The sequence below is a fragment of the Hippichthys cyanospilos genome, chromosome 10 (genome assembly GCF_059441005.1).
Source record: "Hippichthys cyanospilos isolate Australia breed blue-spotted pipefish chromosome 10, RoL_Hcya_1.0, whole genome shotgun sequence".
Lineage (NCBI taxonomy): Eukaryota > Metazoa > Chordata > Actinopteri > Syngnathiformes > Syngnathidae > Hippichthys > Hippichthys cyanospilos.
Window position 1 is genome coordinate 21,419,230 of NC_142378.1, and position 263,271 is coordinate 21,682,500.

General features: G+C 41.5%; 5 protein-coding genes and 3 long non-coding RNA genes across 11 annotated transcripts in view; 6 read left to right on the forward strand and 2 right to left on the reverse strand.

Annotated features, from left to right (window-relative positions):
* Window positions 1–41,113: 41,113 nt before the first annotated feature.
* Window positions 41,114–57,921, reverse strand: atp5f1d (ATP synthase F1 subunit delta). Its single transcript, XM_088425890.1, has 5 exons — window positions 57,683–57,921; window positions 55,906–56,059; window positions 55,723–55,811; window positions 43,161–43,295; window positions 41,114–41,218 (listed from the first exon to the last, which is right to left on the reverse strand). Exons 1-4 carry the CDS (start codon window positions 57,902–57,904, stop codon window positions 43,173–43,175), a joined length of 588 nt encoding a protein of 195 aa, XP_088282016.1. The 5' UTR covers window positions 57,905–57,921; the 3' UTR covers window positions 41,114–41,218; window positions 43,161–43,172.
* A 19,875-nt stretch (window positions 57,922–77,796) lies between these two features.
* Window positions 77,797–181,696, forward strand: cbarpb (CACN subunit beta associated regulatory protein b). 3 transcript variants are annotated; one of them, XM_088425034.1, is made up of 10 exons: window positions 77,797–78,010; window positions 150,648–150,720; window positions 150,885–151,036; window positions 157,923–157,984; window positions 158,366–158,528; window positions 163,309–163,474; window positions 163,785–163,928; window positions 164,043–164,280; window positions 178,500–178,680; window positions 178,999–181,696. In XM_088425034.1, exons 2-10 carry the CDS (start codon window positions 150,673–150,675, stop codon window positions 180,461–180,463), a joined length of 2,619 nt encoding a protein of 872 aa, XP_088281160.1. In that variant the 5' UTR covers window positions 77,797–78,010; window positions 150,648–150,672; the 3' UTR covers window positions 180,464–181,696. The 3 variants fall into 3 exon arrangements, with proteins under 3 accessions (XP_088281160.1, XP_088281162.1, XP_088281163.1); XM_088425036.1 differs by lacking the exons at window positions 77,797–78,010; window positions 150,648–150,720 and adding an exon at window positions 157,588–157,669 and having other exon boundaries at window positions 150,986–151,036; XM_088425037.1 differs by lacking the exons at window positions 77,797–78,010; window positions 150,648–150,720; window positions 150,885–151,036 and adding an exon at window positions 155,723–155,860.
* An 18,824-nt stretch (window positions 181,697–200,520) lies between these two features.
* On the forward strand, window positions 200,521–203,255 carry LOC148417520 (uncharacterized). Its single transcript, XM_088424837.1, has one exon. The coding sequence runs from the start codon at window positions 202,202–202,204 to the stop codon at window positions 202,952–202,954; it is 753 nt and encodes a 250-aa protein (XP_088280963.1). The 5' UTR covers window positions 200,521–202,201; the 3' UTR covers window positions 202,955–203,255.
* Window positions 203,256–212,777: 9,522 nt separating this feature from the next.
* On the forward strand, window positions 212,778–216,141 carry LOC148417521 (uncharacterized). The gene is made up of 2 exons (XR_015867007.1): window positions 212,778–213,919; window positions 214,501–216,141. It is a non-coding gene; the product is annotated as an uncharacterized LOC148417521 (long non-coding RNA).
* Window positions 216,142–220,056: 3,915 nt separating this feature from the next.
* On the forward strand, window positions 220,057–224,162 carry LOC148417522 (uncharacterized). Its single transcript, XR_015867046.1, has 5 exons — window positions 220,057–220,197; window positions 220,788–220,950; window positions 221,039–221,231; window positions 222,851–222,928; window positions 223,661–224,162. It is a non-coding gene; the product is annotated as an uncharacterized LOC148417522 (long non-coding RNA).
* Window positions 224,163–229,325: 5,163 nt separating this feature from the next.
* Window positions 229,326–243,301, forward strand: fstl3 (follistatin-like 3 (secreted glycoprotein)). The gene is made up of 5 exons (XM_088425665.1): window positions 229,326–229,480; window positions 235,887–236,066; window positions 239,226–239,441; window positions 241,201–241,428; window positions 241,533–243,301. The coding sequence occupies exons 1-5, from the start codon at window positions 229,417–229,419 to the stop codon at window positions 241,583–241,585; spliced, it is 741 nt and encodes a 246-aa protein (XP_088281791.1). The 5' UTR covers window positions 229,326–229,416; the 3' UTR covers window positions 241,586–243,301.
* A 10,580-nt stretch (window positions 243,302–253,881) lies between these two features.
* LOC148417524 (uncharacterized) lies at window positions 253,882–254,582 on the reverse strand. The gene is made up of 3 exons (XR_015866906.1): window positions 254,432–254,582; window positions 254,268–254,358; window positions 253,882–254,094 (listed from the first exon to the last, which is right to left on the reverse strand). It is a non-coding gene; the product is annotated as an uncharacterized LOC148417524 (long non-coding RNA).
* A 4,522-nt stretch (window positions 254,583–259,104) lies between these two features.
* LOC148417525 (E3 ubiquitin-protein ligase RNF126-like) overlaps window positions 259,105–263,271 on the forward strand; it is a 13,175-nt gene continuing 9,008 nt past the window's right edge. Inside the window, exons 1-3 of one of the 2 annotated variants that reach the window (XM_088425699.1) lie at window positions 259,105–259,357; window positions 261,102–261,160; window positions 261,441–261,501. In XM_088425699.1, the coding sequence (XP_088281825.1) occupies window positions 259,283–259,357; window positions 261,102–261,160; window positions 261,441–261,501 (195 nt within the window). In that variant the 5' untranslated portion in view covers window positions 259,105–259,282. Of the gene's footprint in view, window positions 259,358–260,915; window positions 260,940–261,029; window positions 261,161–261,440; window positions 261,502–263,271 lie in introns of those variants that run through there. The other variant, XM_088425698.1, reaches the window with a different exon arrangement.

Genomic DNA, 263,271 nt, shown 5'->3' on the forward strand with positions numbered 1-263,271 from the left:
AAATTCTACTTTTTAAAGTCCTTTTTAAAAATTCTACTGTCACGCTTGAACATTTGTGTGGGCATTGATGGTAGTGTTCTGAAATGGTTGGAGCTTCTCTGAGCTTCTCTGGCAGTATTCCTCGGACACGTCCCCTTTGCGCTATGGGGTGCACCAGGGTTCTATTTTGGCCCCTCTCCTTTTGTCCATTTCTATGTTGCCTTTGGGATTTATTTTTTGAAAACACAATGGTCTCATTCCATTGTTTTGCTCATGATAAGCAGATCTATCTGCCGTTAAAAATAAATGATCTATCCTCTGTCCAGGTCCGATTAGACTGCCTGAGTGACATCTGGTCTTGGATGGAAGAAAATTTTCTTTCCTTAAATAAAAGCAAAACTGAGATGGTTTTATTTGGCCAAGAAAATTTCCTGGATGGCTATGACAGTGCCATTGGCAATCAAAAGTCTCACTGCCATCCTTTTGCAAGGAATCTTTGTTTTAATTTAGACAGTGATTTTAAATTTGACAAGCAAATAATTACTGAACCATCGCCTTCTCTGACTTTATGGAATGCTTTAGTAACATCTATTCATCTAGCCATTTTCTATAGCACTTGGCCCTACAGTCGAAGGTAAGCTGGAGGCATTGCCTGCTGGACCAGAGGTTCTCAACTTTTTTTTTTTTTTTTCTCGGTGATGTACCCCCTGTGAAATATTTTTTCAGGGAAGTACTCCCTAACAAGTGCAAAGCATTTTTGGCCAAAATAAAATAAATAAATGAAATGTGTCTAAAGTGTAAATAAATAAATAAAAATAAATAAATAAGTATAAAGTGTCTGATTTATTAAACCACAATCACAGGGCAATAATGTGGGTAATGTAGCTTTGGGGTATGGGTTCTTTGTCTTTGTTCCTTGAGTTGTGTTTGACATGTGTGCAGCAGACAGCCGTAGCCAAGTCCACGGCAGGCACTGCCCGAAAGCTCTGCATCTCAAAACCTCACTGGTGAACACACGGATATCGCTCCTGCTGGCGGAGTGTGTCTTGCTGAGCGTCCTCTCCACAATGGAAGCTCTCGAAAAGAACACACAACCACTGCCGCCAATTGCTTTAGTTCAGATGGCCCTTTTCATCTACTTTTAGCTGGCTTCTAGTCACAGAGCACTCGTTGGAATTGGGAAAGTGTTCACTCCAACAGCGACTCGTAGTTTTGATAGATTGTGCACCATGTTATTTAGTATCTATGGTGTTTTCATTTATTTACATTTGTTTTCTGTTTTGAATGGATGTGTTCTTAGTTAACACATTTGAGTTACGTGTGAGAAAGAGAGAGAGTGGTGTGGCCGAGCTGGACTGACGTGAAAGGGGAAAAAAATTGAAAGAAACTTGACTATGCATTGGTCCTGTCGTTTTGTGGTATTTAGTAGGAAGACAACAGACATAGGAATCACAGTTTTACCCTTGGGGAATCTGAGAAGCTTTCTCCTTCCCCTTCTCAAGTTCACAGATTGCACAGCTTGTATAATGTGTATTAATTTATTAGTATCAAATTACCAGCTGCAAAAAAAGAAAAAAGCTATTTAGGCTCCATTCTCATGCAGTGTGTGGCAGCTTCTTTAGTTAGTCATCCTGCTCGTCATTCACCTTTTTAGTGACAAGAGGGGGAGTGCAACCCCCCAATGTCATCAGTCCAATTTCAATAACCTACCTACTCCGCTGTCCCTTGGTATGATCGCAAACCAATGGTCGATATGATCGCAAACGAATGGTCGAAGACAAGGAACCTCCGACCCGGAACCTCGCGGCCAGGAACTCATAGTTAATGGGCTGTTTTGGTGTGAAAGGTGCTATAAATTAAACATAAACAGATGGAGTAAATATGTCAATGAAGTGTCATATGTTATGTATATGTCATATATGCATAATCTTTAGTAAAATTCCTAGAAAATCACGATGTTCTATCACTTGTACTATTTGCAGAACAGGTCTGCAGGCTACTCATGTGGTACTGGGGGGCTACCCAGGGCCTGCGGGCACCATGTTGGTGACCCCTGTCTTAGCATGATCAGCTGTCTAACTGTTAACTTTTTGAAAGCGCAGAAGACTGTTCTTTCTTGTTGAAATGTAATCCAGACGTTGTTTTCCTATTTGTGTCAAGTTAAATTTATCGCCGATTGTCTGAGCTCCCCTTTTTAACGCGCTACTTATCCTAGCATGGTAAGTGGGGTCTTCCCCCCACCCCCTTCTCAGTATTGCTCTTCTATGTAATAATTAGGTGCAGAGTTCATTCATACCTGCAAACAGCAGGACGCCGATATGACATCACAAGTCAAGCCTCAAGTCTGCCGAATAAAAAGAACGTCACTCAAAAAAAAAAGAAAAATCATTGTAGTTTCTCCCAGCTGATTTAGATAATCAAGTTGACCATGGTAAAAAGGAACAACCAGCAGAGGAACTTCAAAATAAAAGCTTACTAAGGCTGTTTGTGTAATACACTAGTTACAATGCATTCGTTTTTTGAACCCCTGACTGGTCCTCTCACAATGTTTGAGTGACTTTTGAGTGCTTCTGCACAATTTAGGCCAATTTAAAGCGTTTATAGACTGGAATTCTGTGTAAGCAGGTGCTGCCTGCTAATGTCAGGGCTGCAAGATGGAGGACCCAAGAGCATGGGCAGACAGGTAAGTTCAGTGACAGAACATTTATTGAATAGGGGATACTTGCTGGCTTGAAAGCTGACAGGAGTGAGCCGCTGTGGAGGGGCGTCTGGGCCCGGCGAAGCCGGAGCATGGCAGGCAGTCGGGTGGGGGTAGGGGAGATAGGATACGGACCCAGGCAGGCTGATGAAGTCAGCGCCAAGCGGCTAGTCAGACACAGATAGGCTGGCTGGAAAGCTCAGTGTGGCGCTCAAGACAATCTGGCGTGTTCAGGAGGGGAGAGACTGTGTTTGATACTGAGCAGGTGATTAGTAGCAGCTGTTGGTGTTTAGGGCTGATTAGCAGGAAGGTTGAGCAGGTGTGGTGAGGCAGAGAATGAGGTGATTGAGTGATGGACTACGTACGACAACTACAGCCAATAGCATCCAAACTTACCTTTTAACAACTCTACATCGTGGCTCAGCCTCCAGAAGCAAATATGGCAGCGGCCATGGTGTCTCGGACAGAACGTTTTGTAGGCTCTTATAAGCTTGCCAAATAAAGCAAGTGTAAACAAAATAGTACAATTAGATGCTGATTTTTCGAATGAACCACAGTATATTTTCTTTCTGAGCTTCGGATGTACACATTAAACTGATTCAGTAGTGTAGTCAGTTCTCACATCAGAAAAAACAAAATGTCCCAGTTTGAACTTTTGTGATAAGGTCGGTGTTACTAATAAAGTTCAGTAATGCATGCATTTATTACCAAGCGGCCCACAAACCATATGTTTTGCATAAGAGTTATTCCATGATGGACAACGTGAGTACAACACCTGAATGCAGACGCTATAATGCATCTCACATGCTTCTGAGAGGGTTTTATTAACAAGAGAGGAAAGCAGCGGCAGTGTGGGCGGATTGTAAACATTTCACATTGGACATGAGATCTGGTGGGACTGTGCAGCCTGCATGTGTGCCCACCACGGAACTGTGTATGTGTGAACAACAACATGTGTGGGATATGTGTGGGCGTGCGTGTGTGAGCAACATCCCTATCCATCCAAATCACCAGTGAGATGCTCTGTGTCCCACATGGTAAGCCCACCGTCACACTTCCTATTGCTGCCATTTCGTCCTGATTGAATGTGTAAGTGCAGGTGGGACCTCTGCACCTCGCCTACCACCTCACCTTGCTGCATTCAACGAAGCAGCATACTTTACAATACTTATCTCACTTAACTAATTCACTGATCAAACGTGTCACATATGAGGCACATTGTAATCATTACACAGCTTGTAAAAATTATCTATTTTCTGCTTAATGTTGTATGAATGGCATTTCATGACAAGAGGTGCAACAATTAATCAACATCTAATCAATTATCAAATTAACCAATACAGTAACAAGATTTGATCATTTATTCATTGTTTGGGGACCTAAAATTGTCCAAATGCTTTAAATTTCAGCCTCTCAACTAGAAAATTTCTTGGTTTGTGTACTCGAGTCAGGTAACTGCTACCCCTTTAATATTTTGATGTGGCAGCATGAGGATCCATGACTTGGGTTGCTACAATAAAAGCTTTATCCACCTCAACAATAAAATCTCTTTGAATCTTTAAAAAGGTGAAGGTGTGGCAGGCACTAGGACCATGTTTCTCACCCAGTAGGCATGTTGCAATGAACCTTTGATGCTTTGAACCTGTTGGCTTTGTCTTTGCTGATTTGGACAGTGTTGTATGAGTTTTGTGATGGCATGCTAAGAGTAAAGACGTACACTTAACCAGCGACGTGTGGTTTCTTCATCCTGCCACATTGGTGACCCCAGACGTTAGAATGTTTGGCAAGCTGTTGAAAGAGGTCGTCTCGTCACATGGGTGACCCCAGATGTCAGAATGTTTCAGGAACCTGTTGAAGAGGTGTCTTTCTCGGCCACATCGCCCCAACACTCATAACCTGCAGCCGTCGTGACATCGGCGAAAGTGCCTGAGTTCTGGCAGAGCGATCCGGCCAGGTGGTTTCAGCTTATTGAGGCACTGTTCCAACTGCGAGGAATCACCGCAGATGTCCCACATGGTCGTGGCGTCCCTCGACCAGCCTACTACACGTCGAGTAATGCAACAGGCTGGTACCAGGTCAGCCTGCTTCCGGGAATCTGGTGGTCCCGGCCAGCACCCCGCCAAGGGTCCTTTCGCCTGTTGCCCAGTTTCTCGGTGCCCCTGGGATCAAGCCAGCCAGCAACAGGCTGGTACAGGCGCTGGTGAGAACGGCTAATGCAGTCCAGTTCTGGAATCCCGGGCCATCGAACGGGATCGTCCAGCCGAGTGGTCTCATCCACCACCGGTGTCCGTCCGGCCTCAGCAGTAGGCTCCAAGCAAGCATCATCTAGCTGCCCCTCAGATTCACCATGCCCGCAGGTATGGTCCTGGTATACATCGAAGTGGGTCAGCTGGTGGTGGTGCTGCAGCAGGTTCTGGCCCAGGCACAGGCTGGGACGCAGCAGAGACCTGCCGTCCCTCAGCCACGGTGCCTGCCAGCATCCAGATCAGCGCTGCCGCTCCGGCTCCTGTGGAACCTCAGAACATCCATTTGGCAACGCCACCTCGTGGTTTTCACGCTGAGTGTCTCATCCCTGCTGCTGTCGCACCTGGGCCCCTGGTGTCACACACACCACCCAGGACCGGACTGTGTACTCAGGGTGTCGGACTGGTGAATACCCTGTGGGGTTTTCATTATGCTTTTATGGGTGTTCGGAGGGGAGCTGAATGGCGGGCACAAAGACCATGTCTCTCAACCAATAGGCATGTTGCAATGAACCTTTAATGCTTTGAACCTGTTGGCTATGTTTTGCTTATTTGGATATTGTTGTATGAGGTTTGTGATGGCATGCAAAGAGTAAAGACGCACACTAGAGGTCACGACGTGTGGTTTCTTCGTCCTGCCACAAAAGCTCATTTAACGTGTTTAAGTTGCATATGCTCCTGAAATGCTTGAGAAACTTGGCACTCTTGGCAACAACAACAAAAATGTACTTTCCTTCAAAAAACACTTGGTCGTGACAAAATTCTTCCGTTGATTTGGAACAATTTATGTACAGTGTATGTGATATTTTGTGGAATATCACTTACATTAGACTCTACCCCAAATCAAACATTAAAACAATCTTAAGTCCTGAAGCGTCAAACTCCAGTCCATAATGGCCTGCCAAAACTGTTTTTTTTTTTTTTTTTACTTATTACTGCCCTTTCAAAGTAATTAGTCACATTACAATATTACTGTATTTGAAATGTAATGCATTACAATACTATTGCATTACTTTTATATTACTCTCACCACCATTGGAGGAAATATGGATTTACCATTCTAAATGTAGCTCAATAAGATCATTACACATGTAGTGAAAGGTTGGCTTAAAACAGTGCTTCTCAAATGGATGCAAGATTCAAGAGATTTATTGTCATATGTATAGTTGTACCATATAATGAAATTCTTATTCTGTTCACTTACCCGAGGAGCTGACTACATTCTATAATTGAGCAATCAATAAATAGCAACAAACAACAAACAGAGACAAGGGTGCTGATAATATAGTGTAGAATATCATGTAGTGTTAAAAAAAAATGTGCAAGTTATTGTTTCTGCGTGCAGTAGGAGGCAGATTAGTTTATGAGGGATTTGTTGAGAATCCGGACGGCTGGTGGGTAGAAGCTGTTTGCCAGTCTGGCAGTCCTGGACCTCTGGCTCCTGTAGCGTCTGCCTGATAGCAGCATTTCAAACAGGTCATTTTGTGGGTGTGTCCTGTCCCTGATGAGGTTGTGTGTCCTCTGCGGAGCCCTGGTGTGGTAAATGTACTGCAGTGAGGGTAAGGCTGCTCCACAGATACGCTGTGAGGTCTTTCTCACCCGCTGGAGAGCCTTCCTGTCTTGTGCCATGCACTTGCCGTACCAGACTGTGATGGAGATGGAGGACATTTTGGATTGTGTTATCTGTAGAAGTTGTCAAGAGTCTTTGCTGACATTGCTGCCAAATTTCTTCAGTCTATAGTCAAGTCAAGCCAAGTCAATGGGTGATGCCAAGGGAGGCACAGATGACCCCAGGGCTTTTTTTTTTTTTTTTTTTTTTTTAGTTTCAGGCACTTTGATGCGCTTGGCTATTTTTTCTGTTTTAAACTAAGTTGTAACCTGTATAAACACAGCAAAAATGATTAACACTTGTTGAAAGTTGGTTTCTATTGTTTTTTTTTTCTATTGTTAAGGATACAGGTTAAGGTATACTTATACAATTTTTATGGATAATGTTATTTATAGTCAGCGCCTTTAGTGGGGGATGGGGGGTGGGGGGCGGGGATGGGCACAAAAAGTCCGGAGGTGTGCCCCCCCCCAACCCCCATGTAATATAATTGAATGATAACTAGATCTACAATTACAGTGAACCCTCGTTTATCGCAGTAGATATGTTCCGGAACCGGCTGCGATAGCTGAAAATCCGCAAAGTAGCAGTAGTAGTAGGAAAAAAACTTTTAACCTGAAAAGTCTTCATGCTATACATATTATTTATGGCAAGTATTACTATAGTACAAATATTTAATTAAATCTTAAATTATTAAACTTGAGGTTGAATTATTTAAGTAAAATTACTGCCTTTTTTTTTTTGCTTTTAACCAAGAATCTAGACTGTTTTACAGTCATATGTATCAAAATTGCAGGATTTACATTTATTTACAAAAAAAAAATCAACTTAAGTATCTCTTTGTTTTGTACTGGCCTCCATTTTGGATTTTGTATCTATACAACAGCGTAACTTTACATTCAAAGAATATGGTAATTTGAAGCCAATTGCCCGTTTTTGGGCAAAACATCTAGTAATTTAGATATTTCTGTGTCCTTACAAAAACAGTTTATGTTTTACGTGTTTTATTTTATGTTACATTTCATTCTAAAAATGTTGACATTTTATAAGACAGACAAAAATAAAAACACTTATTTTCTCAAACAGAAATGTTTTTTTAGGTACTGTTGCGTAGAGAAAGAGGGTGGCTGATCATGCGAGCGAGACGAAGGAGAATGTGAATAAAAAACGACGCATGCGCAGAGAGAGTTCTGTTTCTGAGAAAAAAAAAACGTGTTAACATATAAAAACATCTGTGTATGTGCTGTGCAGTTCTCTGTTGTATTTACAAAAATAAAAGTGACGGTTGAGACCGGCGCTGCCTTCCCGCTGCCGTTTGTACCGGGTCGAGCACCGCTTCGAGCCGTCCTGCGAGGGCTATTTCCCCGAACAGGCAAATCCGGCCCGGGAAATGAGGTTTCCCCCGTATCTTGTGTCTACGGCCACCAGATGAACGGGAACCGACAACAGTACCCTTGGCAGGAAATTTTGAAAAAAAAAGAAAAAATAAAGAAGGTAGCATAAAAAAAGTAGATAAAGCTAAATATTGTAATATGTAGTTCGTCCCTTCCTCCATACTGTATTAAATCATAGCGTATTGTACTACAGAAATCCCTTTATGGTGTAGCTTTAGCTTGCTGGCAGAGGCTTTTTGCATAATAGCTTTTAGACGCTTGTGTTGCTGCCCTGTCCAAATGACTCGACTTTGCATGCTTTATACTTAATAAAAAAAAAAATTTAAAAATCTATAGGAGCCGGATAGGATGAGGATGGCCCGGTTCTCGAGCCTGACTGAAGGCACTGGCCATCTGGGAAACCTACAAGTCTGTCAAGGCTGGCTACAAGTTGACTCAGAAGATGCTGGCGTCCTCTTGAGGCCAAGAGTAGGAGGTGACGAGGGCAGGGAAGGGGGCGTCGTGGACCAGGCAGGGCGTTTTGATTAGCAGTCAGAGGTCAACATCAAGTTCCTCCAGGAGATTTGCGAGATTTACAAGGTACCTAACCACACTTTAGTTCATTAAGTTGAATTGAAGCAACAGCAAGCTTCTTCAGTTTTATTTTTTTAAATAACATGTTTGAGGTTTGCGCTGGCAAGGAGAAGAAGAAGAAGGGGACAAAGACTGGCAGGCTGCCGATGCCCACCGCCTCGGCTCTGTACATCACATGCAATGCCGTGCCTGCCTCCTGCAGGGACATTATCCTCCTCAAGATCCCAGTAACCGAGTATGTGTGCATGGGGTAGGCCAACTCCGATCCAGCTGAGTACTCTTTCGGCAACTACTGGACAAGCGTGCAGAACTTCATGGTGAGCAACAGGCTGGCACAGCGCCTGCCTTTGCAGAAGCAGGTTCTTCAGGTTCTTCCCCGAGGACATGCAGGCTGATCTGGACTGCGTCAGAATAAGGAGGATGATGAGGTGATCTTGGCTGAGCTTGCCAGGGAGCTGGTCGACGATCAGCCAGACCTGCCAATGGACGAGTTGCTCCTCGCTGCAATCGGCAACTACACCGGCTACCTGGCCAGGAAGGTCCAGGCCAAATCCTCTGTGGCTGAGTGCTGCAAGCAAGAGCTTACCCAGCAAGGGAAAGTGGAGATTGCCGTGGAGCTTGAGAGGAGCGACCCACTCTCTGTGATGTTCAATGCCCTGGTCGAGCTGGTTGACAGGGGAGAGCTGGAGACGGGCTGTGGGTGGTCTTGAAGCGGCCATCTCTCCCCATGGCCCACATAGCATCCTTCAGGAGGTTGTTGTGGGACTCCCTGATGAGCAGGGAGGACAAGAAGGAGAGCATGGTGCGGTACCTCTCCCTTGCCGTACACCTCAGGGACGGGTTCAAGCGCCTGCCGGAGTTCATGGCAGCCTCAGACCTGACCTTGCAGGCATACAAGTGCCAGGAGGGGCAGAGGCTGGCCAACACCATCTTGCCACACATCAGCGGGTCCCTCTTTAAAGGTTTTGGTGCTAACTTCTCCAAGGACGTGATTTGAGCAGCCAACCGTCAGAAAAAAGAGCACGGTCAAGGAGGGCAGCAAGGAGCCGGCAAGGGATAGGAACTTTTACAAGTCCAGGAATTTGACCGGAGGCCACAAGTCAACAGGCTAAAGTTAGGCTCACACACTACTCTACCGCTTACTGCATGCATAAATAATATTTTGTAGTAATAATTTTCACTACATGATATTTTGCACTATATTATTAGCACCATTGTTTCTGTTTGATGTTTTATTGCTATTCATTGCTATTTTTAATAATTGCTATTCATTTGTTTGCTCGATTATGGAAAGTAGTCTGCTGCTCAGGAAGTGAACAGAATGAGAATTTTCATTGTGTGGTATAATAATACTATATATATATATATATATATATATATATATATATATATATATAGTTGACTTCCCAAGGAATGTTAGCAATGTGTGGCGCTGCGCGGCGCATCGAGGTGGATCGGGAACGCAAATAGTGGACACGGGTTTGCCGCCATCGCTTCGGATGTGGAGCATAGCAGAGCGCAGCAGATATGATAGAATCGCCCAGTAAGAGAGCAGGAAAATCAATCAAATTACACAGTTGGAGGCTAAGAGCGAAGAGAACTGCTGCTGTCAAGTCACCATGGATGCTTTTTACATTTGTGCTGCTATTACTGGCCTGTCAGCAAGAGCCATGTTTCTCTGGCGTCCGCCAAGCTTTGCTGTCCACTGGCTCTTCAGAAAACCTCTTAAAAAATGGAGCACTCGGTCCTTGCTTTGCACACGTTCAAATAAACTTAACAAACAAACTGATGGTCAGGGCCATACAAATTTAGAAAACTGGTGGGCATTGATTTGCCGTTACCTGAGATATCATTTTCAGTTGACAGCAAGTGGCAAAAGGGCCACCACCTGTGAGGGGTAAAAATAGGTGGATTTTGCTATTTAAATATTATTTCACAAAAGCAACATTAAGAAAGATACCACATTTAGTCGAGTAAGTGTGCATAGAACATAATATTGCAAAAAAAAATTGACGTGACTTTTAAAACGACAGGTAAATACATGCAATGCTAAATTCGGCATTGGTGCGAAAAAGGCAGACTAAATCCATGTGTAAAATGTATTTACACATTATGTGAGAATATGGCCTATATAAATGCACTGATATCATGGATATCACTGTGGACAGATGCCTCTGTCACAATACAAGAGCAAACAAAAAAAAAAAAAAAAAGGGGAGGGAGAGATTCTGTTTCATTTTAAGTGGTGCTCATCCCGCCTCTCGACTCACAGCACACATGGACGATGACACATCTCGAGCCTGGTGATGACTTGTCTGATGAGTGCGGAGAATGTGCCAAAGCAAAAGTGCCACGGCATGGAATACAGAAAAAAGAACGTGTCACTTTAGACAGGGACGTAGTCACAGTTTACAGTAAGTGTACGGTCAGAAATCAATTATTTTAATATAAGTCACGACTGACATAAAGAGGGAAAAAAGGTCATTGTGAGCTCATACCACGTTTTTCCCCCATTGCAAGACACTTCCATATGAAATAATAAAAATGAATAAAATAATAAAATATATTTCTTCCAGTTGTGCCCAAACCTGAACTTAACCTTAGCCCATTAACTGCAACACAAGCAAAAACTGAAGTTGCCTATTGGAGAAGACTAAAATAATGTTAAACTGTACAGTTTAAGATGAGTCACAAACATGCAGCAACACGGTAAAAGCTATGATTTTAGCAACAATTGCTTGATTAGGTAATATTAGAGCCCTTGAAATGTGCTATATATACGGTTCATACATTTTAGCAGAGCAGGGCAATCCATCGCCAAAGTGACAAGTTGTTGATGGATTGTTCCCCTTCAGTGATGATTTTTGCATTTTGGCGTGTGCTTTATGATGCTGTGACTGAACACAAGCTGAAGCGAGTATACATCCATCGGTTGGGGTCAGTACAGGTGGTCCTTCTCAGTTTGTGTATTTTTAATGAGGCTTCACATCATAAAGTAGTAGTAGCAGCAATAGTAGCAGTATTACTAAATTAATATTTGGCATAATGCAGTGCTCATTTTACCTCTGGAAAACGTTGGGTCCCTGGGACTCGCGATACTTAAAAACTATGGGTCCCAACAGAGATGTGTGGAGTTCCAAAAATTGCGCAATAAAAAGGACTACATTTATGGCTCGAACTGTTTTTAAAAGATGTGAGCAAAAACCAACAACTGATATAAAAAAAATTCACAGTTTCATGTATTAAAAATAATAGAATTAATTTACATGTTGAAGCCGTCATCGTCATCTTCTTATCGCAACCACTGATATAACTGTTCATTTTGGTCGAAAAGTCCTCTTCGTTTCAACATGTCAACATTTGTTCCTCTTCTCAATCTTCCGAAATGTTTTATTTTCCCTTTTTACTTTCTCATTGTTAGCTGATTGTGTATAACTTGACTTGTCACTGATACTAACAAAATTACAGAGTTAATGTTGTTTCAGTCCTTAAGATAGCACTTTTAGACGGCTTTTTTTTTCTATAACAAGATCCTGCGGAAAAAAATCTCACGACGAGATCTCGGGTAAAAACCGGAAAAGGTGACCTGCGAGATCAAAACAAACATGGCAGACTAAGTTGTAAAAAATGTTAACAAGTTAGTAATGTTAGTAAATTTTGCTGGATAAAAGAGTAAATGGACAATGATTCATCTTTTGGTTTCCAAAAACTAGGGGTCTCATGATTCAATTCCGATTTTGGGGTCTCTCATTTAAAATGATTCGATTCAATCAAAAACCATTTCTACTTCAGTCTCATTTGCAAGACAGACTAAAGAGAAAACAGTATTTTTATTTTTTTTTAAACTAAGTTTTGATTTGTAAGGAACATGCCTTTTTCCCCAAAAATAACATGTGGACAACCACTACACTTTGAAGCTAGATATAAATAATATAGCTAAAATAAGTGTTACAATAATTGCTTATAGGTTATCCCATATTTATTATGCAATCCCATCTCAGGCGGCTGCGGGAAGGCAACAGGCCCATGACCAAATGGGGGTTTTGTGACAGGGTGCACATCCTGTCCCTGGGGGAAAAGAGATAAACTGCATTCATCACCATCGTAAACCAATTCTTTGCATTGCTGCCAAATGTCTTTCTATACCTAGCGAACTCTTGAGCGATAAAAAAACAAGGGGTTTGGAGAGAATGCTTCAAAACGCAGCAGAACTGCATGCGTCTGTCCTACTCCATTCTCCTCATGCGTGAGAAAGAAAAAATGCCTTTTCTCCTTCTTTGTGTATAGTTTCTCCCAAATGTCTAACAGGTGAACCTGACAATAAGAGTAAACAAAAAGTTAGAAGATAGATTGTCATTTCCAAGGAAATTGCAGTACCAAAATATTATGTGAAAAACTGTGGTCCAAATGAAAAATATTAATATTTCTCAGTACATTTATGACAAATGAGCGATGAAAATAAACTTATTCAAGTCAGCAGCTTAAATGTATGTACAAAGCATGAAATGTGTGCCAGTTCATTCATCTCTGAGCATACTGTATCTGGAGAATTATCAGTAACATTTGTAACATATTATTTATTCTGAAGGCATGTGAGTAGGAATGGGACAAGATCAGAATTTGACGTTATGATGAACTTGAGCAAAAATATCACGGTATTGAAATTACAGATCTAAATGATGTCATTTTAAACATTTTGGGGGGTAAATGGCCATTTTTTAGATTATATCAACAGTTTTATTTATAGTATAAATGCACAGCAATATTTTGAAAGATGACTGATTTGAAATTAAATTCCATCGAGTGATGGTAGTTTATTTCAAATCAATTGTTCAACTCCTATGAGTATTAAATAAAAGTACAACGTGGATTTTCATATCATGTCGATGAGAGTCTATTTCCCCCTCTGACACGCAGATGCCCACACAGATAGACTTGTGGTGGCTGTCAAGCTCACCTGCTGCTTTTTGAAAGCCTAAAACCTCCCAGACAGCAGATTTCATTTGTTTGGTTGAGGGGAAGAGTTCGATTGCTTTGTCTTCTTGACCCACACTTTAGCTGAATAGGCTGGTCGCGTCCTGCCTTGAACAATATCTGAGACAGTGGGCCCCCGAGTTATGAGATTAATCCGTTCCGCGGTTGGGCTTGTAAGGCGAATTCGCCGTATGGCGGGCAATCCAAACCTATGTTAAATAGCTAATGCTTTTATAACCCCAGGTAAAAACCTCAAAATTGTACATACATATTAAAAATTGGTACCAAAAGAGTATAAATTCTACGTCTATTTAATATACGCGTATACAATCAGAAAACATCATAAATAAAAAATATAGAAAGAATGTATTTACCTTTGAGTGGCGCTTGTTATGCCCATATTCCTGAGTAAGGGTAGCCTAGGCTAGGCTAGCTTTGTATTTCTTCTTTATCTCCAGCTTCGTTTCCACATAAATCCTCTTCTTACGTCTTTCTTTAACATCACTAGCAATCTTGGGACCCACGGAATCTTGGGACAATTCTGGTCTGCTCTTTGTCGACGTTTCCTCACGGAGATGGTGGTCTGCTATCGGTTGGTAAAGCTTTGTTCGATTGTGAGTGATTAAAAAAACGTATTTATAGTGCATTTTACTGCTTAATTCAAAGTTGAAAGCGTTAGTCATGGGACCCAGGATTACGAGTGATGTTAAAGAGAGAAGAAGATGATTTGTATGGAAACAATGCTGGAGATAATCCTTAATAGGGAATATGGGCATAACAAGCAGCACTCAAAGGTAAATAAATCCTTTCTATATTTTTTTATGATGTTTTCTGATTGTATACATGTATAGTATATATATACGTATATACGTATGTGTATACGTTTTGTCGCAAGGTCAAGATGAAGTTCACTTTTCACGCAACGGTATCACGCGAGGGGAGGGGAGTGAGCTTGCTGTGCACTTTACAGTGGATCCAGAAAGGAGAGCATTGCTGAGAACGTTCACTTTTCCGGGATATGGCAGAGCCAATATTTTCTCTGACAGCACCTTTATTATTCTTTTTTTACACTGCGTGTTCCTCGCTTTCACGGGCAATACTCGTCTGCCAAAAAAAAAAGTTCAATGTCGCAATCAAGTGGCCAATACCATGCTAAATACTGTACTGTCAGTGCTGCAATATCGTTAGCTTAGCACAGTTACTACGGTTCAACGGCTGTTAAAAAAAGGAAGCAAACGCTGCACATACCAGTTGTCCCAAGTTCTACCTTCCCCCTTTCTACAAGCCAGGTGAGTGCTCTTGCTTGGCTCCGTTTTGTATTGAAAGCTCAGCTGGCCATGTTGGATAGCTCCTGGTGACCGCAAAGCAGCCGCCATGATTCGTTCCTGCCCCCCGCTTGAGACGTTGATCGTTCCCGAAGCTGATTGGCTGACGCGACACGCGACAAAAGTTCAATTTTTTAACTTCTCGCGTCACGCGTAATTACAAGCCGCGCGCCGCTCCATTGCGTCCATCGCATTGCTCGACGCGTCATCGCGCCCGTCGCGCGAACTCCATTGACTACACTAGAAAACCTATGCTATTCGCACTCCATCTGAACACGGCATTACAGTTACCAAGATTTGTAGGCATACGCAGGACCCTAAGACCTAAAAAACAATCAGAGACAGCAATATGCTAGGATGTACAGAAAATGAGTTGCAGATTTGTTATTTTTGCAATTTTAATTCAATTATGGCCATTTGTAAGTCTTCCACTGCTGCCGGCTTCTCTTATAATGTTGATCCCATCAACTTTCAATTTGGCCTTGGCCATAATCAGACTTCGAGGCACAACTGGTCCAAAAATAGTCACGATCCCATGAAATATATGATGGAGGTGGGCTTTCAAAACATGAAGTCAATGTTTCCTTCACCCACAGTGACAAAAACCTATATGACTCAGCTGAACAAGATTTAAAATATCTGAAAATTGACAGTATCATTTAGACTCATGATCTAAATCTTCTACATGACACATTTCCAAATTACCAATAGCGACACCTGGTGGCAGACAAAAAAGTTATTTTTTACCCTTTCATGTTCTGTGCTATGCCGGTTTCAGTAAATTCACTGAAAATTTGTCAGGGGAATAGTGAGACATAGGTAACTATGAATCTCAAGTTTTATGACTCTTCAAATTTGTGTCTGGCCAATACACCACCTCAAAATCCGATGTCTGGCCAGACCGGTAAAACTTAATAAAATTGGGCCAAGATGATTTTCTCTAAATTTCATTTCATGGGAGTACAATGCTAAACACACTCTATTTCCTCGTCGTGCGGGCGCCACCTGGTGGCAGCAAAAAAAATGCATTTTCATTAATATGTACCTTGTTGAGCCTGTCAAAGTAATATCACTGAAGTTTTTTTTTCAGACAGGCCTTCAGACACGCCTAATTTCTCCACCAAATATTGCGATATTTTGATCATGGTCGTGGGCTATACAGCAGTGCTCAATATAATTGGAGCAAGATGATCTTCTCTAAATTTCATTTCATGGCAATACAATGCTAAACACGTTTTTTTCCCTCGTCGTGCGGGCGCCACCTGGTGGCAGCAAAAAATTACATTTGCATATATATTTAACTTGTTGAGCCTGTCAAAGTAATATCACTGAATTTTTTTTCGGACAGGCTTTAAGACACGCCTAACTTCCTCCACCAAATATTACGGTGTTTTGATAATGGTCGTGGCCTACATAGCAGTGCTCGTTACGATGATTTATCGTAACAGTAAATGCTGCTTCAGTGTGACCCAGATGATCTCATCTTGTCACGACTTCACACACTGAATGAAATCCCATTCATACAGACATGAACAAACATACATTCCATCGTAGTGCTAGAATCACTTTGTGGCAGGAAATAATATATTAATGATTTTGCCTGCATATGCACAAATACATTCATACCCAAATATGCTCATACCTCGAACTGTTCAAACTTCAACGTGCTCAGGTCTGCGAGGGCCCGTTATAGCTGCTTGCTTCATCGTTGTACTCATCTCTCCCTAACCAACACACTCACAATACTTACGAAATAGAGGTTCCTGAATGGTCTCCCAAAAGTGAACATAAAATTCGATCGAGAGCCCATCCACACCTGGGGATTTACCTCTTTTCATTGAAAAAAGGGCAGTTTTTACCTCCTCATCAATTGTGACTGTGTTTTTAATTTTATCAACAAATGATTCACAAGAGGAGTTTTTGAATTCTGATGTATACAAATCACTATAAAAGGAAATAACAGAATCAGAGATTAATTTTTGATCCATACAATTTCTACCATTAATTGTAAGCATACTTAGACTTTCTTTGACCATTTCTTTTCTCCAAAGCAAAAAAATAGCTGGAGTTTGTTTCCCCTACTTCCAGCCACTTGGCTCTAGATCCCACAAATGCACCTTTAGCTAATGCAATATAAATTTGATCTATTTTTAACTGCATCTCCTTCACTTCTAACTCCTCATCAGAAGACAGACTGGGTTTAGATAAGAGGAGACCAATCCTGCTCAATAATTCAGCTTCAGCTCTATTTTCTAGGTTTTTTTAACTCTTTACTTTGCTTTACAGCAATATTCCTTGCCATAAATTTGAAGTATTCCAATTTTTGCGTATATTCATTGCCCGCAATTCTATTAAAAATTTCACTGGCAAGATGTTTTACACTGTTATTGAAGCAGTCATCTTTAAGGAGGGCATTATTATATTTCCAGCACCCTCTTTATTTAGCTGTTTTTTCTGCCCCCCCCCCCCCCCCCCCCCCCCCCCCACCCCCATTTCAATTCAATCTTCTTATGATCTGACAAAGGGGCAAAAGAATGGGAGACACATTTCACATACTGAAGTGCAAAGGAAGAAATTTAAAAAAGATCAGACACATTTCACATACTGAAATGCAGAGGAAGAAATTTAAAAAAGATCAATTCTGGATCTACTGTAGATGTAATGTTACTCTTAGACCATGTAAAATTCTTTATATCAGGATTGAAAAACCGCCATGCGTCAGTCAGGGAGAGATCCGAACAAATTTTTGAAACAATATTATCACTTGCCAGAGATTGAGAGAGCTTTGGAGGGAATCTATCAAATGCATCATCAGGACACTCGCTAAAATCACCTCCTAATATTACACAAGATTTAGGATATTTGTGTAAGAGTTCGTTTATCTTTGAGGTTATCTGACAAAAAAGTATCTTATTGGACGAGTGAGAGTTATGCCCACAAATATTACATACTATAAAATTTGAGTTACCATGCTTCAATATGATAAGAACCCATCTACCATCATGTGAAGACACCACCTCTAAGACTTCTCCTTTAAAACTATGCAAGAAAATGGAGACTCCATCAGAACGATTGGTACCATGACTACAGTAGATCTTATTTCCCCACTGCCCCTTCCAGAACCTTATATCTGACTGACTTGATTGTGTTTCCTGTAAAAATACTACGTCAGGCTCACTATTTTTACAGTTGTTGCGTAGAGAGAGAGTGGCTGATCACGCGAGAGAGAGGAAGGAGAATGTGAAGTAAAAACGGCGTATGCCCAGGGGAAGTTCTGTTTTTGCGAAAAACGTGTTAGCATGCAAAAAGTCTGTGGAAGTGCTGTGCAGTTCTTTGTTGTTTGAATAAAAATAAAAGTTGAGACCGACGCTGCCTTCCCGCTGCTGTTTGTGACGATTGCGAGCACCGCTTCTAGCCGTCCTGCGAGGGCTATTTACCCGGACAGGCAATCCGGCCCTGGAAATGAGGTTTCCTACCCCTGACATTCAATGACATGATGACCTTAGAAAATCAAACTTAAAATCCATCAAAAATAAATAAATACAGATATAATACCGAAGTCCGTCAACGAAGGCGACGTAGCCGAAGTCAATGCTCCCGCACCAGACACTGGCGCTAACGTTGACATGGCTAACGTTAATGCTAATGTCTACGCTGCCACCGTCAAATTACCGGACTTTTGGCCATGTTCCAGCTGAGAGGGATAACTCTGGACGCGACGAAATACTTCCATGTCGTGGCCGCTTTGGATGCCTCAACGACGGCTCGGGCGATGTCGCTGCTGGAATCTCCACCAGTTGTCGGCAAGTACGTTGCGCTAAAGACGTTCCTGCTGAGGCTGTTTGACTTGTTGGAGCTGGAGAAGGCGGACCGCCTGCTGTCCCTTAACGGCACTCCTTAACAGCAGTGCTGTAAGCCGTGCAGTTTTAAAACGCATGGAAACGCCAGGGCCAGTGCTCGTAAGCAGCCATGGGCGCTGGCCGTGACTGCAAATTGTTGTTCATCACGGACTCCTTGTCTGGTCGGCGGCTGCTGGTGGATTCAGGCGCTCAACACAGCATACTGCCAGCTCAGCCCGTGGACACCATGGCCAACAGACGCGGCCCCCAAATAGATGCAGCCAACAGCACACCTATTCGGACCTACGGCACAAGGCAGGTGGAGGTATGTTTTGGGGGGCACCGTTACAGCTGGGACTTTGTCATGGCTGCTGTGTCCACACCAATGCTGGGCGCGGATTTTCTCTCCGCTTTCAGCCTGCTAGTGGACATTAACAACTGTCGCCTTATTGACGCCCTTTCGTTTGCCTCGTATCCCTGCACTCTGGGGGGGACTGGGGCGCTCTGCCTGTCTAACATGCTTGCCGCCGGGAACTCATATCAACGGCTACTATCCCAGTTTCCGGCGCTCACCACCCCCACCTTCTCTGCTGCGGTGGCCAAGCACGGCGTGGAGCACCATATTACCACCGTGGGCCCCCCTGTCTACGCTAGGGCTCGGCATCTGGACTTGGCCAAGCTTGCAATTACCAAGGATGAGTTTTCTGCCATGGAACGCCTCGGCATTGTGCGACGCTAAAACAGTCCATGGGCTTCCCCTCTGCACATGGTTACTAAGGCCGACAATGGGTGGCCTCCATGCGGTGATTTTCGCCGCCTGAATAACGCCACTACCCCCGACCAGTAGCCAGTTCCGCACATCCAGGACTTCTCCGCTCACCTGGCTGGGGCTGTTGTCTTCTCTAAGGTGGGCCTGTTGCGTGGTTACCATCAGATGCCGGTCCACCCGCAGGATGTGCCGAAGACGGCAGTTATCACGCCCTTTGGACTTTTTGAGTTCTTGCACATGCCGTTTGGCCTCAAGGGGGCGGCGCAGACGTTTCAGCGCCTGACTCCGTGCTGAGGGACATGCCGTTTTTGTTCGTTTATTTGGACGACATTCTTGTCGGCCAGCCCGTCCGAGGAAGAGCACATGGCACACCTCCGGCAGCTGTTCGTGCGACTCAGCGAGCACGGTCTCATCATCAACCCGGCCAAGTGCCAGTTCGGCCTATTGTCCAGCAGTGGGTGAGCGGTGCCTAGCAGCCTCTGGCTTTCTTCAGCAAGCAGCTCTGGGACAATGAGCACAAATACAGCACCTTTGACAGGGAACCACTGGGTCTTTCCCTGGCCACCAGACACTTTAGGTTTCTCCTGGAAGGCCGTCGGTTCACGGCTTTCGTCGACCACAAACCACTGACGTTTTCCATGGCCAAAACCTTTGAGCCATGGTCTTTCCGTCAGCAACGTCAGCTCTCGGCAATCTCAGAGTTCACCACGGACATCCAGCTTGTGTCTGGCAAGGAAAACTTTGTAGCTGACTGCCTGTCTCGGGCGGTTGTTGGGTCTGTTCACTTGGGCCTCGATTATGCGGCCGCGGACTCTGACATTCAGGCTTTCCGGTCGGCACCTACTGCACTACAGCTGGAGGACGTGGTTTTCAACACAGCCAATGTCAACCTTCTCTGCGACACTTCTACGGGGCAGGCGCGACTGCTGCTGCCTGCAGCCTGGCGGCGGTGGGTTTTCGACACTATCCACAGCCTGTCCCACCCAAGTGTGAAGGCCTCGACTAAGCTGGTGGGTGTCAAGTTTGTTTGGCCTGGTCTCCGGAAAGATGTGAGAGCCTGGGCTGGCTCTTGCGTGGCGTGCCAGCGGGCTAAGGTGCACCGCCATAACAAAACCCCGGTGGCACCGTTTGTGGCACCGGAGAGACGGTTCGACCACGTGAATGTGGACCTGGTGGGCCCCTTACCCCCCCTCCCACAGCTATATCTATCTGCTCACCATGGTAGACCTGGTTTCCACTACGACGGCAGAGGTCGCCCGGGCATTCATCGGGTGCTGGGTGGCCTGTTTTGGCACGCCCAGTGACATCACAAGCGACAGAGGCCCCCAGTTTACTTCGGCACTCTGGACTGCTGTTGCTGAGGCCTGGGAGTCAAGGTCTACCGGACTACGGCTTATAACCCACAGGGAAATGGACTCTGTGAACGCTTTCATCGTGGCATGAAAGCCGCTCTTCGAGCCAGTTCTACCGTGTGTGACTGGGCTGACCGCCTGCCGTGGGTCATGCTCGGTCTTCGCTCTGCCCCCAAGGAGGATCTCCAGGCCTCATTCGCTGAGCTGGTGTATGGTCAGCATCTCCGTGTCCCGGGGGAGTTTATGCCAGATGCCATGGCTCCTTGGTCTGCCGCCTCCCATCGGGCTGTGTCCCGGGGAATCTCCGAGGCCTTTGCTCCCATTCCAACATCTCGCCACTGCCACTCACGGTCCTATGTCCCCAAGGACCTGCCTTCTGTGAAGTATGTCTTCATCAGGCACGACAGCCTTCGGACTCCGCTGCAGCCCCCTACAACGGCCCCTTTCGTGTCCTGGAGGCGGGGGCTAAGAACTTTGTCGTTGACATGGGTGGCAGGCCTGCGCGGATCGCGGTGGACTGTCTCAAGCCTGCTCACTTGGACATTGAGAAACCCGTTCAGTTGGCACTGCCCCCACAGCGGGGGCGCCCTCCCGTTTTAGTAACTGCCCCGGCTTCTGCCTCAGCCACCGTTCCCCCGGATTCCCCCCCTGCAAAGTGCAGCCGTTTCGGCCGTTTGGTCCGCCCCCCGATTCGTTGACTGTTCCCTTGCGTTCTGTTCACTTGCTTGTGGACTGTTCTGTTGGACTGTTCAATGACTTTTGTTATGGCAACTTTTGTGTTGGTGAATTCTGGGGGGGGGCCTGTGTGGTGACTCATATTGATAGTGTCGACAGGGACATCCACCAAAAGAAGGACTGTGCCTTTATGGAAACGGAAGTTAGTTGTTGGAGTTAGCAAGGTGAGAGAATGCTACATGCTAGCTGACAGTACATTGTACTTCGAATGGTAAAAGGAAATAAAACTACCTCAATTCTTAAAAGACTACTGTCTCGTCTTGCCGTTTCGTAACTCCACAAAACACACTTTTGTGTTCTTATAACTTTAAATTACCACATGTTCTGTCTGTCTAATCGCAACGTCTCAAGTTGTTTGACAGAGAAACTTCAAGTTGACCAACTTACACCACCGCCATCTTGGCCTCCTGGCATTCGGAATCTTCTCTTGATTCTGCTGGTGTGATGATGTCCCGTTGTCCGTTGTAACAGCAGGTGCATAAGTGAACGAGCGCTCTCTCTCTATAGCCTCGGATCCCGCCAGATTGAGGAATATGTAGGCTTTAGTTCTATCAGGCTTTTCACTGTAGGCGGTGGCAATGAATATCTCATATTCACGTCTGAACCTTCACCAGTTCTCTGCCACATTGCCATCGAAGACAAGAGGGTCTGGCCGCCGAAAACCGTCCACAATGTTTGCTACTTGCATTAACCTTGCGTCCCGTCACGTTCGGCTCCGACAGCAGGTCGTTCAAAACTCTCGTCATGCAAAGAATCCCACTTCTGACACCATGTTGATCCGTGACTAAAGCAAGGATTCTCGAGCTCACTTGGAATGATGTTTATTCGCCTATATCATCAGGAGCACACCATTGATATACATTGTCAGTAGAGCCCTGGATATCGTGTGTCCTCCCGCGTCAATTCTCACGATACTAACACTCTTATAACAACTTGCATACCATTCTAACTGTAACTCTCTACAGCAGCCATGTCCAAAGTTCGGCCCAGGGGTCAAATGCGGCCCGTGGTCAATTTCAATCCGGCCCGCAGCCTCCATCATAAAATCAATAACGTCTGGCCCGTATGGAGAATTAATACATTGGGTAGCAGCGCTGTTACTTGCGTGTTCTAAATTCTGCCATCTATAGGCTCATTTAGGAACAGCAAATTAGTATATGAGTAATTGACTGTATGAGCCCCTAATTTTCGAAAATGACGACTATCAACAAAAGAAGGAAAGTTGAGCTGCAGTGTGACGCAGTGAGCTGCGGTAAGCACCAGCAGCTTTATATCGGCAACTTTTACGGACAGCTGGATAAGGACAAGTTTCCGAGAGATTCGAGCATTTGGTAAGGAAATGCTAAGCTTGTTCGGTTCGACGTATTTGTGTGAGAAGTCATTCTCGGTTATGAACTTAAATAAGAGCCCTGTGAGGAAACGGCTATCGGACTCTCACTTACAAGGCATCTTGTGCATCCATACTACTGCCATAGAGCCACACCTGGCCTTTGTCCTGCACTCCAGATCTTAGTTTCACCCATCACACACATGCCGACAAGTCATTTTTCATTTACGATAAGTCTTAAAACTTTTTTTTATTTAGTTTTCACTCCAGAATAATAAACATTTAAAAATCCAATCAACATTTATAGTTACTAAATTCATATTTTAAATGATCCCTGCACTTGTTGATATGACGATTACTTGTTCATTTCTCTTTTAATTGTGTTTAAAAAATCTATAAATATTAAACTGCCATGGTGAGATGTTTTTTTTTATGTTTCAAATGTAATTTGCACCCAAGAGTACAATTACTTCTGTTCAACTGTTACAAAAAAGTTAATTGAAGTGTTAAAAAATGTGAAGTTAAGTGAATATTCAATTTCAATATTTAATGTCAATTCATTTTTGATATGCATGTTTCAAATTAACCAAAACAAATGCTTAAGATAGCTGAAATGAAAATAAAAAAGTAAATGTTAAACACTGAATGGCTCGCTGAAATGTATTTAAATTAATTACTTTTATATGTAAAGAACACCTGCCAAGGTTGGCACACCAAACACACCAAATCTGGCCCACTTTGCAAAAAATTTGGACAACCAAAATTGTTTAGATTCAATTTGGCAACAACTACTTCTTAGTTTTCAATTCTACTTGTCACGTTCTGTCTGGGGTTTTCGGGTTTTTGGATTTAGTTTAAGTAGTTCCTGGTTCATTTCGTCATTCATTTGTGTTTTTCCCTGCATCTGCCTTTCTCTGTCTTGTTAGTTTTATCTCGTCCACCTGTTGTCCATGTGCCCCTGCTCCTCTCGTGTTAGCCTATCCGGTTCCCCTGCCTCCTGTCCCCATCCAGCTGTAGTGTGTTGTCAGTAATTAGTCTCCTTGTATTTAAACCACCGTCCCTCTGTTGCTCTTGTCGGATTATTGTACCTCGTCACTTCGTGTTCCCTGTGCCTCTCGTCCTCCAGTCTTCCCCCGTAGTCCCATTTAGTCTCGTGAGTTATATTCCGTTCCTCATTTATTTTGCTACTTTGTCAAGTTTTTGTCTTCTGCTTTTCCTGCCCTGTTTTATTATTAAAAGAGCACTTTTGTTTGAGCAAACCCTCTCCGTCCTCCTGCGTTTTTGAGCCCCTTTCCCTCCACCGCCTCACATCGCCATGCCAAGACGTGACAGAATAATCCGACCAAAAATGGAACCAGCAGGACGCCCGCGGCGTCGTACAAAGCGCCGCCACACTGCTGGCCCCGGTCCTCAGCCTGTCGCCTGTCCTCGTTCCCCCCGTGTAAGTCACAAGTCTCCTCTCTCCGCGTCGTTTTCCTCCGCGTTCCCCGTTGATCCCTCCGAGCTTCCGTATTCCACCATTTTGCCCCCGCATGTTTTTCGTGATTCTGATTTCTCTGATTGTGAAGATTATTCACCTCCCTCGTTTCCGTCTGAGCAACCACCGTCACCTACACGCCCCCCTCATTACACGTTAGATTCGGACTATTCAGACTTAGATGACGGTCCCTTTGTTAAATTTCGCTCGAGCTCCAGCCCTAATTTTGTTTATCCCAGTCCAGCTCACTATGAAAATTTCGGTTTTGAAACAGGATATCCTTATTTCAGCCATTGCATTTCGGAGTCAGATCGTGAGGAGTTAGATGCCGATCTGCTCTATTCTACCGCGAGTCCCGCTGAGTCGGACTATGATGATTCTGATTTTGTTTCCGATAGTTCCTTCTTCCATGACAGAGAACCCTACTGCGGCACCCGTCTGGCCTTCTGCCCCTCCCGGGGTGGCCGACGGGGGCGCCACAGCAGGGTTCATCACTCGCCTCGTCACCCAGCTCCTATCCCAGTAAACCAAAATCTCGAGCCACACCCTTCACATACACTTTCCCCCTTTCCGGTCGTTTCCCTTCCTGATGCCGTCGATAGTCACCAACCTTCCAGGCGGCAGGCTGACGCAGTTAGTTCCCCAGTTACGGCGCCACGGCGTTTGCACGTCCCTGTTCCGGCGCCACGGCGTTTGCACGGCCCTGTTCCGGCGCCACGGCGTTTGCACGCCCCCGTTCCGGCGCCACGGCGTTTGCACGCCCCCGCCTCTGTGCCCAAGCAACGCGAGCCCTCAGAGTTTCCCAGGCTGCGCGAGCCCTCAGAGTTTCCCAGGCTGCGCGAGCCCTCCGAGTTTCCCAGGCTGCGCGAGCCCTCCGAGTTTCCCAGGCTGCGCGAGCCCTCCGAGTTTCCCAGGCTGCGCGAGCCCTCCGAGTTTCCCAGGCTGCGCGAGCCCTCCGAGTTTCCCAGGCTGCGCGAGCCCTCCGAGTTTCCCAGGCTGCGCGAGCCCTCCGAGTTTCCCAGGCTGCGCGAGCCCTCCGAGTTTCCCAGGCTGCGCGAGCCCTCCGAGTTTCCCAGGCTGCGCGAGCCCTCTGAGTTTCCCAGGCTGCGCGAGCCCTCCGAGTTTCCCAGTCCGCGCGAGCCCTCCGAGTTTCCCAGTCCGCGCAAGCCCTCCGAGTTTCCCAGTCCGCCAGAGCCCTCCGAGTTTCCCAGTCCGCCAGAGCCCTCCGAGTTTCCCAGTCCGCCAGAGCCCTCCGAGTTTCCCAGTCCGCCAGAGCCCTCCGAGTTTCCCAGTCCGCCAGAGCCCTCCGAGTTTCCCAGTACGCCAGAGCCCTCCGAGTTTCCCAGTCCGCCAGAGCCCTCCAAGTTTCCCAGTCCGCCAGAGCCCTCCGAGTTTCCCAGTCCGCCAGAGCCCTCCGAGTTTCCCAGTCCGCCAGAGCCCTCAGAGTCCCCCAGTTCGCCAGAGCCGCCTCGGCCGCGTTTAGAGACTCAATCTCTGGCGCAGCCAGCACCTCCCAAACCCTCGCTCATGGTGCTGCCGCTGCTCGTTGAGTTCCTAGCCATGGCATTGCAGTCTGCCTCAGAGTCTCAGGCCGGGCTGTGGCAGTCTACAGAGTCCGACGTCACGCCGCAGTCGGCGCCTCCCGAGCCTCACGTCACGCCGCAGTCGGCGCCTCCCGAGCCTCACGTCACGCCGCAGTTGGCGCCTCCCGAGCCTCACGTCACGCCGCAGTCGGCGCCTCCCGAGCCTCACGTCACGCCGCAGTCGGCGCCTCCCGAGCCTCACGTCACGCCGCAGTCGGCGCCTCCCGAGCCTCACGTCACGCCGCAGTCGCAGCCTCCCGAGCCTCATGGCACGCCGCTCTCACGGTCCCGAAACGAGCCACGATTGCCCTCCGAGCTGCCGGCCATAACATCGCTTCCGCCTCTCAAGCTGACCATCAATCCTCGGCAGTCTCCACTGCTTCAGGTCAGTCCCTTGCCGTTATTAAATTCTCCAGTCCTTCCCCAGCAGCCAGGAACGGCAGAGCTTCGGCACCCGCCTCCACAGCGAACCTCCACAGAGCCGCCAGCCACGGCCCCAAAGCAGCCAGGGCCGCCAGCTAAGTGGCCTAATCACGTCGGCGCCCAGCCGACGCCTCCCGGGTCTCCGTCCGCCGACGCCTCCCGGGCCTCAGCCTCCCGAGTTTTCGCCCGTCGGCGCCCAGCCGGCGCCTCCCGAGTTTTCGCCCGTCGGCGCCCAGCCGGCGCCTCCCGAGTTTTCGCCCGCCGGCGCCCAGCCGGCGCCTCCCGAGTTTTCGCCCGCCGGCGCCTAGCCGGCGCCTCCCGAGTTTCCGCGCGTCGGCGCCCAGCCTGCGCCCAGCCGGCGCCTCCCAGGCCTCTGCCCGTCGGCGCCCAGCCAGCACCTCCTGGGCTCTCTTCTCTGGGCGCCTGCCTCTGCTGGCGTCCCAGATGCCCATCCGACTCTCGCCGCCTCGGCGGGCTTCCCGGACGCCCGCCTGACTCTCACCGCCGGGTCTGCCTCGCCTGGCATCCCGGACGTCCTCCGGACGCTCGCCGCCGGGCCTGCATCTTCTGGCGTCCCGGACGCCCACCTGACTCTCACCGCCGGGTCTGCCTCGTCTGGCATCCCGGACGCCCTCCGGACACTCGCTGCCGGGTTGGCTTCACCTGGCATTCTCAACGTTCTTCCGGCCTGGCTCGTTGAGGCCAGTGTCCAGTCCTCAGGGTCCTGCACTTCAGGCTAGGCCCTGATTTGCGACAACAGCGTTTTTGGACTGTTTCTTTTCGTTTTGGGTCGTTTTTGCCCTCCTCCGGTCCCCCTTCCGCCCGCCCTGCGTGGCATTTCCGTCTGGTTTCTTTTTTCTGGGTCGTCTGGGATCCGACCCTTGAGGGGGGGGTTATGTCACGTTCTGTCTGGGGTTTTCGGGTTTTTGGATTTAGTTTAAGTAGTTCCTGGTTCATTTCGTCATTCATTTGTGTTTTTCCCTGCATCTGCCTTTCTCTGTCTTGTTAGTTTTATCTCGTCCACCTGTTGTCCATGTGCCCCTGCTCCTCTCGTGTTAGCCTATCCGGTTCCCCTGCCTCCTGTCCCCATCCAGCTGTAGTGTGTTGTCAGTAATTAGTCTCCTTGTATTTAAACCACCGTCCCTCTGTTGCTCTTGTCGGATTATTGTACCTCGTCACTTCGTGTTCCCTGTGCCTCTCGTCCTCCAGTCTTCCCCCGTAGTCCCATTTAGTCTCGTGAGTTATATTCCGTTCCTCATTTATTTTGCTACTTTGTCAAGTTTTTGTCTTCTGCTTTTCCTGCCCTGTTTTATTATTAAAAGAGCACTTTTGTTTGAGCAAACCCTCTCCGTCCTCCTGCGTTTTTGAGCCCCTTTCCCTCCACCGCCTCACGTCGCCATGCCAAGATGTGACACTACTGAAGTTAATGAAATGAAATTTGCAAATTGCACACCTTCTTATAACAAACCGGGTTAATTTCCCTCAAACGGGTGTTTAGTCAAAAACAGCATAATAAAATAAAACTCCGCTTCAGCTTCACTGGTTTCAGGGCTTCGTTAGCAAGCAACTGTAGATACAAAACACATTTCGATAATATAAAAAGGATTACATTTAAAATAATATATTTAATCAGTTGAATTGATTGCTTTATTGAAGCGTCAAGAATACTCAGAATTTAATATTAAGTAAAATTCAATTAACGCAAATATATATCTTTTTTAAGAATAACCCAAATGATTTCATGGACCCCTGAAGTCAGGCGACCCCTGGGAGTCCGTAGGGGTCCGTGGAGCCCACTTTGAGAATCACTGCCATAGACCACGACACTTGTACAAAAAATGTCCTAGAGAAATGAAAATGATCACCAAACACCTATAACGCTTAGTAATCAGTGTAATCGATAGTAAGACACAAAGTGTACAGTATATTATGCATATTACCAATATATTTCCGCTGTACTAGATGGTTAATTGACAACGCAATCTATCTTGTTGACAGTGGACCCAGGACTGGTTTCTTGCGTATGGAAAAGTTGCTAGTAAAAGTCATTATGCTGCGTTCACACCGTAGTCAATTACTCACATTGTAGTCTTCACGTGACAGGGCACGATGGCGCGTCGGGCAACTCGATGGACGCGTATGGAGCAATGCGAGACACCGCGCGTAATTTCACCTGTCACTTGAAGTTAGAAAATTTTAACTTTTGTCGCAGCAGCCAATCAGCTTTACAGTGGATCCGGAACGAAGAGCATTGCTGAGAATTTTCCCATTTGTGGGATGTAGCAGAGCCAATATTTTCTCCTATAGCACCTTTATTCTTTTTACACTGCGTGTCCCTCGCTTTGCGGCAATACCCGCCTGCCAAAAAAAAAAAAGTTTCAATGTCACAATCAAGTGGCCGATACCGTGCTAAATATTGAGCTGTCAATACTGCACTATTGTTATTTGGCACAGTAACTATGGTTCAAGAGCTGTTAAAAAAGGAAGCAAACGCTGCAAATACCAGTTGTTCCAAATTTTCCCTTCTGCCATTCTACAAGCCAGGTGAGTGCTCTTGCTTGGCTCCGTTTTGGTATTGAAAGCTCAGCTGGCCATGTTACATCGCTACCAGTAACCGCAAAGCGGCCGCCATGATTCATTCTTGCCCCGTGTGAGACGTTTGAACCTTCCCGAAGTTGATTGGCTGTCATGACACAACACGCAACAGAAGTTAAAATTTTTTAACTTCCCATAACAGGCGAAATTATGCGCCGCGTGGCGTCGCTCCATACACGTCCATCGCGTTGACCGACGCGCCATCGCGCCCTGTCGCACGAACTCCATTGACTACAATACAAAACTGCCCGCTTTTACGCCTAGATTGCATTTGGTGTGAACGCAGCATAAAAGTTTGGGGAAAAAAACTCAAATCATACGCAATTATCAGCATGTGTGCATCAATGCTTAAATAGTTTGCCAAGCGTGGTGTGATGTATTGACCATGACATCTCCGGACATTTCCTCCAGCATCACCATGACATGACTCTGACGATTTGTGCTATAACAAATGTTAGTATGCAGAAACTCATGAAAAGCATGATACACGCACGCCACTTTTTTTTTCATTCACTATGATGACCTTACATGTGAGAGGCGCCTCTATATCACCCTCTGACCTTTTCAGTCACGCGTTGGATTTCTATTAGGAGTAATGGAACAATCCCACCCCTCAGGGCTCCCAATGCATAATATGTTAGTGGCGGCATTCAGAAGATATCTGACCCGCTCTGAAGTCAAGCAACACAAGGGAAATGTCATCAATAAAATAGATGCCATTGCTGGCTTTGCTATGACAATAGATGCACTGCTTGAAATGAAACAATGTGTGCTATGAGAAGGCTGCTGTGAGAAGGTTGGTTTCTCAAGCTTCGCCATGGGAAGAATGTCCAGCCTGATCAAGCTTAGCCACAGTCAACGTCACTTTGCTTGTTATCTGTACATCATCACATCATACACACACATAGAAAAGACATGTGCACATGTTCCAGCCATGTGCACATGTTCCAGCCATGTTGTTTTTAGGGTGGGAACCTTTATGTAAATTACAAGTATGTAAAAAGAAAGGGTTCGGAGGGGCTGCTTCAGATCGCAGTTAAAATTTACCTTGGGCAGTCTTTCTCCGCTCTCCCCATGTATAAGAAAGAAAAACAATACCTTCTCTCCTTCTTTTTGTATGGTTTCTCACAAATGTCCAACCTGACACTGTCAAAAACTTTTAAAAAATTGATCATTTAAAATAAATATCCACAAAATTTTATGAAGTCCAAATTACAAATCGCAAGTTAATATAAGATGAACGCCTTTCATGCAGTCAGCCAAAGCCAACACCACGTAGCTTGTTTGTTGAGTATTGGACCGCCTTCCTGCAGTGAGCATCCACTCATATCATGTACAACGTGAGGCCTCTTCGCTATTGCAGCAGTCTATTAAGTATACTGGCCGCTCACATGGAGAATGATTTTATAAATGATAAAAATATATAATATATATATTCATTAAAAATGAATTTAAAATGAGATCAATCAATCAAATTGTATTTGTAGAGCCCTGAATCACCCCTCAAAGGGCTTCACAGATGAAAAGAGGTCATGTCGAGACTTCTTTTGAAAAAAGAAGTCAGTTAGAGACATCGTTTTGGTGTAATGTACACAACAGCATCCCCTGTCAAAGCTCTCCGAAGGGGAAGGAAAAGCTCAAAAACCCCAATTTGGAGAATATCAGAAACCTTTAGAAGGGATCACAGGTGAGAGGAGCCTCCTTCCAGGCCCACAGGTTGAAGTGGATGCAGCATGTAACAAATACAGACGAATAAAGAGACACAATACAGACAAATACAGATACACAATATAGAATACATAAAACATATTGTGCTACATAGTGCAATGATGTCTTGACAGCAGGCGGAGCCATTGGGCTTCCCACAGTCCAGCCAAGTGGACTCCAGATCAGGTCGATCAGCGCAGAGCCAGATGGGGGCTGTCAAGTCATCCTTCACCATCTAGCAAGCCTCTCCGAGCCGGGAGAACAGGGCAGGAAAAAGAAGAATAAAGCTGCAGACAGGCCCATTAACTAAATGCTTGCGAGTATAAATATGTTTTTAGTCGGGATTTAAAGATTTCTACTGAGGTGGCTGTGCAAACTTCCATAGGTAGGGGCATTCCATAGTAGTGGCGCGCAAATGGAAAAGGCCCTTGATCCTGCGGACTTCTTTTTAGCCTGCGGGGTCGAGAACAAACCGGCATTTTGTGACTGAAGTTGTCGGGACGGAACATATGGTGGAGCTAGGTCGACGAGATAGGAAGGAGCTAAACTGTGTAAAATTTTACAAGTACTTAAAAAAAAAACTTAAAATCACATCTCAGGTGTATTGGAAGCCAGTGCAGGTCAGCTAGTATAAGAATAATAAAATCAAACTTACTCGTCCTTGTCAAGAGTCTCGCTGCTGCATTTTGTACAGACTGGTTTTGACGCAGGACATGGGAAGCCCAGAAAACAAAACTTTACAATAGTCAAGGTGAGACGTAACAAATGCACAAATTAATAGACAGAATAGGGCGAATTTTAGTTATATTGCGAAGGTGAAAAAACGCCATTCTTGTCGTGTTATTAATGTGTCCGAAAAGAGAGAGTGCATTAGTAGTGCAACCCATTATCCAAGTGCAGAGTGGTATTCTTAATCAAGTGCTGATGATGAGCAGGGCCAATAATTAACATCTGTTTGACTAGAGTTAAGAAGCAGAAAATTGGAAGACATCCATTGTTTAAGGCAGGCCTCCAGTTTACGACACTTGCATGGATCTGTTATTTCTAAAGGCATGTATAGTTGGGTATCATCAGCATAGCAAAGAAAACTAATAGCATGTTTACGTATAATATCGCCAAGAGGGATCATGTAGATGTTAAACAGTTAGGGACCAAGTACTGACCCCTGCGGGACACCACATGAGACGGAGAAAGATTGAGAGATCGCATTGCCATGAGACACGATGCGTCCTTCCCAGGATGTAAGATCTGAACCAAGAAAGTGCTGATCCCGAGATACCAACACATGATTTAAGACGTTCTCTGAGAATATGATGAGCAATAGTGACAAATGCGGCACTGGGTTCAAGCAATAATAATATTCATGAGATGTTGGAATCCATGGCTAAGAGAAGATCATTCGTCACTTTTACAAGGGCTGTCACAGTTGAGTGGTTGGACCTAAAACCACACTGAAGGAGTTCAAATCTATTGCTATCAATCATGAAATCGCTAAGTGTTTGTGCTACAAATGTTTCAAGAACTTTTACAATAAACAGAAGATGTAACACTGGTCTATAATTAGAGAGATTCACTTGATCTAGGTGAGGTTCCTTAAGTAATGGTTGAATGACGGCCGTCTTAAAAGCTTCAGGTACAATGCCAGAGGAGAGCGACAGATTGATAATATTCAAGACAGATGATCCTAAAATCGGGAATAAGTCTTTAACGAGTTTGCCTGGAAGCGGGTCGAGCATGCAGGATGTCGGCTTTGCTGCATTAACCAGGTGTGTAATGCTGCGTGCACACCTAATGCAAAAGAGGGGAAAAAGAAGAGAGTTTTGTAATGTAGTCAATGGAGTTCGCACAACTGGGCGTGATGGCGCGTCGGATGACACCATGGACGCGAATGGAGCGACGCGAAAGGCCGCGCGGTGTCACGTGAAGCGAAACTTCGCCTTTAGCGTGAAGTTAAAATGTTTTAACTTTTTTCGCGTTTCGCGTCGCGACAGCCAATCAACTTCTCTTCCCAACATCTCAAGCAGGGGGCAGGAATGAAGCACTCACCTGGGTTGTAGAACAACGGAAGTGAGAACTTGGGACAACTGGTATGTGCAGCGTTTGCTTCCATTTTTAACAGCTGTTGAACCGTAATTACTGTGCTAATCTATCGATAGTGCAGCATTGTCAGCTCAGTATTTAGCACGGTATCAGCCACTTTATTTTTATTTATTTTTTTGGCAGACGAGTATTGCTGTAAAGCGAGGGACACGCAGTGTAAAAAAAAAAAAAAAAGAAAAAAGAAAAACGATGCTGACGGTGAAAATATTTGCTCAGCCACATCCCAGAAAAGTGAAAGCTCTCCGCAATGCTCTTCCTTCCAGGTCTCCTGTAAAGTGCGCAGCAAGTTCGCTTCACTCCCCTCTCCTCTCTTTGCGTGACAAAAAAGTGGACAAAAAGTACAACAGCGACAGAAAGCCCCGCAAATGAGCATAGCAACGCAAATTTTCGTGTTCAGTGTGCACGCAGCATAAGACACTCCAAGGATACTAAATCAAACTGGGACAGGGTTACCAGACTTTCATGAGCTTGATTGTCCAAACTAGCATCAGCAATCACAGAACCTGAGAGGGTAAGTGGCGTTGCGTTTTTTATTTCGTCCCTTATTAGCTGAATCCGCTGAGTAAAGAATTGCATGAAATCATTTGCTGAATAGAGGGAACTATGATTAATCTGTTGCTTTTGCATTAGCTTTGCTACCGTATCAAATAAATATTTAGGATGTTTATTAAGACCAATTATTTTGGAAAAGTAATTTGTTTTAGCTAACCTAAGAGCCTCTTTAGATTTCAGCAAGCTATCACACCAGGCCTGCCAGAAAACCTCGTGCTAAGTTTAAGACCAGATTCTGAAATTAGGGCGACCCCCCCCCCCACACACACACACACACACACACTTTTTTTTTTTTTTTTTTTTTTTACAAGGACGGGCAAAGTTTGAGGGTGAGGACTCATTTAATGATAAAAAATCATTTGGTTTTAACCAGGGGTCACAGAGACGAAGCACTTTAAGATTGTGATCTCTAATAAGATCATTTACAAGAAGGGCTTTTGAGGAGAGTGACCTAATATTTATGAAGCCGAATTTAAACCGGGAAAATTGTCCTGAACTATTCTGAGTCTTAATGTTAGTAGTACTAATAACAAAGATTTTGAACCCTGGGGCTCAGTTTTTATTTTGAGTAATTAAAACCTTGTCGCAATGTTAGTAGGAATAGGAATTCGGTTGTTGATGGCTACAACACACGTATTAGCATTAATATTCCGCCTAGGTACTATGTCAGTAATCTGACCAGTTAAGGAAGCATGGCTACTTTCCTAAATTAACACCATCTCAGCAGAAATCTTATCACTTGGGGATTCAGCATTAGGTATTGAAACAGTGTGTGGATTGCAGTGACCTAGACTAAGTACTATGTGTGTTGTAAAAGTCCAGCCTAGTGCCAGTTAACTCTCGCCTTAACGACTCCACACCCGTTCTAGCAGGCTTGCTAATCACCTGCGACCCGACATGCTCTAATGTGAGAAGTCATGGAAGGCTCAAACAGTAATCTATGTTTCCAGAAAGAGAGATGGCGCCTTCCCAGTTAGAATGAAGGTTGTCCTTCTTTAGCAGATCGGGCCGGCCCCAGAAAGAGGGCCAATTATCTACAAATTGGAAACCTTGCTCTCTACAGAAACTAGCCATCCACCGATTAAGCGAGAATAATCTGCTAAACCTCTCATCATTGCCTCTCGCAGGCAGAGGTCAGAGACAATTACTTGATGCGGACTCATCTTTCGAGCGAGATTACAAGTTGTAGCTATGTTCTTCTTTGTAATTTCGGACTGCCTCATTCTCGTATCGTTGGAGCGAACATGTATCACTATATCTGAGTACATAGTGTTGATAACTAGTCTGGACTGCTGGTGTCGAGGCCTCTTGTGTGTCAGCTCCCAAAACGTAGTTTCAATGTCGGGTGCTCTGGCCCCAGGAATACACATTACGATGGCAGGCATTTTAGCTTAATGTCACGGGTGATGGAGTCTTCTATAACTAATGTGCGAGAGCCAGTAGACCGAGATGGAGTGTGCCTAACAAGGGATCTAAAACAAGAATCATACGTCTGAACAGGCACGTCTGAACAGGCTCACCGCGGCTAGCAGGCTGCTTAGGGCTAGAGGGTAGGCTACAACCTGCACTAGCCAACGCTAGCGGCATAGGGATAATTCTAACCATAATAGTGGGAGGGCTACAGCCCACGCTATCAGATGTGTCCGTCTGATCTACGATGATCAAACTACTCTGCTCTAGCTGAGGGGACACGTCCCTCCAGAAGAGAAAGCATCTCCATGAGAATGGTGCAGGTGTCACAAGTGACTGATGCGGTGGAGGTGCACGAAGCCATGCTTACCTTAGTACAGTCAAGCGAATACTTACGCTAGTAGAGCTGCACGAAAACGAGGACGACCGTAGCTAGGAGCTGTTCGGAGAATCGGCGAATCTCTAGCTAACGAAGAATGGAAACAGTCCTCAAAAATAAAGGAAAGAAAAACACTGGACACAGGTCCGACGGAAGGTAGAAAGGAAATTTAAAAAATATCATTCGTCACTCCAGCTAATGCTAAAACAGCAGCAACATCAAATTTCATATATATATATATATATATATATATATATATGTACATACATATATATAGTGGACCCCCGTGTTACAACGTCCCTGGCTTACGTTTTTTTCATGTTGCAATTTGGAATACTGAGTTTTTTCGTCCCCCCTTATTTTCCCGACTTTGCGACAAAAACAACTGTCATGACCCAAAAAGGTTGGCTGTATTTGTGTTGTTTTGCCTCAGTCACATGTACAAATGTCTTCATTTGTGACTTTTTGTATTTACAGCGTTGAATTGTTGATTTTTTTCTTTTTTGTGGGTTTTTGTATTTTGTGTACACAGTATATTTTCCTTTTTACGATTCCCTACCTCCTATAATGTGTGCAATTTACGTTAGTTGAGAATAAAAATGAAAATTCCTCGGCAGAATGAGTGCAGTATGTGTATGTGTGGTGTGAAAATGTTATGCCTTTAGTTAGAAATGTACCATCACAAAGCATCTCTGCATTTTTACTTGCAGTACTTACACAATACCAAAGGGACAATGCATTTTCAAGGCACTGACTGAGTTATATGAGAAGGGAATGTAGTTTTGACTGAAGGGTAAACTGTTTTGGCAGCTGTACAAACATTGACAGGTGATCCATGTAGTTGTGCAGTACCATCCAAGTTATTTTGACAGAATGAATGAAAATGTGCCAAAGCAATTGAGAAGGATCCATGCCATTTTTATGGTACTGACTATTTACATGGGAAAGGGATTTCATTTGGAAGCACGGATGAGTAGTTTTGGGAGACAAATTACATTTTGCTGGTTTATCTGAAGTGTTGTGCAGAACTGCGAGTCTGTTTGGCCAAATTGCTTTATAGTTATGAGAATGTCATCTCAGTCTCAAGAAATGAGCCAAACCAATGGAAAAAAACTGTAATAACACTCAATAAATGTTATGAAAGAGAGGGCTCTTACTTTATTAGCTTCTCATGCTTGATGAACCACTTCAGTTGTTCAACAGTCCGGGGTCTTCTCTGTCGTATTTTACGCTTCATAATTCGCCGCACATTTTCAAGGGGGAACAGGTCTGGACTGCAAGCAGGCCAGGGGAGAACCTGGTCTCTTTTACTTCAAAGCCACGCTGTTGTGCACGTGTAGAATGTGGCTTGGCATTATGTTGCTGAAATAAGCAGCAGCATCCATAAAAAAGACGTTGCTTGGATGGCAGCATATGTTGCTCAAAAATCTGTATGTACTTTTCAGCATTTATGTTGCCTTCACAGAAATGTAAGTCACACATACCATGGGAACTAAGGCACCCCCATACCATCAACTATTTTCTCACCAAGTTGTGTGCAAAGTGGTGAACTTCACCCCATCCTTGCTTGTTAATGACTTAGCATGTTTGGGGAGGCTCCTTTTATGCCCAACCATGGTACCCACCTGTTCCCAATTAGCCGGATCACATGTGGGATGCTCCAAATATTTTTTGATGAGCTTTTCTCAGGTTTCTCTGTATTTTTAGTCACCTTTCCCAACTTGTACTGGAGGTGTTGCAGCCATGAAATTTTAAGTTAATTATTATTTGGCAAAAAACAATTAAGTTTATCAGTTTGAACATTAATATGTTGTCTTTGTAGTGTATTCAATTGAATATGGGTTGAGAAGGACTTTCAAATTGTTGTATTTTGTTTTTATTTACATTTTTACAGAAAATCCATGTTTTTGTGTGTAACGTTTGGCAGTTTGGATCTATTCTGGTTAAGAAAGGCCGTTCACTTTAAAAGAAAAGACATTTGCGTGTTAGAGTATGCTCGGACTCAGTCACTTCTTCACAAATTTTGCAAAGAAGGCACCAAGTACAAAACAAATTAGGACATGGCACCATAAATTTCAAAAAAAGGGCTGCTTATGCGTACCTAAATCGCCAGGATGACCATCAACATCAGTAGCGACAGTGGAGCAGTGTGCAGAGTCACAGGCAGCCCTCATATTGAACATTTATGAATATCTGTCATAGAACCAACAAATATTTGTACTTTGATTTGTAAATTTAACAGGTGGGTCGTAAGCAGGAATTCTCCTCTTGAAGGCAATGCCCATGCTGATGCCCTCATCCCAAAGTGGCAGATAAATTGTAAAGAATGTTAGTAAATTAAAGCAAAAATCCCCCAAGCCAAACGTAATCTGTTCCGTGATATGCATGCGTAAGAGTGTCCTTCATCTGATACACAAAGCGTACTGTCATAGTTGAAAAAGGTGAGACAATTGTCTTGTTGATCAGTCCGAGGGGCAATGTGGTCGAACTTGAGTCAATAGCCTGTGACTCCGAATGGGCTTCGTTTAGCCAAAATAGCAATCAATTACTTTGACGCGAAACGCCAACTTCTCCGCTATGACAGCCATTCCACTCGAGAATTCGACAACCACACACAAGTTGCGGTTGGATCTACTCGCCACATGATTCTGAGATGTTATTCGCTCTCCCTAACACCTACCAAAGAAGACCAGCAGCTTGTTCTCCAATCCAGTTGCGCCCGTCTGGGAAACTTCAATCAACAAACTCCATAAAGGAGGATCTTCATTATCAAAATTCCAATAATATAGATGTTCCCCACATCCTCTTCGAACAAGATCAAGAGACATACCGCCTACCATTTCGTGATATATTATCTGGCAGATCCCAGAGGAGAAGGAAGGCTCCCCCCAGCCTTTTCTTGTAAAGTTTGTCGATAGAATCGAGAGCGCAGCGACCAATTCCATGGTCAGATTTCAGAATATAATATTACAGGAGACTACAATAATAGTTGAAAAAGCAGACAGCACAGGACAAAATCAGCAAAGCAGGGGGTAAGGGAGGGAGAGGAGAAGAGCAGAAAGCACCTACCTCAGTCGAGAGTGAAGTCGAAATTTATTAGCATAATTAATTTTGCGCACACTTTATATCGATTTCATAGTCGATATAACATAGTATATAACATAGTCGATGTTTCATTGGTATTGTGTGCATTTGTTATATTGAATTCATATATTGCATTTATTAAAGCTATTTTGTGGCCACACATTATAATTACGTGCAAACGTTATAATAAAATCACTGATATAATTTTTTTATTTTGGGTTATAACTAGTTTGTGGACAACATTTAGCATTTTGTACACACTTTATAAATCTTTTGTCACCATAAATCAGCATTGAAGGCCAGAATTATACTTATACTATGAACACATTAGTGTTTTTCCAAACTTGCTTCTGTGTTTTTTCATCACATGTGTAAACTACACGAAAGCACCAAGGCTGCTTGCAGAGAGGTGGCAGAACAACTGACAGCGCGACATTGTTAAGGTGTTATTCGGGTGTGAACAAGGTTGAACGAGACAATATGGTGTGAAATACAACAACTTTTGTTGGTCATGTAAACAAAAGTGTATGTAAACTGTATAAACACAGCACAGTGGGGATCGGCAACGTGAATCTGACCAAAGCATGTGCGATTTTGAAGCACTGCTACCTAGGCAATAGGAAAAAAAAAAAAGTTTCTCAATTCGTTTACAGCAGGCTTTGCTGTTTTCTCCCTTCAAATGCCCACACTTAATCTATTTGTAGCACTGCTACCTGGCTGGAACACACTGTGTGGAGGCAAGCGTCTGAAAGCGAGTTTGGCGGATGGGTGGGTGGGTTGTTGTTTGTGTTACACAGGGGGGCTGCAGGAACGGAGGGACGGATGGCACATGAGAGGCCAGAGTGGTGGGAGGCTGGTGTCACAGCCTCCCTCCCACCGCCAGGCTGCACGCGAGGAGCTGACAGCTGAGGGCAAGAGTCTGGAACAAAAGGTCGCAACTCCAATCAGAGTACTCTTCGGATGCCTCTCATCCTCTTGTACCTGTCCTGAGGCCTAACTTCATACCTTTAAACAAACTCAGCTTTTGACCGACCATGTTGATTGACCATGTTTATCATGAAAAAGAATGTCCTTTTTCATGTTGGTGTGTGTGCGCCTGAAACATTCCCTTTCGGAAATCATGTTCCTAGAAATGATCTATCGTTGATTGTACCACTCAGTTGTTCTCTCAGTTTTCAAACTTTTTTAGACGACCTATTAAGTTCAGGTTTGCTTGCTACGCCGCCATCTTCGACCTCTCAGCATCATGAAAATTGGACCGACGCGACTTTCAGCATTGGCTTCCATGTGAACACAAAAAGATTTAAACTCTACAAGCAAGTCATGAAAGTCTTTCTGAGGAAAAAAAGAATGGATGTTGTACTGAAATAACTTGGGGACAGCTGTTTGCTCATTTTATGTCATTCATATTCATTTTTTATGTTTAGTTGGCATTTGTTGTTGGTTTTTGTTCATATTTCTGTTCCACTCGCCGCGTCTGCCTTTATTGTCTGTGTTTGATTGCGTCCACCTATCTGGTTATACTTTGTCCATCCAGTTTTGCTGTTCTTTAAATCCTTTGTAATCACCACCAATCGAGCCGTTTTGTTTTGTTTTTTCCCTGATGGCTGCCTTTATTGTCTGTGTTCTCGTTGGTTTGATTTCGTCCACCTGTCTGGTGATACTTTGTCCATCCAATTTTGCTCCTGTTCTTTAAATCCTTTGTAATCACCACCAATCGAGAGCCGTTTTGTTTTGTTTTTTTTCCCTGATGTGGCAGACGAACAGTCTGTGCCATTAGCTGCATGAATGATTGCCAACAGGAGTGAAATGTCAATGGTGATTGGAGAAGCATGTCAACTGCCAATGATTTATCCGGGCTAAAAAAAAAAAGGGTCTTATGAAAGATGCGAAATTGTGTGACTGGAGTCATTAGGTCTGGCACTTCATAAAAGATGGCAGAGGCAGAATCAAAAATAGGTTCTGAACATGCTACTTGACTTTTACCAAATTCTATCTGGAAAAGATCAGGGGTCAACCAAACATTATAGAAAGTTTTTTTTACCGCACAGAGGGGATACATACGCATGAAGGGTGACATTTGTTGCCTTCAGAACAGCTGAAGTCAAGTCCTTGAGACGCTAAAATTAATTTTCAGTTGCTGGGGGCAACAAGGAAGTGTTCTTTCCCTCTTATAATAAATTTCATGTGTAATGCAAGTTATCACTGTTGATAAAAAGCATCCTGTACTTTAAAAAGACACTTAGCAATAGGAAATATGCCTTTACAAGGGGATGTTACAATTGCAGATGATTGTTAAAATGACTCATAAATGATCAAAATACTGCTCATGGGTTAAACAGTTGTGTTTGATGCAAGTGTTTCATCTCGTCTGTCTGAAGCGTTATCATGCACGTGAACAAATTGAAGACTTTGATCAAAGCCTGTGAACGAATGAGTCCAAGAGTTGTTGACTTATTTTCAATTTCTGATCTGTAACATCGGCCCACAGGTCCACGCTCCAACTTGAAATATTGCATTTATGAAATCACAAACAAGTAGTAAGCATTAGCTTGTTATGAGGCCTCAGAGTATGTTTCAGTGTTACATAATAAACAGAAGTGCGCTTTTTTTTTTTTTTTTTTTTTTTTTACACACTGTGTCTCAGGATGCTGGGTTGAATCCTGCATGTGAAAAACAATAGCTAGAGCTTTATTGAATATGAAACAGAATAAGGTCCCATTTGTACTGCAATAATGGATGTCTTTTCCAGTGTCATGAGCAAAGTTGGGCGGGCCTTCGCACATAACAGATGTGTTTTCTCAAAGTAGTCGTAGAGATACTTTATTTCCGTGAAGCGATGTTAAAAAGGTCGGTGAGAGGATAATCAGATGATCTCACAACAGCACAGTATAATACTTGCTTGTTTGCCATTTAGCTCATCTCAACTGCTCAAGTTTGTGGCCTCACAAACTTGTTGATTAAAAACAAGCAGGCGAAGGCCACCAGATAATTCCAAATACATTTATTTATTTTTGTCCACTGCAAGCCTGGAATCCACTGGATAACTGGAGATGTTGAAAATATGTGTTCCATCAAAAACGGGAACGATGACCTGTAAATAAATAAATAAATAAATAAATAGGAAAAAGGGGTGTTAGTGAGCATAAAATCATGTGATCATTACTAGCTGTCAAATATCTCATTGGCCACTTTACTGATTATCCCAGACTCCAAAATCACCAAACCTGATCAATAGAACAGAAAAAGCAAGTAAAATTGGCACAAGATTTTATGTTAACAATTTGCTTGAGAGCGTTGACATAAACTTTGCTCCATTTGTGTCCATTTACCCAGTCAATATATGAAAACAGTGCAACATCAATGTGAACAAGACATGCATAAAATCAACGTCTTGTATTTACTTGTGGCCTGCAATTAGTCATTCAAATAGCGGGGCGTGATGCCATGCCACCCGGGTCGAATATGACCCCAGAGAACAGGCTTTGCTTTCGCAATGTTAAATTTACTAGCATTGGGAGTTGTTGTTTTTTTTTTTAAAGCGCTGTAAAAACATTTTATTGCCTTTTTCGTCAGGTTTTAAAGATTAATATATATGTTCTCCTGTGTTATTCCAGTCAATTTTAATTTATTAATGTTAGATTTTTTTTTTCAGCATCCAACAATTCAGTTGATCAAAAATGTTTCTAAATGTGTTCCTTTTTTTAGGCACTTTGATGCACTTTTTTTTTCAGACTGTTTTAATCCCACTTGAAGCAAAGCAGACACTTAAAGTGATGGTAGTCATTTTCAGATGCAATTTGTGGATTACTAAGTACCATGTTTTACTACTTTGTTCAAATAAAATTAAGAAAAAAAAAAAAGATTCCCCCAACACAAATACATTTCTCCTCGGTCTTTTGTCAGTCTCCTCACTGGTAATTCTAGTTGTAGGTGCGTGCATGTAAACAGGGCATAATGAGCTAACATGAACCCATTGATCTCATCTCGGACGTCACCTCTTTTTGCCAGACGGAGAAGGAAAGGCATCTCAGAATGCTTTGGTCAGCTATGTGCAAGCAACCTATTGAGTTAAATCATATTTTAAAAGCAAATGCACAAGAAACTCTCTTAACATTTAATTACAAACATTGTTTTTTTTTTTTTTCTTACTCCAGGCTTCTACATTGAATGTGTTGAGCAAGATTGTATACATCTCAACATTTTACTTCATTAAAACCATAATGAAGAGTGCAGAGGAAAAAATGAGGCGATTACGAAGGGAAAGTAAGTCAGAAAATGTTGCTCACTGCAATGACACTTTCCTATCATGTTACATGTTGTAATGTTTCATAATGGACAAGCTGCGGATGGACCTGCAACACCCATAAGCTTCAGTAACAACCAGTTATCTGTGGGTGCATGCTTGTTAGCTCGCTGCCTACTTGGACAGTGTTTTATAATCCCATACTCTCAAATATAAGACACTTTCACAGTTTCTTCGGAATTTGGAGGATTCAGTCTGACAAGCGACGATTACGACAAAATGAAAATGACGGAAAAATCTACAGCTCAGTCAGGCTTGTAAAACGCAGGGGAGTACATGTAAAACGCAGAGGATAGTGAGAAACACAATTTCGATTCCTTTCTATGTTAAGCACATGTGAAGAAATTGACAATAAACTTGACTTTGACTTGACTTTTGATTTGTCATTTCTAAAAGGTTACTAATGGGTCTGTCAGCAAAACAAGAGTTAGTGACAGTACCATCAGGACAGGTCCAACCACCTCTGCGAGTGCACCACCCTAAGAGGTATGAGCAACTACTCTGTTGCTTTTCATGGTTTTCAAATTTGAGAAACTTAATATACACCATTGCTGGATGATGGCAGCAGATCTCATATCTACTCAAGCATCCCCAGACTCACTTAAGATTAGTAGACTGAGTTTACATGCAAAACATGAAAGAATGCACTCAAAAGGCACACCAAAAAAACTGTACACTGAGTGTAACTCAGATTCCTTTTCTATACAAATGCATGCGTATCAGGCCATACCATACGGGGTCTCTACTCCAATGCCTTGACGATGGCCTCGTTGGCATCTATGCTGATTTGAACCTCTGCCTTTGCCACTTCGTCGGACAAACCGGCAAGGTCAGTCCGGGCTTTCTCCAGGTTGGCCTTGGCAGCCTGTTGAGCAGCAAGAACATTGATTTGAAAGGAAAATGAGACAAAGACAACTAACTAACATTATGCAAAATGATATTGAGAAAGGACAATTGTTCAAATCTAGATTTGGACATGAAATCTCCTTTGTACAACAGATCAATGAAGAAAAACAAACAGAAAAGCGTGGGATATCTTCACTAGGGAAAAAGTTGGGTGCATGACCCTTGCTAGAGTTTTGATTGTCAGAAAAACTTAGAGTACAGATTATGCCAAATCAATTTTGAGCATTAATAATCTCACAAATGAAAGAAGTTGATTCATCTTACAAACAGACATAGGGCGACAGCCGCCTCATGTAATTCTGGCCATCACAGTTTATTTTTTCACTACCGAGATTGGAAACATTTTTATGACAATACTGACACCAACTGGACTTAAGTTGAAGTGCAATAAATTATTATCGTCTTACTATAGTGCAAGTTGATATCCAAAGAAATATCTATCTAACAAACAGCTTTAAAACAGTCCAATGAGTAAACAACTAGACCTAAAATCCTTTTTTAAAGATGTAGCAGGTATGGTGACTGAATGTGAGCGAGAGCTGTATGTAGAAGTGGGTGGGGGAGTGCGTACAAAGACCCACATTGCATGTATTCAAGAGGAGTGCTAACTGTTGAAATAAAGTCAATTCTGCAGTGTGAACTAGAGCTGCATGATTATGGCCAAAAACATAATCACAATTAATTTGGTCAATATTGAAATCACATTTATTCATGTTTGGTCAAACATGTCTATTTATTGCCTTTATTTTAATTTTTTTTTTTTTTATAAATAAGCAGTATACAAACAAGGCTTCAAGACTTGATACTTACAAATAATAATAAAATAAAATAAATAAAGTCAATAATAACTAGAAAAGGTGCAATTCCTGAAGAAATTAGGTGTGAAGGCAAAAATGCTGAAGGGAGATGCGTTGAATGGTGGAATGTTTGAATGGCTTGAATCTGTGAAGTATTCTGAATATTACAAAGTTGGAACAGTTTGACTAGGCCAAATAATGTAGAAGATAAAAGGGAAAAACTGAAAAAAGTGACGCGTTGCAGGGACGGCAACTGAAAATAAGTGTAATTACCTAAAAACGCCTGCAGATGGAGACGAAACAACACAAAACAGCCAAGCCCCTAGGGTCATGACAGTTGTTTTGGGCACAAAACCGGGAAAATGTCATAAAGTCGCAACATGAAAATAACGTAAGTCAGGGACGTTGTAACACGAGGGTCCACTGTATTATGAATGGGAAATGGGAAAGCTCAAAATGTTGGGAATGAATGGGGGACCCTTCCATTGAAACTTAATTGTAAAATATTAAAGAGTGAAAAATATGGAATTATGGGGAAATATTGGAATGTATGAATTACTGGTATGATCCTTCAGGTGAGATGGAAGAGCTAAATATTGAAAATATGAAATGTGAAAGCTGTAAATATGAAATGTAAAATCACTGTGAAGTCAATGGGATTTTTGGCATGGAAAACAGGGAATCATGGGAAATCTGTAAATATTTGGAATGAGAAAAATGGAAGCAGTTGTCACACGATAAATTGGAATTATATGAAATTGGACAGGTGTGAATCGGATGAGTTCACACAGTTAGGGCCCGAGCAGCTACCGCTGTGATAGCCCTCTTTTTTTTTCTTCAGATTATTAGCGCCCGAGCAGCGACCGCTGCGAGGTCCCGATTGTTCCTATCCAGATGATGATTATTATTATTATTAGGGCCTGAGCAGCTACCGCTGCAAGAGCCCTCTTGTTTTTCTCGGGATTATTGGGGCCTGAGCAGCTACCGCTGCGAGAGCCCTCTTGTTTTTCTCTGGATTATTATTATTAGGGCCTCAGCAGGTACCGCTGCGAGAGCCCTCGTTTTTTTCCCGGATTATTAGGGCCGAGCAGCTACCGCTGCGAGAGCCCTCTTGTTTTTTCCTGATTATTATTATTATTAGGGCCCGAGCAACTACCGCTGAGAGAGCCCTCGTTTTTCTCCGGATTATTAGGGCCCGAGCAGCTACCGGTGCGAGAACCATCTTGTTTTTCACCGGATTATTATTATTATTTACTGTGCAGAAATTTTCCATTTTTGAGGGCCTAAACATGCACAAAAAGTCACCAAATTTTGCACAGTTGTCGGGCCTGGTGAAAAATTTGATATTTAACAATGCAAAAAAAAACATTGCTCTGCAGCGCCACCTAAGGTCGAAAAAGTGCAGCTGGTCCCGGCCCGTTTGACCTAGAGCTACGAAAATTTTTAGGCATATGTAGGACCTAGACACCTACAAAAAAAGTCAGTGCGAGCCCTGTTCTCAGATGTGCAGAAAAAGAGTTATGAATTTTTGAATGTGCATTTTTGGCCCATTTTTGCACATTAGCAGGTCCCATAATGCTCCTTGTTTCTCCTAAACGCTTTACCCAATCGTTTTTAAATTTGCTGTTGTGCATTATAAGACATAGGGGCACAACTGGGCAAAATTTGGTGCAGATCCGCCGACATATATGATAGGGGTGGGGCTTCAAATTATGTTCAATTTTTCCTTCGCCAAGAGTGACAAAAACCTTAATAACTCTGATGTACTAGCTTAAAAAAATCTAAAACTTCAGACACATGGAGACTTATGCCTTTAACACCTTTGATTTTTTTTTTTAAATTGCTACTAGCGCCGCCTTTTTTTACACTTTCATGTATTGTGCTCAGTCTGTTTAAGTAAAATAACTGAAAATTGGCCAGAACACCATTAAGACCATTTATTAAGGTTTTAAAATTTTACGACTTTTCGATAATGGGCGTGGTCTGCACGTCGCCTCAAAGTCAGATGTCTCACCAAAACGAAAAAAGCGGCTGTAATTGGCCCCAAAATGGCCTTATGAGTGGAAAATAGCCTCTCACTCCCGGCCCGTTTGACCTAGAGCAGGGGTCGGCAACCCGCGGCTCTCGAGCCGCATGCGGCTCTTTAGCGGTGTCCTAGTGGCTCCCTGGAGATTTTTCAAAAATGTTTGAAAATGGAAAAAGATGGGGGAGAAAAATATTTTTCTCGTTTTAATGTGGTTTCTGTAGGGGGACAAACATGACAAAAACATTCTTAACATTTTCCAATGCTGTGCAATGTGTAAAATAAATATTACATTTCAACATTTCTGTCAACGAAGAATTACCTCATAGCCTGAGACACGTGTTTCTGTTAGCAGGGCAGGTTGCTAGGCAAAGTGGCCGTTGTAAACAAACCGACAGCCATGAGCCATGGGCCAAAGGGGAAAAGAGAAAAATAACTGAGGAGAACAGACGATTTAACATTTCTCGGACAGAATCATTTGCATTCGTTGCCAATGCAGAAGGATTGCCTGAATGTTTGCTCTGTAGCGAGAAGTTGTCAAATAACAAAAATAGCAATGAGGAACGACATTTTCAGGGAAGGCGTTCTACATTTACAGTCGAGTACCCAGTTGGCAATGAGAGAAAAAGTGCGATTGCATTACTTCTGCAGAAATTAGAGGAGCGCAAAAATATATTTAGGAAGTGGATTGCATCTCCAAACTCCACGACTGCTGCAAGTTTCGTTGCAACCCGGGAGATAATAAAACGTGGCAAACCGTTTACAGTTGGTGACTACATGGAGTCATTCATCAACATATCAGAACACCAATTTAAGGACTTCATAAACAAAACCGGGATAATACAAAAAAAAAAAAAAGACACGCCTCTCTCCGCCAAGACAGTGAAGGAAAGAACGATTAAAATGGCAGGCAACACCGATCAACAAATCAAGGACATTAATTCAGCGCCAGCATACTCAATTGCCAGTGATGTGATCGATATTGAACAGACTGCACGTTTATGCAGGTATGTGGCTAATTTTTTATTTTCATAGATGCGATGCAGGCTACGTTTTATTGCACTCTATTACCCAGATAAGGGCCACCTTATGCACGTTCCATTTTGTTTTTTTCGAATCCTCATGAATAAAATCTTCTAAAATCCGCTTTATTTAATTTAATCAAAGCAATGAAACATAATTCATTAATATTGTGATTTAGTTAAACTTGAGACGGCATCGCACAACAGAGTAGTCATGTGGTGTGTCAGGATGCACTGCAGGAAAAATAAACATTTAATCATGAAGCCTCATTATGTATTCGTAGTTAATCATTTTGATAGTAGGTTAATATAGCTATTATAGATACATACAGCATGTGTTGCCTTCATTACAAGGCTTTTATTTTTTTGCGGCTCCAAACATATTTGTTTTTTGGTTTTTTTTGGTCCATTATGGCTCTTTCAACATTTTGGGTTGCCGACCCCTGACCTAGAGCTACAAAAACTTGTAGCCTTATGTAGGACCTCGAGCCCTACAAAAAAGTCAGCGCGAGCCATATGCTCAGATGTACAGAAAGAGAGTTATGAATTTTTGAATGAGCACTTTTGGCTCGTTTCTGCTCGTTTGCAGGTCCCGAACTGCTCCTTTTTTCTCCTAAATGCTTGACCCAATCGACTTCAAATTTGCTGTGGTGTTTTATCCGAGTGAGAGGGGGCGGGGCTTCATATTATGCCTTTGATGTTTACTTCGCCACATGTGACTCAAACCTTTATAACTCAGCTGTACAAGCTTAGAAAAATCTGAAACTTCACAGACACATGAAGACTCAAGCCCTTAACACACGTGTTTAATCATTTCTTCAATTGCTTATAAGGCCACCTAGTGGCAAACAAAAATGTCAGTCTGATGTCTCGCCAAAACGAACAAAGTTGCTGTATTTGGACCCAGATGGTCTTATCTTTACCAAACTTCATATATTTGATGGGTTTCCAATGCGGAATACACCTATCAACGTATTTTTTTGTCATAGTGCGAGTGCCACCTAATGGCAGCCAAAAATATAGCATTTTTTAAACGTTTTTATGTGTTTAGCTGAGCCCTTTAAAGTAATATCGCTGAAATTAAGTCTGACAAGCCTCTAGACAGCCCTGCTGACCCCCACCAAATTTTACGAAATTTTGATAATGGGCGTGGCCTCTACGTCCATTTTCATTCCAAAGCTTTATCGGACCAGTAAAAGCTGCTGTAATTTGACCCAGATGATCTGATCTTCTCACAATTTCACACATTCGATGTAAATCTATTCGTGAAGACATGGACAAACATATATCCCAGGTTAAAGCTAGTGCCACCTAGTGGCTGCAAAAAATGTCATTAGTCGAAAGATTACAGTCAATCCTGTTTGGTTTGACCTACAGCTATGAAACTTTGTAGGCAAATGACTGTAAGACCTACAAAAAAGTCAATAGGAGTGATGTGCTAGGATGTACAGAAAAATTGTTATGATTTTTTTTTAATGTGCTGTTTTGCCCCATACTTAGACGTTTAAAAGGTCTCAAACTAGTGCCTTTTTCTCTTAAACGGTTCACCCTATTACCTTCAACTTTGGCATGGATCATTGTCCGACTGAGGGGCACACAGTCCAAATATCTTGAAGATCTCATGACTAATTAGATGGGGGTGGAGCTTCAAATTATGTTTAATATTTCCTTCACCAAGAGTGACAAAAACCTTAATAACTCAGCTATAACATCTTCAAACAATCTGAAAACTTTGCAGGGACTTTAAAAGTCATGACCTAATACAGCTATGTGATAAACTTCCAAACCATTTACAGCACCATCTAGTGGCGAAAAAAATGTCCGTTTTTACCTGCTGCGCTTGAAAGCTCCGTTTGTGACGATGGCAATTAGAAATTAGAAATGTCAAACATGGTTGCAAGTTAAAGGTCTTCTAGTGAGGATTTGACACATGTGAGATAGCTCCACAGTGAGTGACCTTTCCCTTCCTATTAGCACTGTGGGCTCCCTTGCATTGTTGCTGCAAATCCGAAGAAGGGAGTGAGGGTTTACAAAAAAGGAAAGAAAAAACAAAAAGTTCATTTTGTCCTTGGAGTCACTTCGACATTGGCATTGCCCAAACTCAAAAAGAGGGAAGCATTGCGAGTGTGCTGGTGCGTTAAAATCCTAACATGTAAACAGTCAAATTCAACTGCGAGGACAAATGAAGAGATCACCACCAATATAAATTGCATGCTACTCAGACAGGGGGCCGCCATGTTTCGCCACCATCTTTTAATAGGAGGAAAACTTTCAAATTACAGTTTGAATGTCAGTTTGTGTCCTGTGTGCAACTTAGTGTATGATTGCCTTTTGCAAATAAAGCAGGAAAGACGAGGAGGAGATCCAGTCCGCACAGAAAGCACAGCTGCTGTGCTGTGCTAAGAGCTAGCTCTTACGTATATTTCAAAATCACCTCAGATCAGTTGTTAAATACTGCTGAGTTTCTCTTGAATAATGAGAAAGAGGAGACAAGCTGCAGCTAAAAAAAAGGGGGGGTGTCAGGGAGTCATTAATGCACAGTGATTCCTCGTGTTTCACAGTTGATGGGGACAGGAGCCCCCCACGCTAAGTGAAAAATCGCAAAGTAGCATCACCCCCCACGCCCACGAAATTTTCATGCATTTATTATATTAGGCATGGGACGAGATACACATCCCACAGAACGAGATATCTCACAAGATTGAGTCCGCGAACGAGTACGAGATATGACAAAATTTTTGCAAAATTTTTAAAAAATTAAAAAAAAATTCCTGCGAATTTAAACTTTTCAATTTCAAAATGATGCTTTTTATTGAGCAGGTTGCAATAAACTAGGGTTTTTCCATATGCTGCTGCAATTATTCAGCTGAGATCTCTCAGAATGAGTGAAAATCAAAATAAAAACTTTCTTTTCACAGGCTGCTGTAAGAAAAGTTGCAGCTGAACTCTTTCAAAAACATATTTAAAGTGCCAAACATTAAACAAAAAAACATTAATACAAATAGTGACACTCACTGCGAAATGATGTTGCAGAGATGGAAAGGTGCATGTTCGAAAGCAAGCAACAAAGTGCAGGTGCGCAAGACTCTGAGAAGATTCTAAAAACTACACTCTTATTTATAGTAATGTAATGTGTAGTATGTTGGATCTACTTTGCCTAGTGTTGCTAAACTAATAACGAAAACTAAAAACTAAATACAAAAAAACCAGGAGTACCCCGAGACAAGACATAAGTAGCAGCACATGACAAGACAATCCAAAAGTACGAGACAAAGCAAGACAACTCTGACTGTGGTTGTCCCTGTTGTGTGCATTTGAGGTGTGTGTGTGTGTGTGTGTGTGGTGGGGGGGGGGGGGGGGGGGGGGGTCGAATGATCTAAACTTCGTCTGCCAGCTAGGTGTTTCTTCTGGCTGGGGCTGAATGTGGGAGAGAGGAGGGGAGAGAGAGAGAGTTCAGCAGTTTCACGGGTGGGAAGGAGGGCGAGTTCAGCAGTCTCACGGCCTGGTGGATGAAGCTGTTCCTGAGTCGGGTGGTTCGGGAGGCTCCTGTACCTCTTTCCGGAAGGCAGGAGGCTGAACAGACTGTGTGCAGGCTGGCTTGTATCGGTGACAATCGTGACGGCTTTGCGGCTGAGGTGGGTGGTGTACAGGTCTTGCAGGGAGGGGAGTGGAGCACCAATAATCCTCTCAGCTGTCCTCATGATGCGTTGTAGAGCCTTCCTGTTGTAGTCAGTGCAGCTCCCGCCCCACACGGTGATGCAGCTGGTGAGGATGCTTTCAATGGTTCCTCTGTAGAATGTTGTTGTCCTTGCACCATCTGGTCAGAAGCTCCACTTCTTTCCTGTAGTGGGTCTCGTCGTCGTTGGAGATGAGGCCCACCAGTGTTGTGTCGTCAGCAAACTTCACGAGGTGGTTGGAGCTGTGGGTTGCTGTGCAGTCGTGTGTCAATAGGGTGAAGAGGAGGGGGCTGAGCACACAGCCTTGTGGGGCCCCCGTGCTCAGGGTGATCCTGCCTGAGATGTTGTTGCCAACACGCACCACCTGAGGCCTCTGGCTGAGGAAATCCAGCAGCCAGTTGCAGAGTGAGGTGCTGAGGCCCAGTTTGTCCAGTTTGCAGGTGAGTTGTTGTGGTATTATGGTGTTGAACGCTGAGCTGAAGTCTATGAACAGCACTCACATATGAGTCTTTCTTGTCCAGGTGGGTGAGTACAGGGTGGAGGGCAGAGCAGATTGCGTTGTCTGAGGATCGCTTTGCTCTGTAGGCGAACTGATACGGGTCCAGGCTGGGGGGCAGGATGGATTTTATGTGTGACAGGACTAGTCGTTCAAAGCTTTTCATGATGATTGTTATCATTGCCACCAGACGATAGTCGTTAAAGCAGGATGGGGAGGATTTCTTTGGCACAGGTATGATGGTGGCAGCTTTGAAGCCTGATGGCACAATGGCTTGCCTCAGGGAGGTGTTAAAGATGTCTGTAAAAACATCTTTCAGCTCCTCTGCACAGTCTTTCAGCACCCTGCCAGAGATGTTGTCTGGACCTGCTCCTTTCCGGGTGTTGATGGCGGAGAGTGTCCTCCTCACGCTGGCAGCAGACAGGCACAGAGGCTTGTCGTGTGAAGGTGGTGGTGTTTTCTGTGGGCGGGTGGTGTTCTGTTCCTCAAAGCGTGCAAAGAAACTGTTTAGGTTGTTGAGCAGAGTGATGTCGCTCTCACAGCTGTGTGGTGCAGGTTTGTAGTCTGTGATAGCTTGAATGCCCTGCCATAGGCTGTGTGTATTCTTGCTGTCCTTGAAGTGAGAAGTTATCTTGTTTGTGTATTCTTGTTTGGCTTTCCTGATGCTACGGGACAGGTTGGCTCTCGCTGTTCTCAGGGCTGATTTCTCCCCAGCTTTGAAGGCCTTGTCTCTGGCCCTCAACAGCCTGTGGACGTCTCCTGTTAGCCCTGGCTTCTGGTTGGCCCGTGTGGTGATCATCTTGATGTGGGTCACGTCGTCCATGCATTTGGTGATGTAGGAGGTCACTGTGTCTGTGTACTCCTCAATATCTGTGATGCCGTTGTAGGTGGCTGCTTCCTTAAAAATGTCCCAGTCTGTTGACTCAAAGCAGTCCTGTAGGGCTGAGGTTGCCTCCTGTGGCCACACCCTTACTTCTTTCAGTGCAGGTTTGATGACTTTCACTCTTGGTCTGTATGCAGGCATTAGCATCATAGTGAGGTGGTCAGAGGCACCAATGTGGGGGAGGGGGTGGCTTTGTACGCTCCTTTGTGCTGAGTGTAAACACAGTCCAAAATGTTATGTCCTCTTGTTGCAAAGTGGATTTGTTGATGAAACATCGGGAGAAAAGTTTTGAGATCAGCATGGTTGAAATCCCCAGCGAGGATGATGAAGCCGTCTGGTTGTGCTGTTTGTTGTTCACTGATAGCCTGGTACAGTTCGTTCAGTGCTGCACTTCTGTTGCTGTTGTTAGTTGGGGGGGGATACAGGTAGCGACCAGCAGGATTTAACTTATCTTCCTTGGCAAGTAGAAGGGGCGACACTTCACAATCATGAATTCCACCAGAAGTGAGCAGTTGTCCATTTTGGTTTTATTGTAAAGTGTTGGAACAACTGAGTGAGTAAAGTAATGTCGTGACAGGATGTCATGGTCAAGGGTGTCAATTAGCTAGCAGCCGAATTTCACCCTCTTCAAAAATGGCTTCATATCCAGCACAATGTTCATACCATCATCCCGTGTTGTTTTGATAGCTCTCGCAGTTGGTGGCTCCAGTGGCGATGCAAAAGTGTTTCTTATTGTTGCTTGCTTGTTAGAGGGCGTTTTAGAAGAGCTGGATAGCTTCAGGTTTTGGTGGTAGTACTAGTAAGTGTTAGTAGCCTTTGCATACAGTTCACGTTAGCTGCGGTGTATGGCATTTCTTTTTTTCCGGGTTTAAAAAATGTCTTTGTCTTATCAGTCAATGTGTTACCATCCTTTTCCTTGATTGGAAAACCATAACGTTGCCATACAGATTAAAAGTAATCGAACCATCGTATATTTCTCTCTTTTTTTCATATTATCCTTATCGTGGTTGGAAAACCATAACTTTGCCACACAAATGATTTAAAAGTAATTGGACTATCGCATATTTCTCTTTGTATTTTCCATCATGTATTTCTCCTTGTGTACTTGGTTGAGGGCTTTCTTCTTTTCAATTAACGGTGGTTTGCAAAAAATGGTTAGGTACATTCTGCCATCTACTGTTCGGGAGTGTAGCACTCAAGCCTATCCATCAGCCTAGTTGCCCTCCATTGGACTTCTGGCTCAATAAACTAAGCTGTACCCTCCAAAAAAGTGAAAAGGAAACGAATCTCGTGGCATGCGGGAGAGAGTGATCTTGAGGCGTTCAATTCTTGCTGTGCGAAATCTCGTCTCATCCTTTGTCAATACCTTAATTTTTTTTAAATGGGAAGTCTTCATGCTATACAAATTTCAGACAAATATTAATATCCATAAACTTACTTAAATTTTTCATTATTAAACCTTATACAGTAACTGTACTGCTATCCCTTACCATCCATTTGGCTGTAGTCTCACGTTATATTAGCGGCGCCTGGAAGTTTAATTAAAGTGAAAGCTGTAGATGAGCAAACATGACAACGATTTGAGTTTACACTTGAAATACCATTTTATTCCAAAAAAAATCTAGGTAAGAGATTTCCAACAGTCCAGGGAATGTCTTTGCTCCTCTCACTTGGCGCTATCAAACAGATTAAAGAGTTGCTGGGTTTTTTATTGTCATTTGTATAGTATTATTATACCACACAATGAAATTCTAATTGCGTGCACTTCCCCGAGTAGCAGACTACACTCCATGTTTGAGCAATAAATAAATAGCAAAAGGACAGCAATTAAAAAAAAAAAAAAAAGATCAACAATAAATAATGAATAAAAAAAGCGTGTGTGTTTTACAATTGAGACTGGAACTTCACTCTTGGTCTATGAGGTGGGAGTTGGGGTGGGAGTAGATTAAAACTCCTGCCCTCATTGGTCGATTTTCGAGCCGGGAGCCAAACGCGTGTCGTGCAGGTCACTCAAACATGATTTCAAGAGGGAGACTGGCGCTTCTATAAGACACGTGATTGGCTCCCGGCGTGAACATGGACTAATGAGGATAGGAGTTTTAATCTACTTCCACCACAAATCCTGCTTGTTATTGAACGAAATACATGTTTTTTTTTAAATCCAATATATCAATAAAATAGTGTGTTCACGAAACTGTGTTGTTCTAATAAAGATTGAGACGACGTAATGTCAGTATGAAGCAGATATAGTCATGGCCCAGGAGAAATCAAGACAAGCCATCACCTCCAAAAGGAACAGATGGCATCCCCCGACACAACATTCCAGCAGGAACAAAAGGCTAGGTGTGGCCTTCAAGAGAAGGGTTTATGGAGCTCAAACCTCCTCCTGCTTCAAAGAATGGTCGGCAGAACAAAGACTGTTGAAGACACCATCCCCACGCAAACAGACCCCCACGCACACACACACACACACACACATACGCCCACACACACACACACACACACACACACACACACACACACACACACACACACGCACATGCACCTGCATTCCACAGTGGGACTACATGCCCCAAAAGGGTAGAAGAACTGAATGTGGAAGGTGAAACGTTGCCATTTTCTGCACGGACCTGCAGCAGGACTGGCCTCGTGTATTTTCCCACTCTGTCTGCATTAAATAAATTGTTTCACTATGTTGTGGTATGGGCGATCCTTCAACAAAAACGAACACGCTAGCAACTAGTTTGACGCGAGAGGTTTTTCTAGGTTCCTTCATTACGTAGACCAAGGCAAACAGCGTGGTCTCTATCATACAACACACACAACGTCGGCAGTGGAGGAAGGAGCTTCACCAGAGCACATTGCAAATTTCTTACCTAGATTTCTTTTGTAATAAATTGGAATTTCAAGTGTAAACTCTTTCACATTAATTTGACTTCCAAGTGGTGCTAAAATAACTGCAAGACGACAAAGGATGGAAAGGGGTAACTGTTAATAATAATTAATAATAATTTAATAATTATAGTATATAATTATATTATATAATTATATAATTATATAATTATATAAAAATAATTAATAATTTAAGATTGAAGTAAATATGTGTACCGCAGTAGTTCGACATCCGTGTCAAGTGCATTTATAGTTAGAGGTAACTGTGCCAAACTGAGCTCGCAGAAGGGACACAACTCGAGCGGGTGGAAAGCTAGATGTTGAGCGAGGGAGGGAGGAAGCAATCAGAGATTTTGAGCGTGCAAAACGTTTTTCTGTGCTCAAAATCCAACGTTGCTTGCTCAAGCTCTTATCATTGCGCACTCAATATTTTTTGTCTGTGCGCAATCTATTTTCGCTCGCTCAATATTTCTTTCGCTGTGCCGAAATCTATTTTTGCTCGCTCAAAATCAATCATTGCTCTCTCACGATTGTGGGACAAATATAATTCAATGAATGTTTTCTTGTATTTATTTTACTATAACAAGTCTACTTACAGCAACATCCAGCTGGTCCAGAGGTACGGCCTCCTCAGCTAGCAGCTGCACTGAAGAATCGGCATTGACAGTTATGGACCCACTGCTCACTGTAACATACAGGAGGGAATGTATTGATGAGACAAAAATCACAGTACATTCAGGTGTAGTAGGGTTAATTGTTAATTGCTGAGTCCAACTTACCAAAGTATTTAGCAGCGGAGCCATCGTCGTTGAAGACTGTGACAAGACCGGGCCGGAGTACCTGCAAGGTGGGCACGTGGGCAGGGAGGATACCAAAAGCGCCAGTGAGAGTGGGCACATCCACTTGTTTTACACTGGCGTCTTTGAAGAACACCTGCAAATACAACATATATGGAAGTTATTGTGCATAGTGCGGTTTCATAAAAATAAACCTTATTCTTGTGCTGATTTTATAGCAGCCAATTATGTCACCTAAAAGCTCTGTTTGTAGGTCCTTCTATAGTATAGAGGTCCTAAAGAGCGAGGTGGTTCATTGTGGAGTGGAAAAGGCATGGTGGCAAATATTTTGAGACTGCAGCAAAAGGTCTGGATTGTAGTGATGGGTCTGGCAACACCAATGTTTCGAAGCGTGCCCTGAGCTCAGAGATCAACCCCCGTGTTGGTGCGTGTACTGCTTTATAACAATCACCTGACCAATGCATGTACTGCGTCGACACAGAAAAAAACGCGCCAAAATGCGTTTAAAAGGAAGTGCATCTGTCAACCGCTGAAATGATCCAAATCAAACGGTTGTTTGTGAGCAGCTTCGGGGAAACAAAAGTTGTCTGCCGGGTGGGACCAATTTGAGCAAATTTTGAAGATGATCTGTGGCAGCACTTGAATGATGAAGTGGGGAGACTTGGAAGAAGTGCAACTTGCAGATGCACTATTTGATGTGCGGCAAGACTTAGGAAAGGGGTATGATAGACTCAAGATCTTCTGGTATATTGTTAGAGCCAGCAGACAACCTATCCTAATGTCTTCCTAATAGCCAGGGAGATCCTGTGTGCGCCAAAATCGTCATTGCCTGGTGAGCGTGTTCTACAAGACAGGAGAAATTGCTAGTAATCGCAACGGACTTCATTTAAAAGACTGGGAAAACACTAATTTTATGTACAACAATGTGTAAAGAAAAATAGTTGCAGCATCCTCATTCTCATCATTTTCTCTTGGATTTTCATGTTGATACAAGTCACATTAAAGATATGGAATAATACGTTGTGAATACAATGAATTGAACTTACCAGAGTTTTACATTGACATATGGAATAACACGTTATGAATGCTACGACTTGAATTGTATAACTGTGTACACCAGATCAACTAAAGATTGCGAATTGAGTGTCAGGTGAATTGCCTGAAATGATTATTAACGTCCAGCAAGTGTCAGTATTTGACACAATATCAACACAATGTGTCAGTGTGCCGACACGCTCCATAACGCCTCACCAACCCATTACTACGCAGTGATGGAAGTAAACAGCTGTTAACCCCTGACTCCGGTGGTGCATTATCAGTGTAATGCAGTTTAATACAACTACGGTCGTTTTATGGGAGGCATTCCATATTCCATATATGGCTAGTACTTCTGATGCCAGAACGTCTAAATGAAAAGAAATCCTACACAGAGCAACTCAAGGTTAGATAGTTACAGTAAGAAACAAATGTTGTTGGTTATTCAGTAAGTTACAGTGCATAACAAAAGTTGTTGGTAATTCAGCTGAAAGCTTAGCACCGTGCAGTTAATAATTTTAAAAGATGGTAAAGTTACATAAAATATATTATAAGGTACGTTGCGGGTCACCCATAGATTTACGACAGCAATCTTTGCTTCCTCGCTAAGAGACTCGTGTGTACGTGTGATTTGTTTAACAGTCTGTTGAATTGAGCGGATATCAAGCAAGCTTCTCGGCTAACGCAAGCTAGGCCATGTTAGCATTCCAAACGACGCGGGTACCTGGGTCGGAGAGGCAAAAGTGAAGGACATCTGCGGGGTACCAGTGGCGGCCTCAGCGTAGTAGCGCGCTTGCTTAAGCACTGGGAGAGAACGGCGGAGAAGTCTTGCTGCCATCATGTTGGAAAATTCCGACTTACTTGAAGTACAACAGAATGTGAGAACCCCACAATATTCCACTTGCTTGTAGGCTGTAGTGGACAAGGACATCAGAACCCTACCCATAAGGCTATGTGAGTACGCAATGGTGTTGGGTAATGTAGTTTTTAGGACAGGACTGGAAAAAAAAAGTGCGCGCGCGAGAGAGAGCGAGCGTGTGAGAGTGTGAGCGAGACAGAGAGAAAAAGACAGAGTATCGGAACTGCAAGATTTTACCAAGTTAGCTTAACGTGATAGATTTATGGACAATCAAGAATTTCACCGTGTAGTACTGTCTCTTGAATCTTGAAAAGTTGAATTGCGACGAGATGACGCCATAATACAATTTGGAATACAGAGCAAGCTGGGTAATGTAGTCCTTTGGTAAGAACATCTGACGCACTACTAGAAGGCCACTGCGGTCAGTGGATCAACTGGTGCCGGGCCGTGTGGGCTGCCGAAATAATGTTTTGGAGATGATTCACTTTTTACATTACAAAAAATAAACAAAACAACAACAACAACATTTTGAAAAATGTCTAAACATGAAAAGTCTTCTTGCTATACATATTATTCAAGAAAAATATTACTGCAGTACACATATTTACTTAAATCTTAAATTATTAAACTTTATACACTGCACAGTAGTGAACTTGTTTATTGGGGAGCGAGAGAGAGAGAGAGAGTCAGAGAGAGAGAGAGAGAGACTGCTCCACTGTGCTGGAGCACCTCATTCTCAAAGCAGCTCAGATCAAAGAACGTCGGACTCAGACAAGTCCAAAGTGTACAAAGAAAAAAGAACAAAAGATACAAACAAACCACTTCAAATACAAACAGAACAAAATAAATCAAAATAACTCAAAAGAAAAGAAAAAAAAGAGGGGCTAAGGGTTATTAAAAAGATCAAGATCCTCCACCAACCCATAAATTTTCATCACGTTTTTATTCTTCATAAATTTTAAAGTTTTAAAATATTGACATAATTCCTTATGAAAACTAATGAAACTAGGTTTCGATTTGAAATATCTATTTTTATGAAAAAAAAATTTCCCAAGAATAATGAGTATGTTAATGACCAGGTCATTAGGTGACTCCTTAACAGAAATACCATACAAGACATTTTCTTTTGTCAGAACAGACAGATTAGGCAGTTTAGGAAATAACCAGTCATACAGATCTTCCCAGAATACATGAACAAATTTGCAGTAAAAAAAAAAAAAGTTCCGTTGTTTCAATGTCTTCATCACAAAATACACAGTTGTTGTGGTCCAAATTAAAACGCAGTCTTAAGAATTCAGAAGAGGGATATACTCCATTGAGGATTTTGGAATGAATTTCCTTTGCTTTGGGGGCAATAGGAAATTGAAAATATTTGGATCGCAAATTTACAACTTTTTTAGAAAAACATTGAATACATGAAAACACAGAATACATGAACGAATTTGCAGTAAAAAAAAAAAAGTTCCGTTGTTTCAATGTCTTCATCACAAAATACACAGTTGTTGTGGTCCAAATTAAAACGCAGTCTTAAGAATTCAGAAGAGGGATATACTCCATTAAGGATTTTGGAATTAATTTCCTTTGCTTTGGGGGCAATAGGAAATTGAAAATATTTGGATCGCAAACTTGCAACTTCTTTTTTAGAAAAACATTGTAGAATTGTAAATCTGTTTGAAGAGAATGGATACAGTTCCTTAATAAATGCTTGCTGAATTTTGAGATTAGAGAATTTGGAATGAGTGACGTTGCAACCATCCACCAAAAGCAAGGGTAATGTTATGTTTACATTACTTTGAAAACAATTAAAAGCCATCATCACAACAGGTTGAGGAATTGCAATGATGACCTTGTTGTACTGCTCTTCATCTTGCAGATCATATTTTGAAGAAAAAAAATTAAATGGCATAATCTTTCCAGTATTGTTGCTGACTTGAAAACAAAATGAACGCCAAACACAAGCTTTCAATGGCTTCAGTCTTAAGGATAATGTATGCGCATTTTATAAATGCACAAATCAAGCTTTTTTTGGGCCGTTTGTGGCTGGCGATACGTCTATTTGAAAACATGGATTCGCCTTTTTGACATAGATCCATGCGTGCATAGGAAGATTTGTGCATCCAAAGGGGATATTTTCGCACGAGTCTCGCGAGAGTCATACTCATACGAGTGGTAAAACGCGGATACAAATCTGAAAACACTAATACAAATCTGAAAACACGAATACAAATCTGAAAACACAAATACAAATCTGAAAACACGCATAATTCTATTTGAAAACACGGATACGCCTTTTTGACAGCGATCTTACTCCATAGTGGGCGGGAGTAGATCAAAACGCCACAGGCACGCGCCGTATGGCTCATAAAGCGCACTCCGGCACTTTTGTTGTCAACACACGTGCAGAGAAGGCTGAGACAAGAGTAGCAAAGACGACGCTCATCAGACGTCGGAAACATCTTCCCTGGATTTCTTTTATAATAAAATTGTATTGCAAGTGCAAACTCTCGATTGTAATCATCTTTGATCATGTCCAGATTAGACTTTAATTCGACGTCCTTTCCGCGACTAATAGAGGGTTTTCACTGACGTCACATTGTGGGGGTAACCCGGATGCGCCGGCATTATGGAGGCACTCGACTAACGGAGTGCAATGCCCTCTTGTGTATCCGGGACGGATTATACAAAATGATCAATGTTGAGACAAAAATAAATATTAAAAACAACCTTAGCAAAACCTGTCGCGGATGCTAAGGCATACATTAAAGGACTCAGAACACAAGAGAAGGCCCGGTATGTGGAAAAATTGCAGTTTATCGGCGGTGTCGATCCATGAGTTGGCTGACTGCAAAAATGACGATCCGGATATTCTTCCCACAATTACGTATCCAGGTCTAGTCAACTACTTGTTTTTCACCGAGCCCATACACAGCCGAAGATCTTAAATCCTACAAAGGTTTGGAGGCTTACAAGCATATGGCGTGTGGATGGGTTTGGGAGACGCAACATTTTCAGAAGAATCAGAACTACATATCTCATTTATGCAACATGTGATAGCTTGATACTAATAATTATGCCAATGTCCTTTTTATTTATGTCATACCAAATTCCCTAACTTTATAATAAGCAGTCAGAAAAACACCACAGGCAATAATTGTCTTTACAAGTTACTTTAAAACTGTCATCATTGCATTACAAACTTTGTTATTAGTTGCTTGCAATCAATATTTTCTTAACTGAAAAAAACGAGCGGGACAAATTCGGATGTCCGGATTTTTTCCTCTCAGATCCTGGTTGAGCTTTGCCATCTCTTTTCCTCCGATAATTTCTGGCATTCTTCTCCTTGATTTTTGATCACTTTTGGAAGCCTGTAATAGTCTAAATGTATTTCTCGGTCTGCCTGATTCGTGCAACCCGAAACACGGCAATAATTGACCATTTTTCCTAACAATTTTGCAGATATATGTAGTCCCCATGCAGTGCTATGGTACCGACTACCTCCAAGATGGCGGCTTCCGGGTTTATGACGTGGCTGATGACGCGCCGTGAAAACCCTTTATATGACCGCAGCTGCGTGAGACTTCAAAAGAAAGGGCTTCTTCTGTCGGCAGTCGGCAATCCAGATTGCTAAAGCAGCTTCCATAAGGACGAGCGTTTTATTATGAGCCGTAACAACTGGCAGTTGTCGTCTAATGTTGGCCTCGTCCACAATGTAGCGAACAGTGAATTTGTTCACTCCCAAATGGCGGGCCATCGCGTAACTTTTACCTTTTCAGCAATTGTCATAATTTTTTGATGTTTTGGCTCAGTACAAGCCTTACCGGGAACAGCATGCTTGGGAGCCACTACAAAAGTTCAATACGTAATGAAAAAAAAATCCTTGAAATCATTAATCTGCGTAATGAAGAAAAAAAAATCTGTGATGTGGTGAATCCACATAATGGAAAAAAAATCCTGCGACGTGGCGAATCAGGGTTCACTGTACTTTTTTTTGAGTATTACTTATTTATGTTTTTTTTTTAAATGTAAAATTCAGACCACACACTCCAGTGGGGTGAATTGCTTGGACTTAAATGCTCACAACTGTGGGTAAGAAGCTTTACTGTATTTAGTCTGTCCCCTACGTCATGGTATTTTACCTCACAGCTGATGTCACTGCCGCCTCTCTGACTGCCAGCGCGCGTGTCTTAAACACCAGATTGAAATGATCATCTCATCAGCATTCTCAGCGGAAGCCTGACAACAAACCTGATCATTTGAATCAGCTGCATTGGATGACGGAAACATAAAAAAACATGCAGGATAGGTGGCCCTTGAGGACCGGGTTTGGACATGCCTGTTTTAAAGTATTCGCGGCAGTATGGGTCAGAATTGTAGCAAAAGTATTCACAAATGCGAATTTCGATTCACAAATGTGTATCCAATGTCGCAAATGCGTATTTCAATCCAGAAATGTGTAACCAAAGTCAAGAATGTGAAACTACAACTACAAATGCGTGACTGAAGTAATAAAAGCGTAACACGATTCACAAATGCGCAACGGAAATCCACAAATGCGCCAAAAAATCCACAATCGGCTGAAGTCACAAATGTGGAGTGAAAGTCAAAATGTGTTGATTTTTGAATGTACTGTTAACACATAGTTGAATTTGTACGTAGGTCTGTAATTAAGGCGCTCTGAGAAAACATTGCCTCCTGGATTAGCTGGAATCTTCCATGTGACTTTTGCTACAGTCCTGCCGCTGCACAGGAATCACAAATGTGTGAGGGGAGTTGCAAAAGCGTGAAGGGATCTGCAAGAGCGTATCTGGGCACTTGTGTGTGGCTCCGTAGCTACTCATTCGAACCACCAGGGGACGCTACTAGAAGTAGAGTATACTAGTAGTGTCCCAGAGGCGGAGCTAGAAGGAAGGCCAGAGTAGCACTGGACCCCCCTAAAATCTGATTGGACAACCCAGGTGTCACCCCAGATGATTGACATCATCATATCGTGCTGGAGACTGTAGATCGAGATCAACAAAGAGACGAAGAATACCCTTAATGGGCAGTGAAATCCTCGTCTTAAAGTAAGTTGAAGAAGAATGGTGGTATATTTGCTCTGACATTTTTTAGGCTTGAATGGGATTTATATACCCAATAGGCATGTTGCTATGAACCTTTGATGCTTTGAACCTGTTGGCTTTGTCTTTGCCGTTTTGGACATTGTTGTATCAGTTTTGTGATGGCAGGCAAAGAGTAAAGATATATATATATATATATATATATATATATATATATATATATATATATATATATATATATATATACTGTATATATATATATATATATATATATATATATATATATATATATATATATATATATATATATATATATATATATATATATATATATGTAGGAAAAAGGGAGTTGTGAATAACACAATACAGGATGCTTTACGATTGACCACCAACTGTCTGGTCAGTCGTGCCTCTGGGGATGACGATGAAGGAGAAGTCTTCCAAGAGCAAGCTGCCTGTCATCTATCTGGTGCTGCCATTGGTGCTGATGAGGTTTCTGTTGTCTTGGATGCTCATCAGTCTGGCGGGGTCTCCTGGTCACCTGGAGCAAGCCCAGTGATGCTACAGCTACCTGAAGAGGACCCTTCTGTTGTCATTCCCCACAGCCAGTTGCGCAATCTGCAGCAGGATGCTACAGTGAGCCGAGTCCTCTTCTATCTTCAGCGTCATAATAAGACCCAGTGAACGTGAAATAGCAGCAGAGTCTAGTTGTGTGCTTGTGTTGTTGAGGCACTGGAAAAAGTTAAAGGTTCAAGACGGGACTCTATACAGGGTGAAGAAGGCTCGCCATATGAAACGTCAAATCTTTCATACCCGAGTCTCTAAAATGTCAAGTCCTGCGTGGTGTTCATGATGCAGAAGGCAGCCGGCTGTTCGAGAACGCTCTCGCTGGCCAGTGAACGTTTTTTCTGGGCTGGTATGGAGAAAGACATCATTAGACAACGCACTGCCAGAGATGCATCTTGGGTAAGACCCCCGAACCTGCCGCTCAGGCACCACTTGAGAACATCTGCACATCTGCCCTGATGGAGCTAGTGTGCATTGATTTTTGGATGGCGGAATCGGGAGACAAGAAAACCACTGATGTCTAAGTTGTGACCGACCATTTTTCAAAGTTGGCCCTTGCCTTCCCCTGCAAGAACCAGTCAGTGAAGCAAGTCGCCCGCTGTTTGTGGGACAAGTTTTTCTGCACCTATGGGTTTCCCAAAAGGATCCATTCAAATGAGGATCTAACTTTGAGAGCAGACTCACCAAGCATTTTCTAGAGATGGCTGGGGTGGACAAGTCCCCCACAACGCCTTATCATCCCATGGGTAACGGAATCGCAGAAATATTCAACAGAACCTTTGGAGGCATGATCATTGCGCTTTCTCCTAATTCCAAATCGAGATGGCCGCAGATGCTGAACATGCTGACCTTCTGCTATAACTGCACAGTGCACGAGACCACGGGCTTCGCACCATTTTTCCTGATGTTTGCATTGGGTCCCTCGTTTGCCTGTTGATATCATGTTCCATCATGTCTTAGAAAATGACAATATTTTCAGCCACAATGAGTTTGTGAGCTGTTTGAAAAGAGATCTAGCTGAGGCAGCTAAGATTGCTCAAGAACATGCAATCAGAACAGACCCGTCATGTTCAAATCTACAACCGCAAGGACAAGGGGTTGCAGTTGGCTGTGGGTGACAGAGTGTTGCTGGCTAACCAAGGAGAGAAGGGCAAGAAGAGAATTGCGGATAGATGGGACTCGACTCCATATGATGTGGTGTCTGTCAAGCCGTCCATGAATGTGTTCAAGTTTCGAGTTGGTGTCACAAGTAGAGAGAAGGTTGTGCACAGGAACTTACTGCTCCCTTTTGACTTCCTGACATTTCCTGGGCAGACTGAGCACCAACCCAGTTCAGAGGAGCACTGGTCGACGCACGGGATGACAGTGTCAATGGCTCAGTTTTTGTTCAGAAGGATACTCAGCTGCACACCGAGAACTGGCTCACGCAATCTCAAATCCAGGCAGAGACAGGGAGATGGTGCTTCCTTGTGAGAGTGACCCTGATGGCCCCTGTCAAGATGAAGTCAACAATGATGGTGAGCCAGTGGTGCTGCCGCACAGTTTCCATGATCAATTTGGACAAGGCCTCGCACTCATGCACATTTGACTATTGACCCACCCATGTCCCAACCGAACCTTCCTTAGTGGAAGTTGAGTTAGAGGAAGTGGTTTGCATACAGCCACGGGACATATGGGGCCCTGTAGCTTTCGCTTCGAAAGCGTGGTAGGACTGTTAAGCCTCCCAATAGGCTTATATGTGAAATGTCATACCAGAAAGTTGGGATGCCAGCGTTAGTGTGGGTTTAATGTCATATGTGTCCTCTTTAGGTGTGTATTTTTGTTTTTTTGTTTTCTTTTGGGGTTTGCTATTCTTTGTGTTTCAGCTAACCGGGATCTTCAGTAGGGGCGTAGCAGTGTACAGTTAAATGAAATGTAAATGGCATTTCTGATTGTCTGTGATAGGCATGGATTTGATATCCTATTCCTTCGCACTTCTTCAGGAAGAATTTCTGAATTGATACACTTGTGTACATCATTGCCCAACATTCAGCTTCAATTTTTTTTTTTTAGTCTTCTACCGTCTGATGGTGTCGCCTCGTTTCCACATAATTTAAGGGGGGTGTATGTAACAGAGTGTTATATGCGTTATTAAATTATTGCGGAAGTGATGTAACGGCATAGTGTTGCACCTGTAGCGGCCTGCAGCATGCAGTTAGTGCTGCGAGGAGCGCGTACTGGTGAGTCGCATAATGTTGATGGTCTGGATGAATGTGCAATTGTTTTATTATTTCAATTTGTGGTTCATATGCTAATGTGTATCGTGTTAGGTTAGTTTTCTCAGTTGTAATGAACACACAGGTTTATCTTATGTTGGTTATAAAAGCAGTGTTTTGTCGTGTGAAGTTTTTTTCCTCCATGTTGGAGACGTTCACCATGTCATTTCTGTACAGGTGGTTGAAACATTGTCTCACCAGTACCGGTTGCCACACTGTGTTACAGGTAATGTTGTCGACTTTGTTTTATTTTACTTTTTATGATGTTTTTCACGGTATTTGTTTGGGCGAGAGTTTATGGGTTAACATGACTGCGTGTGTGTGTGTAGTTGTGCGCAGCAATGTGTGATGCCTTTAAGGATGCTCCGTTAATTAGAAAGTTCTTTTTCTATTTTTTGTTACAATCTTATAAAAAAAAATCTATACGATCACTGTTAAAAACAAAAAAAGAGCGAGTGCTGGGAGGAGAGTTTACTGTGGTTGAAACATTGTCTCACCGGTTGCCACACTGTGTTACAGTATTAAAATAAAGAGGAACATCGAAATCCACCTGAGTGTCAGTGGTGAATTGAAGCGACAGCGGCGTGAAGCTGCAAACTGCCACCTGCACAAGTGGCCCGTCACACAAGTGACACACATGCATAATGGGCCCTCGTGTTACAACGTCCCTGACATGTTATTTTCATGTTGCGACCTGGAATACTGAGTTTTTTCATCCCTTCTTTATGACATTTTCCCGGTTTTGCGGCCAATACAACTGTCCTGACCCTAGGGCAGGGGTCGGCAACCCGCGGCTCTCAAGCCGCATGCGGCTCTTTAGCGGCGTCCTAGTGGCTCCCTGGAACTTTTTCAAAAATGTTTGAAAACTGAAAAAGATAGGGGGGGAAAATATTTTTTTTCGTTTTATTGTGGTTTCTGTAGGGGGACAAACATGACAAAAACATACTTAACAATTTCTGCTGTAAAAATGTGTAAAATAAATATTACATTTCAACATTTTTGTCAACGAAGAATTACGTCATAGCCTGAGACACGCGTTTACGTTAGCAGGGCGGGATGCTAGGCAAGTGGCCGTTGTAAACAAACCGGCGGCCATGAGCCATGGATCCCAAAGGGGAAAAGAGAAAAATAGCTGAGGAGAACAGACGTTCAACATTTCTTGGACCACATCATTTGCATTCCTTGCCAATGCAGAAGGATTGCCTGAATGTTTGCTCTGTAGCGAGAAGTTGTCAAATAACAAAAATAGCAATGTGGAACAACATTTTCAGGGAAGGCGTTCTACATTTACAGTCGAGTACCCAGTTGGCAATGAGAGAAAAAGTGCAATTGCATTACATCTGCAGAAATTAGAGGAACGCAAAAATATATTTAAGAAGTGGATTGCATCTCCAACTCTTTTGTTTGGTCTTTTGTTGTTGAGAATTTGTTCTCAGGACTGGTTATCTGCAGATAGACTCCGGTGAGAGAGTACACAAGTCATCACGTTGAACTTCACATTTTTTATGGCTCATGTATGGTGTATCATTTAGTATCTGTTCAATAATAAATCAACAACAAACTTAAAGTCAGTAAACTAACATATAAACACTTACCGAACTCCAATCTATGAATTTACTGTATTTTTAGCCGACATTAGCGGGTTAGCAACAACTAACAACAACTACTAACTATAAAGTGCAACCTCTACACAAACCAACACAAAAACAGAATAAACACTCATCGCTGACTAAACATAGGCAGTAGCGCGCGTTATCAACATAAATGATAATAAACTATAAATATGAGCTTACGTTGTCATTCCCTACGTCACCGTAACGAGCCGAATGACGCACAGAGAACGTAAAACAGGAAATGGAAATGCAACGCGACCCGACAAATTAAAAGCATGCATTTCAAAATAAGATAACGTCACAAACTCTTACGCTTGAAGAATTCTTAATAGTTAATAATTTAACTAATATTACTTAGTTATTTGATGAATACGGTACTGTATAATGTACTTTTTTGCTTTTTTTCAATTTTTTTTCAATTTTTGCGCATTTTTTAAATTATATTTTTATTTTGAAATATATTTAATTTTTCCTGGAAAAACCCGCGAAGTACTGAGACCGCGATATCTGAGACCGTGAAGTAGGAGGGATCACTGTATTCTATTCAGCTCGCACCATCTAATCTAACCAGCGCTTTGAAGGTACCACCGACACTCGAGACAAAATCGGCACCCATCCCTTGACCACGACACGACATGCAATGTTACACCAGCCCCACGACCTGCATTCATCATTTAATCAGTACCAGGAAGATTATATCTCGGTCAAACCAAATAGGCCATTTCACAACATGAACAACTAGAAAATGTGCAATTCCAGAAGAAATTTCATGTGAAGGTGTAACCTTTGAAGGTAGCGGTGCTGAAAGCTAGAGTGATGTTGAAAGTTTGAGTGCTTGAATCTGTGACATCATGTGAATGATACAGATTTGGAATTGTTTGAATAGGCCAAACTCTGTAGAAGATACAAGAAAACACTGAAAAATGAGGAATTGTGGGAAAATCTAGAATTCTGGGAAGATGAAAATGGATACAAGAATGGAATGGCGGGAATATGGGGAATCGATTAAAGTTGGAACGGCAGGAATCGGATGAAGAATGGCAAAGATATAAGGGAAAAACAGAAAAAGTGGAATTGTGGGTAATTTTTCAATTCTGGAAAGAAAAAAAGAATATCACCATGACATTGCAGGACTTAGGGGAATCATTTGAAGTTGGAACGGTAGGAAACGGATGAAGAATGGCAAAGATATAAGAGAAAAACTGAAAAAGTGGAATTGTGGGTAATTTTTTAATTCTGGGAAGAAGAAAATAGATACCACCATGGAATGGCGGGACTTGGGGAAATCAACTAAAGTCAGAACGGTAGGAATCGGATGAAGAATGGCAAAGATATAAGGGAAAAACTGAAAAAGTGGAATTGTGGATAATTTTTGAATTGTGGTAAAAATGGATGCGCGGGCATTGGGGGAAATGAGTAAAGTAGGAACGGTCAAAATCGGATGAAGAGTGGCAAAGATAGAAGGGAAAAACTGAATGAGATGTGTGATCAGATATCCAAGATGGCCGCCCCTGAGGGTTGATGGGAAATGGAGTCTCGGTGTATGTAGTAAAGTGTCCAAGATGGCCACCTGATGACCCCATGGGAAATGGAGTACTTTGTCTACCTAAACAGTAGTCCACAAAGGCCAAACCCCAACACAATGAATGACCTCATTGAAGATGAATTGGTTCATTAAAGGTACAGCATGTGGAATTGTGGGAATATTTTGAATTATGGGAAGAGGAAAATGGATACACGAATGGAATGGCGGGCATCAGGGGAATCGATTAAAGTTGGAATGCTGAAAATCGGAGAAGGAATGGCAAAAATATAAGGGAAAAACTGAAAAAGTGGAATTGTGGGTAATTTTTTATTTCTGGGAAAAGGAAAATGGATGCCACCATGGAATGGCGGGAACTGGGGGAATCGATTAAAGTTGGAACGGTGGGAATCGGAGCAGGAATGGCCAAGATAGAAGGTTACAAAGTTTTGGTGAGGAAAATGGGAATGAGGAATTATGGGTAAATTTATTAACATTGTTATGAATTACTGGTTTGTGTGAATATGTTTAATGATGACAATGTGAAATGAATTGGCTGAATGAATTGAATGCAAAATGAGGAAGCTTCAAATAGGAAAAGTAAAATCTGCCTTTTGGAATGAATAACAAATTGTTATAGGTGAAAAATATGGAATTATGGGAAGTTAGTAATAATTTTGATTTATTGAATTGTTGGGAATGAGCCATAAGGTGGAATAAATAAGTTCAATGTAATGAATATGAAATGGGAAACATCAAAATGTGAAATGTTAATTGTCCCATTGAGAATGAATGGGAAGCCCTCCCATTGGAAATGCATTATAAAATATTGAAGGTGGGAAAAATATGGAATTATGGGAAATTATTGGAAACTATGAATTACTGGAATGATGAGAATGATCCCTAAGGCAAGCTGAATTAGTTAAATTTTGAAAATATGAAATGTAAAAGATGTAATATTGAAATGAAAAATCACCCAATGTAAATCAATGGCATTTTTGGCGCGGAAAACAGGGAATTGTGGGAAATCTATGAATAATTAGAATTATAAAAATACACGCGCACCGAATGGGAATAAGTGGAATAAGATGAAATTGGAACGGCGTGAATTGGATAAACTGGGAAAGAGATGAAATGTCCCAAAAAACGGCAGAATAATAATAACTAGAAAATGTGCAATTTCTGAAGAAATTGCGTGTGAAGGTGAAACCGTTGAAGGTTTGGGAGGTGAAAAGTGGAATGATGTGGAACGATTGAATGGTGTGAATCTGTGAAGAAATATGAATACAAAGTTGAAAAACTGAAAAAAGTTGAACTGTGGAATTTGAAGATGCATGAAAAACTGAAAAAAGTTGAACTGTAGAATGATGTGACTCTGTGAAAAATTATGAATCCTACAAAGTTGAAAAACTGAGAAACTGAAAAAAAACGAATGTTTGAATCATAAAAAAGTGTGGATGATCTGAAGTAAAAGCAGAAGAGAAAATACAAAGTTTTTCAACTTTGTATTATTCAGATTTCTTCACTGTTTCACATCAATCCACAATCCACCTCATTCAATCCACCTAATTCAAATGATTAGCTCATTATCAGGAGTTTAAAAATGATCCCTAAGCAAACTTTTCAGTTTTTTTACTGCTTGAAATATGAATAATACAAAGTTGAAAACTGAAAAACTGAAAAAAACTGAATGTATGAATCAAGCTGAGTTCACCAAGCCAGATGCTGTACTAAGTGTAAGCAGTAGTGAGAGGTAATGAGACGGCTAATAAAATATCCAAGATGGCCGCCCATGAGGGCAGATGGGAGTTGGAGTCTTCAATGGTCTAAGATGGCCGCCCGATGGCATCATGGGAAATGGTGTACTTTGTGTAACTAAACTATAGGTTTCAAACTCCAGTCCTCGAGGGCTTGTATCCTGCATGTTTTTGAATCACACCATTCACTTAACATTAGGCCATTTTAACGGTAGAAAAACTTGAATTGTAGCTGAAAGTTGAACTGTGGAATAATGTTAATGTGAAGCTATATGAATAATACAAAAATGAAAACTTGAAAAAAGTTAAACTGTGGAAAAAATATGAATAACACAAAGTTGAAAACTGAAAAAAAAACGAATGTTTGAATTATAAAAAAAAGTGTGGATGATCCGAACTAAAAGCAGAAGAGAAAAAACAACTGTAAACGTGAAACGCGATTTGCCCGAACCGGGACACGGACATGTTGAAGATGACAACTCTACCACTGGGCCACGGGGGGGCGGTGTCAGACCACACTGTGAAAGCTTTAAATAAAGAGAATGAAGTATGTTTGAACGAGAATCTGTGAAGAACTACGAATAATATAGAGTTAAAAAACTGAAAAAAGTTCAACTGTGGAATGAAAAGTAAGATGAAATGAAAGTAAGAACAGTTTGAAAAGGCTAAATACTTTAAATATGAACAGTATAAAAAACGTGAATTGTAGGAAAACGATGAATAGTTGAACCTTGAAAAATACAAAAGCACTTCACGTGAATATGTGGAATGATAAGAAGTTTGAACGGCATGAATTGGATGAACTGGGAAGGAGTTGAAACCAAAAGAAAATACGGAATTAACTGAAAATAAAACGCAGAATGTGCGAAAAGACGCAGCCTGGGATTGAACCCACGAACATGAGGTGGGAATATGGCACACAATACCCATGAGCCACGGGGACACAGGAAATGCGCAAACCGTTAAAGTTTAAAAATAAAGTACGAAGACCAGCCCATTCACTTAACATTAGGCCATTTTTACGGTACAAAAACTTAAATTGTAGGAAAACGATGAAAAGTTGAAACTTGAAAAATAGACCCGCACTAAACATGAATATGTGGAATGATATGAAGTTTGAACGGTATGAAATGAATGAACCAGGAAAGAGTTAAAACGAACCTAAAAAAACGGTCGTAATAAAAAAAAATAAATAATAACTAGAAAATGTGCAATTTCTGAAGAAATTGCGTGTGAAGGTGAAACCGTTGAAGGTTTGGGAGTTGAAAAGTGGAATTACGTGGAACGATTGAATGGTGTGAATCTGTGAAGAAATATGAATACAAAGTTGAAAAACTGAAAAAAAGTTGAACTGTGGAATTTGAAGATGAATGAAAAACTGAAAAAAGTTGAACTGTGGAATGATGTGAATCTGAAAAATTTTGAAAGTTGAAAACTGAGAAACTGAAAAAAAAACGAATGTTTGAATCATAAAAAAGTGTGGATGATCCGAAGTAAAAGCAGAAGAGAAAATACAAAGTTTTTCAACTTTGTATTATTCAGATTTCTTCACTGTTTCACATCAATCCACAATCCACCTCATTCAATCCACCTAATTCAAATGATTAGCTCATTATCAGGAGTTTAAAAATGATCCCTAAGCAAACTTTTCAGTTTTTTTACTGCTTGAAATATGAATAATACAAAGTTGAAAACTGAAAAACTGAAAAAAACAATGTATGAATCAAGCTGAGTTCACCAAGCCAGATGCTGTACTAAGTGGAAGCAGTAGTGAGAGGTAATGAGATGGCTAATAAAATATCCAAGATGGCCGCCCATGAGGGCAGATGGGAGTTGGAGTCTTCAGTGGTCTAAGATGGCCGCCCGACGGCATCATGGGAAATGGTGTACTTTGTGTAACTAAACTATAGGTTTCAAACTCCAGTCCTCGAGGGCTTGTATCCTGCATGTTTTTGAATCACAGCATTCACTTAACATTAGGCCATTTTTTACGGTAGAAAAACTTGAATTTTAGCTGAAAGTTGAACTGTGGTATAATGGTAATGTGAAGAAATATGAATAATACAAAGTTGAAAAATTGAACAAAGTTGAACTGTGGAATGATGTGAATGTGTGAAAAAATATGAATAACACAAAGTTGGAAACTAAAAAAAAAACGAATGTTTGAATTATAAAAAAAAGTGTGGATGATCCGAACTAAAAGCAGAAGAGAAAAAACAACTGTAAACGTGAAACGCGATTTGCCCGAACCGGGACACGGACATGTTGAAGATGACAACTCTAACACTGGGCCACTGGGGGACGGTGTCAGACCACACTGTGAAAGCTTTAAATAAAGGGAATGAAGTATGTTTGAACGTGAATCTGTGAAGTATTATGAATAATACAAAGTTAAAAAAACTGAGAAAAGTTCAACTGTGGAATGAAAAGTAAGATGAAATGAAAGTAAGAACAGTTTGAAAAGGCTAAATTCTTTAAATATGAACAGTATAAAAAACGTGAATTGTAGGAAAACGATGAATAGTTGAACCTTGAAAAATACAAAAGCACGGCATGAACGGCATGAATTGGATGAACTGGGAAGGAGTTGAAAGCAAAAGAAAATACGGAATTAACTGAAAAAAAAAACACTGAATGTGCGAAAAGGCGCAGGCTGGGATTGAACCCACGAACATGAAGTGCGAATGCGGTACACAAATCCCATGAGCCACGGGGACATAGGAAATGCCGAAACCGTTAAAGTTTAAAAATAAAGTACGAAGACCAGCCCATTCACTTAACATTAGGCCATTTTTACGGTACAAAAACTTAAATTGTAGGAAAACGATGAAAAGTTGAAACTTGAAAAATAGACCCCCACTAAACATGAATATGTGGAATGATATGAAGTTTGAACGGCATGAATTGGATGAACTGGGAAGGAGTTGAAACGAACCTAAAAAACGGTCGGAATAATAAAAATAATAATAATAATAAAGGTGGAGAAAAACATAAGTGTGAAATAATAATAATAATAAAGGTGGAGAAAAACATAAGTGTGAAGGTTTCACCTTCACACAATAATAATAAAGGTGGAGAAAAACATGTGAAGGTTTCACCTTCACACAATAATAAAGAAAATGGCCGAGCACAATAACATATGTGTGAAGGTTCCACCTTCACACAATAATAATAATTAAGAAAATGGCCGAGCACAATAACATATGTGTGAAGGTTCCACCTTCACACAATGATGGGAAAGAAAGAATAATGCTCCACAGTGCAATAGAGACTCACCAGCGCATCATCCCAAAGCCTCAGGTATGATGGAAATAGCAAAATACTTGGCACGCAAAGAACTCATTAGCACCAGTCTGTCTCACTTTAATGATCAACCAGAAAACTACAGAGCATGGAGGTCATCTTTTCTCAATACAATAAGGGACTTGGATCTTACCGCAAGTAAAGAGTTGGATTTACTATCAAAATGGCTTGGCAAAGACTCTTCCGAAAATGCAAGACGCATCAGAGCCGTCCATATCGGAAATTCAGAAGCAGCCTTATGAATTACGTGGAAATGGCTTGACGAATCTTACAGCGCAACAGAAGTAATTGAAAATGCTCTTTTTAATAAATAGACAGCTTCCCTCAGATTTGAACAAAGATAACCTAAAACGAAGAGAGCTTGGACATCTCTTGATGGAGCTCCTTTCCGCAAAAGATGGCGGTTATCTTCCCGGTTTGGCCCATCTGGATACAGCACATGGTGTCAATCCCATTGTGGAGCAGTTGCCCTACAGCCTGAAGGAAAAATGGCTGACCCAAGGTTCGAGATATAAAGAAGACTACATGGTGTCCTTCCCACCTTTCTCATTTTGCACACAGTTCGTCTGCCACCAAGCAAAGATCAGGAATAATCCTAGCTTCGCTTTTCCGGGTTCCTCCTCGCAGTGGAACGAGAAACCAATTCACAAGCACACCAACGTAAGAGAATCAGTGTCAGTTCATAAGACAAATGTCTCTTGCGAGTCTTCTGATAGTGAAGCTGGTCCAACAACAATCCTGTTAAAGATTGTGCTATTCACAATAAGCCTCACCCTTTAAAAAGTGCCGTGGTTTTAGACTGAAGCCCATAGAAGAACGCAAAGCATACCTTAGAGAGCAAGGAATCTGCTTCAGGTGCTATTCATCATCCTCTCACGTCGCCCGTGACTGCAAAGCTATATTAAAATGCGAGGAGTGTGATAGCAGCCAACATCTTGCCGCCCTGCATCCTGGACCACCACCATGGAAACCCATCTCCTTTAAGCCACCATCAGTAAATTCTCTACGCACTGAAGTCTGCAGCAGTGACCTTGCAGAAAAATCCTGCTCCAAAATATGTTTGGGCAAGGTGTACCTGAGGAAAACACCAGAACGCGCTGTGACTATGTATGCCATGCTCGACAATCAGAGCAACAGATCATTGGCTAGATCAGAACTTTTCAACCTCTTCAACATTGAAGGGACCACATCCCAATACTCACTGAAGACATGTGCCGGCATAAAGAAGAGCTCAGGCAGAAGAGCAGCTGGGCTACAAATTGAAGAATTGAGTGGGGGAGTAAGCATCCCACTTTCCGAGCTGAGAGAATATAATGAAAACCCAGACAATCGTGACAAAATCCCAACACCTGAAGTTGCTCATTGTTTTCCTCACCTAAAACGTCTTGTAAATGAAATTCCACCCCTTAATCAGCAAGCTCAAATTCTTCGCCTTCTCGATAGAGATATCATCCAGGCTCATATGGTGAGACGCAAGATCATTGGACCTGATAATGCGCCATTTGCGCAAAAGCTGGATCTTGGTTGGGTTTTGGTCGGCGACGTGGGCTTGGGAAGCATCCAATAACCATCGTCCACACGTTTAAGGCCAATATCCTTGAGAATGCTAGACCCTTATTATTCACTCCTTGCAAAAGTCATGTCCAACTCAAAGAAGCAGTCAGCCATAATCAGCAGCTTCAGCTCAGCAACAGCCAGAGACGCTATGCCCAAAAAGAAAACGACGACCGGTTTGCTCCTTCTATAGTAGTTCTCAGATTTCTTAGAGAATATTTGCCCAGCAATAGGCAACGGGTGTTAAACTGTTTTTCTTCCCGAAAGCGCACACTCACCCATAAACCAAAAATGAAATAACAGCTTACCACCACCACGCAGAATCTGTTTGACAGCAACCACACAGAGCCTGCACCCCTACTGCCAAAAGGAAAAGAGCATTGGTACCTTCCCATCTATGCTGTCTACCATCCAAGATGGTGGAGGTCAGAGCAATTATCATCTCTAGACCTCAGAGTCCCGTGTTGACGGATGCAGATGCACCACAGATGCTCACCACAGCAATGCTTCTCATCCAGAAAGACAGCATCCCACATCCACCCGGAACACTTGCAAAGAAGAATCTCTACAAACAGTGGAGACAGGTGCAGAACCTCGCAGAACAGTTCTGGAAGCAATGAAAGAGAGAGTACCTAGAAACACGTCAAACCAGATACAAGTCAATCCAGGAACAAGTGGCAAGAACCATGTCCCAACACCACGATCGGCGACATTGTTCTGCTGAAGGACAACACCACAACAAGGAACAATTGGCCGAAGGCCGTGATTATGAACGTCTTCACCAGTCGCGATGGACTAGTTTGCAAGGTGGAGCTCAAGGTGACCTGACAAGGATCAAGCAGGACACTTCTCAGATCTGTATCCAGAGGACATCCTGCTCAGAACGTACAGACGATTACTTGTGACTACAGACGAGTGTGGTTTAGTTGATGTTTAGTATATTTGTGTGGCATCCGCATGTATGCCAGGTGGGGAGTGTTCTGACCCCTTTTTTGCCCCGTTTTGTTTGGAGAAACTTCATTCTTACGGCAAACTTCATTCTTACGGAACCTTTTATTTTGTTATGAGATCTTGTTTTGAAGAGCCGGCCAACCGGAAAGAGTGCCGTGGCCATTTTCACAACCGCTGTGTGCGAGAGTCATTCCTTTACAAGCAGTGAGCACGTACAAACGCACAATTGTTACACTTGTCACTCGTTATGAACTCCATGTTGTTTGTGCCTTCGAGGGCATCGCCTCTGAGTATTATATCTTCAATCGGAAAGTTGTTCGGTAGTTATGTTGTTTGGACTTTAGTGTGTTAGAATGGGTGGTGAACTTTGTAAATTTTAGTTAAAGTGAGCTTTATGTTTATTGTGTGTGTATGGCGTTTGGGTGATTCCGGGGAGAATTTGCACTGTATACAATTTTGTTACATCATTGTTTATTTACAGATCCTATGTACGTGTATTGTAAGTAGGCAGTCACTTAAATATGTTGCCTATTTGTTTGTTTCCTTTATTTTAACTCTGGTTCATTTGGATATGACAGTGCTCGAAGATAAAGCACTTGGAGCTTGGACGCTACTTCCTGACTCTCATGTTCACTTTGGAGTTTGGTTTGCTGTTAACTTGTGTACACATGTACACGCAAGGGTGACAGTATACTTATGGAAGATTTTGTATCTTCAGTTATGCATCTTTTTTGAACGTGGGAAGAACCAGGACAATCAGGACCTGAGATTCGAACCCTGAAACTAAGTCGGATTAGACAGAAATGCTAACCACACCAGACACAACATTTTAATAGGAAGAATACATTCACTTGGCATTTCAATTGACCCTGACTGCAATCCCTGAGTTTTATTTCCTTAACGGGATAGTTTGTAACATTTAGGCCATTTTTGATTACGGACAGCAGGGGGTGCTGCAGGTGCTTCATTTACCATTGTCCATAGCTATCACAAACATGGCCTCCTCCAGAGAAGTGCCACCCCCCATGTAACATAATTTCATGATAACTAGATCGATGAGTATTTTTTAAACATACCGTTGGTCTTTAAGAAAACATTATTTGCAAGTTTTTGAGATTTACAATCATTTAATTTATTCCTTTTTAATGTAAATCTTACACACTGTCTCTTTAAAGTTCACATTTAAACGTCCGTTCTGCCATTTTGTTTTGCTCCCAGCCATGGCGCTATGCTGTCCTGTTGCAACAAGGACATTCGACTGCTGCTGTTAGAGGATGGTGGGGGATTGAGAGATGCTCATCTTGCTTGGAAGGAGGCGGGTTTTCTTTTCTCTCTGTCTCTCTCTCACACACAAATACACACACACACACACACACACACACACACACACACACACACACACACACACACACGCACACACACACACACACACACATCCAGAGCCGCTGCCTGTGATGCTACTGCTGCTTCCAAACACTGCCCTCCATCAGGGGTAAGACATTGGCAGCAAGCAGAAGCGTTAGACAGAACACAAGCACAGGAACACTGCATATTTACAGACTCTGGTACTCAAATTGCCGCAATGAGTGGGCATGTTGCTTCTTCAATGCTGTGGTGAGTATACAGGTTGTGTTTTTCTGTGTGTGCGCATGTGGGCGTTTGGCGCTGCAGTAGCAGGATTAATTGCCATGATTGAAGAAGCCAAGGCATAGCAGCATCAAGCAGCAGTGAACCTCAGCTTCTGGTTTGTGGCTGGAGCTTGTGTTTCGGTGATATGGATAGGTGGTTAGGCATTCTGAAGTCCTGGCTGATGATTTAAAAACAAATGCTTTGCTTTTCTGCTTGGCCAGTGATTAAATGCATGCATGAGCAGTACATGAGGTTCACGCTTGTATCTGCTCACTGTTGGGATTTTGCAAATGAACGCTCACAAACCAGCATCCCTAGTCATTCTTTTTGTATTTAATTTTAAACAAACATTATAGTTGCATCACTAGGGAACAGAATATAATTTCTAAGGGGGGGTGGGGGATGTGGAATTTGAATGGGGCTTGAACTTTATAATTTTACAAGTGTTTTTGCAGAATGATGAATATGCTCACACTGACTCTCGGGACAACCTTGGCACACTAGTGTGTCATGAGAGATCATCTTATTTGACCAATATGCACTGATTGATAAAAAAACTGACAACTAATCAATTACCAAATAAATCAAATTACCTTTGACAATCATTTATTGTTTTGAGACCTATAATTGTCCAAATGTTCAGCTTCTCCACAGTAAATGTTGTGATGTCATTTAGCCCTGTATAAGGGCAAATTGATCATTGTGTTGAATCAAAACAAGGCTTCTGCAAACATCTGTTTTTACTTCAGAACAAAATGATCAATATTTTTGTTAATTTTCTGACCCTGATGTCAAACTAGGAAATAAATCAAATAATCTCTCGATTATGCTGTTGCTTAACTAGTAAAATAATCATAACTTGCATCCCCAATATGCAATTTATTTATTCTCCTCTCTATGTCAGCTACTTTGTGGTGGTATAATCGGATTTGCAGCTGCATGTTTTGGACACTCGGGTGAAGAGAGGGGCTGTCAACTAGTCCCCACCTGGTGGTGTGTTTGCTCCGATGGTGGGGGAGGATGTCGGCCAGACCTGGCAGACCCAAATGTATCCTGAGGGTGTGCTGCAAACATCTGGCAGAGTCCCCTGTCAGAAGGAGGTTCAACTCCCACCTCCGGCAGAATTTCTCCTGCGTCCCGGGGCAGGCGAGGGACATTGAGTCCGAATGGACTATGTTCCGCACCTCCATTTTCAAGGCGACTGCACAGAGGTGTGGTCGTAAGGTGGTCCGTGCCTGTCGTGGTCCCCGAACCCACTGGTGGATGCCAGCAGTAAGGGATGCCGTCAAGCTGAAGAAGGAGTCCTTTTTGGCCTTTTTGGCCTATGCGACTCCAGAGGCAGCTGACAAGTACCGGCTGGCGGTGGAGTGTAGCTTCGGCGGTCGCCAAGGCAAAAACTCGAGTGTGTGAGGAATTCGGTGAGGCCATGGAAAATGACTTCCTAATGGCTTCAAGGAAATTATGGTCCACCATCTGGCATCTTAGTAGGGGTCAGCGGTGCACCATTAACACTGTATACAGTGGAGATGGGGCACTGGTGACCTCAACTCGGGACGTTGTGAACCATTGGGCAGAATACTTCAAAGACCTCCTCAATTTCACTGACATGTCTTCTTCTGAGGAAGCAGAGTCTTTGGGCTCCAAGAAGGGCTCTCCCATCTCTGAGGCTGATGTCACCGATGTGGTTAAAAAAAACCCTGGGTGGCAAGGCCCCAGGGGTGCATGAGATCTGCCCGGAGTTCCTGAAAGCTCTGGATATTGTGGGGCTGTCCTGGCTGACACGCCTCTGCAACATTGTGTGGACATTGGGGACAGTGCACCTGGATTGGCAGACTGGTGGTCCCCCGTTTTAAGAAGGGGGACCGGAGGGTGTGTTCCAACCACAGAGGAATCACACTCCTCAGCCTTCCCGGTAAGATCTATTCAGGGGTGCTGGAGTGGAGGGTCCATCAGGAAGTCAAAGCTCGGATTCCGGCCGTGGAACAATGGACCAGCTGAACACCCTCGACAAGATACTCGAGGGTGCATGGGAATTTCTCCCTACCAGTCTACATGTGCTTTGTGGACTTGAAGAAGGCGTTCAACCATGTCCCTTCGGGATCTCTATAGTGGTGCTTCAGGAGAATGGGGTACTGGAATCCCTGATATGGGCTGTTCGGTCCCTGTACGACCGATGTCAGAGCCCGGTCCGCATTACCGGCAGTAAGTCGAATTCATTTCCGTTGAGGGTTGGACTCCGCCAAGGCTGCCCTTTTTTACCGATTCTGTTCATTACCTTTATAGACAGAATTTCTAAGCGCAGCCAAAGCGTTGAGCAGGTCCGGTTTGGGAGCCTCAGCATTTTGGGCATTTGCGGATGATGCGGTGCTGTTGGCTTCTTCAGGCCGTTACCTCCAACTCTTGCTGAAGCGGTTTGCTCTTAGTGTGAAGCGGCTGGGATGAAGATCAGCACCTCCAAATCTGAGACCATGGTCGTCAGTCGGTAAAGAGTGGAATGCCCTCTCCAGGTTGGGCATGAGGTCCTGCCCCAAGTGGAGGAGTTCAAGTATCTTGGGTTCTTGTTCACGAGTGAGGGTAGGATGCAACGGGAGATCCACAAGCGGATCAGTGCGGCGTCTGCTGTAATGCGTACTCAGGACTGGTCTGTCATGGTGAAGAAAGAGCTGAGCCTGAAAGGTGAAGCTCTTTAATTACCGGTCGATTTTTCTTCCTGTCCTCACCTATGGTCATGATTTGTGGGTCGTGACCGAAAGAAAAAGAGCCGGGATACAAGCAGCTGAAATGAGTTTACTCTGCAGCGTGTCAGGGCTCTCTCCCTTAGAGATAGGGTGAGAAGCTCGTTCACCCGGGAGAGGCTCAGCGTCAAGCCGCTGCTTCTCCGTGTTGAGAGGAGCCACTTGAGTCTAGTTTGGGCATCTGGTTAGGATGTCCCCCGGACATCTCCCTGGTGAGGTGTTTTGGTGATCCGGGAGCGCCTTGGGATAATTCCAGAAGAGCTGGACGAAGTTGCCAGGGAGAGGGAAGTCTGGGCTTCCTTGCTCAAGCTGCTGTCCCCCGTGACCCAACCCTGGAACACAGCGGTAGAAGATGGATGGATGGATGACAGCCACAAAAATTGACAATTAACTTTCAACTGTTTTCCAATATTTTCAGAGTTTGGTCGAGTGAACTCCCAAAGCCAAGCTGTGACTGTATGGCTACTACCAGAGAGATGTATGAAAATGGGTCATCTGCAAGGGCCGCAACCCAAATCATGAACTTTTTCCATTTTATGTATTATCGGACTTTAATAACTATTTCAATTTGGAAAAAAAATTAGTTTGAAAACTAGCCTGATTCTCTTGGATTTGTTTAGGTCACTTGTGCACCAAAATTTCATGTGCAAATAAGTTAAATCGTGGCACAGCAACTTCCGGTGGATTATTAGGTAAAGCTGGCCATCTTCTGCACCTTGAGCCACACTATAAAAAAGAAAGGGACCAGCATGGTAGCGGTACGCACAACAGGCCGTGAGAAGTTGGCTTTTACTCATGTGCTTAGTTGCCATGCTAATGGACAAAAACTGCCACCAGCGGTGATTTTTAAAAGGCCCACAGTAAAGTTTCCAACCGTATTAATTGTTAAGGCTAATCAAAAGGGCTGGATTGACAAGGACAAAATCCAAATGGTTTATTGCACACGTCACTGTTGCTGGTGATTTGTGACTCGAAGAGCGCACATCTCACATCCGTGAAAAAACATTCAGCAAAAGAACTCCGAGGTTGCCATCATTCCAGGAGGCTTGACCAAGTAAACCTCAACCACTGGATATTGGTGTAAACGGAGCATTTAAAGTGCAAGGTGGGAGCGATGGATGACGGAGAGTTATGCCACAATTTGTGAATGGATTGTGGATACCTGGGGTCACATGTCCGCTTGCACTGTTGTTTGAGCTTTCGCCAAAGCCGGTATCATTTCTGAGGAGCCTAACGGCAATGAGACCGACTCAGACATTGACGAATCAAACTTGCCCAGTTGTTTGTATTTGACACCATCGTGGAATTGTGGATGACGACAAAAAATAACGTGGGTACGTTGTTAATACTTTAGTAAAGTAGAACCAAACTCAGTTTGCTCTTACTGCCTTTGTTAAAAACATATGCGAGCGTGCATGCATGCTACCACATGTTTTAGGCTATTCCCTAATTGTGCAGTGTGTGTTATGTGTGTGCTAAAAAGCACCAGCAACGCTTTAAATCTTCTGTCTTTTAACCGTGAAAATATAGTACTTAAAATACTGGTTCCTCACAGTAAGGACTTTGAGCACTACTTCATAACCAAAAGGGACCCACAAACTGACAAAAAATTGAATCTTTTTGTTTCTGTTTGTTACCAAACCAGATGCACTCGCAAATGGCTCAGAAGTATGTTTGAGACTCCTGGCATCCCATCTGTGTGAAAAGAGCAACAAGCTGAGGTTTCCCATTAGTTCATTGTTTACAGTGGGTACTAATTTCATGTGCACTTTATAGTCACCATTAAACCCCTCTACCCTCAATCCATCAAGGCTAAAATGTTATGCCTTGAATTTCCCCCGGTCCACGATGAAATTCTCAAGTGTTCACCGGTCAGTGGTGAATGTGTGGGTATGTGAGGCAAATGTTTCCGTGCTTGGATAAACCCGCATTTGCAAGTGTCATGAAGGTAGCATCTCTTTTGTTAAGTTTTGTTGAAGGTGTCACGTCGGGGCATGGCGGTTCGAAGAGGTGCAGGATGTGGGAAAGGCGGAACCAATAAAAATGCAGGACTAACTGGGGAAAGGCTCGAGTGAAAGTGATTTATTAACAAAGGCAGGGTGAAAGAATCGAAAAATACAAAGTACAAACCAAAAACGTAAAACTGAAGCTGGCTGGGGCGACAAGGAACAGGAGGCAGCACAGGAAGGAGGGCAACGTGAGACGCGACGGCGAGGGGAAGACATACAAAGACCCGACAAGGAATGAGGCAAAACACTGGGGCTTAAATACTAACAGAACTAATGAAAACGCGAGACACCTGGGAACAAGGGGCGGGATAGCTGACAGGAGGACACACACGGGCGACAGGTGAGGTTGATTAAGGTAATGACACGTGGGGGAAAACACAGTGAACCTATACTTAAAACTAAACCACTAAAAACCCACAACAAAACACAGACAGATCATGACAGAAGGTCACAAAATTGTTTTATTAAAAATGCCTTCAAAATAACACAAAAACAACACACAACGAATATAAAGTGCACATAAAATTTGAACTCATCATCAGTGCCAACATTAATTGAATCCTGAGTTTTTTTTTCTGCAACAAGCTGGCCCCACCTAGGAGTGATGGATGACAATAACACATAAAGTATGTAGCTTGTGTCTCGTCAACTTTGTTGTTTAGTTTTAGTTGCAGTCACTGCAGAAATCCCCACCTCAAACTGATCTGATGTTGAAAATCTTGAACATACTTTTAAGGCCATCTTCATTTGCAATCACCAGCAGTTGATCATTTTCTTGCATAGACAGAATTGCATACACAGAATTAAGGGTTGGTTTGAATGATTCCATTCATTACATTTGGACTTGTCATTCTATTCATTTTATTTTGACTTGATATGATAGACTACCAACACCAGGTTTCACAGTAGGTGCAATGGCATGATTTTGCAGAGCCTCGAGGAAGACTGACAGACAGTGAGGGAGAGATCGAATTAGCCATTATCAATCGCAGACCTGTGCACGTTGGGGTATGAACAGGTCGGGGTATGAATAAGGACTATGAACGATGAAAAAGTAGTTGTAGATGACTTCAGTGCAGGACTATTGCCAAGTATGTAAAATTTAGACAAGGTAGGACAATGTGGGTGGAGTTACTGCAGCTTTTATTGTTCCAATATTGTGACTTTCAATGCCATATAGGCCACACCCACTGTCGAAACATCGTACTGATTTGTGGAGGGCATAAGGCATGGCCACTGGCTTTTCAAAAAACATTTAAGGGATATCACTTCAAGGGGCTCAGCAGAGTACATAAAAACATTAAGGATTTGCTATATGTTTTGCTGCCACTAGGTGGCGCTCGTACTATGATAAAAAATAGGCTTGTAGGTGTGTTTCACATTGGACTCCCATCCCATATATGAAGTTTTGCAAACATCAGATCATCTAGGTCCAATTACAGCAACTTTTACCGTTTTGGGGAGACATCAGACTTTGAGTTTGTATAGAGGCCACGCCCTTTAATGAAAAGTCATAAAAGTTGAGAACCTTAATGTTCCAATGTGTCATAGCTTTTCTGACCATTTTTTAGTTCATTTAGTCAAACAGGCATTTCACAGTACATAAAAGTATAAAAAATGAGATTTTTGTCCGCCACTGGGTGGCGCTGTAAATGATTTGAAAGTTTATCACATAGCTGTATTATTGCATGACTTTTAAAGTCCCAGGAAAGTTTCAGATGGTTTGAAGCTGTCATAGCTGAGTTATTAAGATTTTTGTCACTCTTGGCGAAGGAAGTATTAAACATAATTTGAAGCTCCGCCCCCATCTTTTCTGTCAAGAGATCTTCACGATATTTGGACTATGTGTGCCCCTCAGTTGGATAATGATTCATGCCAAAGTTGAAGGTAATGGGGTGAATCGTTTAAGAGAAAAAGGCACTAGTTTGAGACCAGCTAATGTCTAAGAATGGGACAAAACTGCACATTAAAAAAATTCATAACAATTTTTCTGTACATCCTAGCACATCACTTCTATTGACTTTTTTGTAGGTCTTGTAGTCCTTCATTTGCCTACAAAGTTTCATAGCTGTAGGTCAAACCAAACAGGATTGACTGTAATCTTTCGACTAATGACATTTTTTGCAGCCACTAGGTGGCGCTAGCTTTAAACTGGAATATATTTTTGTCGATATGTTCAGAAGAATATTTTCATCCAATGTGTGAAATTGTGAGAAGATCAGATCATCTGGGTCAAATTACAGCAACTTTTACTGGACAGATAAAGCTTCGGAATGAAAATGGTCGTAGAGGCCACGCCCATTATCGAAACTTCGTAAAATTTGGTGGAGGTCAGCAGGGCTGTCTAGAAGCTTATCAGACCTAATTTTAGCGATATTACATCAAAGGGCTCAGCTAAACACATAAAAACGTTTAAAAAATGCTCTATTTTTGGCTGCCACTAGGTGGCGCTCGCACTATAACAAAAAATACGTTGTTAGGTGTATTCCGCATTGGAAACCCATCAAATATGTAATGTTTAGAAAATATAAGACCATCTGGGTCCAAATACAGCAACTTTGTTCGTTTTGGCGAGACATCAGACTGACATTTTTGTTTGCCACTAGATGGCCTTATAAGCAATTGAAGATTTTTTTAAACACTTGTGTTAAGGGTTTAAGTCTTCATGTGTATGTGAAGTTTCAGATTTTTCTAAGCTTGTAAAGCTGAGTTATAAAGGTTTGTTTCACATGTGGCAAAGTAATCATCAAAGGCATAATATGAAGCCCCGCCCCCAACATATTTGATGGCGGATCATCACGAAAATTTGAACAATTGTGCCTCACAGTCAGATAAAACATCACAGCAAATTTGAAGGCGATCGGGTCAAGCGTTTGGGAGAAAAAAGGAGCAGTTCGGGACCTGCAAATGAGCAAAAACGGGCCAAAAGTGCACATTCAAAAATTCATAACTCTCTTTCTGTACATCTGAGCATATGGCTCGCGCTGACTTTTTTGTAGGGCTCGAGGTCCTACATAAGGCTACAAATTTTTGTAGCTTTAGGTCAAACGGGCCGGGAGGGAGAGGCTATTTTCCACTCATAAGGCCATTTTGGGGCCAATTACAGCCACTTTTTTCGTTTTGGTGAGTCATCTGACTTTGAGGTGGCGTGCAGACTACGCCCATTATCGAAAAGTCGTAAAATTTTAAAACCTTATTATACCATGTCTTAATGATATTCTGACCAATTTTGACTTGTTTTACTCAAACAGACTGAGCACAATACATGAAAGTGTAAAAAATGACATTTTAATCAACCACTAGGCGGCGCTAGTAGGTATTTAAAAAAACTTGTTTTAAAGGTGTTATAGACATAAGTTTCCATGTGTCTATGAAGTTTTAGATTTTTTTAAGCTAGTACATCAAAGTTATTAAGGTTTTTGTACCTCTTGGCGAAGGAAAAATTGAACACATAATTTGAAGCCACGCCAGTATCATATATGTCAGCGGATTTGCACCAAATTTTGCCCAGTTGTGCCCCTATGTCTAATTATATACCTCAGCAAATTTGAAGGCGATTGAAAAAAGCGTTTAGGAGAAACAAGGAGCAGTTTGGGACCTGCAAACGTGCAAAAATGGGCCAAAAATGCACATTCAAAAATTCATAACTCTTTTTCTGTACATCTGAGCACATGGCTCACGCTGACTTTTTTGTAGGTCTCTAGGTCCTACATATGCCTAAAAATTTTCGTAGCTCTAGGTCAAACGGGCCGGGACCAGGTGCACTTTTTCGACCTTAGGTGGCGCTGCAGAGCCATTTTTTATGCATTTTTTTGGGAAACACAAAAATATCAAATTTTTCACCGGGCCCGACAAATGTGCAAATTTTGGTGACTTTTCGTGCATGTTTAGGCCCTCAAAAATGGAAAAGCGCTGCACAGTAAATAATAATAATAACTAGAGCTGCAAGCAGCTATAAAGGGCCCTCGCAGACCTGTGCACGTTGGGGTATGAACAGGTCGGGGTATGAACAAGGACTACGAACGATGAAAAATTAGTTGTAGATGACTTCAGTGCAGGACTCTTACCAAATATGTAAAATTTAGACAAGGTGGGACAATGTGGGTGGAGTTACTGCAGCTGTTATTGTTCCAATTTTGTGACTTATAATGCCATATAGGCCGCACCCACTGTCGAAACATCGTACTGATATGTGGAGGGCATAAGGCATGGCCACAGGCTTTTCAAAAAACATTTAAGGGATATCACTTCAAGGGGCTCAGCAGAGTATATAAAAACGTTAAGGATTTGCTATATTTTTTTGCTGCCATTAGGTGGCGCTCGTACTATGATAAAAAATAGGCTCCTAGGTGTGTTTCACATTGGACTCCCATCCCATATATGAAGTTTAGCAAACATCAGATCATCTAGGTCCAATTACAGCAACTTTTACCGTTTTTGCGAGACATCAGACTTTGAGTTTGCATAGAGGCCACACCCTTTAATGAAAAGTCATAAAAGTTGAGAACCTTAATGTTCCAATGTGTCATAGCTTTTCTGACCATTTTTTAGTTCATTTAGTCAAACAGGCATTTCACAGTACATAAAAGTATAAAAAATGAGATTTTTGTCCGCCACTGGGTGGCGCTGTAAATGATTAGAAAGTTTATTACATAGCTGAATTATTGCATGACTTTTAAAGTCCCAGGAGAGTTTCAGATGGTTTGAAGCTGTCATAGCTGAGTTATTAAGATTTTTGTCACTCTTGGCGAAGGAAGTATTAAACCTAATTTGAAGCTCCGCCCCCATCTTTTATGTCAAGAGATCTTCACGATATTTGGCCTATGTGTGCCCCTCAGTTGGATAATGAGTCATGCCAAAGTTGAAGGTAATGGGGTGAATCGTTTAAGAGAAAAAGGCACTAGTTTGAGACCAGCTAATGTCTAAGAATGGGACAAAACTGCACATTAAAAAAATTCATAACAATTTTTCTGTACATCCTAGCACATCTTTTTTATTGACTTTTTTGTAGGTCTTACAGTCCTTCATTTGCCTACAAAGTTTCATAGCTGTAGGTCAAACCAAACAGGATTGACTGTAATCTTTCGACTAATGACATTTTTTGCAGCCACTAGGTGGCGCAAGCTTTAAACTGGAATATATTTTTGTCGATATGTTCAGGAGAATATTTTCATCCAATGTGTGAAATTGTGAGAAGATCAGATCATCTGGGTAAAATTACAGCAACTTTTACTGGACAGATAAAGCTTCGGAATGAAAATGGCCGTAGAGGCCACACCCATTATCGAAACTTCGTAAAATTTGGTGGAGGTCAGCAAGGCTGTCTAGAGGCTTTTCAGACTTAATTTCAGCGATATTACTTCAAAGGGCTCAGCTAAACACATAAAAACGTTTAAAAAATGCTATATTTTTGGCTGCCACTAGGTGGCGCTCGCACTATAACAAAAAATACGTTGATAGGTGTATTCCGCATTCGAAACCCATCAAATATATGAAGTTTAGAAAAGATAAGCCCATCTGGGACCAAACACAGCAACTTTGTTCGTTTTGGCGAGACATCAGACTGACATTTTTGTTTGCCACTAGATGGCCTTATAAGCAATTGAAGATTTTTTTAAACACTTGTGTTAAGGGCTTAAGTTTCCATGTGTCTGTGAAGTTTCAGATTTTTCCAAGCTTGTAAAGCTGAGTTATAAAGGTTTGTTTCACATGTGGCAAAGTAATCATCAAAGGCATAATATAAAGCCCCGCCCCCAACATATTTGTTGGCGGATCGTCACAAAAATTTGAATAATTGTGCCTCACAGTCAGATAAAACATCACAGCAAATTTGAAGGCGATCGGGTCAAGCGTTTGGGAGAAAAAAGGAGCAGTTCGGGACCTGCAAATGAGCAAAAACGGGCCAAAAGTGCACATTCAAAAATTCATAACTCTCTTTCTGTACATCTGAGCATATGGCTCGCGCTGACTTTTTTGTAGGGCTCGAGGTCCTACATAAGGCTACAAATTTTTGGAGCTCTAGGTCAAACGGGCCGGGAGTGAGAGGCTATTTTCCACTCATAAGGCCATTTTGGGGCCAATTACAGCCACTTTTTTCGTTTTGGCGAGTCATCTGACTTTGAGGTGGCGTGCAGACTACGCCCATTATCGAAATGTCGTAAAATTTAAAACCTTAATATTCCATGTCTTAATGATATTCTGACCAATTTTCATTTGTTTTACTCAAACAGACTGAGCACAATGCATGAAAGTGTAAAAAATAACATTTTAATCAACCAGTAGGCGGCGCTAGTAGGTATTTAAAAAAATTTTTTTCAAAGGTGTTAAAGACATAAGTTTCCATGTGTCTATGAAGTTTTAGATTTTTTTAAGCTAGTACAACAAAGTTATTAAGGTTTATGTCACTCTTGGCGAAGGAAAAATTGAACACATAATTTGAAGCCACGCCCCTATCATATATGTCAGCGGATCTGCACCAAATTTTGCCCAGTTGTGCCCCTATGTGTGAATATGGACCACAGCAAATTTGAAGGTGATTGAGTAAAGCGTTTAGGAGAAACAAGGAGCAGTTTGGGACCTGCAAACGTGCAAAAATGGGCCAAAAATGCACATTCAAAAATTCATAACTCTTTTTCTGTACATCTGAGCACATGGCTCGCGCTGACTTTTTTGTAGGTCTCTAGGTCCTACATATGCTTAAAAATTTTCGTAGCTCTAGGTCAAACGGGCCGGGACCAGGTGCACTTTTTCAACCTTAGGTGGCGCTGCAGAGCCATTTTTTTTGCATTGTTTTGGGAAACAGAAAAATATCCAATTTTTCACCGGGCCCGACAAATGTGCAAATTTTGGTGACTTTTCGTGCATGTTTAGGCCCTCAAAATTGGAAAAGCGCTGCACAGTAAATAATAATAATAAGAAGAACTAGAGCTGCAAGCAGCTATAAAGGGCCCTCGCAGACCTGTGCACGTTGGGGTATTAACAGGTATGAACAAGGACTATGAACGATGAAAAAGTAGTTGTAGTCATGACTTCAGTGCAGGACTCTTACCAAATATGTAAAATTTAGACAAGGTGGGACAATGTGGGTGGAGTTACTGCAGCTTTTATTGTTCCAATTTTGTGACTTTCAATGCGATATAGGCCACATTCACTGTCGAAACATCGTACTGATTTGCGGAGGGCATAAGGCATGGCCACTGGCTTTTCAAAAAACATTTAAGGGATGTCACTTCAAGGGGCTCAGCAGAGTACATAAAAACATTAAGGATTTGCTATATTTTTTGCTGCCACTAGGTGGCGCTCGTACTATGATTAAAAAATAGGCCTGTAGGTGTGTTTCACATTGGACTCCCATCCCATATATGAATTTTTAAAAATATATGATGGTCTAGGTCCAATTACAGCAACTTTTACCGTTTTCGCGAGACATCGGATTTTGAGTTGGCATAGAGGCCACGCCCTTTAATGAAAAGTCATAAAAGTTGAGAACCTTAATGTTCCAATGTGTCATAGCTTTTCTGACCATTTTTTAGTTCATTTAGTCAAACAGGCATTTCACAGTACATAAAAGTATAAAAAATAAGATTTTTGTCCGCCACTGGGTGGCGCTGTAAATGATTTGAAAGTTTATCACATAGCTGTATTATTGCATTACTTTTAAAGGCCCAGGAAAGTTTCAGATGGTTTGAAGCTGTCATAGCTGAGTTATTAAGATTTTTGTCACTCTTGGCAAAGGAAGTATTAAACATAATTGGAAGCTCCGCCCCCATCTTTTATGTCAAGAGATCTTCACGATATTTGGACTATGTGTGCCCCTCAGTTGGATAATGATTCATGCCAAAGTTGAAGGTAATGGGGTGAATCATTTAAGAGAAAAAGGCACTAGTTTGAGACCAGCTAATGTCTAAGAATGGGACAAAACTTTAATTAAAAAAATTCATAACAACTTTTCTGTACATCCTAGCACATCACTTCTATTGAAATTTTTGTAGGTCTTACAATCCTTCATTAGCCTACAAAGTTTCATAGCTGTAGGTCAAACCAAACAGGATTGACTGTAATCTTTCGACTAATGACTTTTTTTGCAGTCACTAGGTGGCGCTAGCTTTAAACTGGAATAAATTTTTGTCGCTATGTTCAGGATAATATTTTTATCCAATGTGTGAAATTGTGAGAAGATCAGATCATCTGGGTCAAATTACAGCAACTTTTACTGGACAGATAAAGCTTCGGAATGAAAATGGTCATAGAGGCCACACCCATTATCGAAACTTCGTAAAATTTGGTGGAGGTCATCAAGGTTGTCTAGAAACTTTGCAGACTTAATTTCAGCGATATTACATGAAAGGGCTCAGCTAAACACTTAAAAACGTTTAAAAAATGCTATATTTTTGGCTGCCACTAGGTGGCGCTCGCACTATAACAAAAAATACGTTGATAGGTGTATTCCGCATTGGAAACCCATCAAATATATGAAGTTTAGACAAGATAAGACCATCTGGGACCAAACACAGCAACTTTTTTCGTTTTGGCGAGACATCAGACTGACATTTTTGTTTGCCACTAGATGGCCTTATAAGCAATTGAAGATTTTTGTAAACACATGTGTTAAGGGCTTGAGTCTCCATGTGTCTGTGAAGTTTCAGATTTTTCTAAGCTTGTAAAGCTGAGTTATAAAGGTTTGTTTCACATGTGGCAAAGTAATCATCAAAGGCATAATATGAAGCCCCGCCCCCAACATATTTGATGGCGGATCATCACAAAAATTTGAACAATTGTGCCTCACAGTCAGATAAAACATCACAGCAAATTTGAAGTTGATCGGGTCAAGCGTTTGGGAGAAAAAAGGAGCTGTTCGGGACCTGCAAATGAGCAAAAACGGGCCAAAAGTGCACATTAAAAAATTCATAACTCTCTTTCTGTACATCTGAGCACATGGCTCGCGCTGACTTTTTTGTAGGGCTCGAGGTCCTACATAAGGCTACAAATTTTTGGAGCTCTAGGTCAAACGGGCCGGGAGTGAGAGGCTATTTTCCACTCATAAGGCCATTTTGGGGCCAATTACAGCCACTTTTTTCGTTTTGGCGAGTCATCTGACTTTGAGGTGGCGTGCAGACTCCGCCCATTATCGAAAAGTCGTAAAATTTTAAAACCTTAATATTCCATGTCTCAATGATATTCTGACCAATTTTCATGTGTTTTACTCAAACAGACAGAGCACAATACATGAAAGTGTAAAAAAAGACATTTTAATCAACCACTAGGCGGCGCTAGTAGGTATTTAAAAAAACTTTTTTTAAAGGTGTTAAGACATAAGTTGTCATGTGTCTATGAAGTTTTAGATTATTTTAAGCTAGTACATCAAAGTTATTAAGGTTTTTGTCCCTCTTGGCGAAGGAAAAATTGAACACATAATTTGAAGCCACGCCCCTATCACATATGTCAGCGGATCTGCACCAAATTTTGCCCACTTGTGCCCCTATGTGTGAATATGGACCACAGCAAATTTGAAGGCGATTGAGTAAAGCGTTTAGGAGAAACAAGGAGCAGTTTGGGACCTGCAAACGTGCAAAAATGGGCCAAAAATGCACATTCAAAAATTCATAACTCTTTTTCTGTACATCTGAGCACATGGCTCGCGTTGACTTTTTTGTAGGTCTTTAGGTCCTACATATGCCTAAAAATTTTCGTAGCTCTAGGTCAAACGGGCCGGGACCAGGTGCACTTTTTCGACCTTAGGTGGCGCTGCAGAGCCATTTTTTTTGCATTTTTTTGGGAAACACAAAAATATCCAATTTTTCACCGGGCCCACAAATGTGCAAATTTTGGTGACTTTTCGTGCATGTTTAGGCCCTCAAAAATGGAAAAGCGCTGCACAGTAAATAATAATAATAATAACTAGAGCTGCAAGCAGCTATAAAGGGCCCTCGCAGACCTGTGCACGTTGGGGTATGAACAGGCCGGGGTATGAACAAGGAGTATGAACGATGAAAACTTAGTTGTAGATGACTTCAGTGCAGGACTCTTACCAAATATGTAAAATTTAGACAAGGTGGGACAATTTGGGTTGAGTTACTGCAGCTATTATTGTTACAGTTTTGTGACTCTCAATGCCGTATGGGCCACACCCACTGTGGAAACATCGTACTCATTTGTGGAGGGCATAAGGCATGGCCCCTGGCTTTTCAGAAAACATTTAAGGGATATCACTTCAAGGGGCTCAGCAGAGTACATAAAAACGTTAAAGATGTGCTATATTTTTTTCTGCCACTAGGTGGCGCTCGTACTATGAGAAAAAATAGGCTTGTAGTTGTGTTTCACATTGGACTCCCATCCCATATACGAAGTTTTAAAAATATCAGATCGTCTAGGTCCAATTACAGCAACTTTTACCGTTTTCGCGAGACATCGAATTTTGAGTTGGCATAGAGGCCACGCCCTTCATTGAAAAGTCATAAAAGTTGAGAACCTTAATGTTCCAATGTGTCATAGCTTTTCTGACCATTTTTGAGTTCATTTAGTCAAACAGGCATTTCACAGTACATAAAAGTATAAAAAATGAGATGTTAGTCCGCCACTGGGTGGCGCTGTAAATGATTTGAAAGTTTATCACATAGCTGTATTATTGCATTACTTTTAAAGTCCCAGGAAAGTTTCAGATGTTTTGAAGCTGTCATAGCTGAGTTATTAAGATTTTTGTCACTCATGGCAAAGGAAGTATTAAACATAATTTGAAGCTCCGCCCCCATCTTTTATGTCAAGAGATCCTCACGATATTTGGACTATGTGTGCCCCTCAGTTGGATAATGATTCATGCCAAAGTTGAAGGTAATGGGGTGAATCATTTAAGAGAAAAAGGCACTAGTTTGAGACCATCTAATGGTTAAGAATGGGACAAAACTGCACATTAAAAAAATTCATAACAATTTTTCTGTACATCCTAGCACATCACTTCTATTGACATTTTTGTAGGTCTTACAGTCCTTCATTAGCCTACAAAGTTTCATAGCTGTAGGTCAAACCAAACAGGATTGACTGTAATCTTTCGACTAATGACTTTTTTTGCAGCCACTAGGTGGCGCTAGCTTTAAACTGGAATATATTTTTGTCGCTATGTTCAGGATAATATTTTTATCCAATGTGTGAAATTGTGAGAAGATCAGATCATCTGGGTCAAATTACAGCAACTTTTACTGGACAGATAAAGCTTCGGAATGAAAATGGTCACAGAGGCCACGCCCATTATCGAAACTTCGTAAAATTTAATGGAGGTCAGCAAGGCTCTCTAGAGGCTTGTCAGACTTAATTTCAGCAATATTACTTCAAAGGGCTCAGCTAAACACATAAAAACGTTTAAAAAATGCTATAGTTTTGGCTGCCACTAGGTGGCGCTCACACTATAGCAAAAAATAAGTTGATAGGTGTATTCCGCATTGGGAATCCATCAAATATGTAATGTTTAGAAAAGATAAGACCATCTGGGTCCAAATACAGCAATTTTGTTCGTTTTCGCGAGAAATCAGACTGACATTTTTGTTTGCCACTAGGTGGCCTTATAAGCAATTTAAGATTTTTTTAAACACATGTGTTAAGGGCTTGAGTCTTTATGTGTCTGTGAAGTTTCAGATTTTTCCAAGCTTGGAAAGCTGAGTTATAAAGGTTTGTTTCACATGTGGCAAAGTAATCATCAAAGGCTTAATATGAAGCCCCGCCCCCAACATATTTGTTGGCGGATCGTCACGAAAATTTGAACAATTGTGGCTCACAGTCAGATAAAACATCACAGCAAATTTGAAGTCGATCGGGTCAAGCGTTTGGGAGAAAAAAGGAGCAGTTCGGGACCTGCAAATGAGCAAAAACGGGCCAAAGGTGCACATTCAAAAATTCATAACTCTCTTTCTGTACATCTGAGCATATGGCTCACGCTGACTTTTTTGTAGGGCTTGAGGTCCTACATAAGGCTACAAATTTTTGTAGCTCTAGGTCAAATGGGCCGGGAGTAAGAGGCTATTTTCCACTCATAAGGCCATTTTGGGGCCAATTACAGCCACTTTTTTCGTTTTGGCGAGTCATCTGACTTTGAGGTGGCGTGCAGACTACGCCCATTATCGAAAAGTCGTAAAAATTTAAAACCTTAATATTCCATGTCTTATTGATATTCTGACCAATTTTCATTTGTTTTACTCAAACAGACTGAGCACAATACATGAGAGTGTAAAAAATGACATTTTAATCAACCACTAGGCGGCGCTAGTAGGTATTTAAAAAAACTTTTTTTTAAAGGTGTTAAAGACATAAGTTTCCATGTGTCTATGAAGTTTTAGATTTTTTTAAGCTAGTACATCAAAGTTATTAAGGTTTTTGTCCCTCTTGGCGAAGGAAAAATTGAACACATTATTTGAAGCCACGCCCCTATCATATATGTCAGCGGATCTGCACCAAATTTCGCACACTTGTGCCCCTATGTGTGAATATGGACCACAGCAAATTTGAAGGTGATTGAGTAAAGCGTTTAGGAGAAACAAGGAGCAGTTTGGGACCTACAAACGTGCAAAAATGGGCCAAAAATGCACATTCAAAAATTCATAACTCTTTTTCTGTACATCTGAGCACATGGCTCGCGCTGACTTTTTTGTAGGTCTCTAGGTCCTACATATGCCAAAAATTTTTCGTAGCTCTAGGTCAAACGGGCCGGGACCAGGTGCACTTTTTCGACCTTAGGTGGCGCTGCAGAGCCATTTTTTTTGCATTGTTTTGGGAAACACAAAAATATCCAATTTTTCACCGGGCCCGACAAATGTGCAAATTTTGGTGACTTTTCGTGCATGTTTAGGCCCTCAAAAATGGAAAAGCGCTGCACAGTAAATAATAATAATAATAATAATAATAAGAACTAGAGCTGCAAGCAGCTATAAAGGGCCCTCGCAGACCTGTGCACGTTGGGGTATGAACAGGTCGGGGTATGAACAAGGACTATGAACAATGAAATAGTAGTTGTAGATGACTTCAGTGCAGGACTCTTACCAAATATGTAAAATTTAGACAAGGTGGGACAATGTGGGTGGAGTTACTGCAGCTTTTATTGTTCCAATTTTGTGACTTTCAATGCCATATAGGCCACACCCACTGTCGAAACATCGCACTGATTTGTGGAGGGCATAAGGCATGGCCACTGGCTTTTCAGAAAACATTTAAGGGATATCACTTCAAGGGGCTCAGCAGAGTACATAAAAACATTAAGGATTTGCTATATTTTTTGCTGCCACTAGGTGGCGCTCGTACTATGATAAAAAATAGGCTTGTAGGTGTGTTTCACATTGGACTCCCATCCCATATATGAAGTTTTGCAAACATCAGATCATCTAGGTCCAATTACAGCAACTTTCACCGTTTTGGGGAGACATCAGACTTTGAGTTTGCATAGAGGCCACGCCCTTTAATGAAAAGTCATAAAAGTTGAGAACCTTAATGTTCCAATGTGTCATAGCTTTTCTGACCATTTTTTAGTTCATTTAGTCAAACAGGCATTTCACAGTACATAAAAGTATAAAAAATGAGATTTTTGTCCGCCACTGGGTGGCGCTGTAAATGATTTGAAAGTTTATCACATAGCTGTATTATTGCATGACTTTTAAAGTCCCAGGAAAGTTTCAGATGGTTTGAAGCTGTCATAGCTGAGTTATTAAGATTTTTGTCACTCTTGGCGAAGGAAGTATTAAACATAATTTGAAGCTCCGCCCCCATCTTTTCTGTCAAGAGATCTTCACGATATTTGGACTATGTGTGCCCCTCAGTTGGATAATGATTCATGCCAAAGTTGAAGGTAATGGGGTGAATCGTTTAAGAGAAAAAGGCACTCGTTTGAGACCAGCTAATGTCTAAGAATGGGACAAAACTGCACATTAAAAAAATTCTTAACAATTTTTCTGTACATCCTAGCACATCACTTCTATTGACTTTTTTGTAGGTCTTGCAGTTCTTCATTTGCCTACAAAGTTTCATAGCTGTAGGTCAAACCAAACAGGATTGACTGTAATCTTTCGACTAATGACATTTTTTGCAGCCACTAGGTGGCGCTAGCTTTAAACTGGAATATATTTTTGTCGATATGTTCAGGAGAATATTTTCATCCAATGTGTGAAATTGTGAGATCAGATCAGATCATCTGGGTCAAATTAGAGCAACTTTTACTGGACAGATAAAGCTTCGGAATGAAAATGGTCGTAGAGGCCACGCCCATTATCGAAACTTCGTAAAATTTGGTGGAGGTCAGCAGGGCTGTCTAGAGGCTTTTCAGACCTAATTTCAGCGATATTACATCAAAGGGCTCAGCTAAACACATAAAAACGTTTAAAAAATGCTCTATTTTTGGCTGCCACTAGGTGGCGCTCGCACTATAACAAAAAATACGTTGATAGGTGTATTCCGCATTGAAAACCCATCAAATATATGAAGTTTAGAAAAGATAAGACCATCTGGGACCAAACACAGCAACTTTGTTCGTTTTGGCGAGACATCAGACTGACATTTTTGTTTCCCACTAGATGGCCTTATAAGCAATTGAAGATTTTTTTAAACACTTGTGTTAAGGGCTTAAGTCTTCATGTGTATGTGAAGTTTCAGATTTTTCTAAGCTTGTAAAGCTGAGTTATAAAGGTTTGTTTCACATGTGGCAAAGTAATCATCAAAGGCATAATATGAAGCCCCGCCCCCAACATATTTGTTGGCAGATCATCCCGAAAATTTGAACAATTGTGCCTCACAGTCAGATCAAACATCACAGCAAATTTGAAGTCGATCGGGTCAAGCGTTTGGGAGAAAAAAGGAGCAGTTCGGGACCTGCAAATGAGCAAAAACGGGCTAAAGGTGCACCTTCAAAAATTCATAACTCTCTTTCTGTACATCTGAGCACATGGCTCGCGCTGACTTTTTTGTAGAGGTCGAGGTCCTACATAAGGCTACAAATTTTTGGAGCTCTAGGTCAAACGGGCCGGGAGTGAGAGGCTATTTTCCACTCATAAGGCCATTTTGGGGCCAATTACAGCCACTTTTTTCATTTTGGCGAGTCATCTGACTTTGAGGTGGCGTGCAGACTACGCCCATTATCGAAATGTCGTAAAATTTTGAAACCTTAATATTCCATGTCTTAATGATATTCTGACCAATTTTCATTTGTTTTACTCAAACAGACTGAGCACAATACATGAAAGTGTAAAAAATAACATTTTAATCAACCACTAGGCGGCGCTAGTAGGTATTTAAAAAAACTTTTTTCAAACGTGTTAAAGACATAAGTTTCCATGTATCTATGAAGTTTTAGATTTTTTTAAGCTAGTACAACAAAGTTATTAAGGTTTATGTCACTCTTGGCGAAGGAAAAATTGAACACATAATTTGAAGCCACGCCCCTATCATATATGTCAGCGGATCTGCACCAAATTTTGCCCACTTGTGCCCCTATGTGTGAATATGGACCACAGCAAATTTGAAGGTGATTGAGTAAAGCGTTTAGGAGAAACAAGGAGCAGTTTGGGACCTGCAAACGTGCAAAAATGGGCCAAAAATGCACATTCAAAAATTCATAACTCTTTTTCTGTACATCTGAGCACATGGCTCGCGCTGACTTTTTTGTAGGTCTCTAGGTCCTACATATGCCTAAAAATTTTCGTAGCTCTAGGTCAAACGGGCCGGGACCAGGTGCACTTTTTCAACCTTAGGTGGCGCTGCAGAGCCATTTTTTTTGCATTGTTTTGGGAAACACGAAAATATCCAATTTTTCACCGGGCCCGACAAATGTGCAAATTTTGGTGACTTTTCGTGCATGTTTAGGCCCTCAAAAATGGAAAAGCGCTGCACAGTAAATAATAATAATAATAATAATAATAATAATAATAATAATCTGGAGAAAAACAAGAGGGCTCTCGCAGCGGTAGCTGCTCGGGCCCTAATAATAATCTGGAGAAAAACAAGAGGGCTCTCGCAGCGGTAGCTGCTCGGGCCCTAATAATAATCTGGAGAAAAACAAGAGGGCTCTCGCAGCGGTAGCTGCTCGGGCCCTAATAACTAGAGCTGCAAGCAGCTATAAAGGGCCCTCGCAGACCTGTGCACGTTGGGGTATGAACAGGTCGGGGTATAAACAAGGACTATGAATGATGAAAAATTAGTTGTAGATCCCTTCAGTGCAGGACTATTACCAAATATGTAAAATTTAGACAAGGTGGGACAATGTGGGTGGAGTTACTGCAGCTTTTATTGTTCCAATTTTGTGACTTTCAATGCCATATACGCCACAGCCACTGTCGAAACATCGTACTGATATGTGGAGGGCATAAGGCATGGCCACTGGCTTTTCAGAAAACATTTAAGGGATATCACTTCAAGGGGCTCAGCAGAGTACATAAAAACGTTAAGGATTTGTTATATTTTTTGCTGCCATTAGGTGGCGCTCGTACTATGATAAAAAATAGGCTCCTAGGTGTGTTTCACATTGGACTCCCGTCCCATATTTGAAGTTTTGCAAACATCAGATCATCTAGGTCCAATTACAGCAACTTTTACCGTTTTGGGGAGACATCAGACTTTGAGTTTGCATAGAGGCCACGCCCTTTAATGAAAAGTCATAAAAGTTGAGAACCTTAATGTTCCAATGTGTCATAGCTTTTCTGACCATTTTTTAGTTCATTTAGTCAAACAGGCATTTCACAGTACATAAAAGTATAAAAAATGAGATTTTTGTCCGCCACTGGGTGGCGCTGTAAATGATTTGAAAGTTTATCACATAGCTGTATTATTGCATTACTTTTAAAGGCCCAGGAGAGTTTCAGATGGTTTGAAGCTGTCATAGCTGAGTTATTAAGATTGTTGTCACTCTTGGCAAAGGAAGTATTAAACATAATTTAAAGCTCCGCCCGCATCTTTTATGTCAAGAGATCTTCACGATATTTGGACTATGTGTGCCCCTCAGTTGGATAATGATTCATGCCAAAGTTGAAGGTAATGGGGTGAATCGTTTAAGAGAAAAAGGCACTAGTTTGAGACCAGCTAATGTCTAAGAATGGGACAAAACTGCACATTAAAAAAAATCATAACAATTTTTCTGTACATCCTAGCACATCTTTTCTATTGACTTTTTTGTAGGTCTTACAGTCCTTCATTTGCCTACAAAGTTTCATAGCTGTAGGTCAAACCAAACAGGATTGTTTGTAATCTTTCGACTAATGACATTTTTTGCAGCCACTAGGTGGCGCTAGCTTTAAACTGGAATATATTTTTGTCGATATGTTCAGGAGAATATTTTCATGCAATGTGTGAAATTGTGAGAAGATCAGATCATCTGGGTCAAATTACAGCAAATTTTACTGGACAGATAAAGCTTTGGAATGAAAATGGTCGTAGAGGCCACGCCCATTATCGGAACTTCGTAAAATTTGGTGGAGGTCAGCAGGGCTGTCTAGAGGCTTTTCAGACTTAATTTCAGCGATATGACTTCAAAGGGCTCAGCTAAACACATAAAAACGTTTAAAAAATGCTATATTTTTGGCTGCCACTAGGTGGCGCTCGCACTATAACAAAAAATACGTTGATAGGTGTATTTTGCATTGGAAACCCATCAAATATATGAAGTTTAGAAAAGATAAGACCATCTGGGACCAAACACAGCAACTTTGTTCGTTTTGGCGAGACATCAGACTGACATTTTTGTTTGCCACTAGATGGCCTTATAAGCAATTGAAGATTTTTTTAAACACTTGTGTTAAGGGCTTGAGTCTCCATGTGTCTGTGAAGTTTCAGATTTTTCTAAGCTTGTAAAGCTGAGTTATAAAGATTTGTTTCACATGTGGCAAAGTAATCATCAAAGGCATAGTATAAAGCCCCGCCCCCAACATATTTGATGGCGGATCATCACAAAAATTTGAACAATTGTGCCTCACAGTCAGATAAAACATCACAGCAAATTTGAAGTCAATCGGGTCAAGCGTTTGGGAGAAAAAAGGAGCAGTTCGGGACCTGCAAATGAGCAAAAACGGGCCAAAAGTGCACATTCAAAAATTCATAACTCTCTTTGTGTACATCTGAGCACATGGCTCGCGCTGACTTTTTTGTAGAGCTCGAGGTCCTACATAAGGCTACAAATTTTTGGAGCTCTAGGTCAAACGGGCCGGGAGTGAGAGGCTATTTTCCACTCATAAGGCCATTTTGGGGCCAATTACAGCCCCTTTTTTCGTTTTGGCGAGTCATCTGACTTTGAGGTGGCGTGCAGACTACGCCCATTATCGAAAAGTCATAAAATTTTAAAACCTTAATATTCCATGTCTTATTGATATTCTGACCAATTTTCATTTGTTGTACTCAAACAGACTGAGCACAATACATGAAAGTGTAAAAAATGACATTTTAATCAACCACTAGGCGGCGCTAGTAGGTATTTAAAAAAACTTTTTTTAAAGGTGTTAAAGACATAAGTTTTCATGTGTCTATGAAGTTTTAGATTTTTTTTAAGCTAGTACATCAAAGTTATTAAGGTTTTTGTCCCTCTTGGCGAAGGAAAAATTGAACACATAATTTGAAGCCACGCCCCTATCATATATGCCAGCGGATCTGCACCAAATTTTGCCCACTTGTGCCCCTACGTGTGAATATGGACCACAGCAAATTTGAAGGTGATTGAGTAAAGCGTTTAGGAGAAACAAGGAGCAGTTTGGGACCTACAAACGTGCAAAACTGGGCCAAAAATGCACATTCAAAAATTCATAACTCTTTTTCTGTACATCTGAGCACATGGCTCGCGCTGACTTTTTTGTAGGTCTCTAGGTCCTACATATGCCTAAAAATTTTCGTAGCTCTAGGTCAAACGGGCCGGGACCAGGTGCACTTTTTCAACCTTAGGTGGCGCTGCAGAGCCATTTTTTTGCATTGTTTTGGGAAACAGAAAAATATCCAATTTTTCACCGGGCCCGACAAATGTGCAAATTTTGGTGACTTTTCGTGCATGTTTAGGCCCTCAAAAATGGAAAAGCGCTGCACAGTAAATAATAATAATAATAATAATAATAATAATAATAATAATAATAATAAGAATAAGAATCTGGAGAAAAACAAGAGGGCTCTCGCAGCGGTAGCTGCTCGGGCCCTAACTAGAGCTGCAAGCAGCTATAAAGGGCCCTCGCAGACCTGTGCACGTTGGGATATGAACAGGTCGGGGTATGAACAAGGACTATGAATGATGAAAAATTTGTTGTAGATCACTTCAGTGCAGGACTATTACCAAATATGTAAAATTTAGACAAAGTGGAACAATGTGTGTGGAGTTACTGCAGCTTTTATTGTTCCAATTTTGTGACTTTCCATGCCATATAGGCCACACCCACTGTCGAAACATTGTACTGATTTGTGGGGGGCATAAGGCATGGCCACTGGTTTTTCAGAAAACATTTAGGGGTTTCACTTCAAGGGGCTCAGCAGACTACATAAAAGCATTAAGGATTTGCTATATTTTTTGCTGCCACTAGGTGGCGCTCGTACTATGGTAAAAAATAGGCTTGTAGGTGTGTTTCACATTGGACTCCCATCCCATATATGAAGTTTTGCAAACATCAGATCATCTAGGTCCAATTACAGCAACTTTCACCGTTTTGGGGAGACATCAGACTTTGAGTTTGCATAGAGGCCACGCCCTTTAATGAAAAGTCATAAAAGTTGAGAACCTTAATGTTCCAATGTGTCATAGCTTTTCTGACCATTTTTTAGTTCATTTAGTCAAACAGGCATTTCACAGTACATAAAAGTATAAAAAATAAGATTTTTGTCTGCCACTGGGTGGCGTTGTAAATGATTTGAAAGTTTATCACATAGCTGTATTATTGCATGACTTTTAAAGTCCCAGGAAAGTTTCAGATGGTTTGAAGCTGCCATAGCTCAGTTATTAAGATTTTTGTCACTCTTGGCGAAGGAAGTATTAAACATAATTTGAAGCTCCGCCCCCATCTTTTATGTCAAGAGATCTTCACGATATTTGAACTATGTGTGCCCCTCAGTTGGATAATGATTTATGCCAAAGTTGAAGGTAATAGGGTGAATCGTTTGAGAAAAAGGCACTAGTTTGAGACCAGCTAATGTCTAAGAATGGGACAAAACTGCACATTAAAAAAATTCATAACAATTTTTCTGTACATCCTAGCACATCACTTCTATTGACTTTTTTGTAGGTCTTACAGTTCTTCATTTGCCTACAAAGTTTCATAGCTGTAGGTCAAACCAAACAAGATTGACTGTAATCTTTCGACTAATGACATTTTTTGCAGCCACTAGGTGGCGCTAGCTTTAAACTGGAATATGTTTTTGTCGATATGTTCAGGAGAATATTTTCATCCAATGTGTGAAATTGTGAGAAGATCAGATCATCTGGGTCAAATTACAGCAATTTTTACTGGACAGATAAAGCTTCGGAATGAAAATGGTCGTAGAGGCCACGCCCATTATTGAAACTTCGTAAAATTTGGTGGAGGTCAGCAAGGCTGTCTAGAGGCTTTTCAAACTTAATTTCAGCGATAGTACTTCAAAGGGCTCAGCTAAACACTTAAAAACGTTTAAAAAATGCTATATTTTTGGCTGCCACTAGGTGGCGCTCGCACTATAACAAAAAATACGTTGATAGGTGTATTCCGCATTGGAAACCCATCAAATGTATGAAGTTTAGAAAAGATAAGACCATCTGGGACCAAACACAGCAACTTTGTTCGTTTTGGCGAGACATCAGACTGACATTTTTGTTTGCCACTAGATGGCCTTATAAGCAATTGAAGATTTTTTTAAACACTTGTGTTAAGGGCTTGAGTCTCCATGTGTCTGTGAAGTTTCAGATTTTTCTAAGCTTGTAAAGCTGAGTTATAAAGATTTGTTTCACATGTGGCAAAGTAATCATCCAAGGCATAGTATAAAGCCCCGCCCCCAACATATTTGATGGCGGATCATCACAAAAATTTGAACAATTGTGCCTCACAGTCAGATAAAACATCACAGCAAATTTGAAGTCAATCGGGTTTAAGCGTTTGGGAGAAAAAAGGAGCAGTTCGGGACCTGCAAATGAGCAAAAACGGGCCAAAAGTGCACATTCAAAAATTCATAACTCTCTTTGTGTACATCTGAGCACATGGCTCGCGCTGACTTTTTTGTAGGGCTCGAGGTCCTACATAAGGCTACAAATTTTTGGAGCTCTAGGTCAAACGGGCCGGGAGTGAGAGGCTATTTTCCACTCATAAGGCCATTTTGGGGCCAATTACAGCCCCTTTTTTCGTTTTGGCGAGTCATCTGACTTTGAGGTGGCGTGCAGACTACGCCCATTATCGAAAAGTCATAAAATTTTAAAACCTTAATATTCCATGTCTTATTGATATTCTGACCAATTTTCATTTGTTGTACTCAAACAGACTGAGCACAATACATGAAAGTGTAAAAAATGACATTTTAATCAACCACTAGGCGGCGCTAGTAGGTATTTAAAAAAACTTTTTTTAAAGGTGTTAAAGACATAAGTTTCCATGTGTCTATGAAGTTTTAGATTTTTTTAAGCTAGTACATCAAAGTTATTAAGGTTTTTGTCCCTCTTGGCGAAGGAAAAATTGAACACATAATTTGAAGCCACGCCCCTATCATATATGCCAGCGGATCTGCACCAAATTTTGCCCACTAGTGCCCCTACGTGTGAATATGGACCACAGCAAATTTGAAGGTGATTGAGTAAAGCGTTTAGGAGAAACAAGGAGTAGTTTGGGACCTACAAACGTGCAAAACTGGGCCAAAAATGCACATTCAAAAATTCATAACTCTTTTTCTGTACATCTGAGCACATGGCTCGCGCTGACTTTTTTGTAGGTCTCTAGGTCCTACATATGCCTAAAAATTTTCGTTGCTCTAGGTCAAACGGGCCGGGACCAGGTGCACTTTTTCGACCTTAGGTGGCGCTGCAGAGCCATTTTTTTTGCATTGTTTTGGGAAACAGAAAAATATCCAATTTTTCACCGGGCCCGACAAATGTGCAAATTTTGGTGACTTTTCGTGCATGTTTAGGCCCTCAAAAATGGAAAAGCGCTGCACAGTAAATAATAATAATAATAATAATAATAATAATAATAATAAGAATAATAATAATCTGGAGAAAAACAAGAGGGCTCTCGCAGCGGTAGCTGCTCGGGCCCTAATAATAATCTGGAGAAAAACAAGAGGGCTCTCGCAGCGGTAGCTGCTCGGGCCCTAATAACTAGAGCTGCAAGCAGCTATAAAGGGCCCTCGCAGACCTGTGCACGTTGGGGTATGAACAGGTCGGGGTATGAACAAGGACTATGAATGATGAAAAATTAGTTGTAGATCCCTTCAGTGCAGGACTCTTACCAAATATGTAAAATTTAGACAAGGTGGGACAATGTGGGTGGAGTAACTGCAGCTTATATTGTTCCAATTTTGTGACTTTCAATGCCATATAGGTCACACCCACTGTCGAAACATCGTAGTGATTTGTGGAGGGCATAAGGCATGGCCACTGGCTTTTCAGAAAACATTTAAGGGATATCACTTCAAGGGGCTCAGCAGAGTACATAAAAATATTAAGGATTTGCTATATTTTTTGCTGCCACTAGGTGGCGCTCGTACTATGATAAAAATCAGACTTGTAGGTGTGTTTCACATTGGACTCCCATCCCATATACGAAGTTTTAAAAATACCAGATCGTCTAGGTCCAATTACAGCAACTTTTACCGTTTTCGCGAGACATGGGATTTTGAGTTGGCATAGAGGCAACGCCCTTTATTGAAAAGTCATAAAAGTTGAGAACCTTAATGTTCCAATGTGTCATAGCTTTTCTGACCATTTTTTAGTTCATTTAGTCAAACAGGCATTTCACAGTACATAAAAGTATAAAAAATGAGATTTTTGTCCGCCACTGGGTGGCGCTGTAAATGATTTGAAAGTTTATCACATAGCTAAATTATTGCATTACTTTTAAAGGGCCAGGAAAGTTTCAGATGGTTTGAAGCTGTCATAGCTGAGTTATTAAGACTTTTTGTCACTCTCGGCAAAGGAAGTATTAAACATAATTTGAAGCTCTGCCCGCATCTTTTATGTCAAGAGATCTTCACGATATTTGGCCTATGTGTGCCCCTCAGTTGGATAATGATTCATGCCAAAGTTGAAGGTAATGGGGTAAATCGTTTAAGAGAAAAAGACACTAGTTTGAGACCAGCTAACGTCTAACAATGGGACAAAATTGCACATTGAAAAAATTCATAACAATTTTTCTCTACATCCTAGCACATCACTTCTATTGACTTTTTTGTAGGTCTTGCAGTCCTTCATTTGCTTACAAAGTTTCATAGCTGTAGGTCAAACCAAACAGGATTGACTGTAATCTTTCGACTAATGACATTTTTTGCAGCCACTAGGTGGCGCTAGCTTTAAACTGGAATGTATTTTTGTCGATATGTTCAGGAGAATATTTTCATCCAATGTGTGAAATTGTGAGAAGATCAGATCATCTGGGTCAAATTACAGCAACTTTTACTGGACAGATAAAGCTTCGGAATGAAAATGGCCGTAGAGGCCACACCCATTATCGAAACTTCGTAAAATTTGGTGGAGGTCAGCAAGCCTGTCTAGAGGCTTTTCAGACTTAATTTCAGCGATATTACTTCAAAGGGCTCAGCTAAACACATAAAAACGTTTAAAAAATGCTATATTTTTGGCTGCCACTAGGTGGCACTCGCACTATAACAAAAAATACGTTGATAGGTGTATTCCGCATTGGAAACTCATTAAATATATGAAGTTTAGAAAAGATAAGACTATCTGGGACCAAACACAGCAACTTTGTTCGTTTTTGCGAGACATCAGACTGACATTTTTGTTTGCCACTAGATGGCCTTATAAGCAATTGAAGATTTTTTTAAACACTTGTGTTAAGGGCTTAAGTTTCCATGTGTCTGTGAAGTTTCAGATTTTTCCAAGCTTGTAAAGCTGAGTTATAAAGGTTTGTTTCACATGTGGCAAAGTAATCATCAAAGGCATAATATAAAGCCCCGCCCCCAACATATTTGTTGGCGGATCGTCACAAAAATTTGAACAATAGTGCCTCACAGTCAGCTAAAACATCACAGCAAATGTGAAGGCGATCGTGTCAAGCGTTTGGAAGAAAAAAGGAGCAGTTCGGGACCTGCAAATGAGCAAAAACGGGCCAAAAGTGCACATTCAAAAATTCATAACTCTCTTTCTGTACATCTGAGCATATGGCTCGCGCTAACTTTTTTGTAGGGCTCGAGGTCCTACATAAGGCTACAAATTTTTGGAGCTCTAGGTCAAACGGGCCGGGAGTGAGAGGCTATTTTCCACTCATAAGGCCATTTTGGGGCCAATTACAGCCACTTTTTTCGTTTTGGCGAGTCATCTGACTTTGAGGTGGCGTGCAGACTACGCCCATTATCGAAATGTCGTAAAATTTTAAAACCTTAATATTCCATGTCTTAATGATATTCTGACCAATTTTCATTTGTTTTACTCAAACAGACTGAGCACAATACATGAAAGTGTAAAAAATGACATTTTAATCAACCACTAGGCGGCGCTAGTAGCTATTTAAAAAAACTTTTTTTAAAGGTGTTAAAGACAAAAGTTTCCATGTGTCTATGAAGTTTTAGATTTTTTTAAGCTAGTACAACAAAGTTATTAAGGTTTATGTCACTCTTGGCGAAGGAAAAATTGAACACATAATTTGAAGCCACGCCCCTATCATATATGTCAGCGGATCTGCACCAAATTTTGCCCAGTTGTGCCCCTATGTGTGAATATGGACCACAGCAAATTTGAAGGTGATTGAGTAAAGCGTTTAGGAGAAACAAGGAGCAGTTTGGGACCTGCAAACGTGCAAAAATGGGCCAAAAATGCACATTCAAAAATTCATAACTCTTTTTCTGTACATCTGCGCACATGGCTCGCGCTGACTTTTTTGTAGGTCTCTAGGTCCTACATATGGCTAAAAATTTTCGTAGCTCTAGGTCAAACGGGCCGGGACCAGGTGCACTTTTTCAACCTTAGGTGGCGCTGCAGAGCCATTTTTTTTGCATTGTTTTGGGAAACAGAAAAATATCCAATTTTTCACCGGGCCCGACAAATGTGCAAATTTTGGTGACTTTTCGTGCATGTTTAGGCCCTCAAAAATGGAAAAGCGCTGCACAGTAAATAATAATAATAATAATAATAATAATAATAATAATAATAAGAATAATAATAATCTGGAGAAAAACAAGAGGGCTCTCGCAGCGGTAGCTGCTCGGGCCCTAATAATAATCTGGAGAAAAACAAGAGGGCTCTCGCAGCGGTAGCTGCTCGGGCCCTAATAACTAGAGCTGCAAGCAGCTATAAAGGGCCCTCGCAGACCTGTGCACGTTGGGGTATGAACAGGTCGGGGTATGAACAAGGACTATGAATGATGAAAAATTAGTTGTAGATCCCTTCAGTGCAGGACTCTTACCAAATATGTAAAATTTAGACAAGGTGGGACAATGTGGGTGGAGTAACTGCAGCTTATATTGTTCCAATTTTGTGACTTTCAATGCCATATAGGTCACACCCACTGTCGAAACATCGTAGTGATTTGTGGAGGGCATAAGGCATGGCCACTGGCTTTTCAGAAAACATTTAAGGGATATCACTTCAAGGGGCTCAGCAGAGTACATAAAAATATTAAGGATTTGCTATATTTTTTGCTGCCACTAGGTGGCGCTCGTACTATGATAAAAATCAGACTTGTAGGTGTGTTTCACATTGGACTCCCATCCCATATACGAAGTTTTAAAAATACCAGATCGTCTAGGTCCAATTACAGCAACTTTTACCGTTTTCGCGAGACATGGGATTTTGAGTTGGCATAGAGGCAACGCCCTTTATTGAAAAGTCATAAAAGTTGAGAACCTTAATGTTCCAATGTGTCATAGCTTTTCTGACCATTTTTTAGTTCATTTAGTCAAACAGGCATTTCACAGTACATAAAAGTATAAAAAATGAGATTTTTGTCCGCCACTGGGTGGCGCTGTAAATGATTTGAAAGTTTATCACATAGCTAAATTATTGCATTACTTTTAAAGGGCCAGGAAAGTTTCAGATGGTTTGAAGCTGTCATAGCTGAGTTATTAAGACTTTTTGTCACTCTCGGCAAAGGAAGTATTAAACATAATTTGAAGCTCTGCCCGCATCTTTTATGTCAAGAGATCTTCACGATATTTGGCCTATGTGTGCCCCTCAGTTGGATAATGATTCATGCCAAAGTTGAAGGTAATGGGGTAAATCGTTTAAGAGAAAAAGACACTAGTTTGAGACCAGCTAACGTCTAACAATGGGACAAAATTGCACATTGAAAAAATTCATAACAATTTTTCTCTACATCCTAGCACATCACTTCTATTGACTTTTTTGTAGGTCTTGCAGTCCTTCATTTGCTTACAAAGTTTCATAGCTGTAGGTCAAACCAAACAGGATTGACTGTAATCTTTCGACTAATGACATTTTTTGCAGCCACTAGGTGGCGCTAGCTTTAAACTGGAATGTATTTTTGTCGATATGTTCAGGAGAATATTTTCATCCAATGTGTGAAATTGTGAGAAGATCAGATCATCTGGGTCAAATTACAGCAACTTTTACTGGACAGATAAAGCTTCGGAATGAAAATGGCCGTAGAGGCCACACCCATTATCGAAACTTCGTAAAATTTGGTGGAGGTCAGCAAGCCTGTCTAGAGGCTTTTCAGACTTAATTTCAGCGATATTACTTCAAAGGGCTCAGCTAAACACATAAAAACGTTTAAAAAATGCTATATTTTTGGCTGCCACTAGGTGGCACTCGCACTATAACAAAAAATACGTTGATAGGTGTATTCCGCATTGGAAACTCATTAAATATATGAAGTTTAGAAAAGATAAGACTATCTGGGACCAAACACAGCAACTTTGTTCGTTTTTGCGAGACATCAGACTGACATTTTTGTTTGCCACTAGATGGCCTTATAAGCAATTGAAGATTTTTTTAAACACTTGTGTTAAGGGCTTAAGTTTCCATGTGTCTGTGAAGTTTCAGATTTTTCCAAGCTTGTAAAGCTGAGTTATAAAGGTTTGTTTCACATGTGGCAAAGTAATCATCAAAGGCATAATATAAAGCCCCGCCCCCAACATATTTGTTGGCGGATCGTCACAAAAATTTGAACAATAGTGCCTCACAGTCAGCTAAAACATCACAGCAAATGTGAAGGCGATCGTGTCAAGCGTTTGGAAGAAAAAAGGAGCAGTTCGGGACCTGCAAATGAGCAAAAACGGGCCAAAAGTGCACATTCAAAAATTCATAACTCTCTTTCTGTACATCTGAGCATATGGCTCGCGCTAACTTTTTTGTAGGGCTCGAGGTCCTACATAAGGCTACAAATTTTTGGAGCTCTAGGTCAAACGGGCCGGGAGTGAGAGGCTATTTTCCACTCATAAGGCCATTTTGGGGCCAATTACAGCCACTTTTTTCGTTTTGGCGAGTCATCTGACTTTGAGGTGGCGTGCAGACTACGCCCATTATCGAAATGTCGTAAAATTTTAAAACCTTAATATTCCATGTCTTAATGATATTCTGACCAATTTTCATTTGTTTTACTCAAACAGACTGAGCACAATACATGAAAGTGTAAAAAATGACATTTTAATCAACCACTAGGCGGCGCTAGTAGCTATTTAAAAAAACTTTTTTTAAAGGTGTTAAAGACATAAGTTTCCATGTGTCAATGAAGTTTTAGATTTTTTTAAGCTAGTACAACAAAGTTATTAAGGTTTATGTCACTCTTGGCGAAGGAAAAATTGAACACATAATTTGAAGCCACGCCCCTATCATATATGTCAGCGGATCTGCACCAAATTTTGCCCAGTTGTGCCCCTATGTGTGAATATGGACCACAGCAAATTTGAAGGTGATTGAGTAAAGCGTTTAGGAGAAACAAGGAGCAGTTTGGGACCTGCAAACGTGCAAAAATGGGCCAAAAATGCACATTCAAAAATTCATAACTCTTTTTCTGTACATCTGCGCACATGGCTCGCGCTGACTTTTTTGTAGGTCTCTAGGTCCTACATATGGCTAAAAATTTTCGTAGCTCTAGGTCAAACGGGCCGGGACCAGGTGCACTTTTTCAACCTTAGGTGGCGCTGCAGAGCCATTTTTTTTGCATTGTTTTGGGAAACAGAAAAATATCCAATTTTTCACCGGGTTTGACAAATGTGCAAATTTTGGTGACTTTTCGTGCATGTTTAGGCCCTCAAAAATGGAAAAGCGCTGCACAGTAAATAATAATAATAATAATAATAATAACTAGAGCTGCAAGCAGCTATAAAGGGCCCTCGCAGACCTGTGCACGTTGAGGTATGAACAGGTCAGGGTATGAACAAGGACTATGAACGATGAAAAAGTAGTTGTAGATGACTTTAGTGCAGGACTCTTACCAAATATGTAAAATTTAGACAAGGTGGGACAATGTGGGTGGAGTTACTGCAGCTTTTATTGTTCCAATTTTGTGACTTTCAATGCCATATAGGCCACACCCACTGTGGAAACATCGTACTGATTTGTGGAGGGCATAAGGCATGGCCACTGGCTTTTCAGAAAACATTTAAGGGATATCACTTCAAAGGGCTCAGCAGAGTACATAAAAACATTAAGGATTTGCTATATTTTTTGCTGCCACTAGGTGGCGCTCGTACTATGATTAAAAAATAGGCTTGTAGGTGTGTTTCACATTGGACTCCCATCCTATATATGAAGTTTTAAAAATATCAGATCGTCTAGATCCAATTACAGTAACTTTTACTGTTTTTGCGAGACATCGGATTTTGAGTTGGCATAGAGGCCACGCCGTTTATTGAAAAGTCATAAAAGTTCAGAACCTTAATATTCCAATGGGTCATAGCTTTTCTGACCATTTTTGAGTTCATTTAGTCAAACAGGCATTTCACAGTACTTAAAAGTATAAAAAATGAGATTTTTGTCCGCCACTGGGTGGCGCTGTAAATGATGTGAAAGTTTATCACATAGCTGTATTATTGCATGACTTTTAAAGTCCCAGGAAAGTTTCAGAAGGTTTGAAGCAGTCATAGCTGAGTTATTAAGATTTTTGTCACTCTTGGCGAAGGAAGTATTAAACATAATTTGAAGCTCCGCCCCCATCTTTTATGTCAAGAGATCTTCACGATATTTGGCCTATGTGTGCCCCTCAGTTGGATAATGATTCATGCCAAAGTTGAAGGTAATGGGGTGAATCGTTTAAGAGAAAAAGGCACTAATTTGAGACCAGCTAATGTCTAAGAATGGGACAAAACTGCACATTAAAAAAATTCATAACAATTTTTCTGTACATCCTAGCACATAACTTCTATTGACTTTTTTGTAGGTCTTGCAGTCCTTCATTTGCCTACAAAGTTTTATAGCTGTAGGTCAAACCAAACAGGATTGACTGTAATCTTTCAACTAATTACATTTTTTGCAGCCACTAGGTGGCGCTAGCTTTAAACTGAAATATATTTTTGTTGATATGTTCAGGAGAATATTTTCATCCAATGTGTGAAATTGTGAGAAGATCAGATCATCTGGGTCAAATTAGAGCAACTTTTACTGGACAGATAAAGTTTCGGAATGAAAATGGTCGTAGAGGCCACGCCCATTATCGAAACTTCGTAAAATTTGGTGGAGGTCAGCAAGGCTGTCTAGAGGCTTTTCAGACTTAATTTCAGTGATAATACTTCAAAGGGCTCAGCTAAACACATAAAAATGTTTCAAAAATGCTATATTTTTGGCTCCCACTAGGTGGCGCTCGTACTTTGACAAAAAATACGTTAATAGGTGTATTCCGCATTGGAAACCCATCAAATATATGAAGTTTAGAAAAGATAAGACCATCTGGGTCCAAATACAGCAACTTTGTTCGTTTTCGCGAGACATCAGACTGACATTTTTGTTTGCCACTAGGTGGCCTTATAAGCAATTTAATATTTTTTTTAAACACATGTGTTAAGGGCTTGAGTCTTCATGTGTCTGTGAAGTTTCAGATTTTTCCAAGCTTGGAAAGCTGAGTTATAAAGGTTTGTTTCACATGTGGCAAAGTAATCATCAAAGGCATAATATGAAGCCCCGCCCCCAACATATTTGATGGCGGATCATCACAAAAATTTGAACAATTGTGCCTCACAGTCAGATAAAACATCACAGCAAATTTGAAGTCGATCGGGTCAAGCGTTTGGGAGAAAAAAGGAGCAGTTTGGGACCTGCAAATGAGCAAAAACGGGCCAAAAGTGCACATTCAAAAATTCATAACTCTCTTTCTGTACATCTGAGCACATGGCTCGCGCTGACTTTTTTGTAGGGCTCGAGGTCCTACATAAGGCTACAAATTTTAGTAGCTCTAGGTCAAACGGGCCGGGAGTGAGAGGCTATTGTCCACTCATAAGGCCATTTTGGGGCCGATTACAGCCACTTTTTTCGTTTTGGCGAGTCATCTGACTTTGAGGTGGCGTGCAGACTACGCCCATTATCGAAATGTCGTAAAATTTTAAAACCTTAATATTCCATGTCTTAATGATATTCTGACCAATTTTCATTTGTTTTACTCAAACAGACTGAGCACAATACATGAAAGTGTAAAAAATAACATTTTAATCAACCACTAGGCGGCGCTAGTAGGTATTTAAAAAAACTTTTTTCAAAGGTGTTAAAGACATAAGTTTCCATGTATCTATGAAGTTTTAGATTTTTTTAAGCTAGTACAACAAAGTTATTAAGGTTTATGTCACTCTTGGCGAAGGAAAAATTGAACACATAATTTGAAGCCACGCCCCTATCATATATGTCAGCGGATATGCACCAAATTTTGCCCACTTGTGCCCCTATGTGTGAATATGGACCACAGCAAATTTGAAGGCGATTGAGTAAAGCGTTTAGGAGAAACAAGGAGCAGTTTGGGACCTGCAAACGTGCAAAAATGGGCCAAAAATGCACATTCAAAAATTCATAACTCTTTTTCTGTACATCTGAGCACATGGCTCACGCTGACTTTTTTGTAGGTCTCTAGGTCCTACATATGCCTAAAAATTTTCGTAGCTCTAGGTCAAACGGGCCGGGACCAGGTGCACTTTTTCGACCTTAGGTGGCGCTGCAGAGCCATTTTTTTTGCATTTTTTTTGGAAACAAAAAAATATCCAATTTTTCACCGGGCCCGACAAATGTGCAAATTTTGGTGACTTTTCGTGCATGTTTAGGCCCTCAAAAATGGAAAAGCGCTGCACAGTAAATAATAATAATAATAATAATAATAATAATAATAATAATCTGGAGAAAAACAAGAGGGCTCTCGCAGCGGTAGCTGCTCGGGCCCTAATAATAATAATAAGAATAACTAGAGCTGCAAGCAGCTATAAAGGGCCCTCGCAGACCTGTGCACGTTGGGGTATGAACAGGTCGGGGTATGAACAAGGACTATGAACGATGAAATAGTAGTTGTAGATGACTTCAGTGCAGGACTCTTACCAAATATGTAAAATTTAGACAAGGTGGGACAATGTGGGTGGAGTTACTGCAGCTTTGATTGTTACAGTTTTGTAGCTTTCAATGCCGTATAGGCCACACCCACTGTGGAAACATCATACTGATTTGTGGAGGGCATAAGGCATGGCCACTGGCTTTTCAGAAAACATTTAAGGGATATCACTTCAAGGGGCTCAGCAGAGTACATAAAAACGTTAAGGATTTGCTATAGTTTTTGCTGCCACTAGGTGGCGCGCGTACTATGATAAAAAATAGGCTTGTAGGTGTGTTTCACAGTGGACACCCATCCCATATATGAAGTTTTAAAAATATCAGATCGTCTAGGTCCAAATACAGCAACTTTTACCGTTTTCGCGAGACATCAGATTTTGAGTTGTAGTAGAGGCCACGCCCTTTAATAAAAAGTCATAAAAGTTGAGAACCTTAATGTTCCAATGTGTCATAGCTTTTCTGACCATTTTTTAGTTCATTTAGTCAAACAGGCATTTCACAGTACATAAAAGTATAAAAAATGAGATTTTTGTCCGCCACTGGGTGGCGCTGTAAATGATTTGAAAGTTTATCACATAGCTGTATTATTGCATGACTTTTAAAGTCCCAGGAAAGTTTCAGATGGTTTGAAGCTGTCATAGCTGAGTTATTAACATTTTTGTCACTCTTGGCGAAGGAAGTATTAAACATAATGTGAAGCTCCGCCCCCATCTTTTCTGTCAAGAGATCTTCACAATATTTGGACTATGTGTGCCCCTCAGTTGGATAATGATTCATGCCAAAGTTGAAGGTAATGGGGTGAATCGTTTAAGAGAAAAAGGCACTAGTTTGAGACCAGCTAATGTCTAAGAATGGGACAAAACTGCACATTAAAAAAATTCTTAACAATTTTTCTGTACATCCTAGTACATCACTTCTATTGACTTTTTTGTAGGTCTTGCAGTCCTTCATTTGCCTATAAAGTTTCATAGCTGTAGGTTAAACCAAACAGGATTGACTGTAATCTTTCGACTAATGACATTTTTTGCAGCCACTAGGTGGCGCTAGCTTTAAACTGGAATATATTTTTGTCGATATGTTCAGGAGAATATTTTCATCCAATGTGTGAAATTGTGAGAAGATCAGATCATCTGGGTCAAATTAGAGCAACTTTTACTGGACAGATAAAGCTTCGGAATGAAAATGGTCGTAGAGGCCACGCCCATTATCGAAACTTCGTAAAATTTGGTGGAGGTCAGCAAGGCTGTCTAGAGGCTTTTCAGACGTAATTTCAGCGATATTACTTCAAAGGGCTCAGCTAAACACATAAAAACGTTTAAAAAATGCTATATTTTTGGCTGCCACTAGGTGGCACTCGCACTATAACAAAAAATACGTTGATAGGTGTATTCCGCATTGGAAACTCATTAAATATATGAAGTTTAGAAAAGATAAGACTATCTGGGACCAAACACAGCAACTTTGTTCGTTTTTGCGAGACATCAGACTGACATTTTAGTTTGCCACTAGATGGCCTTATAAGCAATTGAAGATTTTTTTAAACACTTGTGTTAAGGGCTTAAGTTTCCATGTGTCTGTGAAGTTTCAGATTTTTCCAAGCTTGTAAAGCTGAGTTATAAAGGTTTGTTTCACATGTGGCAAAGTAATCATCAAAGGCATAATATAAAGCCCCGCCCCCAACATATTTGTTGGCGGATCGTCACAAAAATTTGAACAATTGTGCCTCACAGTCAGATAAAACATCACAGCAAATTTGAAGGCGATCGGGTCAAGCGTTTGGGAGAAAAAAGGAGCAGTTCGGGACCTGCAAATGAGCAAAAACGGGCTAAAGGTGCACATTCAAAAATTCATAACTCTCTTTCTGTACATTTGAGCATAGGGCTCGCGCTGACTTTTTTGTAGGGCTCGAGGTCCTACATAAGGCTACAAATTTTTAGAGCTCTATGTCAAACGGGCCGGGAGTGAGAGGCTATTTTCCACTCATAAGGCCATTTTGGGGCCAATTACAGCCACTTTTTTCTTTTTGGCGAGTCATCTGACTTTGAGGTGGCGTGCAGACTACGCCCATTATCGAAATGTCGTAAAATTTTAAAACCTTAATATTCCATGTCTTAATGATATTCTAACCAATTTTCATTTGTTTTACTCAAACAGACTGAGCACAATACATGAAAGTGTAAAAAATAACATTTTAATCAACCACTAGGCGGCGCTAGTAGGTATTTAAAAAAACTTTTTTCAAAGGTGTTAAAGACATAAGTTTCCATGTGTCAATGAAGTTTTAGATTTTTTTAAGCTAGTACAACAAAGTTATTAAGGTTTATGTCACTCTTGGCGAAGGAAAAATTGAACACATAATTTGAAGCCACGCCCCTATCATATATGTCAGCGGATCTGCACCAAATTTTGCCCACTTGTGCCCCTATGTGTGAATATGGACCACAGCAAATTTGAAGGCGATTGAGTAAAGCGTTTGGGAGAAACAAGGAGCAGTTTGGGACCTGCAAACGTGCAAAAATGGGCCAAAAATGCACATTCAAAAATTCATAACTCTTTTTCTGTACATCTGAGCACATGGCTCGCGCTGACTTTTTTGTAGGTCTCTAGGTCCTACATATGCCTAAAAATTTTCGTAGCTCTAGGTCAAACGGGCCGGGACCAGGTGCACTTTTTCGACCTTAGGTGGCGCTGCAGAGCCATTTTTTTTGCATTGTTTTGGGAAACACAAAAATATCCAATTTTTCACCGAGCCCGACAAATGTGCAAATTTTGGTGACTTTTCGTGCATGTTTAGGCCCTCAAAAATGGAAAAGCGCTGCACAGTAAATAATAATAATAATAATAACTAGAGCTGCAAGCAGCTATAAAGGGCCCTCGCAGACCTGTGCACGTTGGGGTATGAACAGGTCGGGGTATGAACAAGGAATATGAATGATGAAAAATTTGTCGTAGATCACTTCAGTGCAGGACTATTACCAAATATGTAAAATTTTGACAAAGTGGGACAATGTGTGTGGAGTTACTGCAACTTTTATTGTTCCAATTTTGTGACTTTCAATGCCATATAGGCCACACCCACTGTCGAAACATTGTACTGATTTGTGGGGGGCATAAGGCATGGCCACTGGCTTTTCAGAAAATTTTTAGGGGTTTCACTTCAAGGGGCTCAGCAGAGTACATAAAAACATTAAGGATTTGCTATATTTTTTGCTGCCACTAGGTGGTGCTCGTACTATGATAAAAAATAGGCTTGTAGGTGTGTTTCACATTGGACTCCCATCCCATATATGAAGTTTTGCAAACATCAGATCATCTAGGTCCAATTACAGCAACTTTTACCGTTTTGGGGAGACACCAGACTTTGAGTTTGCATGGAGGCCACGCCCTTTATTGAAAAGTCATAAAAGTTGAGAACCTTAATGTTCCAATGTGTCATAGCTTTTCTGACCATTTTTGAGTTCATTTAGTCAAACAGGCATTTCACAGTACATAAAAGTATAAAAAATGAGATTTTTGTCCACCACTGGGTGGCGCTGTAAATGATTTGAAAGTTTATCACATAGCTTTATTATTGCATTACTTTTAAAGGCCCAGGAAAGTTTCAGATGGTTTGAAGCTGTCATAGCTGAGTTATTAAGATTTTTGTCACTCTTGGCAAAGGAAGTATTAAACATAATTTGAAGCTCCGCCCCCATCTTTTATGTTTAGAGATCTTCACGATATTTGGACTATGTGTGCCCCTCAGTTGGATAATGATTCATGCCAAAGTTGAAGGTAATGGGGTGAATCGTTTAAGAGAAAAAGGCACTAGTTTGAGACCAGCTAATGTCTAAGAATGGGACAAAACTGCACATTAAAAAAATTCATAACAATTTTTCTGTACATCCTAGCACATCACTTCTATTGACTTTTTTGTAGGTCTTGCAGTCCTTCATTTGCCTACAAAGTTTCATAGCTGTAGGTCAAACCAAACAGGATTGACTGTAATCTTTCGACTAATGACATTTTTTGCAGCCACTAGGTGGCGCTAGCTTTAAACGGGAATATATTTTTGTCGATATGTTCAGGAGAATATTTTCATCCAATGTGTGAAATTGTGAGAAGATCAGATCATCTGGGTCAAATTACAGCAACTTTTACTGGACAGATAAAGCTTCGGAATGAAAATGGTCGTAGAGGCCACGCCCATTATCGAAACTTCGTAAAATTTGGTGGAGGTCAGCAGGGCTGTCTAGAGGCTTAGCAGACCTAATTTCAGTGATATTACATCAAAGGGCTCAGCTAAACACATAAAAACGTTTAAAAAATGCTATATTTTTGGCTGCCACTAGGTGGCGCTCGCAGTATAACAAAAAATACGTTGTTAGGTGTATTCCGCATTGGAAACCCATCAAATATATGAAGTTTAGAAAAGATAAGACCATCTGGGACCAAACACAGCAACTTTTTTCGTTTTGGCGAGACATCAGACTGACATTTTTGTTTGCCACTAGATGGCCTTATAAGCAATTGAATATTTTTTTAAACACTTGTGTTAAGGGCTTGAGTCTCCATGTGTCTGTGAAGTTTCAGATTTTTCTAAGCTTGTAAAGCTGAGTTATAAAGGTTTGTTTCACATGTGGCAAAGTAATCATCAAAGGCATACTATAAAGCCCCGCCCCCAACATATTTGATGGCGGATCATCACAAAAATTTGAACAATTGTGCCTCACAGTCAGATAAAACATCACAGCAAATTTGAAGTCGATCGGGTCAAGCGTTTGGGAGAAAAAAGGAGCAGTTCAGGACCTGCAAATGACCAAAAACGGGCCAAAAGTGCACATTCAAAAATTCATAACTCTCTTTCTGTACATCTGAGCACATGGCTCGCGCTGACTTTTTTGTAGGGCTCGAGGTCCTACATAAGGCTACAAATTTTTGGAGCTCTAGGTCAAACGGGCCGGGAGTGAGAGGCTATTTTCCACTCATAAGGCCATTTTGGGGCCAATTACAGCCACATTTTTCGTTTTGGCGAGTCATCTGACTTTGAGGTGGCGTGCAGACTCTGCCCATTATCGAAAAGTCGTAAAATTTTAAAACCTTAATATTCCATGTCTTAATGATATTCTGACCAATTTTCATTTGTTTTACTCAAACAGACTGAGCACAATACATGAAAGTGTAAAAAATGACATTTTAATCAACCACTAGGCGGCGCTAGTAGGTATTTAAAAAAACTTTTTTTAAAGGTGTTAAAGACATAAGTTTCCATGTGTCTATGAAGTTTTAGATTTTTTTAAGCTAGTACATCAAAGTTATTAAGGTTTTTGTCCCTCTTGGCGAAGGAAAAATTGAACACATAATTTGAAGCCACGCCCCTATCAAATATGTCAGCGGATCTGCACGAAATTTTGCCCACTTGTGCTTCTATGTGTGAATATGGACCACAGCAAATTTGAAGGCGATTGAGTAAAGCGTTTAGGAGAAACAAGGAGCAGTTTGGGACCTGCAAACGTGCAAAAATGGGCCAAAAATGCACATTCAAAAATTCATAACTCTTTTTCTGTACATCTGAGCACATGGCTCGCGCTGACTTTTTTGTAGGTCTCTAGGTCCTACATATGCCTAAAAATTTTCGTAGCTCTAGGTCAAACGGGCCGGGACCAGGTGCACTTTTTCGACCTTAGGTGGCGCTGCAGAGTCATTTTTTTTGCATTGATTTGGGAAACACAAAAATATCCAATTTTTCACCGGGCCCGACAAATGTGCAAATTTTGGTGACTTTTCGTGCATGTTTAGGCCCTCAAAAATGGAAAAGCGCTGCACAGTAAATAATAATAATAAATAGAGCTGCAAGCAGCTATAAAGGGCCCTCGCAGACCTGTGCACGTTGGGGTATGAACAGGTCGGGGTATGAACAAGGACTATGAACAATGAAATAGTAGTTGTAGATGACTTCAGTGCAGGACTCTTACCAAATATGTAAAATTTAGACAAGGTGGGACAATGTGGGTGGAGTTACTGCAGCTTTTATTGTTCCAATTTTGTGACTTTCAATGCCATATAGGCCACACCCACTGTCGAAACATCGTACTGATTTGTGGAGGGCATAAGGCATGGCCACTGGCTTTTCAGAAAACATTTAAGGGATATCACTTCAAGGGGCTCAGCAGAGTACATAAAAACATTAAGGATTTGCTATATTTTTTGCTGCCACTAGGTGGCGCTCGTACTATGATAAAAAATAGGCTTGTAGGTGTGTTTCACATTGGACTCCCATCCTATATATGAAGTTTTGCAAACATCAGATCATCTAGGTCCAATTACAGCAACTTTCACCGTTTTGGGGAGACATCAGACTTTGAGTTTGCATAGAGGCCACGCCCTTTAATGAAAAGTCATAAAAGTTGAGAACCTTAATGTTCCAATGTGTCATAGCTTTTCTGACCATTTTTTAGTTCATTTAGTCAAACAGGCATTTCACAGTACATAAAAGTATAAAAAATGAGATTTTTGTCCGCCACTGGGTGGCGCTGTAAATGATTTGAAAGTTTATCACATAGCTGTATTATTGCATGACTTTTAAAGTCCCAGGAAAGTTTCAGATGGTTTGAAGCTGTCATAGCTGAGTTATTAACATTTTTGTCACTCTTGGCGAAGGAAGTATTAAACATAATTTGAAGCTCCGCCCCCATCTTTTCTGTCAAGAGATCTTCACGATATTTGGACTATGTGTGCCCCTCAGTTGGATAATGATTCATGCCAAAGTTGAAGGTAATGGGGTGAATCGTTTAAGAGAAAAAGGCACTAGTTTGAGACCAGCTAATGTCTAAGAATGGGACAAAACTGCACATTAAAAAAATTCTTAACAATTTTTCTGTACATCCTAGCACATCACTTCTATTGACTTTTTTGTAGGTCTTGCAGTTCTTCATTTGCCTACAAAGTTTCATAGCTGTAGGTCAAACCAAACAGGATTGACTGTAATCTTTCGACTAATGACATTTTTTGCAGCCACTAGGTGGCGCTAGCTTTAAACTGGAATATATTTTTGTCGATATGTTCAGGAGAATATTTTCATCCAATGTGTGAAATTGTGAGAAGATCAGATCATCTGGGTCAAATTAGAGCAACTTTTACTGGACAGATAAAGCTTCGGAATGAAAATGGTCGTAGAGGCCACGCCCATTATCGAAACTTCGTAAAATTTGGTGGAGGTCAGCAGGGCTGTCTAGAGGCTTTTCAGACCTAATTTCAGCGATATTACATCAAAGGGCTCAGTTAAACACATAAAAACGTTTAAAAAATGCTCTATTTTTGGCTGCCACTAGGTGGCGCTCGCACTATAACAAAAAATACGTTGTTAGGTGTATTCCGCATTGGAAACCCATCAAATATATGAAGTTTAGAAAAGATAAGACCATCTGGGACCAAACACAGCAACTTTGTTCGTTTTGGCGAGACATCAGACTGACATTTTTGTTTGCCACTAGATGGCCTTATAAGCAATTGAAGATTTTTTTAAACACTTGTGTTAAGGGCTTAAGTCTCCATGTGTCTGTGAAGTTTCAGATTTTTCTAAGCTTGTAAAGCTGAGTTATAAAGGTTTGTTTCACATGTGGCAAAGTAATCATCAAAGGCATAATATAAAGCCCCGCCCCCAACATATTTGATGGCGGAACGTCACAAAAATTTGAACAATTGTGCCTGACAGTCAGATAAAACATCACAGCAAATTTGAAGTCGATCGGGTCAAGCGTTTGGGAGAAAAAAGGAGCAGTTCGGGACCTGCAAATGAGCAAAAACGGGCTAAAGGTGCACATTCAAAAATTCATAACTCTCTTTCTGTACATCTGAGCATAGGGCTCGCGCTGACTTTTTTGTAGGGCTCGAGGTCCTACATAAGGCTACAAATTTTTGGAGCTCTAGGTCAAACGGGCCGGGAGTGAGAGGCTATTTTCCACTCATAAGGCCATTTTGGGGCCAATTACAGCCACATTTTTCGTTTTGGCGAGTCATCTGACTTTGAGGTGGCGTGCAGACTACGCCCATTATCGAAAAGTCGTAAAATTTTAAAACCTTAATATTCCATGTCTTAATGATATTCTGACCAATTTTCATTTGTTTTACTCAAACAGACTGAGCACAATACATGAAAGTGTAAAAAATGACATTTTAATCAACCACTAGGCGGCGCTAGTAGGTATTTAAAAAAAATTTTTTAAAAAGTGTTAAAGACATAAGTTTCCATGTGTCTATGAAGTTTTAGATTTTTTTAAGCTAGTACATCAAAGTTATTAAGGTTTTTGTCACTCTTGGCGAAGGAAAAATTGAACACATAATTTGAAGCCACGCCCCTATCATATATGTCAGCGGATCTGCACCAAATTTTGCCCACTTGTGCCCCTATGTGTGAATATGGACCACAGCAAATTTGAAGGCGATTGAGTAAAGCGTTTGGGAGAAACAAGGAGCAGTTTGGGACCTGCAAACGTGCAAAAATGGGCCAAAAATGCACATTCAAAAATTCATAACTCTTTTTCTGTACATCTGAGCACATGGCTCGCGCTGACTTTTTTGTAGGTCTCTAGGTCCTACATATGGCTAAAAATTTTCGTAGCTCTAGGTCAAACGGGCCGGGACCAGGTGCACTTTTTCGACCTTAGGTGGCGCTGCAGAGCCATTTTTTTTGCATTGTTTTGGGAAACACAAAAATATCCAATTTTTCACCGGGCCCGACAAATGTGCAAATTTTGGTGACTTTTCGTGCATGTTTAGGCCCTCAAAAATGGAAAAGCGCTGCACAGTAAATAATAATAATAATAACTAGAGCTGCAAGCAGCTATAAAGGGCCCTCGCAGACCTGTGCACGTTGAGGTATGAACAGGTCAGGGTATGAACAAGGACTATGAACGATGAAAAAGTAGTTGTAGATGACTTTAGTGCAGGACTCTTACCAAATATGTAAAATTTAGACAAGGTGGGACAATGTGGGTGGAGTTACTGCAGCTTTTATTGTTCCAATTTTGTGACTTTCAATGCCATATAGGCCACACCCACTGTGGAAACATCGTACTGATTTGTGGAGGGCATAAGGCATGGCCACTGGCTTTTCAGAAAACATTTAAGGGATATCACTTCAAAGGGCTCAGCAGAGTACATAAAAACATTAAGGATTTGCTATATTTTTTGCTGCCACTAGGTGGCGCTCGTACTATGATTAAAAAATAGGCTTGTAGGTGTGTTTCACATTGGACTCCCATCCTATATATGAAGTTTTAAAAATATCAGATCGTCTAGATCCAATTACAGTAACTTTTACTGTTTTTGCGAGACATCGGATTTTGAGTTGGCATAGAGGCCACGCCGTTTATTGAAAAGTCATAAAAGTTCAGAACCTTAATATTCCAATGGGTCATAGCTTTTCTGACCATTTTTGAGTTCATTTAGTCAAACAGGCATTTCACAGTACTTAAAAGTATAAAAAATGAGATTTTTGTCCGCCACTGGGTGGCGCTGTAAATGATGTGAAAGTTTATCACATAGCTGTATTATTGCATGACTTTTAAAGTCCCAGGAAAGTTTCAGAAGGTTTGAAGCAGTCATAGCTGAGTTATTAAGATTTTTGTCACTCTTGGCGAAGGAAGTATTAAACATAATTTGAAGCTCCGCCCCCATCTTTTATGTCAAGAGATCTTCACGATATTTGGCCTATGTGTGCCCCTCAGTTGGATAATGATTCATGCCAAAGTTGAAGGTAATGGGGTGAATCGTTTAAGAGAAAAAGGCACTAATTTGAGACCAGCTAATGTCTAAGAATGGGACAAAACTGCACATTAAAAAAATTCATAACAATTTTTCTGTACATCCTAGCACATAACTTCTATTGACTTTTTTGTAGGTCTTGCAGTCCTTCATTTGCCTACAAAGTTTTATAGCTGTAGGTCAAACCAAACAGGATTGACTGTAATCTTTCAACTAATTACATTTTTTGCAGCCACTAGGTGGCGCTAGCTTTAAACTGAAATATATTTTTGTTGATATGTTCAGGAGAATATTTTCATCCAATGTGTGAAATTGTGAGAAGATCAGATCATCTGGGTCAAATTAGAGCAACTTTTACTGGACAGATAAAGTTTCGGAATGAAAATGGTCGTAGAGGCCACGCCCATTATCGAAACTTCGTAAAATTTGGTGGAGGTCAGCAAGGCTGTCTAGAGGCTTTTCAGACTTAATTTCAGTGATAATACTTCAAAGGGCTCAGCTAAACACATAAAAATGTTTCAAAAATGCTATATTTTTGGCTCCCACTAGGTGGCGCTCGTACTTTGACAAAAAATACGTTAATAGGTGTATTCCGCATTGGAAACCCATCAAATATATGAAGTTTAGAAAAGATAAGACCATCTGGGTCCAAATACAGCAACTTTGTTCGTTTTCGCGAGACATCAGACTGACATTTTTGTTTGCCACTAGGTGGCCTTATAAGCAATTTAATATTTTTTTTAAACACATGTGTTAAGGGCTTGAGTCTTCATGTGTCTGTGAAGTTTCAGATTTTTCCAAGCTTGGAAAGCTGAGTTATAAAGGTTTGTTTCACATGTGGCAAAGTAATCATCAAAGGCATAATATGAAGCCCCGCCCCCAACATATTTGATGGCGGATCATCACAAAAATTTGAACAATTGTGCCTCACAGTCAGATAAAACATCACAGCAAATTTGAAGTCGATCGGGTCAAGCGTTTGGGAGAAAAAAGGAGCAGTTCGGGACCTGCAAATGAGCAAAAACGGGCCAAAAGTGCACATTCAAAAATTCATAACTCTCTTTCTGTACATCTGAGCACATGGCTCGCGCTGACTTTTTTGTAGGGCTCGAGGTCCTACATAAGGCTACAAATTTTAGTAGCTCTAGGTCAAACGGGCCGGGAGTGAGAGGCTATTGTCCACTCATAAGGCCATTTTGGGGCCAATTACAGCCACTTTTTTCGTTTTGGCGAGTCATCTGACTTTGAGGTGGCGTGCAGACTACGCCCATTATCGAAATGTCGTAAAATTTTAAAACCTTAATATTCCATGTCTTAATGATATTCTGACCAATTTTCATTTGTTTTACTCAAACAGACTGAGCACAATACATGAAAGTGTAAAAAATAACATTTTAATCAACCACTAGGCGGCGCTAGTAGGTATTTAAAAAAACTTTTTTCAAAGGTGTTAAAGACATAAGTTTCCATGTATCTATGAAGTTTTAGATTTTTTTAAGCTAGTACAACAAAGTTATTAAGGTTTATGTCACTCTTGGCGAAGGAAAAATTGAACACATAATTTGAAGCCACGCCCCTATCATATATGTCAGCGGATATGCACCAAATTTTGCCCACTTGTGCCCCTATGTGTGAATATGGACCACAGCAAATTTGAAGGCGATTGAGTAAAGCGTTTAGGAGAAACAAGGAGCAGTTTGGGACCTGCAAACGTGCAAAAATGGGCCAAAAATGCACATTCAAAAATTCATAACTCTTTTTCTGTACATCTGAGCACATGGCTCACGCTGACTTTTTTGTAGGTCTCTAGGTCCTACATATGCCTAAAAATTTTCGTAGCTCTAGGTCAAACGGGCCGGGACCAGGTGCACTTTTTCGACCTTAGGTGGCGCTGCAGAGCCATTTTTTTTGCATTTTTTTTGGAAACAAAAAAATATCCAATTTTTCACCGGGCCCGACAAATGTGCAAATTTTGGTGACTTTTCGTGCATGTTTAGGCCCTCAAAAATGGAAAAGCGCTGCACAGTAAATAATAATAATAATAATAATAATAATAATAATAATAATCTGGAGAAAAACAAGAGGGCTCTCGCAGCGGTAGCTGCTCGGGCCCTAATAATAATCTGGAGAAAAACAAGAGGGCTCTCGCAGCGGTAGCTGCTCGGGCCCTAATAATAATAAGAATAATAATCTGGAGAAAAACAAGAGGGCTCTCGCAGCGGTAGCTGCTCGGGCCCTAATAATAATCTGGAGAAAAACAAGAGGGCTCTCGCAGCGGTAGCTGCTCGGGCCCTAATAATAATCTGGAGAAAAACAAGAGGGCTCTCGCAGCGGTAGCTGCTCGGGCCCTAATAACTAGAGCTGCAAGCAGCTATAAAGGGCCCTCGCAGACCTGTGCACGTTGGGGTATGAACAGGTCGGGGTATGAACAAGGACTATGAAGGATGAAAAAGTAGTTGTAGATCCCTTCAGTGCAGGACTCTTACCAAATATGTAAAATTTAGACAAGGTGGGACAATGTGGGTGGAGTAACTGCAGCTTTTATTGTTCCAATTTTGTGACTTTCAATGCCATATAGGCCACACCCACTGTCGAAACATCGTAGTGATTTGTGGAGGGCATAAGGCATGGCCACTGGCTTTTCAGAAAACATTTACGGGATATCACTTCAAGGGGCTCAGCAGAGTACATAAAAATATTAAGGATTTGCTATATTTTTTGCTGCCACTAGGTGGCGCTCGTACTATGATAAAAATCAGACTTGTAGGTGTGTTTTACATTGGACTCTCATCCCATATATGAAGTTTAAAAAATACCAGATCGTCTAGGTCCAATGACAGCAACTTTTACCGTTTTCGCGAGACATGGGATTTTGAGTTGGCATAGAGGCAACGCCCTTTATTGAAAAGTCATAAAAGTTGAGAACCTTAATGTTCCAATGTGTCATAGCTTTTCTGACCATTTTTTAGTTCATTTAGTCAAACAGGCATTTCACAGTACATAAAAGTATAAAAAATGAGATTTTTGTCCGCCACTGGGTGGCGCTGTAAATGATTTGAAAGTTTATCACATAGCTAAATTATTGCATTACTTTTAAAGGGCCACAGTAAATAATAATAATAATAAGAACTAGAGCTGCAAGCAGCTATAAAGGGCCCTCGCAGACCTGTGCACGTTGAGGTATGAACAGGTCGGGGTATGAACAAGGACTACGAATGATGAAAAATTTGTTGTTGATCACTTCAGTGCAGGACTATTACCAAATATGTAAAATTTAGACAAGATGGGACAATGTTGTGTGGAGGTACTGCAGCTTTTATTGTTCCAATTTTGTGACTTTCAATGCCATATAGGCCACATTCACTGTCGAAACATTGTACTGATTTGTGGGGGGCATAAGGCATGGCCACTGGCTTTTCAGAAAACATTTAAGGGATATCGCTTCAAGGGGCTCAGCAGAGTACATAAAAACATTAAGGATTTGCTATATTTTTTGCTGCCACTAGGTGGCGCTCATACTATGATAAAAAATAGGCTTGTAGGTGTGTTTCACATTGGACACTCATCCCATATATGAAGTTTTGCAAACATCAAATCATCTAGGTCCAATTACAGCAACTTTTACTGTTTTGTTGAGAAATCGGACTTTGAGCTGGCATACAGGCCACGCCTTTTATTAAAAAATCATAAAAAATGAGAACCTTCATTCTCCACTGTGTCATAGCTTTTCTGACCATTTTTTAGTTCATGTAGTCAAACAGACATTGCACAGTACATGAGAGTGTAAAAAATTAGATTTTTGTCCGCCACTAGGTGGCGCTGTAAATGATTTGGATGTTTATCACATAGCTGTATTAGGGCATGACTTTTAAACTCCTTGCAAGTGTTTCACATGATTTGAAGCTGAAACAGCTGAGTTATTAAGGTTTTTGTCACTCTTGGCGAAGGAAATATTCAAAACAATTTGAAGCTCCGCCCACATCTTACAAGTCATGGGATCTTCACAATTTTTGGGAGATTTGTGCCGCTATATCTGCTAATAGTCCATGCCAACGTAGAAGTTAATCGGGTGAACCGTTTAAGAGAAAAAGGCACTAGATTTAGACCGGCTAATGTCTAAGAATGGGGCAAAATTGCACATAAAAAAAAAATCATAAAAATTATTCTGTACATCTTAGCACATCACTCTTATTGAGTTTTTTGTAGGTCTTACAATCCTACATATGCCTAAAAACTTTTATAGTGTTAGGTCAAACCAAACAGGGATGACTCCAATCTTTCGACTAATGACATTTTTTGCAGCCACTAGGTGGCGCTAGCTTTAAACTGGAATATATGTTTGTCGATGTCTTCAGGAATAGATTTTCATCCAATGTGTGAAATTGTGAGAAGATCAGATCATCTGGGTCAAATTACAGCAGCTTTTACTGGTCCGTTAAATTTTCGGAATGAAAATGGACGTAAAGGCCACGCCCATTATCGAAATTTCGTAAAATTTGGTGGAGGTCAGCAAGGCTGTCTAGAGGCTTGTCACACGTAATTTCAGCGATATTACTTCAAAGGGCTCAGCTAAACACGTAAAAATGTTTCAAAAATGCTATATTTTTGGCTGCCACTAGGTGGCGCTCGCACTATAGCAAAATATACGTTGATAGGTGTATTCCGCATTCGAAACCCATCAAATATGTAATGTTTAGAAGAGATAAGACCATCTGGGACCAAACACAGCAACTTTGTTCGTTTTGGCGAGACATCAGACTGACATTTTTGTTTGCCACTAGATGGCCTTATAAGCAATTGAAGATTTTTTTAAACACTTGTGTTAAGGGCTTAAGTCTTCATGTGTATGTGAAGTTTCAGATTTTTCTAAGCTTGTAAAGCTGAGTTATAAAGGTTTGTTTCACATGTGGCAAAGTAATCATCAAAGGCATAATATGAAGCCCCGCCCCCAACATATTTGATGGCGGATCATCACGAAAATTTGAACAATTGTGCCTCACAGTCAGATAAAACATCACAGCAAATTTGAAGTCGATCGGGTCAAGCGTTTGGGAGAAAAAAGGAGCAGTTCGGGACCTGCAAATGAGCAAAAACGGGCCAAAAGTGCACATTCAAAAATTCATAACTCTCTTTCTGTACATCTGAGCATATGGCTCGCGCTGACTTTTTTGTAGGGCTCGAGGTCCTACATAAGGCTACAAACTTTTGTAGCTCTAGGTCAAATGGGCCGGCAGTAAGAGGCTATTTTCCACTCATAAGGCCATTTTGGGGCCAATTACAGCCACTTTTTTCTTTTTGGCGAGTCATCTGACTTTGAGGTGGCGTGCAGACTACGCCCATTATCGAAATGTCGTAAAATTTTAAAACCTTAATATTCCATGTCTTAATGATATTCTAACCAATTTTCATTTGTTTTACTCAAACAGACTGAGCACAATACATGAAAGTGTAAAAAATAACATTTTAATCAACCACTAGGCGGCGCTAGTAGGTATTTAAAAAAACTTTTTTCAAAGGTGTTAAAGACATAAGTTTCCATGTGTCAATGAAGTTTTAGATTTTTTTAAGCTAGTACAACAAAGTTATTAAGGTTTATGTCACTCTTGGCGAAGGAAAAATTGAACACATAATTTGAAGCCACGCCCCTATCATATATGTCAGCGGATCTGCACCAAATTTTGCCCACTTGTGCCCCTATGTGTGAATATGGACCACAGCAAATTTGAAGGCGATTGAGTAAAGCGTTTGGGAGAAACAAGGAGCAGTTTGGGACCTGCAAACGTGCAAAAATGGGCCAAAAATGCACATTCAAAAATTCATAACTCTTTTTCTGTACATCTGAGCACATGGCTCGCGCTGACTTTTTTGTAGGTCTCTAGGTCCTACATATGCCTAAAAATTTTCGTAGCTCTAGGTCAAACGGGCCGGGACCAGGTGCACTTTTTCGACCTTAGGTGGCGCTGCAGAGCCATTTTTTTTGCATTGTTTTGGGAAACACAAAAATATCCAATTTTTCACCGAGCCCGACAAATGTGCAAATTTTGGTGACTTTTCGTGCATGTTTAGGCCCTCAAAAATGGAAAAGCGCTGCACAGTAAATAATAATAATAATAATAACTAGAGCTGCAAGCAGCTATAAAGGGCCCTCGCAGACCTGTGCACGTTGGGGTATGAACAGGTCGGGGTATGAACAAGGAATATGAATGATGAAAAATTTGTCGTAGATCACTTCAGTGCAGGACTATTACCAAATATGTAAAATTTTGACAAAGTGGGACAATGTGTGTGGAGTTACTGCAACTTTTATTGTTCCAATTTTGTGACTTTCAATGCCATATAGGCCACACCCACTGTCGAAACATTGTACTGATTTGTGGGGGGCATAAGGCATGGCCACTGGCTTTTCAGAAAATTTTTAGGGGTTTCACTTCAAGGGGCTCAGCAGAGTACATAAAAACATTAAGGATTTGCTATATTTTTTGCTGCCACTAGGTGGTGCTCGTACTATGATAAAAAATAGGCTTGTAGGTGTGTTTCACATTGGACTCCCATCCCATATATGAAGTTTTGCAAACATCAGATCATCTAGGTCCAATTACAGCAACTTTTACCGTTTTGGGGAGACACCAGACTTTGAGTTTGCATGGAGGCCACGCCCTTTATTGAAAAGTCATAAAAGTTGAGAACCTTAATGTTCCAATGTGTCATAGCTTTTCTGACCATTTTTGAGTTCATTTAGTCAAACAGGCATTTCACAGTACATAAAAGTATAAAAAATGAGATTTTTGTCCACCACTGGGTGGCGCTGTAAATGATTTGAAAGTTTATCACATAGCTTTATTATTGCATTACTTTTAAAGGCCCAGGAAAGTTTCAGATGGTTTGAAGCTGTCATAGCTGAGTTATTAAGATTTTTGTCACTCTTGGCAAAGGAAGTATTAAACATAATTTGAAGCTCCGCCCCCATCTTTTATGTTTAGAGATCTTCACGATATTTGGACTATGTGTGCCCCTCAGTTGGATAATGATTCATGCCAAAGTTGAAGGTAATGGGGTGAATCGTTTAAGAGAAAAAGGCACTAGTTTGAGACCAGCTAATGTCTAAGAATGGGACAAAACTGCACATTAAAAAAATTCATAACAATTTTTCTGTACATCCTAGCACATCACTTCTATTGACTTTTTTGTAGGTCTTGCAGTCCTTCATTTGCCTACAAAGTTTCATAGCTGTAGGTCAAACCAAACAGGATTGACTGTAATCTTTCGACTAATGACATTTTTTGCAGCCACTAGGTGGCGCTAGCTTTAAACGGGAATATATTTTTGTCGATATGTTCAGGAGAATATTTTCATCCAATGTGTGAAATTGTGAGAAGATCAGATCATCTGGGTCAAATTACAGCAACTTTTACTGGACAGATAAAGCTTCGGAATGAAAATGGTCGTAGAGGCCACGCCCATTATCGAAACTTCGTAAAATTTGGTGGAGGTCAGCAGGGCTGTCTAGAGGCTTAGCAGACCTAATTTCAGTGATATTACATCAAAGGGCTCAGCTAAACACATAAAAACGTTTAAAAAATGCTATATTTTTGGCTGCCACTAGGTGGCGCTCGCAGTATAACAAAAAATACGTTGTTAGGTGTATTCCGCATTGGAAACCCATCAAATATATGAAGTTTAGAAAAGATAAGACCATCTGGGACCAAACACAGCAACTTTTTTCGTTTTGGCGAGACATCAGACTGACATTTTTGTTTGCCACTAGATGGCCTTATAAGCAATTGAATATTTTTTTAAACACTTGTGTTAAGGGCTTGAGTCTCCATGTGTCTGTGAAGTTTCAGATTTTTCTAAGCTTGTAAAGCTGAGTTATAAAGGTTTGTTTCACATGTGGCAAAGTAATCATCAAAGGCATACTATAAAGCCCCGCCCCCAACATATTTGATGGCGGATCATCACAAAAATTTGAACAATTGTGCCTCACAGTCAGATAAAACATCACAGCAAATTTGAAGTCGATCGGGTCAAGCGTTTGGGAGAAAAAAGGAGCAGTTCAGGACCTGCAAATGACCAAAAACGGGCCAAAAGTGCACATTCAAAAATTCATAACTCTCTTTCTGTACATCTGAGCACATGGCTCGCGCTGACTTTTTTGTAGGGCTCGAGGTCCTACATAAGGCTACAAATTTTTGGAGCTCTAGGTCAAACGGGCCGGGAGTGAGAGGCTATTTTCCACTCATAAGGCCATTTTGGGGCCAATTACAGCCACATTTTTCGTTTTGGCGAGTCATCTGACTTTGAGGTGGCGTGCAGACTCTGCCCATTATCGAAAAGTCGTAAAATTTTAAAACCTTAATATTCCATGTCTTAATGATATTCTGACCAATTTTCATTTGTTTTACTCAAACAGACTGAGCACAATACATGAAAGTGTAAAAAATGACATTTTAATCAACCACTAGGCGGCGCTAGTAGGTATTTAAAAAAACTTTTTTTAAAGGTGTTAAAGACATAAGTTTCCATGTGTCTATGAAGTTTTAGATTTTTTTAAGCTAGTACATCAAAGTTATTAAGGTTTTTGTCCCTCTTGGCGAAGGAAAAATTGAACACATAATTTGAAGCCACGCCCCTATCAAATATGTCAGCGGATCTGCACGAAATTTTGCCCACTTGTGCTTCTATGTGTGAATATGGACCACAGCAAATTTGAAGGCGATTGAGTAAAGCGTTTAGGAGAAACAAGGAGCAGTTTGGGACCTGCAAACGTGCAAAAATGGGCCAAAAATGCACATTCAAAAATTCATAACTCTTTTTCTGTACATCTGAGCACATGGCTCGCGCTGACTTTTTTGTAGGTCTCTAGGTCCTACATATGCCTAAAAATTTTCGTAGCTCTAGGTCAAACGGGCCGGGACCAGGTGCACTTTTTCGACCTTAGGTGGCGCTGCAGAGTCATTTTTTTTGCATTGATTTGGGAAACACAAAAATATCCAATTTTTCACCGGGCCCGACAAATGTGCAAATTTTGGTGACTTTTCGTGCATGTTTAGGCCCTCAAAAATGGAAAAGCGCTGCACAGTAAATAATAATAATAAATAGAGCTGCAAGCAGCTATAAAGGGCCCTCGCAGACCTGTGCACGTTGGGGTATGAACAGGTCGGGGTATGAACAAGGACTATGAACAATGAAATAGTAGTTGTAGATGACTTCAGTGCAGGACTCTTACCAAATATGTAAAATTTAGACAAGGTGGGACAATGTGGGTGGAGTTACTGCAGCTTTTATTGTTCCAATTTTGTGACTTTCAATGCCATATAGGCCACACCCACTGTCGAAACATCGTACTGATTTGTGGAGGGCATAAGGCATGGCCACTGGCTTTTCAGAAAACATTTAAGGGATATCACTTCAAGGGGCTCAGCAGAGTACATAAAAACATTAAGGATTTGCTATATTTTTTGCTGCCACTAGGTGGCGCTCGTACTATGATAAAAAATAGGCTTGTAGGTGTGTTTCACATTGGACTCCCATCCTATATATGAAGTTTTGCAAACATCAGATCATCTAGGTCCAATTACAGCAACTTTCACCGTTTTGGGGAGACATCAGACTTTGAGTTTGCATAGAGGCCACGCCCTTTAATGAAAAGTCATAAAAGTTGAGAACCTTAATGTTCCAATGTGTCATAGCTTTTCTGACCATTTTTTAGTTCATTTAGTCAAACAGGCATTTCACAGTACATAAAAGTATAAAAAATGAGATTTTTGTCCGCCACTGGGTGGCGCTGTAAATGATTTGAAAGTTTATCACATAGCTGTATTATTGCATGACTTTTAAAGTCCCAGGAAAGTTTCAGATGGTTTGAAGCTGTCATAGCTGAGTTATTAAGATTTTTGTCACTCTTGGCGAAGGAAGTATTAAACATAATTTGAAGCTCCGCCCCCATCTTTTCTGTCAAGAGATCTTCACGATATTTGGACTATGTGTGCCCCTCAGTTGGATAATGATTCATGCCAAAGTTGAAGGTAATGGGGTGAATCGTTTAAGAGAAAAAGGCACTAGTTTGAGACCAGCTAATGTCTAAGAATGGGACAAAACTGCACATTAAAAAAATTCTTAACAATTTTTCTGTACATCCTAGCACATCACTTCTATTGACTTTTTTGTAGGTCTTGCAGTTCTTCATTTGCCTACAAAGTTTCATAGCTGTAGGTCAAACCAAACAGGATTGACTGTAATCTTTCGACTAATGACATTTTTTGCAGCCACTAGGTGGCGCTAGCTTTAAACTGGAATATATTTTTGTCGATATGTTCAGGAGAATATTTTCATCCAATGTGTGAAATTGTGAGAAGATCAGATCATCTGGGTCAAATTAGAGCAACTTTTACTGGACAGATAAAGCTTCGGAATGAAAATGGTCGTAGAGGCCACGCCCATTATCGAAACTTCGTAAAATTTGGTGGAGGTCAGCAGGGCTGTCTAGAGGCTTTTCAGACCTAATTTCAGCGATATTACATCAAAGGGCTCAGTTAAACACATAAAAACGTTTAAAAAATGCTATATTTTTGGCTGCCACTAGGTGGCGCTCGCACTATAACAAAAAATACGTTGTTAGGTGTATTCCGCATTGGAAACCCATCAAATATATGAAGTTTAGAAAAGATAAGACCATCTGGGACCAAACACAGCAACTTTGTTCGTTTTGGCGAGACATCAGACTGACATTTTTGTTTGCCACTAGATGGCCTTATAAGCAATTGAAGATTTTTTTAAACACTTGTGTTAAGGGCTTAAGTCTCCATGTGTCTGTGAAGTTTCAGATTTTTCTAAGCTTGTAAAGCTGAGTTATAAAGGTTTGTTTCACATGTGGCAAAGTAATCATCAAAGGCATAATATAAAGCCCCGCCCCCAACATATTTGATGGCGGAACGTCACAAAAATTTGAACAATTGTGCCTGACAGTCAGATAAAACATCACAGCAAATTTGAAGTCGATCGGGTCAAGCGTTTGGGAGAAAAAAGGAGCAGTTCGGGACCTGCAAATGAGCAAAAACGGGCTAAAGGTGCACATTCAAAAATTCATAACTCTCTTTCTGTACATCTGAGCATAGGGCTCGCGCTGACTTTTTTGTAGGGCTCGAGGTCCTACATAAGGCTACAAATTTTTGGAGCTCTAGGTCAAACGGGCCGGGAGTGAGAGGCTATTTTCCACTCATAAGGCCATTTTGGGGCCAATTACAGCCACATTTTTCGTTTTGGCGAGTCATCTGACTTTGAGGTGGCGTGCAGACTACGCCCATTATCGAAAAGTCGTAAAATTTTAAAACCTTAATATTCCATGTCTTAATGATATTCTGACCAATTTTCATTTGTTTTACTCAAACAGACTGAGCACAATACATGAAAGTGTAAAAAATGACATTTTAATCAACCACTAGGCGGCGCTAGTAGGTATTTAAAAAAATTTTTTTAAAAAGTGTTAAAGACATAAGTTTCCATGTGTCTATGAAGTTTTAGATTTTTTTAAGCTAGTACATCAAAGTTATTAAGGTTTTTGTCACTCTTGGCGAAGGAAAAATTGAACACATAATTTGAAGCCACGCCCCTATCATATATGTCAGCGGATCTGCACCAAATTTTGCCCACTTGTGCCCCTATGTGTGAATATGGACCACAGCAAATTTGAAGGCGATTGAGTAAAGCGTTTGGGAGAAACAAGGAGCAGTTTGGGACCTGCAAACGTGCAAAAATGGGCCAAAAATGCACATTCAAAAATTCATAACTCTTTTTCTGTACATCTGAGCACATGGCTCGCGCTGACTTTTTTGTAGGTCTCTAGGTCCTACATATGGCTAAAAATTTTCGTAGCTCTAGGTCAAACGGGCCGGGACCAGGTGCACTTTTTCGACCTTAGGTGGCGCTGCAGAGCCATTTTTTTTGCATTGTTTTGGGAAACACAAAAATATCCAATTTTTCACCGGGCCCGACAAATGTGCAAATTTTGGTGACTTTTCGTGCATGTTTAGGCCCTCAAAAATGGAAAAGCGCTGCACAGTAAATAATAATAATAACTAGAGCTGCAAGCAGCTATAAAGGGCCCTCGCAGTCCTGTGCACGTTGGGTATGAACAGGTCGGGGTATGAACAAGGACTATGAACGATGAAAAAGTAGTTGTAGATGACTTCAGTGCAGGACTCTTACCAAATATGTAAAATTTAGACAAGGTGGGAAAATGTGTGTGGAGTTACTGCAGCTTTTATTGTTCCAATTTTGTGACTTTCAATGCCATATAGGCCACACCCACTGTCGAAACATTGTACTCATATGTGGGGGGCATAAGGCATGGCCACTGGCTTTTCAGAAAACATTTTAAGGATATCACTTTAAGGGGCTCAGCAGAGTACATAAAAAATTAAGGATTTGCTATTTTTTTTGCTGCCACTAGGTGGCGCTCGTACTATGATAAAAAATAGGCTTGTAGGTGTGTTTCACATTGGACTCCCATCCCATATATGAAGTTTTGCAAACATCAGATCATCTAGGTCCAATTACAGCAACTTTCACCGTTTTGGGGAGACATTAGACTTTGAGTTTGCATAGAGGCCACGCCCTTTAATGAAAAGTCATAAAAGTTGAGAACCTTAATGTTCCAATGTGTCATAGCTTTTCTGACCATTTTTTAGTTCATTTAGTCAAACAGGCATTTCACAGTACATAAAAGTATAAAAAATGAGATTTTTGTCCGCCACTGGGTGGCGCTGTAAATGATTTGAAAGTTTATCACATAGCTGTATTATTGCATGACTTTTAAAGTCCCAGGAAAGTTTCAGATGGTTTGAAGCTGTCATAGCTGAGTTATTAACATTTTTGTCACTCTTGGCGAAGGAAGTATCAAACATAATTTGAAGCTCCGCCCCCATCTTTTCTGTCAAGAGATCTTCACGATATTTGGACTATGTGTGCCCCTCAGTTGGATAATGATTCATGCCAAAGTTGAAGGTAATGGGGTGAATCGTTTAAGAGAAAAAGGCACTAGTTTGAGACCAGCTAATGTCTAAGAATGGGACAAAACTGCACATTAAAAAAATTCTTAACAATTTTTCTGTACATCCTAGCACATCACTTTTATTGACTTTTTTGTAGGTCTTGCAGTCCTTCATTTGCCTACAAAGTTTCATAGCTGTAGGTCAAACCAAACAGGATTGACTGTAATCTTTCGACTAATGACATTTTTTGCAGCCACTAGGTGGCGCTAGCTTTAAACTGGAATATATTTTTGTCGATATGTTCAGGAGAATATTTTCATCCAATGTGTGAAATTGTGAGAAGATCAGATCATCTGGGTCAAATTAGAGCAACTTTTACTGGACAGATAAAGCTTCGGAATGAAAATGGTCGTAGAGGCCACGCCCATTATCGAAACTTCGTAAAATTTGGTGGAGGTCAGCAGGGCTGTCTAGAGGCTTTTCAGACCTAATTTCAGCGATATTACATCAAAGGGCTCAGCTAAACACATAAAAACGTTTAAAAAATGCTCTATTTTTGGCTGCCACTAGGTGGCGCTCGCACTATAACAAAAAATACGTTGTTAGGTGTATTCCGCATTGGAAACCCATCAAATATATGAAGTTTAGAAAAGATAAGACCATCTGGGACCAAACACAGCAACTTTGTTCGTTTTGGCGAGACATCAGACTGACATTTTTGTTTGCCACTAGATGGCCTTATAAGCAATTGAATATTTTTTTAAACACTTGTGTTAAGGGCTTGAGTCTCCATGTGTCTGTGAAGTTTCAGATTTTTCTAAGCTTGTAAAGCTGAGTAATAAAGGTTTGTTTCACATGTGTCAAAGTAATCATCAAAGGCATAATATAAAGCCCCGCCCCCAACATATTTGATGGCGGATCATCACAAAAATTTGAACAATTGTGCCTGACAGTCAGATAAAACATCACAGCAAATTTGAAGTCGATCGGGTCAAGCGTTTGGGAGAAAAAAGGAGCAGTTCGGGACCTGCAAATGAGCAAAAACGGACCAAAAGTGCACATTCAAAAATTCATAACTCTCTTTCTGTACATCTGAGCATAGGGCTCGCGCTGACTTTTTTGTAGGGCTCGAGGTCCTACATAAGGCTACAAATTTTTGGAGCTCTAGGTCAAACGGGCCGGGAGTGAGAGGCTATTTTCCACTCATAAGGCCATTTTGGGGCCAATTACAGCCACTTTTTTCGTTTTGGCGAGTCATCTGACTTTGAGGTGGCGTGCAGACTACGCCCATTATCGAAAAGTCGTAAAATTTTAAAACCTTAATATTCTATGTCTTAATGATATTTTGACCAATTTTCATTTGTTTTACTCAAACAGACTGAGCACAATACATGAGAGTGTAAAAAATGACATTTTAATCAACCACTAGGCGGCGCTAGTAGGTATTTAAAAAAACTTTTTTTAAAGGTGTTAAAGACATAAGTTTCCATGTGTCTATGAAGTTTTAGATTTTTTTAAGCTAGTACATCAAAGTTATTAAGGTTTTTGTCACTCTTGGCGAAGGAAAAATTGAACACATAATTTGAAGCCACGCCCCTATCATATATGTCAGCGGATCTGCACCAAATTTTGCCCAATTGTGCCCCTATGTGTGAATATGGACCACAGCAAATTTGAAGGCGATTGAGTAAAGCGTTTGGGAGAAACAAGGAGCAGTTTGGGACCTGCAAACGTGCAAAAATGGGCCAAAAATGCACATTCAAAAATTCATAACTCTTTTTCTGTACATCTGAGCACATGGCTCACGCTGACTTTTTTGTAGGTCTCTAGGTCCTACATATGCCTAAAAATTTTCATAGCTCTAGGTCAAACGGGCCGGGACCAGGTGCACTTTTTCGACCTTAGGTGGCGCTGCAGAGCCATTTTTTTTGCATTGTTTTGGGAAACACAAAAATATCCAATTTTTCACCGGGCCCGACAAATGTGCAAATTTTGGTGACTTTTCGTGCATGTTTAGGCCCTCAAAAATGGAAAAGCGCTGCACAGTAAATAATAATAATAATAATAATAATAATAATAATAATCTGGAGAAAAACAAGAGGGCTCTCGCAGCGGTAGCTGCTCGGGCCCTAATAACTAGAGCTGCAAGCAGCTATAAAGGGCCCTCGCAGACCTGTGCACGTTGAGGTATGAACAGGTCAGGGTATGAACAAGGACTATGAACGATGAAAAAGTAGTTGTAGATGACTTTAGTGCAGGACTCTTACCAAATATGTAAAATTTAGACAAGGTGGGACAATGTGGGTGGAGTTACTGCAGCTTTTATTGTTCCAATTTTGTGACTTTCAATGCCATATAGGCCACACCCACTGTGGAAACATCGTACTGATTTGTGGAGGGCATAAGGCATGGCCACTGGCTTTTCAGAAAACATTTAAGGGATATCACTTCAAAGGGCTCAGCAGAGTACATAAAAACATTAAGGATTTGCTATATTTTTTGCTGCCACTAGGTGGCGCTCGTACTATGATTAAAAAATAGGCTTGTAGGTGTGTTTCACATTGGACTCCCATCCTATATATGAAGTTTTAAAAATATCAGATCGTCTAGATCCAATTACAGTAACTTTTACTGTTTTTGCGAGACATCGGATTTTGAGTTGGCATAGAGGCCACGCCGTTTATTGAAAAGTCATAAAAGTTCAGAACCTTAATATTCCAATGGGTCATAGCTTTTCTGACCATTTTTGAGTTCATTTAGTCAAACAGGCATTTCACAGTACTTAAAAGTATAAAAAATGAGATTTTTGTCCGCCACTGGGTGGCGCTGTAAATGATGTGAAAGTTTATCACATAGCTGTATTATTGCATGACTTTTAAAGTCCCAGGAAAGTTTCAGAAGGTTTGAAGCAGTCATAGCTGAGTTATTAAGATTTTTGTCACTCTTGGCGAAGGAAGTATTAAACATAATTTGAAGCTCCGCCCCCATCTTTTATGTCAAGAGATCTTCACGATATTTGGCCTATGTGTGCCCCTCAGTTGGATAATGATTCATGCCAAAGTTGAAGGTAATGGGGTGAATCGTTTAAGAGAAAAAGGCACTAATTTGAGACCAGCTAATGTCTAAGAATGGGACAAAACTGCACATTAAAAAAATTCATAACAATTTTTCTGTACATCCTAGCACATAACTTCTATTGACTTTTTTGTAGGTCTTGCAGTCCTTCATTTGCCTACAAAGTTTTATAGCTGTAGGTCAAACCAAACAGGATTGACTGTAATCTTTCAACTAATTACATTTTTTGCAGCCACTAGGTGGCGCTAGCTTTAAACTGAAATATATTTTTGTTGATATGTTCAGGAGAATATTTTCATCCAATGTGTGAAATTGTGAGAAGATCAGATCATCTGGGTCAAATTAGAGCAACTTTTACTGGACAGATAAAGTTTCGGAATGAAAATGGTCGTAGAGGCCACGCCCATTATCGAAACTTCGTAAAATTTGGTGGAGGTCAGCAAGGCTGTCTAGAGGCTTTTCAGACTTAATTTCAGTGATAATACTTCAAAGGGCTCAGCTAAACACATAAAAATGTTTCAAAAATGCTATATTTTTGGCTCCCACTAGGTGGCGCTCGTACTTTGACAAAAAATACGTTAATAGGTGTATTCCGCATTGGAAACCCATCAAATATATGAAGTTTAGAAAAGATAAGACCATCTGGGTCCAAATACAGCAACTTTGTTCGTTTTCGCGAGACATCAGACTGACATTTTTGTTTGCCACTAGGTGGCCTTATAAGCAATTTAATATTTTTTTTAAACACATGTGTTAAGGGCTTGAGTCTTCATGTGTCTGTGAAGTTTCAGATTTTTCCAAGCTTGGAAAGCTGAGTTATAAAGGTTTGTTTCACATGTGGCAAAGTAATCATCAAAGGCATAATATGAAGCCCCGCCCCCAACATATTTGATGGCGGATCATCACAAAAATTTGAACAATTGTGCCTCACAGTCAGATAAAACATCACAGCAAATTTGAAGTCGATCGGGTCAAGCGTTTGGGAGAAAAAAGGAGCAGTTCGGGACCTGCAAATGAGCAAAAACGGGCCAAAAGTGCACATTCAAAAATTCATAACTCTCTTTCTGTACATCTGAGCACATGGCTCGCGCTGACTTTTTTGTAGGGCTCGAGGTCCTACATAAGGCTACAAATTTTAGTAGCTCTAGGTCAAACGGGCCGGGAGTGAGAGGCTATTGTCCACTCATAAGGCCATTTTGGGGCCAATTACAGCCACTTTTTTCGTTTTGGCGAGTCATCTGACTTTGAGGTGGCGTGCAGACTACGCCCATTATCGAAATGTCGTAAAATTTTAAAACCTTAATATTCCATGTCTTAATGATATTCTGACCAATTTTCATTTGTTTTACTCAAACAGACTGAGCACAATACATGAAAGTGTAAAAAATAACATTTTAATCAACCACTAGGCGGCGCTAGTAGGTATTTAAAAAAACTTTTTTCAAAGGTGTTAAAGACATAAGTTTCCATGTATCTATGAAGTTTTAGATTTTTTTAAGCTAGTACAACAAAGTTATTAAGGTTTATGTCACTCTTGGCGAAGGAAAAATTGAACACATAATTTGAAGCCACGCCCCTATCATATATGTCAGCGGATATGCACCAAATTTTGCCCACTTGTGCCCCTATGTGTGAATATGGACCACAGCAAATTTGAAGGCGATTGAGTAAAGCGTTTAGGAGAAACAAGGAGCAGTTTGGGACCTGCAAACGTGCAAAAATGGGCCAAAAATGCACATTCAAAAATTCATAACTCTTTTTCTGTACATCTGAGCACATGGCTCACGCTGACTTTTTTGTAGGTCTCTAGGTCCTACATATGCCTAAAAATTTTCGTAGCTCTAGGTCAAACGGGCCGGGACCAGGTGCACTTTTTCGACCTTAGGTGGCGCTGCAGAGCCATTTTTTTTGCATTTTTTTTGGAAACAAAAAAATATCCAATTTTTCACCGGGCCCGACAAATGTGCAAATTTTGGTGACTTTTCGTGCATGTTTAGGCCCTCAAAAATGGAAAAGCGCTGCACAGTAAATAATAATAATAATAATAATAATAATAATAATAATAATCTGGAGAAAAACAAGAGGGCTCTCGCAGCGGTAGCTGCTCGGGCCCTAATAATAATCTGGAGAAAAACAAGAGGGCTCTCGCAGCGGTAGCTGCTCGGGCCCTAATAATAATAAGAATAATAATCTGGAGAAAAACAAGAGGGCTCTCGCAGCGGTAGCTGCTCGGGCCCTAATAATAATCTGGAGAAAAACAAGAGGGCTCTCGCAGCGGTAGCTGCTCGGGCCCTAATAATAATCTGGAGAAAAACAAGAGGGCTCTCGCAGCGGTAGCTGCTCGGGCCCTAATAACTAGAGCTGCAAGCAGCTATAAAGGGCCCTCGCAGACCTGTGCACGTTGGGGTATGAACAGGTCGGGGTATGAACAAGGACTATGAAGGATGAAAAAGTAGTTGTAGATCCCTTCAGTGCAGGACTCTTACCAAATATGTAAAATTTAGACAAGGTGGGACAATGTGGGTGGAGTAACTGCAGCTTTTATTGTTCCAATTTTGTGACTTTCAATGCCATATAGGCCACACCCACTGTCGAAACATCGTAGTGATTTGTGGAGGGCATAAGGCATGGCCACTGGCTTTTCAGAAAACATTTACGGGATATCACTTCAAGGGGCTCAGCAGAGTACATAAAAATATTAAGGATTTGCTATATTTTTTGCTGCCACTAGGTGGCGCTCGTACTATGATAAAAATCAGACTTGTAGGTGTGTTTTACATTGGACTCTCATCCCATATATGAAGTTTAAAAAATACCAGATCGTCTAGGTCCAATGACAGCAACTTTTACCGTTTTCGCGAGACATGGGATTTTGAGTTGGCATAGAGGCAACGCCCTTTATTGAAAAGTCATAAAAGTTGAGAACCTTAATGTTCCAATGTGTCATAGCTTTTCTGACCATTTTTTAGTTCATTTAGTCAAACAGGCATTTCACAGTACATAAAAGTATAAAAAATGAGATTTTTGTCCGCCACTGGGTGGCGCTGTAAATGATTTGAAAGTTTATCACATAGCTAAATTATTGCATTACTTTTAAAGGGCCACAGTAAATAATAATAATAATAAGAACTAGAGCTGCAAGCAGCTATAAAGGGCCCTCGCAGACCTGTGCACGTTGAGGTATGAACAGGTCGGGGTATGAACAAGGACTACGAATGATGAAAAATTTGTTGTTGATCACTTCAGTGCAGGACTATTACCAAATATGTAAAATTTAGACAAGATGGGACAATGTTGTGTGGAGGTACTGCAGCTTTTATTGTTCCAATTTTGTGACTTTCAATGCCATATAGGCCACATTCACTGTCGAAACATTGTACTGATTTGTGGGGGGCATAAGGCATGGCCACTGGCTTTTCAGAAAACATTTAAGGGATATCGCTTCAAGGGGCTCAGCAGAGTACATAAAAACATTAAGGATTTGCTATATTTTTTGCTGCCACTAGGTGGCGCTCATACTATGATAAAAAATAGGCTTGTAGGTGTGTTTCACATTGGACACTCATCCCATATATGAAGTTTTGCAAACATCAAATCATCTAGGTCCAATTACAGCAACTTTTACTGTTTTGTTGAGAAATCGGACTTTGAGCTGGCATACAGGCCACGCCTTTTATTAAAAAATCATAAAAAATGAGAACCTTCATTCTCCACTGTGTCATAGCTTTTCTGACCATTTTTTAGTTCATGTAGTCAAACAGACATTGCACAGTACATGAGAGTGTAAAAAATTAGATTTTTGTCCGCCACTAGGTGGCGCTGTAAATGATTTGGATGTTTATCACATAGCTGTATTAGGGCATGACTTTTAAACTCCTTGCAAGTGTTTCACATGATTTGAAGCTGAAACAGCTGAGTTATTAAGGTTTTTGTCACTCTTGGCGAAGGAAATATTCAAAACAATTTGAAGCTCCGCCCACATCTTACAAGTCATGGGATCTTCACAATTTTTGGGAGATTTGTGCCGCTATATCTGCTAATAGTCCATGCCAACGTAGAAGTTAATCGGGTGAACCGTTTAAGAGAAAAAGGCACTAGATTTAGACCGGCTAATGTCTAAGAATGGGGCAAAATTGCACATAAAAAAAAAATCATAAAAATTATTCTGTACATCTTAGCACATCACTCTTATTGAGTTTTTTGTAGGTCTTACAATCCTACATATGCCTAAAAACTTTTATAGTGTTAGGTCAAACCAAACAGGGATGACTCCAATCTTTCGACTAATGACATTTTTTGCAGCCACTAGGTGGCGCTAGCTTTAAACTGGAATATATGTTTGTCGATGTCTTCAGGAATAGATTTTCATCCAATGTGTGAAATTGTGAGAAGATCAGATCATCTGGGTCAAATTACAGCAGCTTTTACTGGTCCGTTAAATTTTCGGAATGAAAATGGACGTAAAGGCCACGCCCATTATCGAAATTTCGTAAAATTTGGTGGAGGTCAGCAAGGCTGTCTAGAGGCTTGTCACACGTAATTTCAGCGATATTACTTCAAAGGGCTCAGCTAAACACGTAAAAATGTTTCAAAAATGCTATATTTTTGGCTGCCACTAGGTGGCGCTCGCACTATAGCAAAATATACGTTGATAGGTGTATTCCGCATTCGAAACCCATCAAATATGTAATGTTTAGAAGAGATAAGACCATCTGGGACCAAACACAGCAACTTTGTTCGTTTTGGCGAGACATCAGACTGACATTTTTGTTTGCCACTAGATGGCCTTATAAGCAATTGAAGATTTTTTTAAACACTTGTGTTAAGGGCTTAAGTCTTCATGTGTATGTGAAGTTTCAGATTTTTCTAAGCTTGTAAAGCTGAGTTATAAAGGTTTGTTTCACATGTGGCAAAGTAATCATCAAAGGCATAATATGAAGCCCCGCCCCCAACATATTTGATGGCGGATCATCACGAAAATTTGAACAATTGTGCCTCACAGTCAGATAAAACATCACAGCAAATTTGAAGTCGATCGGGTCAAGCGTTTGGGAGAAAAAAGGAGCAGTTCGGGACCTGCAAATGAGCAAAAACGGGCCAAAAGTGCACATTCAAAAATTCATAACTCTCTTTCTGTACATCTGAGCATATGGCTCGCGCTGACTTTTTTGTAGGGCTCGAGGTCCTACATAAGGCTACAAACTTTTGTAGCTCTAGGTCAAATGGGCCGGCAGTAAGAGGCTATTTTCCACTCATAAGGCCATTTTGGGGCCAATTACAGCCACTTTTTTCGTTTTGGCGAGTCATCTGACTTTGAAGTGGCGTGCAGACCACGCCCATTATCGAAAAGTCATAAAATTTTAAAATCTTAATATTCCATGTCTTAAGGATATTCTGACCAATTTTCACTTTTTTTACTTAAACAGACTGAGCACAATACATGAAACTGTAAAAAATGACATTTTGATCAACCACTAGGCGGCGCTAGTAGGTATTGAAAAAAACTTTTTTCAAATGTGTTAAAGACATAAGTTTCCATGTGTCTATGAAGTTTTAGATTTTTTTAAGCTAGTACATCAAAGTTATTAAGGTTTATGTCACTCTTGGCGAAGGAAAAATTGAACACATAATTTGAAGCCACGCCCCTATCATATATGTCAGCGGATCTGCACCAAATTTTGCGCACTTGTGCCTCTATGTGTGAATATGGACCACAGCAAATTTGAAGGCGATTGAGTAAAGCGTTTAGGAGAAAGAAGGAGCAGTTTGGGACCTGCAAACGTGCAAAAATGGGCCAAAAATGCACATTCAAAAATTCATAACTCTTTTTCTGTACATCTGAGCACATGGCTCGTGCTGACTTTTTTGTAGGTCTCTAGGTCCTACATATGCCAAAAAATTTTCGTAGCTCTAGGTCAAACGGGCCGGGACTAGGTGCACTTTTTCGACCTTAGGTGGCGCTGCAGAGCCATTTTTTTTGCATTGTTTTGGGAAACACAAAAAAATCAAATTTTTCACCAGGCCCGACAAATGTGCAAATTTTGGTGACTTTTCGTGCATGTTTAGGCCCTCAAAAATGGAAAAGCGCTGCACAGTAAATAATAATAATAATAATAATAATAATAATAATAATAATAATAATAATCTGGAGAAAAACAAGAGGGCTCTCGCAGCGGTAGCTGCTCGGGCCCTAATAATAATCTGGAGAAAAACAAGAGGGCTCTCGCAGCGGTAGCTGCTCGGGCCCTAATAATCTGGAGAAAAACAAGAGGGCTCTCGCAGCGGTAGCTGCTCGGGCCCTAATAATAATCTGGAGAAAAACAAGAGGGCTCTCGCAGCGGTAGCTGCTCGGGCCCTAATAATAATAAGAATAATAATCTGGAGAAAAACAAGAGGGCTCTCGCAGCGGTAGCTGCTCGGGCCCTAATAATCTGGAGAAAAACAAGAGGGCTCTCGCAGCGGTAGCTGCTCGGGCCCTAATAATCTGGAGAAAAACAAGAGGGCTCTCGCAGCGGTAGCTGCTCGGGCCCTAATAATAAGAATAATAATCTGGAGAAAAACAAGAGGGCTCTCGCAGCGGTAGCTGCTCGGGCCCTAATAACAAGAATAATAATCTGGAGAAAAACAAGAGGGCTCTCGCAGCGGTAGCTGCTCGGGCCCTAATAATAATAATCTGGAGAAAAACAAGAGGGCTCTCGCAGCGGTAGCTGCTCGGGCCCTAATAAGAATAATAATCTGGAGAAAAACAAGAGGGCTCTCGCAGCGGTAGCTGCTCGGACCCTAATAATAATAATAATAATCTGGAGAAAAACAAGAGGGCTCTCGCAGCGGTAGCTGCTCGGGCCCTAATAATAATCTGGAGAAAAACAAGAGGGCTCTCGCAAAGGTAGCTGCTCGGGCCCTAATAATAATAATAATAATCTGGAGAAAAACAAGAGGGCTCTCGCAGCGGTAGCTGCTCGGGCCCTAATAATAATAATAATAATAATAATAATAATAATCTGGAGAAAAACAAGAGGGCTCTCGCAGCGGTAGCTGCTCGGGCCCTAATAATAATAATAATAAGAAGAAGAAGAAGAAGAAGAATCTGGAGAAAAACAAGAGGGCTCTCGCAGCGGTAGCTGCTCGGGCCCTAATAATAATAATAAGAATAATAAGAATAATAATCTGGAGAAAAACAAGAGGGCTCTCGCAGCGGTAGCTGCTCGGGCCCTAATAAGAATAATAATCTGGAGAAAAACAAGAGGGCTCTCACAGCGGTAGCTGCTCGGGCCCTAATAATAATAATAAGAATAATAATCTGGAGAAAAACAAGAGGGCTCTCGCAGCGGTAGCTGCTCGGGCCCTAATAATCCGGAGAAAAACAAGAGGGCTCTCGCAGCGGTAGCTGCTCGGGCCCTAATAATAATAAGAATAATAATCTGGAGAAAAACAAGAGGGCTCTCGCAGCGGTAGCTGCTCGGGCCCTAATAATCCGGAGAAAAACAAGAGGGCTCTCGCAGCGGTAGCTGCTCGGGCCCTAATAATCTGGAGAAAAACAAGAGGGCTCTCGCAGCGGTAGCTGCTCGGGCCCTAATAATCCGGAGAAAAACAAGAGGGCTCTCGCAGCGGTATCTGCTCTGGCCCTAATAATAATAATAATCCGGAGAAAAACAAGAGGGCTCTCGCAGCGGTAGCTGCTCGGGCCCTAATAATCCGGAGAAAAACAAGAGGGCTCTCGCAGCGGTAGCTGCTCGGGCCCTAATAAATAATCCGGAGAAAAACAAGAGGGCTCTCGCAGCGGTAGCTGCTCGGGCCCTAATAATAATAATAATAATAATAATAATAATAATAATAATAATAATAATCCGGAGAAAAAACAAAAGAGGGCTCTCGCAGCGGTAGTTGCTCGGGCCCTAATTAGGACTTGGTACCATAAATTTCAAGAAAAGGACTGCTTATGCATACCTAAATTGCCACGGCGGCCATCAACATGTGCAGAGTCAGAGGGGGCGCTCATATTGAACATTTATGAAAATCGATCATACAACCAACGAATATTTGTATTTTCTTTCTAAATTTAGCCAATAAAACTTATCCAGATCCAGTAGTTTCCGAAATGTGTACATTTAGACTGGGGTCAACCATTTTGAAACACCTTGTTTTAGTGTAGCCCGGGCCAAGGCTGTAAATCTGATTTGCCAAGAAACCGTGGTGGTTTTAAAAAATTATAATAGCAGCCATAACTTGTCCACTAAGGCGTCAAATTATGCCAGCAACTACTCAACACAAGCACGTACGGCCCCTACCGACAGATTGGTAGCTAGCGTGCTGTCTTAGCAAAACACCTTTATTCAAGAAAAAACAAAGAAGTTATTTCCTGCAGGTCAGTGACTTGTCGTATTGAAGTAATTGGTGAACATTTAACTAGCAAGCTAATCAATAAAGCGGCATTGTTTTCATATTATTTGGAACTGGACAAAAGCTATGAATGATACAAAAGACACTGCTCATTTCGAGATAATGGAGGAGTTTTTGGATATGGAATCCCTGAAAGGAAAAACACGGGGAAAGGACTTATTCAACAGTGTATCAATGGTCATACAGAGGCACAAGTTACCTCGTCAACATTACCACAGATGGACAAATCTGAAAGGAAAAACGTCGAGATGCTCAAGAGGTAATGCTCCCACACTACATTATTCAGTAGGAAGCACTGTGTAAAACCGTGTTGCAGGCTGAGCATGTTGCGAAACCTGTTAATTTTAATCGAGCAAGGGGACATCACCAGTTTATTCTTTTTCTCAAAGAAACTAACGTTGATCACATGAAGATATTGTACCGTTCTAATGTTCGCTGGTTAAGTTTAGGAAAAGTATGTCCACATGTCTGGGAGCTTAAACAGGAGATTATTTCAATTTTAGAGCTACTTGAAAATACTGCACTGACAATTTTCCAGAGCTGAATGACACAGATTGGCTTTGAATGTTATGAGTGATGAACACCTCAGATCTGTTCTAAGAATTGCCACAAGCAGGATTACCTCTTGACTTTTCTACACTGGCTAAAAAGGGTGATCAACAACACTGTTCTCAATCAAAGGTATATGTTATTACTTTAATACTTTTGCTATGTTAATGTTTGATATGTACTGTTAACAAATGCCTTTTTTTTTCATATGTATTGTATCTTGTTGCTGTCCCGTCCCGGCTGTCAAATTTTAAAAGTTAATGTGGCCCCCGAAAAATTTGCCCGCTCTTCTGCTAGAGACACCTGGTTTGTTAATAAATAGGTTGTGGATCCAGTCTTTGTCAGTTTGTGGGTATTTTTTGGTTGGAAAGGAGCACTCAAAGCCCTGTACTTTCAGATACTTCTCTTTCTCCAAAGTTGTAGGCTCGCCAGTTTTCAAAATAAAACGTTTTTCAAAATAAAATATATTTCAGACTCAGATATATAAGACGTAAAGAATTAATTATTTCAGGTTGATCCACCGCACGGCACAGTTGACTGAGTAGTTAGGATGTCTGGTTCACAGGTCAGAGTCCTGAGTTCAATTCCAGCATGCTCCAGCATCTCTGTGTGAAGTATTTTTTTTTTTTTCTCCATTCCTCCTATGTTCCAAAAATTGCTTGGTAGATGTATTGGATACTCTAAAATGGCCCTTAGGTGTTTGGGTAGGTGAATGGTTGTTCGTCTCTGTGGGCCCTGCAATTGGCAGGCAACCAGTTCAGGGTGTCCCCTGCCTTCTGCCCATAGAAAGCTGGAATAGGCAAGCCTGCGACTCCAGAGAGGATAAGCAGCTATAGAAATGAAACGGATGGCTAGATGTTAGAACGATTAATAGATTTGTACTGGCATCCCTAATGTGGCTCATTACTGTATAGAAGTTGAATATGATCATGGTTATAAAATGAGAATGCCCTAAAGCGCTTACTGAACCCATCCTCGCAGACTGCTGTGATGCCACAGATCAGTGTAATTGTCTTTTCTGACTTTGATTCAGATGATCAACGGTGGTGCTCAGCTTTGCATCATTATATACTGTTTGTAACTGGTTAGTCTCCAGTTTGCTTACCTAGTTAAATACAAGCAAGGGATTGTGGGTATTAAGTGGAGATAAAAGGAAGCCGACTGTTCCGCATTGACTTTTGTGACTTGATGAGCATGACTGATGACCCAAATCCCGGGTTTTACTGCTTTGTGGAGACCTCTTGGACTTGTGTGGTCCATTTTGGTGGACTCCACAAGTTCAGACCTTTTTTTGAGGGTCAAAGACTTGGTTTTAGAGTGTAGGTTTGAAATTTTGGTTGAGGTTCGGGTAAAGGTTAGGCAATCTATTGTGTTGCTTAAGGTTAGAGAGCTGTGAAATGTGTTATGTCAATGAAAAGTCTCCACTATAAAAGAAATTTCCTCGTGTGTGTGTGTGTGTGTGTGTGTGTGTGTGTGTGTGTGTGTGTGTGTGTGCGTGCGTGCGTGTGTGTGTGTGTGTGTGTGGTCTTTCAGGTGGACTCCATAGTTGGCTTGGATCATGAGCTATGAGTCTACTGTCTGGAACATCCTACCAGAAAACTCTACTGTAAGTCTGGCCCTATGTCAAACTTCCTGCATTTGTATGTTTGGTGTATCTACTGCCCTCATTAATGGAAAAACTTCCTGACCTGGCTTTGAAATTAGTGATGAGGAATAAAGAATATGATGATGTGCCCTGTCTGTCTATTTATTTATCTAATCACATCTCAGGAGGTACCGCTCAAGACAGAAGAGCATCAAGATGGCTACGTGTTTCTCTTAGTAATCCTTTCCATCTTCCTGGCGGGGGTGTTGATCTTGATCTCCATCCTCCTTATTACTTGTCGCCGCTGCTGCAGAGGAGGAGGTCAATGCTGCGACAGGTATGAAAATGAAAAAAATATTTCGGGCCTTGGATGACACATATAAATGGAAAGATTTAGGGTGCAACAATATTACAAATTTGTAATAATATCATATATACAAATTTGTTTATCATCCCAAAATGTTATATATGTATGTTCTATAGTATTAGTATACCTTGTAAAACTCCTAGTCATTTGATTTATACTTTTTCCTATGGCAAATATTGCTTCGATTTCAGTTTCGCTTTTTGGAAAAGATTAATCATGTGAACCTATATTCCTCTGTAGAGCAAAATCTTTTTAAAATCTTCATGTATCCTACAATATTAAAGTGAAACTCAAACAAAATAAGGTCTTCACATGCAAGTGCTTTCTTTTAGGACACCGCATTTATTAAACATCTGTACTTACATAATAAGTGAGGCTAATTGGAATTGCGTATGAAGCTTCCGGCACAAAAAGTCCCATAAGTGTCTTTAGTGTGATTACCTAATCAGCAGTCATTATTGGATGTTGTTAATAATCAGATGGGGATTTTTTTTTTCTTTTCAATATTTTATATCAGCACAACTCATCACTTGAGAAATATTAGAGCAGCAGATAATCTGTGCACGAATCTGTAAAAAGGCAAGGAAGACAATCAGCCAGACTGGTACAAAAGACGAGTATAATGAGATTTCATTGCAGCCATCGGCGGTGATTAATCCGCCCCACCCTTTCGCACCCCACTAGTTATTGCTCTGTGTGTGTATGGAAACACTGCACACTGACAGTACACACTCACATGAAAACTGTGGGAGCCACACAGGAAATGAGACAAGAGATATGGGATGACACAAATACGCACCCACATGAATGAAGCTCATAGCGCAGCACCAATAAATCAGTTGGTGGGAAATGACTGGAAGGGAATTTCATTCTCTTTTCTCTTTCTCATAAAGTAAATGGCAGGCCTGCGATTTTTAATCGGATGAAGCAAGGGAAGCAAAGACAATTAACCAGACGGGGTATATGTGACTGAATCTCATTGCTTTTAGTGTTCAAATTAGGTACGGCCTTTAAAAACATGCAGTGTAAGAACTTTTGATCCAACACCAGTGACTCGTAGGGTAGATATGAATGGGTATAAAACGTCTGAGAAGTAAATGGGTATACACATATTCATGTCAGGTTCTTTGATGTACAAAAAAATGTGACAGCTTTTGGAAAGCTTTACCTTTCGTCAAGAATTTGAATTTCAAGTGTAAACTCTGCATGTTGCCATGTTTGGTCAGCTACAGGCTCCACTCTAGTTTTGACGTCTGAGGGCCGTTACACCGAGGGCAACTCCTGCCCTCCATGTTCCCTGACAAGTGACTGCAGTCAAAAGAATGAAAACAGGAAGGGATAACAGTACAGTTATGGTTTAAGGTTTAACAATTTAATATTTAAGTAAAGATGTGTATTCCGTACTGTAATCTATGTCTCAAGTATTTAAAGTAAAAATACTTTTCACATTTAAAAAATACTGGTTCCCACATAGACATGAACAAAAAATCCTAGGGAAGAGAGGGGGTCCTACTTCGCGGATTTCACTTTTTGCAGAGGGGTTTCGGTTCCCATAAACTAAGAAAAACGAGGGAACACTGTATTTTTAAAGTGTGGGAGGAGCCCCGAGACAAAAAGTGTCATAACTCTGTGACTTTCAGAGTGTGCATGGCATTAAATGGTGTCAATCAAGTCAAATGTATTTGTATAACCCTTGTATAGCAGGATCTCAAATGGCTTTACAAGTAAAAGAATCACAGAGAACATCACAAATTAACAATGGCATCATCTGAACAAACCTCCCAAATGGGCAAGAAGACACACACAAAAAAAACATATCTGGGTTAAAATAAATCATCTTCAGAAGGAATCCCAGCTGGGAGGAACCCCCTTTCAGGCTAGACTCATTCAACTCATCAGGAGTCTCGCTGTACCATTTTGTAACGACTGTAAACTTCTGATGCTAGACATGGGGAGGCTGGAGCACAATATGTTACAGTAGTGAAGGCAGGATGTGACAAACACCTAAATTAATGTCACTGCATCACTAAGAGACAGGATAGGACGAATCTTACGACCAAGCAATATTATGAACAATACAGATTTTCATAGTTTACATTTGAAAAGAGAGAGTTGAATTGAAGTACAGTGAACCCCCGTGTTATAGCGTCCCTGCAATACGTTTCTTTCATGTTGCGACATGGAATGCTGAGTTTAAGTTAAGTAGATTTAACGGTATTTTGTCCGGCTTTACAACAAAAACAACTGTTGGTTGTATTTGTGTTGTTTTCTTTCCATCTGCAGGCATTTTTAGGTAATTGCACTTACTTTCAGTTCGTCAATGCCTCCATGAAAGGTGTCACTACAATGTTGGTCTGCTATTGGTCAGCGTCTCCTCACGGAGATGCTGGTCTGCTATTGGTCGGCCACACTCTTTTCAAAATGGCGGAAGGGTAAAACTTTGTTCTATCATGAAGGGTTACAAAACCGTATTTATAGTGCATTTTACTGCTTAATTCAAACTTGAAAAGGTTACCATGGGTCCCAAGATTGCTAGTGATGTTAAAGAGAGAAGATGATGATTTATATGGAAAAGAAGAGGGAGATCATCAAAAAAAAACTAAGTTAGCCTAACCTAGGCTACCCTTACCTGGGAATATGGGCATAACAAGCGCCACTCCGGGGCAAATAAATCCTTTCTATATTTTTCATTTATGGTGTTTTCTGATTGTATACATGTTTATTATATATAAGTAGAGCTTACTATACTATTTTGGAACCAATTTTTAATATGTATATACAATTTTGAGGTTTTTACCTGGGGTTCTAAACGCATTAGCTATTTAACATAGGTTTGGATTGCCCGCCATATGGTGAATTTATCTTATGAGCCCAACCACGAAACGGATTCATCTTGTGACACGGGGGTCCACTGTAATGTTTTTTTTTTAGGAGTCACTTTGGATAATAATGCATTTATCAAGGCTAATGCGGATCACATGTCTTTCCTATTCCTATTTGTTTACTGACACGGCTTGGACTGGATGTCAGGGCTGCGTATCATTCTCGTGACGGTATGAAGGAAATTGTGATGTGTTCACTTTACAGTGACGGCGACTTTACTTATGGCTTCCTTGCATGAATTAAACTGGATCCTGAACGAACCGCGCAAACCATAATTGATGGACTTATGAAACTTTTCAAGATCGCAGCCTTGAATAATGCGATGGTTGCTGTGCACATACAGATTGTGCACATCCTCAATGTGGGAGCAACAACAAGGTGGACAATGAGGAAGACAGTTTTTAATTTAAAAAAAAAATGTGCGTAGCAAACACTATGTTCTGGTACTCATGTGCACACCTGATTATATTTACATATAATATTGCCAAGTGGTAGCATGTAGATGTTAAACAACAGAGAACCAAGTGCTAATCCCTATGGGACACCGCATGTAAAATTCACAGATCACTTTGGCTTGAGAAACACTTTGCTTCTTTACTGAGAGGTAAGAGCTGAAATTTAGTGCTGAGTCTGAAATACTAACACATGTTTCAAGGCGTTCGATTAGTACTGTCACGTTGAAAGTAACAATTATTTGATGATCAACAGTGTCAAACCAGCACTGAGGTTGAGTAATAATAAAATTGATGAGGTGCGGCAATCCAAAGATAAGAGACCATTTGTTACTTTAGCAAGGGCTGTCTCGGTTGAATGCTCCAAACCCAGTCTCTATAATGCATATGTTTGAGGTTTCCCTGCTCCTAACACACCTGATTCAAATAATCAGCTCATCAGCAAGCTCAGCAGACACTCGATAATGAGCCTGATCATTTGAATCAGCTGCACTGGACAAAGCAAACATCAAATACGTGCAGGATAGCGGCCCTCGAGGACTGGGTTTGCAAATGGCTGGTTTAAGTGCACGATTTTCCTCTGTAAACCAAATTTGCGTATTTGAACGATTTTTAAGTGAACGGTGCCACAGAGTAGAAGGCGTGTAATAAAATTGTTAAATAATTTGCAGGTGTATCAATTAAACCAGTATGAGATGAAAAAGAAACAGTTGCCAGAGGTAGTAAATAGTTCAGCGGGTGCAACAGTAGTTAACAAACTAATACTGCGGCTGGTATAACTGGTTATGTGGTTATGAGCTAAGACTTCACAATCTATAATGATCAGACATACCATTATGTGTACAGTAATATTGTAACATTTGAGGTTGTTAAATCCTGGGTTTGTACCAGATCTAAAATATTACCATTATTATTTGTTGCTGCGTCTACAATCTATAAAAACCATCCATCCATTTTCTATACAGTATTTGCTTATCTTCACTAAGGAACAGTGTTCCCTCTAATCTGCGCGTGTGTGCAATTGCGCACTGCTCGCATGTTCTCAGCGCACAAGAAAAGCTATGCTGCGCATAAAACAAAATGCAATATAAACATATTAAGTGATATCTAATATTAGACCTAATCTTATCTGATTAATTAGACTAATAATATTGTTCTCTGTACCATTTTGCATCGTGACAGCGAGTGACAAGTGTCCAGCCAATGATACAATAAGTTTCTCTTACACTATTCATCCAATCAAACGCATGGACAGAAATGTTCCCTGCATATACACGCAGTGCAGGTTAGCTAGCAAACAGTGCGGAATTAAGAGATGCACATGCTAACCTCTTTTGTTTGCGAAACGAACGAGCAGCGACACATCCACTCATCCAGCGAAAGTAAAAAAAGAAATGCGCTTCATTTAAGATGGAATGGCTGTTGGGAGTATATGCAAGTAGAGCAACAAGCGGTCAAAGTGAGTGAGATTTTTTTTCTTTTTCACAACGTGGCTCGTTTATTGCCATGGGGACAAGTGCTATATACATCACACTGTCATGTCTAAAACACCTTTTGCTCCAGATATAAAAAAAATAATATTAATGACAAACGTGTTGAAATCAAACAAAAATAGTTGTGATTTTTTTAAGCAACATTGCGCGGGTTGAGATTTCTGGCTGCCTGGTTTACTTGTATGCTTGCCCAGGTTCAAATACAATAAATAACATTTTCAAAAGAATCCACAGGTCTATCTTTGATTCAATAAAATAATAAAAGTATTATTATATATTACTATAGTGATCTAATAAAAGCAGAGTATTAACTGGGTAAGTCGATCTGAGCCTTTTGCAGTCAAAGAATTTGTAGTCCGTATACTAATGAGATTGTGATGCCTGTATCCCATATTATACCTATAGTGATTGTAGCCTCGGCGGGAGGTTAATAATGTCAGAATCTTATCATTAATTGTGATAAGAAAGCAATGTTCAATTCCTTGTTGAGCGCTACCTCATTAGATATCATGTCAGGAAAAACAGCACAATGTAATGGAATGGTGTGTGGATTGCAACGCTCTAAACTACAAAAAAAGCAATGTGTATTGTGATAGTCCAGCATAGTGCTAGTTAGTGCTGACCCTACAGACTTCACACCCATTCAACAGGCTCTCTAATCACCTGTGACCCGACAGGCTCTACATACTGTGGGAAGTCAATGTATTTATATGTATAATAAGGTAATATCGGATAGCCTCATCCTAGTACAGGGGTCAAGACATTGAGGGCACCTATCCAGCATGTTTCGGATGTTTCCAAACCCAACCGCACCTAATTCATGCTCAGCTCATCAGGTAGTTCTGCAGAAGCCACTGCTTGCGTCTGCGATGCGCCACGCGGCGTCACACATTCCTAACATTCCTTTGGAAGCCAGACTACGCATGCGCGGGGATCATCAACTAGGTCGTTTGTGTATGGAAGTTTGTATGGAATACCATTGCATAAGCCTAAAAAGGGCTTCTTGGGTCTCCGAAGGCGACTTTACACGGGTCCCATTCACTGTGAAGCCGTGAATGCCGTTCTAAGACAATGTGTGGTCAAATCATCTCTTTTTTTTTTCTTTCAGTGCGAGTCTATCCCCTCCTCTCTTGCGTGCACGTCAATCAAACACACGATGTATTGCATGGAGGCATTGACGGCAACAGAAAATAAGTGCAATTACCTAAAAATGCATGCAGACAAAACAACACAAATGCAGCCAACCTCCTAGGGTCATGACAGTTGATTTTGTCGCAAAACGGGGAAAAAAACTCAATATTCACATTGTAACATGAAAAAAACCTAAGCAGAGGATGCTGTAATCCAGGGGTCCACTGTGTATACTAAATATGTTACACAAGCTTGTTTTACAATGGGTGAGTATGTACATACGTTTTGACTTTGAAGTGAATTAACTGAATCGCGACTCAAACAGTAATATATATTTGTACACATGATAGTGCCACTTAACAGGAGGAAAGCGTTTGGCCCTTTTGTCTCAATGGCAATGGCACAAACGAGCAGAAGTTTGCACTCGCTTTTGGCTTCATTTAATCAATCAGCAAAGGAGAACACAATTTTGCTTTTATAACCGGATGTAGACCACGTTGTTTTTCCTCTTTGGTGCTTGCTGAACTGTGGAATTGATGCGGCGGCGTGCGCGGCGGACCAGATTTTTCAAGTCTCGAGTAAAGTTGACGGACCACGGCAGACCGTGGCTGATGCTGTGGAATTGCTCTCATTCATTAACATTGGTGCGTCGTTTATTTATTTATTTAACAAAATTATGAATACAACATGACTTATAGATAGATATGTGGGGAAAAGTGCAAGCTAATGAAGCAGTATTTGACTGGCATGATTTAGCTCCTCTTGTTTTTAAGCTACTTTTCCACAGAAGCACCTGAAGCATTAACTCCTGCTTAACTTTTTTTTCTTACTGGCTTTGAAAGCACGACAAGAACAGCGGAAGGCATTTAAATATTATTGCTGTCTTTTGTACCACAGTGGCAGCAATGATGCTGAGAAAACCAATGTTTCATACGCAGAGGAGTCTCAGCCCATCCATGGTAAGTGTGGACGGTTGTGCATTAGGGGGAAAAATGATTAATTAAAGGAGAGCGATGGAAGATGGAGCAGGGCGGAGTGACACTTTCCACACTTTCATGCCAGTATATTGTCTAATCTGTCACATAAAAATTTAAATATTTCAGGCTAGTTGCTTAAAGCGCTTGCATGCTGCCTGCAACAGACTGCTACTGTGTAGACTGATACTCTGTTCACTCTGCAAATGTTTTAATAAAAGGTAGCACAAAACCATCCCAGGCATGTTTTATGAAAATGTTTCACCAGTCAGCAGCCAGTACAAATGGTTCACTTTTGTAAAATCATGTGAGAACTGCATTCACTTGGGCATAATTTAAACTTTTCTTTATTGTTGACACCGGTAGAAATCACTATCAGGGTGGACGAATCTGACTGCCGATCAATGTCCAGCTGTCATGACCAGGAGACCGAGCGCTTCCTCTCCACAGGAACCACAGGCCGTCGTGTCTCCTTCAACGAGGCAGCGCTCTTCGATCATGGCAAGAAAGCCCAGGAAAAGGGTCGCAGGTTAGAGAATAATGCACAGAAAAACGGTCCATGCTTGACCGCATTAATCTAGCTACTAATTTGGATCAAATCTGTCCTTGTTGGGGTTACAGATGAGGGCAAGAGACAGGTTACACTCTGCATCGGCCAACCAATTACGGAACACATAAAGACAACTGTTTATACAACTGCAAAATACTCATACATACATCATGGTTAGCACTTTACATACTCTCTGATTTCTTGTCAGGCTTAAAATTAATCAATTTGTCATGCTAAAATCAGTCTATTTGAGATGGTGTTTCATGCAGGTGAACAAGCGAACATATCCATCCAGTCCCATTTAATGCCATACCAATAGCAGTGAATGCATATTTGGACCCTAATTAATGCTCAGTGCAAAAATAGTGCAAAAATGCCACCTAACTGTGTGCCTGGCTATAGTGTTTTTTTTCTTACGGTATTTTTGCGGACAACCGTAGAAAGAGGGATTTGTACCATAGTGTGCTTGAACACAAGCAACCTGTTTACAGGACAAAGGGAGTGGCTCCTCTTATTTCCTTTGTGTTCAGGATAATAAAGACATCATCTACTGTACTCCACACACCAACAAGAAAACATAAGCTTAACTCAAATATTGGAGTGAACTGTCAAAATATTTAAGAGTCAAAGTGTTTCTTGTCATGTGCATGGTGTAGAAACAAATTTCTCTGTATAGTGAAATTCTTACTTAGCTGTCGACAAAGGTCATAAAAAAATAGATTAAGCACTGAGTTAAGATAAAAAACTAGATCCAAACAAGTCTTCTCCATGCAGCTCACAAGCAAGTAAAGAATCAAAAGCACGGCAGGAGAGGGAGGAGAATGAGGATGAAAGGAAGCGTTTGGGAAGATGTTACCTAGACTGCTTTTGTAATAAATTGGAATTTTGAGTGTAAACTCTGCTTCCTTGTTATTATGTTGTGTCAGCTCAGGCTCCACTCTAGGTCATCGTCCGAGGGCCAACTCTGGCCCTCCGTCTTCCCCACTATGGCCAAGGAATGGAAACAGGAAGGGATAATAGTACAGTTACTGTATAAGATGTAATATTTAAAGATTTACAGTAAGTAAATATGTGGAAAACCCCCACAAAAAAACCTATCTTGCAGAGACTCGCTATGTGAAGGTTCCCTGCATGCCAAACAGATGTGCTAACTATAAATGCACATGCCATGGGCACTCCTCAGACGTCAACGTACTGCAGTACACATATTTACTTAAAACTTGTTTGTGGTTATACAGTAATTGTACTGTTATTCCCTAACGTTTCCATACCATGGTTGTAGTCGGGGAGTACAGAGGGCAGGAGTTGCGCTCATACAGAATACACTTGAAATTCCATTTTATTAAAAAAGGTAAAAACTTCCTAAAACTTTCTTTCATCCTAACTACTTTTCGTCAGTCATGCTCATGTGATCTTAACACGGACACAGCTCCGTCTTCAACTGAATGGCCCGGCAATTAGTCCATCAGCTCATGGTCACTCCTATAAGACACGTGATTGGGTCCCGGTGCGACCATCGACCAATGAGGGCAGGAGTGGATTACAGCTCCAACAACAACGTGTTTAAAAAAATTGTGGTACCCACAATTGTGGAGTTGATCCTACTTTGCAGATTTCACTTTTCGCGGTGGGTTTTCAGTCCCCATTAACCGTGAAAAATGAGGGAACACTGTATTCAATTGGTGTAAGACACAATTGAATTTCCTCTTTTAGTGTAATTTTTTTGGGGGGTTAACTTAAAAAGTCATTTAAGTAAACAATGATAACAAACATTTATCATGTCTGAGTTGACTAAATTTATTTGAATACATTTGTAACGATAGACAAGGCAATTTTATTGCATAATTAGAAAATATGACATCTAAAAGAAAAATAAAAGCATTTTTTATTTATAGCACAAGAAAGAAAAGGATGTTTCAAAAGTTGCTTTATAACAGCTCAGTGTAGGCATTAGGGACAATAGGTTTAGTTTTTAACCTAAAGGACACTTGTTCTGGGCCCAAGTGTTCATTGACAATTTTAATGTCTTGGGCTGGTGCAAGGAATCCTCTCTCCTCGTGACAAACACCACCATGAAATTTGGTGGAGGAGGAATTATAGTATGGAGTTGTTTTTCAGGAGTTATGCTGCATGCACACCGAACGCGAACGAGGCGAAAAAGCGGAGTTTTGTATTGTGGTCAATGGAGTCCGCGCGACTGGGCGCGAATGCGCGTCGGGCGACGTGATGGACGCGAATGGAGAGACGGTCACCAGAAGCAAAATTTCGCCTTTCGCGTGAAGTTAAAATGTTTTAACTTTTTTCGTGCTTCGCGTTGCAACAGCCGATCAACTTCGGGAACATTCAACGGCTCAAGCAGGGGGCAGCAATGAATCATGGCGGCCACTTTGCGGTCACCGGGAGCGATCCAACACGGTCAGCTGAGCTTTCAATACAAAACAGAGCCAAGCAAGAGCACTCACCTGGCTTGTAGAAAGGCGGAAGCGAGAACTTAGGACAACTGGTATGTGCAACGTTTGCTCCACTTAACAGCCGTTGAACCGTAGTTACTCTGCTAAGCTAACGATAGCGCAGCATTGTCAGCACAATATTTAGCATGGTCTCTGCCACTTGATTGCGACATTGAAACTTTTATTTTTTGGCAGGCGAGTATTGCCACAAAGCGAGGGACACGCAGTGTAAAAAAAAAAGAAGAAAGGTGCTGTCGGTGAAAATATTGGCTCTGTCACATCCCAGAAAAGTGAAAGTTCTCAGCAATGCTCTTCTTTCCAGATCCACCGCAAAGTGCACAGCAAGCTCGCTTCACTCCCCTCCCCTCGCGCGACAAAAAAGTGTACAAAAAGTACAACAGCGACAGAAAACCCCGCGAATGAGTGTAGCGGCGCGAATATTTGCGTTCGGTGTGCACATATCATTAAGCTTGATCCCTCGGTTCTAGTAAAAGGAACTTTGAATGCTTTAGAATACAGTACCAAAACATTTTGGACAATTCCATGCTCTTAGCCTTGTGTCAACAGTTTAAAGCTGGCCCTTCCTCTTCTATTATGACTGTGCACTGGTGCACAAAGCAAGGGTTGATCATGTCATGCAGGTAGATTACAGAGTCTGGTGTGGATGCTTGACTGGACTGCACAAAGGCCTGACCCGAACCCGATAGAACACCTTTAAACTATAGTGAACTAGAATGGCGACCCAGAGTCAGGCCTTCTCGACCAACATCAGTATGTGACCTCATCAATTCGTTTTAAGAAAGAATTGTCAAAAATTCCTTTAAACACCCTCCTCAACTTTGTGGACAGCTTTCACAGAAGAGTTGAAGCAGTAATATCTGCAAAAGATGGACCAACATCAAATTGAACCCAATGGGTTAGGAATGGGATGGCACTTAAGTTCAAGTTCACGGCCGGTGAGCAAGTACTTTTGGTAATATAGTGTAATACCTGCATACCTCTTTTCTTTTGATTCCAGCGTGCCCATACATTATAAAGTCACAAAAAATTAAAGGAATGTTAAAAGGGTTACTACTAGCATACAGATATGCACACTTCAATGAAGAGTTTGGACACTTCCCTTTATACTATTCTGATATACTGGTCACAGCTAAATATGATTTTAATTACTAATTACTGTAATTCCCTGACTTTAAGTCGCACCAGTATATAAGCAGCAGCAGCAAAACAATTGAGCAAAAACAAAAACTACTTTTGTCACTGATAAGCTGGACTGGACTATAAACCACAGGTCATAACATCAGATATTTATGCAAAAATATGGTGTATGGAAGTTTTTTTTTTCTTTAGTTATTTAATAATTTTGTAATTGTCTGCCAACAGCAACTTCCTTTCTTTAACAGACGGAACATGCCTGCATGTTTAGTCCCAACATAATTTTAGAAAATAAAAGGATATTTTCAGCATCCACAGAATATTGTTAAATAGCAGTTCAAAATCAAAATCAATACTTCAATAGCATCTTCTTTTGTCTCCCTTTGTTTGATAGATTATTTTAGTGAACATAAAAACACATTGCACATAATTCATATATACGATCATAAATATATAAATAAAAACATATATACTGTATACTGTACTGTATATAAAAATTACACTTAAAATTTACATCACAAATTTACCCAAACCTTTATTCAACCTCTTATTCAAATTTGACATTTTTTTGTAAATATTTATATATTTAGAAGAGAACTCAAAGCTGTGTGTGGAGGTGAGTTCGACTATATTTGGAAGCTTGCGGTCTTGCACACCAGTTCAAGCTTTTTCCCTGCCAAAGAGTTAACTTCTGTAGTAAGTGATCGGTCCGCCAAGGTTCCCGCCTTTGTCCGCCGCCCAGCTCTCTTCACACCCGACCCCTTTGGCCCCTCCCACAGGTGATGAGCCCTCGGGAGGGGGGACCAATGTTACCTCTTCGGGCTATGCCTGACTGGAGCCCAGGGGCACAGTCCTGCCCACCAGACATTTGTCAGCGAGCCTCAGCTCCAGGCCTGGCTTCAAATGGGGTCCCTTGTGACTTGCGTCCAGGCGAGGGTAAACGCGTTCCAATTATTGTACTCATCATAAGGGATTGCCAATTGCCCTCTCTAATTTGTTGTTTTTATCATGTTATTTTGGTAAAAGAATGGTCTTACTCATAGCCCTGGCATCGATCAGCATATTATGTGAATGATATTAATACTGGTTGGTGAAAATGGGATTGTGCTCTGTCGTTTGTAATCTGGTATTTTTTTTTCTACTTTCAATTTCAGATACACCCTGACTGAGGGAGACTTTCACCACCTAAAGAATGCACGGCTAACCCACCTTCCGCCCCCGACGCTCAAAATAGTCACCATCCATGAGTGCGACTCAGCAGAGAACACCATCACCATGACAATGCGCCCTGGCGCCAAGTCACAGCTCTCCATTTTCCAGGTAACACACCCAACCTGCTTCTTTATCCTTGTTGCATGATTGCCAATTACCCTCTCTAATGTTGCATATCCATCCCTTCAGTTGGGATGAGATACTAAACAAATAGATAAGTTCAAGAATAGAGACCATCTCTATCTCTTATGGCTGCATGCAATGATTTCCAATTTAGCTTCTCATGTTCAATCACTAGATCTTGCTGCCTTTAAGGTTGTGTCAGGAAAAAATATAGTAATAATGCTGTGTTGTCAGCCCAGTCTGTGATGCAATAGTTAGAAAAAAAAAGACTCACAGTGTGCTTGAACTCCTTCAGCCTATGCTGTGTCCCCTGCCACAAACTGTACTCACCGGCTTGAGCCCCAGTTCCAGCTCTGCTCTTCCTGGAGACATGCTCAACTCAACTGTGGTGGAGGCCCGTTTTAATGCAAACACTACTGCTAAAACAAACGGAGGGTCTGTAAGTTACCTCTATTTATTTTATTTTGCATATATCTGGAGGTTTTCCTACAAGGGTATTGTGGAAAAACACCTGATTGTAAATGATCATCATTGCTGCTTTCTGTCTGTACAGATGGAAACGATCACAGCAGGGTCCCGGGGTCGAGGATGCAGTGTCAGCTCGGGGGGAGGGATCGCCTCCACCAGCAATGTCTCCGCTGCCAGCAGTTCTGCAGTAGGCCAAGGTCCAGTACAGCAGTTCTTCACTAAACTTCGGCGCCATGCAAGCCTGGAAGGGTCCAGCCCCTATTTTAAGATTATGAAATGGAAGCTGGACAGCAGCCAGAGGGCTTCAAGTCTGGACATGAGAGGTAACAAACAATCCATTGAGTTCAGTAGATTCCTGTAAAAAATATTTGAATATCGAATGAAAAACAGAAAGACTGACTCAATACGCAAAGCTTTTGTAATTATCAGGTTCAAACACTTGGAGTTCGAAACATTGTTCAGAAATAACGGACAGATATGAATCCATTACAATCAAAATACATTGAGATTTTCACATGACCCCAGAGTTAAAATGCTAATTATGTGACAACCAAATCCAAAAACCAGCTGGGGTATTTCTTATTCCTGAGATCAGCCAGGCATTGCATCTTCATTGAATTTCTTTAACTATCCTCTTAGTTTCATGTCTACCATACAATGTGACGTCTTTATAAACTATTCCTGTAATTCCTCAAATATAAGGTGCACCTGTCTATAGGGTGCAACCTTAATTTTGGCGTGAAATTCTGGTATTTTTCTATGTTACCATGTATACGATGGACCAACACTTGCCAACAATATTAATAATATATAACAATAATAACTAGAATATTTGCAATTTCTGAAGAAATTGCGTGTGAAGGTGTAACCTCTGAAGGAAAAATTGTTGAATGGCAAAGAAAGAAGTGAAAAACTGAAGTAGTGGAATTGTGGGTAAATTTTGAATTTTGGGAAGAGGAAAATGGATACCACCATGGAATGGTGGGACTTGGGGGAATCAGTTGAAGTTGGAATGGTCGGAATCAGATGAAGAATGGCAAAGATAGAAGGGAAAAACTGAAAAAGTGGAATTGTGGGTAAATTTTTTAATTGTGGGTACAAATGGAATGTCGGGCATCAGGGGAATCAATTAAAGTTGGAACGGTCGGAATCGGCTGAAGAATAGCAAAGATAGAAGGAAAAAAACTGAACAAGTTGAATTGTGGGTAATTTTTAAATTCTTGGAAGAGGAAAAAGGATGCCACCATGGAATGATAGGAATTGGGGTGATCGATTAAAGTTGGAACGGTTGGAATCGGATGAAGAATGGCAAAGATAAAAGGGAAAAACTGAATAAGTGGAATTGTGGGTAATTTTTTATTTGTGGGTAAAAATGGAATGGCGGGCATTGGGGGAATCGATTAAAATTGGAACGGTCGGAATCGGATGAAGACTGGCATATACAGAAGGGAAAAACTGATTAAGATGTCTGATCAGATATCCAAGATGGCCACCCCTGAGGGTTGATGGGAAATGGAGTCTCAGTGTATGTAGGCAAGTGTCCAAGATGGCCACCTGACGACCCCATGGAAAATGGAGTACTTTGTCTACCTAAACAGTAGTCCATGAAGGCCAAACGCCCACACAATGAATGACCTCATTGAAAATGAATTGGTTCATTAAAGGTACAGTATGTGGAATTGTGGGAAATTTTTTAATTCTATTAATAGGTAAAAAAAATACACCAATGAATTGGCGCGGATGAAATGAATTAATTAGAGTTTAAACGGTGGGAATCGGATGAAGAATGGCAAAGACAGAAGGTTTCAAAGTTTTGGTAAGAACAATTAACTGAGGATTTATGGGTAAAATATGGGAAAAAAGTTGAAATATTTCGTGCATGGGTGTTCATGGCATTCTTACCCATAATGGGAAACACCTAAAGTTGGAACGATAAGTATAGGTCGCACGCAAATGGAGATATCACATGAGGAAACATAAAAAATCGGATTTTTCACGAGTTTTAGGGGGCTATTACTTATGCAAAAAAGATGCATTGTGGGTAAATGACACTCTGATGTCATAGGCAGGGTCAAGATGAATGGTTAAACGCTGAATCGGCCTGAATCGGACAAACACCTGTAGTCATTAAAGTGAAAAAAACAACAATTTTTTTAAATTTTGTTAAATATCCAAAAAATTCAAAAAGTAAGAAAAAAGTACACCTAAAGTTCAAATTCTGAATTTTGGGGGATTATATTTAATAGTTTGGATGTTCAACATTTGGAGAGAGTCATTTTTATTGTTCTGAGTAAACCAAGATGGCCGCCATCCTGGGTGGAAGTTGGGCTGAGCGCTCATGAGATGTCTGATCAGATATCCAAGATGGCCGCCCCTGAGGGTTGATGGGAAATGGAGTCTCAGTGTATGTAGGCAAGTGTCCAAGATGGCCACCTGACGACCCCATGGGAAATGGAGTACTTTGTCTACCTAACCAGTAGTCAACGAAGGCCGAACGCCTACACAATGAATGACCTCATTGAAAATGAATTGGTTCTTTAAAGGTACAGTGTGTGGAATTGTGGGAAAATTGTGAATTCTGGGAAGAGGAAAATGGATACACGAATGGAATGGCGGGCATTGGGGAAATAGATTAAAGTTGGAACGCTCGGATTCGGATGAAGAATGGCAAAGATAGAAGGGAAAAACTGAAAAAGTGGAATTGTGGGTAATTTTTTAATCATGAGAGGAGGAAAGGAGATACACAAATGGAATGGTGGGAATTGGGGGAATCCATTAAAGTTGGAACGGTGGGAATCGGAGCTGGAATGGCCAAGATAGAAGGTTACAAAATTTTGGTGAGGAAAATGGGAATGAGGAATTATGGGTAAAAATATGAAAATAGTTATTAATTACTGGAAGGTGTGAATATGAGTCGTATTGTAATTGGGGAATGTATTAACTGATTAATGTGAGTGTGAAGTGGAGAAGCTTCAAATAAAAAATATTAAATCCGCCACTGGGAATGAATTTTGAATTGTTATTCATTCAGTTTTGATGTTCAACATTAGGAGAGTGTTGTTTTTATTGTTCTGAGTAAACCAAGATGGCCGCCATACTGGGTGGAAGTTAGGCTGAGCGCTCATGAGCTGTCTGATCAGATATCCAAGATGGCCGCCCCTGAGGGTACAGTTTGAAAAGGCTAAATTCTTTAAATATGAATAGTATAAAAAACGTAAATTGTAGGAAAACGATGAATAGTTGAACCTTGAAAAATACAAAAGCACGGCATGAACGGCATGAATTGGATTAACTGGGAAGGAGTTGAAAGCAAAAGAAAATACGGAATTAACTGAAAAAAAAAACACTGAATGTGCGAAAAGACGCAGCCTGGGATTGAACCCACGAACATGAAGTGCGAATGCAGTACACAAATCCCATGAGCCACTGGGACATAGGAAACGCGGAAACCGTTAAAGTTTAAAAATAAAGTACGAAGACCACCCCATTCACTTAACATTAGGCCATTTTTACGGTACAAAAACTTAAATTGTAGGAAAACGATGAAAAGCTGAAACTTGAAAAATAGACCCGCACTAAACATGAATATGTGGAATGATATGAAGTTTGAACGGCATGAATTGGATGAACTGGGAAGAAGTTGAAACGAGCCTAAAAAACGGTCGGAATAAAAAAAATAATAATAATAATAAAGGTGGAGAAAAACATAAGTGTGAAGGTTTCACCTTCACACAATAATAATAATAATAATAATAAAGAAAATGGCCGAGCACAATAACATATGTGTGAAGGTTCCACCTTCACACAATAATCATAAAGAAAATGGCCGAGCACAATAACATATGTGTGAAGGTTCCACCTTCACACAATAATAAACTTAGATTTATATTGCACCTTTAATAAAACACAAAGTTACTTTAAAAAAGCTAGATGGGACTAAGAAGGGGTTAGATAGGGTGGGACTTGAGGTGCTTTTTAAACGTAGCCAGTGTGAGGGCTGGACAGATGTGTAGAGGTAAACTGTTCGAAAGAGTGGGGACAGCAAAACAGAAGGCTCTACCATGAGCTCTGTTTTATTGTTGTTGAGTTCACACATTGGATAAAAATATTCTCCTGAACATATCGACAAACATATATTCCAGTTTAAAGCTAGCACCACCTAGTGGCTTCAAAAAATGTCATTAGTTGAAAGATTACAGTCAATCCTGTTTGGTTTGACCTACAGCTATGAAACGTTTTAGGCAAATGAAGGACAGTAAGACCTACAAAAAAGTAAATAGCAGTGATGTGCTAGGATGTTCAGAAAAATAGTTATGAATTTTTTGTGTGCAATTTTGCCCCCTTCTTAGATATTAGCTGGTCTCAAACTAATGCCTTTTTCTCTTAAATGGTTCACCCTATTACCTTCAACTTTGGCATGGATCATTATTAAAGTTAGAGGCACACATAGCCCAAATATCGTGAAGATCTCATGACATATAAGATGGGGGTGGAGCTTCAAATTATGTTTAATATTTCCTTTGCTAAGAGTGACAAAAACCTTAATAACTCAGCTGTCACAGTTTCAAACCATCTGAAACTTTGCAGGGACTTTAAAAGTCATGCCCTAATACAGCTATGTGATAAACTTCCAAATCATTTACATTGCCACCTAGTGGCAGCCAAAAATCTCATGTACTGTGCAATGCCTGTTTGACCAAATGAACTAAAAAATGGTCAGAAAAGCTTTGAGACATTGGAACATGAAGGTTCTCAACTTCCATGACTTTTGAATAGAGGGCGTGTCCTCTATGTCAACTCAAAGTCCGATGTCTCTCCAAAACGGTAAAAGTTGCTGTAATTGGACCTAGATGATCTAATATTTTCAAAACGTCATATATGGGATGGGAGTCCAATGTGAAACACACCTACAAGCCTATTTTTTTTATCGTAGTGTGAGCGCCACCCAATGGCAGTAAAAATATAGCAATTCCTTAACGTTCTTATGTACTCTGCTGAACCCCTTGAAGTGAAATCGCTTAAATGTTGTCAGAAAAGCCATTGACCAAGCCTAATGCCCTCCAACAAATAGTATGATATTTGATGATGGCAGTGGCCTATTCAACACCGCAGTCACACAACTGTAACAATAAAAGCTGCAGTAACTCAACCCACATTATCCCACCTTTTCTAAATTTTACATATTTGGTAATAGTCCTGCACTGAAGTCATCTACAACTACGTAATTGTTCGTCGTTCATACTCCTACTTGTTCATACCCCGACCTGTTCATACGCCAACGTGCACAGGTCTGCGAGGGCCCTTTAGAGCTGCTTGCTACTGTGCAGAACTTTTCCATTTTTGAGGGCCTAAATATGCACGAAAAGTCACCCAAAATTTGATATTTCAGTGTTTCCTAAAACAATGCAAAAAAATGGCTCTGCAGCGCCACCTAAGGTGGAAAAAATGCAGCCGCTCCTGGCCCGTTTGACCTAGTGCTACGAAAGTTTTTAGGCATATGTAGGACCTAGAGACCTACAAAAATGTCAGCGCTAGCTATGTGCTCAGATGTACAGCAAAAGAGTAATGAATTTTTTAATGTGTATTTTTGGCCCATTTTTGCACGTTTGCAGGTCCCAAACTGCTCCCTTTTTCTCCTAAACGCTTTACCCAGTTGCCTTCAAATTTGTTGTGGTGCATCATCAGACATAGGGGCGCAACTGGGCAAAATTTGGTGAAGATCCACCTACATATACGATAGGGGCGGGGCTTCAAATTATGTGTTCAATTTTTCCTTCGCCAAGAGTGACAAAAACCCTAATAACTGATGTACAAGCTTAAAAAAAAATCTAAAACTTCATAGACACATGGAGACTTATTCCTTTAACACCTTTGATTTTTTTTTTTTTGAAATAGCTACTAGCGCCGCCTAGTGGTTGATAAAAATGTCCATTTTTACACTTTCATGTATTGTGCTCAGACTGTTTGAGTAAAATAACCAAAAATTGATCAGAACACCATGAAAGACATGGAATATCAAGGTTTTCAAATTTTACAACTTTTCGATAATGGGCGTAGTCTCCACGCCACCTCAAAGTCAGATGTCTCGCCAAAATGAGAAAAGTGGCTGTAATTGCCCCAAAATGGCCTTATGAGTGGAAAATAGCCTCTCACTCCCGGCCCGTTTGACCTAGAGCTCCAAAAGTTTGTAGCCTTATGTAGGACCTCGAGCCCTACAAAAAAGTCAGCGCGAGCCATATGCTCAGATGTACAGAAAGAGAGTTATGAATTTTTGAATGTGCACTTTTGGCCCGTTTTTGCTCATTTGCAGGTCCCGAACTGCTCCTTTTTTCTCCTAAACGCTTGACCCAATCGAATTCAAATTTGCTGTGTTTTTTTTTTTAGACTGGAAGGCACAATTGTTCAAATTTTTGTGAAGTGCTGTCATTAAATATGTTGGGGCGGGCTTCATATTATGCCTTTGATGTTTACTTCGCCACATGTGACACAAACCTTTATAACTCAGCTTTACAAGCTTGGAAAAATTGGAAACTTCACAGACACATGAAGACTCAAGCCGTTAACACATGTAATTAATAATTTAATTGCTTGTAAAGGCCACCTAGTGGCAAACAAAAATGTCAGTCTGATGTCTTGACAAAATGATCAAGGTTGCTGTATTTGGACCCAGATGGTCTTATTTTTTCTAAACTTCATATATTTGATGGGTTTCCAATGGGGAACACACCTATCAATGTATGGTTTGTCGTAGTGCAAGCGCCACCTAGTGGCAGCCAAAAATATTGCATTTTTAAAGCGTTTTTATGTGTTTAGCTGAGCCCTTTGAAGTAATATCACTGAAATTAAGTCTGACAAGCCTCTAGCTCAGTGGTTCTTAACCTGGGTTCGATCGAACCCTAGGGGTTCAGTGAGCCGATCTCAGGGGTTCGGCGGAGCCTTCGCCGCAGAGGTCCACCCCTCAGTCTAGTCTGCAGTTAGTGGGCACAGTCATTAAAAGCGTCCTGCTCTGAGATTTCCGACCGGTCCGCTTTGAGGACGCTGGTTTATGCAGCAGACTGAGACCTCCCTATCAGACCGCTTAGAGAGGGCTGTATATGTGTCTGAGTGAGACTCCCTACCGGTCTGCTTTGAGAGCGCTGAATAAGCAGCAGAGTGAGACCTCCTTCTCAGTCAGGACCACACACCGGAATTAGCCCGTTATCTCCCGAGCGCCAGCGATCTAAGGGGTCGATCGACGTACAGACTCATGACGTGGCGGCGGGGGACTGGTACTTTTACCCACTGTGTTGGTTTTGTTATTTGAACAAGGTGATATTAATGCACAGTTCATTTCGTGCACCAGTAAAAAAAAGTCAAATTTTATTTTTGTCACGGCTGGGCATGGCGACGTGAGGCGGTGGAGGGAAAGGGGCTCAAAAACGCAGGAGGACGGAGAGGGTTTGCTCAAACAAAAGTGCTCTTTTAATAATAAAACAGGGCAGGAAAAGCAGAAGACAAAAACTTGACAAAGTAGCAAAATAAATGAGGAACGGAATATAACTCACGAGACTAAATGGGACTACGGGGGAAGACTGGAAGACGAGTACAGAGGCACAGGGAACACGAAGTGACGAGGTACAATAATCCGACAAGAGCAACAGAGGGACGGTGGTTTAAATACAAGGAGACTAATTACTGACAACACACTACAGCTGGACGGGGACAGGAGGCAGGGGAACCGGATAGGCTAACACGAGAGGAGCAGGGGCACATGGACAACAGGTGGACGAGATAAAACTAACGAGACTGAGAGGCAGATGCAGGGAAAAACACGAATGAATGACGAAATGAACCAGGAACTACTTAAACTAAATCCAAAAACCTGAAAACCCCAGACAGAACGTGACAATTTTTTTACTAAAGAAGGGTTCGGTGAAGGAGCATATGAAACTAGTGGGGTTCGGTGCCTCCAACAAGGTTAAGAACCACTGCTCTTAGACGGCCCTGCTGACGTCCACCAAATTTTACGAAGCGGCTGTAATTTGACCCAGATGATCTGATCTTCTCACAATTTCACACATTGGATAAAAATCCATTCCTGAAGACATCCACAAATTTATATTCCAGTTTAAACCTAGCGCCACCTAGTGGCTGCAAAAAATGTCATTAGTCGAGAGATTACCGTCAATCCTGTTTGGTTTGACCTACAGCTATGAAACCTTTTAGGCATATGTAAGACTGTCAGATCTACAAAAACGTCAGTAGGAGTAATGTGCTAGGATGTACAGTAAAATAGTCCTGTTTGGTTTGACCTACAGCTATGAAACCTTTTAGGCAAATGAAGGACTGTAAGACCTTCAAAAAAGTAAATAGCAGTGATGTGCTAGGATGTTCAGAAAAATGGTTATGAATGTGCAATTTTGCCCCGTTCTTAGACATTAGCTGGTCTCAAACTAGTGCCTTTTTCTAATGTTCACCCCATTACCTTCAACTTTGGCATGGATAATTAACCGACTGAGGGGCACACATAGTCCAAATATCGTGAAGATTTCATGACTTCTAAGATGGAGGTGGAGCTTCAAATTATGTTTAATATTTCCTTCGCCAAGAGCAGGTGTGGCCAAGTTCGGTCCTCAAGAGCCACAATCCAGCCTGTTTTCAATGTATCTCTTCAACCAACACACCTGACTCAAATCAGCGCCATTATCAGGTTTCTGCAAAGCATGCTGATGAGCTAATCATTTGAATTAGATGTGTTAGTTGAAGGGACACAATGAAAACATGCTGGATTGTGGCTCTTGAGGACCAAACTTGGCCACCCCTGGCCAAGAGTGACAAAAACCTTTATAACTCAGCTGTAACAGCTTCAAACCATCTGAAACTTTGCAGGGACTTCAACAGTCATGGCCTAATACAGCTATATGATAAACTTCCAAATCGTTTACAGTGCCACCTAGTGGCGGACAAAAATGTCATTTTTTACACTTTTATGTACTGTGCAATGCCTGTTTAACTAAATGAATTAAAAAATGGTCAGAAAAGCTATGACACATTGGAACATGAAGGTTCTCAACTTTGATGACTTTTCAATACAGGGTGTGGCCTGTATGCCAACTCAAAGTCCGATGTCTCTCCAAAATGGTAAAAGTTTCTGTGATTGGACCTAGATGATCTGATATTTTCAAAACTTCATATATGGGATGGGAGTCCAATGTAAAACACACCTAAAGCCTATTTTTTTAATCATAGTACGAGCGCCACCTAGTGGCAGCAAAAAACTAGCAATTCCTTAACATTCTTATGTACTCTGCTGAGCCTCTTGAAGTTATATCCCTTAAATGTTGTCTGAAAAGCCATTGGCCACGCCTAATGCCCTCCACCAAAGAGAATGATGTTTCAATAATGGGTGTCGCCTATATGGCAGCGCAAAGCCCTGTAACAAACCATCTGAAACTTTGCAGGGACTTCAAAAGTCGTGCCCTCAATACAGCTGGGTGATAAACTTCCAAATCATTTGCAGTGCCGTCTAGTGGCGGACAAAAATCTTATTTTTCTTCACTTTTATGTCCTGTGCAATGCCTGTTTGAGTAAATTAACTGAAAAATGGTCAGAAAAGCTTTGAGACATTGGAACATTAAGATTCTCAACTTTTATTACTTTTCAATAAAGGGCGTGGCCTGTATGCCACCTCAAATTCCGGTATCTTGCCAAATCGGTACTAGTTGCTAGAATTGGACCTAGATAATTGAATCTTTTTAAAACTTCATATGTGGGATGGGAGTTTTTACGTTTTTATGTACTCTGCTGAGCCCCTTGAAGTGATATCGCTTAAATGTTGTCTGAAAAGTGATCGGACGCGCCTACTGCCCTCCAACAATGTTTTGATAATGGGCGTGGCCTATACGGCAGTGCATAATCACACACCTCAAACAATAAAAGCTGCTGTAACTCAACACACATAATCCCTCCTTCTCTAAATTTCACATATTTGATAAGAGTCCTGGACTGAAGTCATCTACGAACTCATTTTTCATCGTAGTGCTAACACCACCGGGTGGCACAAAATAATATAACATCATTTTTGCATTTCTATTTAGTTTGTTGAGCCGGTTGGTCAAATGTCATAAAACTTGGACATTTTCTGACACATTGACTTCTAATATTCACTTACCCCAACATGCTTATACCCAAATACGTTCATACACCTGCTCGGTCATACCCCAACATGTTCGTTCAACGTGCACAGGTCTGCGATTACCCTATATAGCTGCTTGCAGCTCTAGTCAGGGCCCGGGCAGCTTGGTGTTTTCATACATAAAATCCAAAAAATTGTTTTTAGCGCCACCTAGAGTTGAGAAATTCTACTGGGTCCAGGCCCGTTTCACCTGGAGCTAATGAGCGCGGTCAGTATGTCGTCTCAAAGTCCGCTGTCATATAGTTGATGGGAGTCCAATGTAGAACACACCTACTAAAATAGAACCCTTTATGGCTTACCGGACTTGGGGGTGGGTGTGAAGAATAGTCCTCCCTCCGTTAGGAGGCAGTGTTTCAATAAGTACATAGTCTGTTTATATGGTAGGCAGTAGGCATGTTGCAATGACCTTTGATGCTTTGAACCTGTTGGCTTTGTGTTTGATGATTAGGACAGTGTTGTAACGGTTTTGTGATGGCATGCAAAGAGTAAAGACGTGCACCAGACCAGCAATGTGTGGTTTCTTAGTCTTGCCACAATAGCTAAATTTGTCTCTGTCACATTCCACTCAGAGGCATGCTGATGTTGTCGCAGTTTTGATTTTTTTGTGGGTTGTCAGATGTTCCTCATAATTACTCTGAATGATGGTAAGTCCAAAATGATTTATAAACACAAATATTAACACAAAGCCAAGGTTAACATCATTTTTTACATTTCTATTTACTCTGTTTATACGATTTAATTGTAGAGACTGAATAATAGAGACTTGTTTAATACACAAGCTTGGATTGTTTCAAATGGGGCCAATATGTGAAAGTTGGGATCAAAACCTAATATTGATGCGACCCTCTTCCAGACATTTTGCAAAAAATACACCACAGGATGAGTCTTAAATACAAAAGGAAGTTGTATGACTTTCAAGTGCCACGTGTGGAGTGGGCTTTCCAAATAAATGTGTTACAAATCTTGTCAAATTGGCAAAAACAACCAAGCGGAATTCTTACAGGGAGTGTCTGCAGAAGGAAATTGAACCTTGGTGTGCAAATCGTATTAATGACATTAACCTTACCCCAAAGAGTCAAAAACAAGGGAGTCCACCATTCAACATCTGCTTTAATAGAGTTAAATAGTGGTTCAATATTGACCCGGACCAAGTCAGAAAGAAAGTGAGGAAACAGATCCCCAAGATATTTTATGCCTGACTTTGGCCATGTAAAGAGGCCAGGTCTGAACAGTACCACAGGGCAGTGAGGTGTCAATGGAAGGGCCTCCATTTTACTCCAATTCACTTTAGAACTCGACAAACGAGATAACTAGTTAATTATTCTTAGAAGTGCAGGTATGGACCGTTGTGGCTGTGTAACCAGCATTGGGGCATCATCAGCATATAGCAATATCTTATGAACACTCCCAGCAATCTTAAGCCCAGGGAAATTGGAGTCTTTGCAAATAGAAACTGCTAAAGATTCTAACGCTAAAGCAAAGGACTTAAGGGGCAGCCCTGGTGCGTGCGTCAAGAGAGATTGAATGGTTGTGATATGAGCTGGTTTGTTATCACAACGGCGTTGGGGTTATGTTATAAAAGTTTATACCAAGAAATAAATTGATTACCAAAACCATAGCCCTCCAAAGTGTAAAAATAATGATAGGATATGTATAGTATATGCAGTGATCCCTTGCTACTTTCCGCTTTGATTTCCACACCCTCGGTCTTTCACTGAGTTTTTTTTTTTTTTTTTTTTGGGGGGGGGGGGGGGGGGCTGGGCTATACTGTATTGTGGAGACAAGCTGTGATGGTTTCTTGCATGCCAGACAGACAAGGTAACTATAAATGCACTTGCCACAGGCCCTCCTTGGACATGGAATTTCTGCAGTACACATATTTACTAAAGTTTTGAGTTACACGGCACATCCCTGTGGAGTTGTAATCTACTCCCACCCCAACTCCCGCTTTTACACCCACAGGGACTCAGGTCATCAAACGCACCCACAGCAAAGGCACACACATTGTCAGGGCAGCAGGCACACGCACGCACACACATTGTCGAGGCAGAGACTCAATGGAGCAGACGTTCTCCAGACTGTTGGAAATCACTTACCTAGATTTCTTTTAAAATAGAATGGTATTTCAAGTGTAAACTCTCCATTGTTATCATGTTTGATTGTGTACAGATTAGATTTAAAGGGAGAGTATGTAAGATTATAACGTTTTTAATTCAAAAAAGAATATATTAAATGATTGTAAATTTCAAAAACTTGCAAATGAATGTGCTCTTACTGACGAACAGTATGTTTTAAATACACTGCTCACAAAAATTAAAGGAACTCTGTAAAGAAACACATTAGATACATCAGATCTCAATATGAAGTTGGATATCTATACAAATAACGACGGCAGGGCAGTGTCTTAGGAACAAAAGGATGCCAAGTCTTTTAATGGAAACAAAAGTTTTCAGCCTACAGAGGGCTCAATTGTGTAGACACCATAAATCAGAATGAAATGAAGATGTGGCAGGCTAGACCATTTTTTCCAAAACTTAATTTCTGCAACTCAAAATGCTTTTCAGTAACTTGTGTGGCCCCCAAAAGCTTGTATGCATGCTTGACAACGTCGCGGCATGCTCCTAATGAGTGGACGGATGGTTTCTTGTGGCAATTCCTCCCAGATCTGTGTGAGGGCATCCCTGAGCTGTTGTACAGCTTGCGGAGCAACCTGGCAGTGCCTAATGAACCGAAACATAATGTCCCAGAGATGTTCTATTGGGTTTGTCAAGGGATTGTGAAGGCAATTCAATTGTTTCAATTCCTTCATCCTCCAGGTACTGCCTGCATACTCTAGCCACGTGAGACCGGACATTGTCGTGCATTAGGGGGAAAGCAGGACCTACTGCACCAGCGTAGGGTCTGACAATGGGTTCAAGGATTTCATCTCGATACCTTATAGCAGTCAGAGCACCATTTCCTAGGCAGTAGAGGTCTGTGCGTGCCTCCATGGATATGCCTCCCCAGACCATCACTGACTCACCACCAAACCTGTCATTTTGAACGACGTTGCAGGCGGCATAATGTTCTCCTTGTCTTCTTCAGACTCTTTCATGTCTATCACAGGTGCTCAGGGTGAACCTGCTCGCGTCTGTGAAAAGTACAGGGTGCCAGTGACGGAATTGCCAATTCTGGTGTTCTTGAGCAAATGCCAGTTGAGCTCCAGGGGCAGAAATGAATCAACGAGAAACAATTAATGGTATACTACTACATCATAGCAAATAGAACAGCGTCCATAACAATCTGTAACTAACATGGTAAAGAGTAAATGTCGTCTAGAGCTTTCTTGGGGTCGGTGAACTCATGTTTGCCTCCCGCCATTCTGACAAGTACCGCTGGGAACATCAGGGAAAATTGAACTTTCCTATCATGAAGCAGTACCTTACAGTGGCGAAACTCCGCTTGCCTATCAATGACCAGCTTTTGAGGAGTCGGCAAAGATCATTATATGGTTACAGTGCAGCTTCCCTTTTTTTATGTGCACTCTCCACAATCCACTTGCAATCCTGGACCCGTAGAAGCCGAACAAGAATTGCTATCAGGGGCTGGCCGTCCGATTTACACCTCCCTAGGCTCCGGTGCACGTAGTTGACCTGCAGGCCCACAGGAAACTCAAATGTCCAACAACTCCGGGACTGTTGAGTGCATGAAGGACAGGATATCGGAGCCTTCCGGAAAGGCCACAAAACGCAGGTTGTTCCACGGGCTTGTTTTCCAGGTCCTCCATCTTCTTTTGTAAGGTCTCTATGTCTGATTGAGTAGCTGGGGGATTAGCTTCGAGCACCTTATTGGCCTCTTCCCAGAAGTCAAATGTGAGACTCGACATGTCCCTAACGTGTGGCTATATCGGACAACTTTGCATCCACGGTGTTCACTGCGGCCTGACTTGCGCTAAGTTTCCTCTTCTGTGTCTCTGACGTATCTTTAAGAAAGGCATATATTTTTGAAATGTCCTTGGCCATTCGACCCGATGCACTGTATCATGTAACATGCCACTCACGCTTAGTGTCATGTCAGCAGCCTTGGGTGAGCTAGCATTAGCTCCATCTTGACTTTAGGCTAAACATGTGGTCTTTTAAAAGTAAATAAACCGCATGTTCTGCAGAGCTCCCGGACTAGGCAGCCATCTTCACCACTTGCGTCACGTGACTCTATCGCAATACTTAAAAAGTTTTATTTTTCCTCCTCTCCCCGCAGTGGATCCTCCCTGCCATCACACTCGTGCACACATGTTAAGATGTCTTAAGTGATCATAGATATAATCAGAATGTATGGCTTCTGTCTCTTAACTTTGTTACATTTTTCCCCTCTCTGTTTGCTATGATTCAGGCTCGCCAAAGAGAAGGCAATTCCAACGTCAACGGGCCGCCAGTGAGAGCACAGACCAGGGCGACAACGACACACACTACTTTGACCTCATCCAGTACATCGCTCGCTCCCAGGAAATCAACTACTGTCCTGGTCGGCCTGTGCTTTCACCTCCATCTGTGCCACCCCCTTCCCTCGGCAGGTATTTTTAATTCCCTTGCCATTCATCGTGTCCTCTGCTTCACTTTTCAATCATTTTGTCCCAATTGTTCATCGATGATATGCAGGCTCTGTGTTTCAGTTCTTCCTCAGGGTTCCATGCATTTGAACAAGTCACAAAATAATGTGGTAATCAGCTAAGATAAGTGTAATGCCATGCCACAGCAGCCATTGCAAGTCATAAGACTCATTCCTTGCTCAGTGAAAACAGCTGTGTCGTTGATGAATGTGATATTCAGTCATGTTCTGACACTGTCATTTTGCATGTTTCCATTTCCTCCTAACCTGTATGCAACCACAGAGTAGAAGTAGATGTGATGGTGGAGCCCACCTGCAGCCATACTGGACCAGGGGAGATTGGCCTGTCCACTGATCCACAAGATGAAGTGCTTTCCCTGGGGACACGGGAAATTTCTGGCCAACTAGCGCTCCAAGATCCCCAGACACTTTACACAGACATTTGGACATTACGTGCGTCACTGGAACAATATGCTGCCTCCGACCAAAGCAGCAATAATGATAGAAACTCTGTCTGCAGCGATGCTGACAGCCTGTGTACAGAAAGAGAAGAGCTTCCTAGTTGCTTATCCCAGGATTTAGGGGATGAAATTGAAGGTACAGAGGATGAGAAAGAGTTTTTTGTATATATAGATGAGATATTCAGGGAAAAAGGTGGCAAAAACAGGAAACAAGTAAGTACTGAATCTGAGCGAGGCGGGACTGATAGTGAAACGTCTACTCGTAAATTGCTGCAGATGGATAGTGGCTATGCATCAATCGAGGCCCCTTCTCGTGGTCCAGAAGATTTGAGGATGTTTGAAAATAGCAGCCCAAAGGAGAGAACAGCCCATGAGAAAAGGCATCACTTCACCAAGGCAGGACGATCTGGCACAATCGGTGAGAGCTTTGAGTCTTACCTCTATGAGGAAGAGCCAGGCGATGAGCAATTGCTGGGCGCCAGGGGAGGAATTTCCATAGAAACTAGTGTTGCTCCACAGAGCTGGTGTCCATACGGCCAGATGATCATTCCTTTGGAAACTTCACAATCCCCCACTCAACTCACCACTCTCCATCAAAGAGACTTTAGCATTGATGAGAAAACAGATGCACTCTTCCAAGAATTTCTCCGTCATGACCCTCAATTTGACCAGCAGGAGTCATCACTAAAGAAGCACCGTTCCCGAATCCATCTTCGAAAGCAATGGCAGCGGCACAAACAGTGGAGTGATCCTGGTGTCAGACACTTTCATTCCTCTTTTGAGAGACACCGAACTCCACTACGAAGGGGGGACAGTGTTAACTGTCCAATGGATACGAGCTACTATGGCATGCTCCCTCGAATTGTCAGTGCAACAGAAGAGGAGGTAACAGACAGCAACAACCCCGAAACCCCAAAGACAGCAATTACTACTAGCGAGGTCACAGGGGAGGAGAAACAGCAAGGTTCCATCGAAGACCAGATGTCATCACCACATCTTCGACCATCTCTAGCTGAGAAAGAGGAACGGCAGAGCGAGCTTTCAGAAATTCAAGAGGACAGCAAACCACCTGGATGCTCCTTAGAAACATTAGACGAGCGGTCACCCGTTCAGCCACCCAACTCCTCAGGCTACGGCCCACAAACCGTTACGGCAGAGCTAACAGACAAACTGACTGCTAACTTAGACGATAGGCTATATACAGGCTTTCAAAGGGATAAGGACACAGTGACTGAGTGTTTGATGGTGACAGCTACTCATGCGTCTCCAGATCACAGTCCAGTGTAGCTCCACTTGTAGCTACTGATACACTCATGGCTCACTTTGTATGATTCATAATGGCTTTGAAATTAAATGAACAAACCAGGCGGTACAGTTCGGTTTTATTTTCTTTGGTAAATGTTTGGAACATTAATCCCTTACCTGAACAAACATGTTGACAAATGTGACAATGTTAGCCACAATTAAAAAGTCTGGTGCAGCATGCTTATGCATAGTTTTTAGATCACATTTTTCTGTTGTTTTTTTGTTTTGTTGTTGTTTTGTTTTTCTGTTGTTAGACAGAAGTGACAAGCAACTGAAAGTGGCATGTGTAACTCCAAAACCTATTACTATAAAAAAAAATTCACACCCTCTTTCATTTTTGTGTTTTTTAAATTCCCTTTACATATTTTGAGGATAGAAATGTACAAAATTGGAGCATCAAGATGAATCAAACTGTATCGCTTGGTGGTAATTAAGGGTCTGTCAATTTTTAGATCACTTATGAAATCATTTGTAGGCAAACGTAATGACGCAGTTGAGCATTAATTTTTGTTTTCTTTTCCTGTCTTCTAGTAAATAATGTTATTTTATGCGATGGTGTAGCTGTTAAGCTAAGTGGAAATTGGTGGTAAAACTGTAGACTAATCTAAAGCGAAATACTATTAATACTATTATTACATTTCATCACAATTTATGCATTTTTATGTCACAGTAGAAGTCGTTTCAAGCCAACTGTTTAATATATGTGTTATATAGGTCAAAATACAGAATATCTTCCAGCATGCACCGAAACCCGCTAATGGTTTCAGGTGAAGCTAGTTACTTGGATCACTAGTTTGCCTAATCAACAGTTGAGAGTCTGGACTCTCATATTCTTGGACTGGGTTTGTACTTTTCTCTATGTAAACAGAGAACACTGACACTTTCCGTTGGTAGATAGAAGGGATGGGACGAGTTCTTGTATTGCGACATTAGAATGCTACAAGAGTTCATGTGTCTGCACAGCACAAGATCTATTTACAGTGTTCTTTCATTTTCACATTTAGTAGGGACCAAACCCCCTCGTGAAAAGTGAAATCCACAACCAATAAAGACAGGAGTGAATCACAAATCCTGATATCACGCTGGGAATGTCTTGTAGGTGTGCCCGTGAGCTGACTGACATTGCCTTTCTCCTCTTCACACACAAGTGACAAGTGGTCGGAGTAATATGGGCAGGACAAAACAAACTGTAATAAATTGGAATTTTGAGTTAAATTCTGTTTCCGTGTTCATGTTTGGTCAGCTAAGGGCTCCACTCGAGGTTGACTTCAGAGAAATGCCCATGGCATGTGCAATTACAGTCAACTCGTCTGTTTGGCATGCAGGAAACCTTCAGTGCACCTCTCTGAAATTTTTTGAAATAAAAAAAATAAAATAAAAATGACATTTTGTTATATTTTAATTAAAAAAAAACGTGAAGCACTGAGGGGTGAAAGATGAAGTGTGAAGTTGCAAGCTTATACTGTAATTTTGGTTGTTTTGAGCTTGTTGGGCCAGAAGTGCAAATGGAGTACTGCATGACAGTATAACGTGCTATCAGTGCAGTAAGAAGGCACACTTAAAAATAAATGTTACCATACCAAATATTGTATTGGACACTGATTTTACGGTAAAGTTGTTCGCTTGCAACTTTCTGTGGCATAACTGCCGACGCGACTATCTATTGCTATTCAATAGACTATCTTTAAAGTTGTTCCTGACAAAGACCACAACAAATGTTATTACGACTGTGTTAAATCACTAATTATGGACAGTTAATCTTGACAACTACGCTTATATTGTACAATATTGTATGGTGCCCGTTGCCATTGTTTAACTGTGCCTTGAGATAGCATTATAGCAGCCCTTACATAAATATGTGCTACCTAGCAGCACTTAACTGCCCCATAGAAGCCGACGAGACCAGTTGAATGACTTTTCATAGGCTGTTTAGTAGATGTATTAGATGTTTCTGTACATTCTGATGCTAGCAGCCTGACACAGTTGCTGTTCCTACTGTGATCTCTTTTATACAAACCAGGGTGACTCAGATATGCGAACTCAGCTGGTGACTGCTCCTCTGTGGTTCTGTCGAACTTCATTTCACAGACTAAAATTTATGAGGAGAACTTTGTCAAAATCTCACTGAAGTTTCTAGGAGAGTGGTGAGCTGCTAACGTTTGAATTGAGTTTTTTTTTTTTTTAAGTAGATAAAAAAAACTAAATAAATGCAATTCCTGAAGAAATTGCATGTGAATGCGTAATGGCTGAATTTACAAGCGTTGAATGAACTATGACTGAATGATTTGGAATGAGAATGAATGTCTGAATGGCTTGAATTGGTGAAAAATGTAATGTATGTAATATTACAAATGAAACATTGAAAAAAATCATACAACATTTGTAAAATATTGAAAATTATGATTTTTTTTAAATACCTAAATGGTATAAAATGAATTACTATAATGATTTTTTGTGAATTGTTGGAATGTTGGGAATGTTTAGGCAAATTAAATGAGCTAAATGTTGTTAATTTGAAATGGGCAAACTTTAAATGTGAACTGTCATTGGCCCAATGTAAGTCAATGAGACTTGTTGGGGTGGAAAATCGGAAATAGTAAGAAAATGATAAATATTTGGAATGAGAAAAATACAAGCCCCTCTGACATGAATAATTGGAATAATATGAAATTTGAATGGCATGAAATGAGAAAAAAAGGCAGTATAAGTTTGATATTAATAATGAAGAAAATAGTGATGTGTGATGGAAATATTTTAGCTGCACCTATTATTGCAGCAGCATTTGAAAAATTAGCGCATAACAAAAGTGAGTCCTCCTGTTTGTTTACATTTGGACGCTAGTTTGTTAGTATTCTTACTGTCTGCTTAGTAAATGGACTTTCACTTATATAGCACTTTTCTATCTTAGGTACTCAAAGCGCTTTACACTAACTAGTCATTTACCTACTGATGACGCAGCATCAGGAGCAACTGGGGGTTGAATGTCTTGCTCAAGGACACTTAGACATGGTCTTGATGGTTGGGGGATCGAACCCACGGCCTTTTGGCTGGGAGACGACCACTCTACCACCGAGCCATGTCGCCCCCAAGTAGTAGAAGTGTGTCGTTTGGAAAGTTTAATGGATTTTCTCTCAGATTCTGCTTTTCTGCTGTTATTCATGAGTACTAACTAAATATATTTTTGTACATGCTTTGAATGTGAAAACACTAGTTTTCAAACAACACAGGACTTAAGAAAAGAATGTGTCACGTCGGGGCATGGCGGTTCGAAGAGGCGCAGGATGTGGGAAAGGCGGAACCAATAAAAATGCAGGACTAACTGGGGAAAGGCTCGAGGGAAGGGGATTTATTAACAAAGGCAGGGTGAAAGAATCGAAAAATACAAAGTACAAACCAAAAACGTTAAACTGAAGCTGGCTGGGGGCGACAAGGAACGGGAGGCAGCACAGGAAGGAGGGCAACGTGAGGCACGACGGCGAGGGGAAGACATACAAAGACCCGACAAGGAATGAGGCAAAACACTGGGGCTTAAATACTAACAGAACTAATGAAAACGCGAGACACCTGGGAACAAGGGGCGAGGTAGCTGACAGGAGGACACACACGGGCGACAGGTGAGGTTGATTAAGGTAATGACATGCGGGGGAAAACACAGTGAACCTATAACTAAAACTAAACAACTCAAAACCCACAACAAAACACAGACAGATCATGACATAGCCCCTCCCTCAAGGGGCGGATCCCAGACGACCCCAAACCAAAACAACCCAAAAACAAAGAACCAAAGCAGGGTGGGCGGAAGGGGGCCCGGAGGAGAGATCAAACAAAACACGAAACCAACTGAAAGTGTCCAAGAAAAACCAGAGGCGCAAACAGAGCGCCAGGTTCCGCAGCCCGGCGCGAGAGTCCGGAGGGCGCCCGGGACGCCAGAGGAGGCGGGCCCGGCGACGAGAGTCCGGAGGCCGCCCGGGACGCCAGGGGAGGCGGGCCCGGCGACGAGAGTCCGGAGGGCGTCCTTGACGCCAGGGGAGGCGGGCCCGGCGACGAGAGTCCGGAGGGCGTCCTTGACGCCAGATGAGGCGGACGCTGGCAGAGGAGGACCCGGGATGCGTCAGCTGGTCGCCGACGGGCGGAGACCCGGGATGCGTCAGCTGGTCGCCGACGGGCGGAGACCCGGGATGCGTCGGCTGGTCGCCGACGGGCGGAGACCCGGGATGCGACGGCTGGTCGCCGACGGGCGGAGACCCGGGATGCGTCGGCTGGTCGCCGACGGGAAGAGACCCGGGATGCGTCGGCTGGTCGCCGACGGGCAGAGACCCGGGATGCGTCGGCAGGGCACCGACGGGCGGAGACCCGGGATGAGCCGGCTGGGCGAGAGGCAATCTTTGGAGGCCGACTGACCGCAGTGGTGAAGGCAGGAGAGGCTGCGGCAGAGGCGGGACATGCGGTGTTGGAGGCTCCCGCAGCGGCTTTGACATCCTTGACTGCTGGGGACGGACCAGAGATGTTAATGAAGGTAAAGGACTGACCTGGACGGAGGGAGTGTCCTGATTGGAGATGGGCAGCGGTGTTGGGGCTGGCAGTTGCGGCTCGGCCAGCGGCTCGGCGGACACCTGCGGCTCGGAGGGCACCTGCAGCGGCTCGGAGGGCACCTGCAGCGGCTCGGAGGGCACCTGCAGCGGCTCGGAGGGCGCCTGCAGCGGCTCGGAGGGCACCTGCAGCGGCTCGGAGGGCTTGTGGCTCTGGAGAGCATGGCTGCACCGGCCTGACGTGAGACTCGGAGGGCTCGCGCAGCCTGGGGAACTCGGAGGGCTCGCGCAGCCTGGGGAACTCGGAAGGCTCGCGCAGCATGGGGAACTCGGAGGGCTCGCGCAGCCTGGGGAACTCGGAGGGCTCGCGCAGCCTGGGGAACTCGGAGGGCTCGGAAGCGGGCTGCGGCAGCGGCGCGACGTGGAAACCGGGGGGCGCCGGCTGCGGCGCGACTTGAGGCTCGGGGGGCGCCGGCTGCGGCGCGACTTGAGGCTCGGGGGGCGTCGGCTGCGGCGCGACTTGAGGCTCGGGGGGCGCCAGCTGCGGCGCGGCGAGAGGCTCGGAAGACGCCGACTGCGGCGCGGCGAGAGGCACGGAAGACGCCGACTGCGGCATGGCGAGAGGCCCTGAAGACGCCGACTGCGGCGTGGCGAGAGGCCCTGAAGACGCCGACTGCGGCGTGGCGAGAGGCCCTGAAGACGCCGACTGCGGCGTGGCGAGAGGCCCTGAAGACGCCGACTGCGGCGTGGCGAGAGGCTCTGAAGACGCCGACTGCGGCGTGGCGAGAGGCTCTGAAGACGCCGACTGCGGCGTGGCGAGAGGCTCGGAAGACGCCGACTGCGGCGTGGCAAGAGGCTCTGAAGACGCCGACTGCGGCGTGGCGATAGTCTCTGAAGACGCCGACTGCGGCGTGGCGAGAGGCTCGGAAGACGCCGACTGCGGCGTGGCAAGAGGCTCTGAAGACGCCGACTGCGGCGTGGCGATAGTCTCTGAAGACGCCGACTGCGGCGTGGCGAGAGGCTCGGAAGACGCCGACTGCGGCGTGGCGAGAGGCTCGGAAGACGCCGACTGCGGCGTGGCGAGAGGCTCGGAAGACGCCGACTGCGGCGTGGCAAGAGGCCCTGAAGACGCCGACTGCGGCGTGACAAGAGGCTCTGAAGACGCCGACTGCGGCGTGGCGAGAGGCTCTGAAGACGCCGACTGCGGCGTGGCGAGAGGCTCTGAAGACGCCGACTGCGGCGCGGCGGGAGGCTCGGAGGACGCCGACTGCGCCGCGGTGAGAGGCTCCGAGGACGCCGATTGCGGCGTGGCGAGAGGCTCCGGGGACGCCGACTGCGGCGCGACGTGAGGCTCCAGTCCCGGAGTCACCAGTGGCGGGACCACAGGGTCCGGAAAGTGGGCGCTCGGTTGCCGCGGAGGCAAGACGGGGGTGCACCGTCGCCGCGGAGCGGGGACGGGGGCACACAGTCGCCGCGGAGCCAGGACAGGGACCTCCAGCTTGCCTGGCTGGGGACTGTGGACTGGGTCACTAGCCACATCAGCCTGCCGCCAGGGAGCTTGGGGAACACGAGCGCAAGGGGGAGACGTGACCGGGACAGGCGGGAGTGTGCGTGGAGGGTGTGACTCGGGATGAGGTGAAGGCGAAGAAACACGAGGTGGTGTGAGGACTGCTAAGGGATGGAGTGACTCTTGACTAGGGTGTGCCGGGATAGGTGCTCCGTGCTTAGAGGACGAGGAAGAAGACTGGCGACCTTTACTAGGGCGCCCCCGTCGGCCGCCACGGGATGGGCAGAAGGCCAAACGGGTGCCCCAGTAAAGGTCGCGGTTAATGGGAGGCTCGAAATCTAAATCGTCTAAATCAGACTCTGAGTCACTAATGTAAATTGGTGGAATGGAGTTTGGAAAAAGAAAATCATTATCAAAATCAAAATTGTCGAAGGAAAAAGGATTGGGATAAACAAATTCAGAACCGGACTCTGAGCGAAGTTTAATGAAGGGAGAACCATCCTCTACGTCAGAAAGATCTGAATCAATGGCGTAGTGAGGAGGGCTAATAGGCAGTGGGAGGGGCTCGGGTGGAAACGAGGGCGGTGAGTAATCGTCAGTGTCGGAAAAGTCAGAATCGCGAAAGACGTGGGGAGGAAAAATAGTGGGGTAAGGGAGTTCGGAAGCGCAGGTGTAGGGCGCGGAGGAGAGGCGTGAGGAGGGCGTGTAAGGGGTGGCGTTGGAGGAGCGTTTGGACGGAGAGTACAACGGGGAATAAGTGAAAGAGCTTACGCGGGGAGCACGCAGTTGGCTGGCAGGCTGAGGGCGTTCGCGGGTGGCGCGACGGCGGCAGACCTTCCTGCTGGTTCCTGGTTTGGTCGGGTCTTTCTGTCACGTCGGGGCATGGCGGTTCGAAGAGGCGCAGGATGTGGGAAAGGCGGAACCAATAAAAATGCAGGACTAACTGGGGAAAGGCTCGAGGGAAGGTGATTTATTAACAAAGGCGGGGTGAAAGAATCGAAAAATACAAAGTACAAACCAAAAACGTTAAACTGAAGCTGGCTGGGGGCGACAAGGAACGGGAGGCAGCACAGGAAGGAGGGCAACGTGAGGCACGACGGCGAGGGGAAGACATACAAAGACCTGACAAGGAATGAGGCAAAACACTGGGGCTTAAATACTAACAGAACTAATGAAAACGCGAGACACCTGGGAACAAGGGGCGAGGTAGCTGACAGGAGGACACACACGGGCGACAGGTGAGGTTGATTAAGGGAATGACACGCGGGGGAAAACACAGTGAACCTATAACTAAAACTAAACAACTCAAAACCCACAACAAAACACAGACAGATCATGACAGAATGTAGGGGAGAGTGGGGTAAGATGAGCCAAATTTTACTTATTTCCAAAAAAAATAGAATTGTACCTCCACTTGCCCCAGGTTTGGGGTAAGATGACCCACATCCAGGGGTAGGTTGAGCCATAATGTGTAAACTAACCGACAAAATTGTTGTTTGTTTTTTTAAAGTGAACCTGTGCATTTTTTGTAACAGTTTTAAACTAAGAACAACACATTACCAACAAAAACCTGCTGTTTCAGTACTACATTGCAACTCAAAAGAACTACTCAATATTCCAACTGTCCAGGTTGCAGTGAAATATGAATTGTTGGTCCCATCTTGCAGTTCCTCCAGCTTTTTAAGGTCGGGGCAGCTTCTTCAGCATATTACTCCGTAGGAATGATGCCTCATCATTCTCCTTGAAAGCATAAGTGGGTTTCTTATTGCCAGTGACCCCTGAGATTCTAGGAATCGGGCACTAACTTCATTCTTCTCAAGGCTGTTGACTAAGCCAATGTAATGATGGTTCCTGCTTTTAGATGTAAATTTTACAATTACAAAGTTTTCAACCTGCAGATCTGAATCATCTGGTTCACTTTCGTAGCCGGAACTCTCAGTAGTGTCTTCTAATGGAACTGCAATATCACTCTCCTCAGAACTGCGTTCTGCTATTTTCATCTGAGCTTTTTTCCTCTTCAGCACTCTTTGGTCTTTGATGGATCTGTTCATTTTGTTTTTTAGTTTGCTTTTCCACTCTTCATGGGCACATTGGATTGCCAGCTTTTCAGGTGTATCAGGATTTTTTTCTTCACCCGCTTTCCGTTTGTTTGTTTTCAGGGCTGCTGTTTTTTGGGTAAAGGTAAAATTTCAGTTGGAGACACATAGGATCCAGGATCCTTGAGGTGTGAATCCGGAGGAAAAAAAACAATGTTGCAGAGCTTCATGCAGGTAGCTCAGCAGTACTATTGGAGGATGAAACCATGGATGTTAAACCTTTCTCTGTCCAGTTGTTAGGGGTTGCAATGTTATTTCTTGTAGCCAATTCTAAAGCCAGTTCACATTTCTTTGGAGTAATGCCATGAAACTGCTCTGCAAGCTTCTTGATTTGGTCTGCAAGCTCTTTCTTGATCTCCTCTGAGAAGATTCTTTTTGCTTGTGCCTTTCCACCGTATCCAACTCTTTTTATTTCCTTTACAGCTCTCTTTTTCATGTACATTATCAATGTTGACCTGTCAATATTTCTTTTATTTGCCACTGATCTGATGGACTTTCCACTTTTGACTTCATTGACTGCTCTCTCCAGTTCTTCCAAGGGCGTGTGTGTTTACATCCGCGAAGCCAGGATGCCACTGTATTATACAAACACTGCTCACCTCTGGCGGAATTCTTGATCGCGAAGTGTTGCCCCTTCTACTTGCCAAGGGAGATAAGTTCAATACTGCTGGTCGCTACCTATATCCCCCCCAACTAACAACAGCAACAGAAGTGCGGCACTGAACGAACTGTACCAGGCTATCAGTGAACAACAAAAAGCGCAACCAGACGGCTTCATCATCCTCGCAGGGGATTTCAACCATGCTGATCTAAAAACTGTTCTCCCGATGTTTCATCAACAAATCCACTTTGCGACAAGAGGACATAACATTTTGGACTGTGTTTACACTCAGCACGAAGGAGCGTACAAAGCCCCCCCCCCCCCCCCCCCCACCACACACACACACACACACACACACACACACACATCGGTGCCTCTGACCACCTCACTATTATGCTAATGCCTGCATACAGACTAAGAGTGAAAGTCATCAAACTTGCACTGAAAGAAGTAAGGGTGTGGTCACAGGAGGCGACCTCAGCCCTACAGGACTGCTTTGAGTCAACAGACTGGGACATTTTTAAGGAAGCAGCCACCTACAACGGCATCACAGATATTGAGGAGTACACAGACACGGTGACCTCCTACATCACCAAATGCATGGACGACGTGACCCACATCAAGAGGATCACCACACGGGCCAACCAGAAGCCATGGCTAATAGGAGATGTCCACAGGCTGTTGAGGGCCAGAGACGAGGCCTTCAAAGCTGGGAAGAAATCAGCCCTGAGAACAGCGAGAGCCAACCTGTCCCGTGGCATCAGGAAAGCCAAACTAGAATACACAAACAAGATAACTTCTCACTTCAAGGACAGCAAGAATGCACACAGCCTATGGCAGGGCATTCAGGCTATCACAGACTACAAACCTGCACCTCAAAGCTGTGAGAGCGACATCACTCTGCTCAACAACCTAAACAGTTTCTTTGCACGCTTTGAGGAACAGAACACCACCTGCCCACAGAAAACACCACCACCTCCGCACGACCAGCCTCTGTGCCTGTCTGCTGCCAGCGTGAGGAGGACACTCTCCGCCATCAACACCCGGAAAGCAGCAGGTCCAGACAACATCCCTGGCAGGGTGCTGAAAGACTGTGCAGAGGAGCTGAAAGATGTTTTTACAGACATCTTTAACACCTCCCTGAGGCAAGCCATTGTGCCATCAAGCTTCAAAGCTGCCACCATCATACCTGTGCCAAAGAAATCCTCCCCATCCTGCTTCAACGATTATCGTCCGGTGGCACTGACACCCATCATCATGAAGTGCTTTGAACCACTAGTCCTGTCACACATAAAATCCATCATGCCCCCCAGGCTGGACCCGCATCAGTTCGCCTACAGGGCAAAGCGATCCACAGACGACGCAATCTGCTCTGCCCTCCACCCGGCACTCACCCACCTGGACAAGAAAGACTCATATGTGAGAATGCTGTTCATAGACTTCAGCTCAGCGTTCAACACCATAATACCCCAACAACTCACCTGCAAACTGGACAAACTGGGCCTCAGCACCTCACTCTGCAACTGGCTGCTGGATTTCCTCAGCCAGAGGCCTCAGGTGGTGCGAATTGGCAACAACATCTCAGGCAGGATCACCCTGAGCAAGGGGGCCCCACAAGGCTGTGTGCTCAGCCCTCTCCTCTTCACCCTACTGACACACGACTGCACAGCAACCCAGAGCTCCAACCACCTCGTGAAGTTTGCTGACGACACAACACTGGTGGGTCTCATCTCCAACGGCGACGAGACCCACTACAGGAAAGAAGTGGAGCTTCTGACCGGATGGTGTAAAGACAACAACCTCCTGCTAAACATCAGCAAGACCAAAGAGATGGTCGTCAGCTTCCAGAGAGGCCGCACCCAACACCCCCCACTGACCATCGATGGTGCTGCAGTGGAGAGGGTGAGCAGCACCAAGTTCCTGGGGGTGCACATCAGCGATGACCTCTCCTGGACCACCAACACTGCATCTCTGGCCAAGAAAGCACAGCGGCGTCTCTACTTCCTGCGCAAACTGAAGCGGGCAAGTGCCGCGCCACCCATCATGACCACATTCTACAGAGGAACCATCGAAAGCGTCCTCACCAGCTGTATCACCGTGTGGGGCGGGAGCTGCACCGACTACAACAGGAAGGCTCTACAACGCATCGTGAGGACAGCTGAGAGGATTGTTGGTACTCCACTCCCCTCCCTGCAAGACCTGTACACCACCTACCTCGGCCGCAAAGCCGTCACGATTGTCACCGATACAAGCCACCCTGCACACAGTCTGTTCAGCCTCCTGCCCTCCGGAAAGAGGTACAGGAGCCTCCGCTCCCGCACCACCCGACTCAGGATCAGCTTCATCCACCAGGCCGTGAGACTGCTGAACTCCCCCCCCCCCCCCCCCCCCACCCGTGAAACTGCTGAACTCTCTCTCTCTCCACTCCTCTCTCTCACATTCAGCCCCAGCCAGAAGAAACACCTAGCTGGCCCCCCACCTAAACTCAAACTTTACTCATGCACTTGCAAAATTTGCACAGACTTGCTGCTGCCATATTTATTTATAATTATACTTCTATTGCACTAGCGATTACACTTAGAACTAAAACAACTACCTCAAATGCACACAACTGGGACAACCACAGCCACAGTTGTCCTGCTTTGTCTCGTAGTGTTGGATTGTCCTGTCATATGCTGCTACCTATGTCTTGTCTTGGGGTAGTCTTGCCATACCTGGTTTTTCGTATTTAATTTTTAGTTTTAGTTGTTAGTTTAGCAACACTAGGCAAAGTAGATCAAACATACTGCACTTTACATTACTATAGATAAGTATCTAGCTTTTAGGTTTGTCTCATCTTGCGCACCTGCACTTTGTTATTGTACATGTAAAACGCAGAGAATAGTGAGAAACGCAATTTTGATTCCTTTGTATGTTAAGCACATGTGAAGAAATTGACAATAAACTTGACTTTGACTTGACTTTGACTTTGACTTTGACTCGAATTGTCCTTCCATATCCGTGTGCAGAGTCTCCATCACACCATGTTCCAAAACATAATTCTGGAACAGACATTCTGCGACAGTAGTAGCTTTTTGATCACCGATAGCATACAGGTTGTCAAATTTAGTAAAATAGTCTTCCACCACCAAAACGTACCGGTTACCCCTGGACGCAAGTGGAAACTCCAGTATGTCTGCGGCGACACGTTGGAACGATCTCTCAACATGCGATGGCCTCATTGGGGCACGTTGTTGAGGGACTGGGGACTTCCTTCTTTGACACGCATCGCACTGGTCACACCAGGCCCGGATGTCACAATGCATGGTAGGCCAATAGCACACGCTGCGCGCACATGCCAAAACCTGGTCGTAGGCAAGGTGGCGCGGTCAGCGGCGTGCAATGGCGCTGTGACAGGACCTCGGGAACCAGCGAAGTGGGGACAAGCAACTGTGTTGTCAGGCCAACATCAGACAACTGGACCACCTTGCACACTAGTCCATCGACTAAAACAAGCCGATGGAACTCCCACCACAGTCTTTTCAAACCATGGCTAGCTGTCCTTAGGCCCCACCCAAAGGGTCTTTGCCGCTCTGCCAGCCAGACCGAGACCTGACTGATATCTGGATCCATCTGTTGCAACTCCTTAACATTGGAACCCTGCTGAAAAGAGTGTAGCTGAAATCTTGCTCCGCCGTAGCCTAGGGGGCCGTCTCTGGGGTCTCATCAGTGCAGACCGAACTAAGAGTATCAGCAGCCACAGTTTCGGTGCCCATGTGCCCGCCACCCCTGGCTGGTAGACAGGTGTCGACCTCCCCCAATCCGGGGCCCTAGAGGCGGTGGGGGCCATGCTGGCACAGGACACGGATGGTCAGGAAAGAGTGGTAGCATATGCCAGCCGTGCCCTTACGGCCGCTGAGCAGCGGTGGTCCACCTTTGACATAGACCTGTGGGCGATAGTCTGAGGGGTGTGTGATTTTAGACACTACCTGGGTCTTTGTTCTTTTACCATTGTTACTGATCACAAGCCTTTGGTGGGTCTTTGACGTCTTCCCATTGACATTGACCGCACCAGGCACCGGAGCCGTTGGCCCCTCGAACTTGACCCATATGACTGGATCTTTGAACACAAGTGGACGCAACATACAAACGCTGATGCTCTTTCTCGCAGACCCATTTCCGGCATTGTTTCCCACATGTTTGCATGACAACAGCCTCTGCTTTTCTCACCCTAATATATTATTTACCGATGTGAAATGGTGTTGAGTTTCTCATCTGATTCCTAATATATATATACAGTGCAAGCTTGTCGATTGAGACCTATTTTGAAAAATTCAACTGGCAAAAAAATGGAAATAAATTCAGTTTGAAATGACCGAAAATTACATTTTGACTGCAAATTGATTCATACTTACCTATAAATGCCTGCAGATGATGACAAAACAACACATACAGTGGGCCCCCGGGTTACAGCTTCCCTGGTTTACGTATTTTTCATGTTACGATGTGGATTACTGAGTTTTTTCTTCCCGTATTTTCCCCGCTTTGCGAAGAAAACAACTGTCATGACCCTAGGGGGTTGTCTACAGATGGAGACAAATCAACACAAATACAGTCAACCCCTCTGTGGCTGTGGAGAGAGAAGTCTGGGTTTCCCTCCTAAAGCTACTGCCTCCGTGACCAGACCCCAAATGAGCAGTAGAAAATGAATGGATGGCAGGACAGTACGGAATGGTCAAGCAGCTTGAATGAAATGCTATCGGGCATCAGACACAGATAGTGAAATGAAAAAAAAAAAACAAACATTGGCAATTACATAGCCTCTAAACTAATCCTTGTGCTTCTGCGCATTGTTTAAGGATGATGGAAACGCGTATGAGAAACAAGAATTCCTGAGCAATAAAACGTGTGAAGAGGGAAGCCAGTCTTGGTCGTTATCCACGTCATCAGAGCATAGCACCCACATGCAGCAAAACAAAATGCCTTTCATTGGTCTGCTGCTTCATCTTTTTATTTATTTATTTATTTTTGGTGCAGCGACGTCTACACACGTGCGACCCACCATAACCCTTCTCCTCAATGCTTTATGGAAAAGGTACATCAGAGCAACCCCCATCAGTTGCCTGCCTGCCAAACCGGCAGCTTGAAATTGCGCATTAGGAACAAGTTAATGTCTTTGGGTTGTCATAGCAACAGGGTGAGTCATTCTGCTGCAGTCAGCTAAGACACACTCACGATAACGGTGTTTTACCTCTCTGTTTTATTTTTCACTCACCAACCCATTGCTATTCCTTTGCCAAGATGTTGTTGTCTTTTAAACAGTGTAAATTTGCTCGCTACAGTTCTGGTGTAGATGGGCAGGGTGATAATGAAGCTCTCACTTTGATTGCATATTATGGTTCTCGTTAATAAGCAAACCCACAGCTGAGAGCCCCATTGTGATGAAGGGGTTTTTTGGGTTAGAGACTCTAAAATCACCACACACATCAATGAGATCCCTCCCTTAATGCTACAATCTCTGGTTTTCTAATAAATCCCTTTGCCTTATTTTGAGGATTATTGTATGCTTATTGATCAATATTTACCAATATATTGATCAGTAGCTCGGCTGTTTGGTGGGTTAGAGACTCCAAAATCACCACACGCATCAGTGAGATCCCTCCCTTCATGCTACAATCTCTAGTTTTCTAATAAATCTTTGTGCCTTATTTTAAGGATTGTTTTATGCTTATTGATCAATATTTACCAATATATTGATCAATAGCTCTGCTGTTGATTAGAGACCTTAAAATCACCACACATATCTGTCACATCCCTTCCTTCATGCTACAATCCCTGGTTTTCTAATTATTCCCTTTGCCAAATTTTAAGGATGTTTTTATGCTTATTGATCAATATTTAACAATATATTGATCAATAACCATAAAAAAATCCTTTGTATCCAATATATTTATCAATATATTGATCAATAGCTCGGCTGTTTGTTGGGTTAGAGACTCCAAAATCACCACACACATCAGTGAGATCAATCTCTTCATGCTACAATCTCAAGAGCAGTTGACCCGAAAGAACTGATGAGCAGCAACATAAATGATAATGTGAATGCTTATGTGGACATGATCTTTTTATGATGCTAAAATGGAACTGATAAAGACAAAACCAAAGATCAAACTTTGAAAAACAATGTCAAATCAGCAGAATTGTTCAACCGATATGACAGATTACTGACATGAAATGCTCAGATTCATGCAGGGCTTCTTGGAATTGAAAAGTGTCATTAAAGAGCTTGTGAGGTGATGTACTGGCCGAGGATGAATCAAGACATTGCAAACGAAGTGTCTGATTGCTCCATATGTCTATGATATAAATCAAGCAATCCAGTTGAACCACTCAAACCGCACCTGGTGCACAACAGACCATACCAAAAAGTGGGTGCTGACCTGTTTGAATGTGCTGGAAAAGACTACATTGTTGTGACCGATTACGACTCGTTGTATCCAGAGGTTAGAAGATTGACCACCACTACAGCAAAGGCAGTAATAACAGTCATGAAAGTCATCTTTGCGAGACACATGGTGCCAAGTGAGGTCTTCTCAGATAATGGACTGCAATTTTCCAGTGAAAGCTTCTCACGCTTTGCGGAGGAATGGAACTTTGTCACACAACATCAAGTCTGCATTACCCGCAGTCAAACGGACTGGTTGAAAAATCAGTTGAGACTGTGGAGAGACCGCTGTACAAAGCTAAGGAAAGTGGAACAGATTACTACCAAAGCCTGCCTGTGTCCCGTACAATGCCACTAAAGTGTGGTATGTCACCTGTAAGACAACTCATGGGACGCAGACTGAGGTCAAACCTGCCTATTCAGGAAAAACTGCTGAGAACAAAGGAGGGAGGAAAGGTGAAGAAGTACAAAGAACAGCAGAAAGCAAAACAAAAGTTTTACAACGACAGAAGAACACTAAACTTACCTGAACTGCATACGGGCGACAAGGAGAGACTCAAAGGCAAAACCAACACCTGGTCACAGAAAGCAACAGTCCTGGAGGAAATTGAACCAAGATCATACAACATTCAGACAGAAGATGGCACTGTGCTGAGAAGAAATTGCCGTGACATCAAGGGACGAGCCAAAGTGAGTGGACATTCAAAGAATCAATCATCTGAGCCAACAGTTCAAAAGGGAGTTCAAATCCTGCTTTGAGTCTAGAACAACCCCTCAGAAGATCTTCAAGTATTAAAAGACCACCCAAGAGATTGATTGAACAGATGTAAAATAATAGATAAAAGTCAGGATGAGGTAACATGTTTGAGAAAAAGTTTTACATAGTTTGGGGACTTTCAAAGTAAAGTAAGTAAATTACAACAGGATAACTGAAATGTTAAAGTTCATAAGGTTTAAATGTGCACAAGTTATTAGTTCAAAAGCATTATACTTTTACTTAAAGAAGGGAGATGTAATGATATGAACCACTTGAATGGAGTAATTCCCTAGGAGCCCAACAGATGCCGCATGTATCTAAAGAAGCCCAGCGTCGCAACATGTAGAGAGTCTGCAGAAGAACATTTAACCGGCAGTAAGGAGCATGTTATGAATGTATGCCTGTAATTAATGTGGAGTCTGTTTGAAGATGAAGTTCGTTCTCTTCAAGTATGTGTTTATTAAAGAACCCACTACACAAACAAAACAGACACAGCAAAACGCGCTAAACTTTGTATATAAGAAGTGTGTCTGTCAACAGGACGCAACCGCTGAAACGAACCAAATCACACAGTTGCTTCACTGCCTTGTAAGCGTGTTCACTCCCAACATTCCAAAAATTCTCACATTGCAGATATTTTTTCTATAATCCCATATTTTTCAAACCAATACAACATTCATTCCCAATGAAGAACACTCCTATTCGTAGTCAATTCGAATTGTATCTATGTCTATCCCAATGGGAGACAGTCCCATTCGTTGTCAATTCAAATTTTATCGGTGATTCTTCGAAGGGCTGCTTGTTACAGTGGTTAACGTCCAGGCCCAACATGTGAAGTGTCCGTGGTTTGAACCCTGACAGGGGTCACGTTTTCTTCATTTCTCAGATAAACATTTATTTTTCTATTTTGATACTTCCAATTAATTCTACATATTCACGTGAGGACCACATATTTGTCTTATTTCAATGTTTTATCCTTCTCCCACAAATGCCCATTTTCTATTCCAAAAAGGCCCCTATGACTTACATTGGGCAAATTGACGTTTAACTGTAAACATTTACAGAAAAACACTTTATGAAATTTGGCATGAGCTTATTCATTATATTCAATTCAATAATTTAATTTAATTAATTTTAATTCTTTATAAGTATCTGTCATAATTCCTAATTTATTAGGTCTAGTGTCGCCCCTGGTATGAGAGGTCTGTGAAGTTCAGTTTGCTAAGTGGGTTGCCAGCAGATTTTTAACCTCCAGCAGGTGTCAGTATTTGATAACACAATATCGACACAGTATCAACACGTGTCAGTGTGCCGACACGCTCCATAATCAACCCCACACGAGGATGTGATATCGATGCTAACATTAGCTATTGAAATGCTAAGCAAGCATGGTCGCGATCTTTTTTTATGCTAATTACATCGTTGGCAAGAGTATGACGCACATAAGTGTCAGCAGCATGTGGCATCAACAATGTCCATAACAGATCAAAACACAGACTTAAGTAATTGCTTTTGGAAGAGTCCTGACTGACTGAGTGAGTCATCTGAATGAGGATGGCCTTCATGCTATGGAAACTGCTAGATTGTAGTGTGTGGGAGTGATGACGTCAGGGGTGTGTTGTGACACGGCGAGAGTTTTTGAGTTTGAGTTGAAAAATAAATTTGTGTCGGCTGTTGTGCTCCCAAAGGAATACATCGTCCTGTTCTCTGCACAGAAAGCTGTGTGAATCCTCACACAAGTTACAGCACACAGCGACTTCCTGACTGCACCTCCAAAATAAAGCTGACAACGGATGCTGATCGCATAAACTAATGTGTTTTTGTGAACTCAACAACGCCTTACCAATCGCAAATAGCAATTTTTAAATAAACAAAGCAATATGCTTTAAGGTTTTTATTTGCAATTTATTGTTTAAGTTTAATATTTAATCATAATTATATTCTTTTAAACTAATCAAGAGGTATTGTTCCCCATTCTTCAGACACTACTCAGAACAGCTGTTGATTCATTTTGGTAGTTGTGACAATGCTTACATTGTAATTATAAAGTTTATATTCTATGAACACAGTTTGAGACCGCTGATTGTTTTTGATACATTCCCTTTAGTGCAGGATCTAGCTGATGCATAAAGCAACTCCATCTAATGGATGCAAAATGCAACCCCAGCCATTACTTTAGTTTCTGTTCTATGTACGCCTTATAATCTGGTGTGCCTTATATATATATATATATATATATATATATATACACAGAGTGTAGAATGAAACATGAATTCTTAGAACTGTATGAATGAAGAAGAATGATATTTTGGAGGTGTTTAGAGTGAGAAATAAACATTGTAAGTTGGTTAAAAGCCACAAAATGTTAAATTCCCTTGATAGGGGCTATGCATTTATAAGTTGAGTATTGATTTTAGAATCTTGCAACTACATTTCTTGTCAAGTGTGAAATGTAGACTTTTCTTGTAAAATTACAACTTCTGTTATAATTCTCTAATACTTTACTCCATATTTGTAATGACAATGCCTTGTAATGACCAGCTGTGTTTCATCGTCTTAACAAACCAAATAAAGAGCAAAGGGTGAGTGGAATATTGTTAAGGGCATTTGCATTGGTGAATACTGTATACAGGGCAGTTACAGTATATTTGGTGCAGTGAATTAAAGCCCATAACAATAGTAATCAAAACTTTGAACTGGTAAAATAGTTTTGTTTGTAAAATAGTGCATATTACTGGTATGCTTAGTACTTTATCCCCCCCTTTTTGGCAGTACAATACTAATTGTACTTCTCTTCTGTTGGTCCCGGCCATCTCATCTCATCTTTTTTTTTTTTTTTTTTTTTTACCTACGTGCACATGTTAAAGCTAAAGATCCACTGCAAATCTCATTTCCCTTGTGCAAACTACATTTGTCTTCTATAATAAGCTTCACAGCTTGACTAATTAATACTGCAAGGACTTCAACATGGGGTTACCCCCTCATGTTCAGAATAAATGACAGGGTGATGGCAATTAAAGATCAATACATTTAAATATTGAAACTGGAGCAGGCATATTTAGGTTTCCATTTACCGGTACCCGCAGCACTTATGGAATGAAAGTATATTTGTGCCCCTATCGTGACCGAGAAATATATCATTAGTGAGCAATGAAATGTCTCGTATGTGCCAAGCTAAGTGCCCAGAGGGGGATAAACCCGAGCGCGCAGAGAGTGAAAAATTCAGCAAGAGTGGTAAGGGTTTTGTTAACGAGCAATAAGATATTTGAAGCAAGCAAAAGCTTTTTCTCTGCTCAAAATCTTTCATTGCTCGCTCGCTCACGATACAAATCCAATATAATTCCATAGGCACCTGGCATTGCGCAATCACACCGTGCCTTTGTGGCAAATTGATTTAAGCAGGATGTAAAAAAGAGGCTCATTAATCACTCTGCTAACAAATTATAGAAAAAGAGGAAACTAACTGTGAGAATCAGTAAGTTATCATTCATTTCAATATCAACCTCAGCTAGGATCATATATGGTGTAGAAGCAATTTATAGAACATTCAAAGTACAATGCAATACAAAGGTGGTATCAATGGAAGGTGCCTAATGCGTATGAAATGTCCCTGTAGGCACTGTTTTTATGACATGAACGGTGGTCAAATTATATTTAGGTCTACTCCAGACTAGATGTGTGCTAATGATCAGGATTGGCCAGACAGTGACGCGAAACTGGTAGATGTTCTCAGACTTCTCATCCTTCAGTATGTACACTCCCTCATCATACCTCCATGACTTGGCGATTTGCCATCTTCTCCCGATCACCGGCAGAGCTCTCCAAAGCTAATGTCTAAGCTTTGGGTAGTTCTTTTAGACCTTATATGGGACTCTGCTTAGGCCTGGTGCTGAGCTTGCCCATGCACCACTTTTTCTACTTAACTAAGGCAGGGCTCTTTTAGGTTGAACTCCAATGTAGGCTCTGGTGGTACTGTCAATGCTTTGCATGGACCCAGCAGATGCTCTCTATTGGGTCGCTGAGATGGATGAGATAGCCTTGAGATGGTTGCTGATGGCATCCTTTGGGGCCGGTGAGGCAGCCTTTCAAAGGCAGTTTAATAAGCTTTGATGCTGACAGTTGCCATTTGTACTGATCACTATTGAACAAAGCGTACTGACTCAAACATGTTCTTTGGTCATTGTTTCATTGACCCTGAATCAGAATAATGCCAATTTTGAGAATTTGGTCCATGAACTAAGATTCTATATTTCAGAACACTGAATCCAAACCGGTATATAGCATGCTTATGGACAGCATTTATCAGTCCATGAAAATTACACCAGGAGCCAGATTTAGCCATATTTTGATTGTGGCATCAATTTCCTGGTTACACCTCACAGCAGCTGAAACAGGCAACACATGTTTTGTAATATGACAAGCAAAACGAAAAAAATCAAGTGAACTTCAAATAACTCAGTGTATAATATTCCTAGAAACCTATGACAAGCTCTCTACATAATTCTTCTTGAACTAATCCCGCCAAACTTGAAATATGTCCCTATTGAACGCCATGCAATGTCTTCCGCATTAGACATCTCAAGGTCAAAACAATGAACAGCACATATTAAAATCAGGGTTTCATCTCATGTCATGGTTTGTTGGATTTGGGGTTGACATCTCAAGGTCAAATTTTTGGATTTTGGGGTTGTGGGTTTATTTTGAGGGGTTCTGTTCTTTTCTGTTATTTCCTTCTTCTGCTCCTCTAATGTATCCCTGCATTAGTTTTGGATTTAGTCCGCCTGTCCGCATTACCTGCCCCTTGTGTGTCCTCCAAGCTGCTCCCTCTGCCTATTGTTCCCTGCCCAGCTGCCGTGCGTCTGTCTGATTAGTGTGTGTGTATTTAAGCCAAATTTTCGTTACAGGCTGTGTCGGATCATTGTCCTACAATCGTGTCTCTCCCGTCGTCCGTCAGCCCCATGTTTTCCTGCCAGCTTGCCCATTAGTGGTTATTTTCTGATTTGCCAGCCTGCCTGCGCCCTTTTGTTAGAGTTTTTGCTGTCCTGTTTTCATCGCTTTTGTTCCTGCCTGCCACTTGGTCAAATAAACATGGATTATTACACACATTCCCTGTCTCGACGCCATCCTGCTTTTGGATCCTCCACCTCTGCAACCAAGCCAGCCTATCTCCCTGCATCGCACCCAGAATCATCTGACCAAACCAGGACCCAACGGGAAGCTCACGGCGGCGGACACGACGCTGCCGCCCCCCCGCACACGCACTCAGCTTGCCAGTCAGCCCTGTTTCCCCAGTGTGAGACCTCTTGTTTTTTTCTTCTGTGTTTCTTCCGTCCGAGTCTGCATCTGTCCTCGCTTCAAACCCGTCCCCCGCGACTGTTACTTCGGCATTTCCCTCGTGTTCCTCCCAACTCCCTTATGACACTAACTCCGACTTTTCTGATTTAGAGAAAAGTTCACCTTCTGGTCAGTCACCCGAGCACCCTTCCTCTCCCATTTGTGCACCTCACTTCATGTTAGACTCAGACTTTTCCGATTTAGAGGACTGCCCCCCATTTTTCACGTTCCATTCCAGATCTGGCCCTGATTTTAATTATCCGCGACACTTTTTAATTTAGACTATGCTCTCCCGTATTCTAGCCCTTGCACTTGTGATTATGATTTTGATTCAGATCTTGGTTTTCTGTCTAGCCAGTCAGCTTCCAGTTTTTCTATTGAGGACTCAGATTCGGATCCCCCCCCTTCAATCGAGACCTTTTAATGGGCACCCGGTGGACATTTCGGGGCCGCCGGTGGGGCCGCCTGAGAAATGGCCATCACTTTGATTTCTGTTTTGGCACACCCGTATCTTCACCCGATCTGCACCCACCCTCTTCTTGCACCCTGTCCCAAGCTCCTGTCGCGTCTGTCCCAACTGTCTCTGTTCCCCAAGCTTCCTGTACCCGTGCCAAGGCAGCTGTCCGCCCCTGTCCCCGCGCCAAGGCAGCTGTCCGCCCCTGTCCCCGCGCCAAGGCAGCTGTCTGCCCCTGTCCCTGCGCCAATGCGGCTGTGCAACCAGGACCATGCCCCTTGGCGCCCAGCCTCTGTGACTCCTGCGAGTCGGTACCCGACTCCTGTGACCCCTGCCCGCCTGCCTCAGTCTTCCAAGCCAGTCGCCTGTCAGCCTCAGTCTTCCAAGCCAGTCGCCCGCCTGCCTCAGTCTTCCAAGCCAGTCGCCTGCCTGCCTCAGTCTTCCAAGCCAGTCGCCTGCCTGCCTCAGCCCTCCCAGCTAGTCGCCCATCCACTTCAGTCCTTCCAGTCAGTCTCCAAGCCCCATGTCGGCCTTCGACGGTCACCCCCATCCCAGCTCAGTCCCCTGACGGCGCCCTGCCTCCGCCTCAGCCTGACGGCGCCTCTGCTCCTGTCTGAAGGCGTCCTGCCAACGCCTCTGCTCCTACCTGAAGGTGCCCGGCTGACGCCTCTGCCTGTCGATCTTCAGGGGCATCTAGGGCACAAGCCTGCGCGGAGCGACCAGGTGTTGGTCTTCTGGCGCCCGGGTTGTCTGCCTGACTCGCCCCTCTGAGCGCATCTGCTCTGGCGCCCAGGTCGCCCGCCTGATTCACCCCACCGGGCTCATCTGCCTTGGCGCCTGCTCTGGTGCCCGGGTTGCCCGCCTGACTCGCCCGCTGGGCTTATCTGCTCTGGCGACTGGGTCGCCCTCTGGACTTTCACCCTCGGGTGCATTTCGTTTGGCACCAGGGGTGCCTTTGGACTATTTTTGTTTGTTTTTTCCTGAACATGTGATTACTGAACTATGGAGTAAGATTGCTGTCAAAAAGCCGAATATGTTTTTAATGATTCAAATCCATAAAAGTTATACAGTAGCTTGTGAGTATAACTCTAAATTGTGTGTTTGAAATGTTTCCATGACCACTGGGGCATGAGGGGCTAAAACTGCCTCCTGGTTGTGAATGTTCGATCCTGCCTCCACAGCGTGGGGCCAATTTGCAATCAGACCCTGTTATAAAAAAACGGTAATGCTCTTGCCCTCTCTCACTCACTCACTCTTTGTCTCAAAAGTCCACCCACTTGCCGTCGCTTATTTTGTCTGCTAGTCTAACTAGACTAATGTTAAGGCATGGCCCTTAGCGTGTTCGTGCAGTGAGTTCAGCGTGGTCTGCAACACAGCCGGTTGAGTGGCTGTTTTCCTGTTCTCCCATGTAGTAAGAGCTGGCTCATTTTGTGGCTGCAGCATGCTTGTGGCAGTTGCCACACTGTTGCCTTATGATGCCACACTGTTGCCACATTTCTTTGTTCCCCCTGTGGCTTCACCTCTGTGATGCCAACTGTTGACACACACACACGCACGCACGTACGCACGCACACACACACGCACACACATTAAAGGAACCTAGAAAAACTTCTTGCGTCAAAGTAGTTTCTTGCGTGATTTTGTTGAAAGATTGTCCATACCACAACAGTGAAACATTTCATGATTTTGAATTGTAATAACCCAGAAAATATTTATCATACCTGTAGCTTTTGACTCTTCTAAATGGACTGCTGTAAATAGAAAGTTCTGGTCATAAAATATAATCCTTATAAAGCTGACTGAGAAATAACCAAGATCTGCATGTGTGTTATCTGGTGTTCTGAGGTTAATTCATAACAATTTATTTGTTATATAATTTTGCCTAAAACAGGCAAGAGGTCCATATATGAGAATAAACCTGAGTGCGCCAGTGTTGGACCGCTTTTTTAACCAAAAGAGTCTCCAAACAGATTTTCGCCTGAGCAGGGACTCATTTAGAGGGTTAATGAACCTCCTAAACTAGGACCAGCGGCATGTATGGGGTGCAGAGATTGAGGTCCTGGTCTTCCTATTCTGGCTTCATACCAGGTGGTATCATGTGTTTGATATGCCACGATCCAACGTCCACTATATCGTCCACCACATCACTTGGGAAGTGGTGGCTCGTCGCCAACAAGTTATCCACTACGCCAACAACACAGATGAGATGCAGGCAGTGACCCAAGGGTTTGCAGGGCTGGCAAGGGATCGGGCCTTTTCAAGACCAGCTGGGGCAATGGATGGCTATCATGTCATGATCAAATATCCAAGTGATCCTGATGGTCAGGACTATAAGAATCGAAAATTGTTCCCAAGCATAATTCTGCAGGCCTTGTGTGACCATCATTGCCGCTTTCTTGACTAATAACTCTTCATGCACAGCTGTGAGGTAATGTGAGACAATCATTTCAATCATAAATCATAAACATGACCCCTGATATGAGTTAAATAAATGTTACTAAGTGTTTTTATGTGGTTTTAGATATAAAAATAATAACTGATTTTATACGATTTTTATACACCAAATTTTCAAGGAGTTATGAACTTGTCCACCTAGGTAGACAGCGTGCGTTTGTGGATTTTTATTAAAATATAGAAAAAAGTCAACAAAGATCAAGTGATATAACTTTCAATGTTTATTAAATTATGCAAAAACTATATATACTTTTCAAAATATGTTGCTCCGTTCAATACACCATTCTGGGCTTTTCTTTTTCACAGAAAAATGAACTACAGTGTTTTAATTTCAAAACTAAGCAACCTTCAGTGCTTCAATTGACAAAACTGGCAAAAAATTGACAAAAAATCTAAGGAGATTCCAGGCATTTACAACGGTTACATTGAGGAAGTGGAAGAACATTCCGATGTACCAGCGTTTTTTCTTGCAACTGTGGGGATACATTGCCACCATTTGGTCCATCAGGTCAACCCCTCCCATATAATCGTTGTAGACCTTCACTGCAAATGGACTGTCAATGGTGATGATCTTATTTTTCTTGTTCTTATTCTTCTTTGTCTTGTTCTTGGTAGTAGTTCTCCTAGTCTGGTACCCTGTAGTGCTTTTCCAGGTTCTTGAGCTCCAGCCTGTCTGCGTTCTTCCAAATTCATTTTTCTTTGAGGAACTGTCCACAAAAAGCACTGTTTGTAGCGGCTGATCCTTTAAATTAGACCTGCACTTTGCTGTGCTTTCTGCCAACTCCTGACAGTCGTGCTTGGCACCATCTTCAGGAAGTTGCACTAATGTGGCTAGATTCAACACGCTGCACCTCTCCAGTGTAAGGTGTGGCTGCGACAACAATTTGGCCATACAAGACAAGTGTCTAGTCGGTGACAAAAATACCATATTCATCTGCAGGAGCAGTGCCGCAACAGTGTGCGGAACTTTTAAGAGGGTGGAAAAGCACAATTGAGGAACTGCATTCCACTGCTATGGTGGCCGCTACCACAACTTTAACAGAATGAGGAAGTGCACAAGCCACACTGTCTAGTTTAGAAGAGTAGCAAGAAACAAGCCTCATTTTATCACCATGATTTTGCGCCAATAAAGATGTAATGTGATCACGTTTGCAATCTACCATTTGGACAAAAGGTTCACCTCTCCAAACAAAGTTTTCCAGCTGTTTTACCTTTCTTCAAATGATTTACACAGTGACACATGTGGAACTCGTTTACACAACTCCTTTAGTTTGGGAGTCTTACTCCTGCCACGACAGTGGTGTGTCCATCAAAACAGAGGTAGTCAAGTCTGGCCCCAGGATTGTTTTGTACCACATGGTCACATGAAGGGAATCTGCATTCATCTTACTTTGTTTTTCTGGAGTGAATCGCAGTGCTTCTTCAAGCAATGCTCTTCCTGTGCAATGTGGGGGCTTATCACTTATGTCAAGAGCACAATACAAGAGGCTCCCCAAACCCACGCAGCACACACAAATCCGCTCGGGTCAACTCTGACTGCCTTTTCACCACCACACTCCCCTCTGCAGTCGGAACTAGTACTAACCTCATTCCACACAACCCATCTCTCCCCAGCAGGTTAACAGGACAGTCAGGGAACACCAAAACGGGCAATTTGCATGTTTTCCCAACCGGGTCCCTCACCCACACAGGATGTGTCTCTGACAATGCGGAGAGGTGTCCCTGCACAGTTCTCATAAACGCTTTCCGAGTGGTTATTATTGCTCCCGGAATATGTTCCCTACAGGCGGTCTTACACACACCTGTGTCACAGAGGAAGGTCATCTTTTTCCTGTTTAATATCAATTCTGGTTTGGAAACTTCAAAAGTTAGAATCCGTTGCAGATTTACTTTCACATCTTCCTCTGAAAATTGTTCATCATCAAAACTTTGAACATTGTCCATATCAAATTCGTCATTTTGTCCATCCCTGTTATCCTGCTGGGTAAATAGCTCCGCTCGTCATTGGTTATCTCTATTGTTTGGGCAATAGCGGGAAATGTGTCTTTTTTCACCAAAACACCAACATAAGACCTCCTTTGAAAAATTTGGAGTCCCGCGCTCTCTCTCCACATAATTTCTTCCCATTTCCCTTCCATTGCCATGTCTTTTACCATTACAGTTGAACCCGCGACCTTCACAGTGTCACAGTTTTTGAACTCTATTTTTTAACTTAAAATCAAGCAAAGAAACAAAATTATGAAGAAAAAAGCATTATACAATGCCTATTTTGCATGGCTAAACAACAATTGTAATTTAACAAAAAACAGTGAATTGAATTCACCAGCAATATGAGCAGTAATCCTCCCATAAGTTCAAAAAAGGAGTAGGAAGAAGTAAAAAACTTACATATTCCTACCTCCTTCTTATTTAATAATATTCAATCCATCTGAGTGAATAAAAGAAAGAAAAAAACTATTGCTGACCGTCAAATCCCACATCATATCACGCAACTACTTCCACAACAGAAAACACATGTAATTTGTGACAAGGCAAGAACAAGAAATATGTATTGAAGATAATAGAAAATTAGCCTAAAAATAATTATCCTAGGATAGTCTGCAATCTTTCCCCTGAAAGTAAATTTCTCCTCCCTCAACACTCACCACAAAAGTCTCGATCTTTTTCTTTTTTGATTACAACACTCTTTCAGCATGGATAGCTTGATTTATGTACTGTTCAAGCATCCCATTGACCTTGTCTACCCAAGTTCTCTAGCATCATGCTCCAGAGTAACACCACATCGCTTTGGATCCCCTCTAACACCAAGCCAATCACCCCCCAAAGCGGCCATCCAGACCTGCTGGACCTCTATACCAGTGGTCCCCAACCTTTTGATCACCACGGACCGGTCAGCGCCTTAGATTTATATTGCGGACCGGGGGGCTGGCTGCTCTAAAAACCACATCATCCTTCTCACTATGTATGTAATATTAACAGCAGCACCAAAATAACAAAGATCAAGCACAAACGTATGAACTGTTATGCTACGTGCACATTGAACGCCGAATCATTCGCCGAATCGCTACGCTCATTTGCGGGGCTTTCTGTTGCTGTTATACTTTGTTATACCTTTTATGTCGCGCGAGGAGAGGAGAGGGGAGGAGAGTGGAGCGAGCTTGCTGTGCACTTTACGGTAGATCTGTAAAGAAGAGCATTGCTGAGAACTTTCACTTTTCTGGGATGTGACAGAGCCATTATTTCAGAGCCTTTATTCTTTGCGCCAATACTTGCCTGCCAAAGAATAAAAGTTTCAATGTCGCAATCAAGTGACCAAGAGCGTGCTAAATATTGTGCTGACAATGCTGTGCTATCATTAGCTTAGCACAGTAACTACGGTTCAACAGCTGTTAAGTGAAGCAAACGCTGCACATTCCAGTTGTTCCAAGTTCTCGCTTCCGTCTTTCTACAAGCCAGGAGAGTGCTCTTGCTTGGCACTGTTTTGTATTGAAAGCTCAGCTGGCCGTGTTGGATCGCTCCCGGTGACCGCAAAGCGGCCGCCATGATTCATTCCTGCCCCCTGCGTGAGCCGTTGAATGTTCCCGGAGTTGATTGGCTGTCGCGACGCGAAACGCGGAAAAAGTAAAAAAAAAAAAAAAAAAAAAACTTCACTCGAAAGGCAAAATTCCGCTTCTTGTGACCGTGTGCGGCCATTCGCGTTGCTCCATTCGCGTCCATCGCGTCGCCCAACGTCCGTTTGCGCCCAGTCACGTAAACTCCATTGACCACAAAACAAAACTCTACGCTTTTTTGCCTCGTTCGCGTTCGGTGTGCGCGTACCATTAAATTAAATCATCTACAAAACATTATTTCGGGTGCAGCCCACGCAGCCTGGTTCCAGTTGATCCACGGACCGGTACCGGTCCACGGACCGGGGGTTGGGGACCACTGCTCTATACCATATATGTGGTAGGACCCTGCAAGATCCTCCATTTGTTGCAAAAATACATTCACATCAGCATTATGGGATGTGATATCTTCTACAGCTTTTTCACTTTGCATTCTCCAATTTACTTTTCCTATTTAAATATTTTGCTTTGTCTTCTTTCTATCTTGTAGATTTGCTATTTTTTGAGTGATAAGGTGGCCAGCAAAATTGTATTTAGTTATCCACAAGTTTAAATACATTATTCTATCGGGGTGTTGACCCTCAATGAATTTACAGTCTTTGCTTGCAAGCTGTTGTTTTGAATGCTGTTTATTCCACTTTTTACTGAACCGGTTCCCCATTTATAAATAAATTTGGCTCAGTCTGTCAATGAACCTAGGGTTTCCTTGAGACTGATTTACCCAGCCAAACGGGGTGACAATAAGCACTCAAAGTGGTAATACTGAAGCTTCTACCCAGAAGGGTGGCGTATTCTTGCCTTTGCTTTTACTAAAAGTTGTCACTCACAATCTCGTTTGTTTTTTTACACGAGACCACTGTCTCCTTTCACACAATGCACAAACACACACAACGTTTACACGAACACAGAGTTTAAGTACATACAGGACACCATCACTCTTTCTCAGTTTTATAGACTACTCTGTCTCATGTACATAATAGGGACTAGTATTATCAAGATTTTCACTGCCACTGTCACCAAGGCGCACAATTACACACTCACACCCACACACCCCCAATATGTTATGCTGTCACTCACTGGCAATGCCTTCACTCATTCGGCTTTGCGTCAATCCTCGGTCCCCAGATGTGGAGTCGAGAGCCAGTCCCCGAACAGGGTGCCGTGCGCAAGGTCTTCCTGGTTGTGGACTCTGCCCCTGGAAACCTCAGGTGTGTTGCAATCCGGCTCAAAGGACCAATTTAATGTAAGGTTTATGGACTAGACATTTGTAAAAACCAATGGCTCACAAAGAAAGAGAGAAGCCATATTTCAGCTCATGCATGAGGAGAACAATTCAAGACCACAAAGGCTGCAGTTCTTCCGCGCTCTGAGGCCCGCCCCTCTCGTCTGTTTACTTTATTATCTAAGTTACATGAAGGTTCCGGCCCTAAAGGGCAAAAGTGCACAGGGGGTTGTGTGTCGCCAGAACCCAAAAGTATGAAATGCACATTTGTTTCGACATGTGTGACTGTGTTTGGAAAGATAGGCACATGTGAGTGTGGCACAATAAAATATACAGCAACACAACTTCCTCTTCCAGAAGGGTCCTTGAGTAGCTCTGGGCATTGGACATGTTGCTGTTTCCAAACAGGGCTGTTGATGACTGCCCTCTGAAATGACCTCAACAATAATTACTAACACAACATAAGAGATATGAGACATATGTGTAAATAAACTGTAACACATTCTAAATAGGCGACAAATGTATAAATGCATGTATCATCAACAAATCAACAGTAAGAAAGCATATCAAAGTCAAAGTCAAGTTTATTGTCAATTTCTTCACATGTGCTTAACATACAAAGGAATCAAAATTGCGTTTCTCACTATTCTCTGCGTTTTACATGTACAATAACAAAGTGCAGGTGCGCAAGATGAGACAAACCTAAAAGCTAGATACTTATCTATAGTAATGTAAAGTGCAGTATGTTTGATCTACTTTGCCTAGTGTTGCTAAACTAACAACTAAAACTAAAAATTAAATACGAAAAACCAGGTATGGCAAGACTACCCCAAGACAAGACATAGGTAGCAGCATATGACAGGACAATCCAACACTACGAGACAAAGCAGGACAACTGTGGCTGTGGTTGTCCCAGTTGTGTGCATTTGAGGTAGTTGTTTTAGTTCTAAGTGTAATCGCTAGTGCAATAGAAGTATAATTATAAATAAATATGGCAGCAGCAAGTCTGTGCAAATTTTGCAAGTGCATGAGTAAAGTTTGAGTTTAGGTGGGGGGCCAGCTAGGTGTTTCTTCTGGCTGGGGCTGAATGTGAGAGAGAGGAGTGGAGAGAGAGAGAGTTCAGCAGTTTCACGGGTGGGGGGGGGGGGGGGGGGGGGGGGGGGTTCAGCAGTCTCACGGCCTGGTGGATGAAGCTGTTCCTGAGTCGGGTGGTGCGGGAGCGGAGGCTCCTGTACCTCTTTCCGGAGGGCAGGAGGCTGAACAGACTGTGTGCAGGGTGGCTTGTATCGGTGACAATCGTGACGGCTTTGCGGCCGAGGTAGGTGGTGTATAGGTCTTGCAGGGAGGGGAGTGGAGTACCAACAATCCTCTCAGCTGTCCTCACGATGCGTTGTAGAGCCTTCCTGTTGTAGTCGGTGCAGCTCCCGCCCCACACGGTGATGCAGCTGGTGAGGACGCTTTCGATGGTTCCTCTGTAGAATGTGGTCATGATGGGTGGCGCGGCACTTGCCCGCTTCAGTTTGCGCAGGAAGTAGAGACGCCGCTGTGCTTTCTTGGCCAGAGATGCAGTGTTGGTGGTCCAGGAGAGGTCATCGCTGATGTGCCCCCCCAGGAACTTGGTGCTGCTCACCCTCTCCACTGCAGCACCATCGATGGTCAGTGGGGGGTGTTGGGTGCGGCCTCTCTGGAAGCTGACGACCATCTCTTTGGTCTTGCTGATGTTTAGCAGGAGGTTGTTGTCTTTACACCATCCGGTCAGAAGCTCCACTTCTTTCCTGTAGTGGGTCTCGTCGCCATTGGAGATGAGACCCACCAGTGTTGTGTCGTCAGCAAACTTCACGAGGTGGTTGGAGCTCTGGGTTGCTGTGCAGTCGTGTGTCAGTAGGGTGAAGAGGAGAGGGCTGAGCACACAGCCTTGTCGGGCCCCCTTGCTCAGGGTGATCCTGCCTGAGATGTTGTTGCCAATTCGCACCACCTGAGGCCTCTGGCTGAGGAAATCCAGCAGCCAGTTGCAGAGTGAGGTGCTGAGGCCCAGTTTGTCCAGTTTGCAGGTGAGTTGTTGGGGTATTATGGTGTTGAACGCTGAGCTGAAGTCTATGAACAGCATTCTCACATATGAGTCTTTCTTGTCCAGGTGGGTGAGTGCCGGGTGGAGGGCAGAGCAGATTGCGTCGTCTGTGGATCGCTTTGCCCTGTAGGCGAACTGATGCGGGTCCAGCCTGGGGGGCATGATGGATTTTATGTGTGACAGGACTAGTGGTTCAAAGCACTTCATGATGATGGGTGTCAGTGCCACCGGACGATAATCGTTGAAGCAGGATGGGGAGGATTTCTTTGGCACAGGTATGATGGTGGCAGCTTTGAAGCTTGATGGCACAATGGCTTGCCTCAGGGAGGTGTTAAAGATGTCTGTAAAAACATCTTTCAGCTCCTCTGCACAGTCTTTCAGCACCCTGCCAGGGATGTTGTCTGGACCTGCTCCTTTCCGGGTGTTGATGGCGGAGAGTGTCCTCCTCACGCTGGCAGCAGACAGGCACAGAGGCTGGTCGTGCGGAGGTGGTGGTGTTTTCTGTGGGCAGGTGGTGTTCTGTTCCTCAAAGCGTGCAAAGAAACTGTTTAGGTTGTTGAGCAGAGTGATGTCGCTCTCACAGCTTTGAGGTGCAGGTTTGTAGTCTGTGATAGCCTGAATGCCCTGCCATAGGCTGTGTGCATTCTTGCTGTCCTTGAAGTGAGAAGTTATCTTGTTTGTGTATTCTAGTTTGGCTTTCCTGATGCCACGGGACAGGTTGGCTCTCGCTGTTCTCAGGGCTGATTTCTTCCCAGCTTTGAAGGCCTCGTCTCTGGCCCTCAACAGCCTGTGGACATCTCCTATTAGCCATGGCTTCTGGTTGGCCCGTGTGGTGATCCTCTTGATGTGGGTCACGTCGTCCATGCATTTGGTGATGTAGGAGGTCACCGTGTCTGTGTACTCCTCAATATCTGTGATGCTGTTGTAGGTGGCTGCTTCCTTAAAAATGTCCCAGTCTGTTGACTCAAAGCAGTCCTGTAGGGCTGAGGTCGCCTCCTGTGACCACACCCTTACTTCTTTCAGTGCAAGTTTGATGACTTTCACTCTTAGTCTGTATGCAGGCATTAGCATAATAGTGAGGTGGTCAGAGGCACCGATGTGTGTGTGTGTGTGTGTGTGTGTGGGGGGGGGGGGGGGGGGGCTTTGTACGCTCCTTCGTGCTGAGTGTAAACACAGTCCAAAATGTTATGTCCTCTTGTCGCAAAGTGGATTTGTTCATGAAACATCGGTAGAACAGTTTTGAAATCAGCATGGTTGAAATCCCTCGCGAGGATGATGAAGCCGTCTGGTTATGTGGTTTTTTGTTCACTGATAGCCTGGTACAGCGCCGCACTTCTCTTGCTGCTGTTACTTGGCGGGATATAGGTAGCGACCAGCAGGATTTAATTTATCTCCCTTGGCAATTAGAAGGGGCAACACTTCACGATCATGAATTCTGCCAGAGGTGAGCAGTGTTTGTATAATACAGTGGCATCCCGGCACCACGTTTTGCGGATGTAAACACACACGCCGCCACCATGCGACTTCCCCCCCTCTGCGAGAGCCCTGTCGGATCTGTAGCATGTTAGCTGCTTTAGTTGTATAGTGAAGTCCGGAATGTTACTATTTAGCCAGGTTTCAGTGAAAACTAATACACAACAGTCACTCACTTTTCGGTTTGCTGATCTCAGAAGTTGGATATCGTCCATTTTGTTATCCAGTGAACGAACGTTTGCCAAAAGGATTGATGGTATGGCCGAGAGAGTTGGGTTAGCCTCTAGCCTAGCTCGGATACCTCCGCGCTTGCCCCGCTTCCTCGTCCTGGCACACCGCTTCCGGCGCCTCCTTTCCGGGGGAGGAGTAGCAGGGGAGTCCGGTGAGTTAGCAGGTCGGCGTAGCAGTCCCAGTTCCCTTAGCAAGTTCTCCAGTTCCGTGTTTAAAACTTGGCAAATGTTGCTTCTCCGGATTTGTAAGAAGACACGTCAACTGTACACGTATTGTGTTGTAAACTGACCGGAAAAACTTTCAGACAAACGCTTGCAGGCTGGGCCGCAAAGCACCTCCAGTCATACCAGACGAGCGCAACTTCAGCATAAAAGCACAGTGGTACCAATCCAAAATGAAGCAGCAGTCTCTGCGATATACATTCAATTGATAAAAACCAATGACTATACTTCATACCTTCAGAACAGATGGTTTAGTCACATGAGGTGAAAGAGTTGGCTCATTTTGTGGCAGTTGCCACATTGTTGCCATTCTTTCGAGCATTTCCTTGTTCACTCAGTGGCTTCCCCTCCATGATGCCAACTGTTGCCACACTCATGCCTCTCTCGAGGCATTTCCTTGTTCACTCTGTGGCTTCACCATGTTTTTCTCTTTTTCGTGTTAGACTGTGTAAAATGTTGGTATGTATTTTGGTTTTTATTTCACCCATTATTGCATGGATGCCTCTTAAGTAGGAGCTGCTGTTGCATTTTCCTCGTTCTTTATTGTAAATCTGTTTATTGTTGTTTATTTTTTAAATGTACTGGCATTATAACTTATTCAGTATGGATAGTATTTTCATTTATTTACACTTGATTTCTGTTCTGACTTCTGAATGACTAGTGGGAGTGTTTGATTGACGTGCGCACAGGAGAGCATGGTGCGACTGAGACTATTCAATGACCTGCAAGCAACGGCCGACATTCCACCAAAATTGGCAAATATCAGTCATCACATTAAAATTGGCCACGATCAAACAGTCCTCGAATCATTATGATAAAAATAAATAAAGGAAGTCACTTGTAAACATGCTCTCCTGGTGTGGTGTGGACGATACAAGCGCCAGCCAGCAGGTGGAATGAGGATTGAAGCGACATCTCATAGAAAAAAAAGAATAGCAGATGCTTAAAAATTTTTTTTAAAAAACGGAATCATGTCGTTTATTCAAGTCAAGTCCAATTTATGAAATTGTACATTGTTGATAAAGTTGTGTTGTGTTCAGCTGAACAGGTGGGTGAGCCAAACGGTCACCATTCCAACAAACACGGGCAGACAGTGGACCAAATGTGCCATGGAGAGACCGGGGATCATGGAAGAATAGTGGATGATACCGAACTGGTTAATAAAAATGATACCTCTTTTCGACTCGTCAAACAATCTCATAAAAACTACCGTGTAAGTGCTGATCACTATGGAACTATCTGTAGAAAAAGAGCCAGGGCAGCTCGCCATAAATATGCCCTTAACAGCCAATATCATACAGCCCATTAGTACGAAAAACAGCACGCCACAGCGCTACTTCAACACCGTACCGCATATACCCATCAACCGAGGAGCATTGGCTGAACTGCCGACCGAATGCAGTTTCATACCGGAGCTGCCCACGCAGGATGCCATATACAGTACATTGATGCGACAACGTCAGCAGCAGCAGCTGAAACAGGGAATCAAGAATTCCCCGGGCCAGGACTGATGACAGTAAACAACATCCGGCGCGAGATCGATGAACAGTGTGGTGCAAGGGAGTGTAAGAATGGAATGTTTCAGAGCAAACGGTGCTAGTCGCGGGGAGGATACAGGGACGAGATAACCCAGAGGCACCTGGTGGGAAACAACTGTGAGGAAAACTACAACCAGGAGGAGTAAGCAAGCGATTCTGCAGGGGAAGAAAGACCAATGAGAGCAAGCTAAAGTTAACTGTAGTATACACATAGCCAATAAAATAATGCCAGGATGCCTTTGTTGCTGTGCCATTTGCATATTGTGTAGTATAACTCGTTGCTGGGCAACTCGAATGAGAGTACGTCTGCTGGTGGCAACAGAGGCGTAAAGGGCTGTATTAAGAGGGACCCGAGACCCAGGTGCTTGTATTAGATCTGTGAGTTAGGAATAAATCCACTCGTGTGTGAAAATGCCGGCTTCCTGATACCTTTCTATTGCAGAACGAGCGCGCAAATTGTTGGATGAGTGGCAGTTGGGTAAGGTCACAAATTGGAGTCAGATTACTAACTTGAGTTTATGTTGATTTAGAAATAAATTCCAACAATGTGAAGTATACTGAAGCGTTGTAGTCGTGTAGTGAGAGTTGGATTCAAAGGACTTTGCAGTCCCAGGTTTTCAATTTGTAGTCACGGAAAATCTATTCAAACACACAATTTTGAGTCGTACTCACACAATACAATTCAGACACACGAAATTTACTTTCATGTGCGAATTCACCGAACACTTCTTCTGTGAATTTTATATTGATTTTTTTTCATCCAATTCAAGACATGGATATGTTTTTTTCACTGGTGCACAAAATGAATCGCCTTCAATAAAACAACACAGTGCATGAACTCGTAACAAGTCTCTGGAATTGTCGGTCACTGTCCCATTAGATCTGCCCAGACACTTGTTACTTGTAAATCCCTCTTAAATATGTACTTCTTCTAAGTTGCTTTTAACATGTCTTGAAAGCTGATATCTCTGCTGTCTTATCTGTGTTTTAGCTTGTTCATGTGTTTTATGTGCTTTAAGTGTTTTTATGTTTCCATTTACACTTTTATTTCATTGTACAGCACTTTGCTTGACTGCAGTCTTTCTAAATGTGCTTTAAAATTTTTTTACTTGACTTGGCAATAAATGATATTGCTGCAAATTACTGACTTCTGCCGTTGCCTTTGAGAGACCAGTCCATAAATGCAAGGATTCACTTTTGAGAAAAGTGCAAAATCTGTTCCTTCATTTTGTGTCCAGCATACTTATGCTAACAAAATTAAGTTGTAACAAGTGGTATAAAAAAAAAACATTCCAGGGCCGACCATTTTCTTTTGCTTGAAATTGTATGGATTAACACCACGTGCCAGAATGTCAGTACATGTTGACTTATGAGTGCATTCAATTCCCCACAGCATCGATTGACTAAGCATAGCAACGGGATCATCTGTAGTCAGTGATGACCATGACGAATTGTCTTGAACTCTGCAGCTGATATATATATATATATATATATATATATATATATATATATATATATATATATATATATATGTGTGTATATTGTCGTGCTGTTACCTTCCATGTGTGATGGCGAAGCGTGGATGGACAGAGTCACACGACAAAAGTTCCTCCTTTGTGCACTTTACTTGCCTCCAATACGCACACAAGTTACAATCACAAGTGAACGTTCTTTAAGTTATACTCTACGTTGTTCTTGGCCTCTAGCTCGGGCACAGACAGCGCTTAGCAGTATCCGTGCAGTGAGCCGTGAGTACCAAACAACAACCATTGAACAACAACTCGTCTCGCGATGACAACCGCTAACTGGATACGAATGTTGCATTCAGTGACCAAACTTGGCTCGGAAAACTAAAACAAGAAATTGATACACAACTATAGATCGTCAACATCTTAACTGCCTTATATATATATATATATATATATATATATATATATATATATATATATATATATATATATATATATATATATATATATATATATATATATATATATATATAGATAGATAGATAGATAGATAGATAGATAGATAGATAGATAGATAGATAGATAGATAGATAGATAGATAGATAGATAGATATAGATAGGGGTTTGGTGGGTCGTTGACAGGGTTTGGGTGGAGCATCAGCTGCGGAGTTCACGACAATTCGTCATGGTCACTGACTACAGATGATCCCGTTGCTATGCTTAGTCAATCCATGCTGTGGGGAATATATATATTGTGGCATCACAAGGGGACGTGTAGTAGAGGGCCGCTACTTCCCCTTCTATGAACCAATACCGCACCCCAAAATGGCCAAGGTGCCGAGGACTCCATTGCCCAGCATGCCTCATTGCCTCAACAGGTGCAGCTGATTAAGTAAGGGGATAAAAGCCGGCCTGGCTGATTGGAGGGAGAGAGACTGTGCTGCTGAGGACGAGACACGTGAAACAAGAGAGTGCCACTGAAGCCAAGGCCAGAGAGTTGCGAGGACAGGTTTTATTTGGACTTTGACCATTTTTGAAGTTGTACTTTTTGCGCCACTTTTGGAATCCCGTGAACAGACTTTATTTCAAGTTTTTGCATTTTTGATCATATATTTTTCCTGCTTTCGTTTGTACTTTGTAAAGAGAGTAGTTTTGAACTCTAAGAACCAACCTGAATTCGATTACTGTCTTTTGACCACCTGTTTTGATGTAGTTTCTTTGAACTTTGATAGACAAAATAAACATTCTATTGAGAACATCTGACCTCTGTGACCCCGTCTGCCCTGTCACACCTCAAGCGACCCCACTAATATATATATATATATATATATATATATATATATATATATATATATATATATATATATATATATATATATATATATATGTATGTATATATATATGTATGTATATATGTATGTATATGTATATATATATGTATATATATATATATATGTATATATATATGTATATATATATATATATATATATGTATATATATATATGTATGTATATGTATATATATATATATATGTATATATATATATATGTATATATATATATGTATATGTATATATATATATATATGTATATATATATATATATATGTATATATATATGTATATGTATATATGTATATATGTATATATATATATATATATATATATATATGTACACACACACACACACACACACATTTAAAATGATTGAGCCTTGGAAAATAGTGCCTAAACAACCACCTTCTGTGTCACGTTTGTATATGAGAACAATCTATAGTGCTTGCTCTCTTTAATCATGCAACGTTTATGATAATTGAACAATCACCTGAAAAGTGATGACTCTGGCAACTTTCTCCACTAGATGGCAGTGATGTCTTCCACATCAGCACAAACATGTTTGGCCTACCGTTCAGTGTTCTCCCCATCTGTCCAACAGTCAGTCAAACATTCACTTTTGTCCAGTTCAGATTGAACGGTGTCGCATTCGATTGTCCACTTTCACGACATCTCATGGAGCCCTGCCATGTAAAAGGGAGTCCCGATACGTGCGGGGGACACATTGATGGCACACCCCACCATGCTGTATTCATTTGAATGGCTCTGGATCTGTGATGCAAACCATATGAGTGAACGGGCAGACACCCAATAAAAGAAGCAGCCCACCCACAGCTCGCGGGTTTGCTTTCTGTCTTTCCATTCCCCTCCCAGGTCAGGCGTAATTCCATCCAGGGCCCTGGGGATTTCAACTAATGAAGGCAAACAATATTCTTCAGAGAACTGGGACATTACAAGATGTGCTGCCTTCAAAAGATAAGGAAGACGACCGTCAAAAAGAACATAAAAAAAACAAACTGTCTCATACAAAATGACTAGTAAATAGGTGAATGAGTGCAGGGGCAGTTGTTTGAATTAAACATGATAGCATGAGCCTCTTGTGTGTGTGTGTGTGTGTGTGTGTGTGTGTGTGTGTGTGTGTGTGTGTGTGTGTGTGTGTGTGTGCGTGTGTGCGTGTGTGTGTGTGTGTGTGTGTGTGTGTGTGCGCGCGCACTTGTTTTCATGACATATCAGGACATTTAAATGATAACACACCTTCTATATGGGGACTCGTGGAAAAATGAGGACATTTTTCACGTCCTCATTTTGCTATGCCGCCTACAGCACTCGAGAGCTTCCCAGGATGCTCCCACACCAAAAATATCCAATGTCCTGAAAAGTCATGATTTTCAAAAATTTTGTGTGTAAGTGTGTTTAACTTTCGACTCACTTTTTGTTTGGTACCCTTGTGGCCATCTCCTGTACTTTTCACACACTTTCGTTTACGTCACTGTGCAGGTCCTCATATGTAATGATTTCCAAACACAGCTCACACACTTTCCCGTGCAGGTACTAATATGTCACGTTTTTTTACAATGACTTACACACTACTCAACATTTGAAGCAGTCAAGCCAGGCCTGCAGTCACATGCTGATCGTACAATCTCTAAAACAAGCACGACCATATCGGACTATAAATGGCTGCATAAAAAATGGTAAGTGCTTACGTTTCCTTCATTTATCAAAGAGTTGAAATTGTTTTTGTTGAATGTTAAAAATGGCCACAAGTATTGTCACGAAATTAGACTGCTAGCTCGCTAGCGGGCTAGCGAGCTAGCGGGCTAGCCAGCAGTTTAATTATGTAACTTGCTAGATAGCTTGTTAATTAGCTTAAAGTAATGTAGACACGTGGTGCCGCAGCGACAATTTTGGAAGACCTTTGCATCCCCAACAACAGTACAGGTTTTTCAAACTATGCATGCACTTTATTTCACCACAAATATGTTGTCTTGAATCATAACTTTGATATCAATGTCAGTACAGATAACCTATTTTAAAAACAAAAATCAATACAGCATTTGTCTTTATTGGCCTTTTTGTCTAGGTAATATTCTGTTAATATGAGTTAAACACAATTTACAATGTTTTATGATCCAAGGCAAAATTAGAATCTCATTGCTTGGGTCCTGTTTCATCCAATATAAGTACTGGTATCTTATGTATTTTTGTGTGTGTGTCAAAATGACCGTTTTTCACTTATTTTTATTATAGATTCACTGGTTAATAACTATGCACCCATCTGAAGATCATGCCACAAAGACGAACAAGATTTAGTCTTGAATCGGAGGCTGCTCATTTTATTTTATCTGGAGTTGACAAGCCTTGCTTTCGAGTCCAGTGGATAAATGACTATAAAGGTACAGTATGCTGTGTATAAAATAATTCTTATGGTTACACATAAAAATGACCAAAGCTGCCAAGAAGCCTTTTTAGGATATTATATTTTGGTAATAACTATCATGATAAACTATAGTGTTATTAATTTTATAGTGATTATATTGTAGAAGAAAATTCATTGAAGTACCTCTTTTTCAAGAGCAAATACCTTTCAATTCTCAACTCTGTTAATCATTTGCATCAACATGTAAATATCTTAGGCAACCATGTACTTAATTGTGATTGGGTGAAATGAGATGTCTTGAATCTCACACTTTCACATCTTTCATCTGGTTGTAGAAAGCTGTAATGGCTGAAAAATCCACAATTTTTTACACAATTTGAACTGCCCATCAGATGTCTGCATTTAGGATAAAGGTGCAAATCGTAAATGGTGTTTTTTACTGAAAAACAATTAACTGGATGAGCAAAGTAATCTGATTACTGGTCTGGGGGAAAAAAAAAAGCTAAATGTATTTGAAAATATCTGATTACCTAGTGCTCGTAAGTCTCATTTGGAGACTTACTCAATTTATTATTTGAGACTTAAGTATGAACTTTTGTGTCCTAGGATGTGGTGTATTTGCCTGTGAACCAATTGAAAAGGGATCCTTTGTGGTAGAGTATCGTGGGGAGTTAATTTCACATGATGAACGAGAGAAGAGGCAGAAAAACTATACTGACAAGCAAAATTGTTTCCTGTTTGATTTTGAATGGAATAGTAGCACATGGTGGTAAGTCAATGCTTATGAAAGACCAAATGGTTCTTTACATTATTGTTTTAATGATGAAACATTTGATTATATACTCATTCGATTTCAGCATTGATTCCTCCCTCAAAGATGGCTCATTGGGTCGACTGGTGAATGATGCCCGCAAAAGCCCAAACTGCAGAATGAAAAAGATGATCATCCAGGGAAAACCACATCTTTGCCTCTTTGCGATTGAGAACATCCAAGCAGGGACTGAAATTACCTATAACTACGGAGACTGTCAGTGGCCATGGCGAACAATTGTAAGTAATATCTAAATTATTGAGTATTAGACAAAAAATATGTTTGTGCTAAGTATTAATGTCAGTACTTAAGTGTGAGATTATCTTGATCAAAAATTGATCATTCAAGTGAATTATTGAGTTTTAGAAGAATCTTAACTGTTTCGTTTCAGTCTGAAAGGACATCAGTGTTTCAGGTGACATGTTTTTTGTCTGAACAAATCTGATGACTGTGTGTTCTAATGTTCCTGTACTGGTGGTTATATAAACTGTAGTTTTCAATTGTTCTAGAATAATATAATGAGCCCCGTCCCCTTTGTAAATGATGTGCCAGTAAAAACATATTTATTATTTTGCAACATCGTGTGGATATCAAGGACAGCACTGCTGGATTGGCAGACTGGGGACAGTGGTCCTCCTTTTAAGAAGGTGGAGACCAGAGGGTGTGTTCCAACTATAGAGGGATCACACTCCTCACCTTCGGCAGGATCCTCCTGGGTTCATGGGAGTTTGCCCATCCAGTCTACATGTCTTTTGTGGACATGGAGAAGGCATTCGACTATGCTCCCCGGGGAGTTCTGTGGGGGGTGCCCCAGGAGTATAGGGTACCAAACCCCTTGTTAAGGGCTGTCCAGTCCCCGTTTCACCGATGTCAGAGTTTGGTCCTCATTTCTGGCAGTAAGTCGAATCCATTTCCAGTGAGGGTTGGACTCTGCCAAGGCTGCCCTTTGTCACCGATTCTGTTAATTACTTTTATGGACAGAATCTCTAGGCACAGCCGAAGCATTGAGGGAATCCGGTTTGGGAGCCTCAGTATTACATCTCTGCTATTTGCGGATGATGTGGTGCTGTTGGCTTCTTCAGGCCGTGACCTCCAACTTTCACTGGAGCGATTCACAGCCAAGAGTGAAGTGGCTCAAATGAAGATCAGCACCTACAATTCTGAGACCATGATCCTTAGTTGGAAAAGGGTGGAAAGCCTTCTCCGGGAAGGGGATGAGGTCTTGCCCCAAGTGGAGGAGTTCAAGTATCTTGGGGTCTTATTCATTAGTGAGGGTAGGATGGAATGGAAGATTGACAGATGGATGGATTGGTGCTGCGTCAGCTGTAAACAGTCTCTATCGGTCTGTTGTGGTAAAGAAAGACCTAAGCCGAAGGGCGAAGCTCTCTATATACTGGTCGATCTATATTCCTGCCCTCACCTAAGGTCAAGAGACGTGGATCGTAACCGGAATGAAAAAGATCCCTGATACTAGCGGCCGAATAAGTTCCCTCAGCAGGGTGCCCGGGCTCTCCCTGAGAGACACGGTGAGTAGCTCTGTCATCCGGGAGGGACTCAGTGTCGAGTCGCTGCTCCTCTGCGTTGAGAAGAGCCCATTGAGGTGGTTCGGGTGGACATTTTCTATAGGAAGTTAAACTGAGGATTTTATAAAAAGCGGTGATGCCTTGACTTACAAGTGCCCTAGCTATTGAGTGTCAGAAAGTCTTGAGTGTGTTTCTGTTGACTTGATATTTGTTGGAATACTTAGCCCAATTCCTTCCCAAATAATGTATAAGGGAAAATGTGTTTGGAGTTTTATTAACTTGACAGGATTCACAGTACAGAATTATTCTCACAATGTTTTCTTTCTATGTTGTAGACATCTCCTGCTGAAATCTGGACTGAAGCTCGCAAAAACCTAGATGAGGTTTAGGGATCCACTTCATCCTTCCAAAAGGTTTATACATTGTATCACTTCTTATCTGTTAAATTGTTTACACCTGTCTTTGACGACAATAGTAGAAGTTAGAAGTCAGTAACATGGACTCTCCATGTGTTCAGTCGTCAGGTCCTCATATGGCTTGGGTCAGAACATCTTGTGTGTGCGTGTGTGTGTGTGTGTGTTTATAATGTTGGGGAAGTTACTTAAAAACTGTGATGCATTATTTATTACTTATTACTATCATTTTAAAGTAATTGGTTACATTACAATATTACTGTATTTGAAATGTAATGCATTACGCTACTATTGCATTACTTTTATATTACACTCATCACCATAACTGGTAATATGGATTTGGCATTCTAACTGTAGCTTGTTACACTCATCTCTTTTTTTTTTTTTGTATTTTAATCCTTTTATAACTTTGTTTAACAGCATAGTGATGCATTGTTATGCTGTGGGCAAAAACAGTTAGTGCATTTCACAATCTCAATGTTAATTGTCACAGTTCATTAGTCAGTAACCTCATTCTCTGCCTAAACAAACCTACTCAACCTTCCTGCCAATCAGCCCAAAACACCAACCGCTGCTACTAATCACCTGCTCCAGAACGCACCAGATTGTCTCAATGCGCCACGCCGAGCTTTCCAGCACGAACACTAACCCTAACCTTGACCCTGTCCTCGACTATCCGCTAGCACGCTGATTACACTTGATTACCTGTGCTTCGACCCTGCCTGTGCCCAGCTATCAGCCAGCCAACTTCACCAGCCTGCCTGGGTCTCTCTACCTGCTCCCCACCAAACGACTGCCTCACACGCTTCGGCTTTGCCGGACCCTGATGCCCCTCCACAGCGGCTCATTCCCATCAACTCTCAAGCAAGCAAATATCCTCTCGTCAATAAAGATGCGACACACAGTGTCGCACTGTGCGTGCTCTTGGGGCCTCCATCTTGTTGCCCTGACAGTTAATATTAAAATTCAAGATAAGTTGGCTCAGTTAGAGACATGTTTCAAAAATAGATTTTTTTGGTGGGGCTAACGTTAGCAGCTAGCCTTTTGTATGCTTCATCTTGATACACATTGACCAGAACTGACGAACTGAAAGTAATGGTCGTATGTCCATCTTGTGTACATATTGTCCATATTCAACCTCCTGTTTCATCTCAGCTGTCGTAGATCAGCAAGTAAACATTTTTCCCTGGACTTTTATCCTTCAATATTGCAGTATTTTTGGCGAATTTGGAGGGGGACCACAACTTTGAGGCATTAAAAATGCATTGTAATGCATTACTTTACTCTCATTTGTAATGAGTACAATATTACTGTTTTTTGGTGTGTAATATATTACCGTGTCACAGTTCCATCCATTACAGTAATTACATTACTTTTGTATTGCATTAAGATTCAGGATTCAAAAGTTTTTATTGTCAGATGTATAGTGTTATTAAACCACACAAAGGAATTCTTATTCTGTTCACTTCCCGAGCTGCAGACTACATTCCATAATCGAGCAGGTAAATAAATAGCAAAACAGTTTGGAAATCTCATACCTAGATTGCTTTTATAATAAAACACTATTTCAAGTGTAAACTATCCATTTTAATCATCTTTAATCATGTACAGATTACACTTTAATTCAATGTCCAGGCTGCTGCTAATATGACTGCAGCTGCGCAAGACTTGAAAGGAAAAGGGGAACAGTTCATTTCTGTACAATGTACTGTGTACTTTAAAATAAGGTTTAATAATTTAAGATTTAAGTAAATATGTGTACTGCAATATTATTTGCCTTAAATAATATGTATAGCATGAAGCATGAAGACTTTTCACGTTTTAAAAAAAACAAAATTGTTTATCTTTTTTAATGTGAAAAGTGGGAGCATTACTTTGTGGATTTTCAGCTCTCGCGGGTGGTTCGGGAACGTATCTACCGCGATACATGAGAGTTCATATCATTCTTGGCACAACCATACTTACCAGGAGAGGACGGTGAAGTGACAGGACCTTGTTGGCTGCTGGGCCTTTCCATTTTCGCTACACGTCTTTAGAATTTGTTATTTTCTTGGTCACTGAGGTCAGACTGAGTCAGTTTTGCAATTTTGCAGGGTCAATATTGACTAAGTTCTATCAATTTACCAGCATTGACAATGCAAATTTGTAAAAGTGAGATACATTCACATTGAATATTATTCCTTCTGAGGATTTAAGCTCCCCCTACATAGAAAAACACACAGGCCTCGCGTAGTAATATTAATCTCAACTGCTGTGCAGTTCAGCTCACAGTTCAGATACAAGTGGAAGAGTAATTGTGTGTTATGTACCACTTTCAACATTTTCCTCTAACAGGTGCTTGTCTACCAGTATTTGGCATGCCAGTGCACTAACTCAAGATACAAATATGGATCTAAAAAAAAGAAGCAAATCTTTGTGGTTTTGAAGGTAAATGCATTCCAAATATTCTTGGCATTAGCACTTTGCCTTGCATACATTCACTCCAGCCCTTGATCCTCCAGCCCAGCCCACCCTAGCTTCCTTCCCACACTTTTACTTACCACAAGAGTTGGGGAATCAGTGTAACCACAGCACTTGGATCAGATAACACAAGCACAAGCAGACTGTCAATAAACTACACTGATTCTGGAATGCTCTGATCATTGTAGGCACTTGATATTCATTTGATTTGACACATGGATGGTTTTAAAAAGTTCCCCAGTTATAGAGCATGAGATCATTGGGTCTGGTTTCGATCACAGAAACCACATTAAGAAGAAGTCAGAAAACAGGTCCATAAGTGTTATGACAATAACAGAATTTTTGGCCGTTATTCACCACTAATCTGGATTTGAAAGGCAATCATCATCTATGATCGGTTCCTGCAATTCCTAATAAGTGTACTTTGTGCATACCGATCTCCTGCATGAACTTGGGTGAGTCCTTTATGCTTCCGCCAAGTAGACCATGAGCCGTTCCTTTGCTGCATTTTAAAGGAATGAGTAGAGTCACATAGTTTGGCCATTAATCAAGTGAGATCTCTTCACTGCCACAACTGATTTCCAACCACCAAAATACTAAAAGTAAAAAAATATATATATTCCCTTGCGCACAGACTTTATACTAGACTTGGCATGAGAATAGGGCCAGATGACTTAAAGTATGGTCACCATTTTTTTTTTTTTTTTTTTTTACCATCAACTGCTCCAACATTGTAGGATTGAATTCTTTGGACAGAAGAAAACTTTTGTCAACTTGTATCAGAATGACAGAGAAGGAAAATCGTGACTCATGACACAAAGTAAACCACATCAGGAGTCAAACTCAGAGGAAAAAGGATTATGTCATGAAAGTGGAATGGGCTCACGGGTGTCTAGTAATGATGAATCGTGTTAAATGTTTTTGAAAAAGCACACATTCAAGCACAGTAAATTTATTGAGTGCAATGAATAATTGATTAATCGACAGCTAATCAGTTATTAAATTAATAGACAATTATTTTTGATAATCGGCAATTTTTTAGATATGGGTGGGGTTTAAAATGGTCAGAATCCTCAGAATTTCAGATTGTCAACAGTAAACATTCTCCAATCAGTCTGTCTTGTTTTGAATCAAAATGTTTTCATTTATTTTGGAAAACACAAATCGGCAAATTAGCCTAAAGCAATAACTGAGTTATTTATTTTATGCATAAGCAATTTGAAGCATAGTCGGTTTTGAATAAACTGAAAGGAAATTACATTTTGTTTTCAATTTGATTCACCACCTAATCATCTGTACCTGTGTAAACCCCCCCCCCCCCCCACACACACACACACACACACACGCACACACATTCTGCGATAAAATTGTCAAGCCTTGACTGATCCGTGTTTATGAAAAGGTTTGGGACCACTGCTTTAGAACGTTCAGAAATTTGCCATTTATGTGGAAATCTTTCATTTGATAAAGTCTACATTTCATAAACAAATGTTCATTTTGGATGGTTACATTTACACCTAATAATTAGAACTTCAGAAAATTTCTGTATTCTTCAAGGTACATTAAATACATGTAACCCCTGGTAATTGGTAATTTGGTAATTGTGTCTCTCTTTTTTTCATTGTGGTTCATTAAACCCTTTGACTAATGCCCCCCCCCCCAAAAAAAAGAAAGAAAGAAAGAAAAGTTATGGCATACTGTATATTACATATTTATAGGTTTAGCATACTTGGAAAATGGTTTTAAAAACTCCCACTTCCATGGATAATGTTACAGGCCTTAGGATTTTTTTGTCCCATCAGTATTGTATAATAATAGTAATAATAATATAAACGTGCCATGAAGTGAAAATGATCACCAAACGCCTACAATACATAGTAATCAGCATAATCTATAGTAACACACATAAATAGCACATATTTTCTAAATATTGCCACAGTACTCAATGGCTAATTGACAACGCAAGCTACCTTGTTGACGTTAGGCCCAGCACTGGCTTCTTATGTATAATTATTATTATATATAAACTAGAATCTATAAATAGGTGTGTAATAAAACACTGGGATGTTATTTCATCTTGTTGCTACCATTCCTATACCCCCTACTATTTTTTCAAAAGCGCATGGATGCATTGTCCCAACGGGAGTGAAAGGGTTAAAGAGAAAATCCCTGTTGAAATGACCCTGGAACTGTGTATGACTGAATCAATCAATCAATCAATCAATCAATCAATCAAATTTTATTTGTATAGCCCTAAATCACCGAAGTCTCCAAGGGCTTCACAGATGAAAAGAGGTCATGTGGAGACCTCTTTCAAAAAAAGAAGTCGTAAAGAGAAATCTTTTCAGTGTAAGGTACACCAAAGCTCCCAGAAGGGGAAGGAAAAACTCCAATTAGGGGAAAATCGGAAACCTCCAGAAGGGACCACAAGTGGGAGGAGCACCCTTCCAGGCCCACAGGTTGAAGTGGATGCTGCATGTACCAAATACAGACATACACATAAACAATATAAATTACAGAAAACATATGTGCTGTATAGTGCAGTGATGTCTTGACAGCAGGCAAAGCCATTGAGCAGGAAACATCCCACATTCCAGCCAGGTGGACTGCAGACGGCCAAACTCCTAACCCGTGATGGTCGACCAGCGCAGGACCCAATGGAGGCAGTCAAGTCAACCCTCACCATCTAGCTAGCCCCCTCTCCCAGCCGGAAGAGGGGGGCAGGAAAAAAGAAAAAAGAAGAAGGCTGCAGACAGGCTAAATTAACTAAATGCTTTTGAGTGTGTTTTGATGTGTTTTTAGTCGGGATTTAAAGATTTCTACTGAGGTGGCTGCGCGAACTTCCATAGGTAGGGCATTCCATAGTACTGGCGCGCGAATGGAAAATGCCCTTGATCCCGCAGACTTCTTTTTAGCCCGTGGGATCGATAGCAAACCGGCATTTTGCGATCAAAGTTGTCGGGACGGAACATAAGGTGATACTAAGTCGACGAGATAGGAAGGAGCTAAACCGTGTAAAATTTTATAAGTAATTAACAGCACCTTAAAATCACATCTCACGTGTATTGGAAGCCAATGCAGGTCAGCTAGAATCGGAGTAATATGATCAAACTTTCTCGTCCTTGTCAATAGTCTCGCTGCTGCATTCTGTACAGACTGCAGGCATGGGAAGTCCAGAAAACAAAACGTTACAATAGTCTAGGCGCGACGTAACAAATGCATGAATTAATGTTTCTGCATCGCTAAGTGAAAGAATAGGGCGAATTTTAGCTATATTGCAGAGGTGAAAAAACGCCGTTCTTGTCAAGTTATTAATATGTGTTAGAAAGGAGAGAGTTGAGTCAAATATCACGCCGAGATTTTTTGCAGAACTACTTTGGGAGATAATACAGTTTTCCAGGTTCAATGTGGTATTCTTAAGCAAGTGCTGATGATGAGCAGGGCCAATAAATAACATCTCAGTTTTACTAGGGTTGAGAAGCAACTGGAAGACATAGAGGGGGAAAAAAATCCACTCTCATGATTTCAGGCTCCACATTCAGTGATTACTAAGAAATATCAAGTGCATCCTGCAAACTTGAAGTACTTCATGCAAACAACTTGATTCATGCCGCTGTTAAGTACAAAAAAATCCAAGCTGCCTTGGTATCCTCAATGATCCTGCGATATGGCATTTACGAGGTCATGTAAGTGACTAACCTCTGGTGCTCGCAGGGATAATTTCCCGACTCTAGAAACTGAGTCAGCATTAACGTGTCATGCCTTCTCCATCTTATTACTAGCTGAGAGCGTCGCCCATCCCAGCAGCGTAATTCCATCTAGGACAAATATTTATCCAGAGGAGGAGGGTGGAGAGGAAGAGAAGAAGGGGGAGGGTGGGGGGGTACAACATCACTTAACCACAACACATTCATTCACTTAAGGAGCGAGAGGCTTCTACAACAAGTCAGTGTGAGAAGACTGGAGTCAAGGAATATCACTTTTACTCATTGTTGTGACTTTTGTTTTTTAAGGGGTCAGAGGCCAAGATGAAAACTTTTGTGGTGCTAGTAGTTCTCACTTTGGGTCAAATTGGGAGGAACCCTGTCAGCGGTAAGTGGACTTTGGATTAATAATTTCTTGAATAGGTGTAGTTTTCGCCCTTAATGGCGAGGAAAACAAGCCCCCAAAATGTCCATAAAAATCACGTCAATTATTAAAAACAACAGATGGACGGAAGAAGCTAGTTGAAAATATGCTAACTGTTGAGAGGTTTCAAAGTATTTGGCTTGGAAACCCGATATGTGCCACAGGTGAATTTTTGTATACATATCTGTTTCACTTCCCCGAGCAGCAGAATCATTCCATAATCGAGCAATGGATATACAGTGATCCCCCCCATTTCGCGGTTAATGGGGGGCTGTCAACCCCCCGCGAAGTCTGAAACCCGCGAAGTAGGGTATCAGTTCCTAGATTTCTATGTACGCCCCAATATGGCCGCAGTAACCATAAACAATCCTTTTTTGTGTGTTTTGCCTAGTTTATTTCCTTTCTCCAATTATTTAATATTGCATTATCCTTATTAACATTAATAACATTATTGTATATTCATTAAGAAACTAATATTACTTAGTTTGTTGAGAATTTGTTCTCATGACTGGTTATCTGCACCAAGACTCCGGTGAAAGAGTATGTTACGGGTGGTAGTATAGTACCATCTAGTGGATGTTTGACATAACTGCATGTTATGTTAGTCGAGCAACCTCCTGACATGCTTTGCGGCAGCGCCGTTGTTGCTATACTGTGAGCTGAGCCGAACAGTAAACTGATGCTCGAACAAGCTATAAGTGTGGTGCCTTATTAATACAACACACACAAACAGAGTACGCTAGTCATCATGTTCAACTTCACATTTATTTTGGCTCATGTGTATCATGTAGTATCTGTTGAATAATAAATCAACAACAATCTTAAAGTCAGTAAACTAACATAAACACTTAATCCATGAATTTACTGTAATTTTAGCCGACATTAGCGGGTTAGCAACAACTAACAACTACTAACTATAAAATGCAACCTCTGCACAAACTATCACATAAACAGAATAAACACTCGTTGCTTACTAAACATAGGCAGTAGCGTGCGTTATCAACATAAATGATAATAAACTATAAATATGAGTTTACGGTGTCATTCACTACGTCACCGTGACGAGCCGAATAAGAACGTAAAACAGGAAACGGAAATGCAACGCAACCCGACAAATTAAAAGCAAACATTTCAAAATAAGATAAAAAATGTGACGAACTCTAACGCTTGAAGAATTCTTAATAGTTCTTAACTAATATTACTTCGTTATTTGATTGATACAGTACTGTATAATGTACTTTTTTGCTTTTTTCAATTTTTGTACATTTTTGCACATTTTTTAAATGATTTTTTATTTTGAAATATTTTTGATTTTTCCTGGAAAAAAACGCGAAGGACTGAGACCACGATATCTGAGACCGCGAAGTAGGAGGGATCACTGTATAGCAATAAACAAGAAACAAAGAAAAGGTGCTAATAATGTAGTGCAGCATATCATGTAGTGCAAAATTTTAGTGCAAGATATTGTTTATGCATGCAGTAGGAGAATTACGCAATCCAGTGCTTTTCAAACGTTTCAGAGTGAGGGACCTCTTTCATATATCAATTTTTCCAAGGAAATGTTACTGTAAATATTTGCAGAAACAAAACCAATTAAGCCAAACATAAGATCTTTTTATATTCAGCAACACATTCAATTTGACAAGTATATGTGTTACTTTCATCCATACAGAAGTTTTGAAAATAATCACTGCAGATTAAACGCCTCCTTATGACAAACCGGGTCAATTTCCCCCCCAAAAGGTTGATTCCAATAATTTAGTAAAAGAATAGCGTGATAAAACAAAATGCTGCTATAGCTTTGCTGGCTTCATTGGCACGCATATTGACAAATTTAAAAATGATTACATTTTAAAAATGTATTAAACTGATTGAATTGATTGATTTATTGAAGAGTTATGAATACGTTTATCATTTAATAGAAAATAAAATTAAATATATACATTTTTTTATGAATAGCCCAATATTCTGTCCTTCCTAGATGATGTAATGACTTCTATCTAGGTCAGGGAAACTCATTTCAAACTTACGTTCAAACTCATTTTAATCGTCGTCAGAGAGCCGTAATTAATTTTAAGTGTTTGTCACACGCTCACCTAGTTTTGAAATCAAAGGCATGTAAAATATTGTTTTTTTTTCAGACAATTTGCAAGTTCAGTATTATAGCCAGAAGTAAGCAACAAATAAGCAAATGACTGGAACTCTTCTTTAAGTTCGTTGTGCCAGTATTTCAGCTCTCACTCACTTATATTGTAAAACTGTCAAGAAAAGAAAATACACCAAAAATAACTCAGGTAAGTCCCATATGCAAAAATTGTATATCTTACTAAATATAGACAAATTGCGTAATTTTAATCAATCATATAACTGAATTAAGATATTCCTTTCACTACAAAACGTTAATCAGATGCAAACGAGTATGATTATCAATGCAATCATTTGCATATGCAAACATTTACCAGAAGGAAATACCTAACACAAACGAAAATGCTAATGAAATAAACACATACAAGGCAACACTAAATAAAATGCTGAAGATGAAAAACTAACATTAGCTAGCATGTTATATACAGTCACCAGTTGGTCCAAAAAATGACTAATTTTGGGCATATTAGCAAAAATTAACACATACCAATGAAGAATTTATGAAAATGAATTTACGATGGGGATTGTTACTGACTTAAAAAAAGCATTTGACACTATTGATCATAAGATATTAATGGACAAATTGATCATAAAATATTAATGGACAAATTAGCTAGGAATGGTATACGAGGTGTAGCGTACAATTGGATAAAGAGTTACCTACATGATAGGAAACAGTATATACAGTTCAATAATGGAAAATCAGATCAGCTGAAAACATCTCATGGAGTCCCTCAAGGGTCTATAATTGGTCCCAAATTATTAATATTATATATCAACGACATTTCCTGTGCTTGTAAAATATTTTTAAAAAGTACTCTAAGCAGATGACATTCCTTTATATTGCTCAGGGAAAAATCTGGAACAGCTCTTGAACATTGTGGAAAACGAATTAAATACATTGAAGAAATGGTTTGATGCAAACAAATAATCTTCAAATTTAACAAAAACTAAAACAAAATGTATTATCTTTCGTCATACTTGATTCAAAACTATGCTTGATGGGCACATATGAAGAATGTTAACAGAAAGATTTCTAAAACTATGGGTATCCTCTTCAAAGCCAAAGAACTCTTAAACTAAGTCATTTTATATATATACACATATATATATATATATATATATATTCTTCATTACTGTTATTATCATCATTATTATTGTTGTTGTTGTTGTTGTTTATTCCTTTCGTTTTATTAATTTTCTTTGGGGTTGCACGTCTATCTTTATGGTTGGCCTTTTGGGGGGGGGGGGGTTGAAGAGTAAAGTTTTGTTGAAACGGCTTTGGACCTGCACCAATCATGTTACTTGCTTAAATCGAAAATCTATAGATAAAGTTAAAAAAAAAAAAAAACAATAGTCTCGGCGTGACATAACAAATGCAAGAATTCTTGCTAGGAGAAAGAATAGGCCGACTTTTAGCGATATTGCGAAGGTGAAAAATTGTCGTGTTATTATTATGTTTCCGAGAAGAGAGAGTTGCGTCAAATATCACGCCAGGGTTTTTTTGCAAAAAACTTTGGGATCCAGGTTCAACGGTGTATTCTTAATCAAGTGCTGATGATGAGCCAGGCCAATAATTAACATTTCTGTTTTACTAAGGTTAAGAAGCAGAAAATTGGAAGACATCCTTTGTTTAATCTCGGCAAGGCAGGCCTCCAGTTTACTGCATTTGCACGGATCTGTTATTTCTAAAGGCATGTACAGTTGGGTATGTAAAAACCACATCATCCTTCTCACTATGTATGTAAAATCAACAACGGCCAGAGGCGGTGCCAATATAACAAAGATCAAGCACAAACGTATGAACTATTATGCTACGTGCACACCGAACGCCGAATCATTCGCCGAATTGCTACGCTCATTCGCGGGGCTTTCTGTCGCTGTTGTACTTTTTGTTCACTTCTTTTGTCGCGCGAGGAGAGGGTAGTGGAGCGAGCTTGCTGTGCACTTTACGATAGATCCGGAAAGAAGAGCATTGCTGAGAACTTTCAATTGGCTACTTGTAGGGTAAAGGTGTACTTTTTTAAGGTTGATTGACAGCTCTTTGAGAGTCATAATCATTGCTGTTTCTCATGGGTGCAAATACTTGTGAACCCTGGTAACTTACAAATAAATCGTTAAAAAAAATCATACAATGAGATTTCCGGGTTTTTTGTTTTTAGATTATGTCTTGAACAGTTGATATGCATTTATGAGGAAAATTTCAGATTTTTCCCTAGTATCTAAGTAGGAGAACTTGCAAATTCGCAGGGGGTGTAAATACTTCAATATATATATATATATATATATATATATATATATATATATATATATATATATATATATATATATATATATATATGTGTGTGTGTGTGTGTGTGTGTGTGTGTGTGCGTGCGTTGTGTGTGCGTGTGCGTGTGCGTTTGTGTGTTAAATTAAAAAAAAATCAATCAACCAACAGCAACTGCTCCACACCATCTTTCCCCAAAACAAAATACACAATCAATAACACCCAGAGGCAGCACCAAAAAAACAAAGACTAAACCAAACAAAGCACAAATCTTTGACTGTTAAAAGATTAATTAAATCAGTTCCAAAAACGCCCAAATTATTTCACAGACCCCCAGTGGGTCCGTGGACCCCACTTTGAGAACCACTGACATAATCTACCAAATCTATAACCTACTCATAGGCCAAATCTCCCTGTCAGTGCATTCAAACTATCAAAACTATTTACTGTCTATTCAGGCCTAGATGATGCCAGAAGGGGCATGGATGACCACAGGGAAAAGACTTTTTTGTCATATGAAATGTAATTGCAATAAAGTAAGCTTGTTCCTTTTTTTTGTTTTGTCTATAGCTTCAGGCAGTTTGATGAACTTAGTTATTTTTTTCTGTTTCAGACTAAGCTTTTTCCACAGTATCTAGTTACTTTACCTATTTTCCTATCTCCTAGCTCTACCTAAATATTACTTACATACTTCCTCATTTCACTACTTACCTCTGTACCTACCTACCTACCTATCTTCCCACCCAATCCACTGAGCTACCTGCCTTCTACATACTCTGTACCTGCAGTATTTAATGTGCGTACATAATCTATCTTGTAATACTCTCTTCATGAATTTACCTCATCTTTGTATCCATCCATCCATCCATCCATCCATCCATCCATCCATCCATCCATCCATCTTCTACCGCTGTCTTCCGGGGTCGGGTCACGCGGGCAGAAGCTTGAGCAAGGAAGCCCAGACTTCCCTCTCCCCAGCCACTTCATCCAGCTCTTCCGGAAAGATCCCCAGGCGCTCCCAGGCCAGCCGAGAGACATAGTCCCTCCAGCGTGTCCTGGGTCGTCCCCGGGCCCTCCTTCCAGTGAGACATGCCCAAAACACCTCACTGGGGAGGCGTCCGGGGGGCATCCTAACCAGATGCCCGAACCACCTCAGCTGGCTCCTCTCAACACCGAGGAGCAGCGGCTCGACGCTGAGCCCCCCCCCCCCCGGATGACCGAGCTTCTCACCCTATCTCTAAGGGAGAGCCTGGACACCCTGCGGAGGAAACTCATTTCGGCCGCTTGTATCTGGGAACTTGTTCTTTTGGTCACGACTCACAGCTCATGGCCATAGGTTAGGGCAGGGACGTAGATCGAGTGGTAAACAGAGAGCTTCATCTTTCGGCTCAACTCTCTCTTCACCACGACAGACCGGTGCAGAGCACGCATGACAGCAGACGTCGCACCGATCCGTCTGTCGATCTCACGCTCCACCCTACCCTCACTCGTGAACACAGGGGAATCACACTCCTCAGCCTCCCCGGCTGGTCTATTCAGGGTTTCCAGTGAGGGTTGGACTCCGTCAAGGCTGCCCTGTGTCACCAATTCTGTTCATTACCATTATGGACAGAATTTCTAGGCACAGCTGAAGCGTTGAGGGGGTCTGGTTTGGGAGCCTCAGCATTGCATCTTTGCTTTTCGCGGATGATGTGGTGCTGTTGGCTTCTTCAGGCCGTGACCTCCAACTCTCACTGGAGCGGTTCACAGCCGAGTGTGAAGCTGCTGGGATGAAGATCAGCACCTCCAAATCTGAGACCATGGTCCTCAGTCGGAAAAGGGTGGAATGCCCTCTCCAGGTCGGGGATGAGGTCCTGCCCCAAGTGGAGGAGTTCAAGTATCTCGGGGTCTCATCTCTGTATCTGCCCACATATTGATCAGATGACCCATCTGAATTCTAATTTGCCATTTTTTCAGGAGGGATGTGCTGGCTTCAGCAGAGCCAGCGGTGCGACATGGTGCTAATGAGAGGGGTCAACAGAGAAGAGTGTTGCGCAGGGGGTCGGCTGGACATGGCATGGTCCAACACAAGCCTGCCCATGAATGAGGTCAGCCTGTTGGGCTTCCTGGGTATCGTCTCCTGTAAACCCTGCAAAGGTAAAGGGGCACTTTTTAGGATTGCACTTTTTACTCAAAGGATATTGAATTGCATGGCATATGCCAATATTATCCCTGGCCAATATCAAGCCATCCGTTTTCAATATTCACAGGGATGTCCTTCTTAGGGCTGCAGGTAAAATGGAGCCTATGCCAGCTAACTTGGGTGTCAGGTGGGGTACCTCTGGGCTGCTCGCCAGCCAGGGAACATAAACACACTTAGATTTGCTTTATAATTAAACATAAAGCGAGGAAAAGATGACCACAACACTGGGTACACTTGCACAACCTAATGAGATCTCCAAAAATATTCAAATAACTTGAGTTTACTGTGTACTCTATATCAAATTTTAAAGGACAAAAATTACACAAACACAAAACAGCTGGACGGAGCGAGAGGCGGCGTGGAGGAGTCACTAGAGCTGGAACATGCTCATGACAGGTGACACAAATTATACCAAAAAACAACATGAACTCAAAAGCCAAATAACTTAAACTAGACAACATAAACCCACAACAGGAAAAATCCAGACAAAACATGACACCAAAAGCAGGCAAGACTCAACAAGATTGTGCGCTAAATTACAAATTTCCCTTTAATATAAGAACATGATTTTCTTTCTTTACCACTGGCTAAATATGAATGTGATAAAATGACAAATACATAATAAAAATGAACATATAAATAAATAAATAGCTTGACTCACCCAAACAGTTCTTTAGCACTTATTTTAAAACAAAATCCTTTCTGCAGTCAATCCTTAGAAAGTCTTCAATGACTTGCTTGAAGAGTTTATGCGTTTCATTTCCACTAACAAATCATTTTGTATTGACATGGACACCAAAGATGAAAGAGGTGTTGGTCCGATTTCCATTTTGCTTTTCCTCAGCCATTGTGGGTTAGGGTCAATATAGTACCGCCTTCCTGTAGTGAGCATTCAGTCACGTCACATTCAACATGAAGCCACTAGATGGCAATTTTATGACTCAATTGGCTATTACAACTGTCTATTTAAGTATACAGGCCACTCACATATCCATCTTTGCTTGCGCAGAAGCCCACAATTATTGATGCAAATGCCCTGGCTTCTGGCTCAGGCAGATTTCATACAGCCTGGTGACACAAGTTAGCTGAATTCTAATTGGCTAAAAACTCTAACATAAAACTACAGCACTGCAAGGTGCTTAACCAAATGGATATACTATGACACAAAACAAACAGAATATGGAGAAGGATTTCATATATAAAATATTTATATTGAGTAAAACTGAATCTAAAGTGAAATTGACTTTATTATAGTTATTATAATTACTATAGGTTATTATAGTTATGATAACGTCAGGTTATTTTAGGCCTGCAGAGAAGGCCTTGCTCTCCCTGACGGTCCACCACTGACTATAATACAATAATTGCTACAAAAATATCGTCCCGTATGCTCTATAAATTTGTGTCAAATTGATTTATTCAAAGAAAATGTAGCATAATAATACATCTAATATACTACAGCAGAGTTGTACAACCACAGTAAAACAACAACCACAAAAATAATATGTTTATGGCATGTCAAAACAGCAGCATTATCTTTTTCATCCACCCTTCTTTTTGATCTCGTGACATTGTGCAAGTGTACCTATAGCAGTGTTTCTTGATTATTTTTGTAAAGCCCCCTTCCCCTGAAAAAGAAAAAAATTCGCACCGCCTCACTTGCCACCATGACTATTAATATGGTCATTGTCTATTAAAAAAATAAAATAAAAATAATATATATATATATATATATATATATGTATATATATATATATATATATATATATATATATATATATATATATATATATATATATATATATATATATATATATATAATTGCGTCAAAATTGTATCAATTTTAACATTAACAAAAGAAAAAAAACAAAATATTTCAACTTTCAACAAATGCTAATTTTACTTTTTAACAGGGTTTATACTGTTTACAGGTGAGTCTGAACCACAAAAAAGTAACTTAGTGTATCAAAATGCCCGAAATAAAAAAATAAGTAAACCTAATTTAAACTCGAAAGATTTTGACCAAAATCTGAAGTCGGTATACTCCACTCCAAACTACCCTGAGATGTGTGTTTGAGTGTGACTGATTGTTTGTCTCTGTGTGCCCATCAATTGGCTAATAACCAGTTAAGGCTGTACCCTGCCTACTGCCCAAAGACAGCTGGGATAGGCACTAGCAAGCCCACAACCCTTGTAGTTTAGAAAAAAGATGGATGGATGGATGAACCATTTGATGCTGAAATAATCAAAAATGTAAATTTAATGTAATATTAGCCCCGGAACACCAATATCCTAAATAGGTTTACCTGAAGTAAAAGGTATTGTTAGGATTTTTTTTTTTCTCTAAATCACATTAATTAGTATTAATGATTGTGATTTAGAAAAAAAAAGTTGTCAGCTTGGATTTAAAAAGTTCATAACTCCCACACAGACAGCCACTGCACCACTCCAATTACACTTCACACAACTAAAGCAAAACTGGTTGTTCCCTGGCTGGCATCGCATCAGTTTGGGAAGGACCAAACTAAAGTAACCACAAATAACATACTGTAGGTCCTTGTGAAATTTGTTTGTTTTTAAGTTGTGCACTCTCGCCATTGAACACAATCAAGTTTGTGAAGTAGCTTGCTACCAAAAGGCAACATGATGCGAGTTTCCCACCACCACACACAGGCATTTACAAAGTGTTGTTCAATGTATGAATCTTTACAAGATTACTCTAGATTTACCTGAACGGTTGAGCTATTTTTGGTTTTCCAGCTGTTTTGATTAGGGTTGCAGGTAAATTGAGTTGAACCTAAATTAATATGGGCAACATGTTAACCCAGTCATATTTTAACTCAATCGCAATATGCAAGAAAAAAAAATCCCTTTCACAATTTAAATATTAGACACAACATATTTACATAGGTAACTTGAGGTAGGCTGTTGTGTCCCAGTGACACTTTTCTCTTGGTTTTGCATCCTCATGTCTTTATGACCCCTTTTGGATGCCATTGATGCCGAGGTGGCCTAAGCACTCAGTAAAGTTCTCTCATAAAATTATTTACCCTAACTGTACTTTGTTACTTTCAACTAATGCATAAAAGTGACTGCAACCATTTCTTTTGCAGAGACGTGTGAAGGCGTGAAGTGCAGCATCGGAAAAGTGTGCAAAATGAAAATGGGAAGGCCACAGTGCATTTGCGCTCCAGACTGCTCCTACATCAGATACATGCATGCCGTGTGCGGCAGCAATGGGCGAACGTACAAGGATGAGTGTGTCCTGCTCATGGCCCGCTGCATGGGACAGCCCGACCTGGAGGTCATGTATGAGGGAGAGTGCAAAAGTAAGCACGTGACATTTAGGGTTGCATTTTTTTTTTTTGTGTGGTCTATGGTGTCCCTATGAGAACACCTAAATGCAATAGAAATTACACTAGTGTCTTATCTTTTGCTTTCGGAATCTCAGTGCTCCATTTTGCCTGTGTTCCCGAATCCGCGACGCATAAACTTCAGCCAGGAACGCATACTTTCAAATCAATTTGCGTCCCTCAAACTTATCTTTTTTTTTTTTTACATCAAAATATCATTGTCGATCTACTCTTGTATTCAACAAAAATTGACTTACGAACATTATTTACAACTTCATCCGCCAATTTGTTTTGATCTTGCAGGAAAAAAAACGTCAATCAAGAACACATCTTTCTTTACAAAAATACTCATACAGGTGAGCCGAATTGTGAGGTATTGATCAAATAGATGACAATTCGATCGTTGTCACGACCACCGGGAAAGACTTCAAAATAAAATCACCACAATGCTGTTCGTTTAACACGTTACTTGATTTCTCACGTTTTATAATATTGAAGCGATGTCTAACTTCTTTCATAACCAGGCACGTCACCAGACAGATGCCACCACCGCACATGCCACCACGGCACATGCTACATTACAGTACTGATCTGCAGGGATTGGGTAAAAATTTCACCAATAAAACCAAATTCATTTCAGAGTGCGCATGCTGCATACTACTTAGTATAGTAATTCGTTGCTACTGTATTCGTTTCACATGAACAATGCGCAACATGGCTAATTAATATGGTAATTGATTCATGATTTTACGTGAGAGCAAGAGGAAATCAGCAGTAGACGAAATCACTGCAACAAGTCGTTAAGTTTAGTGACAACAACATGTTAAAAATATTCAAATGAATAGTTCAAATGAAACTCAGACATGGATATCAAAAAGTTATTCGCCCGCAGCAGCGAGTAATGGAATCAATGAAGTCCTAGCTAGCTACGCATCTCAAGTCTTTATTAAGTTGCTAGGTTAGCTAAGTTAGCTCACGTTACTCCTTGTGTCAAGACAACTATATTAATATGTTGTACGAGCTGTCGGGGGAATTTGCATTGAGTTTCAAAAGCAGGAAATGATTGTCATTTTGAGAACACTGCTTTAATCTTGTATTCGTTGACAGATAGAGCGTCTGGATCAGGGGTGTCAAACTGTTCTGGCCCGCAAATGGGTTTAATCCGGACCGCGAGATGATTTAGTGTAGTATAAAAATTGAGCTGACATTTTTAATATATAAAAAAATAGAAAAGGTTTTATGATTAATAGTAATGGTAATATTTTATGGTTAATAGTGATGTTGTTGTTTTAAAGGACATAAATGTCCATGATTTTATCGGAATAGATTTTCCACCATGCGCCTGCAATCTTAAACGAGTTTGACATCCCTGCTCTGGATAGTGCAGTGGTTCTCAAATGGTCTACCTTCAGGAGGAAAAATATGTTTCCCTATCATCCAGTTGTGAGACAAATGTTTAAACCATTCACATTTATTTCGAAGAAATTTACACAGACAAAGATCTGGGAATAGGGTTCCCAGTTTTTAGAAACTGCTTGACTGCTTAACAACTCTGATGACAATTTCAGCTCATGACAATTGCCAATTCATATAGCACAAATGCAATGTTGAAGAATAAATCAGGAAGAGGACCTGATGAATGTGAAAACAATTCTGTGCAAAAATAACAAATAAAAATCACAGTTATATTATTTTTCAAAACAGTTTTACTTTACAGTTTGATTGTGATTGGCAGAGTCTTGCTCCAACGTTGTGTGCCCGGGAACACACACCTGCGTGACGGACCAGACAAACAGTGCCCACTGCGTCATGTGCCGTGGCATGCCCTGCCCTAAACCACTGCCCTCTGAGCAGCCCATCTGCGGAAATGATAGCGTTACGTACCCCAGCGCTTGCCACTTGCGCCGCGCCACATGCTTCCTCGGCCGCTCCATAGGAGTACGCCGCTATGGCCACTGCAACAGTATGGACATCCATCTATCCATATGTTTTTTTTTATAGCCATATTCAAACAATATTAACTTCTTCAATGGCTTCCTTATCTCATCAACACTCTTCTCTTTGCAGGTCCTCCAAGAAAAGTGCACATGTTCGATGGCATTGAAGAAAATGCTGTCTAGACGTAGTCAAAACATGCCTAAGCTAACTTCTGTTGTTTTTGTGCTAATCATCTCTCCCTTGTGTACACAATATACTTGATGTTGAAGCAGGCTCATGGCGTAGGGGAGGAGCCAGTGAAACAGTCATGGCTGGGCTGTGCTGAATTGTATTTTTACTTTTGTTCGTGAGTTATCATCTTTATTCCATATTCCGTATTTATGTATTTAAATTGACTGACATGCCATCCCACAGACAAACATATTTTTGCAACTTGTTTGACTCATGTCCTCACTTCTGCATTGTTCAAACATATCTACAATTGTCAGACAGAAGCTGTACAGGGTAGTTGAAACGGGTGCTATATTTTGTTTATATGCAAAAATCATTAAAATAAATATATATGAGGAATTTGAAGAAATCTTGTGGGATTAGGGATGCAAGTAGGAGCTGTGAACGTAACATCATTCCAAGTCATGAAGTATCATCCACATCATAAAACAGACTAAATCATACTAGATGTAAAGCTATTATCCAGGCAAAAGATGTTTGAAGAATTGAAATGATAAAGGTCTGTCTTTATTCACTTCTTTTTATTGACTGAATAATTCCATCAATGTTCCGTCAAAGTTTGTTATTTTACAATTCAGGTTTTATTTAAATGATGAAAACTGCTTTTGGTTTTGTTTTGTTTTTTGTAGAAATTGGTTTTATTTCTACCCCCCCCAAAAAAAAACAACCAAAACAAATACAAACAAACAAACAAAAACATGTAGATTAGCAAGGGATTTAAAAGTGTTGACTGGGTTGTTTCCTTCTTGGCCTTATATTTGTGTTCACATAGCCCCGAGCCACAAATGATACAAAATGTTAAAATCTGCCAAATTCACCCATTAACTGCTCTGGATCGAAATCCCATGCTATGCCTCTATGTGTAAAAGGGCTTGTTTGTAAAATAAATTTAAGTTATTTTGGAACAGATAAACACATCACGAACAACAGAATGCTGTACAAGGTGTGTTCATATTGTAAATAGAGTATGCAGTAGTCCTGCAACTATTTATTGGAGAAGTTATCAATCACTATTTACGATGTGATCCTTATAACAAATACATGTATCTTTGCAAAAGCTGAGGAAAAAATATATTTATTATTCTTAGTTTTGTTTTTCTTTGCCATTGCATTTTTACAGCTCAATTTTATGGAAAACAGTCTTTTCCTCAATAAATCAATGGATTAAATCTGGGCTGCTGGATGGGAAGCTAAGACCAAGTTTAGAACTTTGTCAATTTCAATGCTGCGCTGTGAGAAAGTTGTTGAGTTGTTTTTTTTCTTTTTTAACAAAACTAGATTATTTACACAAGATGTAATTGCTTGTTTGATTTTCCCCGTGTCTGTTTAACTAGGGCATCTAATAAGTTATCCAAAAAAACTTGCATTGCATTAAGCTGTTCTTGGTGTTCTTCAAAAATTCCTCCTCTGTGGAATTTTGGCCTTTGTTTTTGTTTTGTTTTGCAAATACAAGCTGTTGTAAGATGCTCTCTTCTTTTTTTTGAGGGGGGATATATTAAATTAATCTGAATTTTGCAAAAGAATGTGGTGGACAAAATGTTTCGTCTCAGAATGGACCACAATAGTAAGCACTTGATGTCATGCCATCACAGATGAGTCAGGGCCCCAATCTAAGTCTGTGGTGAAAATTGAGCACAAAGACCCTTTTGTGTGTGTGTTTGTGTGAAACTGACTGTGAGAAAACAGTAATAAACACATCCTATTTTGCACTGCCTTTTCCACATCATAAGTGTTGTTACTATTTGACATGCTGTGTGGCACAGGGACAAGAGGGAGGACCCAAGAGCATGCAAAGACAGGTGAGTTGAGTTATAGTCTCTTTATAAGGAGGTACCTGTTGGCTTGAATGTTGACGGGGGTGGACTGCTGTGGTGGGCCGTCAGGACCGGGCAAAGTCGGCATGTGGCAAGTTGGGTTGGTACACAGGCTAGCTTGTAGAGTCTGGGAGATGGTCGAGGACAGGCAGGGTCAGAACACGGATGGCCGGTAACAGGCAGAGTCAAAACACAGGCAAGCAGGGATGGTCAACGGGCTTGCTCAGTGGTCGGCAACTCAAAATGTTGAAAGAGCCATATTGGACAAAAAAAAAAACAACAACAACAAAAAAAACAAATATATCTGGAGATGCATAAAATTAAAAGCCTTATATAAGTCTTATAATGAAGGCAACACATGTTGTATGTATCTATAATAGCTATATTAGGGCAGTGGTCCCCAACCCCCGGTCCGCGGACCGGTACCGGTCCGTGGATCAACTGGTACCGGGCCGCGTGGGCTGCACACGAAATAATGTTTTGGAGATGATTTAGTTTAATGGTGCGCGTGCACCGAACGCGAACGAGGCGAACAAGCGGAGCGTTTTGTATTGTAGTCAATGGAGTACGCGTGACTAGGCGCGAAGGCACGTCGGAGCGACGCAAATGGCCGCGCACGGTCACGAGAAGCACCTTTCGAGTGAAGTTAATTTTTATTTACTTTTTCCGCGTTTCGAGTCGCCACAACCAATAAATTTCGGGAACATTTAACGGCTCACGCAGGGGGCAGGAATGAATCATGGCGGCCGCTTTGCGGTCACCGGGAGCGATCCAACATCCAGCTGAGCTTTCAATACGAAACAGAACCAAGCAAGAGCCCTCACCTGGCTTGTCGAAAGGCGGAAGCGAGAACTTGGGACAATTGGTATGTGCAGCGTTTGCTTCACTTAACAACTGTTGAACCGTAGTAGCATTGCAGCATTGTCAGCACAATATTTAGCACGGTCTCGGCCACTCGATTGCGACATTGAAACTTTTATTTTTTGGCAGGCGAGTATTGTCGCAAAGAATAAAGGTGCCGTCCGTGAAAATGTTGGCTCTGTCACATCCCAAAAAAATGAAAGTTCTCAGCAATGCTCTTTTTTTACGGATCTACCGTGAAGTGCACAGCAAGCTCGCCCCCCTCCCTTCTCCTCTCGCAATTAAAAAGAAAGTGGACAAAAATTCCATACCATACTCCGTCCATACGTTTGTGATGTGGTTTTGAAAGCAGTACCCCCCCCCCCCCCGCAGCAGTCTAAATTTAAGGCGGGGATCAAAAGGTTTGGGGCACTGTATTAGGCCACTATTAACTAGAATATGTGCAATTCCTGAAGAAATTGCGTGTGAAGGTGAAACACCTGAAGGGAGAGGTGTTGAATGATATGGAATGGCGGGAATCGGGGGAATCGATTAAAATTGGAACGGTCGGAATCGGATGAAGACTGGCAAAGATAGAAGGGAAAAACTGAATGAGATGTCTGATCAGATAGCCAAGATGGCCGCCCCTGAGGGTTGATGGGAGATGGAGTCTCGGTGTATGTAGTCAAGTGTCCAAGATGGCCACCTGATGACCCCATGGGAAAAAGAATACTTTGTCGATCCAAACAGTAGTCACCGAAGGCCAAAGGCCCACACAATGAATGACCTCATTGAAAATGAATTGGTTCATTAAAGGTACAGTGTGTGGAATTGTGGGTAATTTTTGATTCCTAGTAAGAGGTAAATGAATACACCAATGAATTGGTGGGGATGAATGGAATCAATTAAAGTTGGAACGGTGGGAATCGGATGAAGAATGGCAAAGACAGAAGGTTACAATGTTTTGGCAAGAATAATTAACTGAGGAATTATGGGTAAAAAATGGGAAAAACTTGAAATTGTTGGTGCGTGGGTGTTCCTTGCAAACTAACCCATAATGGGAAACACCTAAAGTTGGAACGATAAGTATAGGTCGGACGCAAATGGAGATATCACAAGAGGAAACATCAAAAATCTGATTTTTCGCGAGTTTTAGGGGGCTATTACTTATGCAAAACAGATGCATTGTGGGTAAATGACACTTTGAGTTCATAGGAAGGGTCAAGATGAATGGTTAAACGCTGAATCGGCCTGAATCGGACAAACACCTGTAGTCATTAAAGTGAAAAAACAATAATTTTTCAAATTTTGTAAAATATCACAAAATTTCAAAAAGTAAAAATTATCAATTATCAAATTATCAAAATTATGGGTAATTTTTGAATTGTGGGTAAAAATGGAGTGGCGGGCATTGGGGGAATTGATTAAAGTTGGAACGGTCAGAATCGGATGAAGAATGGCAAAGATAGAGGGGAAAAACTGAATAAGTGGAATTGTGGGTAATTTTTGAATCATGGGAAGAGGAAAGGGGATACACGAATGAAATGGCGGGCATCAGGGGAATCGATTAAAGTTGGAACGGTGGGAATCGGAGCAGGAATGGCCAAGATAGAAGGTTACAAAGTTTTGGTGAGGAAAATGGGAATAAGGAATTATGGGTAAAAATATGAAAATAGTTATGAATTACTGGAAGGTGTGAATATGAGTAGTATTGATATTGGGGAATGTATTAACTGATTAATGTGAGTGTGAAGTGGAGAAGCTTCAAGTAAAAAATGTTAAATCCACCGCTGGAAATGAATTATGAATTGTTATACATGAAAAATATTGAATTATGGGAAAATATTCATAATTATTAACTGTTACAATGGTGGGAATGAGCCATAAGGCGAAATGTATGAGATAAATGTTATGAATATGAAATAGGAAAGCTCAAAATGTAAAATGTTTAATCTCCCATTGGGAATGAATGGGAAGCCCTCCCATTGGAAATGAATTATGAATATTTGAAGGATGAAAAATATGGAATTATGGGAAAATATTGGAATGTATTAATTACTGGAATGATGGGAAGGATCCCTAAAATGAGATGAATGAGTTAAATATTGAAAATATGAAAAGGGAAAGCTGTAATAATGAAACAAAAAATGACCCAATGTAAGTCAATGGGCCTTTTTGGGGTGGAAAACCGGGAATTCTGGGAAAACTGTGAATACTTGGAATTCCAAAAATGGAAACGCCCTTCGGGCGCTTAACTGGAATAATGTGAAATTGGAACGGTGTGAATCGGATAAACTGGGAATGAGCTGAAACTCGTCGAAAAACAGGCAGAATAAGAATAATAACTAGAAAATGTGCAATTTCTGAAGAAATTGCGTGTGAAGGTGAAACCGTTGAAGGTTTGGGAGTTGAAAAGTGGAATTACGTGGAACGATTGAATGGTGTGAATCTGTGAAGAAATATGAATACAAAGTTGAAAAACTGAAAAAAAGTTGAACTGTGGAATTTGAAGATGAATGAAAAACTGAAAAAGTTGAACTGGAGAATGAAGTGAATCTGTGAAAAATTATGAATCCTACAAAGTTGAAAAACTGAGAAACTGAAAAAAAAAAACGAATGTTTGAATCGTAAAAAAGTGTGGATGATCCGAAGTAAAAGCAGAAGAGAAAATACAAAGTTTTTCAACTTTGTATTATTCACATTTCTTCACTGTTTCAATCAATCCACAATCCACCTCATTCAAATCCACCTCATTCAAATGATTAGCTCATTATCAGGAGTTTAAAAATGATCCCTAAGCAAACTTTTCAGTTTTTTTACTGCTTGAAATATGAATAATACAAAGTTGAAAACTGAAAAACTGAAAAAAACTGAATGTATGAATCAAGCTGAGTTCACCAAGCCAGATGCTGTACGAGGTGGAAGCAGAAGTGACAGGTAATGAGACGTCTAAGAAAATATCCAAGATGGCCGCCCATGAGGGCAGATGGGAGTTGGAGTCTTCAGTGGTCTAAGATGGCCGCCCGACGGCATCATGGGAAATGGTGTACTTTGTGTAACTAAACTATAGGTTTCAAACTCCAGTCCTCGAGGGCTTGTATCCTGCATGTTTTTGAATCACAGCATTCACTTAACATTAGGCCATTTTTTACGGTAGAAAAACTTGAATTTTAGCTGAAAGTTGAACTGTGGTATAATGGTAATGTGAAGAAATATGAATAATACAAAGTTGAAAAATTGAACAAAGTTGAACTGTGGAATGATGTGAATGTGTGAAAAAATATGAATAACACAAAGTTGAAAACTGAAAAGAACCCGAATGTTTTAATCTTAAAAAAGTGTGGATGATCCGAATTAAAAGCAGAAGAGAAAAAACAACTGTAAACGTGAAACGCGATTTGCCCGAACCGGGACACGGACATGTTGAAGATGACAACTCTACCACTGGGCCACTGGGGGGCGGTGTCAGACCACACTGTGAAAGCTTTAAATAAAGAGAATGACGTATGTTTGAACGTGAATCTGTGAAGAATTACGAATAATACAAAGTTTAAAAAACTGAGAAAAGTTCAACTGTGGAATGAAAAGTAAGATGAAATGAAAGTAAGAACAGTTTGAAAAGGCTAAATTCTTTAAATATGAACAGTATAAAAAACGTGAATTGTAGGAAAACGATGAATAGTTGAACCTTGAAAAATACAAAAGCACTTCACGTGAATATGTGGAATGATATGAAGTTTGAACGGCATGAATTGGATGAGCTGGGAAGGAGTTGAAACCAAAAGAATATACTGAATTAACTGAAAAAAAACACTGAATGTGTGAAAACCCATTATCAGGAGTTTAAAAATGATCCCTAATCAAACTTTTTCAGTTTTTTTACTGCTTGAAATATGAATAATACAAAGTTGAAAAACTGAAAAAAACAATGTATGAATCAAGCTGAGTTCACCAAGCCAGATGCTGTACGAGGTGGAAGCAGAAGTGAGAGGTCATGAGACGTCTAAGAAAATATCCAAGATGGCCGCCCATGAGGGCAGATGGGAGTTGGAGTCTTCAGTGGTCTAAGATGGCCGCCCGATGGCATCATGGGAAATGGTGTACTTTGTGTAACTAAACTGTAGGTGTCAAACTCCAGTCCTCGAGGGCTTGTATCCTGCATGTTTTTGAATCACACCATTCACTTAACATTAGGCCATTTTTTACGGTAGAAAAACTTGAATTGTAGCTGAAAGATGAACTGTGGTATAATGTTAATGTGAAGAAATATGAATAATACAAAGTTGAAAAATTGAAAAAAGTTGAACTGTGGAATGATGTGAATGTGTGAAAAAATATGAATAACACAAAGTTGGAAACTAAAAAAAAACGAATGTTTGAATTATAAAAAAAAGTGTGGATGATCCGAACTAAAAGCAGAAGAGAAAAAACAACTGTAAACGTGAAACGCAATTTGCCCGAACCGGGACACGGACATGTTGAAGATGACAACTCTAACACTGGGCCACTGGGGGGCGGTGTCAGACCACACTGTGAAAGCTTTAAATAAAGGGAATGAAGTATGTTTGAACGTGAATCTGTGAAGTATTACGAATAATACAAAGTTAAAAAAACTGAGAAAAGTTCAACTGTCGAATGAAAAGTAAGATGAAATGAAAGTAAGAACAGTTTGAAAAGGCTAAATTCTTTAAATATGAACAGTATAAAAAACGTGAATTGTAGGAAAACGATGAATAGTTGAACCTTGAAAAATACAAAAGCACGGCATGAACGGCATGAATTGGATGAACTGGGAAGGAGTTGAAAGCAAAAGAAAATACGGAATTAACTGAAAAAAAAAAAACACTGAATGTGCGAAAAGGCGCAGCCTGGGATTGAACCCACGAACATGAAGTGCGAATGCGGTACACAAAGCCCATGAGCCACGGGGACATAGGAAATGCCGAAACCGTTAAAGTTTAAAAATAAAGTACGAAGACCAGCCCATTCACTTAACATTAGGCCATTTTTACGGTACAAAAACTTAAATTGTAGGAAAACGATGAAAAGTTGAAACTTGAAAAATAGACCCCCACTAAACATGAATATGTGGAATGATATGAAGTTTGAACGGCATGAATTGGATGAACTGGGAAGGCGTTGAAACCAAAAGAAAATACGGAATTAACTGGAAAAAAAACCACTGAATGTGCGAAAAGACGCAACCTGGGATTTAAACCACGCACATGAAGTTGGAATACGGTACACAATTCCCATGAGCCACGGGGACATAGGAAATGCGGAAACCGTTAAAGTTTAAAAATAAAGTACGAAGACCACCCCATTCACTTAACATTAGGCCATTTTTACGGTACAAAAACTTAAATTGTAGGAAAACGATGAAAAGTTGAAACTTGAAAAATAGACCCGCACTAAACATGAATATGTGGAATGATATGAAGTTTGAACGGCATGAATTGGATGAACTGGGAAGGCGTTGAAACCAAAAGAAAATACGGAATTAACTGGAAAAAAAAACACTGAATGTGCGAAAAGACGCAACCTGGGATTTAAACCCAGGGTGTGAAATGAATGAACTGGGAAAGATTTAAAACGAACCTAAAAAACGGTCGGAATAAAAAAAAATAATAATAATAAAGGTGGAGAAAAACATAAGTGTGAAGGTTTCACCTTCACACAATAATAAAGGTGGAGAAAAACATAAGTGTGAAGGTTTCACCTTCACACAATAATCAAGGTGGAGAAAAACATAAGTGTGAAGGTTTCACCTTCACACAATAATAATAATAATAAAGGTGGAGAAAAACATAAGTGTGAAGGTTCCACCTTCACACAATAATAAAGTCAATGAATAACATATGTGTGAAGGTTTCACCTTCACACAATAATAATAATAATAAAGTCAAGGAATAACATATGTGTGAAGGTTTCACCTTCACACAATAATAAAGAAAATGGCCGAGCACAATAACATATGTGCGAAGGTTCCACCTTCACACAATAATAATAATAAAGAAAATGGCCGAGCACAATAACATATGTGTGAAGGTTCCACCTTCACACAATAATAATAAAGAAAATGGCCGAGCACAATAACATATGTGTGAAGGTTCCACCTTCACACAATAATAAAGAAAATGGCCGAGCACAATAACATATGTGTGAAGGTTCCACCTTCACACAATAATAATAATAAAGCGGTAGAATAACATATGTGTGAAGGTTTCACCTTCACACAATAATAATAATAAAGGTGGAGAAAAACATAAGTGTAAAGGTTTCACCTTCACACAATAAAGGTGGAGAAAAACATACTGTAAGTGTGAAGGTTTCACCTTCACACAATAATAAAAATAATAATCAGTTATTTTTTGCTTTATTTGGATCTTGTATGGGTATAGGTGATCAGACGTAAGAACATGCCGCAGTGACTCCCTTGTCATTCCAAGTTCTTGGCTGCGTCTACGCACTGAATTCCTAGGGCTGCGTCCTACTGAGTCCCTCACTGCAGCAATGTTTTCCTCTGTCCTTGCACTCTTTTTCCTGCCTGAATAAGTTCCCCTGTGGCTTTAGAACATAAGTTCACTACAGTCCCATGCTCTCTGAACTTCGTAACCCAACTAACAATCGTTGATTTTGGTGGAAAGTTGCGACAATGGAAACGTTTTCGAAACTGAATCTGTACACTCTGGTATGATTTTGTCGCAAAATAGATCTCCAGGGAGAATATCTTCTGCTGATTTGTCCAAGACATTTTTGGGGCAACTATAGCTGAAAACGATCATCCATAGGTTCACCTTTCACGTCCTGCAACAGAAAAGACATTCGTTAAAAAATGGATTTTTTATCGAATAAAATATGGGTACTCTTTTTGGGTCACCGATATGCCTATGGCAAGATTGTGTTCTTACCCATTTAATGTGACTTCTGTTTTCGGACGTCATTGGTCAGCTTCTCAACATCGGGCATGTAAGATGTAACTTTAATCTTGACACAGGACTACAAGCTAAGTAATGCAATCACACATTTTGTCTCGCGTCCAACTGGGTACTCGGCTACAAATGTAGCATGCCTTCCCTGAAAATGCCTTTCCACATCTTTTTGTTATTTGACAACTTTTCGCTCCAGAGCAAACATTCAGGCAATCCTTCCGCATTGGCAACAAACGCAAATAATTCGGTCCAAGAAACGCTGAATCCTCTGTTCTCCTCAGTTATTTTTCTCTTTTTCCCTTTGGCCCATGGCTCATGGCTGCTGGTGTGTTTACAACGGCCACTTGCCTAGCATCCCGCCCTGCTAATAGAAACGCTTGTGGCAGGCTATGATTTCATTCTTTGTTGACAGAAATGTTGAAATGTAATGTTTATTCTACACATTTTACAGCATTGGAAAACGTTAAGAATGTTTCTCTCATGTTTTTCCTCCTACAGAAACCAAATTAAAACTAAAAAAATATTTCTCTCCCCCATCTTTTTTCATGTTCAAACATTTTTGAACAAGCTCCAGGGAGCCACTAGGACGGCGCTAATGAGCCACGGGTTGCCAAACCTCGGGCTAACTGATGGTCGGGAACACGAGACGGGGTTATATAATGAGCAGATAATTAGCAGCATTTGTTGGTGTTTAGTGCTGATTGGGAGGGAAGTTGAGCAGATGTGGTGAGGCAAAGAGTGAGGTGAATGGAATGGTGGACTGTGACACTGTGCCTTTTTTCTCATTTGTTCAGTGCCAGTAATCCCACTTATTAAAAAAGTGGCCAAAATATGCCCACTAATTACAACACAGATACTTAAATACACAATCATGTCAGATCGGAGTACTTCACTCCAAAGAATCCCAAGGACTTTAAGCCTTAAAAAAAAAGAATGATCATCTGTTTTGAGAAACAACTTTACTCTGAGACAGGGAGACCTTATACCTTTGGGCACAAAAACACTAACCTCTCAACTCACAGAAGTGGATGTCCAGGGAGAGTCCAACATCCTGACTTACAGAACTGAAGGTCCAAGAACTCCATTCAGCCAAAAACAACGCTAGTCACTAGCGTTTGCACCATATAAAAGATTGACCCCTCTTTCTTCCGAATGGTTGTACATCGTAAAAACATTGACACAAAATGTGAAAAAGCTGGTGTTTGACACTTTTAGAGTAGCCTTGTTGTTTTGCGAACAGCAACATGACATCTGGTACACCATTAGGTGTATGGCCTGTTTCTACTGTATTACTGTGACTCATTTTCAATGACTCATTTACTGCTCACTGCCTTTACTCAGAAAGAAGACATAGCACCCTTTTTTCTATATATTTCATTTGTTGTTGTTTTGGCTGTTCAAATTTAATGAGCTAGACCTATTTTTTTTAAAACCGCATTTTGTTATTAGACATCCAGATGTGGCCATCACTTTGTCCTTCTATAAATGGTGAACACAAACACGCCATTAAGTATGATAACAATCACAATGCCATCTAATTAAGAAACTGGAATGGAATGGAGGCTGGAATAACATGTTGTTGTCAACCAGATAACAGAAGTAGCAGAATAAACATGTTCTGCTATGAGATGTTGCATAGTTATTCTTGAAAAACCGGTCTAGCACAATCAGCAAGGTGTCTTGAAATTTTGGAGGAAGTCACCAAGTCTTGAGGCGATTTTTTTTTTATATTAACTGAGAGGAAAAGTAATTAGTGATGCTTCCCATAGCCGTTGAAAACCCGAATATATTGTGCAACCATGGTTATAGAAGTTGTTTTTCACTAACTTGTTTTTGGTCAGGACGTTTTGACCATTTTACTATCTTGTTTTCATACCAAAGAAGACCATTGTTGTGGGAGGTTGACAGTTATTATTGTATAAGATGTTTTCATCAAAGGAGAACATTATTGAGCAAGTTGCTTTTCAGAGCCTGAAGGACACACTTAGGTGTCAATAACAAATCGGGAAACAGGTGTTGCGGCGCCAGGGCGGACGGGTAGGCCACCTGCCCTTCCTCGCGTACGCAACTGAAAAAGTACAAAAGAGAGATGCAGAGTACAAACAGGTAGAGTCTGCTGCGGGTTGCGGACGAACGCCCAGCCGGTTGACAAGCGGAGCTCTGCTTGGGTGTTGGCTCTCCACCTTCTCGGCATAGGTAAGAGGCTCATATGATGATTTCACGCAACGTCAACTGTATTTGAGAACTTGCATTTGGTCAAAATAAATATGCCAGTTATTTGGGCTAAATAGCATTTGGGAACGTTGGTCTTTTGTTGAGTGTTGTCTTTGTCTCCTGAGCGCCGACCAGCACCGATCCTTTCAACAAAACATTAACCAACTTTCAAACAAACCCCAAGTTAAAATGACAACACTCAAGCAAGTCAACATCTGAATACAGAAAATGACTACCACAAACTTAATTTGTCTACAGCAAGTGAAAATCATCCTCTATCTGATTCTGGTCTGGTGAATGACTTGGCTATTGCCTAATAATCTTCTTATTCAAGTTGAAAAACTCTTTGGTTGTTTCATATTCAGGAGTACCTCAGATTGTCTCATGACTTTGAGATCATTTTGTTATGCTATGAGCGATCAAAGTAGCAAGAACCCCAGAGCAGACTGGAATAACTGATCATTTTAATCATTACAAAGAGCAAAAACAATTGTGAAAATGTAGCACTACAATGTATCAACAAAAATCTGATCAAATAACAAATGCAATGTATCAAAAAAGAATGGCAAAGACAGAAGGTCAGTAGAGTGGATTATCACAAAAAGACTAACAGACAAAGGAGGCACAGACTCTACAAGGACGAAAGCCACTGGATGATCTCTGAAAAGTAACAAAGAAACAGGTGTAAGAAGTTCAAACACAAAATACTCACTAGAGCGAGGATGGCACAATAAGGTGAAGAAAGACTACTCGGAATTGACAGTTAGTGTAAGAATCTCATTCTATACGGAGCTCGTGAAGATTGGGCCCATCGATGGACCCGGTTGACGCACCTTTCTGCTTGCATGCTGCGGTGTGTACCAAACAAAAGACCACTTGACAGGTGCACCTGTTCTGTCCATTTTTTTTTCTGCAGGAGTAGCTCTGTTCAAAAGTAAACCGTAGTAAACCATAAATAAATCAACAAATTTACCAAACAGCATTTGAAATAAAATACCTGCGGTCAAAACGTTTGCTCCTCCGGTTCAATCCTACCTCACCCTATTGTAAACCTGGTGCCACAACCCACCCTAAGGATACATGTGACATTTTGCATGTGGCCCTTCCAGATAGATAAACCAAAGAATCATCTGACGTTGTTCTTAACCCAGAGCTGCACTTAAACAGTCCCCAAATGAAAATTGTGGATTGGTGTACAGCTAGAGACTCCGCCTCCACTGGAACAACCTGGAATTTCTAGAGAAAAAAAAAAATGACCACAAGGGCAGACACACAGCACATTTGGCTGCATATGAGCAGATCATATTTGCTCAAAACACTTCAGAATTGGTGCTTCTGCTTTTGTCAGTTACATTTAAAAAAATAAAAATAAATAAATATATATATATATATATATATATATATATCTTCAAGATTGTCAAATACTTGCAAAAGGGAACCAGTTCCCTTGGTAACCACAAATCCCCACCACGGTGTGGACAAGCTGAGTAATTGTGCACAGCAACGAAAAGGTCTTGAGACTGCTTATGACTGGTGAAATTTTGCTAAAGATTGAGACTGTCCAACTACGTCTTTCATCTGCTCACATGGGGGCCAACAAATTTGCAGGATTTTTGTTTAATTCTTGAATAGATTGAGTGAATATTTTTCAAAACTCAATTTGTGAATAATTACTTCTCTACCTGTGTCATAGAAATCTCGAGTTTGAGTCAACTGTGCTTCTACTAATAAACTCACTTCAACTCACCTATATCTACTGATATAATAAAGTTTTTACAGCAATCCAGCTTAGATGAATTGGAGGCATACATTACTATATTGAAGTGCTGCTGAAAAAGTAACGCCATTACTTTAGCAAGCTGCCTAAGATGAAAAAAGTTGGATTTAAAAAGAGCACTGATTTGTCAGTACAATTTAAAATCACTGTCCTATTTAAAACACACATCTGAGGCTGTTGGATTTAGATAAAAAGCCAGAAGGCCCAGGTCAACAGGTTGGGACATAAACGAGCCACTGGGACCAAACATCATAACCTTTGTTTTGTTTTCATTTAAATTTAAGACATGCAATGCCACTCAGACTTTGATTTCCTCAGTGGTGTACCGTGAGGGCCAGCAAGGCCTTCTCTGCTGGCCTAAAATAACCTGACATTACCATAACTATAATAAACTATAATAATTATAATAACTATTAAAAAAGTCAATTTCATTTTACATTTATTTTTACTAAATATGAAAATTTTGTATAGAAAATTATTCTCCACATTGTGCTGTTTTCGTGTCATAGTATATCCATTTGGTTAAGCACCTTGCAGTGCTGTAGTTTTAGCCAATTAGAATTCAGCTAACTTGTGTCGCCAGGCTGTAAAATGTGCCTGAGCCAGAAGCCAGGGCAATCACACCAACAGTTGCGGGCTTCTGCGCAAGCGCAAATGGATATGTGCGTGGCCTGTATATTTAAATAGACAGCTGTAATACCCAATTGAGTCATAAGATTGCCATCTAGAAGCCTTGCAGCAATTTTCTATTCATATATGAGTTTGTGTCTCAGATATATGCCAGTGTTATCTGCTTAAATCATATTTTACAAACATAATGTTAATTTAAATGCCATGTTTTGACCAGTGGGGCTGCTTTTAAGTGCTTTTGAGTGCAAGAGAGACTCTTGTTTATAGCTAAATATTACGGCTCTCCCAATGAAAGAAATCCACAATTACTTTTCTATCTACTTGCTTTTAACTCATTCCTATTTTTGTCCAAATATGTTATCAAGTATCGTGATTTTGATAAATCCATTATGGTTTTATTTTTCACAGCACATCTTTTGGAGTTTTGGTCTGAAAAATAAATGAATAAAGTAACATTGATTGATAAATGACAGTGAATAGCACGTCCGCCTCACAGTTCAATGGTCCCGGTTCAAATCCACCTGGCTCCGGCCTTCCTGTGTGGAGTTTGCATGTTCTCCCCGAGCCCGCGTGGGTTCTCTCCGGGCACTCCAGCTTCCTCCCGCTCCCCAAAAACATGCATGGCAGGTGAATTGGACATACTAAATTGTCCTTAGGTGTGATTGGGCGCGTGATTGGTCGTCCGTCTCTGTGTGCCCCGCCATTGGCTGGCAACCAGTTCAGGGTGTACCCCGCCTACGGTCCGAAGCCAGCTGAGATAGGCACCAGCAAGCCTGCGACCCCTGTGGGGATAAGCGGCTATAGAAAATGGATGGATGGATGGATGGATGGATAAATGGCTAGAAAATGTACAATTCCTGAAGAAATTTCCTGTGAAGGCGTAAGCACTGAAAGAAGAGACATTGAATTGTAGAATGACATTGAATTTTAGAACGAGTTGAATCGGATAGAAAATCTGAATATTACTACGTTGGAACGGTTTGAATAGGCCAACTATTGTTGAAGATACAAGGGAAAAACTGAAAAAGTGGAAAGTGTGTGGGTATTCAAATTGCAAAAACAATTTAATCAGTGAAAGAAAGTGTATGGCAGTGGAAAGAACAATCTTTAATAATTAAAGTAGAAACGGTTTAAAAAAGGAAAATAATGTAAAAGATACAAGGAAAAAAATGAAAATTGTGTGGGTAATCGAATTGCAAAAACATAAATTAACTAGAATATTTGCAATTCCTAAAGAAATTGCATGTGAAGGTGTAACCTCTGAAGGCAAAGGTGTTGAATGGCAAAGAAAGAAGGGAAAAATTGCACTACTTCAGTTTTACCCTTCTATCTATGTGAGCTTGTGGGTAAATTTTGAATTCTGGGAAGAGCAAAATGGATACAACCATGGAATGGTGGGAATTGGAGGAATCAGTTAAGGTTGGAACGGTCGGAATCAGATGAAGAATGGCAAAGATAGAAGGGAAAAAACTGAAAAAGTGGAATTGTGGGTAAATTTTGAACTGTGGGTAAAAATGGAAGGGCGGGCATCGGGGGAATCGATTAAAGTTGCAAAGGTCGGAATCGGATAAAGAATGGCAAAGATAGAAGGGAAAAACTGAATACGTGGAATTGTGGGTAAAAGTGGAATGGCGGGCATCGAGGAGCAAAATATTGAAAATATGAAAAGAGGAAGCTGTAAATATTAAATGTAATATCACCCGATGTAAGTCAATGGGCCGAAACCCCATAGAATTAACATTGGGCCATTTTTGGGGTACAAAACAGGGAATTGTGGGAAAATTATGAATAGTGGGAATTACATAAATGGAAGCGCCCACATAATTGGAATCATATGAAATTGCAATGGGAATGGTGTGAATCGGATAAACTGGGAATAAGTTGAAACTCGTCGAAAAACAGGCATAATAATAATAATAATAATAATAATAATAATAATGATAATAATAATAATAATAATTATTATTATTATTATTATTATTATTATTATTATTATAAAGAAAATGGCCGAGCACAAGGTTACACCTTCACACAATAAGGGAAAGGAAGTGAATGGCAATGGAAAGAACAATCTTTTACATATAAAGTTGGAACGCTGTGAATAGGCCAAGATACAGGGGGGGGGAAACTGAAAAAAGTGGAAATTGTGTGGGTATTAAAATTGCAAAAACATGAATTAATAGGTATAAAGGAAGTATATGGCAGTGGAATTAACAATCTTTAACATACAAGGTTTGAATGGTTTGCGTACGCGAAATAATATACAATATATTGGGTAAAAACAGAAAAAAAGTGGAAATTGTGTGTGTGTTCGAATGGCAAAAATGTCAATTAAATGGTAAAAGGGAGCGTATGGCAGTGGAAGGAACAATCGTTAACACAAGGGTCCTCTCACTCGTCGCCCAGTCCCTTGGCGCACCAGGGATCGAGCCAGCCAACAATAGGCTGGTACGGGCGCTAGTGAGAACGGCTGTGCAGTCCAATTTAGGAGTCCCTGGCCGTCGACCGGGATCTTCCAGCCGGGCGGCCTCATCTACTACCGATGTCCGTCCGGCCTCAGCAGTAGGCCTCCAGCCACCATCATTCAGCCGCCCCTCCGATTCACCATGCCCGCAGGTATGGTCTGAGTGTACATCGGAGTGGGTCAGCTGGTGTTGGTGCCGCAGCAGGTTCATGCCCAGGCACAGACTGGGACGCAGCCGCGACCGGCCGTCCCTCGGAAGCCACTGTGCCTGCCAGCATTCAGGTCAGCGCTGCCACTCCGGCTCCTGCGGAACTTCAGAACATCCCTGTGCCAACGCTACCTCATGGTTTTCACGCTGAGCGTCTCACCCTTACTCCTGTCGCACCTGGGGCCCTGGTGTCACATACACCGCCCAGGACCGGACTGAGACTCAGGGTGCCAGACTGGTCAATACCCTGTGGGGTTTTCTGTTATGCCTTTCTGGGTGTTCGGGGGAGAGCTGTGTGGCGGACACTAGGACCATGTCTCTCACCCAGTAGGCATGTTGCTATGGTCCTTTGATGCTTTGAACCTGTTGGCTTTGTCTTTGCTGTTTTGGACTTTGTTGTATCAGTTTTGTGATGGCATGCGAAGAGTAAAGATCTCCACTAGCACAGCAACGTGTGGTTTCTTCGCCTCGCCACAATATATATATATATATATATATATATATATATATATATATATATATATATATATATATATATATATATATACTGTATAACAATAAAATGGCTGAACTATTTGGTTTATCTCTACTCTTACACACATTAAAGCTCGTTAGTCTTCGGCCAAAATCGGCATTATAATACGTTTATTTGTGGACATTCATTCAGACTCGAAGGGAAGAAATTCGAACTGTAAATTTTGGCTAGTTGATGTTGTGATAACATTGTCCTCTGTGGTGCCCCATACATGTTCCAACCTCTCCGCCTAAGATGGCCGAAGCACATCCGTGGCCTAGCCGGTTCTTCTGCCACAGATGTTCCGCTGAGATTAGCCCCCGCCTCCCTGTAAGTACACTTGATAGTGTGTTAAGGTACAAAACGTTTGAGCTTTTACAACGAAGTTTTGATGTTTTCTGACGATTTTAGAGGGCCGCTTCGTCATCGGAGCCGAATGTTAGCATGCTGACTGCTACAAGGTCCCGTTTTAATTGTCATGCCTAATGGTAGCTATCTACCGTTAAGACTCGTCTTAAATGTAAAATGTGTTTCGAGTTAAAACGTCCGTTTGTATCACTTTTCAGGAAATTCGTTATATCCTTTTAAAAGTGCACTCGAGTAGAACAAAGACTTCTATTGACGTTCAAGTCGATGTTACACGATTTGTCACAACTTCAACGTCACCGTCGTTATGCTATTGCGTTTACGCCGTCCTATTGTCTGCTGGGCTATCGTATTCTAGAATCATCTTCTCTTAAGATTCTCTTATGATCAGCTCCAACGATCCTACTCATTATGTTACACATTAAGCATATTAGCAAAAGTCCCAGGGTTGGTGCCACACACGATACATGTCAAATCCAAACTGACATTCACCGTGGGCCAGGCAATCAAGCAGCATGTTTTCCTTGGCAGAGGCAACACAACTCATAGCTCACTGCTCTGGCTTGAGACCCCTCTGGCTCTGCTCACCATCCAAGATTATGGGTAGTCGGATTTTAAAGATGAATGGCATGATGGCCATGATGATCAAATTGCCAAGGAGTGCATGGAGGTGTGGCAGAGAAGAATGGGAAAGATAGTTTGAATTCCATGGGCATTACTTTTATCAGCCAGCCCTACATTACAGTGAACTTAAAGTCTACTTGAGTAGTTTTCACGGTTGGTACAGAACCAACCGAGACTTAAAGCAAAAATTCATGGCCCTTAATAGTAACCTATTTATTTATTTTTCCACTTCTACCGCCCTGTCAGTAGCAGGCAGTGATGCTCATGTTATTAATTATCAAAGTCAAGTTTATTGTCAATTTCTTCACATGTGCTTAACATACAAAGGAATCGAAATTGCGTTTCTCACTATCCTCTGCGTTTTACATGTACAATAACAAAGTGCAGGTGCGCAAGACGAGACAAACCTAAAAACTAGATACTAATCTATAGTAATGTAAAGTGCAGTATTTTCTGATCTACTTTGCCTTGTGTTGCTAAACTAACAACTAAAACTAAAAACTAAATACGAAAAACCAGGTATGGCAAGAGTACCCCAAGACAAGACATAAGTAGCAGCATATGACAGAACAATCCAACAGTACGAGACAAAGCAGGACAACTCTGGCTGTGGTTGTCCCAGTTGTGTGCATTTGAGGTAGTTGTTACAGTTCTAAGTGTAATCGCTAGATTATTGATAGAGGTACAAGATTCCAGCATTTCTACATTAAAACGTTGTAGCTAATAAATAACACCTTGCTGTTTACTTGCCGACTTGGTACAAAATCTTTCCTCAGCTTCGAAACCAAAATGAAGCCAAAAGATGTGTATAAGGTCGCCGTGCATTTTCTCTTGGACAGGTGGTGTGGGGAGGTGTAGGGGAGTTGCTTCTGTCTTGTTCCTGTTATCATAAGCGCACTTCAAGCCATTTTCGACTATGCGGGTAGGGCGCGGTGCGAGATCGCATAATAAGCAAGAAAGTTTTGCATAGTAATGCATCAATGAAGGAAAATAATATTTATGGAGTGTTTAGGGTGAAACGTCAACACTGGAACATGGTTACACGCTTCAAAAAGTTGACTTGTCATATTATGGCCCCTTTAAGGATTACATCTGTCCAAGATGTGAGTCGGGATTCATTGAGGAGCTGCTGGAAGAAAGAAGGTATGCATGATTTTATTTTTTTTTTTTTAATTAAGTATATCGCTATCTAAATCAAGTGTACTTTTAATTAAACATACAGATATACATTCATTGTGTAATGAAAAAACTGTAAATCTATGTATTGTGGAAGTTGTTAGTATCCCAATCAATTTGTTGTGATAATGTAAATAATAATAAGATAATCAATAAATATTTAAACAAACAAGTCCGATTGGTATGGTTTAAAAAAAAACAGCAATGTAATGACACATAACTTATCAACTATCTGTTTCCTCTCTAGGGCTGACAATGGCTCTGTGTCTACCATCTCTAGCGGGCCACAAAACCAGCAACCATTTGAGGTTCCTCACTCATTCTTTCCTCACATCACATTCTGTGTTAAAGGAGACTTAATATAGGAAGCTAACTTCATAATTACTTGCATACAAATATTTGAGTCTCTGGAGTGGCAACTCACCCATCAAGTGTGAAATTAGACACTCAAGTTAATCTTTTGTTTGCTGCCTATTTTTCAAAATTGGGTCTGACAAGACGTTCTGAATGGGACCAATTAACGTATTGGCAATAAATCGTGATTTTGAAAGTCACAGTTATTTTAAATTATCCAAATCTGTCAAAACCGTTTTTGTTTTCTTGCCTCATCCAACACATGCCGGGCAAATTCAGCTGTAGCCTCCTCTCATTGTGTATCATACCTGAGTCCTCTTCAGATGCAGCAGCCAATCGCATTGTCCACTTCCTGGTTTGTCGGCATCAGCACCACTTCTGCAGCTAACTTGCTGCGGATAATGTGACCAACACTGTGGGTCTAGAAGGCGAACCAATAGAACCCCCCTGTCCAAACAAACAGAAGTTGGTTGTCTGGGAAGTTTTCGACTTTTGAAAATAAAAACAAACAAACAAAAAAAGACAAGTGAAGTTGTGAGTAAGCTATGAGCTCATTGTGTGCAAACAAGCAAAACCGCTAGTGTCTCTGTGTGAGCGTGTGCGTGCGTGCATGTGGGGAAAAATACTTAAAAACTGAATCCACATTGTTCTATTGATACACATAGTAGTTGAATGATAGATTTGCTACTAACTAGTTAATTCAGTTGGGTGAAGATCTGCCACTTTCAAGCAATAATGTTGGAAACAATATATATCAGCCACTAGGTTATGATGGATGCTCAGATTTGCAGTACCAGCCGGTGTTACCTTCCTTGATGGCACATATTTGATTGCTCTAAAGTTTCAAAAGTGGGTGGGGCAGAACGATGCGCCATATACTGGTACCACATTACTCCACTGATTGTGTGAATGCTATCAGTATTCAAACGTTACTCCTGTTTTTCTCCTCCTCATTATTTTTACATGCATCTATTGTACTTGTACATAATTCATTTGATTCATATCATTCTAATCTCGACATTCTGTATTCCAAAAGTTCATCATACACTTGTAGGCTATTGTTTTTCTTATACCAAAAATTTACAATTTTCTGGAGTTTCAACATTTTCAATTGAGAATTCCCCTGTCATTTGTAACAAGACATCCAACATAACAGATTCACACCGTTCTCATTTGAAATTCAAACTTTTAGCTTTTTCAATTGAGATTGTTCCCAATTTCAACATGGCAAACATTTCCATGCACTCCAAAATAGTTCTATTCACTCTCATTCCACATCACTAACATCATTCAATGATAGTCTGTAGCTTTTCATATCCTTCAACATCATTCCACATTGATTTACACTATTTCATTCAGCATTTTAGCATTAACTCACAATTTCTTCAGAAATGCCAACTATCTAGTTAAGTGTAATTCAGCTGCTTTTTTAGACTATGGGCATTATAGACCAAACACATTTTTACCATTGACCCTGCAGTATTTCGGGTGAGATGCACAGTGGCTCACTTGGATGAAACAGGCCTCGAAGCAAGTTGATTTCAGACGGACAAGAAATTAATGCTGCATCAATATTAGTATTGGTTCTGTAAGCGTGCCATGCTGTCATATTCATACTGTTACTAGTTTGGTCTTCTCTGAGTGTCATTTTCAACGTATTCCAGGCACATGTTGCAAAACCTTATGTATGGGCTAGCAATTAGCATCAATATCGTTTTATAAAC

Excerpts from the sequence above, each read along its gene's own strand:
- atp5f1d (XM_088425890.1), bottom strand. The coding sequence starts at position 57,904 with ATGGGTAGGGTTCTGATGTCCTTGTCCACTACAGCCTACAAGCAAGTG. Across the intron at positions 56,060-57,682 it reads CTTTTGCCTCTCCGACCCAG|GTGTTCTTCAAAGACGCCAG; the intron begins GTACCCGCGTCG and ends TTGTATTTGCAG. Across the intron at positions 55,812-55,905 it reads CTCCGCTGCTAAATACTTTG|TGAGCAGTGGGTCCATAACT; the intron begins GTAAGTTGGACT and ends TGTATGTTACAG.
- cbarpb (XM_088425034.1), top strand. The coding sequence starts at position 150,673 with ATGAGCTATGAGTCTACTGTCTGGAACATCCTACCAGAAAACTCTACT. Across the intron at positions 151,037-157,922 it reads GGAGGTCAATGCTGCGACAG|TGGCAGCAATGATGCTGAGA; the intron begins GTATGAAAATGA and ends TTTGTACCACAG. Across the intron at positions 164,281-178,499 it reads TTCAAGTCTGGACATGAGAG|GCTCGCCAAAGAGAAGGCAA; the intron begins GTAACAAACAAT and ends GCTATGATTCAG.
- LOC148417520 (XM_088424837.1), top strand. The coding sequence starts at position 202,202 with ATGGCCATCACTTTGATTTCTGTTTTGGCACACCCGTATCTTCACCCG.
- fstl3 (XM_088425665.1), top strand. The coding sequence starts at position 229,417 with ATGAAAACTTTTGTGGTGCTAGTAGTTCTCACTTTGGGTCAAATTGGG. Across the intron at positions 229,481-235,886 it reads TGGGAGGAACCCTGTCAGCG|GAGGGATGTGCTGGCTTCAG; the intron begins GTAAGTGGACTT and ends CCATTTTTTCAG. Across the intron at positions 239,442-241,200 it reads GTATGAGGGAGAGTGCAAAA|AGTCTTGCTCCAACGTTGTG; the intron begins GTAAGCACGTGA and ends TGTGATTGGCAG.